We start from the raw sequence: 288,358 nt of genomic DNA on the forward strand, positions 1-288,358 counted from the left end.
GTACTAGACTCAAAGAACAGACGACTCTCTGGAGAATTGCTACTTTCTATCACTGATGCTTTGATCACTGAAGATGCCCACACTAGAGCAAATGACATTCTGCTGCAGAGTTCAATTGTCAAAACACTGGCAAGGACACTGGGTTGTAGCAGGCTCTTAGGCAGGTACCATCTCACTGCAGTATTCTGCTTGTAAAGCCAATCTGCAAGGGGGTGGAGTTATCAACTTCCATTCCCATGGCCAGGTAGACAGACACTGTAACCAGTCTCCCTCAAACAGGACAGCCTTCCTCAGCACCACCAGACAATAATAATGCCTAACACCTGTGTAATGTCTTCACAGGTTTCTACATATAAAAATTAGTTAATTAGCAATTATTACCGTATGCTAGGTAAGCAATGATTAACATTATCATAATTTTACGGACTGAGTAAATGAGAGTGGAGGAGAAAGTGCCAAGAGAAAAATTAAAATTAATAAGTTTCTAGATCATAAGCTTGAGCTGCAGGGCTATCAAGAGGTGTCTCTTTTGGTTGGTTCGTTTGTTTGTTTTATTTACGAGGATATACTGGGTGGTAATACTAGAAGGAAGGCTGGGAAAAAATTCATTTTCCAAATAGAAATTTTTGTGTTTATGACTCCTGGGATTCTGAGTTTTATGTTTAGGTCTGAATCTTCACATGCAACCTGTGATGCATTTTTAAATTGGGGAATCCTTCTAATTGTAGATCTCCCTTTTGATATCCCTTACCTTGTTCCCTCGCCCCAAACATGCGCATTCACTTTAGGAACAGACATGTGTCTCTCATGATCTGAGAAACCCGAAACATACGTATTTGAACAGCAAATAGTGGAGCGATTGCAACAAATAAGTCTACCGAGTTTCACCTCTGAGCAGGTCCCGGGGTTAGAACACTGGCCCATGTCATTAATACTTTTTCACACTCTTAAATGAATAAAGCTTGAATATCCCTTAAGAAACTGTCCCATCCTGTGGTTTAACTGAAGAAATAGTTCTGTTGTTATATAACAGTATGCATTTAGAAGAACATTAATTTGTGTTATTTTTGTAGTTTTTCCCGTACAGAGATCATTGCTTAGGGTCAACTAAACACTGATAGTTAGAGAAACAGATACTTGTCTTTTGAGATGCATGCCATTATGATTGGCATAACCACACACACACACACACACACACACACACACACATATTTTACAGGTAATGCACTCCCTCCCCTTAGAATGCTTTGCCATAGCATCTCTTTCCAAGTGAGACGATCCCATTGTCTGACTTTGAGAATGGGCAGATGAAATGAGGCCAGCCGAGATCTGCACTGTGGACGTACCACCCCGGGATGCCTGACCTCGGGAGCCATGCAAGGGTTAGGACTTAGGTGGGAGAGAGCACAGAATAAGGTTATAAAAAGAAGGGTGATGGTAGAGATGGGGAAGACGATAAAGGTTTGCCGAGTAAGTAAACTATCTGTCCAGAACTGTCCGCATTTCAACCCTCAGGTGCTTCCGAGACAGCTGAATGAGTGCGCCCTCCAGGTCAGGAAACCCCGAGTCTTTTCTCGGGAAGCTTGGCCTGTCTAGTATTCATCATCTTGTCCCTTTACTGCACATTTTGATAGCACAAAACCTCGACTTTCCAGCGTAGCGTTCTCTTCTTACTGTGTTGCCTACACCATGTGATTCTTCAGCCAGGTGAGGGTGAGGCTTCTGGCAGTGCCTGGCTTCAGAATGAAAAGTAGGCCGCCCTCAAACAGCATAGTGGTTCTCAGTCTGGGGCAGTTCTCCTTCAGGAGACATTGGCCGTGACGGGATGTCACAACGCATGGTGGCTTAGAATGTTGCTTTGCCACTGCATTGATGCCTTACCAAGGCATCACCAAAATATGTTGCTAACTATCCCAGAGCGCAGAGGACAGACCCACAACAAAGGACGGTCCCGGCAGAATGGGTCACTAGTGAAAACAAAACAACCAGCAAACAGACAAAAACACCTGATGACACCCCAACTCCTTCTTTTTCTCAATACTCTCACCTCTTGTTTCTCCTGTCTGTTCAGTCCAGCGCTGGAACAATACACATGCCCCTCCCCTCAGCTTTCACATCCCAGGAGGTTTTCTTGGCTTAGGTTTCTTTTTTTTCTGACCTCCAAGAATTTTAATACTAAAGTTAACTTCTGGGGAGAGGCTTTCTGAAGACGTTGCTTTGCCTGAAGGGGCAGAGTGACAATAGAGGACAGATTCTCTGTGGCCTCAGCTTTGTCCCCCCCACCCCCACCCCACCCCAGTCTGTCATCAGGGGCAAAAGATGGGTGAAGAGACAGCTCTGAACTAAAGTGTACATCTCAGGTAAGTGCTAATCTCCCATTTATGCCGTATTGTGGAGTTTGCTCTGTTCCTTAAAACCAGTTTGGTTTGAAGATTATCACCCTGTTGACACTAGCTTGTCTATGAAACCGACAAGCCCACACACCTTGGCTGAAAGAATCTGCCTCTTACCATTATATGAGATGCTTTAATAGATGAACCAGTGGAGGATTTTCCTTGCCCACACTTATTGGAGCAAAGGTCATGAGTATTTCATATCACTCAGCATCCTAGAAAAGAAATGCGCTAATAAGGGACTGGAGAGATGGCTCAGTGGTTAAGAGCACTGGCTGCTCTTCCTTCTTCCAGAGGACCTGGGTTCAATTCCCAGCAACCACATGGTGGCTCACAACCATCTGTAATGAGATCTGGTGCCTTCTCTGACGAGTAGGCATATATGCAGACAGAACATTGTATACATAATAAATAAAAAAGAAAGAAAGAAATGTGCTAATGGATTGAAGCAATAAAACGAAAGTATCACAACTAGACACCAAATATCATCAGTACGAATTAAAGAACACCATTGGGGGACCTCAGCAGTGCACTGAACAATCTGGCTAGCAACAGCTTTGTGGAGGTCAGTTCAGAACACTAATCCTTATAGACATCAAGGCAATTCTTTCCCTTTAATGAAGCAGTTCAATAGTGAAGGTCATGGGTCTCCAGCAGCTCTGGAAAGGACAGAAGTAAAAGCAATTAGACAAAAGGAATACTGTAATCCCATATTCTTGGGTCCACACCAAACACAAAACTCTTAGCTCTCTGTTTCCAGATTCTCTGGAGAAACTGGCAGCAGATTCCGAATGAGAATTCCAGAACTTGACTTCACTCTCACCAGGACTGACTGCGTGTTTCTTAGGAATGTCTACAGCCTTGGGAGGTTTTAAAAAACCTACCAACTGTATGGGTAATGCTATGAACTTTCCCACTTGAGCTGAAATCCTCCAAGTGCTGTTTCGACACTCACAGGTATTGCCGCAGACTACAATGTCAGGCTTGCAAACTCGGCTTGAGAAGCTGCCCTGGAAGAAAAGAGAAGCGTCCAGAGCCCAGGATGGCAAGGGTTTTTCAATCAAATTGAAATTCAGGGTGCCTCTAGACCAGCAGCCTCTAAAGGCTGGTAGAGTCTTTCAATGAGGACCACTCAGGCTCTACGTCAACCACTGACTCAACACTCCGAAAAGACACAACATTTTCAAAAGAGCTCATCTGCAGTAAGTCTTTGAACTTCGCCAGTGCCAGTGGAGAGATGGAGATAAAGAAAAAAAACACTTAAGGAAAACAAAACAACAAAAAACAAGCCGTAGGGATGTAGCTCCCGACATGAGTGGGTGGGCGTTGTTACAGGGACTAGAAGTACTAAGCTCCCCAGCTCTCCTACCGCCACAGTCAGGGCTTTCTTAAGCGGGGCAAATAGATTTCAAGTGGAGCTAATGTGCGCTCTCACAACACTGCCTAGCTGGTTTTTAAAGGGACGGATTTAGAAGCTCCCAGCAAAAAGCATGCCATACTGTAGTGCCCTCTTTTCAGAGGTGTTAAGAGAAGTGGACCCGGCCAACCACTCTGGCCCGTCCCACCCAGACAGCTGGAGGGGAGGTCTAATTCCTGCAATTTCGCCCTCCGGTCCTAGAAACCTCCGGCTGATAAACTCTGTGGTTCCGCAGATCCTCTGGTAGCGACCAAAGTTTTAGCAGGAGCGTCCAGCAGCGGCTGGAACTTTCCCCCTAGAGAAATAAATAAATAAAGACCGTAAATACAGAGATAGCGGGGTCTGAGATAGTTTTCGCTCTTAAAAGCAAACACAAGAGAACGGAGGACGCGAGGAGTGCTAAGTCCTGAAGGGTTGCTGGGGGGGGGGGGGGGGTACTCTAGGCGAAAGCCACAAAAGCAGCTCCAAACCGAGCGAGGTGCTCGCTGCTTTTGTATTTTGTCCTTTAGCAGAGCCTCCAAGAGAGCGGAGAGGAGACCCCCTAAGAGGGGGTCCACCTCGCGTCTCTGGCAGGTCTCTTTGCTTTGAGGTCGTCTCAGCCCCTTCTGCCTCGCCCCCCCCCCCCTTTGGCAGAAGGAGGGTCCCCAGGCCGCTGAGGCAGGATGTGAGTGCGCTCGCGCTAGAGCCAATACGGCCGGAGGAGTCCTGTTCCTCGGGCATTTTCCGAGGAAGTCTGGAGCAATTAGGCTCAGTCCTGGGAGAGCTAGCTGGAGAGCGGGCTTCTTAGCCGGCGTGTCTGGGCCGCCTCGCAGGGAGGGAGGGAGGGGGCGGCCGGTCGCCCGGCGGCGACACCGGGCCCCGGCCGCCACCATGGGTTTCGAGTTGGACCGCTTCGATGGCGACGTGGACCCCGATCTGAAGTGCGCGCTGTGTCACAAGGTCCTGGAGGACCCGCTGACCACCCCGTGTGGCCACGTATTCTGTGCTGGCTGCGTGCTGCCCTGGGTAGTGCAGGAGGGCAGTTGCCCGGCGCGTTGTCGCGGTCGCCTGTCGGCCAAGGAGCTCAACCACGTCCTGCCGCTTAAGCGCCTCATCCTGAAGTTGGACATCAAGTGCGCGCACGCGGCGCGGGGCTGCGGCCGGGTGGTCAAGTTGCAAGAGCTGCCCGAACACCTGGAGCGCTGCGACTTCGCGCCCGCGCGCTGCCGCCACGCGGGCTGCGGCCAGCTGCTGCTGCGACGCGACGTGGAGGCCCACATGCGCGACGCGTGCGACGCGCGGCCCGTGGGCCGCTGCCAGGAGGGCTGCGGGCTGCCGCTGACGCACGGCGAGCAGCGCGCGGGCGGCCACTGCTGCGCGCGGGCTCTGCGGGCTCACAACGGCGCGCTGCAGGCCCGCCTGGGCGCGCTGCACAAGGCGCTCAAGAAGGAGGCGCTGCGGGCCGGCAAGCGCGAGAAGTCGCTAGTGGCGCAGCTGGCCGCGGCGCAGCTCGAACTGCAGATGACCGCGCTGCGCTACCAGAAGAAGTTCACCGAGTACAGCGCGCGCCTCGACTCGCTCAGCCGCTGCGTGGCCGCGCCGCCCGCAGGCAAGGTAGGCGATCTCCCTCTGTGGCCTCCCCTCCTGATGAGGCGCCTTAACTGACTCAGAGCCGCACCCCGGTCCTTCGAGTATAGGGATGTCAGGGTCTTTCCTGGGTGCATCTCGGACACCCCCTTGGTGGCTGTGCTTGCCAGCTGCATCACTCCACGCGGAGTTACTTATCTGAACTGAGAAAGTAAGGTCCCAACAGGCAGGACACACAGGGCGAGGTGGAGCTACAGCAGTTTTGGGGGCTGAGGGGAACTGGAGAGTGCCTGCGAACACCAAAAGGAACCCACAACCAAGTGTCGAAAATTTCAAAATCAGAGTCCTGTTGAGAGGCTTTGCCCTGCAGGCCAGCCTGGTGATCCTGGGGAAGGTGCTCATCCTGTCTTGAGACCAGAGTCGTGGCCCTTGTGGATGTGGCACTGCACAGTGACCTGGATCCATGAATCCGCTGAGATCACAGAAATAATCAGGGGGACCCAGAGCCGTTGTGGTGCAGCTTGAAGGGGATGCCAGGAGAGAGGCCCCAGTGCAAGGGCTGCATTCAGACACAGGCTTTCCTGCCAGCTCACTGGCTGACCTTGAGCAAGCAGCTTAACCCCTCTGAAGTTGGAAACTGCGGTTTCCTACAGCAGGAAAACACCGGCAAGCAGGCACCCTAAGAGTACTCATTTGGGCAACCCAGAAAGAATCCAGCGACCCCCCACCTTGCCCCCAATAACTAGAAAGTGATAATTAAGTGCCAGTCTGCTAGAGTTAGAACTGATTTCAGATCTCTACCTTTTGGGAGCCAGCCTGTGGCTTATCCGCCATGGGTGCCTCAGTTTACCTCTAGTGTCAAAGGATGCTATTTTCATCAAGGTGAGAATGGAGGAAATGAACTGGCATAGTGCCTGTCTGAGAGTGCCTGCAATTACCTTAAACCACTCCTGGGCCGTTCCTCTGCCCTGCCGATCAGGGTAATTATATCAGCCTCCGCTCCTGAGGCTCTACCCACCTCAGCTCCTCCAATCATTTCATTTCGTTCTTTTTTATCGCCCCCACCCCTAGTAAGGAACATAGGTACGATGTGTGCCATTTTGTAAATGGGGAAACTAAGGCTCCTGGAGGGACGAGCTTATGTTTAGGTCGGGGCTTTAAGGTTCAGAAGTGGATTTTAATCACCCATCTCGCTAGTCCAGTGATTCTCAACCTGTGGGTCGCGACCCCATTGGGGTCACATATTTGCTATCCTGCCTATTCCGGTATTTACATTACGACCGTAACAGTAGCAAAATTCCAGCTGTGAAGCAGCAATGGAATGCTTGTATGGTCGACAGTTACCATAACCTGAGGAACTGTGTGTAAGGGTTAAAGGGTCACAGCACTAGGAAGGTTAAGAAGCACTGCCCTAGTTCCTGTTCTTAACCACGAGTGTGTTGTGTCGCAGTATAACCACCAGGACCAGTTACTCTAAGGGCAGTGGGAGGTGAGGTACTTCACACATCACCTAACCCTCACAGATGAGGACACTGACTGGTGGGGGTGGGGGATTATATAACCCGTCCAAAACCCTAGTAGTGGTACTCACAAGAAAGGACTGAGTTCAGACTCTGTTTTCCAGTGAAGACAGGTTTCACTAGACTTTGGTTTCCTCTAGGCATGCGTTGATATTTGGGGGCTTGGTAACTCTTTGTTGTTGGGGTGGTGCTTTAGGACTTCTGTTGTCAGTTACCCTGTAGAACACTGAAAAGTATTCCTGATGTACTCCCCGATGCCAGTAGACTTTCCTCTCAAACCCCAACATCCCAAAAATATCTCCAGGTATTGTCGAGTGTCCTCTTGGGGACCACATCCCCCCGACACACTTGAGAAGTGCTGGTTTGCCAGCGAGCAAGACTGCCACTGCAACAGCTGGGTGCTGCTGCCTCCTGGTAAGGGGTGTGGACCCTGCTGCTGCCACTCTGGCTGCCTGCTCCAGATGGCCTGTCAGAGAGGGGAGCATATTTGCCCAAGGGGCCCCCAGGGACCTGTGTCTGCTACGTTCTCCCCCACCTCCCCTCCCCTACTCTTTCTTCCATGCCTGCACACGGGGGCCTGAAAGTTTCCACCCTTCACCCCCTCCCTGGCTTCTGGCCTGTCTGTCAGCTGCAGTCTCCACAGCTGGCCAGCTCTGGGCGAAGGGCAAATATTTACAGCTCCGGAGGCTCACAGAGGACCGCACAAGCGCACAAAAGACTGGGGTGAGCTTGCAACTCACCCAAACAGAGAGCTGAGCTTGCTTTTCAGCCAGGCGCCAAGCTTGGGGTGAAGGCTTTTCCAAGTGTCTCTTGTTTGTGCTGTCATCTGGGCTTCCTGTGTCGTCTTACAAGTGACGCCTATTTATAAATAAGCCATTCACTCCTTCTGAGCTCATACATCATTCATTGTTGAGATAGTTTATTATTTCTTCTTGCCTTTCTATTTTCTTTATGGGATGTTTGGGTAAACTCTCTCTTAGAATCAAAAATATGATTCTTGAATCAGAATTGTGGATGTGTTTTGGAGCTCTGTGGGGTAAGTGGGACCAAGAATCAAGGGCGCGACACTTAAGAACAAGATGTTGATTTTTGAGAGACTCAAAGTTCCCATACTGGAGTTGGAGCCCTGCTCAGGATTTACATGGAACTCTGTGCCAGGCTTGGAGACAGCCAAGGATGTCTTGATCCAAAACTGCCCTTGCTGCGGCCTCTGGCTTCAACCCTTAGCCAGATTCAGCTGAGGTCTTAGGGAAGCTTGCTCCTCTTGTCCCCAAGTTAACCCTCCATGGCCTTTGCTGAGAGGGTCAGCAATTCCTGTGTCAGCTGTAACCCCTCCCACTGGGAACTTGTTTAAGGACTTGTGTATTTCATTGGGCCAACTTTCTGTCCCTCCTAGGTTCTGTTTATTCTTTGCCAGAGGCAGAAGGATTTAGGTTGCCTGGAAACTCTCAGATACAAAACTTTTATTCCATATTTTTCTAAATTCCAGTGTTTGTTTCTCCACTGTAAACTGAAGCAAGCAATAAAACTTGCTTCAGAAACGATCTGGTGTTCTTCATATTGTCTTAGGATTCCATATTTGACAGCACCTGAGCACCCTGGGTTTGGCCGGACTGTACCATGGGGTTTGCTCCGGTTGAAGTGTTGGTGTTTTTTTTCAGACCTCAGTGTGCTAGGAGTCCTTGGAGAATATGGTGAAACCCAGACCGCACAGTCTCACCTCCTGAACAGTCTCAGGAACTCACAACCTCGCACATGCTAAGCAAGTACCCTACCACTGAGCTCCCCCCCAGTCCTGTTTTATGATTTTTTTCCCTCTATGCAGTGTCGGCTTCATAAATGCTGGGGGAATTAATTCCTACCCTTCGGATCATTTTAAGACCAGGACAGTATTTTAAAACTGCCATCAACAGCTGGGCTCCAGGAAGATACCTCTGGCTTGCCTGAGGCCACATCTCTGGGTAGTAGCCCTGGCATGGGTGCTATCCTTCATTAAAGAGACTTGTTCCCACCCTCAGTTTCCCTCCTTGACCTCCCTGACCTACCTACCTGTCTGTAAGAGTAAAGGCATTCCAGAGAAAGTCTGGTTCTGCTCTCTGGCAGAAGAGAATCTTTTGATAAACCTTCAGGGTCGCTGAGAAAGCTGAGGCCCATCCTTGTGCCTTCTGCCCCTTGACTCCTGGTGTCCAGACAGTCATGGAACCCTGCGGTTCTTACCTTCAAAGCCTACCTTGCACCCACCTAGTCTCTCTTCTCTAAGCCATTCAGACACTCTGTTTCATTCAGAGGTTCTCAACCTCAGGACAGCTAACATTCGCACTGGCTGACTCCTGCTGTGCCTGCCTTGCTAGGGATGGGGCCTGTGTAGCCACAAGCCCTGGCATCAACACACTTAAGAGAGTGGCATTCCCCAGGCTGGCCTTTCTTTCACCTACCACCATGGCAACATCATCTGCCTGAGCCGGAAGTTCCTCTTTATGTATACCCTTTTATTTCCCACCATTCCTTACCTAGCACTAGCAATAAGTTCTTGCAAGTGTTAAGTCTCATCCCACCCTCAACTGTGTTCTCTCTGCCCTGGGTGGGAGGAGGCAAATGGTCCAGCAAACCGCTTCCTACTGCTTCCACCTGTTGGTGTTCTCCTTTGTCTTGTGTCAGTTTCAGTGACGCCTGAGGACTCTGTGGGCAAGCCTCCAAGCTCCCAGCATAACTACCCCTGAACCTTTGCACCTGCTTTTTCTCTCTCGGAACAATCAGTGCTTCACTAGGGAACCTGTTCGCTTCCTACCTTGCTCCTCTTGCCCTGGGCCTTTCTGTCCACCTAGGTTTGTTCTTGGTAAATAACTTACTCCCCATCCTTTCTATTTCGGTCCAGCATCCAGAAGCTAGGCTTCTCTGCTCTTATAGATGATATCTAGTGTCCTAAAGCTCGCCCTTGTTCATGGAATGCATGCTAGTTATAAATATAATTAGCAGGGTCTGTCTGGTTGAGAGCTCCTCTCCCTGTTAGAGTCCCTGCCCTGTACCTCATAAGTACTCGATAGGCACCCTTATCATCCATGAAAACCTTTTGGGTTGCTCATGAAGAATGGACTCGCGTTACAAACAATACAATTTTCTATGTCATCCACCCCTCAAATTGTTTCCAGGTTTCTGGGAGACATCATTTTTCTTCTATGAGATCCACCCAGATCAAGCTGTATAAAGATCCAAATCCCCGAAACTCCTTTGGCAGTTTAGAAGTGGAGATAAGTTAATTTAACAAATAATTGTATCAAAAAAGTATTCCAGATGTGTGAAGGCTTTGAAAGGAATCTATTCAGTGTTTGCCATTGGGTGCTCTTTATTTCTGACAAGTGTTAGCAAATAGCTATTCCTTAGTGTATTTAACAAAACAGCCGCTTGCAGGTCAAAGAAATGTGGGCTGAGAGTTGTTCTCTGTCACAGTGGTTTATAGAGAAGGTGAGGATTTGGTTTACAGATATATTAGCTATATTGGAGTCAGCGTGTATAACTCAACAGTTGGGGTTGGAAATCCTCCTGAGATTTATGTATGGGTGGTTCTTTTAATGTTCAGAGGTGATGCTTGCCTCTCTGTGTAAGTATTTGACAAATGAGAGACTTTGTGTCAGGTAGTACTGACTGTACTGGTCCCCAGGGTGCTTAAAGGGGAAGAAAAGCACCCAGTAGGTTTCGCTGGTTGATGACACCTTAGGGTGCGGTGTGCACAGACATATGCTAGTGTCTTGAGGCATCATCTTCATAAAGTAGAATTTGCCTGCCGTCCTTCTCTTTCTTTACGAGACAAAGTGTTTTCAGCCAGGAACTGGGGAGATAGTTCGGTGGGTGAAGCGCTTGCTGCTCAAGTATGAGGACCTGAGTTTGAATCCCCAGCACCCACATGAAAGGCGAGCACTGTAGTGTACACCTATGACACCAGCCTGATGGAGGCAGAGACTAGAGAACCCCTGTTGCCTGATCACCAGCCAGCCTAGCTGAACTGATGCGTTCCGGATACAGAGAGACCTGACTGTCTGTCTGTCTCTGTGTGTGTATAGTGGCAAGCGACTGAAGAAAGACCATGGATGTTGACATCTGGCCTCCTTCACATACATGAGTACACATTTGCATATACGTGTACATTCACAGGAACAGGTACACACATGCATATACAAGACAAAATGAAAAACAAAAATGGTAACAAATAAACAAAACCAGAAAATACTTCCTCAAACAGAAAAATTCTAAATCATTTGGTTAAAACCAGAAGTAGAATTCTAAAGGTAAAGCTAGCTTCAAACCTGTTGTTTCCTGACTTCAATCTCATGCACTTTTATCAAAACAAGAATACTTTATCTGATATCAATTAGTTGCTCCTGAAATCACATACATATAAGCAATCCTAAACAAACTCAGCAGGTTGTATTTTTATATATATATATATATATATATATATATATATATATATATATATATATAATATTTGCATGAGAAGAGGTCATGGATTTAATAGGGAGAAGGGGGCCATAGGAAGATTTAGAAGAAGGAAAGAGGAAAAAGATGTAATTATACTTTAATTAAAATTTAACAAATTAAAAAATAAGAATATCTTATCATTCTGAGTAGTACTCTTCCAGAAGTCTCCTGCAGGCTTTGAAAGGGCTATTGTCATCTGTGGCTAGCACCACGCAGGTTGGAGCATGGATGGAGTCTTCTAGTTCATCCTCAGGGACACCTCTTTACTCCCTACTGTGGCAAGATCAGAACTCAGACAGTTCAGTAGCTTGCCCACTATGTTCCTCCTAGCTCTTTTTTTAAATCAATTTTTATTGAGCTCTACATTTTTCTCTGCTCCTCTCCCTGCCTCTCCCCTCCCCTTCAACCCTCTACCAGGGTCCCCATGCTCCCAAATTATTCAGGAGATCTTGTCTTTTTCTACCTCCTGGCTCTTTCTGGTTGTTCTTTTGGCTTGCATACCCTGAATTTCTCCCCTTGCAGTAATTTCCATCCATGTTCACAGATCCTATGTAATGTATGGGGAGTACAAAGCAAAACAGAGCTTGGCAATCAAAAACACACAGGCAAAATAAAGAAATAAATAAATAAATAAAAGAAATAAAGAAATACAGTGATGCTGTCCAGGATGAATTAGACTTCATTTCTTTCATTTTTTTTCCATGTTACTTTAAGAGGGGCTCATGGAGAGAAGTACATGAAGTCCTAAATATATTCTGTTGATCAGTTCTTCACATCCTTGTATACTTAGTACAAGTATACAGTATACTGTGGTGGATGTTGATTGGTACAAAGGCAAAATTGAGCAAGTTTAGCTCCAGGGACACCTATGTATGAATTGAAAACTCTCCTGATACTTACGCTTCACCTATTCAAGCTTTGTATCTGTCAGGCCACCACTCTCTCCCTGCCTCCAACCATGGTGTCCTAATAAGCTACTCTCAAGAATGGGATTGGTGTAACATAATGATTACTCTTGTAAAGAAAATAACTAACATACGGGCTTGGGTGACCATCTTTCTCACCATGCCGCATGTATAATTACCAGTGTGTAACAGGGCAAAGACAGTGTGTAACCTTGGTATGAGTGTGGCCTGCAGCAATCATGGCCTTGGGAACTGGGATGGGTGGACCAGGAGGAGTCCTTGGCAAGCAGTTCACCTTGTTTGCCAGCAGCTGTTGTCAGGTGTCCACAGCCCCTCTGCAGGACCATGAAGAGAGGGACAGAATCCTGTCAGGTAGAGGGTCAGAACTGGATCCAAGGTACCAAGCTAGTGTGAGATGGCTATCTCTGTGGTCTGAAGGATCACATGTGTCTTCTCCCCTGATATTCAGGGATTCTGGAAAGGAACTCTCAGATCCTATGAACAAGAATATAATGGTCTTGCAACTCTTAAGTGAGGTAGACTTTTCTCTTTCTAATTTGGCAAAGAAAATACTTTGGGGTGGGTCTTTGGATATTTAAACTAAAAAACAAAACAAAACAAAATTTTACCATTGTACTCAGGAGGCTACAGCAGGAGGATCACATTCAAGGGCTGTCCTGTGCTACATAGTGAGACTCTGTTAAAAACAAAATTTCAAAAACTCTTACCCACCCTCTGACTTGCTATAACAAAAATGTGATAACCTGGGTAGTTTGTAAGCTGTAGAACCTGGTTTCTCATGCTTGGAGCCTGATAAGCTCAAAAAATGATTGTGGCACATTCAGTGTCAGGTGAGGGCCTGGGCAGCCTTGGCTCACAGACAACCAACTTTTCTTCCTTCCTCCCTTTATTCCTTCATTCCTTCGTTTCTTCCTTCCTCCCATCCCTCCCTTTCTCTCTCCCTCCCACTCTTCCTTCCATGCTTTTATAGAAGAGGCAAGACCCTCTGGGGCCTCTTATAAGTACACTGATTCCTAATCACATTTCAACACGCCTCCATTCTTCCATTGATATTGAGACTTAGGATTTCAACAAAAGAAAATTTAAAACATATATGTGTGTATACATATATGTATGTGGGGGGGAATATAGGGACAATATATATAGTATATAGGACAATGTTCGGTGTTATTCCTCAGGTGATGTCCATTTGGTTTTTGAGGCAAGGTCTTTGAGTGGCATGAGACTTGGTATGTGTGGTAAGCTGGATGGCCAGAGGGCCCCAGGAGTCTGCAGGTTCCACATCTCCAGCACTGGGATTACAAGCCTGCACCGCCAGTCTTTGTGACAGTCATTTCGCTTGCAAGGCCAGCACTTTACTGACTGAGCCGTCTCCCAACCACCTGACATCTAAATATTGAGGGCACACAAACAGTCCCAGCATGACACTCTTGATGGACACATGAAGGATGTCGCACTTGAGGTCATGATGGTGGTTTGCATTGTGTTTGGTATTTCCATGAATCATTGCCTGTGAACCAGTCATTAGGAAAGCAAATGAGTCAATGGCAAAAATTAAAGATACGAATTTGAAACGGAGCTTATTGGTGGAAATACAAAATTAAACACTCAGGGGTTTTGCAGTTTGTTTAAATAATGTGGCAAACTTTTGAGTAGGGCAGACGTGAGAACTGTTTGTTACATTATTTTGCAAACACGTGCTGTTTGGCTTGCAGATGTGTGTGTATGTGTGTGTGTGTGTGTGTGTGTGTGTGATTTCGCAGAATGTAAGGCCCACAAAAGCTGTTCTTTCCTCCCAAATACCAGCCTTCTTGGGCCCTTCATCTCTCTCCATTCTCTCTATGCCTGTCTCGGTAAGCCACACATCTACACATCCTGCTCTTGCTCCCGTGGCCGTCTCATCCAACTGAAGCTTATATTCAAGTATCATGTCCATGACCCCCTCTAACTTAGGCTCACACAGTGTCCTCTTCATTCTTCCTCCAAGAATCCTTTATTTCCACTTGAATTTGAATGACAAGGAGGGGCTTAGTCTATGCTGCTTCACTGGCGAAGCCTGAACTACAAAGAGGACAAAGCCTCCGAGTGCAGGGAATGAAGACATCCCCAGCCCTTCCTTACAGAACTGCTGGCAGACAGCTCTGTCTCCTGGTCCCTCCAACCCCCAACTCTGCACATTCTTTGCTTGGCGACAGCCAAATATACAGTACTTTCATGTCACTAGTCAACAGATGGGTCTGTTTCCCAGCTGTGTGAGCCTCAAGGAGCTTTGCTAATCTGAAGCCGAGAGGTGTCCTGTCATCCCAGACAGCCTAGCGGTCGGTCAGTCAGTCAGTTCCATTTCCCCTATACCCACTGGCAGCTTTCCAGTTCAGCAAACTCCATTCCACAAGCCCACAACTGCACTGAGCCAGAAACAGCCGCCGCTTGGCAAAAAGGAGTTTTAGGAAGAGTTCATAGTGACTGCTACAGGATGGAGGGAGGAGCCGTACTGGTGAGTGATAGCCTGGGGCCAAGCTTCTGAAGCCAGGGGAGAGGAACAGAATAAGGCTGAAATTTTTAGGGACTTTGTCTCTAGAGGGCAGGTCACACTCTGCAGTGCTGAAAGAGCGGCCCTTCGAAGAGTGCCTCTCAGACAATCAAAGTGGATTAACACATGGCTTCACGAGGAGATGATCTGAGAAATGTGTTCTGTCACATGAAAGCATCATAAAGTCTATTTATACTCGGGTGACAGTAGGACATAACATCACATGGGACCACGCATATATATAGGGCCTGACTTAAAGGGAAAAGTCCTTGGGTGAAAAACATCATTAGGAGGTTCATGGCAGTCCATGTAATAGGTAACTTCCACTCTGAAGTTTCTTTCCCTCCCCAAATTCTTAAATTTAGCTGCCTGTTGGAGGTGTAAGCTGAGCGGCTGAGAGTTCAGATGATCCAATAGATTCATAATAGTAGAGGGTAGCCATGCGTATTTTAAGCAAAATCACCTTTATGTTACTGGGAAGTGAGCTTCTAATTCTTATGACCTGCTGGCCTGGTCCATTTGGGAGTTTCATGCCCCTGAGTCTCAATAGCCATAACCCCTTCTCTAAGGTTAATCTGTGCCCTTTCTCCACCCTAAAGATGTAAGACTCTCCCAAGAAGACCTGCATGTCTCGAAGGGCCCAGCCATCTCCTGGGATAGAGTTCTAGGATGGCAGTAGCATATCAGTAGTGTGTTAGAACTGTCTGTCCAGCTACAAGAAATAGAGGTGTCTCTGGGCTCCATAATGACTTGCTTGTCTTTTCCACCCCTACTGCAGTGGAGTGCTCCTCTGTCTGTTGGGTTCTGGGAAATCCTTCAGGGGAAGAGACATGGGAATCATCAGAGTATGGACAACTGAAGGCAAAGCTCCCAAGGAGGGCTCTCCTCACTTCTGCTTGTTGCCATTTTCCTTCTTTTGCTTCCTTCTCAGCCCCACGATCTGGTGGGACTTGTTGCTCTCCAGACTGTGAATCCATCCTTAGGAACAATGCCTCCCACTCTCTTCTGCCTTCCTAGTTCATAGTTTGTGATGGCTCAAGTGACGCCTGCTTTCCACCCCCTTTGCTCCCAGGGCCATCACCCCCTCTGCCTAGCCATGTACCCCACTGTCAGTCTGCTGACCCCCAGCCTATCTCGTCTGTGCTCTGCTCAGATCTGCCTTATTTTTATCATCACACCTGCCCCCTCCAGTGTTAAACGTATCAACCCTGTATTTCTTCAGCCTCTCAGATTGCTCCCACTCAGGTGGCAGATTGACATACCTGGGACAGATGGATTTAGGATAGAATGTAAACATTTGTCATCATCCTACAGAGAGCATGGGTGCTGGAGTTTCACAGGCCTTGGGTTGTAGTCTTCAGGCTCTGACTTTACTTCTACCCAATCTTGAGCCTACGTGTGTTTGTCTCTGACCCTAAGTTTCTTCAGGTCTAATGTGCTAATGGAATGCCTGTGTTCAGAGGCAGATGCGCCATTTAATCAGCCGTTCCCATAAGAAGAACTCGTTCCCATGTCTGATCCTCCACATTTAATTTTGAAGAAAATTGCATAACATGGCTTGTGATAAACTCCCAAATGATCCAGGACTGCTCAAATATTCTTCTAAATTAAAGATACCATTGTAATAAAGAGTGAAGCATTAGGAAGGCAGCAAGGGTGAGAGCTCTTGCACATCTCCCTTGGGTGCATCTCTTTAGTTGGTGAAATATAGCTGAATGGAAACCATTTCCACAACTCGATTCTGAAGCATTTTGAGCCCAGGAATGGATTACACAGTTTTCCAGAGATGAATTTTAGTACTTCCAGCGTGTTGTCTTGTATCTGGTACTGAAAACCACAGTTTGTATTTCACCTGTACAACTGAGCTAGTGAAGGTTGCTGGGGAAAGCAGTAGAAAAGGAAAAGCAGAATGAAGCTCATGGGGGAAGAACAGAGACTAGCCTTTGGTAACTGGTGGAGAAATGAAAGAACTCAGCTCACAGTGACTGTCATCTTAGCCAGCTCAGCATCCCTGGCGAGTCTGCTGCATATTAGATTACTGCTGTGTCTCAGCCCTAAGAGGTGTGCCATCTGAATTCTGTCTGGCCAGTAGACTTGTTCAAGGCGGTTGTGAAGTATGCTTCTTACTTCCCTTGGATTGCTTCTGGGGAGGAGGTGTAGGCCAACTTGATCATCAGGACAGTTCTTTGCAAGCTGCTGTTGGGCTCAGGAATGTAGTGAAAAGTTGCGGGCAGGCCTGCTTTTCATTCCCCCCTCCCCCAGCTCCCGGCCACCGGCTAGCTTATGCCCTGAAATAACAACACACAAACTGTATTCATTTAAACACTGCCTGGCCCATTAGTTTCAGCCTCTTATTATCTAATTCTCACATCTTGACTAACCCATATCTAATAATCTTTGTAACACCACGAATGGTGTCTTACCAGGAAAGATTCAGCATGTCTGACCTGGTGGCTGGCTCCATTGCATCTGTCACCGAGAGGAGAGGCAGGGCAATTGCCTGAGGCATCTGCCTCACTCCCAGCATCCTGTTCTGTCTACCCCACCCACCTATGTTCTAACCTATCAGGCCAAGCAGTTTCTTTATTAATTAACCAATGAAACAGCAGATAAATAGAAACACTCATACATCACAGGAATAATGTGTTTCTGGTATGGTTTTCTTAATCAATCAGAAGATACCTGAGGCCGTGTCTCTGGGGACCTCAGATAGCATCCTTTGGAGATACATAGTTCAATTCAAACAGGATTTTGTTCTGTTTCTGTCTCCTATGCAAGTCATCCTATAATGAATTCTTTTCCTAGAACTTTAGCAGCTGAAGCATGTGGGACAGGGTATAGATTTTGCAGACCTGCTTAAGATTACCTTCTACACTGCCACAATGAAACAAAGAAGTATGGCAGATGGATAGGATTGGAGGGTGCTCATATGTATACAAACTCAACTTAGTGTTAGCCCAATGACAGGTAACAACTCTGGGGCAGTCTTCCTATAGTGGGAGAATGGTAATGGCATCAGTTTATAAACCTGTGTGAGTCAGTAAATGAAATAATGTAAACAGAGACTGCACTTTCATTTTCCAGCTACCCAGACCTGAATTCACTTAGAAACTATATTAATTACAACACTGTTTGGCCAGTGGCTCAGGCATATTTCTAGCTAGCTCTTACATCTTAAATTAACCCCTCTCTATTAGTCTGTGTATTGCCACATGGCTGTGGCATTATCTTATTTTCTACATGTTTTATTTCCTTGGTGGGTGGCTGGCATCTGCTTGACTCCACATATTATCTTTATATATCTCTATTCAGATCTCCCACCTGGCTTTACTCTGCTAAGCCATTGGCCAAAAGAGCTTTATTCATCAACCAATAAAAGCAGCACATATACAGAAGGCCATCCCATGTCAAAATAAAGCACTCCACTTCAAGTGTAGTTTTGGGCACATAGCGAATACTGAAAAGATTAGCTGTTACCACTGAAAATGCAGCACAATAAAATTCTTTGCTTTTTGCCCCTCTCCTTCCCCCTTCTTTTCATCCATCCTCCCTCCTTCCCTTACCTCTCCGCCCCTTCTCTTCCAAGCTTGCTTCCTCCCCTTGTCCCCCCTTCTCTCTTCATGATTCTCACATAGTAGATTTGAAAATAAACGTTGTGTTCATTTGATCATGCATTTTTCTTCGTACACCATTTGAGGTTGTCAAAGCACAACCATCTGCCTTGGATTAGTGTGTAACTGTACAGTTTCCATCATTGATTGTTATGAAAGCCAGGCATGTAAGCCATGTAAGATAACTTGTCCAAAGTACCATGTATTTCTAACTTTTCACCCTTCTGAGAGATCACAGGAAGAAATGGATTTAGTAATTTTCAGTGTCCAACACAGAAAGCTGTAAACTGTCTGACTAGACAAAATTCCAAAGCGATGTTAGTGAGCTTAACGTGTATATCATAGAACAAGGAGGAACGGTTAGAACATGAGATTACATCCGCTTTTCCTGTTCTTCTATCACTTTAGAGCAATAGCTAGGGTGCCTGGCATCTCTGTCCCTTTGGCTACTTGTGTGACCTGTCCCAAGTGACTTCATTTTGTCGGATTTAAGGGTGTCATAATGTCTAGCCATGCCCAGCGTATTTGGTGCTAAGTGGTTCTATATTTCATGTGCATCAGACAGTAACGTCTCTGGAAAGGAGCCCTCCTCTTTGCAGCACAATTCAGGGATTTCTGTTTTCACTCCACATTTTGCAGCTGACAGTTTCCTACATACACTCCCCGCCTCCGAGTCCCCCAAACAGAGGACGATTGACAGGCCACTGCATGTGCTCACGATTCCGAGAGGATTGCCATTTGACCCTCTCGTGACATGACATGAATGCTGTCCTTGAGAAGCGTAGAGAAACAAACAAGAGAGTGGCTGTCTAGACAGCCAGCATCCAGCAGGCCACTCAAAAGAAGGCTGCATCAGTAAACCAAAGAGTCATTGATAATGAATGCTTGGTGGCCTGTCTGGACACCTCCAGACATTCTTTTGTGGTCATCCCAGGTTGAGACAATATCCAGGCATGTCTGCAAGGTCCTAAAGGCAAGGCTGAATTTCATATTGGGTTCTTGAATTTTTGTTGGCTGAATATATATATATATATATATATATATATATATATATATATATATAACCTACCCTCAATTTCCTGTTTGTAAATCAACATTTCTACTAATTTGTTGTCTTGCAGGGTGAAGAAACCAAAAGCCTGACTCTTGTTCTTCACCGGGACTCTGGCTCCCTGGGATTCAATATTATTGGCGGCCGGCCATGTGTGGTATGTTAATTGCTAAACTATCTTTTCCTTTTCTCTGTGGAGGCCAGAAGAGGGGTTGAGGTCTGGGGTGTGAGGACTGGACACTCGCTATCTTCATTCTGCTGTCTCTCTTTGCCTTGTTCTGTGCCTGTCATTTCCCACTCAGACCTGTTCATGCTAAGCAGTGTCTTGTGCCTGAGGTTCCTCAAGCTTGTGTGACAGTAGTGGCTCAGTAGTACCTCTCTTTCAAACTGTTGACCTTTTGGCTTACCTCACTGATTGTGTAGCTGAAGGGCTGAAAGAAGTTGTATGGTATAGATGCGGTTAGAAATGGGTGATCAGTGATCTCCCTACTGAGGTGGACCGTGGGCTCTGTTATGCCACTTTGGCATTAACCCATGGACAAGGTTCCATCCCATCCAGTTTTCTTATCAGGGCAGCTCTTTGGCCACCCCATCCCTCAACGGCCTCTCTACTGGATAGAAGGGACCAAATTCCCCTCTGCCAGCTTAGCTTTGAAGAAAATGTCTGCAGAAGGAGTTCTGGGGAATAGCAAGGAATGTTTTTCAGGCTCTCATCATTCAAGGAGAATTAACTGAGTGTCTGCTGTTGCTTTTTCCTCTCCTAGCACTGACCATTTCCTGGTTTACCAGCTAAAAGTAGCTCAAGAAAACAAGGTTTGCTCATTAAACAAATACATAGTAAACGCGGTTATTTGCTAGGGGTGGGTAAGTCCAGTAGAGGCCAAGAAGATTGGAGCTCTGTAGTCACAGAGTATGATTACTGGACAGGGGTTGAGTTTGGCACAAAGCAAGTCCACGTGTGAACTATAGAGTGGGAAATGTGTGATGAAAAGGGGAATCGAAGGGCAAAAGCAAAGGACGTCACTAATAATGGGAGTCAGGAAAACCTAGAAAAGATGATCTGCTGAATTCCCAAGCAGAAGAAGGTGCCAGCCCCATAGAGATGGGTAATATCCCCTACCCCAGCCCTCCTGGAACTCACACCTCCATAGAGAGGCTGATGGGGTAGGTGAGGACCACTAGAGATGCCCTGAAGGGGGAAGAATCCTAGAGAAGGGCCACTGAACTGAGTTCTGAAAGATGGATAGAACTTTGCTCAATCAAGGGAACATTTAGGGTTAGAGGTAGGCTCTTGCTACAAATTCACTCTAGCCTAGACTGTGTGATCTTTTGCCTCAGCTTCCTGAGTGCTGGTTTTCTACATATGCACAACTGTGCCCAGGGTCATGATCTATGTTTTATCTCTGCCCATGTGCGCGCGTGTGTGCGCGCGCACACACATACACACACACACACACACACAGACACATTTTTGAAGCAATTTAAAATCACTAAGATAGAAAACAGTGGGTTTGGCAGCACTCGCAAAACTAGAGTAGGGACAGGGGTAGGATTTGGGGCAACTAGACGTAATCAAATGATTAGAGCTGAGGGATATGCAGAGAAGTGATCAAAAGGAGATGCAGTCAGTGCTGGGCCTGGAGTCTGGAATAATGTGGGCAGTGACTTACCGCACTGTGTTTTCACTCAAGGGGAGTGACATGAGATTTATGATGGAATTCCTGTAGCTTTTAGCCAAAACCACAGTTTCAAAAACAAAGTTTTGTTTTGAAAAACTGACAGTTTTGTCATAAACGATATGTAGTAGATAAAATGATGAGCGTCATCTGTCTGGGACAACATTTTAAATGTCGGGTGGGGGCCGCAGCCTTTCCCACTTTACGAAACCAGGGGAATGAGCTCATAGATTCCCATCATCTTTGTGAAAATCTTACCAAACTGGAGAGCCTGTGAGACCGGGGCTTTTCTGTTTTCCCTCTTGTAGCTGGTGATGACCCTAGGCTGTGTGTCCTAACTGGTGATGACCCCAGGCTGTGTGTCATCAGGTTGTTCTGATCTAGTTCCTTGAAGCCCCAGTTTGGGGAAGGGGGAGGGAAACAGGCAAGCCTCAGTATGTAAGCATTTGACCTCAGCTAACAACAAAGAGGACCTTGGGCAAGTGCCAACTTATAAAAAAGATCCATTGGTAAGAATGTGTAGGGAGAGGGGGCATTGTTCATCACTAGAGGCCTTGGCCAGCACACACAGCACCCTAAAAGAAAAGACAGAACAGCAAGAAAGCCTGTAAGTGACTTAGCATGGAGACTAGGTGGGATTCCCTTTAATTGCATCTGCGATGATGGCCCCTCCTCTGCCCACCTCCCGCTGTCAGTTTTAAAGCAACCTCTGTAAACTAAGATCCACTTCACTTACTACGGGTTTCAGAAGCTTCTACAGCGGACAGCCTGAACTAGGAAGACCTTGTCTCTGCCCCAGGTGGAACCACATCAAAGCCCAGTGTTTACAAAATCCTGGTGCTGAGAGGTGCTTCTATGGGTGGTGATTGCTGAGAAACCCATTATGCTGAGTCCAGGAGGCTGTTTGGTAGGCTCACCCCAGGAGGGGTGAAGGGTCATGCCTACTCCCTGGGAAGATGGTTTCTGCTTTTTCAAAGAGGTGGTGGTGGGGGGTTCCCAATTTTGCTTTTAAAAAGTGGGATAGCCAAGGCTATTACACAGAGAACCCCTGTCTTGAAAAATCAAAATAAGAAAAAAAAGTTGATTTAAATACAAACCCAACCTGATTTTGTAGCCTTCCCGAGAGTTCTCTGTTGATTTGGTCTTGAACTAATGATATGCATGGGGGCCCGAGTAACTAACTGGCTTAGTGAGTGAAGTGCTCACTGTGCAAAGACTGGAGTTCAATCCCCAGCAGCCACATAAAGAGCCAGAAGTTGTATTTATAATGATGGAAGGTGGGCAGAGACAGGGGGATTCCAGAGACTAACTATCCCAGCCAGCCAGTTTAGCTCAAAAGGCAAGATCAGATTCAGTGAGAAACTGTGTCAAAAAATAAAATAAAATAATGAGTTTTGGAGCTGCTGGTGAGATAGTCCAGTGAGTAGTCTTTGCACAGCCGGGTTTGGTCCCTATGGCCCACATGATGGAGAGACCTGACTACAAAATTTTACAAACAAAATGTAAAAGCCATTTTCTAAAATGTGGAGATCAATAGAGGAAGATACCTGATGCCTACCTCTGATCTTACACACACACATACACACACACGCAGGCACACACACACACACACATTCACACGTCAATACACGGGAGTATTCTTATCCACAAGTGCACACAAATATAAACCACATATAGCAAACAGCAGAAACCAGAGGAAAGTTTCAGTCCACATGGATGTGTTTACTGTAGTGTTGGTTGTAAGTCTCCTGATGAGCAGAAAAAGCTTACCAAAATCTAAATGTATTCTGCCCTTCACCTGGAGGGTCTGTCAGATCTCTGGTACACAAGAAAAAGCTGAGCTGAATTCCAGGCACAGTGGCACATGTCCTTAATCCCACCACTTGGGAGGCACTCCGGCAGATCTCTTGAGTTTGAGACCGGCCTGGTCTACATAGCAAGTTTCAGGCGAACCAGAACTGAGTAACCAGGCATACACATGATCAGGTCTTGAATATGAAAGTGATGTCAATGGTGAGTGTGTTTCTCAAGGAATTCCAAGTTTGCTGCTTGTTTGGGCTGTGAAATAGCCCAGCCCAGGGATTCCGACATCAGAATGACTGTCATTGCACAGTGCTGTCAGCCAGACCACATCGCTTGTTTATCAGTTCTTACGTCCCCTGAGAAGTAGTAGCTGCTCAGGTATTTCCTGTCACTTAGGCCCTGGGCAAGTGTATTTCATTATCTGGGTACTCCTGAGATGAAAGTAACTCTTCTTGTTTTTCTTTGACTCAAGACAATAAAACAAATCCCATTAGTTTACCTTGAACAAATACATTAGTTCACCTTGATAAATAGATCTGACTTAGAGTATGTTAGAGGAGGAGCCAGACAGGCTAAGAGAGGAGACAGATACCCAAGGGGGGAATCTGGCTGTCAGAAATGGTTTTCTTTCATTTCATTCTTGTGATACCTCTGTGTATAAATTCGTGTGTGTGTGTGTGTGTGTGTGTGTGTGTGTGTGTGTGTGTGTGCGTGTGTGTGTTCAGAGTTTTTCAGTACCGTGAAACTCAGGTCCTCATGCTTATAAAGCAACTGCTTCCCCAGCCCAGCTGACTTATAACCACAGCATCTTTTGTATTTTCTCTATCCTGGTCTCAGCCTTCACCACCATCTTACGCTAATTCCAGTGTTGGGTCTCGCTTGTTTCTGTCAGGTTTTTTGCTTGAACTTTCTTGCATCCCTTTATAATAATTATTTAGACACAGTTTAGTAATTTGCAAAGCAAACCAAAACCCAAATCCCATCCTGCATCTCTTCTCCAGCCAGTAAATGTAAAGTGGGTAAACAAAGGAAGGTCCTTTTCTCATGAGATATATCCGCATCTCCTCTGTTGGAAACCCTGCTTGCTTAGAAACCTTTAGCTGTCCAGTGAGACTCTTCAGCTGCCTTAATTAGAATGCCATGCGGATGAGTTGTTGGACCTCTGCATCCCTGTTTTGTAAGTTTTCTCATTGGGAAAGAGGATTGCCTTTGAAGATCTCCTAGCCTCTATGAACTTATGCTGCTTTTTAGCTATGTGCATTTAGCCTTTCTGAATTTAGGCTTTCCTTTTGTGGGATAGATGGCAGTAGTTCTTACTGCTGGGGTTATTGCGAGGATTAAGTGATGCAGGCACCTGCTGTCTCATGAGTCCTTGGTAAGTAGAAACCCTCATTGTGCTGGCAATTGTGATGCTCCTGTCGGAAGCTGGATTGGGATGCAGGCAGGAATGAGGCTGCTAAGAGAGAAAGGATACTTGTAGCTTCTTAGCTGACTAAGGGTTTGTGTGAGCTGAGTGCTGAGATGGTAAGCCGAGGTGCCAGGTACCGAGAACCTCATGCAACACCCATGCCAATGCCTTAGAAGATCCATCTTCTAAGGAAGCATTGATGGAACTCGGGTGACACTTAGAGATATGTCTATGACATGCAGCAATAGAGAATGGATAAACATTTAATGCTCGTGCTAACTTGGTGTTTTTGCTTTGTTCTAGCATATATGGAGAGACACAGAGAGAGAGAGACAGAGAGAGAGGAGGTAGAGATAAAGTTAGAGAGAGACAGAGTAGACAGAAAAAGAGATACACAGACAATAAGAGATGGAGAGATATAAGAGACATAGAAACAGAGATGGAGAGTAAGAACCAAAGAGAGACAGAGGGAGGGAGGGAGAGGGGTAAGGGAGAAGAGGCTGCGGAGTGCATTCTCTTAGCCTTAGATATAGTTCCTTAGAATGGTTCCCCTCCCTTCCCTCTCTCACTTTCTCTCCCCTCGCTTCCACTTTATATTTTGTTCTCTTCCCCTCTCTCCATCTCTCTTTTCTGTTTGAAGAAGAAAAGGTTATATTTTCATAGTTGTTTTGGGCCATGGTATTTTTATGTACTTCTATAGAGAGAGCATTATTAAAATAGCTCTTCTGGCACTGTGGAAAGGAATTTAGCATGGCACTGGTTTGGAGTTTCCTGGAGTGTCCTCTGCTCCCTTTTCAAGTCATCTCGTTTTATCGGCCTTTTGGGTAAGATCAAGCATATTATGAGATGCTTTTTTTTGGAAACAGCACATGGATGTGCCATGTAATTTAAGAACCCATCTGTAAATCACTAGAACTTTCTAAACACTTGGAAAAGACTTGTCACAGTACCGTGTAGAAAGAAGTTCATGAATAAGCTGGGGCCAGAACAAGCAGTTGGATCCCTTTCCAGTCAGGGAAAGGAGGGACTTTGAGAAATGAGCCGACCTCTTCGTCTTTATTCGTAAATATCTCATTTCATAATTAGATTATAACATAGTGACTCCTGGAGCAATTCTTTATGTGGGTAGCAACTGGGGGCAATGTCTAGTGAAATCTCAGGGTAGTCTCTAGAGGGCCAGGCAACTGTGTTTGTCTCTTATATAAATTTGGCCCAATTATTCAAGTTGCTAAGGACTCTTTGTTAGGTGTCTGTGAGCAAAGATGTTTCAAAATACTGAATCAGAGTGATTTATCTTATCTGATGGTAAGAGCTGCGAATACTGTCCATTTTTCCTAACTTGAGTCCTGTTCAGTCTGGGGAAACAGGGCAATGCTGGGAAGTGTGGCTTAGTTGCTCCCAAAACAGGGAAGAAAAGAGGCATGGAGGAAGGGAAAGAGAGAAAAGAAGGAAAGAAATGAAGGGATTGAGGACGGAGGGAAGAAAGGAAGGATGGAAAGAGGAGGAAGGGAGAGAGGGAGGGAGCAGAGAGAAAAGAAGAGGCGGTGGGATGGCAAGCAGGGTGGAAAGGTAAAGGGAAATAAATGGAAATGAAAAGAAAATATACACCTAAGGTCCAAAGAGTGGGCTTGGTGTGATCCTGCTATGTGCATGAATAGTGGGCTCGGTGTGATCCTGCTATGTGCATGAAGAGTGGGCTCGGTGTGATCCTGCTATGTGCATGAAGAGTAGGCTTGGTGCGATCCTGCTATGTGCAGGAGGAGGAGCAGACTCGTGTTGAGGAAGGTGCTGTGTTAATGTTTTGGACAGAATACACACGCTGAACTAGAAGCCTCGTGGAGGAAGGAGTGCGGCTGCTCGAAGACAGCACACTCCTCCCATCATCTGACTTTGGCTCCGGTTTGGAATATTTTTACAATATATATGAACCAGTTTCAGCTAAAACAGAAATTAAAGGAAACAACAGCTTTTACCCTTAACACCACTTCTGACAAGTTGGGGTCGCAGAGTGCAAAGTTGTTTTTGATTTGATTTTATTTTTTCATGCCAGTTTCCATGCCTAGCATTCATGCCTGTGTTTTCTTAACCCTAAGGACAATCAAGATGGACCCTCCAGTGAAGGAATCTTTGTATCCAAAATAGTTGACAGCGGGCCGGCAGCCAAGGAAGGAGGCCTGCAAATTCATGACAGGATTATTGAGGTATGTGAACACTAGCTGGTGTCTGGATAGACTGCCTGCCATCCACCTTTGCCTGGCTCGCAGAGGGATGTTTAGGGGCTGGGGTTGGGGGTGCCTCATGTGGGGATGGGTGGGGAGCAGGATACTTTGCTGGTGGCGTGTAACCTGATCGGGTGGTGATTGCCTTGGTGTGAAGTTTCGTTCGGCAAAACGAGGCTGGATTTGGAGGGGGCATGTTCACAATTTGGCTCTTTGCAAAGGGACCTACATCTGTTTCCATGGGGACCTACATCTGTTTGCTATGCCTCTGTTCCTGCCCTGCACAAAACAACCATCAGAGGGTTTGCATGCTAGTTAGAAACAGATGATCGGCCCCCTGTTGGACAGATTGGGATTCTGTACATATTGGGTGTGAGTGTGTCAGCCTCAAAGTCATAATCTGTTCCTCAGTGCTCACACCACAGAGCAGCCTCGACACAGGCATTGTTTGTGTGCCTTCACACTCCCCTCTTGGCTATTTGCCTGAGGTCTGTTGGACAATCTGGTGGCCCGGAGACGCAGGTTAAAGCGGATGTTGGGGTCCTCTCACTTCACACCCATCTATCTCTTCATTTTCAGTTACTGCGTAGCGGGTTTGTAGGCTGTTATTGGGAGATCTCTCAGCAGCGCCATGCAGCGCTTTGGAGTTAGGGTAACACATGGCAGAGTTCTAGCATGCAGACAGGAAGCCGGTTGCTTCTCACCTCATTGTGTGGGCTCTTGTTGCCAAGTTTGAAAGACCCGACTTCATCTGGGTGCTGTTTTGGATGATTCAGATTTCTCATTTAATGAATATTTCTGGGAACTTAATTATTCAAACCCCTGCTAAAGAAAAAGCAAACACGAGATTCCAGGGTGACCTGCTAGATGCCCCAGGAAGCTCATCCGTGGCCATATCCACTGCCACCGTCACCAAACAGGAAGCCAGAAAGCCAGAATACCTGAGGAGTTTGCTGTCCTGGACACCTTTGCACAACATCTGCATTCCTGGGAAATTTATGTTAAACCATAAGTGAAGTTTTGCATCACCCATGGTCATGGGACCACAGGCTTCTCCCGGGGGCACAAAGTGCAAAGAAGACGGAGAATGGTATTGTCAATGTTCCAATTTTATGTGAACCAATTGAGCAGTGGTTTCTTTCTGGGTAATTTTATGTTGTCTGGGGAACAAAATTAATAAAAAACGTGGTTGACTCTTCCCAGGGAAGCCAAATACCTGAGTTTATGCTGAGAATAAGAGCCATGTGCTCATTTATGTATTTGAAGCCTACTTGATTTTGTTTAAGGATACTATGAAGATTGTTACACTGCATTTAACCTTCAAGTGTTCTGAACTTGGGGTTAAATCTTGTGCTTTGGACTTTCCAGCCTAGCGTGGTGCATTCCCTAACAGCAGCTTGCTTGGGCAGCAGAGCCCAAATGCATTACCATAGCTTTTGAAAGCGAATACATTTTCTGAGTCTATTGTTCAAAAAGATAAGTACAGCCTGTCTTGCCAATGCATCAGTGGGACAGCCAGTTTCTCCAAGTCACGGAATCTCATTGCTCTTAAGCTTTGTAAACGCGAAATCTCCAGCTGGGCAGGATTTTCTCTTGGCAGAGGATGATCTGTGTTTGAAATGTTCAGGACGGTTTCTGGTAAGTCCCACTCCCACTTTGGACAGTATGTAAAATATTAATCATGCCCCAGTGGTAAGACATAAAGGAGGGAGATCCCGATAGAGAGCCGCCACATACATAATCACGGCTGACATAGTGTTGCCCTTTTCTGTCGAGTTCTAATCTCGCCTGACATGATACAGTGATTCTCCGGACTGCAGATATGTTCTCCAGTTCACCTCATTGTCTTTGTTAGGGTTTATTACCAGGGGCATGAGTCTGATGGTGCTGTGGGATGTGTGTGTGTGTGTGTGTGTGTGTGTGTGTGTGTGTGTGTATGTGTGTGTGTTCATGGGAAGAGTTAGGCTTTCTGTTTTCGCACACTAAATCTCCCATTTTCAAGGCAGTGAGCAAGCTAGTAGCAGAACCTCACTGGGGGAACTTTAGTTCTTTCAAGAGGCTGCTGATATTAAATCCAGAGAGAGATGCAGCCTCATCCATTCTACGGGGTGAGTCTGCATTATTCTCTGCCTGGAGTCTGCTTCTGAAACCAGAACAGTGTTCTCATCCACATACAGCCGAATCTGCCCTCTTCCCCCAGCACCACCTTCCATAACAATCGAGGTGAACTCAATGCTGTCGTGAAGTGAAAGCCACAAAACTATGTGTGCACACATCCATTTAGACTTGTAAAATGGTAGATGAGACTGTAAAAGTGAATGGAAGATTATCTAATAATGAGTTGCTATGTGAGCACCCGGGCACAGTGGCTTTAGAAGATGCGGTGATGCTGTCAGAAGCCACCCCTCTGTGTAGGTGCAGAGTGCCATGCCAGCTGCAGGGTGCCAGGGCATTGGTTACCATAAGTGCCATCCTTGATGCAAGCTTTCATGGCGTTGAATGGGTTACAGTCAAGCTGCTCAGGGACAGAGCTGTCAGCACCTATCTCTTCTCAGACTGCCTGAGTGACAGTCCCCAGTGGGACCATTGCCCTTGTGCTGCCAAGGCCTAGTAAGGAAGCTGGAGCTGGAGATGTGGAGCTCTTAAATGCCCTTCCAGCACCGGTGGCAGGAGCACTTTCTCTCTGCCTGCACGGTGTGTCCTTTATGGCCTGGGTATGTGTAGACATTGCTGTTCTCTCTCACGTCTGCTCAGAGACACAAGCTCCTGCCTTGTTCAGTGCTGGCTTCTGATTGTTTTGTACCCTCTCTACTCCTCCACCTCTGACCCTCCTGGTACTTTTTCTACCTTTGACTCTTCCTTAAATTGTATATGAGCTTGTTCTTACTAGGAGATTATAATACATTTCTCTATATATCTTATAGTCCTCTCATGAAACCCTGACTTCCCTGGTGGTTTCGGTTTTCTGCACCTTAGCTTGTTTTTGTAGTTGTCTGGTAAAGATGGTGTAAGACTCCTGAACCTTCCAATTTCCAAGGTTCTCAAAGAAACAGTATGCTTTTTATTTCCAGCAATTTGAAATCTTCATATTCATATGGCCAAATAAAGTGTGGGTTAACTGATGGGGGCAGGATCTTCATAAGCAGAACACTTTCCTCTGTGATCTAACGTTTAGACTTAATCAAATGCTACCCTAGTCTAACGTGGTTATATAAGAAAGAACAAAAGTTGAAAAATCTACTCTCAAAAAACCCTCAGGGTGTGCCATCTTTCTGTAGTTTAGTCAACAATGGGCCACCTCCCTGTTACCCCAGTTGCTACTACCACATTAGTATGTTTGGGAGACTCTCTGAACACCTCCTTTGGCTAAATTTTCCATTGAGAGAAAAGCATAAGAAAGGCATCAAATGGAGAGCCTGGCAAGCTGACTTTGAAGCTTGTGCTTTTGCAGTTTCTCTCTATTCTCTCTCTGTTTTCTCTCTCTCGTGTGTATGCATGTATGTGTCTATCTCATGAATACATAAGTATTTTTATATTTTTATATCTGTAAATAGAGATGATAGAGGGATGGAGAGAGAGAGGGAGAGAAAGAGAGAGAAATAGAGAGATAAATATAGTTACATCTTGAAACTTTGTGAATTGGAAGACTTAGCTCAGAAGACTGAGCTCAATCTTCTGTTGGTTAGGGCTTGTAACCCGTGCTGATAAAAGCCTGTAGTAATTGTGTGGTGGAAATCGCTCTGTTCAAGCCATCAAATGTGAGTCTGTGGGTGTAGAGAAAGTACCATCAGCCTGTTCATTCCCAGAATTCATAAACGCATGTTCATCTCAAAAGTCTTCTGACTTGGAGACCTGCGGGTAGTCAGGAACTTTGGGGCCCCAGAGAGTGTGGTGCAAACCGCTCCTCCTCTGCCTGTAGTGGACTGTTTTTGCTAATCAGGTCAGGTTGAAAGCCAAACAGGGCCTTCCCTCTGCAGCCAGACTGCTTAGTTTGCAGAACCAGTGTCACCACTGTGTGTCCTTACAGCAAAGATGATGTTCTGAGACCAATGAAAGCGGCAGAAGGGAGCATGAATCAACAGGATGGAGTGTTCACTTCCTTCTTTCTTCTCTTTAAAGACTGGAGGACGACTTTAGTTTCAATTTGTTTTCCTTATTTTAATGTAGTTTCAGGCTCACAGCTCATGTGTCTGTGCATTCCTTACCTAGAATGCGGCATCTCCATTGACTTCCCCCTTTGCTGGCCACATTTGTTCGTCCTTGCTTATAAAGGTATGAGGTGCCCCCTTCATGCCGTAGACAGCATAAGTCTCATAAACAGATCAGTATTTTTATATTTATTTGTGTGTCTGTGAGTGTGTTCATGCATGCATGCACATGTGTGCCACAGTACAAGTGTGGATGTCAGAGAAAAGCATTCAGGAGGTAATTCTATCCTTCCACCATGCAGGGCTTCACAGGGATTGAACTCAGGTTACAAGGCTTGGTGGCAAGCACCTTTCCCTGCTGGGACATCTTGCAAGCCCTCCAACCCTGCACACACCACATATTTTTTTTAGAATTAAAATAAATTCTTACATACATTCAAAATGGTAATCTAAACCAGGAAATAAACAAGGGCACAGCACTGTCACCTCCACAATTGATTCACATTTTGTCACTACTTCCTACGATGTTCTTTACAGAGAAAGACAATTCTCTGTGGTATTAGTTACTTTTCTTATTGCTTCAACAAGATACAGCACAAAAGAAACTTAAGGAAAGGGTTGGTTTGGCTTAGTGTGTGGAGGCACAGTCACCATAGTGAAGAAGGCATGGTAGCAGGAGGTTGAGGCCGCTAGTCACATGGCATTCACAGTCAGGAAACAGAGACCTGGATGCTGCTGTTAACTCACTTTCTCCTTTAAATTTAGGACAGGGCCCCAGTCAATAGAATAGAATACAATTGTGCCAGGACCCCAGTCAGTAGAACAGTGCCTCCCACAGGTAGGATGGGGCTTCCTACCTCAGGTAATCTCTGGAAATGTTGAGTTGACAGAAAGAATTACCATCACACCAGCCATGGATTTCTTTCAGTTCTCAAATTCCTTGAGTTTCCTTGACCTTAGAAAAATTCTTTAATTTTCTCTTCCATACCAAAATATTCTTTTGCATAATTATCTTCCTTATTTCTCCTTTGGGTGAGAATGCTTAAAGTCTACGCTCACAGATCAAATTGTGCTTTGTTTGTTAATTTAAAAAATTTGATTTGTCTTTAAATTTTTCAATTAATAAAAGATAAATTTTTTCATATAATACATTCCAGTTATGGGTCCTTCTCCTTAAACTCCTCCCAGGTCCTCCCCACCCAAACTGGCATTTAAGAAAGAGATGAAGGAAAGAAGGAAGGAAAAGTAATAAAATAAAAACAAACAAATTTGAATAAGACAAAACAAAACAAAAATATTAACAGAAAAACAAAGAGCCAAAGAAAAAGCACAAGAAACAAATATAGACACACACAAGGATTGGCACCACAGACATCTCCTGAAAGCACAAAATTAGAAACCATAATATATAACCAAATAGACTTGTAGTAAAGAAAAGAATAAAATAAAAAATCCTCTTAAAAATACCATTGAGTTGGTTTTGTGTTGGCTGTCTACTGCTGTCCATGAGACTTGGTCTTGAGTGGTTTTTATTCTCAGACTCCATTAGAGAAAACTGATTTTTTATTTGTGAGTGCTTATCAATTACAGATAGGTTCTGGGTTAAGGATTTTGGTTTGTGTCCACTTCTCTGAGTGCTGGGACCCCACCAGGCCCAAACCCTGAATATGCTGCCATTGGGGGGGGTGGTGTCTCTGTAAGTTCAGATGGGTTTTGTTCCTGCTATCTTTAGAAGGCCTTGTTCCTTGGTGTTCTCCATGGCTCAGACCAAAATATTTTTGAAGCATACATACCAAATATTTCATAGGATATCTGTCACTTTGTGTTTCTCTAACAATTTCTTATGACCACTTGTAGGTCATGCATTTGGGCCAAGTAGCCCACAGAAGGAAACCTGTGTCTTTCCTAGCCCGTATGTAAGGGTTGACATTTCCTTTGCCTTTGTATTGGGCATGTTAATCTAGTCTTCGGTCACATGTTTCTTTGTAATTAATAATTATCTCTGCAGTATTCTGTAATTGTCTCTGAATTAATCAGTATCTTGCAGAAAGACCCTTGATGGCTGTATAGATATTCTGCCCATTTCCTAGACGTCACATACTGGTTTTTGTAATCATTGGTAGGTTTTGGTCAAATCCGTTGTTACTGATGGTTGACACATGGTAGCTGTCTACAAGCCCCGCGCTGAATCTCTGTACTAGTTGGTCTTCCCCTGGAGGATGGGGCATTCTTTTCTCTATCTAATCCACCCGTTTGTCTCCTGTTTCAATGGGGTCTTGTGGTCACATAGCTGGTTCGGGCCAGATGTAGCTTTTATAAACTTTAAGATTCTGTCTCTTTGACATGTTCCTATCATGCGTGAACATTTTTCCACCTTAGACTCTCCTTGCTCCATTTTTGCAATCTGGCATTCTCTGAAATTTCTGACTAGAATATGGGTGCCCATTATACTAGACTCTCACTATGATTTCCTATTTGTTTATTACTTTTTTATTTTGTGGTGATAGGAGTTGAACCGAGGGTCTCATGACTCTTTAGTAAATGCTCTACTTGTAGAATTTTCTAAAAATTAATTGGCTTGACAGTCTGGCACACATATGCGGTACAGTCTGAGGACTTTCACATCTTCCCCCTTCCGTCTCCCTCTCGCTCCTGTGACATACACCCCAAGGCGTTTCCGACATTCATGTCTTTTTGTTTTGTTTTGTGACTCACTGAGTTCGACTAGAATGGCTTTGGGACCATGGTTTGGGAATAATCTCTTGGTTCCTGGTAGACCCATCAATCTACCATGAAGTTTTTCCAGAGCACTCTTTTTTTTTTTTTAATGATTAAGTTGCTGAGGCTGGTTTTGAACTTGCTCTTCTCCTTCCTTGGCATTCCTGGTAGCTAGGATTGCAAGCATATGCTACCAGGTCCAGCTGGTGGGAGTTTTCATTGCTTCCAGTCATCCTTAGTTGACAGAGTTTTTATTAAAAGTCGCTGTGTATGTGCAAACACGCAGACACGCCAGCTATTCACTCCCCTCTGCTTCTGCAGTCATCCATATGCATGTCTTGAAAACCATGCTGACGTCAATAAGTCTAATCTTAGCCCAAGCCCATGTGGTTGATTTTATTCTTCCTCTGTATAGATTTTCAGGCTGGGGTGAAAACTTTTGGAAATAGTGAACAGTGCACTTTTTCCTCTGAATTAAATCTCTCATCTTTGTTTAGATATTCCCTGTGATGAAAACTTGCTGATGAAAAATATTTAAGATGTTTCCATTTAGGGTTTGGTTTGATTTTAGAGAAAAAAATATTCTGTGACCTAAATGACACTTTTGATTATATTATTTTATTTGTTAGAGAAGTGAGAAAAAAATGAATTTTTTAAATTGATTTTTATTGAGCTCTACATTTTTCTCTGCTCCCCTCTCTGCCTCTCCCCTACCCTTCAACCCTCTGCCAAGGTCCCCATGCTCCCAATTTACTCAGAAGATCTTATTTTTTTTTTGCTACCCATATAAATTAGATCTATGTATGTCTCTCTTAGTGTCCTCATTGTTGTCTATGTTCTCTGGGATTGTGATTTGTGGGCTGTTTTTTTTTTTTTTTTTTTTTTTTTTTTTGCTTTATGTTTAAAAACCACTTATGAGTGAGTACATATGATAATTTTATGCAAGAACATATTGCAAGCAAGCATCGTGGCTAAACAGATAATCTTTTTTTTTAGGTAATCTCAGAAATAAAGCCATGGAGCTCTACTGCTCTGGTCAGGTTCCCCACTGACCACGTTCAACAAGGGAGACTGGAAATGTCAGTGAGTTAGTCATTTTAGAAAATCAAAGCTGAGGTAGGAGAGATAGCTCAGGAGAGATAGCAGAAAAGCATTTGCCGTGCTGTGCTAGCACGGGGACTCGTGCCCATTCCCTAGAAACCACCAACAAAGCTGGACGTCATGGCAGCCACACACAATTACAGTACTAAGGAGCTTGAGGCAGAAGGATTCTTGAAGTTCACTGGGCAGGTAGTCTAGTCTAACATGCAAGTAGTGGGCAAATGAGAAGACCCTGCTTCAAAACACAAGCTAGACGGCTCCTGAGAAAGAACAATACCTGGAAACATCCTCTGGCCCACACACACACACACACACACACACACACACACACACGCACACACACACACACACCCACACACACACACAAAAAAAAACTATCTGAGTATGGTAGTATCTGCCAGAAGTCCAGAGTTCAGGAGGCTAACAGGTAGACTATGAGTTGAAGGACAATTTGGGCTACAGAACAAAATCCCATGTGCAAGCAAACTTACTTATGCAGTGTGGAAACCTTCATCCCTTTGTTATCCATTTATTCTATATTAATGAGAGATATGCAGTATAACCCGGCCTGTGTTCAGAAGATTCTCTGCCAGCTGCAGAGCAGGTGAGGCCCAAGGACCAGCTGTTAACCTTCCAGCTGTTTCCAGAGGTCAGCCTTGGAACTTCATCTTATACACTGGCTTCTGTTGGTGGAGAGTGGATAGGATTATGAGTAAAAGAATCCCGAATCTATGCACGACTGAGTGTGTATGGTGTGGTGACCATTCAGCAATGTCTGCCATGGGTGTGAAGAAGGAGGTGGGTAAGGCTTTGGCGGTGTATTTTCTGATTCCATGTAGACTAGCTTAAATGATGTTTTGGGGACCTCTATTCAGCCATTTGTAAGTGATGACTCTCCCTTGTCATATCTTTGTACTCAGTAATAATAATAATAAACCATTGTTTGGTTTTCAGGTGTAAAATAAGGAGGCACTTGTAAATACAGCAGTTTTACAATTTTTAATGCTGATCCTTGGTTTCTTTCATACTGAAAATGGTACACAAATACTCCCTGTCATGCTACCTGAACAGGTAAGGGAGGTGGTGCAGGTTGAAAGATTATTGCTATCCAAACCAATGTGAACTGCTATTCCAGATTTTGGTATAGGTTACAAGAATTTATAGCAAAGTTAAATATAGGACTTACTAAAACAAGCCTTGGTCTGTTATCTTCTACGTGCCTAAGCAGGAGCGTGGCACTGCTCTTGTACTGTGGAGAAAATCCTAGACTATTTCAGAGAGATACCTTGTCTACAGTCAACATGTGACAACAGTTAAAACCAAACATCCCACCTTATTCTGCAGTGTCCCTTTAGACAAACAACCTTGCTTGGCACCTGTTCTGAGGATGCACTGAACTCTTTATTCCTGTCTTTATTCTTTAGTATTTATTACTGTTGTTACTGTTTTCTCATTATTTTGCTTCTAGATGAATGTCCTTTAGCATAAAGCATTTCATGCCAGCCACGTTAGCAAGCATAAAAGGTGAAAATAATACGTGCTGTATGAAGCAGTTCCTTATTTTTAAGACATTTATGAAATTTAGCCTCTGCAAAGGAGAAGCAGTCTGAGTTAACAGCTTTCCATTAGTACAAGTATTTCGTGGGGGAATTGTCAGATTAAAATACTTACAACCGTACTTTGTGATGCCAAATTCTCTGAAGTATTCCTGTTCATATAATACAGAGAGTAGTAAAAGTAAAGAATTGGAGTATTGGAAGTTTATTTTTAACTTTATCACAGATAGATGCAGCTTGCTTTCACTTGCTCCTGTTCATGTATTTCCTTGTATATTTTTTAACTCCTCAGATTGGAGCTGGGGGGATTGGTTCGAAGGCAGAACACTTGGTTACTGTGGTGGTTCATCTGCACTGTCAGCATGGTTGGCTTTGGAATTGCCTAGGAGACACACTTTTCAGTGTGTCTATGAGAGTTTGCAGAGAGGCTGAACTGAGGAGGGAAGGCCCACCCTGATTATAGGCAACACTAGCCCACAGGGTTGAGGAGAGACAAAATATCAGGAGGAAGGGGAGAGAGTACTACCTCTCCTTACCTTCTTCCTGCTCCACTAAGATGTGAAGAGCTCCAGCCACACGCTCTTGCTGCCAGGAATTCTGCAGTGTCTTCTCCACTGTGATGGACACAACCCTCTCAAACTGTGGGTCCAGACAAGTTCGTCTTCCCGGAAGCTGTTTCCATAATGAGTTTGGTCACTTTGAAAGCTAATGCAGCTAGCATGAACAGGACCTTTCAAAATAAAAGCCGAATTTTTGCTTATCAAAGCTCATAGCACATGCATTGCGTGTGGAGATGAATGTCCATCTCAAGCTGAAGCTCTGAAGTCTGGGTGCCTTGCTGGAAGCTTCTCTCTCCAATTCTGTGCCCGTTAGTTTGCTTTCCATAGATAACTTGTGCTTCCCGGGGAGTTCTGACTCAGTATCTCTTATTCATATCTTAATAAGATTTAATTAGATCCCAAGGCATATTTAAAACTAAGAATAAATCAGAAGTGATTAGTGTTCAATTAAATTTCTCTAGTGAATATTAAGTCCAAGAATTAAATCTTAGATAATTTCCTAAGGAAAAAAAGAAAAGAAAACAAAAAAATGACAAAAAAAAACCAGTACAACAAACCCTTGATGACAAATGCAGATAAAACACCTTTTATATTTACTCACCTTTCCATATGAGAGCTACATATTTATCTTCAGGTATGGAGGCTTTGAGAACAGTAACACACGTGTGCTCATTAAAACGTTAAGCTTTTAAAAGTGTTGCTGCCTTTTGAATTTGTTTGTGTATTTGTGTGTGCATGTGTAAATCAAGTACATGTGTGAAGCTCAGGGGACAACTTACAGTGGTCATTTCTCTCTGTCTGCCACGTAGGTCCTAGGAATGGAAATCAGGTCATCAGGCTTGGTAGGATATGTCTTTAAGTTTTGTTTGTGTTTGTTTGTGTTTTGTGTATGTGTGTGTTTGTTTGTATTGTGTGTGTGTGTGTGTGTGTGTGTGTGTGGTACTGATGGGAGAAAAGAGCTACAGACATTGGTATTAGATCTGTAGGGCATGTTTCAATGGTCAGACTTAAAATTTAGAGCAAGTGCCACGGGAGGCCCCTTCAAAGCACGGGACAGACATGGTCTTGAAAGCCAAGCAGGGTGCTGCTAGAGCAGGATCGTCTGATGTGGGCAATGAGAAAGTAAAGTTGGCAATCAGAGTTGCCCATCGGAACTGCGATTAGGAAGAACCAGAGCACAATAGCCTCTGCCGACACTGAAGTTATGTCACTTTCCCTGGGCACACAGAGCATCCTCCCCAGGGCGGTACCTAACAGCACGGTTCTTCTAATGAAGATTAATGATTCCCATGGGCTGTGCAGGGATAGGCAGCTGGTAGAGTCAGTCCACCATGCTGAGTGTCACTCTGCTCAATGAAGACCTCAGACTGTGACCCTTCCTTGGTCTGTTTTGGTAGTGACTGAACTTCACGAAGGCCAGTTCACCCTTTTCTCCTGGTGGCCATACGCCATGCTGCTTTTTCTGACTTTTTCAATTCTCTTAATTTGTGTCTTTCATTATTTCTTTTTGAGAGGTAAGAGCTTGAGGGGCTTAGATTTCATAGCCACCCCCTATCCCTTTAAAAGAAAAATCCTTTAAAAAAATGCTAAGTATATCTCATGATTTACTATTGGAGGAACTTGAGTGAGACAAGAATTTATGACCATGTCACTACTCAAAAGACAGGAATTTTGTTCTTATCCTAGAAGAGTTTTTGCTTGGAAGTGTATGTCTCCAAACATGTTGATTTCTGAATTCATTAGTCCAACATATCTAACCTTCATCCTCTCAGAATACTATAAAAACATAGAGAGATGGATTATTTATTGCTTTCTCTGGTTGGAACTTGTGAATTCTCCGTGAGTTATTTATGAACTGTTGGGATAACAGCAGAAAAGAACTTGTTTCTTTGTGGGGTTAGCATTGAGTTCCGTGTGATAGGATGTAGGCCTGGGCGTATAAGGTTAGAGCTGGCATTGAGTTCCATGTGATGGAAGGCAAGCCTGAGTGTATAAGTTCTCAGCTGTGGGATTGGCATTGAGTTCCGTATGATGGGAGGCAGGCTTGAATGTCCAAGGTCTCAGCTGTGGGGTGTTTACTTGTGAGAGGAGTTTACATGCCCAGAAGAGGACAGGTGACCACAGAGCCCCTGGAAAGTTGTTTAGTGAATAGTGATACAGAACCACAGACTCTGGAATAGACGAGCTTTTGAAGTAGAATTCTACTATTGACTGTCTTTTGGCCCATGCTTGCTCCTGTGGCCATCTCTGAACTTTGCCTTCTTGTACAAAATATGAACAACTTAACTTGCTCCCATGGCTGCTTTAAGAAAGAAAATGCTGCATGTGTCTAAAGACTGTAATTTGGGCCCCAGAATAAATGCTAGCCAGGTTTTTTCCTGTAGGTCTTTGAGGCCGGCTGGAGGGGCCTTCCAGCAAGCCGGTGCTTTGATGGTGGCTTTGTGGCACCGTTTTCATAAACCTGAAATTACAGTCGTGAATCGACTGTTTGAATTTGTTTTACATTTCTTGTTTGAAATCAGTGACCCTCTGAATCTGGATTGAATAAGAGCTGTCACTTCCTCAGGCCATATAAATGACGATAATTGATCAATCAGAAGTAATTCTTAATTTACTTTTTAGTGTGAACAACACGGTAATTCATCACATATGTGCCGACTTAAGCGTTCTAAAAATAAAGAAAAACAGTTGCGTGTTCAATATCAGCTATTTTTAAAGGGCCAGAGCAGATCAGGCCCTCCCTTCGTACATGACTCATGAGGAATATTAGTTTTGTGTTTTGTTTTTTGAATTCGGAGAAGTAGAGCTGAGGAAGTGGTCAGCTCTTAGAGGTCTTGCCTTGTGAGTCTGAGGACGGGAGTTCAGGTCCCCAGACCCAGTCTAAGTGCTGGGTGCAGTTCATGACATGCCTGTAATTGCAGCACTGGGAAAGTAGAGGGGATTCCTGGCGCAAGCAGGCCAACCCGACTAGCCTGTCAAATTGGCAAATTCTGTGTTCACCCGCGAGACCCTGCTTCAGTGAATAAGTAGGAGAGTGACTGGGAAAGATTCCTGATGTCAGCCTCAGGCCTCCACTCATTTACACACACCTGCACACACGCATGCACATATGGGACCACGCACACCGTCTTTACAATAATGCAGTTTGCCAGTGTGAAAAATCCAGGAAAAATGAAAACAGCAGTACTTGCTGACATGAAGACTTGTTTTGACAAAATGGCTTTTGGGTTGATTGTTTCAAAATGGGTACAGTGGCCTATGGAGAGACTCTGGCAGGGCATGGGCATTGCACATGGAACACATCTTTGCTCTGTTTGAAACTCTAGCTCAAATGAAATGGGAGACAACAGGATTAAGTCAGATTTTGTGGCAGCATGCTTATGAAGTTCCTGATTCTTCTTGTCATTCTCTGAAATACCTGGGCCACTCAGTGCACATATAAGAAAGTTTAATGAGGTAATACTGACGTGCAGTGGGCCTTGGGTGAAAAGTGCTGGCATTCGTAAAGTTAAGAAGCCAAAGAGTTGAGTGAAAGAAAACCCTTCCTATTTGTATGGAAATCTTGAGGCCTCTGAGTGCTCTCAATAGCCTTGCTATTAAAAAACTGTTTGAGAAGGGTGTAAAAAGTGCTCCTTTGCCCTTTCCTTTTAAAGCTGTAACGACGCTACTGAAGCCGTTGAGATTGGGGGCATCTCTGTTCCACTGCCCTTGTCGGTACCCTGGTATCAGCAGTTAAATGCCCATTTCTCTATGAAGCCACAGCAGAGAAACAAGATCCACAGAAGAGAGATGCAAGCATGTAGAATCTACTAGAACCACAGAGGAATCTCACCCGGAGCTTCGAATTTCCATTTTGCTCACATGCCAAACCTTGCCTCAGCAGTTCTTTGCCAATCTTAAAATATGCTGTGTTTGGGAAAATGAGATTTTTCTTGATTGCTTGGCATTAGAAAGTTTATAAGAAGTACATGTGTCAGGCTGGGGCTGTAGTACAGTGGTAGAGTTCTTCCCTTCCATGCATAAGGTCCTAGGTTCAATCCCTAGTACTGGGGGTTGGGCTGGGTGACTTTGTGTGTCTATGCAAGTGAACCTGTGGTGGAATCTCCATCCTTGTGTATGTGTGCCTTGTTGTGTACGTGTGCCTTGTTGTGTATGTGTGCCTTGTTATGTACGTGTGCCTTGTTTTGGCTTTTACACAAGCAGCTCATGAGGCTCATTCTGTATGGTCACCTACTAGAGACCTGTGAGGACCTGGATGACGTTGAGATGCTGAACATAGTATACGCTTAATAAGTTTTGTTCAAACTATGTCAGAGATGGAAGGAGATTCTTTGAGCCAGGCAGTATGGTGTAAAGTAGTGGCAAAGAAATCTTTGTCTAGACAAGAAGACTTTGTTGCCTGTGAACTAGTCATGGGGAAGTTGAGTTTAATTTGCCTGACATGTTAATAACTAGGAAGTGAAATACAAAGCGCCTCAGATTTACAAGATTTAATAGCATATATTAGGGATTACACTAAGTCAGAGACGGGAGAGTAAAGAAGGAAGTTGCTGTTTTTATTGAAATAGCTCTTCCTGTTCTACTTTTGTTTGTTTGAAAGTTAAATCCATATTCAGTGTTTGCTGGTGGGTTTTTTTTTTGCCACAGTTAAACTATTAAAGGCATTTAGAAACACAAATATGGTGTTGGTTATAATTCTCTCCAGTTATAGGTGATCCTTTGGAATTTAACTAAGATTCAAGGAGAGAGAAATCTGGCCAGGTATGTGGCTCTTTCAGAAGGCAGAGGGAAGAAGAGCGCCAGCCTGCCCTATAGAGTGCAATTCTGGATGGGGGGGGGCGGGGAACAAGGGGAAGGAGGAGGGAGAGAAGGGAGGAAAGAAGAGGGGGAGCCTTTGCCAATGACAAGCATTCCTTTCATTTTGACTCAGCTGTGCTCGGTCTGTTAGCATGATGTGTGTGAGAAGTATATGCTGGAGTGGTATAAAAGTAATACTACATTGTTACCAGAGAGCACTGACCATTACACCGGGGAGACTGTGCAAAAGAAAGCTTGGTTCTTTCATCTCTTTCCCCCATAGATTAGGATGACAGTGGAAACCACCCACCTTAACCCAGACAAGATGACTGAGTGAGGAGTGGTTAGTTATCTTTGCCAGGCCTTTCCACGAACAAGTAAACCGGAACAGGTCATTCCTTTATTCCAGGCAGCCGTATGCCACCTGCTCATGTTTGGCTCTATACACCACCTGTTTTGCTAATACTTAACCTTTTCCTTAAACTAACATTCTTTTTTTACTTAAATTTGTTTTAAAAGAAAATTGAGGCAGTATCTAAGTAGAAAGCCTCTTTTCACATTCTATAAATAAAAGACAATAGTAAAACTGAAACCAGAAAATCAGATTTTCAAAAGATACATTGCTTGCTAAGGACTGTGGTCCTCATGCCTTGATTTTTTTTCTGTTGAAGAGTAAATTCGTTTTGTGGAGTTAGAAGTGAGGATGCCCACGGGGAGCTTTTGGTGTGAGGACTTCATTCTGTGCATCTTTCAGGTGATAGTTTGAGGTGCCAAAGTGCACAGATGTAGCAAAGTGTGCATGGGTGGTCTGCTCACTGCCCCAGATGTGTCAACTTCATCCTTAAAAATGGCCCATGATATGAAGCTTGACATCTGGCCTGTCCACTGGATATACGGCAGGTTGGTTGGAGATGGGCAGAATAATGACTTGATTGTTGTGTCAATCAAACTTCTCAATAATGTATCCGTCGGGCACTTAAGCCATGGGGGGCTGCATGAATGCCCAGTGCTCCCTGGCTCTGTCTTGTCGGTTGCCACCATGTAGCAGTCTGAGCTGAAAGCTTTGAGTGACAACTTTGATTCCTCTGGTCAAGAATGAATCCTTTCAAGATGAGAATCTACTGCAGAGAGGAAAAATCCCATCACAGCTTGAAGAATTCTAGATGCAGAGGCTGGAGAGGTGCTTCAGCATTCAAGAGCATTTGCTGCTCTTGCAAAGGACCTGGGTTCAGGGTTCCGTTCCCAGCACCCACATCAGGCAGCTTATAGCTGCCTGTAACTCCAGCTCCAGGAGGACACCATCTCCTGGACTCCACAGACCTATTGTATACATACAAAAAGCCAAATATTGGTGTTGTAAACCAGAAATTGAAAGATCTTCTTCTGTCAAACTAGATTTACATTGTTTCTTTTTTAAACTTATGTGGTGTATGGATGAACATGTGTGATACATGCTTATGTGTGTTTACAAAGGCATATAACTCTGCATGCATGTCGGGAGTCCTACTCTATCTCTTGCCATCTTATTCCCTGAACCTGTAGCTGTGTTGGCAGCTAGTATATCCCAAGATCCTCTTGTTGATGCCTCTTGGTGCTGGGGTTCCAGGCAAATGTCGCTATGTCTGGCTTTTTACATGGGTTCTGGGGCTTTGAACTAGGGCATTCATGCTTACTCTGCAAATGTTTTTACTGCGGAGTCATCTCCCCAGAGCAGTGCTGTTTTTATAGATTAAAAGGAAAAAAGCAACTATGCTATCTTGCTGTTTTTAAGCATCCCAGCTATATTTATTGACTATCTGTGCATTTTTAACTAATAAAAGTACGGATAGGAGAATAACCAAACCACTCCCATGCTGGACTGCTTTCCCAAAGAGCTTTTCTGTGCAAATTTCTCTTGTTCTGATCTATAGCAAGAAATGTTTTATATGTGACAGTGTGCAGCACTCCCAAATGCTGAGTGTGTATAAAATGGAAATCAGTGTCATGAGAAAGATCTATCCAAGCTCCATGCACTATGGGCTGGTATTTCTATGTGGCTCTTTTTTTCTTTTAATGCTGTCTGCCGTCCACTAAGTGGATTTTATAGCTCACTGAAGGTCAGTGGCCCACAGGTTGAAAACATTTTGCTTTGGACAATGGATTTGTACTTTCTAGGTGGCCAGATCTCTTTTGCTGATAATACAACTCTAGTCTGCCAGATCTGCTGCTGGCAACTGTGGGTCCTAGCCTGTTGCCAAGAGAATAGAGACAGATTTGACATTAGAATATATGTCCTCTGCTTGTCAGCCTTCTACATGTGACCTCTTCCTGAACACACTGCCAAGAGATGGATGGAAGTAGCCAGAGCTCACATGCACCATAATAGGCTTAGCACAAAGGCTGATTCCTGCTTTGGAAACCTGAATTGTTTCTAAAGACAGTGCTTTGATGTTCAAGGTAATGTCTTTCTTTCAAAGGGCCATACATGCCTCTGATTTCACCATCTGTCGCCTTATGGTGAAGTAGCCTCTGGGGGTAGGTCATAGAAGGTTAGAGAAGGTCAAGGAGACCCTTGGATGTCTAAGCTCTTGAGTGAGGGTGACTTTAGCTGAGTTGCATGTATCTACTGTTCCCAGTATCTAGCCCCACTTCTGGTGTAGCATATCAGTTCGGTCACTATCTGCTGTCCTGCTCAGGAGAAGATTAAGTCAGATGATCAACTTCTGAGGGTATACTGGGGGGCCCTCTCACATTAGAAGCATTCATGGTAGGTGACAGTATGTCATGGGGCCTGGGAGGCATTTGATACTTTGACAACACATCCCTGAGACAGGTGGAATCTGCCAGCTGTCCACACAGGAATAGCATCAACTTAAAAATAGATCTCTGTCTCAGAGCCAGGAGGGATTTGGGAGCAGGGTTCCTTTATGTGAAGAGAGAATAGACTTCCCAGAGAGAAATCACAAGGAAGCAATAACTCTGTTTTAAACATAAAACAATAACTAGAGTGGCAACAGTAGAAAATCATGTTGAATGTTTAATTTCTTATGTACAGTATTTAATTTTACACAGTGAACTTTAAATAAGGAAGTCTTCTCTATTCATGATTCCCATTTTACCATCATTATTATTACTACTACTAATGCGTATATGTGAAGTGTATACATGCGTATATTTAGGTGTGGTATACTGGCCTACACATGCTCATGTAGAAGCTAGATATCAATCTCGGGTATCTCTGTCTGTCATTTCTCACCTTATTTTCTGAGATAGGATCTCTCTTGAACCCAGAGCTTACCATTTTGACTAGACTGCCTGGCCTACAAGCCCCCAGGACCTGCTAGACTCCACCCTATTCCTCCGCCGTGATTACAGGTGAACCCCGCCGTGCTTGGCTTTTATATGGGTTCTGGAGATCTATATTTAGATCCTCGTGCTTCTACATGAAGTACTTTCTCCAGCTGTGCCCACCCCATTTTTACCTTGTAAGTAAACATTTTCTTAGCCCTGTTTAGCACCAATGCAGGAAATGCCACTGTTTCTGCGTAGGCTGCTTTCTGTGAGGCAGGCTGGGATGTCTTTAGCGTTTGGCTATGGAAGGTGCCGCCATACTTGGAGACTAGGCATGCTCACCTTCCTCTTCTTCCTCACTTACAGACTAGGAGCTCACCTCACTCTCCAAGGCAGGCTTAAACGCAGAATGATAGCATCAAAATTCGGATGCTGAAGGAGACTCTTTGCTCCTTTCTCGTTTTTTTTTCGTGGCATTTTCTTCAATGCAAGTTCAGCTGCTGTTGTCATTGCAGAATTTTCATCCGTGATCCAGAAAACAATGCCATTCCAGAGTCACTTAATTAAAGCACGTTTTCATTGAAGCAGTAAACCATAGTGGAAAGTGAGCTTAGGGGCCGGGGATGCAAAGGAGAGCATTAAACAAGAAGTTCGAGAAAGGTCTCCATGGCTTCTAACTACCATACCCAACTCAAGGATGGATCTGATGGTGTTATAGATTGTTTTTTTTTTTTTCCTTTTTCCTTCTGTCTACCACAGTATTTGAGGTTTCTGTTCTGTGTGATACAAAGAAACAGCCAATGCAGTGTTGCAGAATCTTAGCTAGAATGTGATGCACATTGAAATATTAAGTAGAAATTACCTTCCAGACATTTTCAGACATGTTTTCTAGCAGTGCTTGCTAACAGAAACTTTAAAGCTTGAATTCCTAAGCTTCGGAATAATAAACTTAATGTTGAGCAACGTTTTAATTTTTCCTTTATACACTTCAGCCAAGAAAGAAAACTAAAATTATTTCATCATTGAGCGCCCATCTGCTTGCATGCTATGTCAACCAACCAGAAGCTGAAATGCTCTGTTGGTGGGTAGGGAAATCCCAGGCTTACTTTAAAATAGTCCTTTTGTTGTTAGAATCTTCAGAAAAGGTAAAAAAATATTACATACCTCTGTCTCTAGGAACTTGGGATTACTAGGGTCTTTCAAATGAATTTCTGGTTCATTTATAGTGAGACCTCAGTGAAGAAATTAAAAAAAAATGTTGGTAGCTCTCTGCCTAAGGACTCCCCTTTGTCTATATAGCATTTGGCTCAGCTTTGCTATGCTTACTTGAATGAACTTATTAATGACGATGCAAGGTAGCATCTGTATTTACATTAGCGGCCCGGCCTTAGAGCGCTATTGATTCAGGACATCCTGCTAGTCACAAGAGCATCTAAAGCAGAATAACTGTTCTTGCCAAAACTGTAATAAACACTTTACAAAATGACAGGGCTTTATTAGTAATTGTTTTTCTTTTCTTTTTCCTAAGTAAGTCTTCAGTTATTTCTTTTTCTATACACATGCAGAATCAGCACTGTTAATTAAGAGCACCCAATTAGGGATGACAAGTGCCTTATTTGTACTAGAAGTGTAGCCACTTTCCTAATTGGGCACAAAGTGGTTTTCAGAACTCAAGTTCAACTCCAAAGTGAAAGGGGTCTCTATGTCTGTCTTTCATTATCCTCTTCCTGGGGTGGACTTGGGTGTTTCCCTCCAGTCCTCTGTTTTTCCTCTTTTCCTAACTTCACCTCTGATGTGTCAAGTCCAGCTGCAGCAGTGATTCCTGCTGGATGTAAGAAAGGCTCCAAAGATCCCACCCTTGAAGAGCGGTGTCTTCTTTCTCCCATCATCTACTGAGGCAGACACAGGGAACGTCCTGGCCCTGTTAGAACCGTTGGTGGCATTGGAAGCAAAAGCAGAAATCTAATTGGTGGCGGCTTAACGTTTCAGACTACCTTGGAGATAGAGCGAGAACTAAAGGGTTTCATGCTTTGAAAGAAACTGAAATGCCATGTTAAAGTCTAATTTAAGGGAATCCTGAAAGTGACCGTGCACATTGTCAAATGTTCCTGGAGACTGGAAATAAGAAGCTGATTTGTGACATTAAAATAGCCTGTATGTTTAATAAGCTGGTTGTAGGATTCTCATAATGGATGGGACATAGGAATGGGGTGGTACCTAACATGGAACCTTCATTCCAACATATAGATAGCAGAGTCATTGTCATAAGCTGGTGGCTAGGATACATATTCCCCTGAAGACTGAATAAAGATTTCTACTCTCAGATGGAAACATCCCTAGAAAGGGTGGCCCATCCTGTTAAACTTAGGGACTTTTCTTATTGCCTCTTGTTAAATTTTTGCTTAGTGGTATTGGGGTGCATATGCAAGAAAGAAAATTTGGCTACTGTGTGGCTTTACAGAATGTGGCTTGATGGGCATATAGGGAACACTAGGAGAAAAGGCTGAGCAGAACAGATAGACTGGTTTAAATGTCCAAGTGAAGGTCACACATGTCTACCAAGTGAAAAGATCTGGACCAGTGTTGAAAATCTTGACTCCTAGCCTGAGGCTTCTTCAGCCACACTAATTAACCTGTGGTTACATGGTCCACAGAAGTGCTTGTGTGGGAAGAACTCTCTTCCACTACTCTGCAGTCTGAATGGGAAGCAGTGATGCCACCCTACTATGTGAGCTTTCTGCTTGCATTTGACCTTCAGCTCTCCTGCAGTTAGTGACAGAGCCTTGGATGAACTACCTCTCTTCTGGGAGCTTCCATGTTTCTTTGGAGAAGTATGAACGAGAGCCCCCATTTTATAAGTCAAAGGTGCTGATCGCAGTGAGTTAATGTTCTTAGCATATGACAAGAACCAAATTAGATAATGGTGGGGACATTGTTATTGGTAATTTTCTCTCTTTGTTGAACGCTTCCAGAAAGTCATGTGTACACATTCAGGGAACTCAGACCAGGAGTATAACCGCCCCAGTATGTCTCATGTCACGGTCCCCATTGCAACAGGCAGTAGTCTTGTCTTCATTTTTGAAGTGGGACCAATTAGACTCTGGTTAGTTTCCCATTAGGTCACATTAAGACAATTAAGGTGGTAGGATCCACGTTCACATCTAGTGTTATGTTCTTCCCTGTATGTCATATTTCATGTATCCCAAACACATGCCAACAAAAAAGAGGTTAAAGCATACATACAAACAATAACCATTGTGAAAGTATGTAACTGAGTAATCCAGCTACATCCATTTGAGTCTGCTTTTAAGTATTTAGAAGTTTCTTTGAACTTTGGAAACATACTTGAGTCAACCTCAGATCTCTCAAAAGAGAGTGTTTTATGGGAATATAATGGTTTCTGGTAGCTTCTGGTATGTTCTGTCACAGTTGTTAACTGGATACTATGCAGGTAGCTGTACTGTATTTGGCTGTTAGTTTGAGGTACATTTTGTTGTTTGAAAGCAAGCTAGAATTCAAGCTACACTGTGGACAAATACCATCAATAACAAAGCATAGCCATTTCTGGGAAATCACTCATCACTGATGTACAGAAGGAAGGAGAGGTCATCTACAGTATTTGTAGACAGGCTTAAGTCAAGATGAAAAAAGACCTCATTTGAGTCTAAGACTGCATGTCAAGAAATTGCCTCATAGGTAAAATGGCCACAAGCCACAGAGGAGGCCCTGCTATTTCTTGAGTACCTAGACCACTTGGAAGGAGTCCAACCCAGCCTTCTTTGTACCCAGTTCCCCTGTGTAAGGAATGGTGCATGGTGACGCCATAGGGTCACTTGAGTCATTGGTGAGTAGGGTTTTTAAGTCAACGTGAAAAGGTAGACACAAGCCTCTTAGGAGGGGGAAAAATAAAAGATGCTAACATCATGCCCTCTGCCAAAGCCAGCATAAGCTTACAGAAAATTCCAGAAGTGGACTGTATCTCACATGAAGAGTACTTTGTGGACTGGGGGTTAGATCTCCATTAGTATCTAATGAGAGTTCTGGATCTTCTTGACAGACATTTTGCTTTTTCAACCCCACCACCACCACTTAACATGTTCACACACGACACTATTTAAAGGAACTCCTCATTCCTTGAGGTCCATCCATAAAGTTTCTGCAAAGAATTCTTCAGGACTTTTAAAGGTCCTGGACTAACCTCAGAAACTGGTGTTCTCCCTCACTCAAGATCAGCTGGACCATAATCTGACCTCTCAGCTCTCCAGTGACTGGGATATTTTGCAAAATATAAAGATAAGGGTATAAGGTGTCATATAACATAGAAAAAGACAGGTGTTGACTTAGGACATGTCAGGGACCTTCCTTTTACAGGGTAGGTTTCCTGAGAATCATTGCTTCTTCAGTAGACCTTGGGTTTATTACATTTTCTGCTCACGTCTGAAGACGCTTGATGCAAATCATATGTATCCGTGTCCACACAAATATATGCTCTGTGCCTAAGAGGATGGTACTATCGAACAAGCAGTGGGCCTACATACATGGGATGGGAACCATACTGATGGCTTTGATACATGGAAACATCACAAAAGTTGAGGCATTCCGGAAGAAACCCAGCACTATACTTTATTGCAGACAAATGATAAAGGAAGACTTCTTTCTCCTGTGACAGTGAGGACTACTCCATTGATAAAACACCTAAGCTGATCAGACCTTGGCTATTCGCTACACCCATGGCAATTATTATGACTTTTACTGATAGCCATCTTCTTAACTGGAGTGCAATCCAATGTTAATGTGGATTTGATTCAGAGGGCCCTAAAGGCTAACCATGAAGGGCATGTTTTCATATATTAACTGGCCGTCTGTACCACTTCTTTTGATAAATGTTGAATTTGAGGTCTTTGCCAGTTTTGGTTGGATTACAGTATGTGTGTGTGTGCACGCACGTGCGGGCACACACACACACGCTTGTGTCTTTGAAGTTTTGAGTTCCTTATATAGTCTAGATATTAATCTTCTGCCAGATGCCTGAATGGAAAAGATTCTCTGCTGATCTTGCTGGTTGTTTACTTTGCTGAGCAGCTTTTCATTTCCATGCTGTCCTGTTTGTCATTTCTAGAAAGTATTTCCTGAGCCTTTGGAGTCCTTTCCAAGAAGTCCTAGCATATGCCCTTGAAGTGTTTCCCTGTTTATATTAAGGTCTTTGATCTATTTCCCGTGTGTGTGTGTGTGTGTGTGTGTGTGTGTGTGTGTGTGTGAATATGTGAGTGTGTGCATGCAATATGTATGTTAGCCATAGGCAGTACACATACAGAATTCAGAGATAACAGCTTTCAGGGGGCTGTTATCACCTCCTTGTTGTTGAATCAGGGCCTCTTGTTCCTGCTGCTTCTCTGTGTGCTTCAGGCTGGCTAGCTGGGATTTCTGTTGTTCTTCCTTCCATATCACAACATGGGTGCTAGGATTACAGATGTGTGCCACCATGTCCAGCTTTTTATGTGAGTTCTGGGGATCAAACTTTGATTGTCAAGTTTCCATGGCAAGTGCTTTTACCCACAAGTCATTTCCCTACCCCGACCCTTTTATCTTTGAAAAAGATATGACAACTTACTTGTCCTAGCTACAAACATTTTCAAGTATATTTCTTAGTTTTCTATCCCTTGTTTGCTTTGTCAAACTACTTGAAACTCCGCTTCTGGAAGAGAAGAAATTGAGTTGGATTCTAAGAGCCGCTCTTTCCCACATGGCCCTTCATGGAGCTGGTTGTAGATATTTATAAAGAAGACTCAAGTAGGGAAATTCAGACATCACCTCTGAAGGTTTAATAACTGCATCGACTGCCTCAGACTGTTAGTACACAGATTAACAATAAAAACTCTAACAATTTTATTAACATGTTGAAGTTTGGACACTAAATGGGCAAACACAGAGTAGGACAAGATGACCAAGACTTCACTCCCCTCTTCCCAGACAAGAGGGAAATGGTGGTCATAAGTAATTTTACAGGAGCAGTGCATGATTTCAGGGAAAGTAGATAGTCTCAGGAAAACAGACAGCGGCCTGGATGAGATTTGGCTTCCAGTCTCTTCCTGTGTGCTGAGAGCTGCATCTTCCTTTGTCGATGGCATTTCAGAAAGAAGGTTAAAGATCCCTGTGGTGGATCCATTAGACAGGGAAGCTGGAGAAAGCCCTTCACTGGATGGGAAGATGGTGAAACCGATTTTAGGGCTCCTATAGTTGAGCACGTTAAAGCACTTTCTTTTGGGGTATCTCTTTCTGAGTCTCAACCCTGGCACTGAAAAGTTCTCCCTGCTGTGATTGAGGCAGAAGTATGACCGAAGACTTGGACATGAGGGATGGTGGTAGCATTTTCTGGTCCTAGATCCTTTTGTGATATGCTAAGCATAAGCACACTGTGTTTGCTCTAGAGTCCTCTGAGCAATTTCAAGAATTATCTCTGCAATTATAAAGCACTGCTCTTGCTTTTAAGTATAAACAATTCCATTTGTGCTTGTTGCTTTCACAGGTGATTATTCTGAAGAACAGAAGTCCTAATTTGTAGAAGGAAGCGGCGGGCTATGTCCCGCCACCTGGCTAGCTTTACCCAAAATAATTACATGGAAACTGTATTCTTTTAAACACTGCCTGGCCCATTATCTGTAGCCTCTTATTGGTTAATTTTCACATCTTCCTTTAACCCATATTTAGTAATCCAATCTGTGTAGCACCACGAGGTGTGGCTTACCAGGAGAGATCTTAACCTGCTTCCATCTCGGAGAGGAGAAGCATGGAGACTCACTATGGAGACTGCCTGAATTGTCTCCCCTCTTTCCCAGAATTCTGTTCTGTCTACTCCGCCTACCTAATTTTGTGTTCTCTTAAAGGGCCAAGGCAGTTTTCTTTATTAATTAACCAATGAAAGTAACATAGACAGATAACTCTCCTCCATCACTAATTCTTGCAAGATACAATCCTTCAGGGCGTGGAGGTTTTCTGTTGTATCAATTACCAGCATTAAACAAATTTTCTTCACCATTTTGTACCACTCTTTAAAGTGGGGGCGTCTTACCCCTGCTCCTTGGTGAGGTGAGAGGCTCACAGCTCAGCTCCAGTGGGGCTGCAAATGAAGAGGTTGTTCTGCACACGTCTGCATGGCTAGAGGCAGAAGGAGGCTCGGTGGTGAAAATGGAATTTAAGCATTGCCATCATGTCTCCTTGCTTGAGTAGAAACCGGCCTGTGCCTTTAGGTTATGTTGGAGTAATACCTGTATTTGTTTGGCCACACTCCTTGGCTTTGTTCCAGTGTTGTAAGATGTGTTTGGGGTGGCTAAGAAGCATCTTTTGGCAGTATCAGTTCCTTCTACCTAGTTAGCTGGCACCGCCAAATACCTAGGTTGATTTTCTGAACTTTATTTGGCTGTAGTGAGGAAAGCATCTCTGTCCTAGAGCCGTTAGTCTGAAGGGGAAGAGATGAGTCCTTCAAGAGACTCCCTAAGAGGGGGTTAGAGTATACTTAGAACAGGGTGACCTTTAACCTCAGAAGGTAACTAATAGCTGACATTTTTTTTTTTTGTTTACTGACTGTGTGTCAAATATCTGGCAGGACTTGAAAGCGTTTGTTAATCCTGACACCTGCCAGATCCCCTATTCCCTTTGTATTTTGGGCCTTCTTGCCTCCTGCAAGCCACTTGTGTCCAGAGGCTTTGCTTAGAGGGCAGATCCATGCTCCTCTCTCCGAGCCTGGCATTTGGATTTGTGAGAAGGCAGATGCCATCAGCTTGTCTTGAGTAGGTACATATAGTCCCCTCTACTAGCTATGATGCATTTTAAAGAAGTATTACCTGTCGTTTCCTTTTTATAGCTTGGTTTGGTAGCTCCTGTGTGTGAGGGGCGTTCCGTTTATACATTCTATGTATTTCCATTGAGCAGAAATTGGCAAACTTGTCTATAAAGAAGCTCAGGATTTCTAGCTTTGAGGACAATGTCACTGCTGTGGCAACCTGGCTCTGCTGCTGGGGAAGCAACAATATGCAATATCTGAGCAGATGATCACAGCTGTGTTCTGATAAAACTTTATTAAAAAGGGAAAACAGCAGTAGTCAAAAGTCACCTGTAGGCTCCTAAATCTAACTAGAAATTTCTCCTGAAGAATAGCTCCAACTTGGTGGCTCTGACTTAGAGGGCAGTTTTGCTCTCAGGCTCCCTGCACATCCTTGTGGCATGCATGCATTTCATGCTGTCACCTGCTGTGCCCTCTAATAAGCACAATTGATCTGGGAGTACTTATGTATGTTCTGTTCTTTCCTGGAGGCTGCAGAGCCCTTGCCTAGCTGCTATTTTGATCTGTGGTCTTGTCCTGACAGAGGAAAACTGTAAGACCTCAAAAAAGTCATTTGGGCAGCTAAGCCGGATCAATACTTCTGTAAGCCACCCCTGGTTTCCAGTCAACTATCAGTAATCACAGGCCCTGCTCCAAGCTCAGGGATAAGCCCCCCACCCTGCACCACCCCCACACTGTGTACACAAAGCAGAGTTGGAAGCCTCTGTGGCAGGCAACTTGTGTGGTGATTTCTTGTAGGTCTCCAGCCAGAAATGTGAATCATCTGTTCAGAACTCTACAGTTTCCAGGTATCCCACAAAAAAAAGAACAACAACAAAAAAAAAAAAAACCATTAAAATCTAAGCCCTGTGGGTGGGTAAATTTCCCGAGTCTGAGGCTGGGCTCTATTTTATTTAAAGGAGAGATACCCTTCCAGTGAAAGCTGCTGTCCAGACTCATTGGTGTGGTTGCCTTTCTTCCTTCTGTCTTCTGCCTTCCTTCCTTTTCTTCTTCTTCTTCTTCTTCTTCTTCTTCTTCTTCTTCTTCTTCTTCTTCTTCTTCTTCGTTGTCGTCGTCGTCGTCATCGTCGTCCTTTTTTTTAAAATTTTGGAGACAGGTTCTCACATGGCCAACGCTGACCTTGATCTTCTGCTCCATCTATCACCCCTCTCTGAAGTATCAGGATTACAGGCATATTCCACCACACCCAGTTCCAGAAGATCCTGGGGGTGCTATACATGTTTGCAGGTACTTTACCAGCTGAACTATCTGGCATGGATAGTTGTGATCTCTATGATCATTTTTGTTGGTATCCAATATGTTGTCATCTGGGGACAGTTCCTATGGGCAGCAATGTCCCATTCCCTGCAGTGACTCGGATATGGAAACAGGACACATCTCACTGTGGCTGATTTCCACACTCTTGGACAGCTGGAATGTAGACTGTGATTTATGGGAGTGGTTCATACAGAGAGCAAGGATAGCTTTTTGGTCGGTACCTGTGTGAGCTCTGAGGCCTGTGAAGGAGGAATGCACTATCAGAAACCACTGATAGGTCTTCGTGTTACAACGAATCGAATCACAGCTACTTCTTTTCTTTCTGTGAGTCCTCTGGGGTGGACTCCAATCAACGACTGAAGAGAGTTCCCACATGATGGAGTTACCAGCTAGCAGTTTAGCCATGGGAAGTTTGTAAGAGCTTAGTAGAGACTATCAGCTTATTTGTTTATTACATTGGAAGAAAGAGCTCTGGGCAAATCGATTTGATTTTTTTTCAAACTATTGAGTTTGAGAAGAAAATGAATTTGAATGCCCAAATATGTGTGTTCACTCCATCTTGCTTATCTGATGCAAATGTCAGGCGCTAAATAATTTCTAAGAATCTTCCTATGAGTCTCAAGTTGTGTAGCCTCAAATCTCATTAACTTTCTGGAAGCTATCAATCATCTTGCCCTTTGTCTAGGTGAAGTACAAAATTACCTGGGGGCATGTTCGCTAAATCTAACCTGCGCGGTCTAGTCTTCACCCGGCCCTGTCCCCGGTGGGACTCTCAAAGATGCTAGGAGGGGAATACACCTTCCTGTCTTCTCCGAGTGAAAGTCAGGGCAGTGTGACACAATGCTCTTCTCTTTGGTTTGAGAAGCCACCTTAAAGTTTCACTGCTGGAGCAGGGGTGCATTGAGGTGAGTGCTGCCTGCAAGGGAGATAAAGGCTGGGGGAGACCTCAGGAGATTTCTCCCCCTCCCCTCCCCCCCCCCGCAGGCCTCACACATGAGTAACTGCAGCTTTGATTGAAAAGGTATGTGACCCCCCAGAGCTGACTTCAACCAAATGGCATCAGCCTTTGAAAAATGTACTTTAGCACAGCCTCTGCAGAATGTGTTGACTTAAGGACTTTGCTCTCACTTAGAAGCGAGAATGTGACTTTGGGGACTGCCCCTCGCTAGAGACATTTGCTCCGAAAGTGTCCTCTGCTAATATGTTCAGGGATTTATAATGAAAACAAAGTCGTTCTTAAATAAAAGGACTCTGACATAAAAAAGCAGTAATGGCCGATGCTATCTGTTTATGAAGATAAAAGTTGTGTCGCAGAGGCAAGATTTATGGTGGGAATGCAGAGAGAGGGCTGGTAGCAGGTGATAAATCATTTTTCTCACCCCTGGAGATTGAGGAAAAGGGGATGCAAAGGCCATTTAAAACAGGAAAAATGAAAAGGCCTGTGGAGCATGCAGCACCCTGGCATGGGTATGGTGCATTTGCGATTGGACTGAAGCTCATACGAGCTTCTCTCTCAGTTTCCCTCTCTCGCCGCCACCCCCCAACCCCAGCACTGAGGAGCGAAGGCATCCTTGTAACATTATTTTGAAGAAACCATAGTGAAATTTACCCTTAAAGGTTTTTCCACACAATAGGTAGTTCACTCCAAAGCTGATGGAATTAGGGTTTTGTGCGTATTGAACAGGAAACTAATGACAATAAGAGCTAGCTTCTTGGTCCCCTGCAGTTCCACTGCTCATTTCTGCTCACAGCCAGGAAGAAAGACCTCGGAATCAAGGTTTGTACTTCTGCAGGCTGTGAAGACAAGAGCAGCGCTGGGGTCTGTAGAGATGTTTCAGGTCGCTCTTGGAAAGCATGAGCACGGGGAGGCGCTATGGAACCTAGTCCACTTCCTCCTCCTTTTCTGTGCTGGGTGGGACATGATTCTAGTGCCACGGGGGATGCTTTCAGGGTCATTGCCCATGCTTCTTCAGTAGGAAGGCTCTGTGTGGTGTCAGGAAAAGGCTAGGAAACCTCAGTCAACCCAGCTGTCCCCTTGGAGCAATGGGGGTGTCTTGCAGAAGATCCATTCCTCTCTAACGGACCCTATTGAAGTCTAGTCGCTCCTGAAAAAATGTCCATGTTTATTGAATCATGTGGAGCGCAGCACCAAAGCAACTGCCCAGTTACCTAGTGCGGAGTCAGAAACCAATTGTCATTGAAGAACAGTACCACCCGATACATTGTGACCCAGGAGAAATGTGAACAGCCCTTGTGATTTTATCGCTGTGAAGTCATACTTCACGGCCTAATATCTTAACATCTGCCAAGTTCCTTCCCAACCAAGAGCTCTTTGAGTTGGCCAGTTTCATTCATCTCTTCATTCATTTTAACATTATTCATTTGCCCCCTCATTTATTCATTTTGTACTCAAGACATGAGAATCTTTCTGAGTCCCAGTCATTGTCCCCAATGCCAATGCAGAGAAGAAAACAAGAGATCTGACCTCATTCGTGCCATTTACATTAAGTGGGGGGGAGATTAGACCTTAAGCCAAACCATGTATGCATCTTCAGGGTGAGGGGAACTGAAAGGGAAGAAAGACCACAGTGACATTATGATCACTGCCACCGTCAAGAGTCCAGAGTCTTTGACCTCTCCCCTTCTGTCTCTTGTGTTTTATACTACAAACAGCTGTGGGGTGGGGTGCACAAGACCATTATCCTCATTTACAGATGTGGAAGTTAAGGCAGAGTGCTTAGCAGATATATAGCCAGAGTGACACAGTAGGTGAGTGGCCAGGCACCAAGAGCCCATGCCATGAGCATGGTTAAAAGTCTTGAGAAGGTTCGTGTCTTTGCTACCGTAATTCCAGCTCAGCTCACCCAATCACTGGGCCAGGCAAAGGTTAGTGAGTGTCTGCTGGGCCTCAGGGCTCTAAGGCACTCTGCTAATACAGCACCAGGGAGGAGGAGAAACCTGAGTTCAGGTTCTTCCTGAAGACCCCAGACTGATGAGGATGATAGCAGACCCAGCCTGCCACAGGGCTCAGTGGTGCAGCATCTTTGAAGTATCTTGATGGGCCTTGCTATCTGTCCCAGTTTGTGGAAATGGAGGACTTTCTTCTTAGCCAATTATTTAATATTTATGTAATTGTGTAACAAGCAGCGTGCATTAGGAGCCTGTGCTATAAAAAGAGTACTGCACAAACGGGGTTTGGTGGTCAGCCAGCAAATTCCAAACTGTCTTGCAACCTCCTGCTATGGTATCAAATGAGTCGCCCTGGTGTCCTCAGCTTGCTGTTGGTTTGCCTCCCTCAAGGGTCTGGTTGCAAGGTCATTGTGGAGAATAATTCTGTGTGGCTTTGTGATAACAGCAGACATTCTCACAGTTCTGGAGAGGTGTGCTGTTCTGCTTAGGTGTGGAGGCACAGCCCACTGGGACTCCAGATAGCCCAAAGACTATGACAATCTTCCCATGAAACTAGCGGCAGTGTTCCTGCCTCATAGACACAGCATGAAACACAAGAAGCAGTGAGTGTCTATTTTTGGAGCAACTAAGTCTTCATAACAGAAAACTACTGTCCAGGCCCTTATTGTCTATACGGCTTTGAACCTTGAATTGAAGGAGAAAAAGCTTTTCCCGTGTGTCATCATGACCATATCCGTGGAGATCAACAGGTTACTGACCTGTTCCTGCATCTTGTGTCAGATCAGATGATGCTACCATGGTGGCTGATACCTTTGGTTCCGGGGCCAGTCTTTCTTCATTTCCTGTGGTTCCTTCCGGGGTTGGCTTCTCCTTGTCCCAAAGACCTTGTAGATTAAATGTCAGCTGGCAGATGCCCCAGCTCCTTCCATGTTGCAAGTTAGATCTTCAGCCTCTTATGTTTCTCCTGCTGACATGGGTCATTTTGTTTATTTTTATGTATGCATTCAGGGTTTTGCTTGTTAAATTCTATTTTATTTTATTTGTTGGTCTGTGTAGCTCTTGGGACATTTATTGGTTCTTTTTTTGTTGGTGGTGACACCCTAGGGTGTTAAGTTAATAAAGGTAAGAGATTTACTTTAGCTCACAGTCATGCATGGAAGGTTGAGAGGCCTCATTTCTCGATGTCCAATGTCCTTCCTAGCAGAATTGCAAAGGTGACACAAGACCTCACAGGAGACAAAGTGTGCATGCATGTGCTTGTCTGCAAATCTTATGGTCTCTCTGTCTCCTCTTAAAAAGGTGTCAGTCATTCAAAGATGGGGGCAGGTTCCATGTTGATTGTGCTATTGGATTTTCATTACCTCTCAAAGGCCCACCCTCTAGACAGGTTTCTGCCATTCAGGGACTTCATAACAATGGGGAATGTACTTTAACCCTGAATACCTATACCTGTGTTCAAACGCAGAAGGCAAGAAGGCGTTGGGTTTTGAGGATTGTACTCAAATACATTGACATACCCAAGCACACCTCACTGTGTGCAGACTTCAAACCATGCTTATTCCCCTGGTGTGCAGACTTCTGCGAATAATGTTTAGCAGATGCCTTAGCCTCGCTCTGGGGACGTTTCCGTCCCTGGTGGACTTTGAATTAGAAGCAGTTCCAATGCCTGTCCTCCTCAAGTCGAATCGACACAATCTGTTAATCATCAGTTTTGCCTTAAGCCTTGAGAAACTTTTAAACTTTGGGAAGGCAGGCCTTGGATTTGAACTTTCTAATAATTAGACCTGGCATTTGGGTACAGATATTTCTAGTTGTTAAGTTTTAAATCTTTATTGTATCCATATGGGATCTGAGAGTCCTGTCTGTAAATCCCATCCCTTGAGATGGCGATGTGACACCTGTGGGGAAGGAGCCAGGTGAGCTGTGACAAGCTCCTTTCTCAGTGGCAGATGGCCATGGTCTTCAAAGCACCACATTCTTAATCTGGTTCCTTTACCACACTGCTGTATGGGTTAACCAGAAAAATCCAGTTCTAGATGACCTTTGTGCAAGGCATGTCTAATGAGCAACTAGAGTTTTTTCTTTGTTTTCTCACTGGTCCAATTCCATGACATTAGTTATTTTCAGCTACAAGTAATAGAAGATTTAAATCCAGCCAGCGTATTCATGCTATCTTGGGCACAAGGGCTAAGTGATTCTCAGGACAATGAGATGAATGAGTCAGTGGCCTCGCCATGGGCCCACTTCCTTTGTCGTCATCGTCAGCTTGTGAGAGTATCTCATAGCCAAAATATGTCTGCCGGAGGTTCAGGCAGGCATTTTATCTAGACACAGCAAAAGGATCTCCTCTGTGATCTCCAAAAAGACAACATTTTCTTGACTGTCTAAATCTAAAGGAAGTATTTTCTTTTAAAAGAAGCCTTAGGTGGTTTGTGAGCCACAACATGTCGTAACTGTCACCATAAATTTCTGTGATTAAGTTGGAGTAGTGGGGATTTATTCCCCGATTCTGAGGGTGAACAAAATATGGTCTGGAATGGAGAGCTGGATCAGCAGTTACTAGCTGGATGGTTATGGCGCACTCCTTTAATCCCAGCACTTGGGAAGCAGAGGCAGGTGGATCTCTGTGAGTTCGAGGCCAGCCTGGCCTACAGAGCGAGTTCCAGGACAGCCAAGGCTGTTGCACAGACAAACCCTGTCTCAAAAAAAAAAGAGCAGTTATACAGTTACACTTTTCCAGATGTCCCTGGTTTAGTACCCAGCACTCATGTGGCAATTCACAGCTGTCTGTGACTCCGTTCTAGGAGATCTAACACCCACTTCTGGCTTCCTCAAGCACCAGACAGACATGTGGTGTGCATACAAATATGCAGGCAAAACATTCATACACAGAAAATAGTTAATATTTAAAAATACATAAATAACAAACAATATGACATAATAATAAATAAATAATAAAATAAATTAATTCATCTATTTATGTGTGGTTTGTAGCATCAACGATAAGAAAAAGATAAAGAAAAAGTGGTCATTGCTCCAGGATTTATCCTTCTGCAATCTCCATCATGTATGCAAAGTTTTCCTCAAAGATAATTAGTATTTTCTAAGATTGTGACACAGTGATGGTCCTTTTGATGAAGAGTTACGCACCATAAATCCAGATCCCTGCCCCCACTGCTTCAGTGTCTTCTCTGTGATGGGGGGAATGTTGCCTCAGAAGTCATGAGACTGTTTTGATAAAATTTTGAAATTGCATTTTAATCCAGCAATCTGGGTACATGTCTGTTGATGAGTTGAGGCTCATTATACAAGCCAGAAAAATGAGTTGGTTCCCGTAAGCCCAGCTAAAAAGATGCAAAACCAAGCTACCCCTCTGACTCTCTCTTGCAGCTAAAATCTGGCACATAACTTAAGATCAGTGAGCCACCACCCATCCAACTGGAGACAGCAGCCTTATGCTCATATCCCCTTCCTTTTTCCTCTAATCACCTCACTCTCTAGTTAGTTATCATTTCCAGTGTTGGGCTTTTCTGAAGCTGAGGAAAAGCACAGGCATTCTTTGTCCTTTTCCCCACACACAGGATTCCTGGTCTTAAAGGATTAGCCTCAGGAAATGATCTGAGAGATGAAGACAGCCCCAGCCTTTCTGAGAACAGGGAGAGTTTCCTTGAAAGTATAGCTTCCGTAGGGTTGGCTTGGAAACCGGTAGGGTTTATCCTGCCTGCCCAGGTGTGGTGGAGGTTGCCATTCAGCCTGTTGGCTGATTGGCCTTATTCTTTGAGACAATGTATAAAAGTTTTTACTATAGGCTCAGTGAACGTCCTCCCTTCTCCCTTTGGAAGTGTAGACCATGAAGGATTTCATGACTTGTTGATGCTTTTGCGTTTTTGAATCTACCAAAAATCCATGGAAGAATGTGCCTGTTCATGACAGTGTAGGTTGTCAATCATGATTACGGAAGGACCAGTGACCACCTGAGTGACTTCAGGCACTGAACCTGGCCACTGGACCCAGGCTACCTGGACTTCTAACTCTTCATTTTCCTAGGGTACTTCAAGCAATAGCTTTTCTTCCCCTTTGTCTGTTATCTAGGCCGACCATTGTAAGCATGGTTTGTGCTGCCAGGGGATAGTTCTTAGCAGTTTCTTCTAGAAGCAATGACGGCCTGAAGCTTACCAGGAATGCAAACATAACCTGTGAAGTTTTTCACAATGACTGTGGAAGCCATGTTTGTTTTTAATCTAATGAAACACCTCCAGCCAGGGGTCTCCTAGATGAGGGTTTTATCGGGAACACATCTTGTGGCCATCTCCTAGGGGATATCATTTGTTTACAAGAGTGAACGTACTAGATTCTTGTTACTAGTTTTGACCCTGGTGATTCTAATAAGGTCCTGTGATGTTTTGCTGTCTGACATTAATGCATTAATTAAATGAGGACCAGCTAGCTCCTACGCTATACAGTGGCGTAGAGCTGAAATACTGATTGATCATGCATCTTTAAGATGGTGGATGCTGTAGGAATCTGGACTTTAGAAATACATTCAGGTTAAAAGAAGGCTTTTCTGGACCAAGCGTATAAATCCCTCAGGCTGTGCTGGCAGTGGGGTTTGGGAAGCAGATGTGTCTTCTTGAAATTCAGCAAGCTGAATGGATCCCTCATAGGAAAGAAGAAGAATACAGAGCTTTTCTAGCATAGAAGGCAATATGGGTGGATCTAAGGTGGTTCATATACCACACTGTGAAGCTTTTTGTTTACACATCATTTTGATTTGTTTTGTTTTGTTTTATTTTTTGAGACAGGCTGATATTAAGCTCACAATGTAGCCTAGGCTGATCTGTCCCTACCCCATGCCTCAGTCCACCTGGTGCTAGGCATGTGCTCCCAAACCCATCTCTCATCCCCTACCTCCTCAGTCCTCCCTTGCTTCCTTCTTTATTTCCCTCCATGGTAATGAGTATTGATTTCAAGGCCTCATTGTGCTAGGGAATGTTCTCCTGCTGAGGCTGATCACCCCACAATAAGAAATGCAGAAACAGGGCTGGAGAGATGACTCAGAGGTTAGGAGTATTGGTTGCTCTTTGAGAGGTCCTGAGTTCAATTCCCAACAATTACATGGTGGCTCACAACCATCTACAATGAGATCTGGTGCCCTCTTCTTGTCTGCAGACATACATACAGGCATAGCACTGTATACATAATAAATAAATCTTTGAAAAAAACCAAATTAAAAAAGAAATGAAGAAAGGGAATTTGTAAACTATATGTGTATGAATGGAGATGTGGGATTCCATGAGTTCTAAGTACACTTTTCCAAATAGCTAGCTTAGAAAGCAAGCTCACAGCAGCTCAAGAAATTTACCTTCCAAACCTGAGTGTACTAGCTGTATCATCACAGCATAAATGAAGCATGGGTTTTTCAAAAGAAGTCCAGCTCAGCATATTTCATATAATATCCTTATAAGAAGATGGACTATCAAGGTCGGAGGCTGAAAAATAACCAAAGCTTCCACTGTCTGGTACCAAATCCTTAAGACACACCTGAAATCCCCCTTTAGCCAATGGAAGCATTGTCTCTTGCTGCAGAAGTTTGCAGCCCCTGCACCTCAAACTTGAGCCCTGCTGATTGTCCTCATTGTGGGATGCTGAGGAATCAGAACTGGGGTCCTCATTTCATCGCAGTCTCCAGACAGCACGCATCTTACTGTGATCCCAGCCATCAGGAGAACTGCACAAGGTGTGCAATGCAGGGACGTAGCTGGAGGATGCTGAGAGCCCCTCGCTGGGAGCCATCAGTATTTTCCCCACTTTATTTCAAAGCAGCGTTTCCAGAACAACAAGGCAAATGCCAGGACAAAGTGACAATCTTCTGAGGCTCTTAATGTTTACATCACAGTCAAATCCCTCACGAAATCCAGACTCACTCATCCATTCCATAATCAGCAAAGAGTGAAGTGTGCCATGCTAATGATAGATAAGTAGTTTTATAGTTTGTTTCCGTATCTGGTTACATCCTGCTCATAGGCAAAACCCACCTGATTTTCAGCTGCTCACACCCTATGTTTGTCCCTCCCTCTCTGCTCCTCTGCTCTGTCTCCCCGTTACTCTAACAAACTCCATAGACCCAGTCAGGAGATAGAATATGCAAACTTGCCACACCCAACTTTGTGCACATGAGCTGGGAAGCTTTTTGATGATTCCCAGGAGCCTGGGGGATTTCTGCATTAAGGAATTTAAACCCAGACTGTGGCCTTCAGACCATAACTGAGGCTTGGCCCTGGTGCTACAAACATAGACATATGTGTGACTTAAAGATTCCATGTCTGCAAAACTCACCTTATGCTGATGGACAGGACTATATCTCCACAGGTCTACTCCAAGCCGAGAACAGGACCAGATAGTTGACAGGCTATCTGGTGTGTGGACGATGTTTTGAATAAGTGTCATGAGCATTTCTGATTGTGGCGTGAGCATTTCTGATTATCCAGCAAGGGACAGCAGTCACACCATGGGTTCGGGGTGTTTGGGCCTTAAAGACTTTCATCCCTAAGGGATGAGGGTGGGAGGAGGGGGCAGGGAGAACTCAGCAGCCCAGCTGAGTTTTGCTCTTTATTCCATTTGTTTGATCTTTCTTTCCTGCTGTTTCTTCATTGCTAAACTGGTGACATCAGCAACATTGGAGGATAGTCTTCTGGTGGCTATTGAATTAGGAGGATCTGGGCTAGCCCAGGGCTTGAAATAGAAAAGGGTCATCCAGATGACTCACTGAGCAAAGGTGTGTGCTACATAAGCCCAGTGACCTGAGTTCAATCCCCAGGATTCATATAAAGAGGGGAAGCAAGAACTGGCTCCTGAAAGCTGTCCTCTGACCACATGCATCCTGGGCATACACCCTTGGTGTGGGATGTCCTTTTGTATATGTGTTGCTTTTATTGGTTAATGAATAAAGAAGCTGCTTTGACCTGTGACAGGACAGAATAGAGCTAGGTGGGAAAACTAAAAGGAATGCTGGGAGAAAGTACGCAGAATCAATAAGAAGCCATGGAGACAGACACACGGGAACCTTGTCAGTAAGCTACAGCCACATGGCAATACACAGATTAATAGAAATGGGTTAATTTAAGATGTAAGAGCTAGCCAATAAGAAGCTAAAGCTAATAGGTCAAGCAGTGATTTAAATAATATAGTTTCTGTGTGATTTTCTGTGTGATTATTTCAGGAACCAGGCAGGACAAAAACCTCTGCCAACACACTCCCACAAACATAATAACAAAACTCAAAAGGAACTGTACAAAGTGTTCTTTGTGATTTGGAAGGATAGAGTTTAGTGAAGGAGTTTAGCCTTCTTAATATTAATAGATGGCTGTTTCCCTTGACATCACTGGAATATCCCCTGGTGAGATGTCTCTTGCAGAGAATGTAAAAACATACCTTTGCACATTACCCATGTTACAGAGAAGTAGGCACCATAAGGCAGATTCTGCCAGGACAGATGATATAACATGTGCTTTGCAAGCAAGCTATGTGTTTACACATCCACCATGAATGTAAATAGTGTTTCCTAAAGCAACTAAGATGATGTTATGATAACATTTTCTAGTTCTTTAGGTTTGTGAAAGTATATGTGTGTGTGCACGCATGTGCACGTGCACCTATACATATGAGGTGTATGTATGAGTAGTCTATACACGTGTTTGTATTAGTGTATACATATGCGTGATCAGGCCAGAAGTTAGTCAAATGTGCCTGTTTCATTATCTTTCCACCATATTTTTGAGACAGGGTCCCACTGAACCCGAAGCTCTCTGATTTTCTAGACTGTCTAGCCAGAAGACTCTAGGCATCCTCTGTCTCCACCTCCCTAGCATTGGGACCCTATATCCAGTCTACCCCCATATCCAGCTCTTTATGTAGATGTTAGAGGTCTGAACTCAGGTCTTCATGCTTTCATAGCATGCAGTTATCAACTGAGTCAACCCTTCCTAGTTTTTGGCTTTTAATTAATTGCATGCATATTAAATGTGTATCCCAGTGCTGGCCAGCCTCAGTCCATCAGGTATCACTGTCAGCTCTTATGTCCATTTTGCAATTTGATATTCTTGATGTAAATGCACACTTAAAAATGCAAAACCATTTTAAAAGCAATAGTCTCTTCTGTGTTAATGGAAAACAAATCTCACAGGCAGTAGCTAGAAGGTAGCATTAATGGTATCAGCAGAAGGCTCTATCCACCTGAAACACTTGTGAAAAGGAGGTTAGAAATCATGTGCCAAAGGATGGAAGATGCTTGCTCATCAAATTGAGCATTTTTCCGTGGAAACACCTTAGATAACTTGTAAAAGGTGGCTGTGGTTTCTTGTATTAACTTAGGAGATCAGACCTCATCTGATATCAGAACATCTTATTTTCCTAATGGAAGAGTTTCTATCACTTCTGACCCTCCCTATAACACATCACTGTAAATAAAATAAAGCTTTATTACTTCATTCATTTTTAAAACATACATATTTTGAGTGACTTCTCTCAGCAAAAGCTTCAGGTGTGGAAAGCCACTGTTAGTAAAGCATCCTGTGCCTCCCAAAGCTGCTGAGAGTTGGGGATTGGAGAGAGAACCATAGCGCCATGGCTTCTGGCTGATGGTTGTTGGCTGTGGCTGCCTAGGAGTTCTGCAGACAAGGTGTTCATGCCTAGACTCTAAGGACAGGACCAGAGTTCTTAGCTTAGAGATATGCAGAGTCACATCTGTCAGCTCTCATTGGGAAGACGTGGAACATATGATGGTTGCCTTAGTCCTCAGATACATTTCTGTTTTTCCCCCATAAACTGTCAAACAGTGCAGAGCTCAGAGTCCTGATTTTGTGGGATGGGATTGTCAGTGACAAATCTCATAGGCTTATGAGTTCACTATTTTGAGAGTTTATGGTAAGGCTTGTGTAGCATATTTAAGTAATTATAGTTTTGATTTTTGTTTTGTTTTTTCCTTACCACTTCCTTCCACTTGAAGTTATGAAAAGTCTGGGGGTCCAGCTGTGTCTGCCCTTGAAATCTCTAAAACATGGCTAGTTTCTTCACATCCGACCTTCTAGGTGGACTGGGGCTCACCTCTGACCAGTGCACAGAGTCTAGACAGCAAAAGAATGCAGTGTGTGCTCACACTTTTGTGTCTGGACAGCTGTTCTTCTGTCTGCACGAGGCCAAGGGTGGATGAGTCACTCTCTTTGCCAAGTTCTGCATTTATTTCTGCTGTGCATTTCAGTGTTTGCCAAGGTTTGTGTGTAGAAGTATGTGGTATACTACATTAAGAAAATATACTTTTCAAAATTCACATTTTCAACCCTGCAGTGATGTTTACATGGCCGCAGGACTCTACCATGCTGTTTAAAATGTCAGGCCCTTTGAATTGGTATTTAGTGCTTTAAAAAGTTACATGTCATGGAGCTACTTTTGTTGCCAGAACAAAGTATCTCTCTGGAGCAACTTAAAGCAAGAAGGGTTTGCTTTAGCTCATAGTTTCATGGTAGAGAGGCACAGCAGCCTGGCTTCGTGACTGGTGCAGAAACTTGTGACCTGACTTGGTGGATCTTGAGGCAAGGTTTCAGGCTGGACCTGAGCCTTGCTATCACCCTCTAGCCCCTACCCCTATGTTTGCCAGCGAGGTCCAGTGTCAAAAAGTTGACACAACTTCTCTGAATGGCACCACCATCTGGGGGCCAAGTGTTCAAGTACATAAGCCTGTGGGGGACATTTTAAACTCAAACCACAACACATTCCTTCTAGCTTTGCAAATAGGCTTCCGAAGATTATTTTTCTTTCACATACCCAAGCAGCTTTCCCCCATAACACGGAGCTCCAGATAGGTTTTATGTTCGTTATATAAACATAACTGGCTATGCTGCAGAGTGCTATTTTGGGAAACAGCGTTTCTATATTTGATCACTTCAGCCCTAAAGGGAAAACAGCCATTAAAGACATAAACACTTCTTTCCAATCATAAAATAAATATATTCCCGTTCTCCAAAACAGAGGAAGGCTGTGTGACAAAGTGAGAATCCGACCTTCTAGAGGGAATCACATTGTATTTTGGTGGCTTCTCTTGTTTCTAAGCCTAGAGAAACGAGCTCATCAGATCACACCATATCACTTACTCCGCATGTTTCTATTTGTTGCTTCTTTGTCTTGCTCTGTCTATAAGACACAGTATTTAGCTGTACAGCTTACTGTTTATAGAATTTAATTACATGATTTAAAGGAACTTATTAGAGCACATTTTGAAACATTCTAACAACGCAGTTTCCCATGTTACTTAAATATTCTTCACAAACAAAATGTCAACCATGAGACCTAACATGTGACATTTAACTATTAAGTGGAAAGAGGACCAGTGATGGTTGAACTGGTTACAAACATGCAAATACATTTCAGATTCGTCATTACTTTTATATTATTTATAACCATTAGTTCAATTGCATGGTGTGCGACAGGAGCCCTTGTATTACTATTAACCTAGATTAGGAGTAAAAACTAACCTTGAAATTTGATTGCTGCTGCGAAAAGAAAGAATTCAAATCATCAGAAAAGTAGTCACAGAGCCCAGCTCTCCGGCTTGAGACTGCTGATCGAGTTCCAAGCACAGATCATTCAGACTTTATTAACCAAATGCAGCTGTTGTCCCTGCTGCGGCACTTTGTCTACCCCCGGAAATGGGAAAGGGCTTAGAAAATAAAGCACGCTTGTATCTTTGTGCAAGCAGCTGGCCTCCCAGCAGCAAGCTGTCCGTGAACGCAGGAACACTCTCCACACTCTCCATGTCACGTCTGTGGAAGGCAAGGCTGGGGTCTAGGTGCCTTGGTAAAGAACTTGAGGAAAGAAGAAGAGGACCAAGCTTGGCCAACTTCTAGGCAGGGTCTGTGGGCAGTGGTGAGAGTCACATTTTCTCTTCCTGAATGAACTCCACATGTGCTGCTATGTCTCACCATTATATCCCAGGAAGTAGGTGGCCATCCAGCAGTGGGCAGTCCCAGGAGGGAGGACTGGGAAGTAGGTGGCCATCCAGCAGTGGGCAGTCCCAGGAGGGAGGACTGGGAAGTAGGTGGCCATCCAGCAGTGGGCAGTCCCAGGAGGGAGGACTGGGAAGAGGTACCCAGGAAGAATCCACGATGCACCTGAATCATTGGGCTAAACATTCTGGAAAGATAGACTGGGATTGATTTGAGTTCTTGGCCCTAGGACACACTACAGGACTTGGTATCCTTCTGGAGAGAAGCTTAGGTTCCGTTTTATTTATGTATGTATGTATGTATGTATGTATGTATGTATGTATGTATGTATTTTGCCTTTGATTTTTGGCGAGGTCATCTCTAAGCACTTGATAACCATTTGACCAAGATACCTAGTTTTCTTTTAACCTTTTAACATAGCATTCCTCCCTAACCGTTATCTAAAATTTCAATTTCCACTTAGTTACCTGCGGTCAGCAAAAGTCTAAAACCATTCAAAGAAAACAAAGAAATAAACAATACTTGTGTTAGAAACCATGTTCCATTAGGAGTCGCGTGATGAAGCTGCACACCTCCTTTCTTCATCCTACCTCAGATATGAGTCATCTCTTCATCAGGCTTGACCACACTGGATGTGCTGCCTCTCCTTTAGCTACTTAGGACCCATCTTTGTTGCCATGGTAGTGCTACCCGTGGTGCTGCCTGTGTGGATCACTGTGATGACTTGCAGTGCTTGTGTTCAAATCCCCCTTATGTAGCAGCCTAAACATCACAGCCAAAGCTATTTCCCAAAGATCATCTCATCATTAAAGTATGATGACATTCCAGGCCATCATCAAACAAAAATTAATGAAGTACAGTAAGGTATTCTGAGAGCAAAAGTCCACATTCTCATGGTTTTTGTTATAGTGTATTATTATAATTCTATTTTATTCCCACCATTTATCTCTTACTATATCTAGTTGCAATATATTAAACTTTGCCATAGACAAAAATTAGTAAATTAGTAAATTTTTGTCTACTAAGAGAAATTAGTTACGGATGTTTGCTACTTACACTATAGTTTCAAGCATCTATTTTGGTGCTATAATAATGAGCTATTTTCTATAAAGGGTTCAGTCATTAGATCCTAAAACCCTTTTTTTCTTTTTTCCTGAATAGACTCTTTTTCCCCCCAGAGGTTTTCCTTAACTGAAAATATATCTTTTTTGTTGTTATATTGAATATTTCTCTTGGCGTTTAAGTCACTCACAGTATTAAAGAAGACTGTATTCACTGTAAAGACGGGGACGATGAGAGTAAAGAAGTCTGCTCTGTCAGGGGGATTTGCAACGAAAACTGAGTAGTGAGGGACATTTCCAGGAATTTCCTCTTAGGGCTCCTTCAGCATATTTTCTTATTATTGCCTTTCCTGAGTCACTCTCTTCAGGGATCGGCCCTGTAGCTATAAAATACTGGACAAGCCTCTGAATTTATGAATGTGTTAGTTATGGGTAAAGGCAGACATAAATCCAGCTACAGACAGTCTTGCATTTAAGCCTCCTCTTCAGTGTTGTTATGCATTCGTTGTATGTATGTGTGTGTTCCCGTGTGGGCAGGTGCACATACATGTAGGTGCGTGTACGCATGTGCCTCTGGGAGCCAGAGGACAACTTTGGTTGTCTTTCCTGAGGAGCTATACTTTCTAAGACAGAGTCTTTTATTGGCTAAGAGCTCACCAAGGAGGCACAACTGGCCAGCCAACTAGCCCCAGAGACCTCCATGTCCCCACCTTGCTAAACTGGGATTACAAGCATGTGCCGACACACCTGGTTTTGCTTATACGGTTTCTGGTGGACTCGAACTCGGACCCTCGTGCTTGCCGAGCAAGCACTTCACGGCCCAATCAATTTCTTTTTCATTTATCTTCGATGACAGCTACTTTGCAAACACTATCACAGCCCCTCTCTTTCATGCCTTCAGAGTTCAGAGCCTGGACACAGAGGTTTCCCTTTTGTCGGGCACACGTGATGTGCGTATTTCCTGTGAGAAGGCTTAACAATGCCCTCGGCCTCAGCCTAAGCAGTATAGCACTGGTGTCATCATCCCAGAGCAGCATTTATTTTTTCATGAGGAATGGCTGTGCGGAGAACATTCCTTTTAAGAAAATGTCATGGTAAAGTTCTAATTACTTTCGAGAGCTGAGCTCTTTCTAAACATCCTGGACTGTAGGTCTCTCAGCAAATGAGAGTTCCCCTGTGGATTCATGCCTGCGGAGTTGGGCTCACAATGTTGATAACCACTGCAGCTGTTTGTTTGATTGCTCTGCTCTGAGAACAAAGGTGTCCTTCTGAGAGCCTCCCCCAGAGCCCTTAACTCAACATTTCCTTGATATCCTGAATGACACAGCTAGGTTTTAGTGTGTTTGGGGGAAATTAAGTGGGACTTCCAAAAATGTTCCTTAACAAATGTCAGTGATTATGACATAATCATCTTCTCTAAAGAAATAAGTAATCACTGGCTCTGATTTAAAAAAAAAATAACAAAACTCAAGCTATAAATTCCTAATTGCCTCTGAAAAACAAAGACAGACATATTTCAGTTTTCTCTGCAACTCCTCTTTTTTAGTGGGTAACACGAGCAACAGGCAGTTAGTTAAGCTCTCTGGAATCTAGTCTTTTGCTTACTACAGAGGCCTTTGTTTCAGGCTTTACTGTACGTAAACACACCAATCTAGTATACTGCTATCCCTGCCATGTGGGGTCTACAAAGACTCTACTGTGATATTACATAACACTGGATGGTTAGTTTGATAAGCGTGATGAGTCACTTCATTCTCACAGTTAGTGGGGAGGATTGAAAATTGGTTTATTTCTTTCTTTTTGTGTCTGGGAGTGTTTGGTTTTGTTTTTCCCAGGAAGGTTGAGATATATAATAGTTTTCTGCTCTTATAATGAGATTTCTGAGTCTGGGCAGTATATAAAGAATGGAGGCTTACTTAGCTCACAGTTTGGGAGATAGAATAGTTAAACATCATGGCACTCATCTGGCAAGGGGCCGGCGTAGCTGCCTCACACCAAGGCATACCAACGAACATAAATGCAAGAAGTACTTACATGGAGAGATAGGAAGGCAGGGTACTGTGAAAGCCAGGCTTGTATTTTATAACAGTCTGGTCTTAGCAGAACAAACTTAGGGGTCTTACAAGAACCTTTTCATTTTTTAATAAAGTCTTTTTAGTGAACTAATTTCTTCCCATTAGGCCCAATATCCAAAGAGCTTCACCACCTCTGTAGAACCACCATAGGGACCAAGTTGTCAACATATGAACCTCTAGAAGGCACGCTCCCACCTCATCCAGTCCATGACAAGATATTTAAAACTACCCCAGTCTTAAAACTGCTATATCACCTTCCAGGGTATAAATAAATATTCAGTTAGCCATTCCCTTGTGGATGTAGACTGTGGTTGCCTATAATTTTTTTACTGCTTCATATAATCCCACAGACCATGTTTTTATGAACAGTGATGAAAACGGTAGATACATACAAAATGCTTACTTCTTGCTCAGCATAGTTCTTCGTGTGTGTGTGTGTGTGTGTGTGTGTGTGTGGTGTGTTTTTGTGTGTGGTGTGTGTTTGTGTGTGTGTGTGGTGTGTGTGTGTGTGGTGTGTGGTGTGTGTGTGTGGTGTGTTTGTGTGTGTGTGTGGTGTGTGGTGTGTGTGTGTGGTGTGTGGTGTGTTTGTGTGTGTGTATGTGTATGTGTGTGTGTGGTGTCCCCACAGCAATTCTCAGGTGCAGCTTTACATTTAAGTAATGTGAGCCACAGAAAGGTTCTGTGAGCCAGGCCATGTAACAGCTATTGAGTTGCACAGTTGGAATTTGACTCCATATAGAACTATGTAAGTATAAATCAAATCGTGGAATCCATGTTGCTTTTGCCAGTTTTTTCTTCTGCCCTGAGTGGTCGCCATTCTCCAGGTCATCCTTGGCTTATGAAGCTACTTCTACCATTCGGTCATCAGCTCTGGGCCTATGGTGGTCACATTTCCAGGATCCACTGGCTTCTAGTTGGCTTCTCCAGCAACCAGTGAGATGTGTGTATGCAGCTGGAGGCTGCTTGTTTTTGCCTTGTGTGGCTCTGGTCGGAATGAACTCTTGGCATATATATATGCTTACCTCTTTGAACATTGCCTATCACCTGACACCCCTCCTCACCTGTCCACACCCCTCCAGTCCTAAGCGAGAACCCCAGATGATCTTTCTGCCCTGCTTAGCATCTACCCAAATGTGTATGTGTTTCTCTTGCGTGCTCTGGGATTCCCCCAAGGGAATGCAGAAGAACAGGATGTGTCACCGAGGACCTAACTTGAGATGCTGGGTCTGGATGGTTTCCTTTCCTTGACCTTGAGTTTCCTCAGCTTTGGGATGGGGATAGGAGTCCTGGAGATTAAAGATGATAACTGCACATGATGGCAACTGTGTCTGACCTGCTGTTTTGTTTGCCTTAGCCTGTTCTTAATCTGTTTCACATGAGAGTTTCTCCAATAGTTGAGCAAGATCGAGAGGGAACCGGGCCACAGCCATAGTCACCCGATGTTGTTCTGTGCTGGACAGCACCAGACCACAGTGACATACACATAGTAGGGCTTGTTTATCTCTCTGCGATTGTGGTAGGTCTTGATAGGCCCAGAACGTGCTCTCTCGCTGTACTGTTTACCCTGCAAGGAATGCTGACCTTCACTCTGAAGGTCTGTTTCCCAAATCTCTTCAAGATCTAAACAGTTTATTTGTCATGCTTTTTCCGTGCAAAGGTACCTATTTTCCTTGGGCAAATTATCTGTAAACAGGCATTTGGACAAATCCAGTGAGAATCCACTAACACAGTGATGTCTAATCATTTGCGATGTACGTGTTCTTTCTCCTGCTTCCCTAAGAATCAAATTAGTATGATGGAGCCATGCCATCATTGCTGTCAGAGATACCTATTAGCACAAATCTCATGTGCAGCGTGAGCATCTGCTGTTTACACTTCATATTTTTCCCAGGAAAGAAAATATCCCAGTTTTATTGGATTGTGAGGAACAGATGAAATAATCTTATGAGTCTGTCCCCTAACTACTACCTGGTCAAGTCTCTCAGCAAGAGGGCTGAGAGTTCAGGGACAGCCTGGACTACATATTGAGAGTCTATCTTAGAAACATCAGACAGTCCCAGTGCTGCAGAGGCGGAGACTGGTAGGACTCTGTAACTTGGAGGCCAGCCTGGTCTACATAGTCTATTCAGGGCTGCATAGTGAGAGTCTATCTCAAAAATAAGTAAAATATGTTTAATCATTAGGGGGCAAGGTGAGTGGTAAGAAAGTAAGGTAGAAATTGCGCAATAGTGATTGTTCATATGACATCCACCATGCACAGGACTATTGTAAGATACATAGGCTAGACCGTTGTGAGGTGCCCAGGCCAGTGTACCTCACGTACATATACTTTTGATTCCCAGAAATTTAGAAGCATCACCAGATAGGAATCTGAGACCATGAGTCATCCTGGGGAGAGAAGATAGGGTAAGAAGATGAGAAGGTGAAGGAACTCTCAGCGAATGCTGCATTTCCCTGCAGAACTGACATTCCGTTTAGAGCAGGGAGGCTTATGCACAGGACAGGACAGGCCTTGAGAAGGACGGAAGGTCACAGGCATCTGAGTCAGTGGGACACGGATGGCTCATTTCTTTCCTAGCTCCATGGCTTCTTTCCTGGAGCTCAGGTCCTTTGTGGATCAATCAGAAAACGAAAATAGCCTTTGTGTCATTTTGGGGAAAAGAAATCACATGTAACCAGAGGCTTACTGCTTCCGGGTGGTAGCCCTCAGCCAGCATTTGTCCCTTTCTCCTTTTCAGGTCTCATCGGTGGCTTCTGGCATCAGAAGTGGGAAAATAGTTATGTAAGTTTCCAATGTAGCTGGAAAAGCATTGGCCAGCTAGAGCCGTCCTCGCAGACACTGGGGGCAGGTTTACTGCCACACTACCTTTCCTTGGCTGCCAGCTCTTCCTTCTGTACGCAACGATTCCAGAGCACATCCCAGACAGTGCATTGTGCTGCCCCTCCATGGTTAACCATGCCCGCAGCTTGAGGGGTGTGGCTGCTTTACACCTCCCCTGGCAGTTGTGGGGAGCACTCCTTTGGAAAAGATTTAAAGTGCAGTGGCTGTGTAGTCCTTGGTCTCATGTTTGCAAAAATAAAATTGCAAGGGTGTGTATCAGCCTTTTCTCATGATACTCTTAGTCTTCATATATCCATTTTATTTTTCCATAAAACATTTAAAGTGTATTGAATTTCAATAAATAGTAACTAAGATGGATGTGGGCATGGGGTAAGAAAGTGCTGACAGGGCTCTGCAATGCCTGGTTTTTTGTTTGCTCATTTGTTCGTTCATTTGTTTGGTTGGTTCGTTTGGTTTTTTGATTTGGTTATAAGGCACTAAATCTTATAGTGATAGATATTTTACTCTTTTTCTGGATTCATCTGATCCCTTTGTCTTCCTTCATGCAGATGTATAGACTGCTTTGGAGTTGAGCTTTGACCTTTTCATCTTGGTGATTTTTAAAGGGTTTCTGGAACCAAGGCATATTTCCATATGTGCACACAGGAGACGGTACTCTTTCATCCCTTAGGGTAACCCCAAAGTAGATCCTATCACTGTCCCATTTGACAGATGCAAAAACTGAGGCTTTAAAATGTCAAAACAGCCTTCTTAAGGGTACAGAGACAATAGGGGAGCAGACAAGAATCAGAACCCGTAGCTCTAACTTCAGCCTGGCTCCTGCCAAGTGCTGTATTGCTCCTCTTCCTTGTGAACTCTGAATTTAAAATAAAGATAAGCCACTCATTGCATCAGAAGGGGGTAATGTGATCAGAGCGAGCCTCACAATGGGCAGCTTTGCTAGGAGCAGCAAGGACTTAGAGCTCAATATTCAGGGACTGGAGACAAAGGACCTGTTGGCAAGGGCTTTGGGGCTCTGGAGAGCTGATGTTAAGGCTATGGATGTTCAAGTTCAAAACAAACACAGCCTTTGACCCGAGGGAATTTAAAATTTGATAGGTAAGTGCCATGATGAGCAAAGCAAAGAGTATATTTATTGGACTGGAATAGTCGATACAGAATTGAGGGCACTGATGAAGAAAGATGTCAAGAATAAGGAAAAGAAACTGCTAGGATTTGCATTTGATTTACCGCACCCTTGGCTTATGTGTTTGAACACTTGATTTCCAGCTGGTGGTGTTGTGGGGGCACTGGGAGGGGGTCGAAGGTTGTAGCCCGGATCCAGCTCCAGTCAAATTCTCTTGAGTCCTGTTTGGTCACAGTGTGAGGAACAGTGGCCTCTATCACTAGAGTCAGAAGCACTCCCTTATCACTTGGCTTGCACTAACCTCCTGAAACCATAAATTGAAACCTTCCTCTCTTGGGACAGTCTTTTTGGTCACAGCAGCAAAACGTAGCTAATAAAGAATTTTTGTGCAGCAGTGCATACTGGAAGTTCTTAGGAGACTTGTGGCGAACTGGAAGTGAGGCCGGTGTCTCCTTTGCAGACCCAAAGAGGACCTGCCTTCTTCTGTGTAACCACTTTGCTCACACACTTCAAATTATACTGCTGGGGATAGCACTCGCCCTGTGGATGGGTGGTGGATAGGAAGGGAGCATGATCACCAGTCCAGCCTTAGGTGCCAGAGCCAACGGAGCAGGAGGCAGTTTGAACCCAAGCATACCGCGATGTCTTACTGGGTACCTATATCCGGTGGTATGCTTACAGCTGAACTTCAGTGCAAAGCTTACAGTTCTTTGCACTTTATTAGTTGCTTAAAAGCACCCAGGGCTCGTTTCTGTGCTGTTCATCTTAAAACGCCTTTCTTCCTGATAATCTAATTGTAGACATCTGTAAGGCAGTGACACTGAGAGCAGTCACCCACTGACCCTCTTCCCAGCAAGCTTGCGGATTTCTGAGGCTGACCCAAAGCTGGAAGTGAGCGTTCCTGACCCCCACTCCTACCCCTCTCCCTTCCCTCACCCTTTCCCTCCCCTCGTCTTTCCCTCCCATTTCCTTTTTCTCCACTCCCCTGCTCTTCCTCAACCCTTGCCATCTTTGCTTGTCTTTATCATCCACAAATCTGACCAGGTCATCCTTAGGCAGAAGTCACAGTACACAGGGAGTTTATTCACTTTGAGAGCTGCTGCTTGCAGGCACTGCAAATATCTACAGCTTGAAGGCTCCCTCCGCAAGTGGCTGAGCAGGGCACCCACAACTGTGGCTTTCGGTTCTGCTGTGGCAATAAAGTGAGCCGAGGATCCTTTACAGACAGAAGCCTGGTTCCTCCAGTCACAGGTTGCTCCCTTGATTGGCTGACAATGGGACCAAGAAGTAGTTGGTTTCCAAGCAGCCCTGCATGTGTGGCACCATCGGTGACCTAGTGCCATCATTCTCCAACTCGAGCTCCATCAGTCTGCTAAGATAGGTCACGGGGCTGTACCCTGAGATTCCTACTTCCATGCATGTGTAGCTTGCACAGCTAGGTCTCTATGCCCCTGTCAATTCCCCCAAGAGATGCTGCTGCCGCTGGACTTGAGCACCCACTTTGCTGGTCTGGAAAAAACTTTCCAGGAACTCTGCATTCTTGTATGATAAGAAAGCGTGCCAACTCAGTTACATACCCATGGTTCTTTAGGAAAAGACGGACAGACAAAAAACAGCCATTTAATGGGAGCTGGAGAGGTTGTTTAGTGGCTGGAGTTCTTCCAGAGGACCCAAGTTTGATTCCTAGCACCCATAAGATGGTTCACAGCCACTTGTTACTCCAGTCCCAGATGAATCCTATGCCTTCTTCTGGTCACTGTAGACACATGGTACACAGAAGACATGAAGACAAAATGTTCATCAAGAATAAATAAATAAATAAATAAATAAATCTTCAAAAAACTGCCCTAGGTACAAATAATAAAATTTCTTGATTCTGTTTTCATAGGTACAAATATTAAAATTTCTTCCTTCTGTGTTCATTTGCAGTTGGACAATTTCCTTTCTCCCATAAATCATCACCCTCAACAATGAGCAGGCAGCTGAGGCTTGTCTGAAAAGAGCTGGGTAGAGAGGTGGGAAGATGTTGTTGTTGATATTCGATCTTAGTCAAAGACCCAAAAAGATTACTCTTCAATAGACTATGCCTTAAGAGTCAGAATTGTGACAACGACCAAGAAATTCTTTGGGGGCTGCAAGGCTTTGCTGAGAGAGGCAGCCTGGGCAGATATAAATGACGGTGCATGCAAGGCTCCTAGCAGTGTCCGGCATGTGGTGGAGGAATCGCCATGAATGTAGGCAGCACATACTCGTAAACTTAAAACATTATTAGATGTTTTTTTCTTTTTGTAACTCAGTTCTCAAACACAAACTTTGCAGATAACAGTAAGCTGCCACAGTGTCCAAAGATTGGAGACCCCAGACAGCTTGCAGTATGGCCAGAAGTGAAAGCTAACCTAAGTGTAGTACCTGACCCCCTTAGAGGGCGTTTGATCTGCAGAATATACAGACGGTATGGAGATGTACCTACCTTGCAAAGATACACACACACACACACACACACACACACACACACACACACTTTCCCGTGTCCATTACTTGGACCTTTACTGTCATTTCCTTTTCCAAAGCTTTCCTCACACTCAAAGTGAACAGTCCACATACAGTGTCTACAGTTCTACGACTCCATCGCCGGGTGCCAGGTGTAAGCCTGTTGCACAACTGTGTTTTTCTGCTCTTCCGACTGATGGGCATATGAATGTATTTATGTGTTGTTCTGCTTCCAGAGACATTGCAGGACTGACCTTTGAACCCAAGCCCACACAGACAGTGCAGCTTGACCCTCTCACTCTTCCCGCCCTTCCTCCTGTGGCTCTTCTCTCGGTCAAGTGCCCTGTGCTCATCAATAGGGAAGAAAAGGCCTTATTCTGTGCATTCAACAGACCCCTAATTAGTGGCAATCATGAAAACTGACGTCTGTGCTGCCTTTCCATTCTCCATTGTTGTATTTGCAGTTCCTGGGCCCAGTGAACAGAGCTGGCCTTATTCTGCAGCAACGCGAAAGCCAGGCTGCGGCTTCAGCTCCGAGGAAGGCAGCGCTGGGGTGCAACTGCTGTGTAATTACGCCGAGCATTATCAACAGAAAGTGATTGCGGCTGCATTCCAAGGCGTGTGGAGACATGCCACCCGGCATCTGGGTTATCAGAAAGAACAAGTTTGTTGTGATGGGTGATGCTCTGTGACAGCCAGCTCTCTACTTCACATGGGGTGGGTACCACTTCCCACACCGTTTTCTCTCTGCAGCTCTTTTGGGGTTATTTCTAATGCACTCCCCACACTGGTGGCCTCTGCAGTATTCACTCGCCTTCCATTTGTCCTTATCGCTTCCTTACTCATGGGTTTTTCACTCTTTTTTCTTTTTAAATATACATTTTTATCTTTTTTTTTCCTTTTTAGGGAAGAGTCTCTTGGTTTAGACACACTGGCCTGCTGACATAAAATAGAACAGTCTAGTTCCCTTTATTTTCAACCAATGGGTGTTGAATCATTGAACTTGTCATGTGGGCTCCTTCCAGAAACCTCCCCTATTCCAAGTTTCTTTATTGTGCCCCCCCCCAAACTTCATTAGCTCAATAAAATGCTTGTGTGAGAAAGTAGAGGCAAAGGTCACAGTGAGTCTATCTGTCCCATTTGCTGTCCAGCTCACATCCCGGGTATCTGAGTGATGCTGAGCTTCAGTGGGACATCATGGCTCCAGGACAGACCATTCCTTTAACCTCGCAGCCATGAGTGCTCAAAAGCTCCTTCACTGTGGCCCACTTGCTCACTGTACCCCTCTCAAGAAAATGCCACCTTTATCCTTTTACTGAGATCTTAGGGACACTGAGCTTGCTTTGGGTGCTCTGTTTCTTGAATCCCCTCAGCCAACACATTATCTGCTATTTGAGGGACAGCTACAGAACACTCTCAAGTACCCACATGTCACCAGAGAATGCTGGTCTTCAAGTGCCCTGTCAATTTGGGAATACCATGCTTTTGTGATCTTCCTGGTGCCTGAGGTTGGCTGGTATGTGCCAAGGGACTGCGGAGGACGATGGGGGTGTCACGGTAGCCTTCGCTTTGGTTCTGAACCCCCTCTTTCTTAACATTTTCACAGGAATGTGGCTTCATCACGGTGAGCACTCTTCCCTCTGAAACCCTGGCGTGTTATGAAGGAAATGAGAGCCATATGTTTCTGATTCATTTACATGTAGCTCATCAAAATGTAGTTTTGTAAGGGTTCTTTGGTGTCCAAGAAGTCTTTGGAGCCTTTTTATGAGACTGTTAACCACCCTCCCCCTTTCCTCTCAGAACCAGGAAGTTGGGAGTTGCCAAGAGTAAATAGAATCAAGCCTTGATTCACTCTGGCACTGCTGCAGCCCACCTCTGCTGAGAGTCCCTGGCAGACTCAGCTTCAGCAAAAGTGGAGGAGATGGTATGGCAGTGGAAGTATGCACACGGCCTACTTAAAGTCCACATGGGTTAGGGTGGGGGAGTAGGTGGGTTGGGGTGGGAGAGTAGGGGGAAAACAGGGTGGGCAGGCTGGGGAGATGGATCGTTTATAAAGTGCTTTCTCTGCCATCAGAAGGAACTATGTTCAACACCCGCCTCCCCAAAGCAATGTATAAAAGCCTGCTGCCTTGACATGAATTTGTAATCTCAGCTGTGTATGTGGACAAGGGAGGACCCTAGGGACTCCCTAGGCAGTCAGTATAGCTAAATCTTCAAGTTCTGCGTTCAGTAAGAGACTCTGTTTCAGAAAATAAAAGGATCAGTTTATTTAGGAAGATACCATATGTGGACCTCTGGCCCCAACACACACACACACACACACACACACACACACACACACACACACACAAGAAGATAGTAAGATGGCAATACATAGACCACAAGAAAAGAGAAGAGGATTATAGGGCACAGGTTCTGTCCAGCTTTCTTTGCAGTGACTACTGTCCTTTTCTTTCTTGGTGCATATTTAGGTATGTGCCTATCATGTGTATATGTGCCTGTGCAGTCCAGAGGTCAACTTCAGGCATATTTCAGGAACCATCTACCTTGTTTTGTTTGTTTTGTTTTGTTTTAAACCAGAATTCACTGGTGTCATTGGGTTGGCTGGCCAGTGAGCTCCAGGGATCCTCTTCCTCCACCCTCCCCTGTCTTTTTATGCAGGTGCCAAGGATTGAACTTACATCTTTATGTTTGTGCAGCAAGCACTTTTCTGAAAAAGTCATCTCTCAAGCCTGACTTCTGTCTTTTTGTCAGGCAGTGTGGGGACAGTGTCAGAGGTACCAACATCTACAAGCTAGACTTCAGGGTGGTGTTTTTGGCACTTATTTTATTTAAAGACATTTCTGAGCAGCAGAAGATGACTTATAAGCTTTCAGGGAAAAATCTACCTGCTGCCAGTAAGACTCCAGCATTTTCATGCTCTAAAACCACAGAAATGAAATGAGTCAGCCTGCTCCCAGCGTTGGCTCAGAGAAGCTACAGGGTATTCTGTGCATTTAGAGGTTAGTATTCCTTACCTAGCTATTGGTCTTAAGCAGCATGAAAGATGTTCTTCCTTGATCTTTGCATGCACTCACTTGTTCCTTCGTCCAGGATGGTAACGAACTTCCTGGGGCCGAAACCTGGCTCTGTGGAAATATGTAGGCATCATGGTGAGAGAAGCCAGTTCTAGAACCCGATCTCTATCCAGAGACTTTATTTCCTGTTCATTTATACTATGAAATTAAAAATAGACCCGCTCATTCCTAAACATATCAACCTTCAACATGTAATCATGTTCCAGAATAGAAAATTGGATGGAGCCAATTTATGCTCACTCCCCATAAGAAGACCTTACACTTAGATATTACCTGTGGATGGGTTTTTTTGTATGTTTGTATCAGTGAGAGAACCATTTTCCATAGACATTTGAAATAATTCGTATTAACTATAGAGTGTTTCAGTCTCACGGCAGCGGTGGTTGCCTATCCTAAAATCAGTCCATTGACAGTTCTAGCAATGTATGGAGGGGCTCCTGAGGCCACACTCCTAGCTAAGGAGAAAGGTCCTGGCAGTTGATGGCTGCTAAGGAGCGAGTCACTAATCTCTTCTGAGAAATGTGGCCACCAGTAGGTTGCCCTTTATATAGTCAGTACTAATTGGACTCTGGATTTTAAAAATTAACAAAGAAAAGAGGGCATGAAATTGGGTGGTTGGGAGGAGGCATGTTCAGGAAGAGAGGCTTGGGAGTAGAGTTGGAAGAGGGAGCATGGATGGGCATAATCACAATGCAGTGGATACAAGTATGAAATTTTAGAATAATAAACAAAAACATTATTTATAAAAAAGAGGTAGGAAGTAGTCTCAATTTCATCTCCGGAATCCTTGAACAATGAACTTAACTTGAAATTCCATGGCCGTATGAAAACATTACAGAAAAAAAATGTGTGCCTAAGTGATGTTCAATGGGTCGTGATTACTTCTCAACATGAGAAGGCAAGTGTTTTTGTGAGATAGGAGACCAATAGAGGAGTATATCCCACATACTCTCAGCTTCTGCATGTGCACTCACAGGTGTCTTTACCTGTGCACTAATGTGAGTGCACACATGTAGTACACATGCTCTCTGTCTCTCTCTCTGTCTCTCTGTCTGTCTCTGTCTGTCTCTCTCTCTCTCTCTCTCTCTCTCTCTCTCTCTCTCTCTATATATATATATATATATATATATATATATATATATATCTTTCTCTCTCGGGTCTGAATGGCCACTGTTGGCTGTTCTTCAGGGCCAGGCTGGTGTGTTATCTTCTTTGTATCCAGTATGGGATTAAGTGTTTGAGAAATGCACATGGGATTTCTTTGTGTCCCCAGAATTCAGATATTTCTGAGCTGTCAGAATCATCTGTTGTTTGTCCACTTAGCAGGCATCTTACTTACGTAGATGAAGAGACAAGCATTTTATTAGGGCTTGTTTTCCATGCCCTTCCAGGCTGCAACTGGTGGGATTCCTCACAGTGTTATTCCCCCTTCCCCAAAGGGCTTCTATAACCCACTTTATCCAGGAGTGAGCCTTTCCTACTGCTGTCACCTCTTGATGTGTTAGGTCAAGAATCCCTTAAGATTTGGGGGACAGAGCAGGCGCATAGGCAACTACCTCCATCTCGTGAGACTCCTCTCCTCTCCCCCCAGATCTGCCAAGAGACAGTGGGCATTTGACCCAGGAAGGCCTAAAGGGCAGCAGAAATGCTGGACATTTCTGTTAAGTGTATGAAGGAGCAGGGTGGTCCAGGTGAAAGATGAAAACTGTCTCCTCCTGAAGGTTGCAGCTGCCAGTGTTTCTCTGTTGATGTGCGTCTGTGCTCGCCTTTGGGGGTGGAGGTAAAGAGTGGTGATTTTGGTTTGAAGGCTGTGTGAGCTCCCTTTTCACACAGGACCTCGCCCACAGTCTGGTCTGTGGTGCGCTGCTGTGTAAGTCCTTCCCCAAATCAGAGTATCTGACTTCTAGCCTTTTTCCTGTAGGCATTTGTAATGATCGTGTCCTTCTTTTGGTAGTAACAGATAAAAGGGGCAGAATCTGAGTTAGGCAGGTAAACATACTCTCCCTCCCATACACCTGCTCATCTCTGGTCAGCTTCAGTTGTCTGCCATAGAAACAGGAATCCTGTGTTGCGCCTCCCCCCCCCCTCCTGCCCAGGATTAAGTTTTCTGAGCCCATGCTCTGCATTGTACTTTATTTTCGAGTCAAGCAGTTGGTCTAGTTTTATGAGGCATGTCTCTGGCACCTGTCGGTGCCAGCTGCATAGCAAGATTTTCTTTAAAATGGAGTGTGGGAGATACAAAAATCTAAAAGGAATTTTTAAAAAAAAACTAAAAAGTATCCATTTATCTGTTAGAAATGCCAGCTAAGATTTAAAGTGCGGGGAGTGGGGCTCACACCTGTAATCCCAGCACACAGAAGGCTGAAGCTTAGCGCTTCGCTCGGCAAAGAGTTTTCAAAGAATTAATTGCTGGGATGCTGGCTCTCAGCTCACCAGGCACCCAAGTGTTTCTAGCATTGACTAAAAATCAAAGTGGTAGCAGGAAGCGGCCGCTGGAAATCAGATGAAGCTCGAGTGTACTCGGGGCACAGTGACCTGCGCAACACACTGAGTTAGGTCACAGTGTGACAGACTGCCTGGGATGGCTGTGTCACCACATAGATGAAATAGAAGATAGATAAGGGGACTTCGACAAAGGTGAGACAACTTCCATACGTTAATCGAGTTCTCAAAAGAAAAAAAAAAAAAACACCGCCCCAGCACCACCACCATGGGGAAAAAAAATTACACAGAGCAGACAAATGCCTGGAAGGAAGCATCTTGATGCAGGTAAGTACCGGTTTTGAATATAATGGCTCAGACCTTCACCTGTCCCCTTCGTGGCTGACAGGTGATGTAACCAAGATAACCTATGAGTAAGTTTCCTCGTTTGTAAATGAGGTAACCGTGGTGTGTAGCTCACGGGCTTAGGTACATGAGCTGGATTAATACACATGAAAAATTTAGGCCAGTGACTCACACTGTGTGCTTAATGAGTGTGCGCTATGCTGAACATACCTGAAAGGTAAGATTAAGGGAGATTATATTGTCTTCAGTCTTGAAATGTTGGTACTTTCTGTAATGGACATGTGTCATTTGGGTAGGAAAAAAGGGTTTTCAAGTCAGGGTTTGAAATATATAAATGTATCACGAATGAGTCATATTTAGATGACTGGAAAAGCATCCAGAACATATTTTCATCAAGTGAAGCAAAATTTTTTGCCAACATTCAACCCAGATTCCTTACTAACCTCTGTAAATGGAATTAAAAGGTCTCAGCAAATTCCCCAAACATCTCTGCTTAGCAAAAAGTTTTGCTATACATTAGATGGTTTGATCCCTTGATTACTTCAAACAATAAGATGTATTTTAAGAAGTGGATAAATAGGCATTGCTCAGGAAGTAATTTAATTAGCTGAAATGGTTTCTAGAAAATAAATATAAGTTCTTATACCTCTACAAAGTAACCTCATGCCAATTACAGTTCTCAATCTTTTGTTATGCTATGTTGCTCTGTTGTTTTATAGAATACTATGTTCCATCCTATAGGGTAATCCTGTCATTTCTTATAGGAAAAGATTCACAAACATGTTTGGGGAGGCTCATTTTTGTTTTAGAGGGAGCCAGCCTGAATATGTCACCTTTATAGATGCCACCAAGATGACCAAATGCGAGCTCAAAAACTATTTTCGGTACGCTCTGAACTTCAGATTTTAAACAGACCCCATACAGAGCAGGCTAAGGTAGAAGCACTGTTTTTTTGAAAGCTATATTTCATGGCCAGTTTTACGAAAACTCCCTGTGCATATTTAACACCGGCATCTTCATCATCTCGGGACAGCTTCCTTTTTCAGCCAACAGGTTTTCAAAGCCTGCTGGGCTCATTCTGCGTAAGTGGTTAGCAGCTCAGAGCTTCTGAAGTGGAATGCATTGCAGAGTTTTCTCTGCACCCATAAATCCTCGCTCACACAGCATTCCAGTATCCACTTTCTGCCCATCCTGTGAGTGCATCTGTGCTCCTCATAACTACTCATTGGTTTACTTTTAAAATTAGTCCTCCGAGGTTGTGTTTTCAGTGGCACCTAAAATCTGGCATTGTGTAGAAATTCATATTAGAAATAGTTCTTTGTCAGTCTTTTGTTTCTCATTTCAGCTGTCGAGTTTGCTATGTAACAAACCAGCCCCAGATTTGTTACTTAAAATACATACCAAGGACTGGGGAAGTGCTTGCTGTGCCAGCGTGAAACCCTGAATTCAGATCCCATGTAAAAGCCAAGCACAAGCAACATGCACCTGTAATCCCAATATTGGGTATACAGAGGCAGGTGAATTCCACAGAGCTCACTGGCTAGCTTGCCTAGCCAATCAGCAAGTGCCAGATGCAGTGTGAGACTTTTTCAAACAAACAAACAATCAAACAAACAACAAAAAGAAGGTGGGGAATGATAGAGGAAGCCACCAGTTGGCCATTTTTTGGCCTCATCTAGAACACCTATATACACCTCATCTATATACACCCACACAGATGAGTCCATATGCCATGCACAACGATAACAACAAAAGTGACTTTGTGAATATGGAAATTAACTGTGCTATCTTCTGCTGCTCTTGTTTGGACCCATTCATATTACAGCTGGCATAGATGGTTTAACCCAGATGGCTTCACCCCATGCCCACCAATCGGTGCTAGGTGTCAGGCTAGTCCCTCTCTGTGGTCCTTTCTGCTCCAAGAGGCTCACACAAGTTTTTTTTTTTGATGGGACAGATGCAGAACAGCAAGAGGGGAAGGGTAGAAGCTATTTTAAAACCTCGCTCAAGAGTGAGAGGCTACTCGACACATCTCCAGGGATCTGATGGTCTCTGTTAGTTATGAGGCTAACCCAGACTTCAGTGAGGAGATAGACTCTTCCTCTTCCTGGCAAGGGTGGCCATTTTCAACCGACTGTGACCTCATTTCCAATGGTCATGTCTAGTAGTTTCTATAAGCATCTAAAACTTCCATTGAGTAGACATACTTTAAATGTGGGCACGACTTCCTCAGCATATGTAGTAGTTCAAAACCAAGACAGCTGACAGTGACCAATGCCATGAAGTCGGTTCTAAGAATGCCAATGAGCCAACCCTTAGAGTCTGAGGAATCATTACATTGCTAGATATTTGAATAAAGGGAAAGTGAGTGAGGCTGACCCATGTCTGTTGTCCATCTTGAAGAGTGGCAACAGGTTTCATGCTTCCTCCCCACATGGGAAGTAGTGCTGTATACGTTTGCCAAAGCCTCTAGGATGGTTTTATAAAGTTAACATTTCTTTAAGGATATAGTTTGATACAACAGAGCACTTTGGTTACTCTTGCTCTTTTGTAAGCAAGCAGATTAAGGCACAAGAGACACCTTTGCAAACGCAGCCACTTTCTGAGGCAGGGAGCCAGCCTTTCATTGTAATTAGCAGACATCTCGTGTGCATCAGCGGAGCTGCCATGAGGGCATAATTACCAGGCCTAGAGTCTGCCTTTACCTACATCATCGAGTGAAATGAAAACCAGATGAAAAATCAAATGTTCTATGCAGGAGGGGAAAAAAATGGATGCAAAATGAGGCCTGCAAAACTCTGAAGTGCTTGAAGGTTAGCTCATTGCTTTATAGAGGGAAAGGCCAGGAAATGCTCCGAGTGAGGAGTCGCTTCAAGAAACCACAGATGAAATAGCTTGACATCATAAATACATTTTTAAAATGCATAGTGTGCAGCATAAAAGGCGGCCTGCAATTTGTGAGTTATGTATACTATAAAAGCTCGTAGGTAAATACGTGTAATTGGAGTCCCCAGTGCTCTGGTGAAGCTCATTTTCCGAGAGAGATTGAGAGAGAGAGAAAGAGAGAGAGAGAGAGAGAGAGAGAGAGAGACAGAGAGAGAGAGAGAGAGAGAGAGAGAGAAGAAAAAGAAAAAGAAAAAAAACCAACAACCACTACATTGCCTCTTTAAGAGTATTAGTTTGATTTGAGAGGCTCCTCTCTGCCAATGAAAGGGTAGGGTTGGGCGACAGTATTTACAGAAAGCGAGACGACCATGCTGTACTTGAATATGTGGAGAGTGTGCATGTTATGCGAGAAAACGAGAAGTCTCTGCTTTCCATTGAGAAGCAATTAGAGAAGGCCTTTTTGTGGCTGCTGGAACACAGATGCAAGACTCCTCTAAGTCTGAAGTATAAAATGAAGGTGGAAAATTAAATCTGGATGCATCTCTGGGTGTCTGAGACCACTGGAGAAGGGGTCTAGGCCTGGGGCAAGTAGACATGATTCTGTTTGCTATGGTAAATGTGTTCTAGGGATTCATGCCCAGTCCCAGTTGAGACTAGATGGAACCTGAGAAATCCTTCTGGTCCAGAAATCCCCTTCAGAGCAGTAAACTGGGTACTGATGGGGACTCTCACCCCCCAAATTCTGCAGAGGCTAATGTTTGGGTTTTGTTGATTCTTCCATCAGCTAGTCCTGTCTACTATTCCAAAATACTCTATAGGTCAAGGGTTGCTGAGCTCATTGCCTGGAATTTCCAAATACACCAGCTAAGCATCACCAGTGGAAATCAGCCTGAACCTTCAGTAGCATAACACTGCAGATGTTCTCTATTTGTTCAAGCTGGGAGCCAAGTGCAGTTCAGTAGGAGGTGGGGAACTCTGTTCTTTGCCACCATTCTGAAACATAAAGTTCTCCCATCTTTTGGCCCCAGCTTGCCTGGGTCTTCTGTATCTCTTGCTTGGAATAGAAAGTGAGGCTATAGCTGGCATGGGACAGGGATGAGACAGGCTTAGAAGCAATGCACATCACTTCTACACACCTGCCTACCTGTATCACCCTAACTACTTGCAAGAGAGGGGCAAGGTTTGCTAACACTCTCTCCTACATCGCTAGAGTTGTATTCACTGCAGGCTGTACAGGGCCACCAGAGGCCCCTCTTCTTGTTGGTGCTCAAACTGATACCATGACCCAGAGTCCGAGGTCATGTGACCCTCTGGCCAGTCTTCAGCAGAGCAATGGAGTAGTGAAATACCAGTGCTCGCTGCTGTGGCTCTGAGCTCCACTGAGCTGCACAGTCTTCAAGAGCATCCACCCAACTGCCGCCATATACCTCCCCCGTAGGAGTCAAGTCATTTGGCCAGACTTCTGGTGGAGTCCATTGCTTCCTGCTCATCTCTGAGACAGTAGGTCTGAGTATGGAAAACCGAGGGCTCCTGTGTAGGGACCTGCCACCACGGGTGATTTAAAGATGGGAACAGCTGAGGAACATGTGTGGCATTCTAGACACAGGGCCCTCCTTCTAGTCTGTAAATTATGGATATTGGCTTAAAGAAGCCTTTGTCTCTTAAAATAAGTTCTCCATGTTCAGGATTAGAAGCAGCTGGAAGTCTCTGGGCTGGGCAGAGCCTCTGTGTTGTGCGCAGTAGGCACAGCAGATACTCTGGAATGACTTGCATACCTAGCATGCCAGCGAAGCTACCTCTTCAGGTGTCGATCCTGGGAGAGAGGATGCTGAGCTGTCAAGTAACACCACGGATTTGCACAAGGCTCGTCATTGGTGAGCTCATTGCGTTCCCATTCCTACATTTCTATCCCACCTAGTCCTTTGCAGGCAAGCTGCAAAGACTAGAAACATTCAAGATGAGCTCTGGCATCAGAGTGTGTGTTCTTGGTGCTTTATTAACTGGTTCGATTAAATAAAGGTTTAATGCCTCTGGGATACGCAGTTGCTGTCTGGCAGTCACCAGATGCTAGTACGCTCTCCTACAGATGGCTCACTGTGGAGAGTGGTAGCATAGACCTTAGTGATTATTTCCAGGAGCAGACGTTGTGCCTCTCCCCAAAAGAGATATTAATTATATTCTTTAAGACCTTTGTTGTTATTTTATCTCAGTCACATTGAGAGAGAGAGAGAGAGAGAGAGAGAGAGAGAGGAGAGAGAGAGAGAGAGAGAGAGAGAGAGAGAGAGAGAGAGAGAGAGAGAGAGGAGAGAGAGTTATGGGGATTTGTCTAGATCATATCATAGTTTTCTTTTACATCAGAGTTTCAAATATATAATTAAGGAGTAACTCTCAATTCCTCTCCTTGTAAACTCTCCCTCAACCTGCAGTTAAATCCCAGGCTGGCTGATTCAGGGCATTGCTGGAGTCAGTGTGGCTTAGATGAGCGCCGTCTTCCACATGTGGGTGCACAGTAAATACTCTTCTGGAATGGCCTTCCAGGTGCCCATTACATGCCAGGGCTGCATTGTCTGACAGGACAGAGGGTGACAGTTCAGGGAGTGCAGGAATAAGTGGGCAATTATGCTAATTATGGGCATAAGTGGCACTTGTTTTCACTGCGCACCCCCTCCATGTGAACTGTCGAGTGAAACTTTCACAAGCTGCTCTCTCCTAGAAAGCAGCTATGGGGACAAGTGTCTGGCTCCGGTCTTCCCGGGCCTTGACTTTCCCTTTAAATGTTTGAGCCTTGTGAGTAGAGAGTATGGGAAGTGCATGACTTATGTGAAATGCTTTGGCCTTTGCCTGGCTGGGCACGTGAATGGTTGTTTGTTTAGTCTCCCTCCAGGTGTGGAGAGAACATAAACATCTCTTAAGGTCTGGCCAAGGCCTGATTGGCATGTCTTGATAACAGACTGGAACACGAGGAAATGATCACCACAATACCGATAGCAGTTTATCATTCCGCTTACGGGAAGTTCTTCTGTGACAATGAGCAAGGCTGCTTTGTTTCTTGCTCGTGTTCTCTTTCTCTCTGGAGTCAGCATCAAGGCTGGCCTGTTTCATCAACCTCCTGGTCCAGGTCAAAGAAACCGAGACAGTGCTGTCTCAAGGGAAAGACAGGGGCGGGGCGGGGTGGGGAGGGATGGCAGGTGCTGGTCCTTAACCTGCTCAGAGGGACACAGCTTCCTCCAGGTGCATTTTATCAGCGAGTACCAATCCAGGCTGACGACATCAGGCTAGGGAGGCACTGCCCTCTTGGAAAGAAGGAGAAGCAGATGTTCTCTGAGTACGTGACTAGGCAGGACCGATTTTTTCTGGGTTTGGCTTGGCGAACCAGAAATCATTTGTGTTGGCCATTGGAGCCTGAGGCATGCCACCGCACACAAATGGCAGAAGGACATGTGCTCATTGCTGCGTGATCAAGAACTCTTGGGATCAGGAGCATGATCTTCAGAAGGAGCTTGTGGAGGGAGCTGCTTGTTCCCCATGCTTCCTATTCCTATAGACACATTCCTTCCCACAGGCATCCCTTCTGGGAGGGTGGCGTGAACCCGCTCCTTCCTGTAATCTCTACAGAGTTAAAATAATAAAGTCAACATTTAAAGGATCTAATTAGCTCCAGAATTTGCCTCAAAAAAGTGAGGGTGTCAAATCCCCACCAAAACCCAGGATATAGCTTCTATTGCAATCTTTAAAAATATAGATATTGATAGTTAATAATTGCTTATATTACAAGCTGTAATAGGATACCTTTTGGCATATTTATACAGTGTGGCATGATTAAATCCAGCTATCATATTAGTGACGATCTTTGCCTATTTTTTATGGTGAGACATCGGAATGCAGTCTCTTCATTATTATTATAATTATCCCTCTTTCCTATGAACTTGTTTGGCCAGTAGCCCCCATTCTCTCCTTCCCCACCTCTCCCTAGCCCCTGATAGTCATTGATCTGCTTCCATGAGTTCTACTTTATTAGATTCCAGGTTTATGCGAACTAGTTTACTTCATTTATCCAAGTATTCACAAATGGCATACTTTCCTGCCAGCTTTTTAAAGCTGACTAGTATTCCACTGAGTCTGTTTCTCTATCAGAAACTTGATTAAGCATGGAGGAATAATGTGTTCTTGCCAGTGTAGTTAAAGAATTTTAGAATAAGCTAAAGAATGCCCTCCATTTGCCCACTTATACCTACATGTCAATCATTACAAAGGAGCTTCAAGGAAGGCAGTGAAGAGCAGCCCTGATTTATGAAGCAGCCTTATTGTAGTGCTCACAGATTACTGACAATCTGCCATTCACTCCCGTGCGTATCAGTTTACTCCACGAATATGTCCTGGCTGTGATACAGCACCCTCAACCGTCTCAGCACTCGGAAGGCAGAGGCAAGAAGATTGCCACAAGTTCTGGTCTACACTGTGTTTGCTAAGCCAACAAGAGTGACATAATAAGACTTATCTCAGAAAAGCTAACAGAAAAACATCTTGTTTAATTATTGCAGAGCCATGCATTATAAAAGAAGAGAAGATATAGAGGCACTATACTGGTAGGAATGACTGGGATGTAGATGAGAAATAAACCAATAAGTCAATGCTTGTGATGTCAGCGATGATAAGCTAAACGGTCTGATTAAAAAACAAAAGCAAAGTTGAGTGGAATAAGGAGTGTGGAGCTGTGTGCTCTTTCCTACCAGGGTCAGGTAAGCCTTGATGGAAGGTGACCTACCTGTGATAGACAGGAGAAGGTAGGGACATGTGTTAATGGAACAGAAGGCAGAGCCTTAGACTGAGACACCAGATGGTGGGTAGCTCCTATAGCTGTATCTTTTTGCCTTGCTCTCTGTTGGCTTATCTTATGTGTTACACATTCATAAGCTTTTACTGGTACAGACACAGCTGATGGTGTTCCAAAAATAATAGTGGTGACTATAGATATTGCTCAGATATCCTGCCTGCTGTGTAGACTATGTCACCCGGATAATTCCAGTGGACACCTTTTGCTGCAAAAGTACATGGCCATGAATGCAGCCCCATGTAAATCTTCAAATGTGTAATATGCCATGCACAGATGTTTCATTACTGTTCTTGCTGCATTCAGACCTGAAAATAAGGGATGGTTTGGTTTGGTGGATGGTTAGAAGCTTTGAAAATTCTGCAAGTCCGATAAATAATAGGAGCTTGTTTATGAAATGGTCAGAGCAGGAGGTTGGAGGTGGGAGTTGGGGGCTGGGGGGGCGAGAGTAGCACCCTTCACAGAGGCTGTATTGTCATGGGAAATGAAAACAAGCTATAATTACAGCCTGCGTGCTGCTTCTGGGTTCCAGTTGCCTTTGCTTTCATTTTTGAAAAAAAAAAATAATCAAGGAATATGGAAACTAGATTAAGTTAATTTAATTAAGGAGAGACTGTCGATGAAATTGTAAAGTGCTTGGTTTCTGACCCATTTGCTGTTGAGCCCTTTTTCCTCTTTGATGTTGGAATAATCAGATTAGAATCAACTGGTTTCATGGGAAACCTATAGACATAAAGATCATGGAGTTAAAAGCTTCTCAAAGGAGTGGCCAGTTTTGATTTCTTGAATTCTTACTTCTAAAAGCATTTTTACTCGCAAATGAACATAGCAGTCCGATGTTGAGATTACTTGGGCCAATGGTCTACCAGCCAGCAATCACTCCACTGAAGGTCAGAGATTCGAAGCATGGCTGAACAATGCTTAGACTTGTCCATGGGCCCCATAACAGCGGGCAGCACAGTACATACCCCCACAAAAAAACCTGGAGGCACATCAGACTATTCGAGTTAGTTCATTTTGTTAGTCTCTTCTGTGGTAAAATACCAGAGGAAAACAATTTTTAAAATACGATGTATTTTGGTCCATGGTTTAAGAAAGAATATGCTCCATCCCAGGAAGGAGGCTGTGGCTGCAGAAGGCTGAGGTGCTTGTCAAAGTGAGTTTGCTTTCAGCAAGTAGGAGACAGACAGGAAGTGAGGCCAGACTGAAAAACCTCAAGACCCACCCCTCCAGGGACGCACATCTTCCAGTGAGGCTTTACCTCCTTCAGGTTCCCTAGCCCTCCAAAGTGACATCACTGGCTAGGGACCAAGTGTTTCAAACACGTGAGCCTGTGGTGGGGGTGGGAGGGGGGCGGATTTCACAATCAAACCATAGGCCCTTTCTTTGAGGTTTCTTAAATATGTTTGGTTGTTGTGACAAGATGTAAGCCATGTGACTTAGTGGAAAGCGGATGGAGTTTAAAAGTTAGGCTGACCCAAATCCAAGTCTGCCTGGGAAAGCTTAGGCCAGGTTGTCGCTGAAGACTTTTCTTCAGATGTTCAATGGGGGCAGCTGCATCCCTGTCAAAGTGTGTAACAGGGATCAAAGCAAGATGACGTCTGCAAAGCTGTGAGCATGCATTGTGCCCGGCATCACTGTTGGTTGGTCCTTTGCAAATCTGTTGCAGGAACAGTTGCTCTTCGTGTTTCCTGACCTCTGGGGTTGCCACCTCCACAACTGGCAGCCTGTAGTCTTCATGTGGCCAAGAGAAGTGTTTGGGCAAACCAACACCATGTTTCAAAAACGGTTCAGAATTTGTTGCCAGAATTTAAGAATCAGATTTTTACAGGATAGTCTGGGTTTCGTTCTGGCTTTATTTGAAAACTGAGAGTCTGGCAAAGCACTGCTTCCCCCTCCTTTCCCACAGAGCAGTCAGCAGGAGCTGGCAGCTTCCTTTATACAGAAAAGAATACACTGGGCTCTTTTTCTTAGTGATGTACCTGCTTGTCCCCCTTGAGTGCCTGAAGTATTGACACGACTCTGTCTAGACATTAGGCTGAACTTGGGGCAGATATTCTGTGTGTGGAATTGGTAATTGGGATGTCTACAGGGACTTTGAGATGTATGCGGCTCTAGCCTCAGAAGGAAGATCCCCGACTCCTCTGAATACTGAACAGTTGCATGCCTGAGGGAAGACTGTTTCTCCAATAGAGATTTCAGCCATGGCAGCACCTAATTGGAAGTTATATTTGGGAAGGATGTTGGGACACTGGGTCAGGAAGATGAGCCACTGTGACCAGCTGTACAATCCGACTGTATGCACACAAGTCACTTTCATGTGTAGCATGGGCAAACATGCAAATGGCTGTGATTGTGAATGGAGAAATTAAAGCAAGACCATGAATACAGTGAGGCATATGAGTGACTGTGGGGTAGCCAGGAGCAAAGGCAGAATTTAAGTGACACCAAACAAGCAAGGTAGCTCATTACTCAACACCCCTTGGAAAGAATCGGCGCTCTTCATAAAGCTGGGTAATTAAAGTGGTGTTCCCTTTGCGTAGGCAGGCTTTCTTCTCTTCAGTGTCTACCTCTGTCTGATCTTTATCAAAACCTGTTAAACTTGTCACAACAAAGTGACCTATCAGTTGATACACTGGTCTAGTGGACTTCTTCCTTAAACGTAAGATTTGGTGTACATTTTTGAGGTACATATTCAATGACTATAAGCCAAAGATTTCCTTAATTTTTCTCCCTAGGAAACAAATTCATGTCTTCATGTCTTCTGGTGTAAATTCACTTAAGAAAGAAAAAGGTGACATTTGATCTGTATTGTTCTCACTGTAATCTTACGTTTGGCTGTGAGTGACATTTACAATTTTATAGCTTGTTTGGTTCTTACATTTAACCTAGATTTAGTTTAACCAGGTACATCAGGACTTTTTATAAGGTCTCTTTAATGGTTACTTCTACCTTTTTTTTAAAATTCTCAAGACATCAGGTTTTGCTTGGTTTTTTAAAAACTTGAATATGTTGTCATGGATGTTGAGGCTATGTGTATTCAATGCTAGTTCACACCAGTGTCCATTCCTCTGAAGGTTTGGGTGGTGAACAAATGCATAATCATGGTTTTGTCATTTGATAGTGGTCTTATGTAACCACTTAATTTTTATTGCCAGAGTGTTAAGTCATAAACAGTGTCTATACCCTGCTCAGTAAAAGAGCCAGACCTCTAAACTTCTTTGTGGTCATTGTTCCAGCATGCCAGTGTTCACTTGGGGCTGGGAGAAAATTCTGCTCAGCAGAACACATAAGGCCAAGCCTTGCGGAATGAAAAGAAGCTGGTGTCCTGTGGTTCTGCCATAGGTTTTGGTGAGGTCATCGGCAGCTTATGGAATTGCGGCGTAGGGAATTGGAACAGGTAAAGTTGCACTAAGCATGACAAGGGCTGTGCTGTGATAGCTAACCTATATATTGTTTCTAGGTGCTAGGCTTTATTCTGAGGGCTGGCTGTGCATTAATGCTTGCACATTTGCTTTCTTAGCAGTCCTAAGAGGGAGGTGCTGACTCTTCTATACTCATGAACCAGGAATGAAAGGAAGCTCCAGGGATATTAAGCGACTCACTCAGTTTTGGTACATTTGTACCAAAGTTGGAACATTGGTAAAGCAGTAGAATTCATTCTCAACCCAGTCTGATGGACATTCTTCATTCCCATGTCTTTCTCCTCTCAAGGGCAAATACAAAAAAGAAAAAACAATATGTGTCACATAAAAACAGACTCACTGGTGGCTCTTGAGTTAGGTTAGTAATCCCAGTATAGGTTAATAAGGGAGAGCAATTGAAACTCCTTCTTATGATGCACTGAATTTTTAACAATTTTATTCAACTAATCATAAAATATATTACACTTCCCTTCTTCTCTTGAAGAACACGTAGTGGGTGTAATTTAAATATCTGCCCATCACAGTGACTCTCTTCTAGTCTTCACCCACCTAATGGACCATTCTGGTAGTTTCAGTGCAAACTTCCTTCTTCCTTTTGTCTTTCCATGGTTCCATTTCCATAGATTCAACCAATTGCTGATCAAAGATTGGTGCGGGAGAATTGTCTGTAATCTGTCAATCATGTTTTAAATAAAACGCTGATTGGCCAGGCAGAAAGTATAGGCGGGAAAACCAGACAGGAAGTAGAAATGATATAATAAGAACAGGAGAATTCTGGGAAGGAGGAAGTTGATTCCTCCCACACTCCTGCCCAGACCACCAAAGCACCAGGATGTGATCTGCCCCACTGAAAAAAGGTACTGAGCCACATGGCTAACATAGATCAGAAAAATGAGTTAATCAAGATCAAGTTAATCAAGAGTTAGCCAATGAGAGGCTAGAGCTAATGGGCCAATCAGCTTTATATCTTTAGAGACCTATGTGTAGGGAAACCCTGTCTCGAAAAACCAAAAAAAAAAAAAAAATTTAGAGACCTATGTGTGATTTTCTTTGGGACTAAACAGTTGTGGGGTACCGGGTGGGACAAAAACCCAAACAAACAGACCTGGCCCCTTCATGTTACAAAAGATGCTCAAATACAAAGTGCTCTGCTGTTACTCACATGTATCGTACAGTTAGGTGATTGCAGAATGTATTTGTACTTGAACACCTGAAGACCTTTGTCTGTGTGCTTGTTCCCTAAGCACAGCACAGTAACAATTAATGCAGGCTTGCTATTGTGTTAGGCAATGTAAGTCATCAAGAGCAGATGTACCGAAGGATCCTGGAAGGTATCAAGTTCTACTTCATTGCAGACAAGGGATTTGAACATTCATAGAAGTGAAGAAGTCTGTTCTGGGACAGAAGAGCAAATAACCTGGCTTGTGTCACTTCAAAAGAGCTGTATTCTCCAAGAAAACAGAGAGCTGGCCTTGTAGATGTGATTTCTTCTTTTCTTTTTCTTTTTGTTTCCCCACCTACTTTCTATTTTTCCTTTTTTTTCTTTTCTTTCTCCCTTTATTTCTTTTGAGAAAGAACTATTCAGTATGCTGTCGATGGACCCAGGCATTTCGAAGAAAGTTCTTTTACTTTACTTTCTGTCAAACCCCTTACCATACCTTTAAGGACAGGTGCTCACAATTCTGCATCTTCCTTTCCCTTGTCCCTACCCCTCCATGTCCTTTGTTTAATGACTTGACTCTGAGATGGCAGAAAGGCATATTTCCTGGATTGCCTTGGAAGGAATTATCTGGGCATAGTGAGGCAGGAGGGCCTAGAGGTTCAGCAAATATTGTCCAGATATCCCTGGTACAGAGGACATAGATTGGAGGAGCCAAGCAAACCTCATGTCATTTGCTTGCATCTCTGCATACAAGGAGGCCTTTTCCAGGCTGGCTCCAAGCTCTATCTCCCTGCCTTAAACTCACAGGTAGGTGTGCTGGTGGCAGACTGGAGGCTTCAGACACCCACATGGCTTCTGCTTTGCAGGTAAGAAATAGGAAGATAAATCTCTCAGCCATCAGGGTTTCTTAGTCTATGCTCAGAAGCATAGTAAATGAAACCCAATTGGAACAGAAAGTCAGTGATCAACATTCTGTCCAGAGAGGGACTTCATTTTTACTTGTACATGTGGGTTCCAGCTCTCTGGATTGCTCCTCCACAGCCCAAGCCAAGGAACATCATATATATATATATATATATGGAGCAGCATGTTGGACTGTCCTGAGGTTGCCTGTTTATCACCAGGTTTTAAAGCAATCCCGTGTTAACGGTATCTGCTTGACTTGTTGTTATTCCCTTCCCCCCTGTTCCCAAAAGACATTTAAGTATAGAGCCACATCCTCCGAGCCATACCAGATTCTGTTCAAAGAATGCAACCCCCACCAACACTCCCTCACTCCTTCAGGCTGTCTGTCTGTTCAGCCTGAGAGTCAGGCTCTTCCCATTTCCCGGCTTGGCTTTTTAATCTTCCCTGACTAGCCCTATTAAGCTGTGAATCTGACCGAGGGTGCAGCCAGACCTAGAACGAGCAATGCTTGCAACTCTTTAAATGAGCAGAATTTGAAATTACCTTCATGACTTTGGAGTCATGTGTAAAGCTGTTCCAATGTAACTCATCTGTTTAGACTTCCTTTGTGGTCCAGGCTAGCCTTGAACTTACTACATAGCTGAAGAATGCCTTATTATTCTAATCCTCCTATGGCCATAGCCCAAATGCTGGAATTACGTGGGAGTGTCACCCTGTGGGGTCATTTTTTTTTTAATTTTTGACAATTTCCCAAAGAACCTCTGTTCTTTGTTGAGTGAAAACAGGGTCACATAATCCTTTTGCAACACTAGTTTGCTGAAAATAAAGCACATTTGTTTAGTTCCTAGTTTCCCTAGCCCTAAAGAGACTGGCCAGTCTCCTGTCCTGTTGGTCATTATCCACCAGAAAGATTTCTCTCCATAGTGGTCAATGTCACACTCCATTGAAGCATCTGCAGCCTTTAGAAGGGACACTGGGGGGTTTATCTTCCTGTGATGTTGCATGAAGCAGGGCAGGACATTCAGAATATTAAAGAGCTGCCTTTTAGAACCTGTTGTTCGTGGTGCGGTTTTCTGAGGCAGATCTAAAAACTTCCGAGGCAGGAGGGAGGAAAGCGTGCCTTGCCTCTCCTTAGTCTGTGCTGAGCAGTCCTTGACCTCAGGTCTCTCTGCACTTGGCCCTTGATCTTGACAAGAGTGATTTGTCTAAATTTGCTGTGTGTGAACCTGGGCCAATGGGATTTTGCTGTAGGGCGGGAAGAGACCTCTCATGAATGGAACCTTCTACATCTGTTCCTCAGAAGAGAAGAGTTCTTCCTAATTTGGGGTTGGTTTGTTTCCCATTCTGATTAAATAGAAGTTTCTTTTCTTCCGTTGGCTTTTAGGTCAAGAGGTCTCTCTGGGTGGTCTGGGACATGACATGTAAAGTAATGACTTAGGGTCCCTCTTGTCTTTGTAACAATGCTGAACTTCAGGGACTGCAGTTCTGGCAAAGGCTGACTGTCTGCTAATGAGGGTGGTACATTCTTCTCATAATTACTTAGACCATTCAAAACAGCCCAGGGAGGCGGCCACTTTCCCTGGCTCAGCTTTCCTCATGGACTTGAGATTTCTAAGTTAGCATCTCACAGTGCCTAGAATTTTTCTGTGTGCCTGCCCTCAGTTTAGGGATTGAAAGTGGCCAGCCTGGCATTCAGGTCCAGTATGGATGAAATCTTTGAATCTCCTATTTTGCCATCAGAGAATTCAAAAGCCCTTAGGAAGAATTACCCAACATGCCGTCTATCGCAAATTCAAGGACCTTAGCACTCAGGCTGCTCTGAGCTCTGCAAGCCAAGAGGCCCTTCGGAACTACTCTCTGTGCAGACTTGATGAGAGTCCTGATAATGTGTCCTGCAGTGTACAAAGCCACACACTGGCTTGTCTCCAAGGGAGTCAAAGGAATGAGTGGGGAGAACTGACTTTCCTAAATGTGTGAGTTGAGTCTTTAGACCCAGCGCCGAGGTCCCCTTCATGTGCCGTCTCCCCTTTTATTACAGTGATTCATAGCAAATCACATTGTGCCTGGGCCCTCATTTTATGGAAGGGAAAAAAGGAGGCTTAGAGTTTGGGAGGATGGTGTGTGCACACCATCTTCAGCTCTTTGTTGCATAAACATCAATTTGTGAACACAGATTGCTTTTCATAGATACAGTCTGTGCCCTGTTTCTCATTGCTCCTGCCCCTGGCCAGGTTAATGAAGACAAAAATCTCACATAAGGGCAGAGAAGCAAGCAAGCGTCCCAGTTATTGCTGGTGGGGCTAAGGCTTAGGCGCGGAAGTGAGACATTGAGGAAGACTTGATAATCTCTTTGTGTCCTTATCTGTGTTCGGAATGCCTGTGAAATACTCTTATGTGACTGCATTTAAGTTGATTTCATGAGTATTTGTTGAGCTTTCTGAGTGCTGTGTTTGGTATAAGTATATAGTATTGAGGATTGGTTGAACTTACTTTTTTGGGGTCATATTAAGTGATTCGCTTCCAACGTCATACTTAATTTTGAATAGAGACATAATGCAGGTATTATTTGCTTCCAGAGAAGAAGGGGAGGGGAGAACTGTGCCCAGAAAGGTCCAGTAGGCTGCTGAGGTTGCACAGCGAGTGTGCAGTAAAGTCAGGACTGGAACCCAGGCGTCCGTCTCTAACGCCTGTGTTTTCACCGTGATGTCATAAGCTCTGTGTTCTGCTCTCAGATGGAAGTGAAGCAAGCATAAAGCCAGTGCTGGAAAGACGAGGGACACATCAAGAGAGGTAAGCAGAGACACTGAGGCTGCTGAATCTGGACGAGAGGGGTTCTCTGAGAGTATGACATCCAGACAGTTAAGTCTTGTGCCATGTAGGGTGCACGCTTCTGCTATAAGGAGATGACATGTATGTGTAAGCCTGGAAACCCAGCAAATAACAACACCAGGGCCTTTGAATAGCTTCCCTGTCAATGGTGAGCGCGGTTATGGGTAAAGGGACATCTAAGCTTAGAAATATTCATAATCTGTCTGAAAAGGAATGCACAGCTGCCTGGCCGATTGAGTATGTTCTCCATTTTATTACATATGTTCAAATTTATAAACATGAAAGAGAGCCAGTCTTTTTAAATGCCCATAACAGGCCCCATTTCACAAATCCTCTCCCTGCTCGCAAATGTGGGAAAACAGAAGGAAGGGAGATTTTGAAGTTGTGCCTCCAAATATTCCCTTAGTCGTCTTTTATGAGGCTCGCTTCTTTCAAACCTGACATGCGTTCATAAAACATGATGTTCTTCTGCCTTTTTACAGTTAAAATCAAAAGGTAGAACGGGCTCGTAATTCTGAGCAAAGACGCCCTCAGAAGATCCTCCATGTGGCAGATACTGACCTGTTGTACTGCTCTGGACGTTAATGAATGCTAATTTATTTTGCTGTTTGTAACAAAACAAGACCACCAAAAAGGCTTTCTGATAGTTCTTAGCCATAACTTTAGATTCTAGGGTAGGAGGCAATATGTGTGTGTGTGTGTGTGTGTGTGTGTGTGTGTGTGTGTGTGCAAACTTCTCAGGTACACATGTGACACACGCATACAGAGGCTAAAGGACATCCACAGGTGTCCTTCATTAGACTCCATCTCCCTTGTTTTTGGTTTTCTCCCTGGGCCCTGGAGCTTTCGTGTCTGGCTACACTACCTAGCCATGGTCCTAGGGATCTGCTGGCTTCCGCCTCTCCCACCCTAGGATTGCAAGCACAGCTCCTACGCCTGTTTTATTAAGTTTGTTTCTTTGTTTTGCTTTGTTTCTGGTTTTTACATAAATTTTAGGGATCAGATGCACGTTCATAACAGCAAACATTTTACCAACTAAAGTATCTACCCAGCCTGAGACAATGTTTTTTAAACTCTTAGAAATAATGCTACCTATATTATTAGGCAGTGGTGGCACAAACCTTTAATCCCAGCACTCAGGAGACAGAGGCAGGTGGATCTCTGAGTTCAAGGCCAGCCTGGTCTACAGAGTGAGTTTCCAAAGCTACTAGAAACCCTGTCTTGAAAAACAAAACAAAAAAAATAAAGAGAAAGAAAGAGAATATATATATATATATATATATATATATATATATATAGAGAGAGAGAGAGAGAGAGAGAGATCTTGCCTATCTGTGGTACATTTTACCTCCTGAGACACACTGGCTATTTTCCCAAAATGTACACTAGGATTATGTTCCCTTTTAATTTGCATGCCTGGTTAACAATGTCACCAACCTCTGCTATTCCTTCATAAATGGAAATTAATTAAAAGAGAGCTTGCCAGTGTAAACATATCCTTCTAAATATAGATTTCTTCTCTGTAACCCTGTCTAGGGAAAAAAAATCCCCTTTATTAGAAATGGCTGATCTCACATCAAAGCATCATGAGAAGACCAACTACCCTTTCATTTTAATACAGAGGCTTTCTGAGTCTCAAAGGTGCACCTGGCTACTGGTTCATGGCATGGCCATTCACAGTGAGTGGGCCCACGGGTCAGAGCTGCCCTCAATGACCATAGCTTTTTCTAAACTCTGTCTGTTCGCCAGAGGTAATTTGTATTATTAAAGTTTTCTTAACCATCTTTTTAAAAGTCTTCTTTAAGAGAAAGGAGATGTGTACTTGCTACATAGACTTATCTTTCGGTTTTGCTAGGTATACTTTCAGCCTCCACTGTTCTTTGATATATTTATAACTTTAACCACACTAGGGGGAGGATGCTATCATGTCGCATCTCCTTTTTTGCAAGATGATATATTAAAGTCAAAGTCAGACCTTCCAATCCAAGTGTTTCCCATACACCCAGAAAACACGTGTCTGGTGGCAGGCACAGTCCCAGGAAGAGCAAGCAAACCCTCTGCTATTTGCAAATGAGAATTAGTTCACAGTATTGAAAATATCCATGGCCAAATTGTAAATTTGGGAAATTGGCTCCCAGACTCCTAACTCCCTTTACAAGCGCACTCTGGACCCTTTCCCAGGTCTCAGTGAATGCATCACCCCCCACCCCCATTTCCTGCTGCTTTCCCAAAAGCTTTCTGCTTCCTTTCTGCCAGTTGAATATGTTTGCTTCTAAATGGAAACAGCTTCCAGAAAGCACTCACCAGCAGTGCCTGAATGACGGGGGATTCTTGTCGCCCGCTGTGCTGCGCTGTGACTGGGGTCTGTTTGATGCCTTTCCATCTCTGCTAGGTTACCATATTGCATTCTGGACCTTTCAGCAGCTGCTCTGTTTCTGCACTCCTACTTTTCAGTTGTTTGAAGTCTTATGATCCATTTTCCTTCATCACATTCCCCGTGTCCCTCAGTCAAAAACCGTGGGCTTTTTCTCCTGGCAAAAAATCATTACCCATTTTATTTGCTATTTGATGCTTTATATGTGTGGACATGTGTGTGTGGCTATATATGAATACATACATGAACATATATGGACAGCTATGGTAACTGATAACTTTTAAAATAGCTTTATCTGGTTTTTTGCAGTTTTTGAGGGGTAACGTGTCATGTCACATTTAAATAATAAAAATTCCTTCTCATCAATATGTCTAACTATTTATTCTTGTTATATCTCATTATCACGAACATCCTGTTGTTTCCTAAGATCTAACTTTCATTTGGACAGGCATCGTTGAGGTGTGAGTTCATTCACAGATAACCCTTGGATCCTAGAGTAGTATTCTTCACGTTATTATTGAATATAAAAGCTACAGCCATATAGAAGTAATGGATTTCTGGTGCAAATTCCAAAGAGCATATCTTCTTTAGGTTTGCGTCACCTTCCAAAGACAGCAACAACATTATAAAACAACAGTTAATACATTTCTAGCAAATGCCGGCTAGATATCAGGTACCACATTAAGAGGTAAAATTCTGGAATCTACCATCAGCTGATGGAGGAGAGTTATCTGTCTATGTTTCTTTCATTGGTTAATTAATAAAGAAAACTGCCTTGGCCCTTTAAGAACAGAAAATTAGGTAGGTGGAGTAGACAGAACAGAATTGTGGGAACAAGGAAGTAGAGTTAGGGAGAGACGCTTCAGGCAGTCGCCATTGGAGTCTCCATGCTGCTCCTCTCCGAGATGGATGCAGGTTAAGATCTCTCCTGGTAAGCCATAACTCGTGGTGCTACCCAGATTACTAAATATGGGTTAAAGGAAGATGTGAAAATTAACTAATAAGAGGCTGAAACTATGGGCCAGGCAGTGTTTTAAAAGAATACAGTTTCCGTGTAATTATTTCGGATAAAGTTAGCCGGTTGCTGGGAACTGGGCGGCGGGACGCAGCCCCGCTGCTTCACACTACAATCAGCCATTTGGCTTTAGATGCTGTGTTACACCTCTGTGTTGACTGGGCAGATGCGGTAGGATATGGGCTTGATGTAGTCACAGGTTTTTATTCCGCTGGTCATTACTAAGGAAGAGCTACCAACCACCACCAAGTAACCACCAAGTAACTCTACGCTGAGAAGGGAAAATCCATTCAACCAACAGCAGAACTAAATGTAAAACTGGACAAACAATCTGAATCAAAAAACAGGTCTCAAAAACAAAAGAGGTCAGATGTCACTGACCCATTTATCCCCCACCACTCTCCGAGTCCTTCCACAGTGCCTGTGTTGCTGCTGCAGAGGCAGAGACCGTGGAAGCAGAAAACCTACTGGGTGTGGTCACGGGGTAGTGATAAGTCTGAACATTTAGGAATGGCCACTGTACACATTTTACCTTAGAACACACTGTTATGGCACTGTGATGTTTCCATGTCTGCACCCCAAAACGAGTTGCCTCAGGAAGGGGAAGAGTATAGAATTAAAGCTAAGATGATTCTACTGAGGAGAGGATGCTTGGGTACATACCTCGCTTGGATCTTGTTTGCTGCCAGTCTCTACTGGGGATCAGCAAGTGCCTCTAAAAGGTCAGAGGATGGACATTCTGGACCGGGTGGATTGTTAGACACCCTTCACAGCTTTTCGGCTCTCCCAGTGGTGCAGGAAAACAACAAGCCCTGACAAAACTGAAAACAAGTGGGCGTGGCTGTGTTCCAGTCCAAACTTTATTTCTGGAAAACAGAAATTTCAATTTCATAGAATTTCACACATCACAAAGTAGGATTATTTCAGTCATTTAAAAGCTCCCAAGCCCTATAAAAAATGGCCCACAAGCCGGATTTGACTCCCTAGCGTAGCACGTCATTCCTGCCCTCTACATGAACGTCTTAAACATCTAAATAAGTGTAGAGATGTATGTTCAGCCCACGCTTCAAACTGCCCTTCCGGAGAGGGAGTTGATTTACCAGACCTGAGCGAGGATGCTCCAGAATGACAGCCCGGCCTAGGTGGTGGGATGGGTAGATCAGTGAGGGAGGTCACCTTTGTTTTTAGAGAGTTTCCTGTGAGGTGGCAGAGGAGTGACAGAGTGGACTCCTAGACAGTGTCCTTGCAGCATGAAAGCTGCCTCAGTCTCACCAGGATGTGTGCCTCTCCCTACTGCTGTCCTGCACAGGGCTGAGGATTTTTTTTTTTTTTTTTTTTTTTTTTTTTTTTTTTTTTTTTTTTTTTTTTTTTTTGTAGAGACTGGCTTGTTTTTAGGTCACAGGATGGAGGTCTTGATCCGGCTCTGCTGTGTTGGAGGCAACTCAGAGACCACAGAGCAGCGAGTGAACCCAGTGTCTTTTCTCATCTGGCGCCATCTGACCGCCTACCCCTCCCAAGTGCACATTTTAATCCTCTGAAGCCTGGCAAAGCTTTTGTCAGCTGATCTCAACTTCTTAAAAAATAGGAATTAACGGGGATGAAGGGGCAGGCTCTGGCTCCAGCCTTGTTCAGAAGGAAAAAGTTTCATCTGTGGCTGAGCAGGGCAGAAAGGGGGATGTTGGAGCTGCGACCATACCAGCCAAGTTGGAGTCTCCTGAGGGAGAAAATACGTTGACGGTGAATCCCTGAACTGCCTCACTTCTCCCTTGACTCTCTCATGCCAAACACTCCCTAGTTTGATTCCCTGGAACACACCTAGACTCAGGCTTCCTGATTGGATTTGCCAAAGCTGGAGATATCACCGCTTTGTTAAAATTCTTCCACGTGGTCTTCTCTTACTCTCTGTGTGGATCTGTACCTGGAACACACTGAGCCTGCTTCTAAGGAAATAGGAGCTCACACTCAATCCCCTTTTGATCTCCCCTCTTCTTGGCCCCACAAGTCAACACTCTTCCCAGTCTGATATGTATCCCTTTTAGATTCCATTCTGCACTTCCCCGTACGAAGTGTCCCATGCTGGATTCCCCCTTCTCTTTCCAAGCATGGCCTGGTGCTGGAGCCCCATTCTACAGCTTGTGGTGTTTCATTCAGGACTGTGGTTGTTTTCCTTGCCATGATGGCACAGGTCTGCCTGCCTGAATGCTGGTGCTATTCCTGTCTATTCTCTCCCACTTACTTCCTGCCCACAATGCCCATTTCCAGTTCCAGTGTCCCCTAGCATCCAGGCAGGTATGACCAGAGAGAACCCTGCAGAAGAAGAGAATGAAAGAGGAAAGTGAGTTTGGGGTACCTGCCTTCAATGTTGCCCTGGCAAAATGGTCTCAGATTTACTGCAAGAGAGGAAAGTTCAGTGTCCTATTCTGCAGGACACTGCAGCTCTCCCATATTGTTGTTATTATCATTGTACATGGTTTTGTTTTGTTCTGAGATAGGATCTCACCAAATGGCCCACTAGTCTGCAACTTGGATCCTCCTGCCTCAGCCTCCCTAGTGTGAGTGCTTGGGACACCATGAGACACCATGCTGGCTGTTTGATTTCCATTGGGATCAGCTTCTAGCTGCTGATACAGTTCTCATTCTGTTTCTCCATGGCCGTCCCCCTTCTCCTACTTTGCAAGGCAGTCTGATTGATGGTAAGCATAGCACCTGTTCAGTGTGGGGGCCGCACTACACAGAGGCTGGGATCTGTGTGCAGATCACAAACTCCGGGACTGGAAGCTGACGACGTTCCCGTGCTAATTAGCGAGTGGAGCCTTTGTTGAGTGGGGATATTATCAGGGTGCTGTGAAAGAGGCCTGGCAAGCTGCCTTGTAGCTTCTCTTGTGTGAAGACAGAGAGATAGGGCACCTTTGTACACCTGGATGCTTCATAAGACCCACAATCAGTTAGTGACTTGCCAGCTTCCAGAATGGTGAGAAGTGTTCCTGTTGTTGTTACAACAGCCTGAATGGACTGGGCCGATTGGCATACCTCTTTCCTCTCCTCCCCTTCCTCTTCCTCTTCAGGTTGTTTTAAACTGTAGTAAAATATGTGCAACATAAAATTAACCATCCATGCCATTTTCAAGAGATTTATTTTTAGTTATGTGTGTTGGAGGGTGGAGTCTGTGCACATGAGATACCTACAGAGACCAGAAAAGAGGGTCAGATCCAAGAGCAAGAATTACAAATGGTTATGAGCCACCCAGTGTGGGTGTTGGGAACCCAACTCAGGTCTTATGCAAGAGCTCTTCATCCCTCCACACTTAGCCATTTTTAGTGTTCATCTTAGTGTCGTGGGCATTGATAACATGGTGCAACCATTACATTATCCGTTTTTGTAATACGTATCATCTCAAACTGAGCCTGTATCCATCAAATGTCAGTTGCTATTCATCTCATGGCCTTGCCATGGTAAATGGCCGTTCTACTTTCTGTCTCTATAACTGTGATTTGAATTACTCCCTCCCTCCCCCCCAATTGAAGTCACAGTACTTGTCCCTTTGTGACTGACTTGCTGTGCTTAGCATAATATCCTGTGTTCAGCCCTGTGGTGGTGCATGTTAGCATCTCCTTCCTCTTGAAGCTTCAGCTCTACTCTGCCATGCCATGTATCGTATTTCCTCGGTTCGTTAACTGATGAACGTTTGGATTGCTTCCATCCTTTGGCAGTTTCAACTAACGATGCTCAGACTGTGGGTGTGCAAATATTTCTTCGAGACCCTACTTGCAGTTTAGGAGGGAGGTACACTTCTAGAAATCGAATTGCTGGAGCATGTGGTAATTCTCCTTTTACGTTTGAGGAAATGCTGTATCTTTTTTTTTTATTTTCTAGTATTTTTGTTGTTTGCTTTGACCAGAAAGACTTCTGCTCTTGTTCACTTTATGTGGTATTCTATATCAAAGAGCCATACCTTAGCCATATGTTTGAGGTCAGCTGTCTTTGTCTTATCTCATTTTGTTACATAATTTTGATGCTGGCATTATTTTGAGTGAAATGTATTGTGGGAACTGTACATCATGATGCTTGTGAAATCTGAAGCTGTTTTCATAGCAGATGTGTAAATTACAGATACGGACTCAATTAAATAATACACTAAGCATTTTAACTGCTGTGGTTTCAAACTCTACAAGTACCCTCTTGCTTTAGGAGAATCATTGTAATATGTCACAACCATCTAGCCTATTGAAAGCTTCTCAGCATCCTTGTAGGCTTAAAACTGTCTGTGACTTTAAATTTGAAGACTGTTCTTATCTAATATCTATCCTTTTGTAAATGAGTTATAGATATTGGTATCACATTAATTATTAGTTAATTAAGCATGTTGTGGCTTAGCTGTGTCTTATTTTCGTGTAGGGAGACCTATTTGAGAAACCATTCGTAAGGCAGATTATAAACTTGAGAGACATCTGTTTGGAATCAAAACTTTTCCTAGATTTAGTCCCACATATGAGTTATCTAATGAAGTCATGGCAAGTGTCGCTTAGGAAGCACTAATTATAGGCCAAGCACCTAATGTAAGGTAATAGTTACTACTTTATTATCACTTTTATAAACCTGAAAGACAAAAGAATTGCCTTCTTCATTTGCCAGGTACATTGAGAGTCAGAGACATGGACTAAGTTAGCCACAGACTCAGAGCAGGAAATGGAAGATCCAGAATTAACCCTGACGTCTTCCCACTATGTCACATTGAGCATGCATGTGCATGTCCACACACTCATGCCTCCAGTAGTTTGGGAGTCTTCACCTACATCCTTCCATGATCATGGGACTTGATGGACCAGGATTAGTGAAGCATCTCCCAAACCCCATCACAGCTACAGGAACAGCCCAGCCTAACAGCCTGAACTTGCTTTGCCATTGTGTGTAGTTTTTTTCTATGGGCTGTAGGAAACCTCTGTGTGTAAATCCATAGACAAATGAGCACAGCCGGCACCAGATCAAGACCATAAATGGATTTGAAGCAGGCAGCTCTGGAAGGTTTGGGCAGGTATCCAGAACACTCTGTCCTGAACAAGTGTAGACCTTTTCTGGAGTGTTTGTTTTAGATGTCAGGGCTGAGTGTAATTCTGGCCAGAGTCATTTCCATACTTCGTGTGGGTACCTATTTATAGACCTGAACTTCTATCGATTTTTCATTCTACCTACCCAAAGCCATAAAGGTAAAGATTGATCACTTGACTACCTAAAGCATTAAGCTAGCATATGACCAAAAAAACATAATAAAATTTAAAATAAACTGGCAAGGACAGAGGAAGGGTTGGTGTTCTGTTTTCTTAACATGCTTCTGCGTGTCAAATAAAAAGACAAACTGCCCAGTAGGAACATAAGCCAAGACTGTGACCAATAAACTTGTGAAAAGCGCTCAGCTTCATTAATAAAGAAAGTGCAGATCAAATGAGGTTGACAGCTGCGGTTGTCTGATAATAGGAAGCATTGATGAATGCATCAAAACATGCATGATTGTAAACCTTTGGTTGGAGTTTAAATGGGAGCAGCTTTTGACGGTATCCACAGAAACTAAAGTGCACATTCTGTTTGGGCCATAAATTACATAATCTACATTATGCATATACTCATGAAAGGGTATGCCAACATATGTGTTTTTACACACACACACACACACACACACACACACAAATGTTCCTTGTAGCATTAAAACATTGCTATGACAATATAGCTCTGCTTTAAAAACAATCAAAATGTTAAATGAATGACAGCTCGGGGCTGGAAAAATGGATCAGCAGTGAACAGCATCTGCTTCCCTCGCAGAGGACCAGAGTTCAGTCGCCAGCACTTATGTGGTGACTCATAACTATAGTTCCAGGAGATCCCGTACCCTCTTCTGTCCTTTGTGGTCACTGTATGAACATGGTGCACTTACATATGTTCAGGCTAGACACATACACAAAAATAAAAATGTATCTGTTTAAAAAAAATCAACAACCCCTCCATGAAATGGGAGGCTCCACTAAAGAATATGAGGTAGATCTGTACGCGCTCAGGTGGACAGAGCTTCAGGCTTTGTGGCTGGCAAGGGTTTGTAAGTCGTCTTATTCGGCCGTGTGTGTATGAGCACTTGCCTTAGTACAGAGGTACACCGTCCATTCACGGTGCTAGTTAGGGGAGTGTTGTGTCAGGGCTGTGCATGGGCCTGGGCTGATGTTGCTGCAGTTACTTCCTTGTGCACTATAATCATTAAAAAATCAAATCCGTTGGAAATCTGTGTGAACGCGCTGTAATACAACGTAACCACATGTGACCTGATCTGCTCTGGGCAAGGCAGTTGTGCAGAGCTGTGCTTCTGAAATGGAAAGATAAGGCGTTGCCCATCCGTGGCTGCAAGCCTCCCTCCAGTGTGAACCGTGCTCTTTTGCCTCTCAGTGGTAATGCATCTGTTAAGTCTCAGGTAGAGTCGCATTTGAAACCAGGGTGCGGTGACACCTGTGAGGTCATTTCCTTATTACCAGTTTTGTTTTGGAATCTGTGCTCACGTGCGCGGGCGTATACAGAAGTTAGAGCACAACCTCGGGTGTTGTCCCTTAGGAATCATCTCCCTTGCATTTGGAGACACGAGCCATTGTCACTTTCTGTGATCTGGAGAGCACTGATTCAGTTAGGTGGCAGGCCAGTGAACCCCAAAGATCTGCCTGGCTTGGCCTCCCCAGCACTGCACTTACAACTGAACCCACCCCACCCCCAGCCCCTTTAGTGCACGTTTTGAGTATTGGGAGATGTATAGTTTTTCCTAGGTGTTTCCTCAGGGTTGACTTTTGGTGGAAAAGAAGATCCTCTAGGCTAACCTGTCAGAAGTGGGTAGCTGGGATTCACATCCAGGGATTCCTGTGGTGTAGACGTCTAATGAGATTTTTGGGATGATTCTCTAAGAGGAAACAGTTTAGGGACCTGTTGCTTTTCAGTGTTGCGGTGAGGTTGACTGGATTTAGACATGGCTTCCACTGTTCCTTCCCTATGTAATAGTCAACCTTGTTTCCTTGTCTGTATCCCTGATCCCCGTAGTTCAAATCAAGACCCCAGAATTTGCCTAGGGAAAACCTAAATAAACCTTGGGTACCACCCACCCCCCATTCTTCTCCAGCCCATCCTCGAAATCCACTCTTTTGTTGTTAAATTTCTAAAACCCAAATCTTGATTTAAGAAAACAAGCAAAAGAAATATTTCTCCATGACCTCACACATACGCAGATTACATACCTCATGCTCCGGTTCCCAACACAGGCAGCATGCTCTTAGCCTGAGCCAGGGATGGAGACTAATTGAGGATCATCCTTCCAGAGATTTTTATAGCACCAGTCCCAACTAAGCAGAACTAGCAAACCCCAAATCTCCTACCCTGGAGACCCAGCTATTCAATCTTAAAAAGAAATAAATAACTAAAATAAAAAGTCTCCCTTCTACCATGATCAAAGCAGCAACAGCTAATCCAGAAGACAACACAAGTACTTCTAAGTAGGCTTTGTTTGTCTGGCTTATCCCACCCAAAGGTGACTGCACATCCGCAGGACTAATCACCCTCTTCAAATGCACTGTCCCGAAAACAAGATTAAATGCCCCCAAATGGCTCTCTCTAGTGTTTGCCGGTGACAGTCGGGTCATTAAACATCCTCCCAGCCTATCAATGAAGGTACTAACTAGAAGGTCATGGAGGGTGCGTGTACAGAAACAAACGGGATTCTTCCAAACAGCCCGTCATTCCTTGTCATTCTTGGTCTTATCGCCGCCCGCATCAATACCGTCACTCATCTCTGGTCCACGTTCTTTTAATGGGGTCAGTGGCATCAGAAAAGATGGACGACTCCCAGAGAGCCGCACAAGCTTCCAATTAAGCCTTCGTTCAGGACACAGGTGGTGAAAAGCCCAGCGAGGAAACAGCAGAGGCAGTTATGGGCATGTGAACGTTCACAAGTTTGCTTCCCTGGTTAAACAACTTCTCAACTGGCCAGAGTCCAGCATGTTAATCCTTAACCTAGGCTGGGCGGCTGCCTGCTCAGAACCGGTTTATCATTACCTCTAACGACCACCTTTTATGGTTCTGACGAGCTCCTAAGCAGGGTCTTATCACCACCAAGCCTAATCGTCATTAATGGGGCAAGGCACTGATAATTCTCAGTCGCACCAGAGGGAAGCAGTTTATGGTCAATTGAAAATTTTTTTAAATTACAGCTGTGGTGGGGGGAGGGGAAGGAGGGAGGAAGAGGGGGAGGAAGAGAGGGGACAGCTCACTGGAGGCCACTTTGGGGTTGTACTTAGAGGCTTACTGCCTCGTGGACCTCTTTCATATTTAATTCTTGGTAATTCCAGGCCACTCCATTTTCTTCCTGCCTCCAAAAGCTGGTTAAGGTAAAGACATGGCCTCCTATAGGCAGGCCTGGTGGGCAAAGGCTCTGCTGGGCACCACGTGAGCACTCAGATACTGGTCCTGGGTACTTCTGAGACTTCTGGTACTTTCTAGAGTCTTGGTTGTTCTGCCTCCCCACCTACATATGCTCTTTCCCCCTTTCTTCTTTTAAAGCGAGCACAGTGAAGAATCTGTTGTAGATGCCCTGATATACAATCATTTCCCTGTATCTAGTTACCACTGTATCCATTAAACTACATGAATACACCTCTATCCCTAGCAGGCAGACAATTTGGAGACTCCTAGGTCAAAAGTGACTTTTCAAAATTGAATTTTCAACATGGAGATGGAACACATTCTCGTTTTCGAGTTTAAAACAGCTTTGAACACATTGTAAAGCGTTCAACATGTTTACAGGGCACGTTGGCTCTGGGGCCGCTAGCATGGCTCTGCCTTTTATTCTTAAGTACAGCTCTAGCCTGTAGCTGGGTTTTGGTAATCAATCTAGTAAAGCTTTGCTAAGCCTCCAAGATAGTGTTTCTGCCTCTTATTTGCTATAATAGGAACATTAGGGCAACTTGAGTTGAATGTAAATTTCCATCCTCGTTTTCCCTGTATGAAAGCAAGTGAGGCTTGATTTGAGCTTTATTTATAGATGCAGAGAGTTGTGCACCCCAGTAAAAAAAGCTACAGTGAAATTCTCTTATAACACTATTAAATGCCTGCCTTCGGGTTTTCTATTCCCGGGATATTGTCCACACAAATATATGTTAGAAGAATATGGACCGCTCGTAGCGTGCATGCTTCAGCCTTCTGCACAAGGGTTTATGAAACTGGCCGCAAAGTGTTTTATGGAAGCAAGACAAATATTTATGAACAATTCCAAATCATCTGTTTTGAAATGTAAAGTGTGTTCTGAGTGGGGGTGGAGGCCCAGGTGTTTCCTGTCTGAACTTGGAAGGAGTCTCTCCCTCCAGAGGCTTGTGGGACCCTGGCTTTTCCTAAGAAGCCCAGAGTCACCCAGCTTCCCTGAGAAGGCCCGCCCAGTGGAGCACACTCCCAGGATCACACAAGGTTTAGCACACAGGAAGGCTTCCTGAGAGCCGGGGAGATGGCTCAGTCGAAGTGCTTGCTTTGTGAGGCTGAGGGCATGCGTTTGACCCTTAGAACACACATAAAAGGGCCAGCTGTGGCAAGGGCATACTTTTAATCCCAGTCCTGGGGAGACAAAAAAAAAATAGGTGGATCCCTAAGACATCCTGGCCAGCCTGCCTAGCTGAATTGGCTGGTTCCTGGGCAGTGGGACATATATGGGGGGGGAGGGGTGACAGGGTGGATAGCTCCTGAGGAAAGAGCCCCCTGGGTTAACCTTTGCCCTCCACATGTGCACATGTGCATGCATTTCATGGACCCTGCATGCATGAACATGCACACACACAACTTTCCTTAGCTAAGCACGGCAGATATATTCCGATCTGTTAAAATTATGACTTAATTAAAAAATAAAAACTACAGAAAAACTGTGAGCAGAGACTAAGTGTGAATTTCTACAAGGCCATAGCTCTGGTCTTGAGCACAGTCCTGTTACCCAGGGGTTTCCAGTCTGGTCTCCCTGGCTTCTGCCTCGTTATAACCCCGGTTCCTGTGAAATGGAAATGTTATGTGTTCACCCAGACATTTGGAAGCAGTCCATGTCAATATGGGCCGTTGTGATTTAACTGTCATTCCCAGAAGGCCCTTCTTCCGAAGGGCTCCATTTAAACTGAGCACAATGAGGTATCTGTTTTAGATGTGCCCAACAAGCTTCGGTCCAAATACGTGGATTTCTTTTCCGTTGGCCAGCGAGCTGTTATTTTTTTTTTTTTCCAGCATGCCCTGCTTTGTCTGCTGGTGCTGTGGATGGAGCTGCAGGGCAGTGAGACATAGGGCCCTTCTCTGTTTCCATTCTGTGAATGACCCTGGAGCCAGCTGTTCCCAGGATGGGGTTTCAGGGAGGTGTGCTGCTACGAATCAGGAGCTATGGGAAATGTTTGTGTCCCGAATGCACAAGAACAAGGGAGAGTGCAGCAGGATCTGCCCACCTGCAGGCCAGCTCGGGGTTGCCTAGGTCTTCTGGCTGAGAAACGGGGCTAAGGGAATACCAGGCCTCATTGGTCCTAAGTATTCTAACACAGGCAAGATGGAACTGAGGGGGCAGGGCGGTCTCTGCCTCCTGCCTGCTTGGGTCCTTTTTATTTTTATTTTTGCACTGGCTAAGGTGTCATCAGACACTTCATTCTCCTAAATGGGCAGAGTCTAGGAGGGCATGCAAGGCTAAGGGGCTTGCTTATTTTTTTTTAATTTGGAGAAAACGATGGTTCTTAATAGAGAAAGGCAAATTGGGAAAATCAAGTCACTGGATTGCTAGCATGCTGGCCACCTTATTGCTGAACCACCTTCAGCGTCTTGCTTTCTTCCCTCCATCTGTTGAAAGACAAGAGGTGAAAGTATGTTTATATTTTCATTGTTAGAATTATGCAGTACTGGAGCCATCTTTCCACAGCCCCTTATCCCTGTACTCCAGACTCCTCCCCACTGAGCATTTGACATGTGTTCTTTCCATCTGTGTTGGGTACACATGTGATCTCCCAGCTACCTCCCTGGCTTAGGCATCTTTGTGATCACAGAACACGTAATGCTACCCACTGGCTTGTTGCTGGATATTGAGTTTGCCTCCACTTCTGCTTGCTTTGTCCAGCAGTGCTGAGCTGACAATCTCCCACATTTTTCTTATGGCACTAATGCGTTTCTTCTCAGGTGGACAGTTACAAAAATGCACTTCGACCCTGGTTAAAACCCGAGTTTAAACACCAGTGTGTAGGCGGACTTGTCTCACATTCCTGAGTACTGTATTTGCTATAGCCATACTTGATTCCAGCTTGTGGGCAGACATAGAACACATACAGATCAAATGGAACCTTAAGCCAAGAAGTGCACCAGGCTGGCTGCAAACCTATGGGTCTATTCTCCCCATTACCAAACTACTTGCCTTTGATAGGAAACATTTGTTTGAGGCCTGTCTTTCCCCACCCCCACCTCCAGTGCCCAACAAATGAATCAGTCACAGAAGGAGAAACAAATGGCTTTTTGTTGTTGCCCCTTTTTTTCAAGATAATCTGTTGTTGTCAAAACATTTGCGACTGTGGCTTTCAAGGAAAGGGTGGAAGGGGGCCCTGGCCCTTGTGTCCCCAGGTGGAAACATTTGCCATGGTTTTCAGGCCATAGAGCACAGCCCCATGCCAGGAGGCAGGGCCGGAAGTTGCTGCTTACTATTTATTCAGGTGTCTTTTGAGCAAGAATTGATGGTCGAAGCAGAGCCAAATGATAGGGCTTAAGATTGCTCCTAAAGGGCACTGTGCCATTTGAAGGCACAAAGGCCAGAATCCCCATTGTAAATGTATGTTTCTGTGTGACTCACCTCTCAGGGGACATGCTTTGCCCTCTGCTCCCAGCAAGGCTCATCACCTTGATGCCACAAGACCCCAAAGCCTCCACCAGCTATCCAATTGAGTAGCTTGGTTTTTGTAGATGAGGAAATTGAGGCAGACAGTATGACATCCTGAGCTTCATTCACAAACAGCGGAGACATTCAGAAGCGAACAGAAAACAGAGGACACTCCTTGGCCTTACCAGGGCTGTGGTCATATATGTCTGTGGCCTGTGGAATGTCCACTAGCACCTTCCTGGTGTCTGTCATCTAGAAGATGCTCACAGATTGTGCTGTTCTGAGATCACACCAAGCCCGGGATGCTTGATTTCCACTGTGACCAGTAAGGAAAGCCACTTCCTATATAGGGGTTGGAAAGTAAAAGAGGAAAAGTCAAACACAAGAGAAATGTAACAACTGAGTAAGATTTTATCTACCTTCCTCCTTCCATAAAAGCTTTGGGATGAACCGCTTCTGAGAGCTAAGTCCTCACAGGAAGGACGACACTGGACAGTGAGGGGTTAATAGCAATAAAAAAGCTTCCAGATAACAAGTGAGACGGGTGGTGGGTGGTTCGGGACCGCCAGGGATAGGGCGGCGGAGGGGGTAGGGCAGCAACTTGTTTTTGCCATAGGAAGTTTTAGGTCTGTTTAAAAACCACAGTCATAATACATAAATAAAACCTCAAAGGGACCCAAGCTGCTCATTCGCCAGTGGTTTATTTTCCTTTCGTCCCCCCACCCCCCACCCGCCCCTGTTTTGGAAGAATGGTCCTTGGTTCTGACTAGAGAAGTAGAGAGGATGGAAACAATAATTTTCCAACTTCTCAGTTTTAACCGTCATGTCTTCCCGTTTCATGAGTGTGTTAACAGAAAGCCCATTCTGATTGCATTTCCAGAGAAGTTAAAGAAAATAGAGTATTTGAAATTGTAATTCAAATTAAATGAGTGCCTGTGTGGGGACTAATACCTTTAAGTGACAAGGCTGGGAATTAGAGGCTTCTTGGCTTGTCTAAGGATGGAAAAACTGCCCATTCTTAGATTGCCGCCTGGTGGCCAATCTGGGAATGGCTTGGCTGGTCCCAATTTTAAGTACATCAGCCTATTATTGCCTCTTTCCAGAGTGGAGCTAGCTGTCATATGACAGGATACTGTGTGCAAAGGCCTGAGGTGGCTCTTTTGTGAAAGTTCACTTGCCCTTTTTTTTAACCCGTTCATTCCTGTCACCAGATTTTTTTTGTTTGTTTGTCTGTTTTGAGACAGGGTCTTCTGTAACCCAGACTGGTCCTGAACTCACTTTACAGCCAAGAATAACCTTGAGTTCTCCCACCTCCGTGTGCTGAGTGCTGGAGTTACAGGCCTGTACCACCATGCCCATTTATGCAATACTGGGGATGGAATTTAGAGGTTTGTGCTTGCTAGGCAAATGGGCTACAAGTAAGCCACATCCCCAGATTTTTGAAGACTGATACAAGATTGGCTTAATGTGCCCAACCCGGGATCAGAGTAAGGGATGACATCTCAGGGAATAACTTGGGCCAATGCCTTGTTTCTGAGTCATAGCACCACGGTGAATGGGCTATGGGGTGGGCACTGCAGGTATCCAGCCTGTGTAGAAGGAGATTCTATGTTGGAAGGCGAGGCAGGTCAGGGGCCGCACCTCAGTCACAAAGTCTGACTTGGAACATCTCAAAGCAGCCTTCCTCGTCATCTGCACTTAGAGACTCACTCAGTCTTCATACCAGCCCGTCTCTTCTTTGCCAAGTATCCAGCTGCCAGCAGTGACGTCTCCTCGGGCTGATTCTAATTAGATCTGTCACGGTAAAATTCTGTAACTTCCCCAAGTTACTGACATAATACAGTTTATTTAAAAAAAAAAATCAAAACCTCACAGTGAGAAACTTCTCACGAGGCAAAAGAATTAAAAAAAAATAGCCTGTTACTTCCGTGTCTGTCTTATATGTGTGTTACAGGGTGCGTGTGTTAAATGGTAAGGGTGAAAATGGATGGCTTACATTGCATCTTATAGAACAGACCCTCTTGTGGCCTGTGTTTGCTTAGCAGCATACCGTAAACTATGAACCATATCTTTTGTCACAGGTGGGTTTAGGCTTCTGAGTTTCGAATGGCTGCATAGTATCCATGTGCCTCCACGGTAGAATCCCATACCCTTTACTATTGTACTCATTACTGTGAGGCACAGAGCTTCCCTGAAGTCCTTTCTTCCATGTTAGGCATTTTCCTTAAACAAAGTGTTTTAAAGAATCAGTCAGAGTCCTTGCGCCATTAGTATGATGTCACCCCAGAGGAGGAATGCCCTCCGCGCTCCTGTTGACCAAATCTGGAGCTGGGTGTTTTCATGTGGGCCCAGGGGCACTTTTACTTTCCATCTCTGCCGTATTGTTAAGGGAAGAAGGGTCACTGTTTAGTTACTGCTTGTTCCTAACTCAATGGTTTCAGCCATTGTTTCGTTTCTCAGCGGCCAGTGCATTTCTTCTCTGGTGGAGCACATGCTACCTGTCCTGTGAGTGGGCCGGGGACTTCCTCTTGCTTAGTTTTTGAACTGTAATTAGAGAAGTTGGCTTTCATGCTGGATATCACCCCTTTCATTTTTGCTATAGACATTTATTCTCGGTGTATAATTTACTTTTTTTCTGAGCTAGGAGGAAGGAAAAATCATAAATTGCATGTTCAGATAACAGTATCAGTTCCTGTCCCCTGGCCTGGCCATCAGAGGTGTGCATAAGAAGTGTGGCTCTAGCCGGGCGATGGTGGTGCACGCCTTTAATCCCAGCACTCGGGAGGCAGAGGCAGGCGGATCTCTGTGAGTTCGAGACCAGCCTGGTCTACAAGAGCTAGTTCCAGGACGGGCTCCAAAGCCACAGAGAAACCCTGTCTCGAAAAACCAAAAAAAAAAAAAAAAATTAAGAAGTGTGGCTCTGTTAGCTGGAACCTAGAGGTGCCGGTGCACATTGCCTTTGTGGTGGCTTGCGTGCATTGCCTCTAAAATTCAAATGTTGCCAAGGTCATTGTGATAAGAGTTTGGGACCTGTAAGAGGTAATTCAGCCCCAAGGGCGTCTCCACCATACACAGAGCTGCTCCTGCCTATGGTTAGAGCTTAGTTGGTAGAGCTCCTGTCTAGCGCGCATGAAGCCCGAGCCCCAATCCCTAGCACAATGCAAAGCATGGTAGAGTGTGCCTGGAACCCCAGCACTCTAGAGATGGATGCAGGAGGGTCATAAGTTCAAGGTCTTCTTCAGCTATATAGGGAGTTCTAGGCCAGCCTGGGCTACATGAGACCCTGTCTCAAGGAAGGAAGCTGGGGAGGGAAGGAAATCACCTAACTTTGTAGAGCATAGGACCGGCTGCCTCTCCATCTTCAAACATGTGCAGACACGGGGGTGGGAGGAGACCTTCAGAGCACCCAGTACCCAGCTCTTGATCTTCCAGTTATGGGTATCTAGAGCCTGAAGACATGCGCTGCCCTTTCTAAACTCTGTTCTGCCAGTGTTTGGCTTTATAATTGCCCTGAAGTCGCCTTGACTATGTTATCTCAGTGGACACGTGGGTACCCTCTCATGAAGGGGGAGCACAGGAGTGTTTCCTACCTGCTGGCACCACAGGCCCATAGTCTATGGCCCTGTCAGTTGAGGTGGTCTTGGGGCAAATGCATGCCACATATAAATGATTGTATTTGCCTTCTAGAAGGTGTCGAATGGCTCGGAGGTGTTGAGCGGGTGTTAGTGACAGGAAGTAGGCTGAGAGCTGACCATTCATCAGGGAGACATGAAGCTGGGGAGTCAGCCGGGGATCGGTGGGTGTCTTAATCCACCGTGGCTTTTATTGCCTCAAATGTTTGAATGCACTTCATTTTGCCTCATACTGTCTCTGTGGCCAACTTTTCAAAATGACACAGAAACCACTTACAGCCTTTAATAACTTGAAAAGCATATGCCCCTCCAGTACCAAATAGGCACCAAAGGATAAAAGTAACTTTTCTTAAGCTGTCTAGTGGTATGATTTGATCAGTTTATTAGAGCATTTTTCACGAGGTGTACAGTTTGGCGTCCTGAGTCGGGGCCTGCTGGACCTCCTGGTTTGTTAGATTGTCTTTTTTTAAATTAATTCACTGGTGTTTTATGATTTTTGACTAGGAAGGGGGTGCTTTTTGTGTTATTATTTGTGGTCCAGTGCTCCTGAAAATAGCAAGAGACTTGATATGGTAAAGAAATGATTATGATCGAGTCTGGCGAGTCGTAGTTCTGAGCACAGCCGACTCCTTGGACCCCGGAACAAAGGCTGAGTCTAAAAGACTAGAGTGTGTTTGAAGGCTTCTGACAGAGGGGCACCTTTAATATAATTATTCATGGAAGCCAGCTACATAAAGTGGCACACGTGGATAGAACGATAACTTATTTCTTAATTAAAAGAACAAAATCTTTGCCTTCAGCTCAGCAATCCCATACTCTTAAATTCTGAGCCTCTGCCCTCAGGTGTCACACTGTCTTAGAGGACAAATGGGATTTGGCCATAAATCAAAACCTTGATGAACTATCATTTGCAAAGAGCCAGGAGCCATTGCTGCAAAAACTCTTTCCCCTATCACAATCTTATTCTTATATTGCTCTGTTTTCTTCAGACTTATTTTGAGAGAGTTTTCCAGGAGACCTCTTGTAGAACCAAGCCCTACATCAATGAGGTGTATTAAGTAATATAATAAATTACATTACCTGCACCTACGTAAGCTGTGATTTTCATTTAAAATCTAGTGACTAAGGTGGGTATCAGACCTTGGCGTAACAAAGAAGATGGCAGCCAAGTGGTTCATGCCTTTAATCCCAGTGCTCTGGAGGCAGAGGCAAGCAGAACTTTCTGAGTTTGAGGCCAGCCTAGTTTGTAGAGCAACTTCCAGAACAGGCAAGGCTATACAGAGAAACCCTGTCTTGGGAAAAAAGAAGAAAAAGGTACAAGATTGACACTGTGTGTTACTCATTGGTGGATGCCTGTCTAGCATGTGCAGGGCCTTAGCCTGGACTCCATCCCCAGCAACCACCTCCCACCCCCTCTGTACATATGGTATGTTTTGAAGACGAGAAAAATGGGTAGTGCAGGAAGTTGTTGAGTCAAACAAAGCCTTACTTCACTTCTAGAAAATGCATCATCACCCAGAAGCCTGAGTTGCCACAAAACACGTCAGATCGGTAGTTGCTGCCCAGCCGCGGCTTGGCAAATAAGCACCCGGGAACAATGGCCGTCCAGGAATGACTGCCGAGATGCGTGGCAGGCCCTAATCCAGTCGGCTGCCTGGCTGGGGATGTCGACTCCAGAAACATAACAGTCAGTGTTTGGAGCCAGAAAGGTTGTCATGGAGATGGAAATCTTCCTGGTACCATAAAACCCCACTTGTCATCAGGCTGAAGCCCCTTATTTGCACAGGTGGTTCTGCTAGCTGAGAAGGGCCGAGTAAAAACAAACCTTTTCTTCCTGAATGGAGCCTTTATGTGTCCAAGAAAATATAATTCTTGTCCTAAGCCATTCAATTAACGACCCATTATCAACTAATTAAATCACATGTAAATTTTATGTGCGTTCCTTTGCCACATGCACCACACAGTTGCTAACTAACCCTGTTTTCTATGTGGTCGGTACCTCCTTTTCTAGAGCACTGGTTCTCACCCTGTGGATGGCGACCCCTTCCGCAGGGGTCATCTAAGACCATCAGAAAACACAGATATTTACATTACTATTGATGAGAGTAGCAAATTTAGTTATGACATAGCAATGAAAATAATTTTACGGTTCGGGGGGCACCACAACATGAGGAAATGTATTAAAGGGTCACAGTGTTAGGAAGATTGAGGACCACTGTTACAGAGGGTCAGACTGGAGTCTGGTGGGAGAAAAATGGTGCAGCCAAGAGACATAGACACACGTAGACAGCCAGCAAGGAGATACTCATTTCCATGTATGAAGAAGGGAACAGCATGCAAAGCTGCCTATCTCACACATGCCCCAAACCAGCCATCTGCACGCCCATCTCTGCTCTGCAGAAGAAGTCACGTGACTGGGATTTTTACGTCACTGGGTTAAGTCTCAGAGGCAGATGCCGTGTGCACAAAGCAAAAATGTATCTGTTCACATTCTCGCCCAGCTCTCTTGCTTTCTAGACTATGTGGTGGGGTATGGAACCCGATCTTCAGATGAATTGGGGATAAAAGTCCTAATTGTAGGGTTTTCTGTCCCAGAGAAGTTCAAAGCTTTGACCATGTTTCTCAAGGCTTATCAGGAGTGGCCCCAAGGCAGCTGACTTCAGACACAATAAACCTTATGTTGTATTTTTGGAAATATGATTGGATTCTGTCATTTAACACTTTGCAAAGTGGGGGGACAAAACTTTAGGTGATGTTCTCAATAATAATAATAATAATAATAATAATAATAATGATAATGATAATAATAATAATAACCTACCACACTAATCAAAAAAGGGGGGAAGTTTCATTGTTCACTGTTTGGATGTCAATAGGAATACTATTTTGAATAAAGCATTATAGATAAAGGATTAATTTAAAACAGAGACCTGAATTCTTTGGAAACCTCTTATTTAAAGAATAAAATCGTTCTTCCTTGAGGTTTTGGAAATAAAGAATTGCATGTGATGCTGGACTTTGGTTATGCATTCTCATGTGACTAGCCCCTCCATCACTTGTAAACACCACTCCCACCAGATTTGTGAGCTTTTGGAGGATGCTTCGGGTGAACACAGGACCATTTACACATTTGCTCGTAAAAGATGACCCAAGTAGGTGGGGGGAAACATATCAAAGGAGCCACTTGATTTAGCCAAAATCTAAATCAAGTCTATATTTTGCTTATAAAGGAAACTCAAGTGTCTAAGAGCAGTCAGTTTCTTTTGGAATTCTTTGGTAAGCAATGTTCTTCATGATGATTGTCATAGATGGCTAAACTTTAAAACTCAGAAAAGCATGCAGATAAAATTGCTCTGTTTAAAACAATGAGACTGCCAACTCTTCGTATAACATCTTCTGACTGGAGAGGTATTGTTATCTACCCGGGCTTAAAAATGAAGGAGAGCAGCCTCTCCTTTCAACCTGTCCATTTGTAAGTGTGAAGAATCCCTTCTTCCTCCTGTTTTACAGAGTTGAAATCCACATCCTCTACTGAGATAAAAAAACATTGGCACAGCTACGCCAGAAGGTGGCGCTTTGATACCATATGTTTTCACAATTCCTTTCCCCACGAAGCCGGCTGCAAGGCAGTGTGGATCCTCAAGGATCCCTCGCCTGAGAGGCTGGTTATGACCCTTGACCAAGCTGCCTGTTCTGTGGTCATACAGCTAAAGTATGTCATTCCTGGCCCTTGCCTGACTTCCTGACATAAAGTCGAGAACATAAAACATATCACTTTGGAACTCTACCTGCCTTTTATGTCAGAAAGTCCTGGAACTGCTACAGAGATAGCTCATCAGGTAAGAGTGCTTGTCACACAAACATGAGGACATGATTTCAAATCCCCAGAACCTTGGAGAGGCGGGGGATGTGTGGCTAAGTGTGCCCGCAACTCCAGCATTATGTCAGAACAATGGCTGGGACTTGACGGCAGCCACCAGCACAGGTTCAGTGGAACACCGCCTCAAATAAGGCAAAGTGTTAAAGCAGGGCACCGCATAGCCTCCTCCAGCCTAGCCTGCATACACACGTGCACGCTCACACACAGACGCACACACAAAAGAGACAGAAACAGAGATAGAGATGGGCAGAAGGAGAGAGTCACAGTCAAACTTCAGGAAGATGCGTTTTAAGCAGAAGTCATGAATATGGAAGGGAATATCCGTTGTCTCTCGCTTTAATTCACAGAGCATGAAGTGTCACTGGACAGTTCCTTTGATAATTCCCTCCCCAAGAGCAGCCATATACTTAGACACTAAAGGACATCATTACGGAGCCTTCTTTTATTATGAAAACGTGCATTTTGGCTGCAGCCACACTGTAATTTTGTCTGGAAACATAATGATTACTTCAGAGAAAGGTTTCCCACGTGATTGGAGGCCACAAGCGTCTTCAGCACCGCTTCTCTCTGTGCCAGCTAACGCGGGGCTCCTGTGCCTGCATGCTGGGTTTTCTCGTACTGCTTGCTGCGCTGTGTGTCTCTTCTAAATAACATGGCTCTAAGGAAAACGCCTCAGGTAGTCAGTCTGCCTGCTGGAGACAGCTTAAGGAGCGTCATCGTCTGGTGGCAGGTGGGAGCATTTAGACGGCGGTTATCACCAGCCATATTCATAACAAACATGGAGTCAAAGTGTTCCTTCAGATCCATAGGAGGGAGTTTTGGTTTGGTGGTGGTGGTGGTGGTTTCAGCCCTGGGACTCTCACCGACGGTCTTGGGCGTGCTCGTCAAGCACTCCGCCGCTGAACTGTTCTCCCTGAGAGCATAGCTCATCCACTTCACTTTATGACATTGCTCATGCTTTCTACATTGTAGGCATGTGATGTGTATTGAGTCAGTCATAGATTAGAAAAGGGATAGATTACATTCAGGGAGGGAGTGGGATACGTTTGACCCTTCTGTCTATTGGTTCTGCGTTTCTGGATTCGGGCAACCTACAATTTGAAAGTATTCACACACACACACACACACACACACACACACACACACACACCATATACACCAGGTGAGTCTATATTGCTAATATACTGACATGTTCCTTGACAATATTCCTTCAACATTGCAACTATTTATATAGTATTTCTATTTTTATCAAGCACTTAAAATATCCTAGAAATGTTTTAAAGGACACTGGAAGATGCCCACAGGTTACATTCAAATTCTGTACCATTTTGTATAAAGGACTTGAGCATCCCTTCATTTGGTGTTCATCAGAGTTCCTGGAGCCTATCAGGATCCCAAGGTCACCAAGGAGGGTAATGTAGCTACCACCGCAGAGATGGTGGGAAAGTTGAAGGCAAGTTAATGTGCCCCCAGTGAAGGAAAAGATTCTCCAGGACCTCTGCACGTACAACAAGACTGGGTTTATACAAAGTAGATGGAATCCTGAGTGGAGGATATCACACTGAAGCTCATGGAGGTCCCACTTGACAGGATAAAGAACTTGGGTGGATGCCCACAAGCTCAGGCAGACAGTTGGCATGGTTTCCATCAGAAATGGACGACAAGTACAGAAGTTGGTTGTGCTATTAACAGTCCCACAGCAAACCAAGGCAGCTGTCGTTGGGTGTTTATGTTTTGCAGCTCTAATTAGGTTCATGGAACCATAGCCAAATCTTAGCAAGAGCTGGTAATGATAACTTGCCCTTGGAGTTTGAGAGATTTTAGATATGTCTGGATTGTTTAGCCGGACTTTGGTAAGGAAAAAGAGAAGAAGAGAAAGTGACTTACCAGAAGAATCTATAGTCCAGTGGTTGGTTTCGAGAACTAAAAGGTATGTCATAAGAAACCAGACTTGCATAGATGAGGCAAGGTCTGATTAGAATAAACAAGGGGAAAATGCTCCAGTTCAAAATCGGCAGGATCATTACTGAGTCGGCTCACACCAACAGCAATGGATGGCTTAGACTTCAATAAGAAACGGAAGCTTTAGAAAAGGGAATTCAGAGAAGAGGAGGTTCCTTTAGAGGGCTTGGACAAACATTGACATTGCCTGGAAGGTATTTGTAGGTGGTTTAAAAGGGTTGACATGGGGAGAAGCTGGCACTGGATGGTGGCCAGGCTAGGAAGAGGACCCATGAGAGAACCAGGACTTGGCTCTTTATCCAGTCTGCAACAGGAGCCACTCTGTTGGCCACAGCAAGATGGGGTTGTGTTTTAACACCTGAGCTGGGTTTTAAGGCCAGGACTGTGTGTCAGTGCCAGGGCTGTGTGTCCGTGCTGGGGCTGTGTCAGTGCCAAAGTTAATTCAACAATTAACTTTGGAGCCCCGAGTGAAGCATGGCACATCTCACGAGGAAAGGCGGAAGGACGTGATAATCGGAAAGTAGCATGGAGGCCAAGTTCAGTCTTAATAACAGCCATGATTGTTTCTTAAGATAAGAGTTTCCCTGATGTCCTTGTGACCCCCTTTTTTGGTGATTGGGTTTTCCAAGTGATAGCAGAAACCTCCTGTTCTGGATGACAGCCACAGCGGTATTACCGGCTCTCATCCATTATACCTCCTGTGCAGCTGGCCCTGGTCTAGGCACAGAGTCTGTGTGTATTAACAGCCACCACAACCACACAAGGCAGAGAACAACATTTAGAGTGCAGGAAATGGCTTCATGGACAGATGTGGTAACTTTCCAGGTAGGCACAGCCCATGAGTAGCAGGGCCCCACCCCTCCAGGCTCTGAACATTTTTAAAGGATCTGTTTGGGTGTCACACCAGTCCTGTTTCTTACTCTCTAGGGAATGACTGGGATAATTTTAGGAGAATATTTCTAGAAAATCAGAAACTTGTATAGTCTTTGTACTGGGAGAATTCACCTCAGAGGTTGGTCCTCGGGGTGATCGGAGTTCTGGGATATTTCTCGTGCCGAGTTGGTATTAGGACTCACAGGGAAATGAATACTGCGGATCAAAGCTGAGTAGCCGTGGCTCATCTCCTATGTGTGAAACGGTAGCTGGTGGCCATGTAAGTTCCCATTGTCATCTAGAACCAGACTGAGCATTGAAGATCCGAGACTAGGCCACGAGTTATCCTTCATCACACCGTGTAGATCCCAAACCAACATCAATGGGGCCAAGATTAATTGGTCTTATTCTATGGTGTGTGTACCATACTGGGAACAGTATCTGGTGTTTGTTGCATGAAGGCCAGGAAGAGCCACGCTGTTGGCCGGTTGCTGAGGGATCCCAGGCACTCAGCTCCAGTCCCACTAAGCCTAAGAACAGGGGCTATGGTCACTGACCTCTTGTATGTGGTGCCGCTGACCCTGGGAACCCCCTCGTTTTATCTCATAAAGTAACAATGTGGCTTCTGCTCATGCTGGGGTGTTCCTCTCCAGTTTAACCTCAGAAAACAGCAGCGAGGCCAAGCAATGACTCATACAGCTGCTGCTGAACCCTACCTATAGGTGTTCTAAAGAAAGGTCTTGAGCAGATCGCTTGGCACGAAAGACGGATTTAGATTATAGTGAAAATGAATGTAGTACCTGTTCTCACAAGAGTGATTGATAAACATCCCTCCTTGTGTGGAGGGAGGCCCTTCTCGGGTTTCTCAGGACATGCATGGGGCTTCTGTGGGAGGAACAGCAGTGTGGGAGGACCAGGGAAGGGAGTTGGATGGAGCAGGCGCTGGACACTGGGGGTGAGCCTCAGCCACCTGTGTGTGGAAAGATGCCTGACACGTGATTGCTGTGTTATGTGTGTCAGAGGCAAACTGCCTCGATCTGGGTGCTCTCCCTTTCTCTGAGGAAAGCTTCAGAAATAGGTCTTCATGAGAAGAGGGATGGGGACTCCTACAGGCTTGGGTTTCGGTTAAGCTGGTTTCTCTCCGTAGTCAGGTCATCACACCAAAACCCGTTTTCCCTTGTAGAAGAATGAAGAAAAAAGGAGTTCTCTTATACTGTGTATGTGTGTGTGTGTATACATGCATGTGTGTGTGTGTGTGTGTGTGTGTGTGTGTGTGTTTTAGTTTAGATTTTTGCTATTATTTGTTTTAGCCAGAGGTGGGTTCATGTATCCTAGACTGGGCTCAACCTTCTTTTGCAACTTAGGCTGGCCTAAAACTCCCGATCTTCCTTCTTCGGGCTCCCAAGTGCTGTCACGTGTGAGCCACCATGTCGGGCAGGGATGTTGTGGGTGTGGATCCACACTGCACTCAGCAATGTCTGAGACGATTAACAGTGTCTGCACTAGGAGTGTGCAGGCCTTCTAATGTTTGTAGAATATTCACAGAGGCCAGTAGATTCCTCTGAGGTATCATCATTTCTATAAAATTAAGGTATCTTTGAAAAAGATTAGCCAAGAGTTAGAAATGTTTTAAGATGACTGATAGGTACATGGGGTTCTGTTGCCTTACTCACCTTCAAATGTTGAAATTTACTATAATAATTTTATTATTTAGTTATTTATGAGGGCTGGAGATTGAACCCAGCATGCTGCACAGACTCAGCATGGGCTTGACCCTTGAGCTACATCTTCAACCACCCCAATGATTTTTTTTATAATATGAGCAATCATCAGTAAACTGTGTGTGTACGGTTTGTGTATGATGTATGCACATGTATATGCAGGTACCCTTGCATAGTGAGCACCTGTGGAAAGCAGAAGATGTCATTGGCTATCTTGCTCCATTGCTTTCCACCTGTCTTTTTTTGAGATAGGATCTCCCACTGAACCCAGAGTCTGCCATTTCACCTGCCTGGCTGGCCAGCAATGCCCTAGGATGTTTAATACTGGGGTCACAGACGCGTCATACTGTGCCTACCTTTTCAGCGTTGCTGGAGATCCAGACTTGGGTCCTCATATATGTGCAGCAAGCGTTTTACCTACTGATCCGCCTTCCCTGGCCCTGTCCTTTAATTTTTGTGCCTTTCATATTTTGTTTTGGGGTTGATTTTAAGTCAAGGTACACGTATAATTTCAACTACAACGAGACCTTTGCTTTTCTAAACAAACTACCAGAAGTTACAAAAAAACATTATGATTGTGTGACTTAAAGATGAATATCCATATTTTACCTCACTCTTGATAAATATGCCGAGGAAAGGAGAGCCAACCCCCACAGAAGCCTTTTGTCCCTGCGTTAACGCAACAATCTTCCTGTCAAATGCACATGTGCCCCAGCTCTACAAACACTGGTATTTTCCTTCCTTGGTCTACAGAGCAAATGGAACAAGGAAGCAAATGCCCCTGAATGGCTGTGTTTAAATTAATCATATGCTTTCTTACAGAAAGCAAAATAAACAAGTCCCAAACCCAGCTACTGTGGAGTATTTACCCAATTATTTTTAAGCTTGGGAAATAAGGCCCAGAGTGTCCATTAGGCACGCCGCAACCCTGCAGTCATGCCATTTAGTTCATCTGTTGACTGCATCCATACACTTGGGAATTTGTAAATCCTACCAATTGCCGTCCCCATCCCTTAATGATTTGGCAGTACACTGAGCTGGCTGCGGGCGCGGTGCAAGGGGACTGTGTCCCCTGCGGACTTCTTGGAATAGTAGAGGTGGGCATGTTTGTCAAGCTATTGATTCCATAGTAAAATCCCACTGTTGCACTTTATCTGAGGGGAAGACTGGCTATTCAGGAAAGCTGTGAGTAAAATCTTTTTAGAATGATACAGTGTTTGATTTGTTTACTTGTTTGTATCCTGACTTGTTTTCCTAACCTATTTACTGACCACGGAAAGCTTTTGAGGAAGTCTGAGCATGGGCCGGCATTAGGTGAATCTAAGAAGGTAGGAATCATTGTGGAGCAACGTCTTAGTGGTTATTTATTTATTTATTATTTTATTCTCCCATGCTTGAAACAAAATGGCCTCTGGTACTCGCCTTAAGATACTCCAAAGAAATAAAAAGAAATGGGGTTGAGGTCAGGGGTTGACAAGGCGGGACGACTGAAGAATGAGATAGGCGTGTGCAGAGTTCGTTAAGCGGTAAGCCATTCTCTGTGACTTTGGATATGCTAGAAAATTTTTGTAATAAAACATTAGGGTTTGTTTTTTTAAAGGTGAACATAAGGTCAGAATAGCAAGTCTCCAGATGAAAGCACATGGAGAAATTTGGCTGAAGCCTTCATGGGCATCAGCAGTTCAGAGGCTATTCTTATGTTGGTTGGAGAGCACAGGGATTTCTTGTCTTCTGTGCTGTATACAACTCATATCTGCAATTGTTTATGTTTATTGAGTATTTCATAAACATAAAAAGTGAAGTTTGAGCATGCTAGCTCATATGCACACTCATACACAGTCAGTCATACACACACACACACACACACACACACACACATACAATAAATAAAGTTTTGGTATAAACCAGCCAATTGACTCATATATATGAGTTTTTGTGTGTACATGTGTGTGCCTATATTAGTGTATTTGTGTGTATATATGTGCATGCATGTGTGTGTGTGCATGCACGTGCACAATATTTAGATGTTGTCTTTTGCCAGTGGACTGAGCATAGAACTAAATAAGTGATTGGTACAATCTAAATATCTTCTAAAATAATGCAGAAGAGAAGACCATGAGTAGATAAACGCTGTGTAGTAAATTAAGCCTTTCAAGGAAACAAAAGAAAGCATTAGATCCTCATCAACATCTCTTTAATATAATAAATTCAGAACATACACAAAATGTAATAAACATACATTAAATGTTTTTCAATAGAAACAATCTGTGTGGCGCATCATGAAGCCCTTGTGTTGTAAGGGTTTAGGCATTTCCCTTCATACATGCTAGGTGAGATATCTGAGCTCCTTTATGGTGTTTTGGCTAACAGCAAATGACCTTTCATGAGACAGATAAACATAGATCTTACTAGTGGCACACCTTCCTGGGAGCAGCGGGGTATAAATTCATCAGGCCTGTTCTCTGAGCTTCAGACAACCAAGCCCAAAGTGTTCTGTCAAGGAATGGCTAGAAGCGAACATCTGGCCAAAGTTACTTTTCTAGTGAATGAGGGTAAAGATCTACAGCCACAAATGCAGAGATCATGAATCAGCCTTTTGCCTTGGAGTGCTCCGATTTTAGTCTTTGTGGTTTGTAGTAATAAACACGGTGTGAAGACAGAGGCAGCCAGTGGTGTGAGAATAGGCTGGTCTGAAATGGGTGTCACAGCCCCGGTCCCTGGAGCCATGGAAAGATACAAGCTACCTAGCTTTAGGTTCAGCTAGGTCTAGAATGCAGATCTCTTCACTGGACACTGGTCTCTTATGTGCCCTAACTGTGATGAACTCTGTCGGCTTCAGGATGTGTGGAGCACTTCTTCCCATAAACCACTGAAAGTGACCTCAGACACTTGATGATCAATCCTGTTGGCTCGGAACCTCGCTGGTGAATTCACACAGCAGTCTTACAGAGGACACCCATTGCTACAGTTTAGATCATGGGCCATCAGTAACTAAATCAAAGGTGTGCGACAGTCTGATCAGCCAGGCCTCTGGTTTAAGAGGTGGAATCATCATTAAAGCTAGTGCCAGTGGATGGACTCAGCTTCAGCTCAATGGAGAGAGCATGAAAGAGTAGGTGCCCAGGGAAGCGGAAGTGAGGAGCTGTTGGCTTGACTGGGTATGGGGTAGGCAGAGTTGAGAGATGCTGCAGTAACAGCATGAGGATTTGCCAACACCCTGACTTCCACAGCATGTCACCTTCTGTGGTATATTGTGTTCTACTAGAGTGCTAGCTCACCACACTTAGGGCTAATGTTCCACCCCACATCACCATTTTAGGATCGCATGCTCCATGTACGTGAGTATTATCACTGTCTTTCTTCAGCGGGACACCAAGAAATTCTTTTTAAAACCATGGCACACCTGCCATCCCCCTTTTTGTGAAGCTTTCAGAAACAAGATGAGTATGGAGAAAGCTCAGCCTTCCCTGGGGCTGGAAATGCTCAGCCTGAACTTGAGAGCGCCTTGAGCTCCCTTGGGAGCCCTCTAGGGCCAGAGAGATGGAGGTCTGGCTACCCTCCTCCCACTCTGTCAGATTTCATTCTGTGTCATGTTTCCCATGAGAAATAAGTCTGCCCAGTTTATGAGAACAAGAGAGTTGAAAACCTTACAGACTGACCATGTACATCCTCTTCCATAAGGGCTGGGGAAGGCCGGTAGGTTTGTCTGGTCAGGCGTCAGAGCATCAGGACCACAGTGCGTTCTCCACTGCCTCTACTCCTAAGAATTTCTCTCCCATGTTTGGCCTTCCAAGTTCCTATAAGGAGGAGGATTTAACTTAAATACCTCTGCAGCCCTAGGTCAAACTGACAGCAGCTCCATGCAAACCTCACCTGGTTTGGGTTAACCTGCCAGTCCCCCATTTTCCAGGACAGGTGTAGAACCAAAGTCATCAACTCAAATACTTCTTATTTAAAACCACGGAGGCCAGACCCGAGTATAAGTGTAGTGGGAAGATGAGGACAGCGTGGGGACGCCCATAAGCCAGGGCTCACAAACTGTCGCAGTGATGAGCAAACAGTCATTGTGCATCTGTGTTTGCAAAAGAAGACCAAAATCTGAATGTTTCTGTTTTAGAATTCTGCTTATTTTGTGTTACAGAGAAATTTGAAATTTGACAAGTTTCTCAGAACTGGTGGATAGGGTGGGGGACTGTTAACAGCCCAAAAGGGGACCATCTCCGGGAGTTGAAATGGAGAATTCACCCTAATTCTCAGAACCAGCATGCTGGCTCTTTTCACTGCTTTGTATGATTCTCTTCTGGACGAAGGGGTCTGCAGAGGGACAGATTGGATGGAGAAATTCCCAGTTTGCTGTTGGAGCAGAAAGCATCCTGAGCAATTGTGCTGTGCCCGGAATTCTGGGTCTCTGGTCTGATCAAGCACCTGCTGCCTGAGGTACTACTGTATTCTTCCCAGTGACCATGAAACTTCTTGACCTGAGTCAGTTCTTACCTCCCGTGATGCTGCACTCACAGAGTTTAATATCTCTCACGGAGCTGGAGTGCAGGCCCCAGCTGGCAACGGGATTTTATGTCCTGTTGAATGGGATATAGAAAGCGAATCTGTTGTCAGCAGAACCCGCCTAGAACCTAGTAGCACAGCAGAAAGCTTCTAGACACAAGATACCCCTCCTGGACATATGCGGCATGGGGAGAGTGGGAGAGGGCCCCAAGTGAGGCACTGAGTGAGTTGTAGGCTAATCTGCATTCAGTCCTTACAGTTGCAAATGGCAAGGGCTGCACACATTCCTCCTGAGTACCCCAGAGAGAATCATTGGTATCAAACACAAGTCTTGTAACATGAGCGGGAGGCTGCATGGTGCAGGAGTTCTTGCAGCTTGCCTGCCAGGAGACCGGAGGGCCACACGTGTGAACTGAGTTAAATGGGGCAGCTGGGAATCACAGCGACATCCCCCAGCTTTCCTGGAGAGAGCTGAACTGATCCTGAACCTGGAGTGTTTGCCTGGCAGGTTCATGCTGGCTCCTGATGTCATTTCAGCATGCATGCGAGGGGCAGGAAAGAGAGGCCCTCTGTGCAGTAAAGGCTGCGGTGCCTGGGGTTACTTCTAGCCAGGGAGCCCTTGAATGCTGTTTTCTTTGGCATCCAACTAGGCTGAGTTGCTAAAATTCTTTTGAAGTTCAGGGGTTTGGGGAGCAGTAGTCTGGCCTGCATTCCTTACTCCAGAAGGCAGGCACGAGGGTCTGGGGTTACCAAGCTGCCAAGAACCAGGCCTTTGTTGGAAAGGTCACTTCAGTGTGACTCTAACTTCAGTGTCTAGTCTTTCTCTCTCTAGTGGCTTCCAGGCTAACTCAGCAGTAAAGCAAAGTCCATATCCTCAGGCCTTTCTTGTTGACTCACTCATAGTAGAATGTATAGCTGGGGAATTCTTGAAGAAAAACCCTTTGTGTGTTCCTGCAAGGAGAAGGATTTGCCCCCTTTGGCTGCTGTGCAGGTGCTGATGTAGTGTTCCTGCCCCAACAAAGGGAATAAGAGAGGCCAGAGCCCACCCCTGCCCCAGCCCACAAGCACCTAGAAGTAAACCCTTCACCTGTTGATTGATATACACGAGAAGAGTCAATAGAGCAACAGTGGGCTTGTGGAGTGTACCTCACATGCACAGCCTGGGAGTCAGCCTCTGGCACAGAGTGAACATTGCTTCAGCCATTGAAAGCAGACTTTCTGAGAAATCCCAGAAGGGGGTAGGGCAGCCTGAGAGGGGCGGGTGCTGCGCCTGGGTATGAGTATGCAATGACTTAAGAGAAAAATGTCTGTGAGGTTCACGTGCTGGTTGGTTTTTTTGTTTGTTTGTTTGTTTGTTTGTTTGTTTATTTGACAAAAGCCCAGATATATCTGGAAAGAGAGAATCTAAGTTGAGGAACCGCCTCCATCAGACTGGCCTGTAGGCAAGTCTGTGGGGCATTGTCTTGATTTCTTGATTGGTACAAGAGAAGGCAGCCCACTGGGGCAGTGGGACCCCTGGGCGGGTAGTGCTGGGTTGTATCAGAAAGCTGGTTGAGCGAGCCGTGGGGAGAAAGCAGCACACTTCCACAGCCTCTGCTCCAGGTGCTGCTTTGGCTGCTCCCAGTGACGGACTGTGATCAGGACATGTGAGCCAGATAAGCCTTTTCCTTCCCAAGTTTCTATTGATCATGGTGTTCAATCACAGCCTTGGAAAACGAGAGAGTACAATTCCGTAGGGCAGACAACACCAATTCAAACAAATTCATCAACGGATTTTATTTTCCTTTAGTGAATCTGTACATCTGCCTTGAAGGTTGTGATCATAAAGGACACACCTGTTTCCACAAACTGTTCATGAATTTGGATTATCATTTGTACTCATGTGTGTGGACTGGAGACATATTCTGAGGCATCTCTTGGGTTGGGCACATGGAGAAGGTTGGGATCTGACTTTAGGCTCTGCTGGGACCATCTTCTTTTTATTTTGTCTTCTGTGGAGTACCTCCTAAGTCTCCCTTGCTGCTTTGATCTATTTCTCACAGGACAGTGGAGTAAGTGACCCTTATTCACAGAGTGTGAGTATCAACACTGAGCTAATTGCTCATGATACAGGCGTAACTCGGGACCAGCCATGCTATTTGGAAACCTCAGCATGGAGTAAAAATAAGGAGCTCCACTATTTGAAAAAGCAGGGGGGGGGGGGATGTCCTGAAATGTATTAAAATCTAAATCTTTCTTGTTGCTTCTCTGGCCTCTCTGTCTACTCATCATGAGTTTGCTATTTGGTACCATGCTTGCTTGGGCAGGGAGAGAGGAATGAACTGGGCATGTGTCAGGGGCCCCTCCCTGCACCAGCCCACCTGCTGCTCTGTCCTGTCAGTGCCTGCCCTCTTGGTAAAGTCCGGAGAAGTCTTGCAGGGTATCTCCCCAAACCATGGGCTCTTGGCTGTGGTCCACAGTCAGTGATTGATCCCCACAACTGCTCCAACCATGTCCCAAGGAGTGGGAGGTTCCCAGAATACACAGGGACACCGCCTGCCCCACCCAATGTGTCACAAGCACAAACATCTTACCCCAACCGTGTCCATGTGCAGGCCCCACCAACACTGTAGATAAACCACAGAAGCAGGAAGAGGAGGCTGGGCAGAACCCAGAGGGACTGCCCCACAGCCATGTTTCCACTGTCTGTTGCATGTTTCATGGAGTCATTGAATTTCCCTTACAAGCCATATATATACACAGAGATAAAATTCGAAGAGTTTCAAGGTCATTACTTTAGAGCATTGAGCCCCTACATAAGATCTCTTCAAGTATAAGAAGCCAGCTCTGCTGGTTAGAAAAGAAGAAATATGCCAGCAGAAGTACCCATTCCAAGCCCATCAAATACAATGTCCCCTAGTTAGGGCTAGATAAATAGTAAGAAAGTTTGGACCAAAAAATAAATAAATAAACAGATAAAAATTGAGAGACCTTTATAGCTGGTAGGCAACCAGGCAACTTCCTGGATATGTTGTTTAAGACAAGATCCAAGTTCAGAAGTGTTAGCCAGGGGAAGACTTGGGAAAGTTGTCCCAGGGAGCAGGAACAGCAGCTTTGTGGGAAAGAGGTTGGCTCATCGGAGAAACCAGGAGGAGTTGTTTCTGGTCGGTATTGGAGAAGAGGCATCTGGGAGAGAATGGGAAAAAGTGAGCCTTCTTGGAGCACCTGGGAGTCAGAAGGAGGTTTTAGCTCTCTGCTGAATGTGAGCTGTGCTTCTCAACCATACTGACCCTGCCACAGTGGCTGAGTCCACTGAAACTACACTCACAAAAAGAACAGTTTTTATCATCAGTTTCCCCAAGAGGAACCTCTGTCCTCCGCCCCTTCCCACTTCAAGTTAATTTGCTCCTGAGAAGCACAGCTTTCTGTCCCAAGGAAATCTCTAACAGAAACATTTAGAGCTAAGTTCATTTAGTTTCTCCTTCTAAAGGGGGTTTCAGTGGGTAGATAGGGGACCAGTGCTGGCCCATCTGTTATGAAGTAATCTAAAAATCTGAGCATGCTCTGTGCCTTCCATTTACCTTCTTGTAATAGAAAAACCCCAGGTCTCCATCGCAACCCCGCAAGAAAATGCTTATCTGAAATTGGGCGAAGTCAGCCCACAGCAGGCTCGTAGTACAGCTCTTTGCCTAGTGCTTCTGGGAGATAAGAGAAGTTTCTAGTTTCCCGCCAGGGATAGTGCTGGGAGCCTTGGCCTAGGGGGAAGCAGCCCGAAAGGTGGATGCTTCGGGTAATGAGAAGGGAAAGGTCTCAGTCTGGGCACTGAGTGAGAAACAGGCAGATTACGTGGGCTCTGCCGAGTGACCGCAACTTGCTGTAAAAAAGAGACATGAAAATTACTCAGGCTGCGTTAAGAGCCGATTTTCAGATGCTTGGAGAAAGTTGCGATTGTGGATGCTTTGACTGTTTCATGGGGTGTCCTTGCCCTGGATTTGCAAGAGAACCAACAAAAAAGATTTCAAACAGAGAAGAAAGCTTAGTGCTACATGAGAATGGGACTCTGAAATGGCCAGAGAAGTCCCAGGAGCAATTAACTGGGATCCAGTAATGGTTACATCTTCATCCTATGGATTGAAATGAACTGATTAGGGCGTCTCTCAGCACATGGAGAGTGACGATGCCTGAGTGACCTTAAGGAGTGGTTTCATCAACTCCACTCCGCTTTCGAGGTTCTTACTTTGTGGCTAACTTTTTCCTCCCATAGCAAAAGAATCGTTTGTTTTTCTCTTAAAGACTATGACCCCATAATCAGACTGAACTCAATACTATTTAAAATCAATTCCATTTCTTTACAAGAGAAGCTGCCTTAAACTCAAGAGCATGATGCCATCATTTAGAAAATACCCAAGTACATTTCAGCAAGTTGACATGTAGAACACCAAGTCCAAAAAAAAAAAACCAATAAAAATGGATTTCATTATATTCACTATGAAAATCTACTTGAGTTTCATATTCATGGGACTGAGTGTTTATATATTCTAACCCATTCACTGGAAAGATTTTTTTTTTCATTAAATACATCAGGTAACATCTTTGGGATAACTGAAGATTTGATTTATATTAGACCATAGGTTTAAGACCATTTATTAGGCCGATTCCTTTATATCTTTCCAGTCTCTTCGACATAAGTAGTCTTCCCAACATGAACTAAATCAGACACTTTGATGTGTCTTATGGTGATGTTACATGTTGCCCAGTTGCCCATTCCAATCTGTTACTGGAAGCTTCCTGGATGATCAAAATAAATCCCAGCTCTGCCACTCAACTTATACAACACTGTATTTTAGAAACTTCCACTTAAACCAAAGAGTTACATGTGTAGTGTTGCTTTCATTTTTGAAAAGCAGTGGTAAAATACGTGTGAGACTCCACCACCTTAGCCATCTTTCTATGCACAGTTCTGTGGCCTTCGTTGCTTCTCAGTGTTGGGCCGCAACTATCTTTTTTTTTCTCAGCAAACTTTCGCATTGCCCCACACGGAAACTCTATAACCGTTAAGCAGCATTTTTGTTTCTGTTGGTTGGTTTAATGGGGGCTCTTTTGAGATTTTCTAAAAATTGTCTTGGTCGGAGGAGTGCTTTTTTTCTTTCTTCTTTCTCTTTTCCCTTTCCTCTGCCTCTCTGGTCTGTGTGCCCTCGGGCTCTAACTCATGTCAAGTCCCAGCAGTACACTTGTGCCTAGATGGGACTCCCAGCCCTGCCATCATGGGCTCCTGTACAGGCCATAGAACTTGTAGTTATTGCCAATCAGAGTCGGGTCTGAGCCGTTGACCTAAAAGCCAGCCACTCACGTCTCTCAGGCCCCACTGTGGTCATGCGCCTATTATTGTTAACTTCCTGCACCACTGAGTCAATCCTTGCTGTGTGCTCCTTCCCTGCCTTCTGCCAGCTGTATCCGCTTATCTTCCTCTGATGAAGATGAAGGTTTTCTGCACAAGAGCTTCTCGGCCACCTCCTGTGCTGTGTGCTGGCAGGGGCATGGCTAATAGGTTTAAAATTCACTTAAAGAAATTGAAAGCAGCAAGTCACGTGCATTCATTGCCAGACACATTGTTAATTACTTGACATAGATGCTTTGTGGATGGCCTCTTGGTTGCTATTATGTGTTTCCATTATCTTTGCCTTGCTTGTATGTTTTTCCTAATTCGTTGCTCGACATTAACATGGAAATAAATCAGCTGATTCACATCAGCCACGGTTCCCCAGTTGACCTAATTTATTTGTCATGTTTTGTTCCCTACACACATTTCTTTAAATGCAGCTTTTAAAAATAAAAATAAACGTCTTCATCATCTTACAGTTTAAACTTATTTTATACAACCAGGGTATTGGTATTGGCAAAGATCTTATTTTGGATCTTGATAGGAGACAGTAACACTGTCTTCAGGTTAGAACTTAATGCATGTATTTATACATATGCATACATGTGTGCACACATACACACATCTGCTTAATCCATTTAGTGTTATTCATGTGTATATGTGTTTAGGACTGGCCACTTAAGGTTGGATAACCTATCATGGGGGATCCTCTCTGAAGAAGACTGATTCTCTCAGCAGTCATCAGTTGCCTATAGCGCTTCATCTAGGGGTCAGGCCTTAGGAAGTCTCCCACATCCACGTTGGACCGGTGTTGTCATTGTGCAGGTCTTGTTTCGGCAGTCACATGTAGAAGACACTGTGTGGAAGCAGATGTTCTGGTCCTCCAGCCCTCATCATCTCTCTTCCCCTTCTCCCTCAGTGTTCTCTGAGCCTCAGGTGTAGGGGTTGCACTGCAGATGTATCAGCTGAGATTGGGCACCCCATGGTCCATTATTCCCTGGGTTTTGACCAGTGTGGGTTTCCGAGGTAGTATGCATCTTCTGTTGAGAGAAGCTTCTTTAATGAGACGTGGGCGCTACAATTATCTGTGGGTGTAAGCCTTAGGACTGCATCTAGAAAGTGTACTGGTTTAGGAAAGTAGCAGCAGGAGGTCCTCCTCTAGGAGAAAGGTAGTTGGCTAGGTGTATAGTACCAGGCATAAATCGCTTCCTGTTGATCAAGCCTTAAATCCAACTAGACAGCTATTGGTTGCCACATGTTTTAAGTGCCATCGTTGCCCTAGTGGGAGTATCATGCCAGCCTTGACTCTGTTGTGGTTCTTAGGCTTTAGCTGTGTAGGAACAGTGCTTGTTTCCTTTCTTGGCGGCCTTTGTAGCACCTTTTGATAGTATAAGGGCTAGCCCGCGGGGAGGAGGCTTCCAGGTCATTTCCAGCCCAGTTCCCCCTGCCTTTCTGACTCTTAGCATACTCTTCCAGAAGGCCTCACCACAGCCTGTGTGTGCTACTAGATGTCTCAGCAACCGAATAAGGTAGGACAACTCCTTCAACTGGGAACACCCTGAGTTTAGGAGTGGTGTATGAGCTACTGAAATAGTCTGCTATCATTGCCTTGAATTCCATTAGGAAGCCATTCTGCGAAGAGGCTAGGGGAGTTAGAGTGGACTGCCTAATTATGAAAACAAAGCTATTGAAATATTAAATGGTGATGTTTTCAAGTGGGTACATGTGGATGTGTGGATGTGTGGATGTCTTTCCTCGGGCTCCAAAAGCTCAGCAAATCTATCATTTCTCTCAGTTCTGAGGCAAGAGCCCTCATTCTCATTTTACAGGGGAGCAGGTTCAGCAGGCATGCTGTTTCCATGGCTCTTTTGGGGAAGAGGAAGGGAAGGTTGGATTTGTGCTTCTTCTGACTTCATCCTCAACTTCAGCTCCCTCTAATCTCATCTCCCTTCCTCTGGGAGGTCATTGGTTCTCCCTATTTCCAGGACCTTCACTTGCACATAGAGAAGCCTGCTGCACCCAGTTCTTAGGCCTGAGCATGTAAGACAGACTCCGGTGAAGAGTCAAGCTAGGTTCATTTCTATAGAGGACTTTGAGGTTCTGAATTTGTGACAAGCTCAAGTGTGCTCCATGTGCAAAACCAGACTGTACTCTGAGCAGCGAGGCGCTGTCCTTTGCACCTTCCCAAGGCCCCTAATTCCCTTCCAGTAGCACTGTTCCTACCTCCTGGCCTTCAGTATAGCAACGCTGAATAAACTCAGTCATGCTTGAATAAACTTCTGTCCCAGAGCCCAGCTTCCTCCCCCAGCATATTGGAAGCTCTTTTGGTTAAGGACATATATGTAGGACCTTCTACTGTCATGTCAAGCAAGCTCCCAGTGTCCTCTAGGGCATCTGACCAGCTGCTTGCTTCTGAGGACAGCAAGTTGCTGACCTCATTACTCTGCTGCATGCTCAGGTCACCCCATGGTATTTGTAGCTACCACATCACTATAGCCTGTGTCTGACACGTCTCTGCTGCGGTGTCACCATACCGCAAAGCCAAGCAGGTTAAATACAGACTCCACTGCTCCCTGCCATCTTTCTCCAATTCCTCTACCCTCCTAGTCTTACTGATCACACTATATCTTAGAGATGGTGTAGATTCTGTTTCTTACTCAGCCTGTTTGCTTCCTATCTTCCCTTCTCTCTGTGGCCTATGACTGCCATGGCTTTTGCCAGGACTATTACACCTCTTTTCTGATCCCCTTCTTTTTTCCCTTCCTTCCTTCCTTCCTTCCTTCATTCCTTCCTTCATTCCTTCCTTCCTTTCTTCTTCCTTTCTTCCTTCCTTCTTCTTGATTCTACTCCTTCCTTCCATTTTCTTCTACCTCCAGTCTTTTCTTTGTAATAGTCTCAAGCTTTATGACTTCCCTAAACCTCCACTTCTATGTTTTTTCCTTCTGAAAAGTTCTTAAGTCCTGTTGGGGAATAGAGTTGGTTACTAGGCATGACCTCCAAGCCCCTCCACAGCATCTGCCATATCTATTTTCCACCCTTGCCTATTCTACACAGCCCAAACTTTATGAGGCATCCACGCTGAGTCCCAAATGCAACAGGGTATTTCCAGAGTCAAACTCCCCACCATCCGAGACACCCATCCTGATTTCTTCTTACACCATCCAAGTTGTTCTTCTCATTTCTAGAAAAGGGACTGGGCTCATTGACTTTCTGTCTTTCCCCAGAAAACTAATCAGACAGAAGCAGAGAGCATTTGCTGCTAGCTCGGAGGCCTGTGTGGGTCATGCATAGGTCACTGACACATTAGCGGCCCCTTTCCCGCTACAGTAGCTACTCTGATTGCTGTGCTAAAATCCATGGCAAAAGAGACTTCCAGAAGGAAGGGTTGGTTTTTGCTCAGTTTGAGGGAAGCAGGGTGTGAGGTGGCTGGTCATATCTCATCAGGTCAGAAAGTCGAGAGAGATGGATGCTAGTGTTCAGCTCTTTCTCCCTTGTCTTGAGTCGGGCACCCAGCCTGTGGAGTAGTGCCACTCCCATTCAAGGTGGGTCTTGTGTTTCTTGGTCAGTTAAGCCGTCTAGCTGCGCCCTTACTGACACACCCAGAGGTGTTTTCCTGGGTCAGGTTGACAAGGACGTTAACCACTGTCACACCCACCAACCCTCTTTTCGAGTGGGTGCCGGACCGAAGGCAGAATTCTGCCCTTGCTGACTCCTAAATCCTTCCAGACTGCTCCTCTGTGAGGTCTGCGCTGTGAATCATGTGATCAGCCAGATTACCTGCTTGGCTTCGTGGCACATGTGTCTGTTTGATGTCGCCACTCCCTGCCCTTTAATGAGTAGGCGCAGGCTTGATTGCATGGCAGCCCCTTTCCCCAGACGAGAGAGAGGGGTGGGAAGCTCAAAAGAGCTTTCGCAGTGGCCTCTGAGGAGCCCGAATGAATTTGGTCCCTCTGCAAACACTGCAAAGCTTGAGGACTTGGGGCTCCTTCTTTCCTGGGATGATCAACAGTACTTTATAGTGGCAGCCCTCGGCTTGTATCTAACTGAAATCCATTATTTACTTAAAACATCTCTTCATTATGTTGACTGCACTAGATGGGGAGTGTCCTAGTTAGGGTCACTATTGCTGTGAGGAAACACCATGACCAAAGGCAAGTTGGGGAGGAAGGGGTTTATTTGGTTTATACTTCCACATCGTAGTCCTTGACTGAAAGAAGCCAGGACAGGAACTTAAACAGAGGAGAAACCTGGAGACAGGAGCCAATGCAAAGGCCATGGAGGGGCTCTACTTATTACCTTGTTACTCATGATAGAAGCCTGCTTTCTTATAGAACCAGGACCACCAGCCCAAGGATGGCACCAGCCTCAATCAGCTGGGACCTCCCTTATCAAACACTAATTTAAAAAATGCCCTATAACCATATCTTATAGAAACATTTTTTTCTGTTTTTTCTTTTTTAAAAAAGAAAACAAACTTCATTTTACATACCAATATCAGTTTTCATTCCCTCCCCTCCTCCCATTCCCTCCACCTCACCTCCTGACCCTACCCCCATCCACTCCTCGGAGAGGATAAGCCACATTGCTTTGAGGATAGTCCAAGGCCTTCCCTTTTGGTTTTTCAAGACAGGGTTTCTCTGTAGCTTTGGAGTCTGTCCTGGAACTAGCTCTTGTAGACCAGGCTGGCCTCGAACTCACAGAGATCTGCCTGCCTCTGCCTCCCAAGTGCTGGGATTAAAGGCATGCGCCACCACCGCCCTGCTGCCTCCTTCAGTAAATCCACCACCAGAACTAGCTCAGTGGGTAGAGCATGAGACTCTTAATCTCAGGGTCATGGGTTCGAGCCCCATGTTGGGTACCAGATGAGGGTGTAAGTCATAAACATTCGCACACCAGTTTGGAATTATGATTAATAGAATGGTTATTTATTTAAGGGAGAAAACTTAACAGATCACTGTCCCAGACAACAGCCCTGTGTGCAATCAGGAAGGGAGCCTAGTCACCGGAAGCGGAGCCAGAAGCCAGAGAGTGAGGAGGGCAGTTGCTGCTTTTTTAAAGAGAGAGAGACCATGCCCCAATGGGCTGGTATCTCAGCAGCTATTGGCCAAAGGCGCAGAAGGAGCTCCCGCAACACCTCCCTACTATATCTAGGCTGAGAAAAGTATCCATCCAAAGAGAATGGGTTCCAAAAAATTCAGTACAAGCAGTAGGGATAAATCCTGGTGCCACTGCCATTGGCCCTGCAGTCTGCCCCAGCCATACAACTGTCACCCACATTCAGAGGGAGTAGTTTAGACATATGCTTGTTCCTTCCCTATCTGGCTGAAGTTGGTGAGCTCCCACTAGATCAGGTAGACTGTTTCAGCGGTTGTACCCCTCATGGTCTTGACCTCTTTGCTCATAGTCTCATTCCTCCCACTCCTCAACTAGACTTTGGGAGCTCAGTCCAGTGCTCTGATGCAGGTCTGTGCCTCTGTTTCTATCAGTTGCTGGATGAAGGTTCTATGGTGATATTTAAGATTTTCATCAGTCTGACTACAGGGCAAGGCCAGTTCGGGCACCCTCTCCTCTATTGCTTAGGGTCTTAACTGGGGTCATCCTTGTAGGTTCCTGGGAATTTCTCTAGAGCCTGGTTTCTTGCTAGCCCCATAATGGTTCCCTCAATCAAAATATATCTTTCTTTGCTCTCATCTCTGTCCTTCCTCCATCTTGACTATTCTGTTACCTCAAGTTCCACCCCTTCCCCGTGATCCTAGAGAAGGTAACTAACAAGGTGAACCCTAAGATAAACATACATAGGACCATCTGGAAAGGGGAAATAGACAAGATTTCCTGACAAAATTAGGAGCATGGAGGTGGGGGGGGGTGAGTAAGGAGGGCGGAAAGGGAAGAAGAGGGGAAACATTTTTTCTGTTGAGGTTCCATCCTTTCAGATGACATAAACCTAACCAGCACAGGGACAAATCAGTTCATAAAAGCTCATGTTTGTGACTTCTCACAGATGGCTTCAAAATGAAGCCTCCCCTTAATGTTTGTGGGGTTTTTTTTTCCTGATGGTTTACTCCCCTCTGAGTGCCCCAAGGAGTCACCAGGGTTCCTGCTACTTCTGTGAAATTCACAGTCCCCTTTTCTTCTAGAGTTGACTTCCTCTAAAGTACAGAGGTCTGGCACCTTCTGCTCTAGAGTATGGAGCAGAAGCATTGCGCCGCATGCATGTCTGCTCCCTTTTGCTCCGCTCCCTAATGTCCTACAGTTTAATTTACTGTAGAATGAGTGCCATCAAGAACAGTTCCCTAAGCCCTAAGGTGTCCAAAGAAAAGCTGAACGTGTGTAATGATGAAAACTGGAAGACCACACTCCTTCTGGGTGGAGCCAGGGCAGGTCCAGTGGCTCCTGAATCTGTCCTGCTGGAGTGTCCAGTGATTGGAACACTGAGCATTCATGACTCCGAGCTATCTGGCATGGACGCTGTTTGTAACAAACGGAATCCTTCACTCTTTCTCCTGAAGCATGATCTAGACTAGCTCTACTCCATGGTATATGTATTTAGATATTTAATTTAACTGACCCAGCAGAATCTAAAAATTGAAGAGAGCTTTCTCTCACAAGGTCTCATGGGTATTGAATTATCTTTGATGCAAATAATGTTCCGTGGTGTTTTTTTTTTTTAATGAAATTGCAGACTATCAGATGTTTTTTAAAAAAAAACTAAAAATTTGTATTTTAAGAAACTAGGCATGAAAGCATTTTGTCTATTCTGAAATAGCCTAAGTGAGTGATGGTAAGAGTGGGGGAAAGGAATTCTCTTACCTTTTTAACAGAATGAAGTGTTTAGACTATCCAGTGGGTTTGTTGTTAGTGATTGCCTCTCTTCCCAGGGCTCTCCTCTGTGGAGGAGTGTAGAGTCATGGAATCATGTGGACTATGTCAAATCTGTTTTCCCTTACTGAATCATAATAACCTCATGAACTAAACTTGTAATGATATTAATAAAAGTTTTCTTCAGATAAATTATAAATTTAATACAGTCAAATAGGCATGATCCATTAATGTAAAAAAATGAGCTTGATAGGGAACAGCTAGTGCTCGCATGTTCTCTTCCTATATGTACATCAGACACAGCTAACCCAAGCATGCAGAGTCTGCTCTGTGTGTCAGTCCAAGCACCAAGCGCAGTCTGTCAGAGGGGCCTTGGTGCTGCAAACTGTTTATCAGTTTTGCATAATGGGAAGAACAACACTTATCTGATACTTAAAGAACAAATTCTATTTGTCTTGTTTGTGTGCTTGTGTATATGTGTGTGTAGGTACATACATGCTGTGGCACACATGTATGTGGAAGTCAGTGAACAACCTGAAGGAGTCTTATCATGGGTCCTGGGATCAAACTTGGTTCATCAAGCTTAGCAGCAAGCCTCTGCCTGCTAAGCCATCTCTCTTACCTGACCAAGACTCATTTTGAAAGCAGCACCCTCTAAGTTCTATGAGCAGTTTGTTCATAGATAGGGCTACGTCTCCCATGTTTTCCCCATGATAGGGAGTAAAAGCAGAAGGCTGATGAACCCAGTGTGCATCTGTGTCCCCAGCAGCTTGTCCTGGACAAGACAGAATCTTGTTGCCCTACGTTGCTAGATTTAATCAATTGTGTTTTATCCACTCCTTGTTATTTTGCAGTAAAAGGAAAAAGACTTCTGGGAATTGATGTCATACCTTAGAATGTAACTATAACTAAAGACAAATCCCCAATTCCTGTGCGCATGTGTGTATATGCATGTGTGTGTCTGTCTGTACGTGTGTCTCTGAGTGGTAGAGCTCACTATCTCCCTTCTTACTGAGACTTTGGCCATTGCAGAAGACACATGGACTAGACAATGGGGCATGAAGGAGGACAAAGCTTTATAAGTCAGGCTTGAAGTGCTGTAATGGTTACTTTTCTCAAGGAAAAAGGATTTCTTTTGCTTGTGGTGACTTTTAGAGGATTCTGTCTGTGTTTTCTTGGCAGCAGCCATCATGAAAGTGAGCCATCATGAAAGCTGGAAAAGGCTCTGTGTGGTGAGTGACAAGCAGAGAACATGACAGAAAGGGGCCAGAAACAAGACACCTTCAAGTAATGGCCCACAGTGACCTCCTTCCACCAACCTGGTCCTACCTCCTCCATCAAAGGGTCAAACACAGGACCTGTGAGGGTCATTTCACAATCAGGCCATAACAAGTATTCAGTAGACAGCATGTCCAGGAAGGATGGGGTATGTGTGGACAGCGTGGGCTAGAAGACCGCTAGCCTGAACCTAGGGAGCTCTCCAAGCATATAAATACTGATGTTTGGAACACTGAAGATGTGAGCCAACCATATTGGGCTAGCTCCATCTCAACAGAGTCATAAGGTCACATGAGAGAGCACGCCAGATCGCAAGGGTGCAGTACATGGTAGCCCATGGGCCACAATTGTGATAAAGGGGCTTTAACCAAGATTGCTTCAAGCCGCAATTGTTTAGGGATCATGGCTTTGTTTAACAGGCAGTCACCTGGTGACGAGGAATATTAATATAGTTATTAATAGTTAGCCTCTAGCCTCAGGTCTTACCCCAAGGATGGTGGTTTAAACTTCTCCATAATTGGATTGCCTCCAATAAAATCACATTACAAACAAAAGGGTTTATTGGAACACCTGGTGCCTGTGTCTATATTAAAATTATATTCCAATTCACTACACTGTTTCTTGGACTGCTCCTAACCTAATTTCCTTCCCTGACCCCACCTGCCATCTTGGCCTTCCTCTTTCCCTCCTACCTTCTAGCCCCATGTAGATGACAGTCACTGTTTTTCTTTTTTAAATTACATACACGGCAGGACTCCCCATGTTTGTGAAGATGGCTATGAGTTGCCTCTATATTCCTTCTAGGAGACTGACTCAAGGCAAGACAGGGCAGGGGATATGGGATTTCTTAGAGGTGCCCACTGTCTAGTAATGATGAGGGTGGAAATGGAGTCTAGAATAGTGAAGAGAGGAGTGACCCCATTAGTCCCAGTTTGCATCACAGTGACAGTCTCCAGGCCCTCACTGGTGGCCTCACAAGTGATCTTCTTTTCAGGTACAGTACACATGTCAGTCATGGGTTTGGCTAGTTCCAGCAGGTGCCTGCCCCCAACAGGAAGGGGGGGGTGCTCCTTCCCCACGTTTGGTATTATTGAATGTGGTGAGTGTTTGGGGGAGGAAGCAGTAAAAGGGAATACTCAGGAAAGTCTATGCTGGCAAAGAGGGGGACCCTTCCAACTGGTCCTTTACAACTGGAAAATGCTTATAAACAAGAAGGATTTAACTGTTCGATTTTGAAGTTGCTGAGTTATTTTGATTAAAAAAAAAATCACAGCATCTCAATGAGATGAGATCAGAAAAAGCCAGAACCTTCTCTGAGCTATGACTATGAAATGAAAAGACATCTGGAAAGTGGAAGAAAAGGACTGGAGCAAGGTATCCTCAAGAACCTTCCAGCAGTGACCTCCTTCTGTCAACCTGGTCCCACCTCCTAAATCCACCCCCCAAATGCTCATGCTCAGCAAGCCCCAGTGGGGAGTAGGTGCTCTTTCATCAGCAGGTTGCATAGAACCTAAATTTCTGCCCTGAGCATCAAACCCGTGTTAACTGGTGAATCCTCGGAGACTTGCACAAGTGAGCTTTTAAACGTGTCTGAGTCCTGTTGGTTTTATAGGGTTTCTAAGAAAACCTAAAATGTGGGCTGGAGAGCTGGACCTTTCTTTTGATTACTTCAAATTCTACCTCTCCCCCTGGACCCAGGGATGCAGACTGTCAATTACAGTATCTCTGAAGGTTTGGGATTCGGCCAGAGCAGTGATCATTCATTCTTCCGATGTACGGTTCCATCTCAAAGATGGCTGTGAGTTGGGAACTTGTGGCAGTGGTTAGCTGGTTTCTTGCGCCAAACATTCAATGAATTTCTCTACCAAATAAAAGCCTTCATGGTTGTGGGATTGTTTTGCTAGTGAGTCCTTACTTTCACTGTTTTTGAATGTGGGAGGCTATTTCTAGAGATTAGGAATACTGATGGCTGAGGATTTTGAATATGAATAATGGAGGATGTGGTCAATCTGGTTGTTTGCCTTTGGTTTTGAATGGTTGCTTCCTAAAGTACCATTAGCAGAAATGGAGTTCTCATTTAAGGTTATGGGCCTAAGGGAAAAGAGGCATCTGGATTTGTTGCTTCCTAGACGTGTAAGCAGAGCCAGTTAAATGTCCTGAAGGTTCGTTTCCTCCTCTATCCAATGAGTATAAGAGTCTTACTAACTGACATCACTAGGTGCTTATTACTGTGTGCTAAACAGGATCCTGCATGTCAAGTATGCCACTCAGTTCTCATCATACCCTCGTGAGGTGTGTCTAGGAATAATAATGACTCCTGCATGATCGACTCGGATGCATTATTAATTAACTTCATGAACAGTGTTTCACAGGCTCTCTGTTACATTCTCTGAACTCAATATGTACTGTCCACAGTAGTTCTGATAGTCATCTACTGCTGTGTAACAAATTACCCCTAAGTGGAATGCTTTAAGAAACAAATGCTGTCTATCTCCCACAGTTCCTGAGGGATAGAAACCTTGGAGATGTTTAGGTAGGTTGTTAAGTTGAAGGTATCTTGCTCTAGACTTTGGGCTTGAGTCTCTAAAGGGTCAGTATCCATATAATGGTTTCCTCCCAGGGTTGCTGTCATGGCCTCACTTCTTCCCTGAAGGACCTCAGTTCTTCATCATCAGAATGTCTCCCAGGGACTTCCTGGGATGTCATCTGGTCTCCTCTGAATCGAATGATAAGAATAAAGAGGAGTAGAGGGAGAAGGACAGAACATAGGATCAAGCAGAAGACAGAGCCACCGTATCTTTTCTAACCTAATGTTAGAAGTTGGAGACCAACACACTTGCCACCTTTTGTCACGGACACGGAGCAATCTTGAGCTACAGTAGGGGAGACAGCTAATGTGCCCAGAGGTGAGCAGTAGGAGTCAGGGCTCACTTGAGGCCAGCATGGAGTCATTTGTGCACTACCCTCCTAAGAAGCACATACCAAACCATGAAGATTGGGAACTGATGACTCCTTGGGAAAATTCCCTGGAATCAGATAAGGGCAGAAAGCCTGCCTACCTTAGCAGTGTATGTGACATCTTGGAGTTGAAGCAGCACCAGCATGCTGTTTTGGCGGATGTTCTCTTTGACTTCTTGTCCTCGCCAGAGATGTGCCACACAGATGTATTTGCCCCCGTGCTCTTGGCTCACCCTGCTTGTATTTTAATATTCCGGTACGTATTGTTTGATCTCCTTCCACTGTGGGTGCCGCTCATCTCATAGTCAGTTTTAAAAGTATATAGTAACCTCTAGCTAACGGTTCATTTCATTACCTACTGGCTGAAGGCAGCGAATTTATATTCAATCATCAGACTGAGCATTTCCCCCCAATTTTCTAGGGATGGATTCATTGCAATATTCCCCTAAATGGATTTTTTGGCCTTTCTCTCAGGCCTGCCTTTGACATTTTCTCAAGAATGTTTATTTTTTAATTTACAACTTTGAGAGGTTTATTTTGAGATGGGTTTTATACAACAAAATATAATAGGTTCAGAGGTGGCGGGGACCCTGTGAATTTGAAATTGACTGCCATGAGGGGGAATTACTCGTTTCATTTGTAGGAGAAAAATGACGGGGAACTTGAAAGGAGAAAGGTTTCAGGTTTCGAGTCACAGAAAGAAAAAAATCCCCTTTCATAAGTGAGCACACTTGGTGCTCTGCGTTTGCCACGAACATCTGTTTGTGAAGCTTTGGGAAGGCCATGCAGAGGGGGAGCCCTTGCAGGGGGATTTCCACTGCATCCCCTTGGAAAAGAGGCACTTTGAGACCCTCACTTCATCAGGGCCTCAGAGACTGGAATGGCCTGGGCACGTGGCACTTCCCTTTCTTCATTTCTTCTGGAGGGGGCTCATAGAAAAACCGGATAGCCTTATCTGTTCTCTCTGCTTTGGGAATGAATCTCTGTTCCTCCTGTGTTTTCGCTTTTTTTTTTTTTTTATTTTTCAAGCAAAAGATGCTTGGGTACTTGATGACTCTGCAATAAAATATCACCTTATCCAAGTTATGGGTACCTGATCTGCCCAAATGTCATCCCAGAGAATGTAGGGAAAGCGCCCCGCTTCTATCCTCGCCCTCACAGCCCACAGCACTCCATTAATTTCCAGGCATCACCCTTCATTAGCAACCCTGCGGCTGAAGGCTGCATGATGAGGCTGCAGGGTCATGAGCCACACCATTCCCTCCTTGGTTCATTTCACAGCCTGCCTCTTTCTTAATACCTCACGGCTCATTTTCCCCCCTTCACTTGGCCAGAGGGACCTTTCTTAGGCCTGCAATGGATGGGGGCTCCTGCTGATCCTCTTCTGTCCAGTGCCTCCCTGTTCTCTCTGGGATTAGAAATTTACACTGTCACCACAGCCACAGCCCTTGCTCTGGGCTTGTCCTCTAACTGAAGTTGGGATTGCGGGGGCATTAGGAACCTGCAGGGTTTTAACAGCCTCCTCCCCCTCCTCCTCCTTACTGAGTCTGGTTTCAAATGAAGCCAGAGCACATGAGATGATCTTATTATTCAGTGGATTTGCTCTGACGTGTGAACCTCTTGGTAGGAGATGGTTATTTGACAAACGGGATCTGCTCCACCTTTTTTAATAAATAAGTTAATGAGGAGATGTGATCATATTTGCTTATTGGAGCTGTTTGCTTTCGAGGCGGTCTGTGTAATATAACCCTCCTAAAGTGAGCAAGGCAAGAAGAAGGCACACCTGCTACCTGCTGGGATTTCTCCCATCTGTGTGCATGATAAGCCGTGTTTCCCCTGACCTTTTCTTTGATGACTGACAAGCTGGTAAAGACCATTGCTACTTCTGAAAGTCCCTACCAAGGTGGGAGTGGAAGCAGGATTAAAGTGGGGTTGCTCTTACAAAGGCGGAGGAAGGAGTGGCTTAGCAGCACCGAGCAAGCAGGGTAGCATTGTGCACATGAGTGTGCACCCAATAGTCAGCTAGGTTTAGGGCTAAGTTCGAGGCTTAGCCTTCGGGAGATGTGTGGTCATTTTATAATTTATCTATTGCTGCATAATAAGCTGTTGCAGCCCCTAGTGGCTTCAAACAACTACCATTTATTACAGCTTGCAATTGCTAAATGTCAAGAATCAGGAATGGAATAGCTCTGACTGATTCTGTTGTCCCTATTGAGGCTGTGTTGAGGGCACTGGGTTGGGCAGCCATCACCTGCAGTTTGCCCAGGACAGAGGGCTCTGCCTTTAGATTCATTCCCAGGGCAGCTGACAAGAGGCTGTCACTTAACTATTTGTATCTATTCATCACAAGACTTTAGCCACCCAAACTAGCAGCTATCTCTTGACCTGTAAAACAAGAGAAACAGAAAACATTCCAAGGCTCTTGACGAAATTGTAATGAAAGTAATTATAGTTGGCCATTATATGTAGAATGGAGCGGCGGGCTGTGTCCCGCCACCCGGCTAGCTTTACCCAAAATAATTACGCAGAAACTGTATTCATTTAAATACTGCCTGGCCCCTGGCCCGTTATCTGTAGCTTCTTATTGGTTGATTCTCATATCTTGCTTTAACCCATATTTAGTAATTTATATAGCACCACGAGGTGTGGCTTACCAGGAGAGATCTTAACCTGTGTCCATCTCGGAGAGGAGAAGCATGGCGACTGCATATGGCAACTGCCTGAAGCATCTCCCCACTGCCTGCTACCCAGCATTCTGTTCTGTCTACTCCGCCTACCTAATTTTCTGTTCTCTTAAAGGGCCAAGGCAGTTTTCTTTATTAATTAACCAATGAAAGTAACATAGACAGATAACTCTCCTCCATCAATTATAATTTTCATCACTTTTATCATCATCTACCCCATATATCCCAAAGCATTCAAATGGTCATACAAGTTTCATGTCCTATTTCTTTTTCCTCTGCTCCCAGGTATTTACCCATTGGTTTGAGTGACACTGTCTCCTTTAGCTGCTATGCTTAGACCTACCAGAATATTGGTTGAAAGAAGACACGTAGGGAGCACTGCCCATCACTGCCAGGGCCACAAAATATTGTGGACATGGTTAACTACAAGATGCATGGAGAACTTGCATAAACAAGGGGACTTGCCAATAAAGTAACAACAACAGCAAAAAAAAAAAGTCTACTGATTAGTTTTCAATCAGAGGGATTAATATTGGTGTTTGAGAAAAAAAATCAAGTTACAGCGGGAAAGAGTTAACAGGGAACGTGTAAAACACTGTTGTCTGCAATACCTGGCCCTGGTTCAGGGCCTCATGGGATTTCTGGGCCAAACATCTTTTAGAAATAAGATCCCTCTGCACATATCCACATCTTCTCTCAATTCTGAGAGGCCCCCAGGTTCCCTCCAGTTATCCAACACTCTCTGTATAAAAAGGGCAAGAATGAAGTCAAGGGCAACATATATGTCAAATTTTAATGTACATTTTTATTGGGCAGGAAAATGGCAATTTGATGTTCCTCTGTACATGCCAAATAATCATTTATATGCCCACACACATAAACTTCGGGTATTTATGACAACATACCCGCCACTCCAGCATTCTGAATGATACCAGCTACCCATAACTTGTTTTTCTCGGCCATGATGTAATCATTAAGTTGCGGTAATGAAGATTGAAGGTTTAATAATGGAAAGTGTTACAAATTTCAATTTAATCATTCCTAAATTGATTAGCAACTTTCCCCCAAATGCCCGGCCATGGAAAAACAGAGCGCTAAGAGAGACAAAGTGCTGTGGCCCAAGTTTGATCAATGGTGCTTTGGTAGAGCTGTAATTGGGTTATTGAATTGACTCATCTCGCAAATGATGTTTGCATTGTCAAAGCCATATGTGTTGAGGGCCAGGGAAAGGTCATTAGAAGCGTTAGACCGAGGGCACATGTGGGTTACCCGGGTTTGGAACAGTGACATGGAGGTTAGTCAATTAAAAGCAACACCCAGCAAGGTGTCCCGGAGCTGATCACTGCAGAATGGTCAGTGTCCAAACCCCAAAGGCCTATTTAAAGGAGTCTGAAGATTCTGTAAGTAAATGTCTACTCGTGGCCTCGGGCTATTTAGCCCCTGACAAATGACACGGGTGAGCCCCTGCGGGCAGATTGGAAGGAAAGGACACCTATAAACAAATCCCAGGCTGGCAGCTCTAACAAAGCCCGGACTGAAATAATTAAGTAGCAGCAGCCACCTCGCTCAGCCCAGGAGCCATGCACAGTGCTCTGGACTGCTCCGGCTATTCCAGATGGAAACTTTTAAACTTCGCTTGGAAATTTCTCTTCGTGGTAAAATTTTAAGGACTAGTAAAATCAGTATTCCATTATACAGTCTGAAAGTTTTTGAAAAAACAAACTGACTTTTTCACCTCTTCCCTCCAATACCACTAAGTCATCCATCCCTGTCTTGACCCACTTTGCAGCTAAATGGTACTGCGCATGCATTTAGTAGAGTCCCCTGTTTTTCTGAATCTGTTTATGTGGTTATCACATGTCTGAATTATTAAAGTGGCACACGGGTTCTTTGACCTGGGAGCTAGTAAAGATAGGAGGAATGTGGACGGCGGAGGTCATGGAGACAGGAGAAGCCCTTCTAGAGAGCAAAAACTGTGGGGAAGACTGAGTGGGGCTCAGCTGCCCGTTGGCATGGGCGAGGGCCCCCCGACGCCATGGCACTTTGCCAAGTCTTGCATATGGCAGGCACAGCTCATTGAGAAGCCCCCTAAGAATACTCAGCGTTCTTCATGCTCATAAACCTACAAGTGCAATCATCGCTCCTTATCCTCGGGAACTGCTTCCGAAAACACTGATGGTTGCCTGAAATTATTGCTATTATCAAGCCCTCCATAGATAAGCATGCATATAAGTGCATATATATATATGTATATATATATGCATACACATTATTTTCTTACATTATCATGCCTATGCAAATTCAATGCCTTCCCATCTTTTATTATTTCACAACACTGGTCATTGAACCTAGGACGCACACATGCTGGGCAAGCTTTCTACCACTGAGCTGCAGCCCCACCCTGCCATTTCAGTCCCAAGCAAGCACTTGTCATGCATTGTGTGCATAACTATTGTCTGAGGTATGATAGGCGGAAAGGTCATGAGTTTCTTTGTCTTCTTCACATAAAGAAATTCCAAACACATATAGACCTTGGCTATCCCGGAAACAGAAGTCAATCTGACCTTGGACCTTAGATACCTTAGATGTTTTGGTTGTTGTTTCTTGCCATGATTTGAATTTTCACCTCACCTCTTCACACGACAGTTTATAGCTTCTGTTTAGCACCCACAGATTGCTGCCCTTATGGCTCTTGTGTTTCAAGGTTATTATGAAGTAAAAGAGTGCTCCTTGAACAATACTCCAGTAATCTGTTACCAGTAATGCGGTAGATTAGATAGTTACTAAGTGACTGGGGAGCAGGTAGTCCATATCCAGTGTATACAGTGGATGAAGAAGACAGCTAACATCCACAGCAGAAGATCTGATCCTGCTACTCAGGATGCCACATACCGTAAAACATGAAGTATTTACTTGTGGAATTTTCCATTTATTATTTGTGGATGGTAATCGATTGTGGGTAACTTGGAGGCAAAATCCTGGCTGGAAGAACTGTCATACTCTAGCAACCCTGTATGTATTTTGTATATAAGTGCTATATGAGATTTTTCTGTCTATAGTAATGACCTACCATCCACTGCATAGCTAGGATGATGGATCTTTAGTGTATCGAAATTGCAAAGACTAAAAATCCCAGATAAAGGAACTGGCAGAGCAGTGTTTTCTCTGAAGCCTATAGGAGGATCTTCCCTTGGTTACGCCTACTTTCTGGGTGTATTGTTGCAGATTTTGTCGTCTTTGGTTTGAAGGCGCTTCTCTTCAACCCTGTCTGCGCATTGTGCCTTCTGCATCTCTTCTTTTACCTTTCCTGTGTTTTTCTCTACATGAAACTGTTCTCTTTTAGTATAAGGACACCGGTCATACTGGATTAGGACACACACTGATAGCCTCATTTTTACTTATTATCTCTGAAAAGACCTGATTGCCAAGTAAGGCCACAGGGTGGTAGCTTGGATCACACACATCTTTGAGGTAAGGGGGACACGTCTCAACATGTTTAAAATTGATAAACAGAATCTGGGTTCTTTTCTCTTTTTCTTTCTTTCTTTTGTTTTGTTTTAAATGTGGGTCAGTATGTTTCTCAAAAAAATCATCATTGACGTTGAAGGGGAAAAGAAAGAAGAGAAAATGGCCAATACCATATCCAAAGATGTTAGCTTATAGTTACTTGCTTTGGACAACTGCTTCAGGTCTTTGGTTCCTGAATTTAGGCTTGAGTTAGCCATTTTTTTTTTAATTTTTTTTAAATTTTTTTGTTTTTTTATTTTTTTCATGGTTTATTTTTTTATATTTAAAAATTTCCATCTCCTCCCCTCCTCCTCCCCCTTTCCTCCCCTCCTCTTCCCCCTTCTCTCCCCTCCTTCACCCCCTTCCCTTCCCTCCCCTCCACCCATACCTCCCCTCCCTCCCTCTCAAGGCCAAGGAGCCATCAGGGTTCCCTACTCTATGCTAAGACCAAGGTCCTCCCAACTCCCCCCAGGTCCAGGAAGGTGATCGACCAAGCTGAGAAGGCTCCCACAGAGCCCGTCCATGCAGAAGAATCAGAGCCCAGCGCCATTGTCCTTTGCTTCTCAGTCAGCCCCCACTTTTGGCCACATTCAGAGAGACGAGTTTGGTCGCATGATCCATCAGTCCCATTCCAGCTGGAGTTGGTGATCTCCCATTAGTTCTGTCCCACCGTCTCCATGAGTGAACACACCCCTCACATTCCTGACTTTCTTTCTCATGTTCTCTCTCCTTCTGCTCCTCATCAGGACCTTGGGAGCTCAGTCCAGTGCTCATTTTTAAATAGTGTCATCTCCATGATGTGGTTTTCACACGGGGCCTGTTTGTCAAAGGTACCATGTGTGTCTCCTGCCAGTCCACTAATGGCAGCTGTAGCATATGGCCATTGGTAGATGGGAGACCATAGTTATAATCCTAGATTCAGATCCTGCCACCTCTTTTTAGTCAAGTGACCTTGATTATCCTACTTGGCTTTCCTGACCTTCCATTACTCCTCCTTCAAAACAGAGTCTGTAGCTCATATGAGCCTATAGGAAAAAAAGATTTAACACATAACACAGGCTTAATAAACAGTTCCTCAAGCAGCCTGCCTGTATATAGTCCCTGAGTACACTGGTATAATTGTAACACTCATTAACACTATACATTTTAAAAAGCAATTTTATTTGTTATTACATTTAATTTATATTTATTGATTGGGGACTTGGTTTAAATATAAAAATACTTCTTTTAAATTATTCACAACTATTGGTCATAACTGTGAATCTTCCTTGTTCAATATTTTAATTATTTTTTAGCCAACAGCCATAGTTAGTGGCCTCAGAGCTGATAGCATGCCCTATTCAACAGTAATCACCTAGAGGGAATTTTGCCTCCAGGATGAGTGACAATATCTGAAGATATCTTTGGTTGTCACAACATGGTGTGAGATGCTCGAGACATCTGAACAGAACCCAGGGATACTTCTAATGTGCTACCTCACACAGTACAGCAACACAGGCATATCTGACCCAGCAAGTTAACAGTCTGGAAAATGATACTCCCTGCAACATGGTAGCAAGGTATTTGCCTAAGTTCCCACCTTCTGTCATTGCGTCCAATCATAAATGACCACCATGTAAAAAGTAATTAGGTAATTTATTTCCATTCTGTCAAGAAAATTATTTAAAGCAGAAGTAATATTTTTAATACTATGAAAGGAAAGAAACCCCTGCAGCATAAGTCAATAAGGATTTGATGAATGCATACCTCTGGGGAATTGTTTTGCTGAGCAGTGACAGCTGTGGAGAGACCTGCCACTCTGGCCAGTCTTTTAGCATTAAGTGGCTGAGGTTCTTGGGCTGGCCCTACATGCACAGTATACAGAGAGTTGGTGAGTTTCACTTAGCTGATTAAGAAATGCAGTCATGTTCTAGAGTGTGTCTACCTGGCTTGTTGGAAGATCACCAACCATGACACACATGATGTTTTAGAATACCAGAAGGCTGATTTGAGGATGCTCCAAGCTCATTCATATTATGTACTGAATCTATTATTGAGACAAGGTCTCAAGTAGCCAATGCTGACACTGAATTCAAATATGTAACTGAGGATAGCCTTGAACTCCTGATCCTCCTGCCTCCATTTCCCCAGCACTGGGAAATACCCCAACACCTGGCTTCTTGCTTTCATGCTCGGCCCTCATGCTTGCTCAGCAAGCACTTTACCAACTGAGCCACCTTCCCAGCTTGTTTGATTAAAGTATTAACTATCCCATTGCAAAACTGCAACAACCAAGACTATGAGACTAGTTGGCAAGCCAAATTTTATTCAGCTGGTAAGTGGTAGAGCCAATATTACTGACTAAGGTCTCAACTTAACATGGACTCTACATCTGCCTCAGTCAACACAATGGGAGATTTGAGGGGTACTTGAGGAATATTACCTACAGTTGAGTTGGTGGGAAGCCGTGTAAGTGGTTCCTTATGATCTCTACCCTAGGTCTTCACTTTACCTATTAATCCAATGTGGGGGAGTTGTCAAATAGGTATCTCCTTGCCATCCCCACAGTATCTTCATGGATGGTTCCCAAATTAGTGGTAATTGACCTAAAGGTGTATGCAGGGTGTGGGGGTGGCACACGGAATGACTGTATTCAGCCACAACAGGGAGAGTGTGGAAGGTGCTTACAATGACATAAACCCTGAACACTGTAGTTCTGGCAGCCTAAGTCAAGGTGTATTAGCCAAAGGGTGTGATGGCAGAGCTACATCCTTTCTCAAGGCAAGCACCTGTTTGTTTGTCTGGATCCTGTAATACCTGTTTGTCTGGATCCTGCAATCTGTCTCACTTCCTGCCTCATCCTCCTCCATCCATCCTTGGGGCTGGCGATTTACATGCTCTTTCTTGCTTCCCTAGCAGTAGCTACATTTTGTGTTTTTCTCTGCCCCTGCCAACCCCACACACATAAAATTATCCAGCTTACATGCCTTCACATGGTTGTGCCACCAAATTCCAGGACATTTTCATCATGAAGAAAATAGAACTTATTTCATACCCAATAAATAACAGCTCTCAAGAAGCCCCTCAGCCAGCCGTGGTGACCTGTGTTCTCCTTTCTGTGTCCATGAACTTGACTGCCAGTATCTTGTAGAAGTGGAAGTGGGGTTATACAGTGTTTGTTTCGTGAGGGGCTTATTTCCCTTAGCAGGGGCGTTGTCAATGAAGTAGAAAGGTAGTTAATAGAGGGAAGGACCATGGAAGTGATCACAGTGGAGACAGCTGATCAGTAAATGCTAGCTGGGTTCTGTATGTCACCGGCGGCCATTGTTGGTCTCCCTCTTTGAGTAACGGATGCTAGCAAGGTATAAGAGCTTTAAAGCGCCAAGCTGGCTCTTCCTCAATGTGAGGATGGCAAGGCATTGGAGAAAACAAAGGCGTCTCCCTCCCTTCCTAAAAACAGCCTGGTTGGGGAGATTTCTTAAAGAAAGAACATTGGGCAGGAAAGAAAACACAGTTGGGAACAGCAAACCAATTAATAATGTTCAGTGAAGAAACACAAATTGTTCTTGGAGGTGTGTGTGTGTGTGTGTGTGCGCACACACACACACACACACACACACACACACACGCACCTATGTGGTGCAGGGAGAAAGAGAAAACACCGAAGTCCAGCTCTACAGTCTCACTCCTCTCTTCACGCAGGCAGAGTCCAGTACACTGTCAATCGAGTGTTGCCATGTGGCATCAAGGGGCAGTTTAATTCCCCATGAAAATCAGGACTTCACCTGATTCCGTGCCTTTATTGCCAGTACCTGGCTCTTGGAAGTTCCTCATTAGTCCCTCGGTGTGATGCCCTTGAGATCCACAGCTCTAATGTGGATCTGCTCCGTGCCTCATCTCTTCCGCTATAGAGTCAGGCGGAACATCAGCCAAGGCTGCTAACAGCCCCTGGCTAGTGACTAGAGGCGATAAACTGTGGGTATCTTAGCAGCGAATTCAGGATGCGTTCCTGGGGACCCATTTTTGCCCCCTTTTAGAAGCTACCCACGTGGCCTTCCAAGGAAGAATGAAATGATGCGTCACTTAATATGCTCACGAGGAGGGGCGCAAGTCAGTGTTCTTCTCCTGAAAATTGGGCACGCGTTCCTGCCTAGCGTTTTATGTACCAGAATATTCTTGTGTTCCTCGTGTCCCTTTGCGAGTTAAAACAGAATCCAGAGAACCTCACTGGGATGTACGATTTTGAAGGAAGAATTTGTGATGAAGCAGGCCCTTTGGATCCACACCAAAACAATTAGGCTCTTCCTCAAAATGCAGGCTTGAGTTTCCGTGTGCTTAGGAAGGAGAAAGAGAGAAGTCCAGAACTTTTCGCTGGATCACATTTGTCACATCCACCCCCAAAAGAAATGCCATGGGTCATTGAGACTTCTCTCCTATGCCTCAGTCCTCAGTGGGATGTCATAGGCATGATCAGCTGCTGCTGCTAATGAAGCTTGGTGTCTAGGCGAGGTCTTGGCTGGCCTGTCAGCCCTGGCTCGCAGAGACACACCCACCTGGGGTATCATACCTCCTTTTCTTATTAAATTCATGCTTGTGGTGATCCCAGATTTAAGGTCTCCGCAGAACTCCAGGGGGCCTCTGTCTCCTGCAGATCTCTTTGGCCCTACCCAGGGGTAACTGTTTGCTTGGGGAAGCGGAGGAACTTTGGTCTGTCATTTCACATACAATGGCATGTGTCAAATTTGTAAAATCCTGTTAACATTGTGTTTCCTCCACTAGAGAATTAACCCTGTAGCAGGGAAAGTGGAACTGCCAATTACAGCAGTCTCCCGCTGTGAATAAACTGTGCTATATTCCCAAGCATCAGGCTATTCGAGGACAGAGCCCTCAATTGCATTTTCCTTTCTTGCTGATAGACAAAGCTTTCAAGTAAAGCATAATTAGCTTGACTGACAATCAGGAAAATACAGTCTTCAGTGTCTGTTTTTATTTCAAGGCCTTCTTGTTTTTGGAGATATATTCTGAAGCCGCTCAGTGATTTGTCCCTCTGTGGAAGATTTAATCAATTGTAAGGCCTTATTTTGCTTAAAAAAAAAAAACCTTCAGTGTGTGTTTCAAAAGAAAGATAAATGAATCTACCTAGTGACCAAAGAAACTTACGATATATCCGACCATACCTATTAAGAAAGCAACCATAAGTCCCTCTGGCAGTGGAACCAATAAATTTTTTTAAGCTGAGTCCTTTGGGAGATATTTGGAGCTTCCACTAAGTTCTTAATTTTATTGGGGCAGAGATATTGCAAAAAGAAAATCGTTTCTCTGGCACTAAACACAAATAATGTACAACAATAATTGTGACTCCCGGAAGATTTTCCTGTTCAGACCAGGTTAGCTTTGTGATTGTACAAACCTAAGAGTCATGTTCTTCGATTCCTGGCCCATTCGAGGTTTTCTTTATGAAATATAGAAGGGGCAGCTCATTTTGCTTTCTCATGGGGTTTTATTTTCCAAAAGCCATCAGCAAATCCTTCAACACAGAGACAAGGGAGTCTTAGCGCTCACACCACGCCCTCTCCCACTGTGCCTTGAGTAAGGCAGTTTAGCTGAGAAAGATGTTTAAACCAAGGGAAGCACAGAAAGAGGAAGGTGGGGTTCAAAATGCAGACATCTCCAAAGGGCACTAAGCCCCATCAGATATCTACTGAGGCCGTACCATGGCCACACCCTATCAGCCTGGTCTCTTGAGTTTGAATGGTGACTATTAAACCTATTCCACCTTTTAGGGGACAGCTCATACCTGCTTATTCCTTCGCAATTTAGACTCTTATATAGCAGTTAGTTCACTCGCACACAGTTCAAGAGCCAACACTATATGATCAACGATATTCAGAACTTGACAGAAAAGAATCAGAAGTCCAGATTTCTAAAGATTAAGCTTAAAAAGGCTTTGCTAAGGTGTGTGTATATGAAGTTCGCAAATAATGAGGACTGTGGGTGATGAGAAGGAACATCTATATATGCGCATGACACATCCTCACGTGGCCCACCTGGTATTCCTAGTGCCTTGAGTCATCTTGGAAGCAACAGACCTAAGAGAATGAAAAAGCAAGCAGCTCCCACATTCTGTGTCTGGATAATCAGCCTCTTCCACGTAACCATCTAGGCTCTCCACTTTGCAGTTTCAGAGCCCTTTCCGTTCCATGTCTCACAGAATACAGTTGAGCCTGTGGAGACTGTCGGATGGTGAGGTCCCCAAGAGCAGGAATTCTGTCATCCCTCCACCTATAACACAATCACCCCTTTTTTTTGCACCTTATACACCAACCTCCCTTGTCTTCCTCTTTTATCTTCCTTTCTAGTGGTCATGGTCCCCACGGTAACTACTCGTAAAATGATTAGAGAAATTATATTGCAAGTAATACCTATTATTTTATCCCGAGCACAAGCTTTTTCTTGGAACCGAAGCTGACACACAGTGAATCCTGACTGAACTTAATGGTCCCATTAAGCCCCCTTTTGTCATTTGCAAAAGTCTAGTCAATGCCACTGTAGCTTAAAGTGACTGGGAACAGTAAACCAGATGCCATGTACAGTGGGGCTCGGCATTGTGCATCACTGGTACCTGCTGGTGACCCCTTAGTTACCGCAGCGCTGACTCCTGTGACTGAGGAGGGATGGGACCAGGGATGACCCCGAAACAGCACACAAAGAAGAAAGAAAATCCCACCCCTGGGCTTTGATTTTCTTGACCTGCCATTATGCCCAGATGGAAGTGTGCAGACTTACTTCCTGCCACCGCACACAAAAGTGAAGAAACTATCTTGGCCTTAGAAAACATCAGGAGTTCATTTACAGAATCACAAACTCCATAATTCTTTAGTAACAATACAGTTCTCTACCCCTACCGTGCCATTCCATTCAGGTGACTCTGAGCCGATTACCCATGCCTTTCAACCACAAGCCTTCGTAATCATTAATGTGAGCATAAAGAACAGGTTTCATTGCAACCTGGATCATGCAACATCTTGCTTGCTGTTTGTGTAATTGAAAGAGCATAATATGCCAATTTGTGCTCAGGCAAAAATGATGTATGATATTGATGCAAAAAAATGAAAGATGAACTCTAATTTTCCCCCTCCTTAATGAATATTGAGCAAATGCGTAGAGCATTTCAAGATGGCAGAACACATGAGACTCTGAGTATTTATTTTCTTCATTACTCTAGGCCCAATGTCACCCCGGAGTATCTGGGAGATGACAACCAGGCAACTAAAGACTGTGTCCAAGCCCTGGCCCTGCCACAGTGAATCATGACCCTTTCTGTAGCGGCCCCATAGCTGAACCCCTGTCCTTTGGGCTCTTCAAGCTGTGAGTGACTTGGCAGTGGCTGTGACAGGTACATCTTCCTTGGTGTGTGTGTGTGTGTGTGTGTGTGTGTGTGTGTGTGTGTGTGTGACACAACTGTGGTATGGTACATTTGCTGTCCCTGGAACTACCCAAATGCTTTAATATTCTCTCTAGGTCTGGTTTAAAGCAAGAAAATAACTACATGAAAAGTTATGTGTGTTTATGTCCAGATTATCACAAGAACTCTATGATCAGCAGATCTGGGAAGGAAACTGGTATCTCTAAACAGACGATTGAAGTCAACGAGCCATTTTTAATATAAGCACATTTGTGCTGATCAGCACCTAATGTATTCATGACATGGCTCTACTGGCACAGATCTTCTTGGTGCCTATGTAATTAAATGGGAGAAGTGTCCAAATGATTCCTTTTAGGACTTCAGCGGTTCCTAAGCTCATGTTACCTGTCTGAGGTTTAAGTAGCTTCCTGAATTATCTACAGAATTGACAGTGCATGGCTGTGATATGCTAAAAATAAAAACACATATATGAAACATAGGCCTGACTAATGGTTAGCTCTTTCAAGCATGGCCGTTTTCACTGAAGTAAATGACAGGATTTAGATTTCCAGCCATCTCCTGACACAGTTAGATGAGGCCCACTAACTGGTCTGTTGATTCTGAAACCAGCTGTCACTCGTTCCAACGAATAATAGTCAAAAGGAAATGAGTGCCTGTATTCCTGCCCTATCCACAAAGAGCCTCCGTTAAGTTCTTTCCCACGTGGAAACAGGCACCTTTCATTTGTTGATCCATTTCTTGCCAAATAAAATGGGTGGGATATACTTGCTGGAAACCTACTGTGCCTCCTGGGAAGAATGTAAATTTTTCTTACATCCTGAGATGCCTGGGGTTTCCCCCACCCAATGGTCAAGATGAATCGGGATGCTAAGCGGCATCACTGGTACAGCTGATCCTGGCCTTACACTCTGATGGATGGGGGGGGGGGCGGCGCTGGTGGGCTCACAGAGCAGCCTGGCAGTGACCTGTGAGGACAGGACTGCAGGCACTCAGAATCATTTGGCCATCATTCATTCTCTCACCTCTACTGATAACTCTTATAATGGCAGGACTCTGGCTAGTTTTTCTTTTCTTGTTATTAAGTCTCACCATCAACAAGCTCTTTCTTCAACAAGAACAAAAAGAGCTCACACAGTGTGTGTGAGAGAGACCTCTAACAATAATGGATTCTACCTTCGTCCATGAAATTTGTCATGTTTTTGTCATTTGAAAATGGGTATATAATGAGCTTTAGCAAAAAGACATGCATGGGCTCCCGTGGACAGACATGTGACAGCTGAATCACCTTGGCAAGTTACCTAACTGCTCGAGTCCCATATTTGCATTCTGTCAAGTAAGAATTTTAAAGGATGCTAAACTCGTAATGCAGTTTGGGATCTATAAGATCATGTAGTTGCTTCTGTGACCATCCCTAGAACATAGTAGGTGTGCAAGAAACAATAGTTCACCATAAAAGTTTGGGGACAGTTTTTCTTCAAGTGTATATTAAATGACATAAAAAGCATCAGCCCTTAGGTATAGTAGCACTTATTCCCAGAAAGTTAATAAACTCTGGGTTTTGTTTGTTTGTTTTTGTTGTTGTTGATGATGTTTTTCAAAGCAGTGGAAGAAACCATTCTCAACGACAGCTGCTGGCATTGGCTTTGGGAGCAGTTAGTTGCTTGATGTACAGGTGCCTGCTGGGTATCAGAGCAGATTCCAGGCATAAGGATGCCTGTGGTACCTCCAATTTGCTAGGAATATTGAGGAAGAAAGCAAAGCCATTGATAAGGGAGAGTCCACCACACTGAGAGTCTTTCAAGGGAATGAAGGGTGAAAATTCAGAGCAGACCACTTTACCCTCACTGATAACCAGAACCTAAGTCCAGAACCCAGTACACCTCTCTGGCTTCCAGGCTGACACTGACCTCCCATCCTCTGAGCATTCAACGATATAACAGCCTGCTAGCTTGTGAAAGACACCTCTCAGGCTAGAGGTGCTGGCAGATAAGGGGTCTGGTGTGGACCTGTCTCATGCTTCCTAGCTGATGCTTTTCAATGCCTCCTAGCCTGGAGGAAGGAATAAGGGAGCTCTCTAGTCTTCTTCTATAAGGGGACTGATCCTATCCTAAGGGCACTACCTCCTAACTCCATCACACTAATGATTATATCTAAATAAACATGTTTGTGGGAACACGACATTCAGACCATAAAGATTCCTTAGAACGTCAAACCGTGGATTAACACCACAGACCAAGGGCTCAGTGTGGACAATGGCATTAGAGTCCACAGCAGGTGCACACCCATGCATCAAGGTCTGTAACCATGTGACTGACACCAACATTCTCTGCATTCCTAAACTAGTTCACTCTAAAACCAGACAGATGTCTAATCAGGACCATTCTTCCATGTTCACTGGTGCCATTTTTCTGTTCCAAGTTCCTGATAATTCCCTTAAATGTGAGTCAAAGTGGAGACCCATCCTCATTAATTTGTGTGTGTGTGTGTGTGTGTGTGTGTGTGTGTGTGTCTTACAGGTGTATATGTGTACTCTGGTATGCATGCACATTAAGGCCAGAGAACAGTCTCCAATATATTTCTCAAGCCCTATACATATTCTGTTTTGAAACAGAGTCTCTCATTAAGTAGGCTAGTCTGGCTGGTCAGTAAGTGCCAAGGATCCTCTTGCATCCCTCCAACACTGGGATTACAAACACACAACACCACACTTGGCTTTTGTTATATGGGTTCTGGGGCTTGAACACCTTTCCTTGTACTTGCAAGGTAAGAACTTTCCCAACTAAGCCAACTACTTTGCCACCATAAATCTTTAATAGAAAAAATAGTATCAGAATACATATGCTTTAAATGAAGATATTCATTATGTAATTTGATTTACATTTCGGCTTTACCCAAATGAGGTATAGGAAGACAAGGAAAAAAAGTGTAGCAAAGAAATCAAGTTATTTACATTATTTACTTCTTTGGTTAAATTTTATGTCATATGGGGTAGTACTTGTGTATTTAATCTGACTACAATTGTATTGTAAGCAGTTGGCCTTCTTATGAGTGGTTAGGCCCTAAATTGCCAACCCAACCTATACATAAATGTCCCTCATCTTAACTTTTGTTTATACTGTTATTTTGATGGGATGCATAAATCTTATAAATCATAAAAATTGTGAATAACATCTGGCTTAAATTAGAAAATAGTGTCCATTTATTTCAATGTTAACAGTACTTAGGGCAGATTAGTTTTTCTTAATTACACACTATCAGGGGTTTCATTCTGACATTTCCATACAAATACATAATATATTTCAATAATCTTCATCCACTTAACCTTTATAGTCGCTCCTACTGGATACAGGTTTTTTGTTTGTTTGTTTTTAAAGAATAATTTTTATTTTTCTTTCTTTGTACCAATAGCTGCTGGTTAGCTTTACTTCTGTCCAATCTTTTCGACCACAAACATAAATCTTGACTGTCTCTCATGCTTGAGCTTTTGACTAGAATAAGCAAGCTGAAAACCATGCTGATGTGGGATGAATAAGAAAGTGTTTGCCAACTCTGCAGGTCTCACCATCTGACCACAATAGCTGCACCAGTGGGGAGGGTAGCAACATGAAACAACAGAACACACATGCATGCATGCATGCATGCATGCATGCACATGTGCACACACCGCCTTTAATCATTGTAGATGCATGAAAGCCAATATTTATACTTGAGACTATGTGGAGAGTGTGTTTGATTTCTGTTCCACCCTGTCCCCCCAAAACTTGGATCATCTTCTGAAACTTCTCACTTAATCTTCAAGTGTATTTCTCTCATCTCCACAACCACTGTTCTGTAAGACACTCAGAAGTGGTTATTATTTATGCAGGGTTTGTGCTCCCTCTACTGGTTTTGTAATTAACTAATAAGGCTAATTCCCATAACTATGCTGATGTCATTGATTATTTTTTGTCCGTGGCCATGGAATTATCCAAATCAGTATGCTCTGGTCAAACATCATCAGGAAAATTAGCAAGGGGTCAGATAAGGACAGTTGGGCTAGTGAAAAAAAGTATGCACTTTTCCTAGCCTGAATCTAAGTTCAGGAAACTTAACAGGGTGTGGCAGCACACTCTAACACTTGGGGGATGGAGGCAGAAGGATCAGGAGTTGCAGGCTTGCCTCGGCTACACAGTCAGTTCAAAACCCTCTGGGTTGCATGAGACAAAACAAACAAGCAATAGAACAACAAAAAAACCCCACTGTTTTATGTTTTATTTGCTTGATGCTAGAGAAAGGCAGACTATCATTGATTAAATTGATAAATCTTCTACCTTAGTATAACATCAGGGGCTCATATTTAAAGCAAAATATATGTTATATAAATGATGAAAACATATATATACACGTATGAACACACAACATACACACACACACACACACACACACACACACATAAATCCTGAGAGCTTCAATAGGCAAGAAATGATTTCTGTAGGTGACAGGTAGGGTAGCCCTGTGATTTTCTGCATCTGATATAGCTCTCCACAATCATGGGCATCATAGAGTGGCCATTTCTTAAAGGCCAGCCTCTCATGTAAGCATTAAGAGCCCCAGCCCTAACTATTGGGTTTGCTGGAATTATTTGTGGTTCTAGCTCTGCATGACCATGAGTCATTTCCTCACTTTTCTGTTTACACATGGGAATAATAGTGCAGCCCAGGGTGTTCTTACCCTTTGGAGTCATTGAAAAGAGCAAGAGAAGTTAACTCAGAGGACTGCTCTTAGAGAAACTCAGAGTAGATCCCCATGATGGGAAAGCTGTCATTGGCCAGTACTTGTGACTTTTTTTTTAAAATGTGAAAAGCAGCTCTTTCCTTAATCATAAAAACTAAACATACCATTCAAGCTGGGAGAAGGCTTCCAAAGATACGTGTTATACGTGTTCGTTTCACTAGAGAATACTTGTGCATTTCTGAGCAATAGCTCAAAAGAGTGTGTACAGAACTGGAGAAGATGCCAGAAGAAAGCAGCTAAGGAAGAGGATAGAAAATCAAGACACGTTTCCCAAGCATAATCAGTCGGTCAGACCAAAATAGTAACAGGTAAGAACATTTACTGACTTGGCTAGTATCCCAATATCCAGAGATGAAATTTGAATAAGCATCCTCTTTCATGCATGTCTAGCCCTCTGACATTGCAACATGAAATTGTTCCCTACAGAGTTCAAGCTTGATAACTGTGCAATTAAGTTATGAAAACAGTTCACACACGTACACACACAGTTTTAAGTCAGGTTCCGATTTTTTATTGGGTTGCATTCATTGCTAACCTTGGCTTTAAGCAGGCCAGGTTTCAGGATAGACATACCTAGCTGTTATGGATTGATTTACTTATGGTTATTAAAACAGTCACATTTATTATCTGTGAAACAGTGTGTTGCTTTCCAAGCTTGTTCTAGAGTCTCCTTTTATTTCTCTCCCCCCTCCCAACAGGCTCTCACTATGTAGCCCTGACTGTCCTGGAACTTGCTCTGCAGAAAAAGCTGGCCTTGAACTCATAGAGAGCCTCTATACCTCCCCAGTTCTGGGATTAAAGATGTGTTCCACCTAGGTTGTTTCCAGGTTCTGGTGGCACACGTCTTTAATGGGAGAGTGATGGGGGAGATACCTTAAAAGAGGGAGCCACTGTGGGGTTAGGGAGAAACCTGGTGCCAGGAAGGCTCCTGGGAACCCACAAGGAGGACCTCAGCTAAGATTCCTAGCAATAGTGGTGTGGGTACCTGAACCGACCTTCCCTTGTAATCAGATTGGTGACTGCCCTGGCTATCATCATAGACTCTTCATCCAGTACCTGATGGAAGCAGATGCAGAGATCCACAGCCAAGCTGGGCTGAGCTCTGGCAGTCCAGTTGAAGAGAAGGTGAAGAGATTGTATGAGCAAAGAGGTGGAGGTCAAGATCGTTAAGGGGAAGTCCACAGAGACAGCTGACCTGAGCTTGTGGGAGCTCACAGACTCTGGATGGACAGCTAGGAAGCCAGCATGGCCAAGGCCCTCTACGTGATTGGGTGACAATCACGTAGCTTGATCTTCTGTGGAGCCCCTAGCAGTGTGTAGTGAAGAGGCGAGCAGGCCTGCTTTTTGTCCTGCCCGGCTCCCACATGGCTAGCTTTATACCCGAAATATCAACACACAAATTGTATTCATTTAAACACTGCCTGACCCATTATCTCCAGTCCCTTACTGGCTAACTATCACATCTTGATTAACCCATTTCTATTAATGTGTGTAGCACCACGAGGTGGTGGCTTACCGGGAAGATTCTAGCCTACGTCCATCTTGGGTCAGAGCTTCATTGCATCTGCCTCACTGCCTTTTTCCTTCCAGCATTCTGTTCTGTTTACTCTGCCTACCTAATTTTCTGTCCTATCAAAGGGCCAAGGCAGTTTCTTTATTAACCAATGAAAGTAACACATAGACAGATGACCCACCTACATCATTTCCCCTTTTTCTGTTTAAACAAAAAGGCTTTAACTTTAACATAGTAAAATTACATATAACAAAACAGTTATCAAGCAAAAATTACAGTTACAATATTTATATCTACTTTATCTTTTATCATAACCAAAGAAAACTATAACTATCCATTCTTCAACTCCATCAAAGACTCCAGAAGGATATAATATTACCCAATTAAACAAGAAGTAGGCAACTTTTAAAACTCTAGAAATGACAGAGACATCTCGCTGTCTGGACAGTCACCCAAAGTTCTTTTGTACTGTTAGGGCATCCATCTTCAGCCTACAGGCCCATAGTATCCAGCAGACATTTCCATGAAGCAGGAAAATTCAAAGACAGTTCAGTCACTTTTTTTTGTGTCCTGCGGAATGTCTCACAGACTCTTTCTTGAATCAGGAACCCTGAAAGACCATCTCACCTTTAGGCAAGTTCAGCAGTCCTCTTTCTGCGAGTTCTTTGTGTCCAGTTTATGCAACAGTCCAGGCAAGAGCAGTTTCTTGCCCAAATGGCTAACAAACTCCATAAGGAGCCTCTTCGATGCCCATCTTCCTCTTGAAGTAGATTGGTGCTGCCAGGAGCAGAGGTGTCGCATTGTCATGAAAAGCCCTACGTTATTAAAACATTTAAAATGCCATATTCTGTAGTCTTTGAAAGATATGAAGAATGCCTATTTAACTGAAATATATCTATATCTAGAAAATCTAACTAACATGACTACAAGCTTGATTATTGATGATTATCCATTAACAACCTATATTTCCTAATTATACATTATATTTTTAAATGAACTACACAATCACAATACCTTAATCAAGATCAGAAATACATATCCGCCACTCCTTCAACAGCAGTGGGACCAGGACCTGTTCCTGATGCATGAGCTGACTCTTGGGAACCTATTACTTATGGTGTATTCCTTGATCAGTCTTGATGCAGAGCAGAGGAGCTGGTCCTGCCTCTGCTTGATGTGCCATACAATGTTGATTCCCAAGGGAGGCCTTACCCTACCTAAGTGGAGAGGGAGGAGGTATGGAACCTTTGCCACCATACCCAGTCATCTCCTTTTGGTCAGTTAGCATGTTGTTCTGGTCATCTTTCTAGAATGGTAAAAGTAGTGCTTCATCTGGGTTACAGTCACTGTTATGTTTGTCCTGCAAGGTTGAGTCACCCTTAGCGTTTGAAACTGCTCCACCTGGCTTATAGTGTTCTTGGATCACTCAGATTGAACTTAGTAACATCCAGGGTAAGACAGAAATGAAAAAGAGAAGAAATGTGAAATCAGATAGACTTCATGTATTCTTCCCAAGATGTTATCAGTAAATCTTGGGCTATTCCTATGTTTCCTACAGAGGACCATTCTTTGGAGATGCTTGGTGGTACAGATTCTCCCTCTTTCCATAGGCTTTGGAGAGAAAAAAAAAGAGGCAAGAGGGGGCCAGTCACCTCCTCCTCATACTCTGAGTGTCTTCCAGTTCTCTAACTGTTTTAGTCTTGGCTGAGCCTCCCTGGGTTTATAAACATGGTGGTAATGTCAGCCATGTGTGCAAAACTCTTGTGAAACATGGGCGCCTGCGGTCCTCAGACCCAAGCTGACTCTCCTTTTCAAGAGGGGAAGGAGGGGTGACATGAACATTTGTTTGCAAGCTGGTTTTAAAATAGGGAACCACGTGCTGGGATGGCTCACCACGACTGGGTTATTTAACTCTGATTTTTAATTTTTTTCTATTGTGCTTCGCATAGACCTTGCCTACCCTCTGCCATGAAAATATTTGGAATTTATACTTTAAAGAGCATAGGCCACTTTGCTTGTTGATTTAATGCATGCTAGAGGTTTTATAATGGTTATTTATATTGGCTGACACTGACCCCTCTCGGAATGACCTGTTGATGTTGGACAGGGATAAGAGGCACCGAGTACAATGCAGGAAATGGAAAGAGATCAAACAGAATGAGCATGTTAGTTTAGAAATGATGCCGCACGGCTTTACATGGAGATCAATTGTCTGCATAGGGGATCCTTGGAATTGCATTATTTGGCCCCACTTACAGGAAGGAGGCATTTTCTTCAGGGAAATCTAAGAGAAGTTTTCAAGCTGTGTTCTGCATTACAGTATCAATACACTTGGCATTATAAAAATCTTTGGGTTATATAAAATTATATGTAAATGTTATAAATCTTTAAAGTGGGATGCAATCATTATTGTTTAGAAAGGAAGACCATAGCAGCCACGGTGCAAAGCAAGCCATTCTGTGAAGTAAGCCCATTTCTGTAGACAGCAGGTTCACTGGTGTGCGTGCCTGCTGGGAAAAAGAAAGAAAGCTCTTGCTTTCTCCCTACCATTGCCTCTCATCCTTGCCCTCCTTTTCTTTCATTTATTCAATGGCCCGGTGTCAGTTTGTTCATAGCCCATTTCCTATGCCATTTATCACCGTACAAATGTCAGTTATGAGACAGAGGGACACACATATTTGACAGCTGCCCAATAAATTATGCAGAAACAACTTAAAGACAACTGCAGATGATTTTTAAAACAACAGAGCTGTGGCCAGTTAAAGAATTTCCTCTGAAAGCTTGGCACAAGTTCTTCCCTCGTGAATATCTTATAAAATACAAATTACTCATCCATATCCACTTAGTGATGGATGAGCATTGTTTGGGGATCATACCACGGTTGCTTAAAATTTGGAACCAAGTAAAATGGAGTGTCCTGTAGAGAGCGAAGGGGAAGTATATGTGTTGGAAATTTAAGAATTAAATCAGTTTGTGAATAAGAGCGCCAGTTGAATGATTCTAGAAGCCTGTTCCCACAGATGCGACTTGGCCATACATACTGTTATTTGGTGAGCATAGAGTTTCCATTATATTATAATCTCTTACCTTTATTGGAGTTACATGAAAAGCAAATTTAAATAGAATATATTTGCATAGTTAAAATGCATACTGCCATACTGGTTTTAGAGAACTCTGGATGACAGCTAACATGCAGGTCCCAGGAGGAAACATTAAGATTATTATCATGTTGGTGGCAGTGAATTTTGCTCAAGTTTAAAACCCTGTCCTCACCCCACCTTGACTGTAGATGACACTAATAACCTAATATATTGCTGGTGCCTTTGTTTTCAGTTGGACAGTCTCTCATTCTTCCTCAGCATATGGACTTTCTGTAGCTATTCATGTAGTTAGACAATCACAGATAGAGTCAAAACCAAAAAGCAGCAGCAACAAAGTAAAATAAAATAAAATAAATGCAAGGTTGAGTGAACCTCTCAGTGGAGAAAGTATTTGCCACACAAGCATAAGAACTGAAGTTCTAATCCTTGAACCAGAGTAAATGCAAAACAGTTGCACACACATCTGTAATCCCAGTGTTCTTACACCGAGATGGGACTTGGGAACAAGAAAATGCCCAGAAGCTTACCAGTCTGCTGGGAGTAAGCAGGGAGTAAGCAGCAGCAAATCAAGGTGATCCAGCCTCAGAAGGTGAGGATTGGCTCCCGAGATTGTCCTCTGACCTATAAACACATGTCCTGGCCTGCACATGTCCACACTTGTGCACATGAATTTGCACACACAGATGCATCCCTGGGTAGAAGTCTAGCCAAGTGGTAGAATGCTTGCTTAAAGTATACAAAGCCCTGGATTTGACCTCCAGTAACACACACACACACACACACACACACACACACACACACACGCACGCACAGAGAGAGAGAGAGAGAGAGAGAGAGAGAGAGAGATCTGTATAAAACATGTACAGATTTTTGTATAGCATTTCACTTTGGTATGTAAATAATCAGAGTATTCAGGGGGTTATGCAAAGGATATTATATGCAATTACTAGATATTTTAGGCAAGGAACTTGAGCATCCACAGATTGATATATTTTATGCAAGAGTCCTGGAATCACTTCCCCACCGCTAAACAAGATTCAACCAAATTTTGGGATGATACTTGAAGATCGGGGATTTGGTTTTATTCTGTAGCCAGCAAGCCATGTTTCCTCTTCCATGGGGGTCAAAAACATAACTGTGACCTGAGATACGTATGTCCATGGCTGCACCAAATCCATCAGAGGGCAGCCCCAAATCCAGCAGAGCACGTCTTACGTGTTCTGGTATAACTCTGATTTCGTTCGGTTCTCACCGTGTCCTTTCTGTATTGAACAGCAGTGCAGCATCCCTACTTCTCAATAAAGCCACTTCCCCACGAGCGGCTCGAGCGTGTTTATCTCCCAGCCTGTTGTTTATAGAGCTGTGTGTGGTGAGAAGTTTCAGTGTCTGTGAGATCCAGTGGAGAGAAAGCTGATGATCTCATATAGAACATGCCGTGATTACAGTGGGTGGAGTCACCTGGCGTCAGCCAGCCACTTGTTCTTTTAACAAATGGAAAGGAGCTGTGTTTTGACACAAGTGGGCAGCAGCGCTGGACAGGTGGTTAGTAACTCAGCCACTCTCGGGAACCAGCTTAGCTTTGGAGGGTTTGTCGTGCTGTGTTGTGCTGTGTTTTAATACCATTTGTGTTTCTATTCAGTGACCCGCTTTGGTGTGTATCTTTGCACTGTGTCCTATATGGCAGGCGGTGGCCTCCGTTAGATTAATCAATGTGCTCTCATCTATGCCATGGGGTCTCTGGTGTTTATGGTCTGCAGTTCAGAGTCATTCATGGGACTGATAGGCTGGTTTGGGCATTTGCATCCCTAAGACTTACCTCTTCATCCCACTCACATGTCTATCCACACATCCACTCCCAACAACACAAATATTGACTGTACCAATCATTCATTAGCAGTAAAAAAAAAAAAAAATGGAGAGCAATTATTTTTTTACTGCGCTTACCCTGAAAGACACCATTAATTACTTTATTGCCTGTGGAGCTGAGCCAGTTTCGGTGTCCCGGGAGCCTGCTCCCCACCTCCAGAGGTATTCACAGCTCGGAGGAACACAGCACAGGTTGTCATCTGGCAGGCAGGGTGCTTACACTGCCTTCTGAAGTGAGATGACCTGCCTTGGCGGTGGAATCCTCATGATAGGGAGTCCGCAGGTCTCCACCAGCAGTGACAACGGTAGGTCTCCTGAGGGCTCCACTTTTAGTGCAGGTGGGCGTGTGTGAAATTTGGAATTTGTCAGATTTTTAAAATTCTTTTTTAGAAAAATGCAAGAAATTCTTGAAATCCCAGCGATAACCAACAGCCAGGGTGAGTTGTCAGCTCCTTGATACTGATGGTCTCCTCAAAGAGAGGAGAATGAATTCAAACCCTTGCCCGTCGTATTTCCTGTGCAGCCTGTCACGGCTGGACTTTTGCAGGTGGGCGTGACCAGGCAGCCATCACGGTGTTGTTGGGTGGTTTTCCTCCTCCTCCTGTACAGTGAGCAGAAATACAGAAAAGCCTGGAGGAATTTACACTTGGAGTTGAACCAGCCTGATCATGCGTGTCTGCTCAATCTGGACCCCTCCTTTCCGCTTTGAGTAGATGCGTATGTGTTAGAACTGGAGAGCTCTCTCACGCACAGATTTTTGCCTTATTTGTATGTGCCATCTTCCATTGAAGAAAATGAACTGGAGCTTATTAATATTTCTTATTATGCACTAGATTTCAGTGTCTGTGGGTAGCAGGGAGCACCCTGAATCTGGCAGGACTATACCATTTCTATTTAGTGTGTCTGTGGTTTGCCATCCAGTCTGTGTTCACAAGCAGTGTTACCCATTTTTTTTACTACATGTTGAAATAGCTTGGCAGAAATGTAACAATAGACTGAGACTGTTGAAGAAGCTCCATAGGAGCCAGGCTAGAAGAGTTCATGGGGTTGGCAGAAAACCAGGGTCGTCCCGGAGCTCTGTCAAATGACTTACACCGTGAGCCTTACGCCTGTTTAATCCAAAATAATTTTAGGGAATATTTCCCAAAAGTGAATGCAGTAGAACCCAGTTGACTTGTTTTCTTCTTTATAGCATCTTTAATAAATAAAAGGTAAAGTCAGCAAAGGAAAATTCCTCCCGAAGTTCCTGGTTTGGGCACTGTTTAAAAAGCTGACCACCATGTGTCCTAAGCAGCTATAGGCTGGATATGCCCTGGATTCAAACATCTTTTGCATGTCAGTGAAAGTCTGTATTAGTATCCCTTTGTAGCACATTTATATGAACAAAAAGTCAAAGTTTCCACTAGTGACATTCACCTAAATGATCGATTCTAGCCTGCTTTGATTATATTATATATTCAATTATTTTGTTTGAAATTAAAAACTTGATTATATTACCACATGCTATGTAATGTTACAGGTGCTGCTGTTCACTTACTTAACAATAAGGCGCCAAGTGTGGTTATCAATGTGGCTGTCAGAGGAAAGAAGCAAAATAATTATTTTTTCGATACACAAGTCCTCATCATGACTCACAAATCAATATGCATCTGTGGGGATTTGTTCTTGCTGTGGATTGGGGACTTCAGGGTGGCCTCCCCTCATTTCCCTATGAATGTAAAACCTGGACCTTTACGCTTGCCAGGCAGGTTTTCCTTTCTCTCTCTCTCTCTCTCTCTCTCTCTCTCTCTCTCTCTCTCTCTCTCTCTCTCTCTCTCTCTCTCTCTCTCTCTCTCTCTCTCTCTCTCTTTTAAAGACTGATGTTTAACTACAAACCACTGGGACCAGAATCAGAGCATTCCCATGCCTAAGTATGAATATTAATCAGACACCGGCCATTAGAGCGTCTCGCCGAGTTTGACAGTTTAAAGGATCAGTTAGTTAATTAGAAGATGACATGGCACACCAGGTCCCCAGGCGCTGTCCTGCATTCTGTCTCCCTCTTTTCATTTTCCTTTTTGACAAGTGAATTACATCATTACTCGCAGCTTCCCTTCTTAGCCCCACCACCGAATGAGAATATTTTCAGCTTTAATTATCTGTGATCCTCCCTACCTCTGCAAAGACCAGGCTGAAAAATGAAACTCAAAGAAGCATAGGAGAATCCGAAGTTCAAAGGCCACCGCACGAGAGATCGGCCCTCCTCAGCCATCCGCACCGCTTCCCAAGATGAACGCGCAGGTTTCTTCTAGCGCTGGAAACGGGGTTGCAGTAGCATGGTGATGGCTGTTCACTGTGAAGTAGACGTGTCGTGTCAGCTGTCCCCATGGCTTCTCCGGCTTGAGGTGACAAACCTTGTGAATGCCTTCGCAGGGTGGCCCCCGATTATATTGTCCCTTACTTCTTGACCATCACCACTACCACAAACCTCACTGCAAAGTCTTGAATAATTTGTCCTAATTTATTTCTGGCCATGATATGTTCCCGCTTGGGAATCTTAATATCAAGTGTGCCATGGCTCCTATGGAAGCTAAGCTTCCCCAAGGGAAAATAAGATTTAGAACAGCACTGAGTATTTCAAATGATGCTTTCTCTGGTAAACCAAGTATAATTACCTCTTTGGGTCGTGTCTGTCCATTTCTTCTCCATGCATTTTCCAATGCACATTGAAAGCTTGATTCGATTCGACAGTTGGCTTGTGTGTCTGTGGGTTTGCTAAGACCCTGAGTTTCTCAAGGGAAAGAGCTAAACATTGCATGTGGACACCCCCCGGTGGATATGGAAAATGGAAAAGTTAGAAGAGAAAGAAGGAAATCTGAAATCCGCCACTGGTGCTAGGAGCCAGGCACACTGCTGAGTAACTGACTACAAGCAATTCTTCGTGGTTCTGTGTGGGCCCAGTGAAATCTTAGCTGAGGAAGAGAAGAGAACAGCCTGCCACTGAACAGTCTGAGGTGGGAATACGACCAAAATCCTGATTCCAAATCCCAGGCGGCTAGCCTAGCTAGAGCTTGCTTGTCGGGTGATGAGAGGTCTTTTTAGACAACACCAAAAGGCTCCAATTGCTAGATTCTTCATGACAGAGACAAGAGGGGGAAGGAAGATGACATGTGTGCTCGGTAGTGCGCTGTGGAGAGGAAAGGTGGTGGTTTCTGAGAGGTACCCCATTATTTAGAAGAAAGAGGGGAGCAGGCACATGTGGGCAGCAGGGCAAACGGTGATCTACTGAGATCCAAGAGGAATGTATATTGTTAAAGGGGCCAGGGTGAAGGTCTGCAGTTAGAGGGAGCTAGAGCTGGTAGTGGTGTTTAGATGTAGGAGGCTAAGGACACATCTCAATGCTGCCACGAAGTAGCGAGGTGACCTCATCCTATAGGACACTAAACATCTTGAACAGCAACTTAGTAGTTGGTTAAGTGGGTGAAAATGCAGGCAGTCATGTGGAGGCTGTGGAGAAGTACAGGGCAAGACTGGAGGAAGAGGTGGGCCACAGCAGCTGTGTTTCTGAAAGATATCTAGCGAACAACTTTGGGCGGCAGGAGAGAGGCAGACAACAAGAAACATAGTCAATAGTCCCCTCAGGGTGGATGGTGGCCCAGAAGTGCATGTCTGTTAATATGGAAAGCCTAAGGTCATAGGCATCAAAGAAGGCCGCCTTCCTGTGTGACTGAGTATAATGGCAAATACAGACAACTTGAAGACATCTGGAATCCTGTAGGAGAAGAAACCCCTGGGCACGTCTGTGAGGGACTTTTTAGATTGTGTTCATGGAGGTCGGAAGACCCTCCCTAGGCTCCGGCAGCAGTCCCTATGGGTTGGGACCCTGAACCGAATGAAAAGGAGTAAGCGAGCTGAGCAGTATCATTGATTTCTTCCTGCTCCCTGACTGTCTCATGCTCTTGCAGCCATGAGGGGCTGTAACTACAAAGGCCCTCCCTTTGGGTTACATCGGGTATTTTCCCACAGCAATGTAAAAAAGAACTAATATCCTGGGTGAGAAGCATGGGGGGAGCCCAGTGCAAGAATATGGGATGAAGAAGAGTCAAGAGGCTGTTTCTTCACCTAGAATAGCAATACAGGAAGGGGAGTTAGCTGAAGGACAGATATTAATACACAGGCTGCAGAAAACCTGCTGCATTTCAGGAGGTTGGTATGAAGTAGGAAGATGGAGCCTGTGCCACTCAGAATCAGTCAAGAATCTTGCCACATTACTGTCACCACGTAGCTGGCACAAGTAGGGAAGAAATGTTGTGGGAGAGAGTGGGTCTGGGGCACTACAAGATGGGGTATTCTTAAAGCATGGACACAGAGAACGTACCCTTGGCTACAGAGCAGTTCAGCATGTGACACACGAGGCTCTGGAGCCTCCTTTCTCCATAGCGCCCCTGCCTCTTCTTCATCCTGCCAGGCATTTCTCATGTCCAGAAGCATCCTGTTCTTCCCTCTGCTTTACACTACTGGGTTGTGTTGCTTTCCCCAGGACTGTGGCCATAGGCATAGTCAATGGGTAAGGCTGGAAAAGGGGTACTGAGAATTTAATAAGTGCTTATATTCTTTTAAAAATTCTTAAATCAGGTGGAGTATGTCTTTGGAGTTGGTTGTGGTTTTGTTTTTTTTTTTTTCTTCCAAGGAAGGCACTAACAAATGAAGCCTTCTATGATGCTTATAAGACAGTGTGCTCGTAGCTAGAATCTTCATCCTCAGCACACTTTTCTTCTTTAGTGATGCCAGTCCGTAGTATCCAAACGATGGTGTCTTACTGCTCTAGAGAGCACAAGCCATCAGTAATAATTAGTTGATGAGATGGTTGAGTGGGACCATGGTATGGCTTGCCCAAGAAGCACCCAGTATCCACTTGCCTGTGAATGTCTTTCATTTCCTATAATAACATGACTTACATCCAGGTAGGTTAGAGCAGGACACGGAAAAAAAGCCAGGCAGATTCCATTGTTCTCCCAGGTTTCCCCTGCTATGAAAGGAAGATGGTGAAACATTCTTCCCTTCCTTCCAACACCTAAATTGTGGTTTCGCAGAACCCACTCATCAGCTTTCAGGTTGATATCGCCCAGCACAGCACTGCCTGTGGGCACAGGCAACTTACTTGAAAGATGTTAGCTCAAGGCTTCCCAACATTTGAACACACGGTAATGGCTTTCACACTTCCGTATCTCTCTGGTATTAGTGTTGCACTTCGGCAAGCCCAATAATATCAAACGTATCTTACCAAAGACTGTTCTAAATCACTTCCATTTTCCCTGCCTCTAGGCTCTAGCCATAAGACAAGAATCCTAAGTGAGTGTATTGCCTGTGATCTAGTGTCCAGCTTCTCCCCATTTATAGTGTAGAAAACTTTTATTAGTGTTTGAACACACATATATCAGTTTTTAAGAGTAAGTACAATGTCACTGGTTCTTATCCAGCTCACAAATATACTAAATTTTTATATTTTTCCCAGAGAAGGTTTAAAAATTAGGATTGCCATTTGTTGGCAACATCTCCCTCTCAAAGCAAACCATTGGTCATGATGGCATTTGCTAACTTACTCTGTGACGTGCTGTTTTATATATAAAGTAAATCCAGGGTAGAAGCTTCGTAAGTAATTTCAGACTCGATGGCACTTGAACCTCAAAGGTACGAGTGAATTATGAAGCCTCAGTTGGCAATGCTTTTTCCCCCCAAGTGAGTGTCTTCAGTGCTCCTTGTTTATCTTCTGAGTAGAGCTGTCTTCAACTACGGAGCCAGCTTCTGTCTAATGCCCAGGTTACCCAGCAGCACACGCTTCCCCCATTATCCAGCCTCTTCAGCCCTCACCGCCAAGCAGCCAGTGACTCAGTCCCAAGCTCTTAGAAAGGACAGCACTGTGGGGGCGTGTCCTGAATGCCAGGATCTGGAAAAGGACAAACAAAAAGAAAAAACTGACAAGATAGCCACAGGAGCTCTTGTCCCGACTGAGAGCCTCCGGAAAAAAAATACAAAGCTGTTTGCGGCTTGGATGCCCAGTTCAAAATTAAGATATAAGCTCTCTCTGCCTCTAGTTTCATGCCACTTTCTCACTCTGTGTCCTTGTGCACTTAGGTGCCTCTGTATGTGTGTGTATGTTCATGTGTTGGTACATGTGTTTGTACATGTGTACATATGGATGTGATACCACTTTGGGTATCATTCCTCTGGACACTAGCCGTACGTTGTGGGGGTGATGGTGTTTTGAGACTGAGCCTCTCACTGGCTTGCATCTTGCCAGTTTGGCTAGGCTGGCTGTCTAGTGAGCCTCAGGAATCTACCTGGCTTTCCTCGCTGGCACCGGGATCACAATAACTTGCCACCATGCCCAGTTTTTCTTCAGATTCTAGGGATCAAAGCCAGGTTCTTGTACGCATACAGCCGAGCTTTTGTTGACTGAGCCTTCTCCAAAGCCCAACCCTTTTAGTTCCTTCAACCTTTCCCCCTTCGCTCTAGCATAAACAACTACAGGCTCTTTCTCAAGCATCGCTTCTGTCTCATCCTTCATCTGCCTGCAAGTACACAGTTCTTGAGGATTTACTTGCCTATGCCCCATGCCTGGAGGCTCCAGCACCATCTCCACTCAGCAAATTCTCTCTCTTGTTGGTCCCTGACTCGTCCTGGATGCCACTCTATCCGAAAGCCTTAGCATAAACTATATCTGCTTGAATTAAATGGTTGGGAATATAGAAGGCCATGCCTCAAGAAGGTGGTAACGTGCAGATGGTGGCAGATGCTGTAGAGCTTCAGACCAATTTTGATAGTGAAGCTGGCTTTAATATGAATGCGGGAGCTGAAGGATGCAGCTCGGACTGCAGCATGCAAAGCCCAGGGAAGATAGCAAGTCCACTAATGGGTGGTAGAGTGAAAGATTCCAGACATCCTTCAGAGAACAGACCAGAACACAGCAAGTCCTGGAAGCCAAGCCTACAGAGCTGGTGAGACAGTGTGCGGGAAGCCACAGTGAAGCTGGACTGGAGTACAAAGTGGAAATTTATCCTACCCTGGAACTTAGCAGGCTGTCAGTATGGAGTGGTATAGCCTGAGTCTTCTTATTTCTAAATCCATATAGTTGCTTTATAGCATTTTTCACACACTGCAAATGATTCTTTTTGTGCATTGTGGGGATTAGATTTTATTTCAAAAACACACATAAGTGAAACCAAATTTAAAGAGAACGATTACATAAATAGTAGCAGAGGTTGTTGATGAATGGTCATCACAGCCCCCTGTAGCTGGAAGTCACAGAAGGAAAACGGGAAGACCTCACAGGGCAAGACACTGTAGACATGTCACCTAAGCTGAGGACCGATGGACAGAGTATGACAACGAGGACAGCATCAGCAGTCTTAGCCAGAGCCGCTGGTGCCCCCATGGAAGCCAAAAGTGAGATGCAGTGGACAGAGCTGCTGCATGAGGACAGGGCTTGGACCTGCTGTGTTGATCTAGTGATCAACAGTGGTGTCTGGTCCCAGGGGGTGATGAGTCACGATGGCGATCGAACGGACGGAAGAATGAGACAAGGCGCTGACTTCCAACCATGAACGGGCACCACTGGTACTTACTCTGCAGCCCTAGGCTCTGACATACGGAGGCTGGGAACAGTGAAGTAGTTCCCACAGTCTCTCTTAGGAGGAAGCTCCCAGGAGACGCAAGGCCTCCCTTTAGTGGAAACCTACCTGCCACCTGTGGCCTCAGACAGAGGTTTCATATTTACATCATAATATCTAACCACCCTTGCATAAATGCGACACCTTGGCACTCTGCAGCTATCCAATAGCCCATGATAGGACCTAGGAGGAGCCGAGTTGTCAAGACCATACACCCCATTTTCCAGGGACCAGTTTGCCCTGCTACTGCTCAGCTTCGTCACATGGCGCTCAAGGTTCTGGTGCCAGAGCATAGGAACTTCACAAAAGATTTTTTTTTTTAAACACCCATATTTTAGATTTGCAGCTGTTGATGTTTAATTGGTTCTGATTTTCTGAATTACCATTTAATTAAAACAAATTTGAAGAGGCTGCCACTGTTCGAAAGCAGCATCCAGTTTGAAACTAACTTAATTTTGAAAAATAATGAGATGAGGTCACATCTGCTCCTCCTCCCTCCCGCGGTTTTGGAGCTTTTGGTTGTCCCCTGGGTATTCTTTACAAGCGTGTTACTCTATAAATCTCTGAGACACACCAGTGATGTTTCCGTGTGTCCCCATAGTGTTTGCCCTTCCCTGTCTTGTGCTCTGACCACCCTGTCCCGTGCCTCCCTCGCTCCCAGAGCCAGCCCTCTACTCTCATAACTAAGCCAGTCTTAAGTCATCTGGAGCTAAAGGTGTTGACCATGCGCTTGTCTGGATTCCTGCTGCTCTTCCAGACCTCTGACTTCTTCATCACTTTTCTGTCAGTGAGGTTCCATCTCTTCTTTTTCTTCCCAAACCTGGACTTTAGTATTGGTCCCGCTCAGTGGAACCTCATGTGCAGGGATTGGAGCACACACACAAAGGTTCTCTCAGGTCTGTTGATCACGAGCAAGGTGGGCGAGAGCAGTGGGCCCCATCACAAGCCTCTGTCCCTTCCGCATATCATGCAGAATGAACATGTTACATATCCATCATGCTTCCTAAGCCCAGACATCAGAAGTAGATCTGAGATACTTCCCATTTGTCGTACTTGGCCGAGACTCCTGTGGCCCCAGCTCTTTGGTGGCTGTACACATGAAGAAAAATTGTCTAGAATGAGACTAGACATCTCATGATGCTGGCCGTTCATGCCTGGTCCTGCTGGCCAGCTAGCTCTTGACAGAACACATGTGTTGACTCGGTTCTTTTTGTGAGGACATTGTGTTTCTTGAGCTATTTTCTTTATCAGACCCAGCCCTTTCCCAACAGGAAGGTAGCCTGTAAAGCCTGCTGCATACATCAGCATTCCTAATGGACAGGCAAGGTCTTACCTGCCTTAGGGGTAAGCAGTCCAAACTCTGATCTCATTGCTGCCAAGTGCATGCCCAGTGTTCTTGGGCACATTACTTTGGCTCTTTCAGCCACAGTTCCCACTGGGGTTGAACAGGAATGGCTGGGTGGAGTGGTGAGGGTTACTGGCTCATTCTCTCATTAATATCAAAGAACCTTTGCTCAAATCCAAATGTCCTAATTGGGCAGTTATGGTCCACAAACCAAATCCAGAACCAGCCCACTGAAAACAGTGGATGAAGTATAGGTTTAAGGGTTTGTTATGAATATACAAGACAGTATGATAGTCTTGATTCTGCTTCTTGTCCCCAAAAGATGTTTTCTCTCTGGCCTACCCTTATAAGAAAAAGTTGTTGCCACTAACTAGTGCTAGGATGATTTTCCTATCCCTCCAGATTGTCAGTTTTTCTTTTCTTGCTTCATTGGCCACTTGAAGAATATGTTCTAAGAAAATCTGACTGGCTTTTGTTCTTTGATGAGTACTCCCCTGCAACACTGGAGCAGGTGGTCACCCTGCCAGAAGGTAAAAAAAAAAAAAACCAGTTCCCAAGATGCTATGAGCTCACCCTACCCTTCTGCAAGTCATTCCATAGACTGGACTGAGTCATCTCGGCATACTTCCCTGCCCTATCCAGATGCCCACACCACAGCCCACACGATGCCCTTGTAGGAACTCAGACTTGTTCTTCCCATACACTTTGTGGGATCTTCTGGGGCTGAGGATTACTCCAGGCATTTAGGGGAATACATTCTCAGGAATTCCAAGTTCAACTGGGGAAAAGAGAGACACTCATCTGTCTTCCATGACTGGAAGAGGTCTAGGCACCATCACAATGTTTTGTGGCCATCCAAAGACCAGACATCTCACAGGGGTGACCTCATAGCTCAAGTACATAAGGGAGCTTTTACTCTTTGTTGAAGCTGAGGTCTGTCAAGATCTTTCCTGCTTTCATGGACACAGCAGGTGCATTCTCCCCATCACTGGCCTTTACTGCATTCTTGTCCAGCAGCCTCTTTGTGATCTACTTATCAGGTCTTAGAGACAGACAGATGCTCATCTGCCTGCATGAGATTTGAAGGCGGCTACCGTATATGTTCATCAGTCTGCTTGCCCCATTCCTTACTCGACCTCCTTGCAGAGCACAGCATCTCCAAGAGCTTCAAGCACAAACAGGAAGCTGTCAGTCTCCAGCAGCCAGAGTATTCCATGTGATTCCTAGATGCCCAGGCAAATTTCCTTGAGACAGCAGACCCCCAATTAATCTGGAGCAGGGGAAAAAAATCTTTTCATTGCTTAGGATGAGATACGAGAGCCTGTGCTAATGTTCTAAACATCAGCTTCTTGGAAACAAAACCACACTCACAGCTGCTCCCGCGTGTCTTCAGGTCATCTCCTTTGTGTTTTCTGGTACCTTTGAAGATGTGTTCTCCTCAGCTAAAAAGGCACGCTGGCTTTCCAGTCTTATATTTCAAGCAACTGCCTGCCTCTCATCAAGCCCAGGGCAACTCGCTAACTGTGGTTCAAGCAAGCTGTCAAAACCTCAGCTTGCCTGGTTGAGGGTTAACTAGAAGGCATTAAATGTGACTTTAAATCCCTGGCCGAGACTGGACTATGGGACTTATAGGAATAATCCTTCTGTCCAAGGCAGAAAAGATGTGTTTCCCAAGCTTTAGGCCTTAACTTTCTGGTGGAAGCAAACTCCCTTTGTCTCTGTTGATTATTGTTTGTTGATTCAATATTCAACTAACCCAAAAAAGCTACCCTGCAGAGTTCAGATCTTGTCCTGTATCTGATACTGAATTGGTTTGTTGGTTATTTACCAAGCACCCTCACAGGGGAGAGTTGGGTAGATAGAGCCGAATGAGCCATGGGATCTGGTCCTAGAAGAGTTCCAAGCTAGGAAGAGGAGGGTGGTGCAGGTGTGGGCTAACTCCTCCTGGGACTTAGGCAGAAGGTTTGCCATGGCCTGCAGCACGGTGCTATGAAAGGGAGGTGAGGTCAAGGACATACTAATGGACATGAAGTTGAGTGCTCCAGGCAGAGTACAGCACCTGAAACAGTTAAATGCTACCAGACACCCAGTGTGCATGTCCCCAGCAGATGAAGAAAAGGAGGACAAATAGAACGACTTGGCCCTTGGTTGGAGAGCTTTCACTTGGTGCTGTGCTGAGCTTGCCAGGTGGTTGTCGTGTGCACTGGGCGTGTGTAATAAATACTCTAACCACGGTCTATAGTAAGGACTGGAGGCTGAAGGAGATTGGAGCTATGAGGGAGATGCATTAACGATTGTGATCTGAAAGGAAGTTGGAAGTGATCTGAGAAAGGGCCAAAGCAGTAAGATCAACCTGAGTAACTGGGAGACTTGGGGGAGGGCAGTTCTGTCCCAACATTCACCAATACGACTGTTCTACCTGGCGTTTTTTCTGCCTCGTTGCCCCTGTCATACCACATCTATTTTTGCTGTCTTCCAGGAAGTCCATAGGGAAGTTTTGTCTATAGTTTGATGAGACTTGCATTTCTTATACACCAGAGAATATGAGCAGGTCCTATTTCATGTATCAGACAAGATAACACAGTTTGTGGGGAATACAATGTGTTCACTTTAGAGAGCAGTTCTGTACAGGTAAGTTCACATCCACACCTGCTGACCCTGAGCATCACCCCTGTCTTGGATAGGGTTTTTATTGCTATGATAAAACACCATGACCAAAAGCAACCTGGGGGGGGGGGAAGGGTTTATTTCATCTTGTAGCTTAGAGTCCATCATCCAGGGAAGTCAAGGCAGGGATTTTGAGACAAGGAACTGATTCGGAAGCCAAAGAAGAATGATTCTTGTTGGCTTTTGCTGCCTGCTTTCTTCTAGCTCCCAGGACCACCAGACCAGGGGTGGAAGTGCTATGCTCTCTCACATCAATCATCTATCAAGAAAATACACCACAGGCTTACCCACAGGCCAGTCTGGTGGCAGGGGGCGGGGTGGGCATTTTCTCAATTGGAGTCTTCCCAGGTAACTCTGGCTGTGTGGAGCTGACATCAGAACTAGCCAGCACAGTCTTCAGTGAATTGGATGTTCAGTGAATTGGCCCCTTCGGTGTTTGCAGATGGCCTCCTCTGGCGTATTGAGCACTCTGCTGACTCTTCTTTGCACTTAATTTTTTTTTTAATGTCCACGAAGGCAGGAAGAGACAGGTGTGCGATGGTACCAGGTGGCTGAGCAGAGCGCCTTGTACTCTGACAAGCTTGTTGGGACTTTCAGGTAATACTGTTGCTAACTGAGGGAAACACGATGACCATCTTCTCCAGACAATAGGTGCCATTGCACAAGGTGCGGTTTTTCATTTCTGCATTCCAGTCTCTAACAGTGGGTGTCCTCACACTGCCACTGGGATCAGTGTGACTCAGTGCTTAAGTGTGTTCCATCACAGAGGTGAACATTTCTCGGGAAGATCATGATTCTCAGAGGCTCAGAGAAAACATGGTATGAAAATGAAATTTGCATTGGACATGTGTGGGACGATTGTCCCGAGTAAAGGGCAGATGTTCACGTTGTTAGTCTTGTTGGGGCACTCTGGGCACACGAGAGTTTTGCGTTGTTATTTCTATGTGAAGTTTTAATGCCCAAAACGGGAACAGAACTGAGAGTAGATTTTGGTCTGGTGTCCTCTCTGTCCCCCTCCCCGGTGTCAGGCAAGGAGATATGTGACATCCAGCTTATTGAGATATTCTGCGGAGACAGGGGTTTTTCAGAGTGTGGCCTGGGAACCCACTAGGGCCCTGGAAGCTTGTTTCTCAGTATCTACAAAGTCAAAAATGTGCCTGAAAATGCCAAAGTCTGCTTTCCCTCTTAGACTGGCATTCTGTTAGTAGTAGACAGTCCGGCGGTATTTCCTAACATACACATGACGCTTCTCACAGGCACTGGGTACAGCTGCAGGTGTGGCAACCTGCTGTCTCCCATGATCCTCAGAGGGCTTTGATAAAATGTCAAATACTGCCCTTCCCCTTTAAAATTTCTGTTGTAGAAAGTACAGTCACTTCTTTCCATTATGCTATTTATATTAATATACGGTGACTTTGTTATTAGTATGACTACTGTTTGTGTGTGTGGCGGTTGGGGGGAGTCCTCTCACCTTCTACCCTGTTTGAAACTGTTGTTTGCCACCAGGCTAGCTAACTCGGAGCTTCTGGGGAGCCCCCTGTTTTTACCTACCATCTCACCAGAAGAGCTCTGGGATTCCAGATGTGTGCTTCCACATGAATTCTGGGATCTAACTTGGGTGCTCATGCTTGCAGGGGAAGCCTTTACTCACTGGGCATTCTCCCCACCCAGTTGCTGCTATTTTAAGATGAATTAATGAACACAAGTTTTAAGTTTCTGGTTTCATGCATTCTGATACATATTGATGGTTACGTACCTTCATACTTTTTCACAGTTTCTGAGACAGTGTGTCTTGTTACATACCCCAGGCTGTCCTTAAACTTGTGGAAATCCTCCTGCCTCGGTGCTAGGATTACAAGCATGCACCTACAACTTGATTCAACATTTTAAAGCTTATAAAAGGCTCCTAAAACCAAGATGTTTAAAAGGCACTGTGCTGAAGCCCAGTGGAGTGTTCGCTACAACTCTCTCACTTGGGATTATAACTGGAAAGATTCATAGCAAGGCATATGCGTCTCTAACAACTCCTCTTGGGTTCCTTTCAACATTTATTTGTGGTGGTTTGAAAATAAGTAAACAGAGAACAACAGTGAAGCCAAGGGTCCTTGTAACTTTAGAAGAGGCAGCCATGACTGCAAGCCTTCCCTTCCCACGGATACCTGGCACTGCACCGTTTCAAGGTGGCGCTCGCCCGCTTGCACTAGCATTCACGGCTTTGTGGAGCTGCCAGGTGGTCTTCCACCTAATTCATCCAGGCAGCTGATCAGTGTTTCCTCAGCTCCCAGGGTTGGTAAGACTGCCTCAGGAAGCTTAAGCCTCCTGCAAGGAGACAGTAAACAAGAGATCATCTGTGAACAGACTCATCACTGAGTCTGAAGCTAGCCCAGGGGTTGGAGGATGGCTTGTGGGTAAAGCACTTGCTACACAAGTATGAGAACCTGAATTTGGATTGGGTTTCCATGCCAAAGCTAGATGTGGCTGTGTATTACTGTAACCCCCAGTGCTTGGAGCAGGAGCAGGGGGATCACTGGGGCTTGCTGGGCATCCAGCACAGTGAAAACAGCAAACTCTAGGTTTCATGCAAGAGGCTCTATCTTAAAAAGTTAGATATGAAGTGATAGAGGGGATCATTGGAAATCCATCTCTGGCCTCTACATGCGTATGTGGGCATGCATGCATGCATGCACATGCACGCGCGCGCGCACGCGCGCGCACACACACACACACCCCACAGGGAGGGGGAGCAGTGGTGGTTATCCCAAGGAAAGGGCTATGGTAAGGGGACAGTGGTGAGCACACTGGAAAGTAGATGCCTATAAGAGACGCCTGCAGGTGACCTACAACAGGTTGTCCTCGAGGAGCTTCCTGTGGACTGAGACTGGGTAAAGGGTTGACAAGAACTGGGAGGGTAGAGCAGTTTAGAAAGTCATTGTCCATGAGGAAGAGTGTGGTTGGAGTGTGCTGAGAAGCAGAGCTAGGGGGAAGAGGAGAGTCCTGACAATATAGGCAAGGACCTAATTTGGCCAGGCCTTCTGGGTCCCTGGGGTAAATTTTGTGCTTTCATCCAGATATGATTAGAAGTCACTGGAGGGCTTTTAGGCACGTACAGTTGCGGTTGGGCAGACCAGTCTCAGTGAGGAGCTGGATGCAGGCAAGGGACAAGGGTACACATAGGCCTATACTTCAATCGCTCTGTGTCTTGAGAAGCTTCCCTTCTCCCAGGTCTGTGCTACAACACTCTGGAAAACAGCTGGTTAACATGCCCACAATTACAAATGAGGGGACGGAGGTTCCACAAGCTGCTAACTACATAAGACCCTTCCCAGAATCCTCGACAGTGGACAATCAAGGCTCCTGCCCAGATCCACCCCCCAGTTCAGTCTATGCCTGCCTTTGCTGGTACCAGCCGAGGCAGAAACAACAGCCAAGGACCCAAAATGGAAGTGGCCATTCTCCCCTCCAGCCATTAGAGCTGTGTGCTGGCCCAGCCAGGGAGGCAGTACCTTATTTTCTGTCTGGGAAATGGGACCCTATCCACCTGTTGGCCCCTGGCCTAAGTGGGAGTTATCTGGCTCGGGTTTACTCACATCTCAGGTGTGTCTCGGCTCCCAGAAAAAGGAGGCATTATTCTTGCACTCCCGTGACACCTCCTGACAGGGGATGTGGGAGTCTTTCTCAGACAGTTCACCCTTTATCTAAGGAAAGGGGTGGCGGTGGCTCTGGAAGAGGTTATGGGAATTTTCAGCATTGCCATTTTGAGTGAGGAAGAAACACCCAGTGTGTTGCATTCAGGCAGAAGGGCAAGCAGGGGTTTTTGTTATTTTTCTAAAAGCAGTTTTAAAAGCCATGAAGCTTGTTGAGGGTTACAGGGACTGAATGAAGACACAAGAAACGTTGTCGTAAGACAGAACCTCCCCAGCGCCGTCCGTGCTACCTTCTGTCTTTACTATCCACTCTTCCTGCTTCCTTCACACACACACACACACACACACACACACACACACACAAAACACTAGACACAGCTACAGAACCTGGGCAGCTGTGGGATACCAGAGCATAGGTGAGAGCAGCCAGTGACAGTTGTCTCTGAAGTGTCATCTCTGCATTATCTGTGACATCTGCATCGCTGAGGAGATGGCACGAGGCTAGCTGTGCTTCTGTTGCTTCCAGGTCACTTTGACAAATAAGTTTCTGCCTTCAGGATTGGCAGAGTATGTTGGTAATAATGTCTGCTTGCTCGTCTGTAGGGCAGCCTCTCTCCTTACTCCACCTAGCTACTTTACATACTCACAGATCTAGCTTGCAATTTAAATTTGTATATTTTATTCATAGGTGGAGCATTTTTTCCTACAACTTTGTACAGAGCTAAACATTATTGTAATATTATTCAAAACATGTCCTTTCCATAAAATCTGTTTATGTGCCATCATTATCTGCAGCATTAAATACATTTTATATCATCAGAAATTTTATGATATATTTAAAAATGAATTTCTACTTAGGCAAAATGCATTAGGGATTATCCTAAGAGACCCTACTGGAAAAAAATGTAGTCATGTTTATTTGTAACTGCCAGAAAATGGCTTGCAAAATTGTTAGTGTCTTTTTATTATTCCCTACCACTGGAGCACTTGCTTGTTAATTAGAGAAATTTCAACTGTCATAGTTGGCAATTATAGCTTCTGTATCATTGTCTGTTATGAATAGTCAATGAGAGCTGATTAATATGCATGAGCAGCAGTATATATCGCGTGTGCATTGGACCACAATCCAGCTGCCAGAGTCACTAGGAGGAGGGAGCAGAGGGTGTGTGTGTGTGTGTGTGTGTGTGTGTGTGTGTCCGCGCGCGTGCGTGCATGCTGCGAGGGAAGGAAAGGCAGCGTGGAGGAAGCAGAGAGTTGTTTTGCAGCCTCAGCGAGCCATGCCTGTGTGAGGCTTTGCAGCTGCCTGGCACACCTGAGGCTCTCAGAGAGCCCTTCAATGCCTGCATGCTGAGGGAGCGGCTTCCCGGGCGCTGGCGGTCCTGAAGGCTTTCTTTGACATTCCTCCAAACATGGGATGCAGCTTGTGCAGCGCGCAGAAGCAAGAGGAGCAGTACAAATTACTCTATGAAGTTTGCCAGGTAACGCAAGGCAGGTTGTGCTGCAGTTCTCCACCCGGCAGCACCCCTCCTGGGGCAGAGGTCAGGAATGTGTGTGTGTATCTGTGTGGGTCCTGCCTAAGCCAGCCTCATCCACTCCTCCGGAGATGTTCTGTTAACTCCCTTAAGAAATGTGCCTCCTAGCAGCTTTCCGGTGCTGGGTTTCGAGAGTCTAAAGAGCTGTCGCTAGTCTCGCAGTATGTTTGAAGTGTGTCCCAGAGCTCCATGACAACTAAGTGCTCTCCAGGGCGCCCGGCAGGAAGGGTCAAAGAGTGGTCACGCATCCTTTGAACAAGTTGGGGAAGACAGGGGGGAAAGGGGGGCAATGACGGATGCTTGCAGTGTGTGTCTGTTTACAAACAGGTTTAAGGTACTGCTTGCGGCGGGACAAAGTCCTCTGCTGAGTCTTCCTCTCGGCAGCTTATTGTAACGGGACATGTGGTACACGTTTATGCCTCGCGCTTGCCACGTCCATACATCTATCTCTCCGTACAAACGTTGGCAACTTCTGAAGCAAGTGACTTCATCTTACAGACTGTCACCCACAGCAGGTGACTTGTCATGGCTTCTACATCAGAACATGAAATTTCAGTTGCGATGTTTCAGTACAACCAGCTAGCTTATCTTCATCTGTGTTGAATGTTTTCTTTTTAAATATTCAGCCCCGTCTTGAACAAGGAGGTTTGACACAGGTCTTGGTAACCTAACCGTTAAGGATTTTTCTCTTGAATCATTCTGACTCTTAAAAAAAAATCAGTAAACAGAAAAATCACAGTCATGTAAGTTTTTTTTTAATCAGCATGGTAAAATAACATTATTGCAAGCAAGAAAGTGGATTTCGTTTCTTGGTTTATAATATAAATGACAAATTAATACATTTTTTTTTTGAAGAGCCAGGCTTGACTTTAGAAAGAATTTGTTAGATGGGTGTCATTTTTGCATGAGCCACCAGAGGGCGGGTGCCCCTTGCAAGACGACTGAATGTGCTCCCTGCTTCTGTGAACAAAACCTAATGATACCATGATGACCCTGGGCAAATGAAAGGTGTGTCTGTCTGTCTGTCAGCTTCCTGCGGTGAGACATATAAAAATGTAAACATTCCGAGGTTTGGAACTGTCCCACCTGCAAAAAAAAAAAAAAAAAAAAAAGCCTCTTAAGTCTTAGAAATACACCTGGGTTCCAAGTCCACGCTCAGGACTTAATGGGACACAAATCCTGTTCCAAGCAGTCTAGGGAATTATGGGAGGTTTTGGGCAACAGTGCTGCCACTACTGATGATCTGGCTTCCATTCCTGATGTCATTATGTGGTATGTCCTCATCCTCAGTTGCCTGATGATATAGAAGCTTTTTTTGAGTCAAGCATTTAGAAATGAACTGAACAGAATATGGGACCCCATCATCTAAGCAAGGTGCTCTGTTAGACTTGGTTACTGCAAACGCAGTAAGTTAAATGGTACTTTGAAAAACTCCATGCTTGGTGTGGTTTTTACCAGCAGCAGCAAGAGTATAGTTTAGCTTCCATTAGGTGAGTTTCATATACATTTGCAATAGCGGCACCTTCCAAATTCAGCTCTATGATATCTACAGCAAAGCTGCGCCGACTTACTGTTTTATTCAACTATATTATTTGTGATCTTAAGCCCCAACAACAGTCCCAAAAGAAAGAATCTGGACTCTGTTTGGTTTTTACTGGGTGAATTTTTGTGGGGCTATTTCTGTCTGAAATGTCATTCAATAAGTTGCTGATAAATGACTTCCATCTGAAATACATGTTGTCAGCAGTTTAGGGAGCCATGCAGATTTATTTTCAGGGAGCCCAAACAACTTTTCAGACTGACTACCCTTGTGCCAGCTAAGTAAAAATCCCTCCTTCCTCCTATTCTTTGGGTGTCCTCAACCATAGCATAGAGGAATTCATAAGACACTTGCAGGAATTAATAATTGCACCCTCACCCTTATTATGCAAAACCTTATTAGAACGGTGAAATTAAGGTTTCCATAAATTACAGTTCCAGAAAGTCCAGTGTGTCTGGCTTCAGTAAGCCTTCATAACAGCAACACAAAGAGGATCAAATATTCTAGGGCTCTGGCTTGATCCTTTTCCTCATCCAGAGATAATTCAAAGAGAGGCTCTTCATTAGGGCCATTGGCAAGCTGCCTACAATTTCTTTGGGGGGCTGCTGTGAGCTTAATGGTGCAGAACAATGGCTTTGCCTCTAGTTGCACACATACCTTATTGTACCTTTAATCACATTAGAACAACAACTCACCAACTTGCCTGCTTGTTAAAGGGCGACACAAAGAATCCAGACACACCAGCGGTTGGCACCGTGCATTCAAGGATCTGCTGACATCTTGGGGAACATTTGAATACTTCTCAGGAGACAAGGCAAGTCTCCTCAAGCCCTAAGGCTTGTCAGATCAGTTGAGTACGGCAGTTCCTTGGGCTTTTATAGCTGCGGTATTCTAGTAAGGGCTTCAACATAGAATTTGTGTCTGCTGGAAATGGGATGTTTTAAGTTGGCAGCTGAAAACAGCCTATCAGATAACTTTGACCCTAATTGAAGTAAAATAAAAGAAAGGTATTTGAAGGTGGTCAAGGGCGCAATCTTCTGCTCAGGGAACTTGGAGAGCACAGAGAGCCTTGTGGTCGTGGTTCCAGGGCTGGGTTGGAAGCCAGAAAAGGATGGGTGTCACGTTAGGGGTAGGAAGGAAGGAAATTAGGCATGGCAAGGTCTGTGACGCTGTTAGCTGGACACCTGTGATTCCAGGGCAGGGTAGGCGCCAGCTGTGCTAGCAGAAGTGGAATGGCAATCCGGGTCTTTTGCAGGTCTTCCTGGGGGAGATTCAGGGAAAGGAATACAGCAGCCCAGAGACAGTGTCTGCCCTAAAGTCCTTTGTGAGTGTATGCAATCGTAGTAGTCGATGATCTCTTGATGAGACAAGGAAATAATTCTGATAGGGAATTTTGTTTCCGGCTAGAAGTTGTAACTATCCCACTTCACTAAGATCTGCATACCAGTTTTTAAATGACAAGGAAAACACACTCACAAATACCTATAGCATGCGTCGTATGTATGGGCAATACGCTAAATGCCAATCATCTGTTCTCCCATCAAATCCACACAGCAGCTCGAAGAGAGAGGATATTATTATCCCCAATCAAAGACGAAGCAATTGACATGCAAAGGAATTATAAGTGGGGTTGGGTGTCACATCTGCACCACAATCCTAAGGTCTGAGAACCTTTCTTTGTACAAATCATTTACAGCAATGCCAGTGAATATGTGAACAACACAACATGGAGACTCAGCAGGGATGAAGTATTTCTGCCTGGGCTACAGAGCAAGCATGAGGACCTGAGTTCGATCCCCAACACTTACAGAAGTCAGGCATGGCCGTGCTTCTTTGTAGTCTTAGAACTGGGAATGCAGAGACAGGAAAAGCCCACAAGCCCAGATCCCAGTGATAAAGCTTGTGTTAGAAAACAGAGTTGATGGATCCTAAGGAATGATGCCAGAGGTTGACCGCTGGCTTCTATACACAGGGACACACATTCACATAGACACTCATGCACATACACACGAGAGAGAGAGAGAGAGGGAGGGAGGGAGAGAGGGAGGGGGAGAGAGAGAGAGAGAGAGGGAGGAAGGGAGGGAGAGTTGAGATTGCTTTTGCCTTTGTGGGTGAAGAGCCTTTACTATAGCAGAAAGTTCCCCCTGGCTTCCCGGGCATTTCTCAGAATGGGTACTCTTAAAAATGCCTGGTTTTTTGGCCCCTCGGTAATAAGATTAAAGTTGCGCCGTATACTGTAGAACTGCTAGTTTTCAAAAAGCTTATACTTTACCCAGAACACACCAGCTGGCCTTGTTTGCGACTCCTCCCCTATCGACCTATTAACCAGTAGACTAGGAAAGCCCAGCTTTCTCTGGTAAATACAAATTAGAATCAGCAAGTTTATGAGGCAGGCTGGAAACTTGACTGCACACAATCCTGTTTTCATATTTAATTAGCTGCGTGCAATACTCAATTAGATGAGTTTACTGCTGCAGCGCAACTGTGAGTCTGCCGTGAATCAGCCGGGCCGTGGGATGATTAAGTATGGACAGAGTCCCTGGCAGTTAATTGGATGAACATAAACTTGACCTCCACACAGCAGTGCTGAACCAGGCCAAGATTTCCTGCAAATGGGAGTGTGTTTGCTTAAGCAGCCTGTCAATGCTAAAAGCACTGTTTTTGATGCTGTTTTTCCCTCTGAATTCATTTTGGGGAAACAGGTTGGAAAACAGAAAGCTTACCTGTCATTTCCAGCTGCTGGAGGAGGCAGAGCCAAGAGGTTCACAAGTTTAGGACTACTTGGGCTACAGAGTGGGTTCCAGGCTAGCTTATGTAACTAGTGAGACCCCTTTTGCAAATGCAAAGTTTGTTTTTTTTAATTAGCTTATCTCTTTCCACCTAAGTAAATTGAGTCTCCTATGAGCATGAAACTGCTTATGGTCACAAGAGCCACTATTTAAATATATGTATCTATCACTATATGTTATTTTCTCATTAGTAAACAATGGATCATAAATTGCTTTAATACTAAGAAATAGAAACAGAATGGCCTGAGATGGAACCAGGGCTTGCATGCTTGTATGAAGCCTTCCCACCATGCCCCACCTACCACTGCTTCCCTTCCCCCCAGGCCCCACCCACTGCTATATCCCCACATACAGCCTTCCTACCATGTCCTGCCTATTACTCTATCTCCAAATGAAACCCTTCCCCCATGTGCTGCCCCCTGATGAATCCCTGCATGGATCTTTTCCACCATGCCCTGCCCATTACTATATCTCTGTATAGCAGGTTTCCACGCTGCGGTACCAGTGTATCCCTACACTGAGAATTCCCACTATGCCACACAATACCACCGGGTCCCTATAAAGCATTCCACTGTGCTTCCAAGCACTTTGGTGTCCTGATATTGAGCATTCCTACAACGCCATGTAGCACTAATGTATTCTTACAGAGTACGCCTGCCGTGCCCTGCCCACCACCATCTCCCCTGTCTCCCTATGCTTCATCCCCATGCTACCATATTAACGTCGCCTTTCCCATTATGCTGTGAATGCAGGAAGTCTCATCATTCTCCAGATATTTTCAACCTGGGCACATTGAATTCTTTAGCGTTTTTGAGGAATAGGAACAAGAAAAGAAATAGGTATAGTAACTAGACATCCAGAAAGAGAAGGAGGAGCTGAAGCCAATGGCTGTGACTGGACCCAGGCGGCGAGAATGGAGTATGGAGGGGCTGCATTACATTCATTGTTTTGTTTGCTCAGCCCTAGGGCTCGATCAACCAACCAACCATGTGCCAAGGATCTTCCACTCAGTCTGTGGTGCTCATTGACTCCCTGGTGCACTTATAATAAAGGGAACTGCTTAATGGTGGCCTTCAGAACTGTGTGTCACTGGGCCCCTTCTGATGTCTCCCTAAGCTTCATGTCCATCTGCCCTGGTCCTGTGGTCCCCTTTCGGTACCCGTACCTACCTTCTCCCCTCCCTCCTAAGACTGCAGTGGGCTTTCCCTTCACAGACCGCCGACCAGGAAAGTCCTCTCCCCACACCATTCATCTCTGTATGGCTTCCTCCTAGGACGTTCCCTGTCTTCAGCCCTGCCTCCCACCTGCCCCCCAGAAAAATGTCAGCCCCCTGAGTAGCTTCGCATTGTTCTCCGGGATGCCCCAGTCCCTCCACGTAACCATCAAGCCCTCTTTACCAAATTCTGAAGGAGAAATGTATGAAATGGTCCTACTTTGGTCTGAGATGGGTTTTAGCGACGGCAGATGAACCCACGTCCCTATGAGAAGGGTGTATATTCTCATGAGGCAGGTGTCATAGAGCTACAGGAGAAACAGCAGCCCTTCGCTCTTGGTCCCTGTCACCCACTTACCGTGGCGGGTAAGAAGAAGAAACATATGAAAGGGAAAAGAAATGCAGGTTTAATAACTGAGTTCTATTGTGTTCGTTAATAACGCAGGAGGCGTCACAATTAAATGGCCGGGGTGGGGTAAATGGAAAAGAATGCCCTCAGCTGTTCCGAGCAATGGCTCACCTGCGCGCATCTCCTGTGTTCTTGGGCCACTGTGGGGTCAAGCAAGAAAACAGCCAGGAAAACTGACTTCTAACAGAAGCACCTTCATTTATGTGACAGGTGTCACAACGTTGGTGAAATGTAGTCAGGCTGAGCTGTTGACCGTCAAGCGCTGCCCTGACAAATGTCAGGAGTGAATTTGTCCTACTCAGAATGACCCCCTTTTCCTCAAGCCACCAAGGGCACACAAGGGCACGCTGAATTATGAGTGCATTGGTAAACTCCAGAGAAAGGGTCCCCTTGCCCTCTCTGGTCACCTGCCTAGCAAAGAAGTCTTTTCCAAAGGCACAGGATTATATCCATCAGTTCACGATAAAGAATAAGCTGAGATGCTGCAGAAATGAAGGGAAATCATTGGCAGAAATGCGCAAGTGCCTTTGCTTACTACTTTTGATTTGAGTTAATAGTAGAGACGGAAGACAGTTCATCTGACAGTGTGAGACTCCCTATGTGTCTCCTTTCATCACTAGTTGTCAAAGGTGGTCCTGGGGCAGCAGGATCCTCCTCTGAGACCTACCGAGTCACCATGTCTGGGGCTAGTGTCCCATGAGCCCTCAGGAAGCACGGTATGTGTTCACGCTGGTCTCACGTCTTGGTTAAGCCAAAAATCCTGAAGGAAACTGGACTAACACTTTCTGGGAGGTTTGCGGAAGTCCTTGTTAGATGCGTAGGCAGCACAGAAGTCACGTTGCACCAGACGGAAAGTTTAGCCATCTGTTGGCTTGAAAAAGTTCTTCTCCTGGGGAACCTGTTGTTTTTCAGTATTTAACTCAAGGCCTCACACATGCCAGGCAAACACTTGACTAACTTACCCATAAGCCACCATCTCCCCAAGTCCATGCTCAATAACCTTTAAAAAGTAAACTATCCAATAATCTTCAGTTCCCACATGTAAGATAGAAGGTTACTGTAGTTTTGTTTGTAAAAGCTAATCATACTTAGTTTGTGTGCACCCACAGTGCCACCATTGGCCTTCCTCACAGCACCCCCTCTGCAGCAGCATCCTCCCTCCTGCTTGGACAGACCCGCCCCTCCCAACAGAACAGTAATATAATTCATTTCCATCAATGTGGATGGCGATGGGCAGACTTCTCCTGCCAGAAGAGAATGTATTTTTAAGACAGACACTGCTTTGAATCTTTGTTTTCAGAAGTTTGGGAAGGAGTAAGTTTGGGTAGGGACATTCTTCTGGTGACGAGCCATATAGCTCTGACGGGAATGATGAGACGTGAAGGCTAACACCACTTCCAGGGGAGGTAGTTCAGGTTACATTCTCACTGGATCCGCCAATGAGGCATCAACGGCTGGGGCTAGGGAATAGCTTAGGGCAGAGAACTCCCTACCATGTGTGCAGCCCGAGGTTCCATTCCCAATATCACAAAAAGAAAAAGAATCATTGATGAATTTTATTAGTTACTTTCCCCTTCTGTGGTTAAATACCTCATCAAAACCATCTAAGGGAGAAGAGCTTGTTTGGGTGCACAGTCTTGGGGTACAGACCATCATGGTAGGAATGTGGCAGCTAGACTGTGAAGCAGCTGGCACACAGCTACAGCCAAGAATCAAAAAGATGGCACTGTTGGCATCTAGCTCTCTCTCTTTCCTTCTCATGCAATCCAGGACCCCATCCTGTGAGGTGGTACCGCCCACAAATCCAGGAAGGGGCTTTGGTGCTTAGTTAAGCCTTCCTGGGAACACCCTCATACACATCCTCACAGATGTGTTTCCATGGTGCTCCAAAATCTGTCAAGTTGATGGTATAGGTGTAGGTGTAGGTATAGGTATAGGTGTAGGAAGAAAAACATTGAAGGGAGAGTATTTATTACCTACAGCAGACCTCCGTTATCCATACATCCACTTTGGGAAGATACACCTACAACACAGCTCGTGATGCTTCTTCTGAGGGATTATATTGTCATCTACAGCTGTGTTTCCATTGCCAAGGTCATTCACCTCATCACTAAGAGGAAAGGTGAACATAGTCCAACAAGAAGTTCCACTAGGTCACACATGGATGAGTTCAGTACAGTATATGGTATTTTATTAGTTAATTCCTTACTGGGTCTTTGCCATAAATATTATCATATGTAGAAAAATACAGCATGTCTTCTAGTGGGGGGGTCTCAAAATAAATCCCCTGTGGATTGGGAGGCGGGGAGCAGGCTACAATCACCAGTCTTTTGAGTTCCATTAATGCTTTGCTTTCTATTGCCACGAGAGACGTTGTTGCTTATGCTTGACTTTTCCTTCCTGTCCAACACTTGATGTCATTGGACTTTTTAATTTTTCAAGTGACTATGGAGAGGTATCTCATAGTTATTGTGTCACTTCAGCTTGACTTTTATTGGGGTCCCTGATTTTATGTATAATGCATATTTTCTATTTCTGAGTTTCCTTTTGGTGTGTGAAATGGCTGCTAAAGTTTTTATTTCTCTGTTGAGTTTTCCAATTTTTTTTCTCTTGGCTTTCGGGACTTTTAAGAGTACAGCCTGTGTACCAACTCATTAGATTGAAGTATTGGAAAGTCTCTTCCATACATGAAAGGTTTGTGTGTCTCTCTGACATCTTTCAGGGAACCAAATGCATCTTTTTTATTGTGGTTTGCATTTTGTGTCTGTTAAGTGTGTTTTCTACCTCAGAGCCATAAAGATGGCCTCCTTTATTCTCTTCCATGCATATTTTATAAGTTTATGCACAGATTTAGATCAGTCTTGTCTTTCTGGGGTTTTTTGTATATGATACAATGCTGAAGTTCAACTTCATTTTTTTCATACATGAATTTTCTAGTAGCCCTTCGATAAAAGTGCAACTCTTCACCCATGAAGAGGAATTGCCAGTTTCTTCATGTATTTTCTATTCTGTCCTGTTGATCAATGCAATTCAATGACTATTGCATGGCTCTATAGTTATGCTGTAATTCTTGATAGCTGGGACAGCAAGTCCTTCCCCAAGGCCACTTTGTTTGCTTGAAACTTTGCTCATCTGTGAACATGTGATGCTCAACATGTCAATCAAACTGGCAGTGTGTTGTTAGTGTTTTTCTCAAGGGGTAGTGAGTTCAAATAGGTATCCTTGCACCATTCTTTCTATAGCTATTACCTTGGATGTCTTTGCATTTACTCAATATTTAGTACAATTATTAAGAAGAGATCCAAGAACATATATATTTAAATCTCTTCCTCCCCCAGATCCTGATGGGATCTATATTATAAATAGGAATAGAGAGAAATGAGATTGACTGGCTACAGATCTTTTAAAACATATAAAATGTGCTCCCAAGATGGCTCAATAGGTAAAGCACTTGCCACATAAATCTGATGACCTGAGAACCCACATAACAGTGGAAGGAGAGAATTGACTCCACAAGTTGTCCTCTGACTGTCACACATGTGACAAGGTGCGCACATGCAACCCCCACTGCCACACACAGGATTCACACACACACACAATTTTAAAAATGCAAAAATTGTTTTTGCAAAGTAATAAAATGTTGGATGTCAGCCCACCATCCTGGTACTTGTGAATGGTGTTAGAAACAAAAGATCCCTATAAAACTCGGGCTAGCTAGATAGCTAAATTGGTGAACTCTGGTTTAGGGACTCTGTCCCAGCAGATACAGAATGGAGTGTGCTCAAGGAAGATGCCTGGTGTTAACCTCTAGTCTCCACACATGTGCAAACACATATTGCCTTACATATATATATATATATATATATATATATATATATATATATATATATATATACATGCATAAACAATGATATAGCTCAGTGGTAAAGTACTAGAATGAGACCCTAAGTTCAAATCCCCAGCATTGAAAAAGAAAGAGAAAAGGGGGAGGGAGAAAGAGCTATAAAATGCTGCTTTAATTTTTCTTAGTATAAAGTGTTCGGCAGTAAAATTTCTCTCCCATGCTATAGCATTTGTGGCAAAAGAAAGAAGGCATCTGTCAGACTCCAGTTAGAATTCGTCTTTTTATACACACTTTCTCAGCATTTGCATGCTTCTAGCTAAAGAAATATGAAGAATCAAACATGCCTCTTTTGTGAAAAGCAACACATGACCTGAATAACACAGGCAAGATTTCCTCTGCACAGCTTCCTACCAATGGGAGCAGAGTTAATTTGAGAGACATCTGGGGGAATCACAGTTTTTCTCCTAGCGTGTTAAGCAGTTTACCCTGACAGACACGCTTCTGTTTTACCATACGTGGCAACCATTTACTCCCCCACCCACCCACAGTGCCAAGGCATATTACATTAGAAGTGGCATGCATCTTAATAAAAGGAAACTCGGAAGATTACAAGTCAATTTTGCTTTATCAAGCAGCTGTTTTCTATTTGGGGCATTGCAGAAAGGTAGAGGGAAGTTACTCCCCTTAGTAGCAATATTTTCACCAACAGGAGGTGAAAAAGCATGTCAGTACCCCCCCATCCGTCGTCACTGTCCTGTTGCACATCTGCATTGCATTGTGTTCTTCCTTACCTGGTTATGAAATGACTGTCAGCCATAGCTTGTGGAGCATACTCTCTGCATCTTAGACACCATCTACTGTGCTCTCCATACATAGGCCGTAGCCATGTGTTTCTGACAAGGGTGTCTTCTGGTTTCCCTGGAGCTGGTATTCCCCCCATGGTTTTCTTTCTCTCGCTGGAAAGTTTGTGCATCTAACATTTTTAGTGTCAGGCTAGGTATTTAAATTCTGTGTTGTCCCGGGTGTCTGCCTCACTTCTCCCCAGCTATGTAAACGAAAACATCTCACTGAAGGATCTGAGACCTGAGATGACAAAGTATCTATCCCTCAGGAGGAGAGGGGGGAAGAAATTACCAGTGAGAGATGAGCACAAGAAGTTGAGCCTCTTCCCAACCAGATGAGGGTTTCAGAACCAACCTGACTCCCTGTCTAACCATAGTTAAGCAAACCTGAGGGACGTTCAGTGCTGTATTTTTTTTTTATCCTTGAATTGCCAGTGAGGACCCAGCACAAGACTTGGTTGTCATACTTATGTTACACTACTGTGGAGAAGGACAGCCGTGTGCATACTTTACGACAGGACTCTCACACCATCTTCACAGCACCCTTCCAAGTGCGGACGCTCTTGTTCACTCATGTAAAGATGAGACTTTTGGGGCTACAGAATGGCTGACTGGCTGGGGGTCACCCAGACAGGAGATAACAGAGACAGGATCATAACACCAGGCTGTCTGACTCAGTGACAGGTGGGACACGGGTTCCTCCAGGACACACAAATAGATCTCTCCTACCTGACCTCATACATATGATGGAGAGAACAGTCCCTGTCCCTGGGTGGCTTGAATTCTAGAGAGCGACGAGGCAGAGAGAAGAAGTTATGCTGGTATAGTGCCTCGGCTTTGTGTGGTTCTAGAACTCACCACGTGAGCACAGGAAGCAGCTCTGTTTCCTTCCTCAAGACAGAAGTGATCTGCCGCTTTACAGGTGAAGTGGGGTGTTGGGGTGATGCCTTACTCACTTGTGAGTCCGTCTGGATGTTGTTGAAGAAGGAGAGGGATTCCACTGCACATTGTCCAAGTCTAGAATCACCAGGTTGTCCCAAAGAACTGTTTGCTGAAGGCCTATTGTGTTCTCCGAGCCACAGCTGAGGGAGACATTGAGAGCCCTGGTGTCATGGGCTACATCAGGAGGTACCCTTTTCCTCTGTGTCTTTGTTGGGAGATCTGAAGTGGTCTTGTGGCTGTCATTGAGCAGTTGTGGGAAGGTGCCTGGGCCTCTGTGCACCTTACAGTCTTCCTTCAAAGCCTAAGCGAAAGCTCTTCTACTGGATGCTGGGAGCATTCATCTGTGCTATCTGGGGACCCTAAGACATGGGCGGCTTTGAATGTCAACATGTCAGATGAACATTGAAGGCTCTGGGAACCAAAAGAGAAAGCAGTACTAGAGGGAATGAGAACAACCAGGCTTCCAAAATTGGGGTATTGGTATCCATAGAGACGGGTATAATGATGGATGTGTGCTAGAAAGGTCAACTTTCTTGGACATCATCAGGTATCATTGGTGCTAGGTCATTTCTTTGAAGGTAACAATGGAGAATGGACTTTAAGGGAAATATGGAAGAGCAAGATGTTTTTGAAATGCACAGTTCACTAGGAGAAAGTGTCCCAATTTCGGTACTTCTTCAAGTTATCTGTTGAACATATCCATTCTACCAGATAGAGATAGTCACTGGGCATAATGCCAAACTTGCAAGGTTACCATCTTCACAGTCCACCCAGAGTGGGGGAGACATCCATCAAGTTCTCCCAGAGCAGTGATGGCCCATGACAAGGGCTAGGAGCACCAAAGGGCCTGAGGTCCAGGCATTGTGGCTGGAAACATGAAGCTGTCACCTGGACAAGGCTCCAGGACAGAAGAAGCCTGTGCTCTTCAAGGGCAAGTGTCTCAGTAAAGGTTTTCTCGTGTGCACATATCACAGGCTGGCTCCAATCCAGAGCAGGCTTTGTTTCCTAGGGCAGGCTCGCATTAAGCACGTACCACTCCAGTTAGCACATATGCAAATACTTAGGAAAGTAGACAGCACTGTGTGACCACCATGTATATTTAAATGAAAGCATGTTTGAGGAAAGCAATAAAAATATTAAACACAACCCCATCCTGATAAAGAACTAATATAGGGGAAATGAGGCTTGCAGTCACCAACCTAACATGCATATTTGTTTAGAGCTGTACATCCACACGAAGCAAAGATAGCCTGTGCCATACAGTCTAGATTGCAGTGCCCAGGACAAGGGCATGGCCAGAAATTTCCTCTGTGCACATTAAGCCATGCTACCATGCTTGCCTGTAAGGTCATCTGTAAGTCTGGATGAAATGAGGTCAGAGCCAAGCTTCAAGAGCTTTATACTGTTGATTTCAAACTCCGCTAAGGAGAGATTTAAAGGGGAAAAAAAATCCCAGACCCAGACAAAAGCAGGGGGAAATTTACCGTTGCCTAAAGCAACTAGAGAAATGTGTGCATCCTCCCATGGCTGTCTCCACCATTCCCTGCGATGGGAATCCAGGTTTTTGCCGCTAGCAATCTCATTGCTTTGCTCAGAGCCACACAACACTCAGCTGAAGCGGAGCTGAGAGTCTGTCCCCACCCAGCTGGGCAGCCTGGCTCACTGTACTGAATCATCAGCCCCATCCTCTCCTTCTACCCTCCGATAGCTTACGCTGTAAACACTTAGTTACATTTCTTTTTCCAACCTCAGCCTCCAAGTTCTCAACAGACTCCTCCATCCCCTCTCTCTCTCTGGAAAACACTTCCGTTTCCTAGAATTCTAATTGCATTATCAAGTGTTTTGTTTGGTTCATTAACTTCTTCCCAGATGATTTCCTCCTGGTAGATTTCTAGCAAACTCTACCATTGTCTAATAAATCATCTTAGGAATGCTGCAGGTTTTTCTCTCTTGGAGAGACTCTGTCCACAATGCTAATTCCTACATCTCCACGAACATTAGGATTCTGCCTCCTTTCAAAATAGTAGTCCTTTGGGGGGGGGGGTCATGATGCTCAACAGCAAATGAGAGGCTGCTGGAGTGAGCTAGGCTAAGCCCTAAGGTTTCAGTGAGAGCTCTGTTGGAGCATTCCCGAGGTTATTTCATCTCATCAGACTTGCAGGCTACAGAAACAGTTCAGTTGGTAGAGCGCTTGCCTAGTGTGCACAGAGCTCTGGGTTTGATCCTCAGCACTAAATAAATCAGCTGTGGTGGCACATGCCTATAATCCCAGTCCTTAGGACCCGGAGCCAGGGGGATCGGAGTTCAAGGCCAGCCTTAGCTATACAATCAATTGGAGGTTACCCTGAGCTGAATAAGATCTTGTATCAATGAAAAACTAATAAAGATACCCTTTTCTAGTGATCTCAGTTAAGAGACTTCTCTGTTTGACTGCTGCTGAACCCAATAGTCAGGGGTTGTCCCAGAGGACCCACCACCCAGATACAATATCACCATGTAACCAAAACAGAGACAAGAAAATGAAATCAAGAGGGTTTAACTGAGTATCTACTGGGTGGGAAAGGACTCCCGGTCCATATCCTGCTTTCAAGATGTAGCAGGATGGTTAGGGAAGAAGGGGTGGAACCATGTCTAAGAAGATGGCTAATGTTCAGGCCGCCCATTTGAGATCATCAGGAACAATGGAAGAGGCCTTGGTGTCAGGCTAACAAGGCTCCTGACATAATAAAGGATAATGTCATGGCTGGTGGAGTGGCTCAGTAGTTCAAGTGCTTTCTACCCAAGTGTGAGGATCAGAGTTCAGATCAGTAGCACCCACGTAACAAGTAAGTCGAAGGATTACATGTCTGTAATCCAAGCCCTGGGGAGGAGGCCAAGGCACTTGGATCCTTGGTGCTCTCACTGGCCAGCCAACCTGGCTGAATTCCTGAGCTGTAAATTCAGTGAGAGACCCTGACTCAGAAACAAGTTGGAAAGTGATTGAGGACAACCTCTGCAACCTCTGACACACACACACACACACACACACACACACACACACACACATATATATATAAATCTCTGTCTCTCTCTAACACACACAGAGGTGCACATACACACACAAAAATCACTGTTCAGAGCAGTTCTCCAACTTTCACTAAGGCCCAGAAAGGCTCTGGGGTTTCTCCTGTGGCTCTGTACTAGGTTGTTAACTATAGGACATGTTGCTACCATTGAACCAGCTGGCACACACCACGCAGGTCTCGTAGTCTTTGAAGCCAGTTTGCACTCTCCACAGAAGACTCATTTTTAATTTCCGCCTCCTTCTACAAACATGTCACCACTCCTGCATCCCTGATGTTCTCTGCTGCTAAAATATGGAATTATTTTGCCATCCTCATTTTCAGGGTCTAATCACAAAAAGCAAGAATCAATTATTATAATGGGGCCGTTCTTTAAAGCCCCCCCCCCCCCGCAGCCACAAAGTTAAGAATGCGCGTCATTTTAGTTCCTACTTTACAGGTGATAAATACCCAAGAATGCCACCATCATTCTTGTTGTTCCATTCGTCAGCCACATTTATAAATCTCTGAGAAAGAAGTACAAACTTAACTTGGTTTGTGATTCACGACGGTTCTAAATCTCACCCATCGCCATCTCCAGAGTCAGCCGTCTCCAGTCACTTCCAGTGGCTCTTCCTGCACAGCCAATAGTTCCCAGAATTCTACAGTAATTTCTCGTGGTGGCCATTCAGTACCTTCATATTTCAGTGGAGACAACTTAGGATTTATACGTTCTAGTAATAAAAGTTGTCTCTGTTCGAAGGGAAGGGCTTCGACAAACAATGAGTATTCTGGAGGTTCAGTAGACATGCGTCAGGTTAGTGTTCAGGCAAGCCTTGCAATGGAGTACTCATAGTGTTATAAATGGTGTTGGAGCGCGAGATTGAAGGTTTTGGTTTTGGTTTGTTGGAGTCAGGGTAAGTTGGTGTTTTGTTTTGTTTGTTATCGTTGTTGTTGTTTGGTTTTTTGAGACAGGTTCCCACATGGCAGGAGCTGGCCTCATACTCACTAGATAGTTGAGAGTGGCCTTCAGCTCCTCATTCTCCTTCCTCACATCCCATCGCTGGGATGATAGACATGTACTATTATGTTTGGATAGATTTAAAAAAACAAAATTAAAACAGGATACAAAGTTGGTATGGAAGTGTGGGTGGATCTTCGAGGACCAAACATGATCAAAACACATGATATGGGATTCTCAAAGAACTGATCAGAAAATTAGAAATGATTTTCACACAAGGCAAGAGAAGGAAATATTTCCCTCTCCAGCCTAAATTTCCCTACCAAGCTAAACAGAAATCGCAATTAAAACATACAGGATTTGAGCAGGGTTCAGGAAATACTAACGTTTTGTGCTTTAGTTTAGTGCCCCTTCCCCCCACATGCAACACTGCTCTCCATAGTGACCCCACTGGTGTGAGTGTAGATCCATTGCTCTAAGGAAACCTGAGCAAAGGGGGTGACCTCCTACCTGCAGAGTCCAGACCTGCAGTCTTCTGCCTGGGAAAGAGTGATGGGAGGGGGAAAAACATTCTCTGTGGAAATCATAATGAAAATGTAGAGAATCACCAGGTGTGACATTGTTTTGAACTGTGAGTGCCCATTAAGAGTGCCGCAATATTTTCTACTTTCCTGGAAGATTTACATATATTATAATATACATATAGTATATAGTATATAATATATAATATATGGTATGACATTAAATATACTTAATTAAAAGATAGTGAAAAGAGTAGTAAATAAATGAGGTGGTACACATGTTGATATGACTATAGCAATTGTTTCATTATATATATGTATATTTATAAACCTATACTTTCAATATACATTTAATGTATATTAATAGTAAAATTTAGTGTAAAATCTAAATTTTAAAAAGCCACTTCACGTGCACCTTCCAGGGGTCCTCAATGTGCTTTCTGTCTCAGTACTTAACAGCCCTCACTCCACCATCCCGGTCTTTCTGTTCACAAGGTTCTCCTCATCAGCATGTTGGGTCTCGCCTCAGGACCTTTGAATATGATTACACTCCTATCTGAAGTATTCTCATCCTCCTTATCTCTCTCTTACTCATCCTATTTGTGCTCACCATCTCTTGCTCGTGGACGCTCCCTCTGCCTAGCACTTGCTCCTCTACCCCCTCCACATTCTCACTCCTTCACCCACTAGTGGACTTACTACAGGCTGCCTTCTTCATCAGACTGTGAAGTCTGTGGGGGCAGCTCCCACGTCTGGCTTTGCTTGCCCTTTAGGGCCATAGCATCACGGGTTATTAACTAAATGAATGAGCCACTGCGTGTAAAATACTGTGCATAGTGGGTGGTACACAGAAGATGCCCAGAAGTTCTAAACATCATTATTAACTCGGAGAAGCAAAAAGTGACTGTCACTACGCACCTTTGTTTGGTCCGAAGAACATTTAAAATTCTTAGCATAGCTCATAATTATTCTAACCTATTTAAAATGTTGGAGAGACAAGATGACAACTCTTAGAGAAGAGAAGGGAGAATACCTATTCCAGTGGTCTACCCCTAGGCTGGCACCAGGCTATCAGCTGATCTGGGGTTCAGTGTCCATGGCTGTGCATTGCAAGCATGTGGTTTCATACAACGGCACTTTCTTGAAGGATCCTACCACATTCCTTCCAGTGGATGTTTTGCCTCCTGAGACGAACCACTTGGCTATGCAAAGCCAAAACTAGTTTTGAACCAAGTGCTATATGTCATAATCCTCCTCTTTCTTTGGATGGAAAACAAAGGAAGAAGAAGGAAAAAAACACCCAATTGCTGGTTGTTTGGATCAGTCTAAAATTTTGAAAAACAAATCTGTAAGAGCTAGGAAGTCCGTTTGTAGCAGATCTTTGTTAGCTTTGATTTTTCCTGGTGTCCATTGGTTTGTTGCTGACCTTTGTGTTATGTAAAGAGTGTTAGGAAATTTCAATATCTTGCTAAGAAAAGCTTGTGAAATTGAGGACATTACATCCAATGAGCATCTTTTAACACTTGCTCTATGGCTCTGCCTCTCTTTAGGACTGAAGGGCTTCTAAGTGTATGATGTTGCTCTTATTTTTCCTGTTTTAACATCGCTTTTGTCCTTACTGCACCATTTTCGTTGGTGTTCCATCAGAGGAGCTCATAAAACACCTGGAGGGTGTTTGTAGGGCACATGCACACCGAGATGTGATGTGACAGCTCAGAAAGAAACGCATTGACAGGCAGTGTCAGACTCCCCTTGCTTTCAGCTTCTCTACCATTGAGCACACAGGGGCTGGGATAGGGTGGGTATCCAAAACTGTCTGGGGGCCAATCAAATATTAACATTCATGAGCACTATAACATTTAGGGATTGCTTAGCTAACCGGGCTTTATTTCTGCATCCAAGATGCCAGGGTTGTTAATCCTACCTACTTCTTGGTGGGCCTTACTATGAAGACAAGACTGGGATGGTCATCTTGACTGTCAGCTTACTCACTTTAAGAAACAGAGTATTAAGGAAGTACACATTTGGGTATATGAATAAAAGTGTGTCCAGAGGAAATTGAGTGAGGGAGGAAAGTCATCCAGAGTGTTGGGAAAGGGGAAACTGACTGAGCAGTGGTGCTTCCTGACCCTCCCAGATGTGAGCAAGTAGCCCCCTGCCGCCACGGCTTCTGATATATGGTCCCTGCCCTGGGGACTGCACTTCAGACTGCGTCACAGTACGCCCTTTTCCTTTTCGGTTGCGTTATTGTCAGTTTTTTAAAGACAGCCATGAGAAAAGAAGCTGACACAAGGATCAGATCATATATGCAAAACATCTAGCTCTGTGTGTGACCCGGCACAGGCACCAAGGACGTGGGGTTCAGAATGTCAAGCCTCAGATGGACCACAGGACCCAGAAACACATCTTTCCTGGGATTTCTTGGGTGATTTGTTTGGAATTTGGCTTTTCCTCACATTTGCCAGGTGGAATGTTCAGTCCTGTCTAATATTAACTCCTGGGTTTCTGAGCCGTTATCACTCCTACTTTATCAGCGTGTGGAGGGTTCCCTCTGCAAATCAAGTCATTGATGGCAATGACCATCATCACAGATTGCTTGCTGTGATCAAGGCCTTGAGCGGTTTCTCTGCGGGATCTAGTTAATTCTGTCAACACCCAGTTAGCTGGGCCCTGCCATTAACCCACCTCACAGGTAAGTAAACTAAGACACCGTGATTTGAATACCCTGCTCAAGATGACAAAGCACATAAGTGCCCACTAGCCAAGCACTCAGTCCACAAGCCAAAGTGTGAACTTGGCATTGACTTTAGTCTATTGATACCCCAGCTCTTACACATCTTCCTGAGGATCCGTGAAGATCATCCTTGACACTTAAATCATTGTGGTGACATAAATGCAAAACACTACTCGACGCTCTTTTTAACATTATTTAAAATTCCTCATATCAACAGTTCTGTGGAGAAATCTGTTTGTGTTGAGCGGGGAGAAAGGGGAGATTGATTTTTAGAGGCTTGAGGGTAGACTTTTTCTTTCAGGCAGCTCCTGAGGAAAACACCTAATGAGCCAAAAGTTTATGCAAGCGATTTCTGAAAGCATCAGAAGTTTACACCAGAAAGATGAAACATATCAGAAGGAAATAGTGCTATAGGCTTCAGATATGACGCTTGCACGAGCCTACCAGCCTCTCCTCCCCCAGTGTGCCCACATGTGTGTTCACAGTTAGATGTAAAGCCAGTAATGTTGACTTTAAAAACAGCAAAGCTCGGCTAATCTCAGCATTTGGAAGACTGTGACTGGATGATCAAGAATTCAAGGCCATTTGGGCCAATGTAGCAAGACTTTCTCAAAATCCCCAAGACTAGAGAGGTCACAGGGCCCTTTCATAACAAGTGTAGGGTCTTGGATTGTTTGGTTGTTTGTTTCGGGTTTTTTGTTTGTTTGTTTGTTTTGTTAGCACCTAAGAAATGCTTTGGAAGTTCATCAGTGTCTATTTTGAATTTGGACAAGCAAGATCCTTGCCAGCCCTTCTGTCCTTTTCTGCTGGCAATCACAGCCTCTCCAATTCACCTCCTGGCCAAGCACACTGCCACTGCTCAGCCAGAAGCAGTAGTCACACAGAGCAGAGGGTCTGGTGTTGTTATTTCCATTGTGGGTATATGGAGAGGTGGCTTTTCTCACCTGAATGACCTGAATGACCCCACCTTGTCCCTGACAGTTCAGAACCCAGGGACAGGAGCTGAGCTTAGCCAGGGCCTCCTTACCCTTCTTTTTAGCACATCAGTTCCTGTCTGCAGCATATCCTTAGCCCCAAAGCAGAGAGTACTGTGATGCTGTGTTAAACCTATGAAGCAATGATCCCGTATAACTTATAAGTCCCAGATCCTCTCACTGGACATTCGTGTGCTTTATGCTGGTGCAGTCACTCAGGTATCGACACAGACTACAGGGAGATGGGGCCGTGGGCACACCTTGACCCAAGTGGCCAGCATTAGGTGTCCTAGCAGATGTTGCTCAGCTACATTGACTATCACCTTCGAATAGCGTGAACCCATGTGCATTTTGAGCACTCATCAAACATGCTGAGTTTAGTGGACATGTAGGGACCACGTTTAAAATGAGATGTTGTGGTAATGGTATCAAGGCTAGACATTAAAGAGAGGGGTGAGATGTGGATCAAAATAGGACCGTTACTAGAGAAGGAAGTATTTAAAATAGTATTTCAAGTAGGTGCCAATGTGACTTTTAGTATCTATTATTTTAAAATACATCAACTTATTATTCAGTGCCTAGACATCAGATATATTCTTATTTAGGAAGAAACATAAATGATTTAAAATGCTCAGTAGCTAAGTTAGACACAAGGAAGACTCCTTCAAAGAAGAAAATGAGCTCCCAGGAAAGGAACTCAATGGCAGGGCACCTCCTGGGCTGACTATGTGCATGCCCCGAGTTTGAACCCCAATATCACATAAAGAAAGGATTACTCAGGCCACAAATTCAGTGGTGGAGGACACTGGGAAGGATTAAGGGGGGATTTTGCAGGTGAGGAAACTCCTAAGACAAATTTAGAAACTCCCAAGGACACTGTCTGAGGTGCCTGCTAGAGTCCAGACTACCCATGTAGGTTCAAGTGGTTACTGCATAGGAACCCAGATCTATGTAAGTGTAGTCTAGGTGTGTGTGTGTGTGTGTGTGTGTGTGTGTGTGTGTGTCTGTCTGTCTGTCTGTCTGTCTGTCTGTCTGTCTGTCTATTCTGTGTGTGTGTCTATATGTCTATGTATACCTGTCTGTGTGTCTATGTCTGTATGTCTGTGTGACTGTCTATATGTCTGTGTGTCTGTAAGTGTCTGTCTATATGTCTGTGTCTGTCTGTCTGTATGTATGTGTGGCTTTGAAGGGTAGTGTCATTCACAGCAGTATGATTTTTAAACACCATTTGTTTGTCAAGGTACATATTTTTTCTTAACAGCCATAACGCCTACATTTAGAGAAGTCGCCTCTTCTACTCCTTGCACCCTGGAGCAGATCATAAATTTGAAATAAATTAAGACACATAGAAGTTTCCTGAATTAAAAAAAAATTATCCAGGCTAAACCAGGGCCTGAAACCTTTACCTCTCTCCCCCATCGTGTGGTTTATCATCACCTCTTGATTCAGTGGAATCAAAGTTTTAATTAGTTTGACAACAGAGGTATGATATTTTATAAAATGGAACCAGTGCCCCTGTATTTAATTAAATGATCCCTATAAAAGTTGGATTTTAGCCAGGGGCACAATTTATAGCAGTTCCGCTTTAAAACTACATTAGCATTTTACGCTGGGGTTATTTCCATGTGTCATGGAAATAGAGGTGATTGCAATAGGCTCTGGAAACCAAATGACTCCCCATACGTAGATATTTTCTAAGTTCAAGAGGCTAGGACATGTCTTTTATTTGTGTTACGTTTCAGTTGCAGCAAACGCTGAAAGCTGCAAACCTAGGTTCGTGAGTTTTGTTTTCAACTTTATTTATTCACTTTATCTGTGTGGTAATGCAGGCACATGCTTGTCATGGCACAGGTATGGAGGTCAGAGGGTAATGTTCAGGGTTGGTTGTCACTTTCCGCCTTGTTGGAGCAGGATCTCCTTGCTCCTGCTGCTACGCTGGATGCTCCAGGCAAGCAAGTCTCGCCTCCACCTCCACTCTGACCATAGGAGTCCTTGAATTACATATGCATGGCACCACATGTGGCTTTTCGGGTTTTTATTTAAAAAAAAATGGGTACTGGGGATCAAACTTGGGTCATGAGACTTGCACACCTGGCACTTTTACATGCTGAGCCACCTCTCTGGCTCACTCCTGGATGTTGAGTTAACACTGTATGACCGCAGTAGGATTTCTTGTGTCAGTCTGTGTGATGGGGAAGCAACTGTCCTAAGTCTCTGGGATATGTGGTCTCCAGAGCTAAATCAAACCATTCCTGGATTGTCTTACTGAAACGCCATCTGCCATGCTGTCTTCTGGCCATTTCTGAAGTGGTGCCTATGTACTGTTGTTTTATACTCCCTAAGAAACACTTCTGGTGGCATTCAGACAACCAAAAGACAGATAGCCCTAGCCAATACAGGTTGATTGAGCAGATGAGTAAAGATGGACGGGTGGTCAGTGAACCTCGGCCCCCAATGGACTATCCACCAATTTTGTCTTGTTGTCATGACAAACTATAGAAATGACAGCCACGAGTACATCCTTATAAGAGCAGTAGGTTTACCCAGGCTTCCTCAGAGCCAGGAAGGAATCCTTCTGTACACTCGAGCCTATCTATCTCTTGTCACAGAAGAACTTACGCTGAAGGATCTCTTTAAGGTTCCTTAGTGTCATGTCATATTTTCAATGGTGCTATTTGCCCGGAGACTCAGTGATTGGATTTTTCCATAATTGTCCCTCATTCCCTGGGGGTGTGGGGGTGGGAGAACCAACCAGAGCCTTAGGTGAATAACTTAGGCATTTAATTTATAATAAAGATAAACTTTGCAATCAGCATTTCTTGTTCCAAAACATTCCATTTACTTGGTTTTAGAGCTGCATAAAGTGTTTTAAAGGCAATCTGCTCAATTGGGCGAGTTAATGATATTTAATTTGACTGGGCCAAACGTCACTGGGTGTGCGTCCCATCCCTAATCGCAGCCATCATCAGCACCGTTGTGTGTAATGTAGATGCCATGCTAATCCTGAGAATAAAGGTTGTCATTTTCGGTTGGCTGCCAGCATGCACCAGAGTCATCACCTCGCTAAGTCTCTCAGCAATGTGATTGCAAGATGACAGAGTAATAAGTGTTATGTGCACGAGGTAATTCAAAACAAATTTGGCTGCAAAAACAGATCGTCTAGGATAGTAAACTCCCGCCTTGTCTCATCGTCTTTTAAAGGAATGTAATGATCCTGAAAATACCTTGTCAAGAAGCTTGTGTGGCAGGGGTCAAGTCCTCTGAAATTTATCTGTTGCCACCCCCACACCTCACCCCTGAGGATTCCAAGTTGAAGCTTGAAATGATTTATGCATATACTGTTAGTTTAGGAACACAAGATGGGCGGGAAGCTAGAAGCCTGCCAGTAAACAAATGCCTCTCAAGGTAACTTCCCCAGGCTGAAGCCCGATGATTGTGATTTGTGGATGTTTTCTCCTGGGAAAGGGGCTGTTGTGGTATTAGACTGACCTTCAGCACTGGAGTCTTTAATACATTTTACATCGGCATGTTACACTATTGTGTATATTATCTGAAACTTCATAATAATCCAAAGCATCATCACATTGTAATTAAATCTTCCTCCAGTAAGGAAATAGATCCCAAGCCCTTAGCCAGGATGCCACCTCTGGCCTGACCCCACAGTTATATATCTGGTCATCCTGAGATGTAAGAGAAAAATCACTGGGCTTTTTTAGGTGTGAACTTGAACGTGGGAAACCACGGGGCACTTTAAGAATACTGCACCATTAGGCACTGATGTTACATTAGGCACAATGACATTCCGTGTTTCATGGAAGGATATGCATTTCTCAGACAGTACTGGACCACTCTCTTTCTCTATTGCTGAGTAGAAGAGATGTGACGGGTGCCCGCACAGTTAAATTCAGAAGACCCCCACATTGAGTCCCTCAAGATATGGGGAATTCTTAGTTTAGACTGAACTGCACAGGCCCTTCATGTAGCCCTTTTTGGGTGTTGTGTGAATGTTCACGTGGTGGTTCTAGCACAGGTTTATGGAATTTATGTACGTAAAGCCTTCTCGCCATTGTTCTGTAGCAATAAGCTGCTGAAGATGCAGACGTTAGTACACATGTCCACAGAGGCTTTCTATGTAGATAGGCCATCCTAAGAAAGCATTGGAAAACGCTTATGTCTACTTTTACAGTATGCCCGAGCATATTATACATGTTATGTTGTTTTGGACTATAGAAATTTAAGATCCAAATCAAACACCTTGAAATCTAGGGACTATATCAGCAGAATGGATTGTTGTCCCTATTTTTCCTCTCGACCATGGTCCATATATTAAGTTGGCCTCACCATTTAGTTCTCCACATGGTCCTAGGAGGCCACCACAGGCAGAATGGCTTTTCTAGAATCCAAGAAGGGCCAGCCCTATTTCACATCTATTTAAAAAAAAAAATAAAACAACCTCAAGCTTCCTGGCAGATTCCTCCTCTAAGTCTCAGGCCTCTCCATGAGTAGACAGAAAGTACAAAACCACTATGGTGGACTAAGACCAGTCAGTCAGAATACACAGCTCGGGTGCCCCTGTGATGGTAAGAACCCTGATCAGATGGGAAGGGAGACCAGTGTGAAATCCCTTAGCAGAGGATACACAGAAGAAGTGATGGATGGGTGACCAGTCTGCCTGCTGCATTAGTTCAGATATTTAAATATGTTTAAGTGTGTGTGTGCATTAGTCCTAAGATATAAGAGAGTGTGTGTCCATTAGTTCTAAGATCTAAGAGAGTGTGCATGCAAACAAAAAGAAGAGCCTCCTGTGAAGAATCCCTTTACATCTGGAGACTCCTGCAGTCTAAGTTCCTTCTCTTCTTACTCCATTTCATTGTGTATTTCTTTTTCCTGTCCAACTTTGTTCTTTTATAAACTATAACATTGATGTGTTAGGAAAATTCCCTCTGGTAAGTGGTCTGCTGTTCATATGTAACATCATATATTATACAGATCCCATTCAAATTTAGTATAAGTCAGGATATATCCCAGAAGGAGTGTGTTCCTGCCAGGGGAGGACATCAGCTGTATTATTCTGTCACTTTCTGTCACTTATTCCCTTGAGAAAGGGTCTCTCGGGGTTTCATCTTGTGTTAACTGTGTGGAGTTAGTATTGATAGTAAGTACCATTTGGAAAGCTTTGCATCCTGTGTCTTATCTCAGCCAGGAACTGCCCATGGTTTCACATGAAGCATCCTGGGGACAATAGCAGAGAGAGAGAGAGAGAGACAGAGACAGAGAGAGAGAGAGGAAAGGAGAGGAGAGACAGAGACAGAGACAGAGAGAAACATAGCTCTACTTTTTCAGCTCCCTAGAAAAGTGAGTTGATGATAGTAGGCGTTCAGTAAAAAGAAACATTGAAGCTATAGGAGCAGCAACATGCTGCACAAATTGAAAAATTGAGCAGCTATCATTTGCCTAGTGCTTGGTCACTGGAACTCTTTCTTCCTTTATAGTGTATCTACCTCTGGCCTATATATGCTATTTGCTTGACATTTGCTGTGGACTTTTTAAGGAAAATAAAGACTTTACACAAACTGGAAAGACTACACACCATGAAAACAAAACAACATAATTAATTTCTAGTTAGTTATTCCCTGATGCAGGCGTGGAGCCTGAGGCTGCTCTTTTCTTCCATGGGGAAGATGAGCAAGTGATGAAATTGCATTAAAGGCATTCTGGGTGGAGGCCAAGGCATCCTTGCTGTGTGCTTTATTACTTAATGGCAGATCTGTACCCCTCCACTCCAACCTCTTTCCCCACTAGCTACTCGTTGGAGAGAACTGAAGTTCTCGGGTACCCCCAACATTCTCCTTCCACTTGGCTCTTTATACGTAGAAGCCCTCGAGACACTAACAGATCTCTCCAGTTTCTGCTTTATGATAATCTTCCCATTCTAAATATGTCTCGACAGGTCAATGGCAAAGACTTATCCCGAGCAACTCATGACCAGGCCGTGGAAGCTTTCAAGACAGCCAAGGAGCCCATCGTGGTACAGGTGTTGAGAAGGACACCTCGAACCAAAATGTTCACGCCTGCCTCAGAGTCTCAGCTGGTAGACACAGGCACCCAAACTGACATTACCTTCGAGCACATCATGGCCCTGACAAAGATGTCTTCTCCCAGCCCACCTGTGCTGGATCCCTACCTGCTGCCTGAAGAGTAAGTATCCTTGCCATGGCTTGCTAACTTGCTGAATATGGCCAAAGACTCTGGGAAAATTGGCTTCTTCCTTTCCATGGAGAGAAAGAAATGAATGCATCTTATAATTTTCCTCCAAGTTGCCTGTGTTTAACTTTATTGTTTATAGAGGCAATAAATCGAGTCCTGCTCAAAACTGCTCTGACATATTAATGACTTTATTATAACCCTGGAGCAGAGTTATTCAAATTATATTCTAAGAACAAAATTACTTACAACTGTTGTAAAAGTTGTGTCGGAATAAAATTTAATCACTGCAAAGGGTAATTTGAAGATTTTCTAGTTACCACTGGAGGGAATGCTGATAGTCATTTTAAATAGACAGCAAAGTAAGCTGCTGAGTATAGAAAGTACCCTGGAGGTTATGCACTCTGCTTCCTTGGGTGTCATTTCAACCCTGCATCCATGCACAAAACCCAGACCTACCCCATACAAATAATTACTGCCATGTGCCAACTGTGTAGTAGTTGTGATCAAACAGACATCAGTAATACCTTTCTCCATAACTCTACCTTCTACAGAAAGCATGAAGCAGTTCAGAGACTTGAGGTCACGTAGATTTGCTGCCCAAACTAATGTCTACTGTGGAGTCAGGGTCAGCCTGTTTTGCATTGGTTTTTTTTTTCTGTGCTGTATTAAGATGCAGATGCAAGTCATAGCTGTCTCATAGGACTAAATGAGAATAATGTGTGCCCTGTCATCGGGTAAGCCTTCAATTAAGTGGAGGCAATGACTGGTAATTCAGGAACAAGTCAAGAATGAGAAAGCTACCAACATCGCTGGCTGAAAGATGCCCAGCTAAACCATTCCCCATAAAACCATGCACTCTGCAGGCACAGGTTGTTTAGCTGACACAAGGTACACCTGCCTTTTCCCATCTCGACCCCATCGGGGTTCAGGTAATTGTCTGGATGCATTATTTCAAAGGCATTTTCTGCTCTTGCAGGGAAGCCTCTGAGCCATACCTGTTGGATTTCCGCTAGTCATCCAGTAGCTGAAGTATGCACACATCTCCCGTGGTTCTGTCAATTCCCAGACAAAGGCTTGCCTTTCATCTCATGGGTTTAGTGGTTAGCTGTCATCCACAACCGGGGCTAATTCCCCAGTTGACAAGAGTGAATTCTGGTGCAGCTGACAGCATGAAAAGGGAGAAGACAGGACCTTCATGTAACGCTCACCATTCGCACAGTGTACAAGCTTGCAAAGAACTGTCACCTCCCTCCTTTGCCTGGAGAGAGAGAGGGTTCTGCAGACTGAGGTCCTTCTCACTGCTCCCTTATTTACCTAGACAGCATTGGTTCTCAGCTTTCCTAATGCTGTGACCCCTTAATATAGTTCCTCATGTTGTGGTGCCCCAAACCATAAAATTATTTCACTGCTACTTCATAACTGTATTTTTCTACTGTTACGATTTATAATGTAAATATCTGATTGCAGAATATCCAATATGTAACGCCCAAAGGGGTCACAACCCACAGGTTGAGAACCACCACTGTAGACATCAGGTGTTATAGACTAAAAACCTGATCAGCGCTCCCTAATTCACCTATAGACAATGGGTGCTGTAGACTGAGGGTCTACTCAGCATAATGCAGTGACTCTGGTGGGAAGGCAGGGCTACCCGATCTCACCTCTCAGCCATGATACTGCAGTGTCCAGCTGAGCCTGGGAAGCATCTGGCCCTTTCCCTGAGCATGGCCTTAAAACCAGTTACTTGACTCTACAGGCCAGACTTGTGCTTGTGTTATTGATGGCCCCTTTAAGACTCTCAGATGTTGAACTGTCAGGATGACAGGCTTTTTAGAAGCCAAACCCCTAATTTCTTCTTAAGTCTAACTAACATGACATGACTTATCCCCTTGAGGGAACTTGAGAAATGTCACAAAGTCCAGAGGTCAGGCAACAGCAAGACTGCTTGTTGGGGTTGAGCTGGGGGGCTGGAGGGGGGTGTTGGGTTGATGATTGAAAGCCCAGAACTTCCAACAGGATTCTCAGGTCTAAAAGCCCCTTAAGTGCAGGCAGTATATATTGCCTTATGGGTCTGGAAACAGACAGCCTGCCCTTCCACCCATGTCTGACCTATTATTTCAAAACTAAGTGGCTGTCAGGGACTATCAGAGCCCCCCTGATTGCTACCTGACCTGTAAAAAAAGTGCAGCTTTGGGTCCCCAGCCAAAGGCAATTTTTATTTGCATCTGGTGTGCAATTCAAAGCCCCTCCAGAGCTACTGGCCAAATGTGCTTTAATTCCCATCGCTGTTGTTCCTGGAGGTTCCATGAACACCATTTCTAGGAGATGCCGGGCTCAAACTGTGTGTTACATGTGTTGTCCTAAAAGCATGAGTGTTCTTGGCTTTCAAGTAGGATAAGGGATGTACACACACACTTACACAAGTACCCATGAGTACTGGCTCCTGCAAGGAGGTGTAACATCACACACATGTGCACACAGCTGTGGTGACAAATATATTTCTCACTGGGGGAACCAACGCAAAACAACTGAAATCCACCATCCCAGCAAATGGCTCAGCAGTTTCCATCACGGCCCTTGAAACTGGTCCCAGAGACCAGCATACATCTGAGTGTTGCTCACATTTGAGCTTTTGCCAGTGAGATTAAAAGGAAACAGTGGACCTCTCTTCAGTCTAGAGACCAGTTGCGTGTACTCAGGATGAAGGGATGATGGCGGGCTAAGGGAGAGACTCTGGAAATAACAAGGTATACGCCACCCTTAACCTGCATCTTCGCATTTCCAGAGGAAGTTAATCTTCACCAAAGTAATAGGTTCCTTGGTTCTTTTGTTTTGAGTTTCTAGACCTTTTGCAGCTCTGATGGAGGCAGCAGACTCTCCACAGACATATGTTCCTGTCTGTATGAGCTTACGTACGGTTTCAAATTAGCACCGGGAAGGAAATGTTGAGAGCCATACCTGAAGGGAGAGGGATCCGGAGGGGATCCTGTCCTGACGATGGCTGGGGACAAGAAAACAGACAATTATCCAAGAATCAGGGTCTTGACAACCTTCTGTCTCTCTGCAGGCACCCCTCATCCCATGAATACTATGATCCGAATGACTACATGGGGGACATCCATCAGGACATGGACAGGGAGGAGCTGGAGCTAGAGGTAGGAACCATTGCTGCTTCTTGTTCTTGGGGAATCTCCATTAGACTCATAAAAAGCTAGCGTTCTCTGCAATTGTGAATGTGGTTTACGGATAATAATGAAATCATCAAAATCTGAACCTCTTAATAACTCCCCCACCACCACCTTTAAAGGCACAGCTCAGCTTCTTCCACCTCCTATTAATTCAGGACAAAGCCTAATAGTCAGGGCCCCAGGGCACACTGTCAAAAGGGGGTCTTGACTGGGAAGGTGGCTCAGTGTTAAAGTGCTTGCTGCATAAGTTTGGGTACTTGAGTTTGGATCTCCAAAACCTACGTAAAGGCCAGGTATGGTGACATGTGTCTGAGCCCTAAAAACTGGAAGATGCAGGATCATGTAGATCCTAGAGGCTCACTGGTCAGGAAGCTTAGCTGAATCAGTGAGCTCAGGGTTCAGCAAAGCAACTCTTTCTCAAAGTATAAAGTAGAAAACAACAGAAGGCGTGTGACACATATATGGCCCAACATGTGCATACACAGGCAAGTCTCACACACACACACACACACAAACCTACATGAAACCTGCACACACTGCAAATATTGCATGCCCTCTCACCTTGCTGTTGTTCACATGATCATCACTCTTTAAATTTTCTTTTGTTTTTTGAGGTTATAATGTAATCACATCATCTTCTCTTCCCTTTCCTACTTCTCCTTACTCTCTTTCAAATGGCCCTTTTCTTCATTAATTCTTGTTACACGTGTGTGTGTGTGTGTGTGTGTGTGTGTGTGTGTGTATTCCTAAATGCATAAATACAACCTGCTTGATCTGCATCATGTTACTTGTAGGTGTGTTTTCAAGGCTGACGCGTGGTGTTGGATAACAAATCAGTCTGCTCTTCTCTAAGGAAGGCAATTCTCCAACTCTCTACGTTCCTTACTTGACCGTAGTTCTCATGTAGGGTTGAGGCCTCAGTGTTCTTTCCTCCACCCACTTTAGCATGTCTATTGTTGTTGTCCTTGTTCAGTTCCTTTTCTGGCAGTCATATATTAGTGAGACTTTATGAGTTAAGCTCCTGGAGTTGCTAGGAAGCTCAGTCACGCAGCAAACTCCCTGCTCCTCCGGCTCTTACATCTTTCCATCCCCCTTTCCACAATAGCCCTTTAGTGTGACGTGCAGGGATTGTATTGTAACTGCATCCCTTGGGACTAGACTGTACAACTCTGCACTTTCATGATTATGGTTTTCTGTAATGGGCTCTGTCTGTTGCAAAGAGAAGTTCCCTTGATTAGGAGTAAGGACTACGCTTATCTGTGGGCATAAGGACAAATATTTAGAATATAGTCGGGATACATAATAAACCAGGGATTACACTAGTTGAATAGCATAGCAGTTGTAAGTTCTCCTCAGAGTCCATGACTCCACTCTCACTGAGTAGTTAACCAGGTTTCCAGTACCAGCATAGTTTCCCTCTTGTTGAATGGGTGTTAAGTCCAATTAAAGCGATGTTGGTTACAGCCAAGGTGTGCTTGCCACTACTGCACCCTGAGGGTTGCTGGGTTATCAGGCCATGCTTCTTGTTGGATCACCACTTTTTACTCAAGGACAATACTCAACAATAGGGTGATAAATAGGATGACTGGATGCAGCCACCTCCCAACAAAAAGGAGCCGCTCCCAGATGCTACTGCTTGACATTTCCTAAAGTGCTCTTGACAACATCACAAAAATCCACAGCTTTCCCCAAGTATTATAGTGGGCAGAGAGTCTAGATGTATACAACGTCCCATTGTTCTATGGTGAGTTTTAAAATACTTAGACACCAAGTAGCCAGCCAAGTTCTGCTTCTCACTTTTTCTTTGGGAAAAATGAAAAAGATAGAAGATTAATTTTTTTTCATGTGTTTCTTTACACTTTTGGGAAATTATTGTGTCAAATTTCAACATGTTTTCTAAAATTTCAAAGCTTACATGGGAACTAATTTTGTAGAGCAGGGTCAAGATAGCGGACGATACTGTCAGGTAAGCCCTTTGGTCCCATGTGAAAGTCAGCTAGAGGAAATCTATCCATTTACATTGTATCTACTCTCCTGGCCCCTGCTGTGTAATCCAGGCGACTGCCCTGCTAAAGAAGGGGGTACTATTTAGCAGTGATGGCTTGTTTCACAGTAGAAGCAGCTTGAAAGCCTAGGACAGCTGTCTCTTTTTTTTTTTTTTTTTTTTACATCCTGGAGAGCTACCTAGTTCTTACTGCAGAACAGGGTGAAAGTCAATAACGTATAGAACCTGCCAATAAAAAGAAGGCTCACCGACAGCTAGGTCTGGGCACATCTTAGTATTTGTCCCTGAAAAACATGAGTACGCGACAGTGCTTAAGCGACGAAGACAACCATGAGCAAAAAATCCACGGGTGGAGCAGCCTTCTCAGCTGCTGTGGACCAGCAGACCTAGGTCCACCACCACTCAAAGGAACTACAGTCTCATATAAAGTACCTTTCACTTTGAGAAAAGCAGCCAACCCACTTCATGAAATAATGATAGCTGCAATGTAATGAAAGCTACAGGGCCAGGTTTGGATAGGGAGTCTGTGTGTTGGAGGCTTGGTCGCCATAATGTTCATGTGAAGAACTGGGCAAACCCTTAAGGGGCTGGGCCTGGTTGGTTGGTAACTAGGCCATGGGGGCTTTGCCTTTAGAGGGATTGAAGACAGCCTTGGGGGGATGCATCTGTTTCGATGGGAGAGGGTTGTTACAAAGTAGAGCCACCCCCTAGGCTGTGGACTCTTGCTTCCTACTCTACCGTGTGTTCTCTCCCTCTCAAACATGGTTCTGCCATGGTGCTCTCTGCGATGCTGTGATAGAGCCCAGCAGATGCCAGCAGCATGCTTTTGTACCTCCCAGACCATAAGGTACAAGAAGAAGACCTCTGTTCTGAATAAAGTCCCTAGCCCCAGGTGTTCTCTTACAGCCTAAGAGATATGAAAACATTCAGGGTCTCAATGGGGTTCACTGGATAACAATAGCTGGACCTCTAATCTGTGGCCAGGGTGTATCTGTAGAAGGGTACCAAGACAAGCTTACTTTTCAGCTTAAGGGGTCAATAAACAACCCCCTGCTCAGATCTGAATTTACTACGGCAGGCCTAGTTTTCAGAAAGATACGCAAGCACCATCTCTGTTCCTCCTAGGATTTCTTAGACCTGCTGGCAGTGTCTCTGCTAGGTCCCCACCTGTCTTATTCCAGGATTGGATCTGATATCAGAGAGATCAGGTTTGTCTTCAAGTGGAAAGCCCATTCGCAATGTAATGCTCATCACCCAAGTTGAATGAGGTAAAAGAACAACCGGTCCATGCCTGTTATGTGTGAGGAAAAATATATACGAGTGTGTGGGGATGTTATCAAAGCCAATGCAGAGGGGAAAACAGATGTTCTTGCTTCTAAAGTACACAAAATGATCATATTTAGGTAAGTGTCAAATCCCTGTTATTGTGAAATTGCTTAGCGTTAAAGGGCTTATTCCCAAGTATACCCCAGAGTAGAGCAGCCGAATAATTACCCCTGAATTTTCAGGTACTGAACACCTGCTCCAGGTCTTCCTGCAGGCAATTAAAAAAGAAAATAGATGTCTGATGAAACCTTTTCCCCCCATACTCTATTGTTTTAATTTCCCCTGTGATTCTGCAGTAGCATCCTACCCAGTCTGGGAAACTGCTGTCACCTGTATTGTTTTGACGATGTCCTTATGAGACCAGGAAGAAAAGGCCAGCTACGGGTTTGACGGGGGAGGGAGGATGTCTGAGTGATTCTGACTTCTCAGAATAGCGGAAAGTAGACCAGATGGGAATTGGGATGGTCCTGGGGGTACCATGGGAGGCTGTAACCAATCTAGGATTTTCTCGTTAAAGCTCTGAAACAAAAGGCGGGTGCTCATTTAAGGTACCTGATGTGCCCTGTTCTGGCTGAGTCAGCCTTTCCAAATATCACAAGGATCTTCGAGATTCTTGCTTTGTATGTATGGCCACCTAAAACCAGGACCTTGATATATCAGAATTCAGTCTTACCTAGCATCGCACCTCTGAGAGAAGTTTTCTGGATTATACTGTGGTCCAACAGCACCATCATCTGCTTCTTGTCTAATGACCCCGCTAGAGTACAAGCTCCACATGAGAGTAGGCTGTTCCGTTGCTCATTCCCAGATGGTGTCTGGAGTAGTCTGTGTCCAATATTTTCGCACCTAAATCTTTATTAAAGGGAGGGATGAATATTTTGATGTGAGGTCTTCAGGAAAACTGTGATCTTGTTAGAGACATTGCTGCATCCCATGAAACACCATGAATATATACAGAAACAGTTTAGATAGCTGTCAGCCAGCCTGGTCCAGGAATGTGGAGAATTATAAACAAGTGACTGGGCTTCTCAGAAGGGCAAAAAGCATTTGAGTTAGGTTTAGGGTATCTTCCAATTTAATTTGTGGAACATGAAACAAAGACCTTGAGTCATGAGGGTGGTGTGGCCCTCTTAATACTGCAAATTGGAATACCATGTTCATCTGAAATGTCAGACTCAGCCACTCATTTTTATCAAATAGTCTATCTAAACCAGTATGCAATAGGATACCAGAGATGGGGCTGGTGTAATCCAGCTAATGCTGATGCATTATTCATATCTGTTTGATTAATGGTCTTCTTTGAAATTCTATCTCCATCATCTCAACAGCTGTGTATTGATAACCCCTATGCCTTCAGCTTTGGGCCCAATGAGGCTAGGCTGCCTCCGAAGCAGAAGTAAAGGTTGAAAACTGACCAGCTGCCCAGTAACTTTGAGGATGTTTTACTTTCGCCAAGTCTCATTTACAAAGAGTCAAGTAGCTGAAAAGTTTGTTCAAGAGAACTTGACGTGTTTGTTGGTGGCCAAGCCAAGCTTATGTTTTCATTAGATTTTTCTTCTGCCTTAAAATCTCAAGCTTCTTTAATTTATTCAAGAACATACCATGCCTTCATGGCAAGGCTGGGTGCTGCTGACATTGTATAATCCATTATTTAGCTATGAATGCCTTCCTGTCATCTTCAAGTCAAGGTAAAACAGGAATCTATGCAGATCCAAAGACAGTGAAAATCATATTCTTCCTTTTCTCAAGATCATCAAAAACCTGTTAAGGTCACTCTGGCTTAGCCACAGCCTCTTCTCTGGACTGGAGATCCATTCTGGACAAATAGCAGTTGAGGTTAAACTGTGTCCTGTGCCTTCTAGAAGGTAATTTTACCATAGGCTTTTGTCTAGAGTTTCTAAGAGTGTCCAGATAAAGTGAGGAACTATTCTAGCCCAACCCATGAGATTTAACACCAATGCCAAGCATATTCCTAAATTCCAGATGCTCTTGTTTATTGCTTGCCATATATGTTGCCAGCACTGGCTCTTCCACTACCACAAATCAACAAGAATACCTTCCGCCCTTCAACAAGAATAATGCTACCACTCTTGTACTTAAAGATCAAGTTGTAAAGTCTTGTTTCATAGGCAACATGAAAATGCTATAAACTTTTTTAGGTATTTTCTGAGTATGTGCACTCCTGTGTAGAGGTCAGAGGTCAGCTTCTGATGTTTTCTCTAGAACCACTTATTTTTTTTAAGGAGGTCGTTACTTCAGCTAGACTATCTGGCCAGCAAGCTTTCAGGTCCACCTATCTCTGCCACCCCGGTGCTCTATGGTTTAAAACACACTCAGCCACACACCCAGCTTTTAGGTGGTGCTGGGCTCTGAACACAGGTCCTCATTCTTCCCTAGCAAGCACTTTGCCCACTGGGCCATCTCTTCAGCACTTCCAAGATGTCTTCCATTCCAGCATGAAATTCTGTGCTAAAAATTTCCCCCTGCTTATGAAAAGTTGAGCATACAAATTTATAAGGACAAGAAAAAGCAAAATCATACTAGCAGTAATATGAACTAAAACCTCTCAGTTTAATACTCCCCCCCCTAATTTTGCCAATTAAAACACTGGCCCGAAAGTAAAGAGGTGCTTTTCATGACAGGTATTTATCAAAATCATGTGCTGAAGACTTGATATTAGATATTGACATATTTGGTACCAGGAGAGAGAAAGCGAATCCTTTCCTGTGTACGAAGACCAAACATCCTTTTTCTTTTCTACCCAGAAACCACTAATCCACTACATAGTTCCTATCTGTGATATGATTTCCAAAGATCTTCCTGGTCTCATATGCCACTCAGAGCGTGTGCCACAGAGTCATGCCTGGCTGTGGTCAAAGATCCCAAGAGCAAGCTGTGCAGTCTCGCTGTTGGTCTGTGATGTGACTGACTGATGCAGCGGTATTTAACTCACCCTGTGGGCAGCTGGCCTACACCACCTTCCAATAAACAGCCATGCCTTTGGTTATCGGGAAATGTCAGAGAACTTTCTACACACCTCCCTCAACTTCTATGAGTTCTTCATTGTGACCATGAAGCATAGTTCAAGGAGGGTTGGAATAAAGCACACCAGGGCTGTGGCATATTCACTAGATTAAGAGCCTGTCATCCTGTAAGTCATACAGAATCCTACTGGAAGAAGAATTTCTGCATTGGTTCTCTCTCCCTCTCCCTCCCCCTCTCCCCCTCCCCCTCACCCCCTCCCCCTCACCCCTCTCCCTGTCTGTCTGTCGGTCTGTCTGTCTCCAGTCTTCCCTATGGTCTTGCTTTCTGTTCAACCTGTTCCAGAACCAAATGGGTCCTGCAAGTAAGAGCCCAAGGCTCAGTGGCAGAACTCTAGACTCTCCAGGGAAGACTGTCCCTTTAGCACAGTCTCAGTCAGACTACAACCCAGTGAGGATGCCTGCGAGATGTCTGAAACACGGATTGTGATGTGTCACTTACATTTGTGGGGTAACAACTAGTTATTCCAAAGGGTCTGGAGATTACCCTCATGATTAAATACACCCCTTAAAATCAGCCTAACTCACATACTCGCAGATGAGGGAGGAAATTTTCATCTAATACAACTAAAGCATCAGAAATTAAGAGTTTCATTTAATGAGAATTTACCATATTGTTAGAGCTATCATTAGGAAGTCACTGAATTAATTAACATATCAGTGATCAGAAAATAAGCTCACAGCATCTTATTAAGCTGCTCTACACAAACAGCTTGTTGTAACCACTGGTTACTTGTTGTGACCCAAACACAACTATTAAACTGCCACTCAGTGTGGCTCAGGCCCAGTGCTGGGAGCCTCCTCTCCCTGTCCCCCATGTGCTAGTGAGCAAATAAAGGCTTAGGCAAATCAACAAGCCCATGATAAAGCCTCTAGCTGAAGGTAGACTAGGGATTTGTGTGTGTGTGTGTGTGTGTGTGTATGCTTGCCTTCATAACTATTTTATATGAGACAGATCAGCCAGGGAGAAGTCCATCAGAGCAGGGCAATTCCCACCTAAACCTAAAGCCAAGCTCTCACGCTGGCCTATGGAGTGCCACCTGTTCCAGCCCTACGTCCACATTCACCTTGCTTCTTTCTTCCCCATTTACAAGGCTTTGACCACACTGGCCCAGAGTCTTTATATACCCTGTTCTTCTGCTTTGAAGGTACCAGTTATGTTAGCCACCTTGTCTTTCACGGGGACGGCTGTCTCCACCAAGACTGCTATGCCCTTCCCACATGACAGGAAGGGCCTCTTCAGATACCACTTGCAAGTGGCTCTGTCAGAGTAGCCTGAAGACCTCATCTCAGAGCCCTTCCCCACTCCTGGTTATCCAGCAAAAAACATAAAAAATCAGACCAAAGAGTTAACTGGACAACTTATGAGCAGGTAGCCCCTCAAACTGACCCACAGCTTGCGGCTGCACAAACCCCACGTGAGTCATTGGCAGAGTGAGTGGCAGGGTGAGTAGGCTTGTAAACACTCACAGAGAACCTGAAGAATCCTTCCAGAACTCCCAAGACCTTCAAAGTTCTGACTTCATCCCGAAGTGCAGACTAATTGGCACAAACAATAACACTGCCTGTCATCATGTGTCCCCGTGTTGGGTTCAGTTTGCTTTTTATCTCATTTAATTTGCAGGAACAGTGGCTGAAACTAATTTTCGACTGTAAATATCACAGCTGTTGTGGAAGGCATTAATTGCACACTATCACGTTACCCCTGCTTTCTTGGATCAATTTATGCGTAATCTGTTTGCGAGTTCTGCGCCTGTGCATATTAAGGGGCGCAGCATGAGATAATCTATCCCAACCTGCTGGAAACATTTGTACCAAAGTGGCTGGAGCGTTCAGAGTGTGGAAATATTATTGTTTGTGGCAGACATTGAAAGAATGCTTTTTAAAAGCCCTACCCCTGAGGTCTTGACGCTGACTGAAATATGGGTAATTTTTCTTGGGGAGGATCAATAAAATAACTATTTTCAAAATGACTTTATATTGACTGAGAGGTCAGAAATGCCCAGGGCATTGATCCCATGTCCATAATCACTTTTTGTTCAGTAAGTTAACTGGCTCTGCACAGTTGAATGCAAAGAAATCCAGTTCATCATTTAAACCAAATATTTTCAAAGCATTTGACATGCTCCCAGCTCTCCTCGCCTGCTGGAGTCTCACAGAGAAGGTTTTCTTTGTCTAGGAAGTGGGCCTCTACAGGATGAACAGCCAAGACAAGCTGGGCCTCACCGTATGCTACCGGACGGATGACGAAGATGACATTGGGATTTATATAAGTGAGGTACGGATGCGAAGGTTTGAAAATTAGCCTCAATCAAAAGGATTGGGTTCTTGCTTTTGCTTTTTGGTTTGGTTTGGTTTTTGTATTTGTTGACACACCCTAGACCTAGCTCCTCAAGAATATCTTCGGAAAGATACAGAACACATGCCCCTCTTCATCACACTTCATGGAGTCCCATCTTTACGCAGAGGTTAAGTTCTAATGTTGGTACATAAGGCAAAATTACCCTTGAGAAGCCTCAAACCAACCATAAAATGGAGTCGTTTACATGGTCTGTGTGCTCACCCCCAAGGGAAGAGCAGCCTCCCATTTCCCAACTCCAGTGCAATGGTAAGCAGAATGGCTTATATATGTTAAAGTCCCTCTCCCGCCTCCCTTTCATAGTATACACAGTTGAGTTCATATATATTGCACATAACTTAATGTGGACTTATCAAAGTACATAAATGAAAGATGCAGTGATCTTTCTAGAAGAGAATAGAGAAACTGATTTCAATATGAATACTTTCCTAGGCATGCATCCTTCCTTGTAATTGCAGAAACCCAGTTTTCTAAAGAAATCAAATCTGTCTCCATGGGCTGAGCCAAGAGCTGTGTCTGCCATAGACTCCACAGTCAACTCATTGGCTAAGCACCACCAACCAAGCTTTGCATGTCACATCAACATGTTTTAGGGCATCCTTGCCATCCTCAGTCCCACTCACCCCAATTACACAGTCCACTTTTAAAGCTATATTCCAATATTAAATAACAAAGATTTAGTGTAAAACCGCCAAAGTAGGCAAAGTACAGCTGCCGGATGCTATATCTGAGGGTGCCCTTTCACCTACTCCATGCCACTTGACTTGCTTCTAATTACTCTGTGCCCCACAAGAGTCACCTTTGCCTCTTCACCAGCTCAGGTCTGCAGCTCTGAGACCAGTCCTCTGCCACAGTACTGTCAGGCAGGGTTCTGAGAGGCCCTGGGACAGTCATGGGACAGATTAGTCCATTTCTCCCTGTGCAAGTCCCACGTGTAAATCTGTGTAACACAGAAAGGCAGGGATGGGTGTGACGGTATGTCAAAGAGTGCTTGTGTTCACGCTGAGATGTCCACTATGTGTTTCAGATTGACCCTAACAGCATCGCAGCCAAGGATGGCCGCATCCGTGAAGGAGACCGCATCATCCAGGTAGGTTCCCTTGCCGCGGATGCATGTCTTCAGCACACAAGTGAGTTCCCGGGGTAGCCTGAAGTTGGAAATACGGGAGAGGTTTAAGGACAGGCATCGGGAATTCAGCTATGCCCTGACACCAACCCTGTGTGGTTTGTGAGTGAGACTAATTGGCCAATCCCATGCAAAGAGCAGTGAGAACAGATCCAGCTGTCCCATATTTTGAATCAAATACCTTTGAGAAGTCTAAGCTTTCAAAATTCAACATTTACTTGTCCTGTGAACTCAGGTCTAAGGGTGACCTCTATCGTGAATCCTGTTATTCCATGTAGGCAAAATTAGACGGCTTACTTCTTTCTTTCAGCTATAATCATTTTGGGGGTGGGTAGGAGGGGGCTCATGTACTAGGTTGGTATCTAACTCACTACGTAAAGATGACCCTAAACTTCTTATCCTCCTGCCTCCAACTCTTGCACACCCAGTTTAATGTGGTACTGGGGATGGAGCTCGGGGCTTCATTCATGCTAAGCAAGCATTCTATCCTCTGGGCTACATATGTGGCCCCATAGTTCTTTGTGGGGGTCACGGAGCCTTGGCTTTATTGTGTCCCACAGGCTTTGCTTTCTACCTCTTCATATTTATAGTCTACTAATTTCTTTTTCTCATCTCTTATGCTACTTCTTACAATTTTTGTTTCCTACCCCACTCTGTGTCTATTTCTCCAGCCTTTACCCAGAGCCTTGACAGCTGAGTTTCCCTAGGAAAGAGACCCAGACCGCCACACCCGAGGGCCCTAGTCCTCAGCACGCTTGTGTTGCTACAGTTTTCTCTGAACCATTACAGTTGAGAACAGGAAATGGAAGCAGTGCGGGGTGCCCTAGAGAGAGACCTGCCAGGGTTGCAGACATACCATCCCTGTATTCGCTTTGTAGTCAAATTGGGTAACGACAGCCAGTCGTGTCTCAGCTTTGCCGCCTCTTGGTTCTTTGACATAAAGTGGCAAAGTCAGATGAAGGGCTCAGTTTCCGGGTCAGTAGGACTGCCATGGTATCCCTGGAGGAATATCAGCCCAGGAACTAAAATTTGCAGAATTCAAAGTTGCTGAGACAGGCAGGCAGACAACCTTGTTGTTGTCAGTGTGAAGGTGAGAGAGGCATTCCTGCTTGACTCTCCATCCAGCCTGTTAAACAAGACATGAGCAGTCCCTGTATACAGCCATTCCCTTCTCTGCTCTCTACTCCTCACGATATCCTGCTGCTTTTCTCCCCTCTTATAAATAGGAAATGTATGTCTTCTATTTCTTATTTATCCTCCTGCCCAAATGAGATTCTAGGGCTCACAATTCAAGTGTGTCCTGAGCAGTAGGGGTTTTCTGGATCATCTGGCACCTCCAGTTAAGCAAGGCCTTTCTTTCCTAAAACCGGCGTTCTGGAAAAGCTACAGGGAATCTCCATGTTATGACTGTGCATGGTGGCAGCTGCAGTTCTGAAGCTTCCACTCCACCCAGTCATGTCCCTCTCTACCTGTCCCCACCTGTCCTCATGCCTTCTAGATTAATGGGATAGAAGTACAGAACCGTGAAGAGGCTGTGGCTCTCCTAACCAGTGAGGAAAACAAGAACTTCTCGTTGCTGATTGCAAGGCCTGAACTCCAGGTAAGTCGATGTCCTATGAAGAAAATAGGTGGATTTCTGCAGTCAAAGCCACACTGCCAAACCTTGCAGAGCAATGTCAGAGTATCGCATCTGAGCTTAAAGGTGTTTGCCACCTGGAAGGTAGTTGAGCTCGCTGTGATTTGGGTTCCAGCCAAAGGTTTAACCACCTTGCTGGGACCCATCACAGTCTGACTAATGAAGGAATCATAGCAGGATTTACAGATGCCCCTTCCAGCCTGGAGCTAAGCCCCACTGATTAGCACAGGGAAATCAAAATGAAAGGAATTGAGTCTTTCAAAGAGCAACTAAGGGCATTAACCAGTGAGTCTGAATACAAAGTAGCAAGGCAGGGAGGGGTGTTGGAAGCTTCCTCAGTGTAGGCTTAGGAGTCTCCAGCTGAGGAGAAGGTTGTGATCAAGGCGACAGAGCAGAGGTTCTCAACCTGTGGGTCACTATGCCTTTGGAAGTTGCTTATCAGATATTTACTTTACAATCATGACAGTAGCAAAATTACAGTTATGAAATAGCAATGAAATAATTTTATGGTGGGTGGGTCACTACAGCATGAGGAACCGTATTAAAGGGTCACAGCAGTAGGAAGGTTGAGAACCACTGCTGTAGAGTACCTGCATTTGCTGACTCCTGGAGAGAGCCCTACAGTGCCTCTTTCTGAATGCAATGTCCTTCCTTGAAAGAAAGCTCTTATATTAGCCCAGTTACTTTTCTCCTTGCTGTGACAGAACACCTGTCCAAAGCAACTTCAGTCAGGAAGGGTTTATTTTGACTCAGTTTAAGGGGATGGGCCAGCCTGGCGGGGAAGGCCAAGCAGGGTATGAATCGGCTCTCTGCACGGTATTCAGTCATGAAGCAGAGGGATGGATCAGTTTGCTCTCTTCTGTTCCATGACCTCCCACGTGTGTTGGCCATCCTTCTCCTAGCTGGACGAGGGCTGGCTGGATGACGACAGGAATGACTTTCTGGATGACTTGCACATGGACATGCTTGAGGAGCAGCACCACCAGGCCATGCAGTTCACAGCCAGTGTGCTCCAACAGGTAAAACCTGGGGCAACCCCGTACCACCGCCGCCGAGGAGTGCTCCCACCCTTCACGATGGTGAAAACCATCAGAAAAGCCCTGTCTAAGAGCTTTTCTGCTTGAACATGAAGGGAATGCCAGCTGATGGGTGCCCTCACCAAACGCTTCCCTGGAAATCACGACATAGTTCCCGACTCCCCACTCAAGCTCCCAAGTGCTGGGATTGCAGGCACGTACCACCTCACCTAGATTATGAAGCTTTTATAGCTGAAAAAAAAGCAAACAAACAAAGCAGAGATATTGATGCCACTAGTCTGGTGCTCCCCAGAAAAACATATGCATCGGTGTTTACTGAGATCAGAGAAAATTAAGTCACGCCTTTGAAAGTAAAGCAATTCTGTGATTAACCTGAGCTGCTCAGAGCCCTGCAGCTCCCTCCTGTGCCACTGTCAGAGTCCTAATTACCCACTTGTTGAGTCTCTTAGGAGTACGTATGCATTCTTCCTACATACTGGTTCCTTTGTTAGTTAGTTATTGGGATAACATTATCTACCCCATTTTATATATTGAAAAAAAATGAGAATTAGGGACCTGCCCAGATGCATAGAGTTAGGGCTGGCCATTTCCTGTGCCCCAGGTCACTGAAATGCTGCACGTCAATCTTAGGAAATTAGAACTCCATTCAAAACTCCTGTACTCCACATAAAGATCACACAGGGTACATGTTCCCCTCCCCCAGAGTTCCATCCCCATGAACCGGTTGTTCTTGTCCTTTTTCTCTGATACAGAAGAAGCATGAGGAAGATGGTGGAACCACAGACACAGCCACCATCTTATCCAACCAGCACGAGAAAGACAGCGGTGTAGGGCGGACAGATGAGAGCACACGCAACGACGAGAGCTCCGAACAGGAGAACAACGGTGAAGACCCCACGGCGTCCTCCAACCCGCTGGCGGGCCAGAGGAAGCTGACCTGTAGCCAAGACACCCTAGGCAGTGGCGACCTGCCTTTCAGCAATGAATCGTTCATCTCTGCAGACTGTACCGATGTGGATTACCTGGGCATCCCAGTAGATGAGTGTGAGCGTTTTCGCGAGCTGCTGGAGCTCAAGTGCCAGGTACAGAGCAGCAGTCCCTACAGCCTGTACTACCCCAGCAGCCCTCTGGACGCTGCTGGCAAGAGCGACCCTGAAAGTGTGGACAAGGAGCTGGAGCTACTCAACGAGGAGCTGCGCAGCATCGAGCTGGAGTGCCTGAGCATCGTGCGTGCGCACAAGATGCAGCAGCTTAAGGAACAATACCGCGAGTCCTGGATGCTGCACCACAGTGGCTTCCGCAACTACAACACCAGCGTGGATGTGCGCCGCCATGAGCTCTCGGACATCACCGAACTGCCCGAGAAGTCAGACAAGGATAGCTCGAGCGCATACAACACTGGGGAGAGCTGCCGCAGTACCCCACTCACCCTGGAGATATCCCCAGACAACTCCCTGCGAAGGATGGCCGAGGGAAGTAGCGAAGGGGCCACGGCCAACATCGAAGCCTACAGGCCATCCCCCAAGAATCTGCTCGCCATCACTGAGGATCCTGAAGTAAGCACCCCAAACTACAGCCCCAGCGCCAAAGAGCTGGACCCCAGCCAGGCCTTGGAGAGCAAAGAGCGCCGAGTTAGCGATGGCAGCAGGAGCCCCACCGCCAGCCCAAAGCTGGGCAGTGCCTACCTGCCGTCATACCACCACTCCCCATACAAGCACGCCCACATCCCAGCGCACGCCCAGCACTACCAGAGCTACATGCACCTGATCCAGCAGAAGTCGGCGGTGGAGTATGCGCAAAGCCAGATGAGCCTGGTGAGCATGTGCAAGGACTTGAACTCCTCTAATTCGTCGGAACCCCGGATGGAGTGGAAAGTAAAGATCCGCAGCGACGGAACACGCTACATCACCAAAAGGCCGGTGCGTGACCGGCTGCTGCGGGAACGTGCGCTGAAGATCCGCGAGGAACGCAGCGGCCTGACCACGGATGATGACGCCATGAGTGAGATGAAGATGGGGCGCTACTGGAGCAAGGAGGAGCGCAAACAGCATCTGGTGAAGGCCAAGGAGCAAAGGCGGAGGCGCGAGTTTATGATGCAGAGCAGGCTGGATTGTCTGAAGGAGCAGCAGGCGGCTGATGACAGGAAGGAGATGAACATCCTGGAACTGAGCCACAAAAAGATGATGAAGAAGAGGAACAAAAAGATCTTTGACAATTGGATGACCATCCAAGAACTCTTAACCCATGGCACAAAATCGCCAGACGGCACTAGGGTATACAATTCCTTCCTGTCGGTGACTACTGTTTAACTCTCACTGTGTACAGACGAGAGACCACTACCGTTGGGGTAGACATCCCTGCCTCGTTCAATGCGGCAAGTTTTTGTATATATAAGCCCGGCCATCAATGTTGATAGTCTAAATTTGCCACTCCTACAACTTTGGGTGTCCTGGCTCTGTTTTCAGTGAAGGGAAGATACACCCTTACTCTCTTAGAAGGCAATATTAACAAGCAGCTTTTTTTCAAATAGCAATGGTAATTTTTTACTTGTTAACCTTTTTCATAAAGTGTTTAAATTTCCAGAAGATCTTTTATTAAGCATACTTTCACAGAATAATTTGTTTAAACTATATTCATATAAAAGAAGGTTAAACACGCTTTTTTTCTGCCTAAGACACAAAATGCAACTGCCAAGTATGTATTTTTAATGGGACCCTATTTTGTAACGTCACTTCGCTGAAATGTCTTTCATACAAGTCACCAGTCATTCATACATCTTATATCAGTTGTGGTTTTAATGCGAACCCACCAAAGCCTGGTTGCTTATTTCATACACACACACACACACACACACACACACAAACACACACATACACAACCAAACTAGCAACGTTTCCAGTCGGGATATCCATTTATGACATTTTTCTGGTTAAGGTTCCCAAGGAGAGTGTCAAGGTTTTAACAGAAAGCAAAATTTCCTGCAGCTTTATGGACGCTTAAAGCATGTTTGCAAATATTGCCGCCTGTTGGAAGAATTTGCATGTACAGGGAAGTCGTGGACGGAGACAGTTTGTGGAGTTTTAAGTGCTCATCGTTGTAGACTTTCGCTTTGTAGATTGGACGGGACAGACTTAACCAAGCAAGTTCACAGAATCATAATTAGTTACGAACATCAAGTAAAATGAAGTTAAAATAAATTATTATTTTCTATTTGATATGTTTGGCATGCGTGCTTATTTACAGTGTTAATCTCAGTCCCTTCTTAGTTGCCCCACTTGCTGCTTCTTCAGTCTTTCAAGCCACGTGATTCCTTCATCCAGCCTACAGCCAGGTGACAAATGTAAAAGGTCTGGTGGCAAAGAGTAGGAAATAAAATATAGTATATATTTCTGGGCATTGACAGCCTGCCTCCCAGGATGCTTCCACCTAGCCCAATAGCCTACAAATATGAAAGCTTGTGGGCAAGTGCCTCAGCCAGGATCGTGTTTACAAGGCTTTGTGTTTCCTCAAACACTACTACTCTCTGCCCATTCTGGCAAATATCTGATCCAACTTTCCACTTCTGAGACATACCTGTCCACTGGGCAATAGTTTCGCTGTATAGCAGAGGTTATTAAGGTAGCTGGGCTTGGAAACAGGTTTCTTTTAGGCTATTGTGACTGTCAAGGTCCTGAGTAAAGGACTTGCTACCAGTGTCCCTAACTCCAGTGTTTATATCAATGTCTGCTATAGTGCCCTCTGAAAAATGAAAATCAAGATAAGACTAGGAAGGGCATCATCTTATTTGCCATCCCACCAGCCATCTGGTTCACTCCTGATTTAACTGAAGTAGTGATTGCAATTGCAAAGTGTTTTAGGCATCTCTGACAGATTTCCCCACACAGACCCTGTTAGAGCCCAAATCCCTTCCTTTGGGGCTAGAATCTCAGAACTAATTACTGGTTACACTTGTGTGGCCAGTCTTTCTCTGTCCCACCAGGCACCTACCAAATAATAACACAGAGAGTTATTATTAATTATGAAAGCTTGGACTATAGTGTAGGCTTGTTTCCAACTAGCTCTTACATGTTAACCCGTATTTTTAAATCTACATTCTACCACGTGGCTTTTTACCTTTCTTTCATTCGGTACCTTCAACTTGTTATGCATCTCGCTGGTGTCTCCTATGCGCCTAGAGCCCTCCTCCTCTTCCTTTCTCTCCCCGGAAATCCCACCTATACCTCCTGCCTACCTATTGACTGTTCAGCTTTTTATTACACCAGTCACAGCAATATACCTTCACACAGTGTGTAACTATCCACAACACACTTGTAATGAAATAATTCAATGAAAATAAAACAGTGAGCTAATGGTTCCCTCATTGGTGAAATATCTGGTTGTTGCCTCTTCTAGAACCAGGCGTTGCTCAGATAATAGCTTCTGCTATGTAATTCTAATCAGCTCTGGAAGGTGAATCAAGTTTTGCAAAGTGCACTGTGGAGACACAAAGTCCCAACAGTCCCCAAGTTCATTCTTTTTTCTTTTTTTCTTTATTAAATTATATAATTTTACAAATTTTCACCTCCTCCCATTTTCCTTCCCCTTTCCCTTTTCCCCCTCCCCCTCCCTCTCCAGTCCAAGGAGCAGTCAGGGTTTCCTGCCCTGTGGGAAGTCCAAGTCCTCCCCCCTCCATTCAGGTCTAGGAAGGTGAGGATCCAAACAGTCTAGGTTCCCATGAAGCCGGTACATACAGTAGAATCAAAACCCAGTACCATTGTCCTTGGCTTCTCAGTCAGCCTTCCTCGTCAGCCATGTTCAGAGAGTCCGGTTTGATCACATGCTCCATCAGTCCCAGTCCAGCTGGCCTTGGTGAGCTCCCATTAGATCAGTCCCATTGTCTCCGTGAATGGACCCACCCCTCACGGTCCTGACTTCCTTGCTCATGTTCTCCCTCCTTCTGCTCCTCATTTGGACCTTGGGAGCTCAGTCCAGCGCTCCAATGTGGGTCTCTGTCTCTATCTCCATCCAACGTCATTGAAGGTTCTATGGTGATATGCAAGATAATCATCAGTGTGGCTATAGAAAAGGGCCAGTTCAGGCCCCCACTCCTCAGCTGCTCAAGGAGCAAGCTGGGGACATCTCCTTAGACACCTGGGAACCCCTCTAGAGTCCAATCTCTTGCCTACCTTCCAATGGCTCCCTTAATTAAGATATATACTTCCCTGATTCCATATCCACTCTTCCTCCATCCCAACTGTCCCATTCCCCCAAGCTCTCCCCATTCTCCCCTTCTCACTTCTCTCTCCCCATCTCCCCTTTCCCCCATCCTACCCCCTCCCCCAAACTCTCAATTTTTGCCTGGCAATCTTGTCTACTTCCAATATACATAGTGAGATCCACAGCTCCCAAGCTGCCTTGTAGCCCTAGCATTCTGATGGCCCATCTTCTAGTAAATATTTCACAGAACCCTACACCTGTCTGATATGTTTCAAATTGCTATAAAGTACAGAAAGGCATCCAAGCAATTATTATTTAGAGAATAGCTTTCCTCTCATTAAAGAGCTGCATGCATGGCACATGAACAAAGAGACTGCTTCAGATGGAACCTAAGTAGTCACAGCGTGTCAAAGGCAAATAGGGGTACTTCTCATCTGGAATTATGGAATACCTCCACATGTAGGGTTTAGCCTGCAGACTTAGTAAGAACACCTTAAAGTTGCCATACTAGATTTCCTACTGCATGTTGCACTTGGACCTAGATAAACTGCAGTCTGAAGTTCCTCTATGATAACAACTGGGCTAAAATAGAAAAAGCATGACAGTGTCGATCAGAAAGAAATAGGAAACTGAGAGATACAAGGTAGCTCATTAATAGCCAAGCGCGAATTCCGTATCAGCCCCACATCTCTTAGTGGCTTGTACTCAGGGACAAGTCGTAAAGCATGTGAACAGTCAACTTCCATGTATCCATCCTGTGCTCTCAACCAAGAACTGCAAGCATTTCACTAATTGATGCCCCAGAGTCAGTCCAAGCTGGGAAAACATGAATCTACCATTTCTTATGTGAGCTTGTGCTCCCAAGGGACTCACGGTTCAAGCCTTTCTGAGCTGGTGGGAAAATCCAGGAGTGTCTCAGGGTAAGACTGCAAACACTTTACAACTTCTACGGAGAAACCCTGGAGTCCATGTAGACAACACGTGCTGTTGTTAACACATTTCAACCAGCCCTCTTGGCCTGCTTCTAGGGCCCGTTTGGGAATTTAATAGATGCTATGGGTTCTCTCTTGCAGGGAGAGCAAGGGGACTTAAATAACATGTGAATAAATTGCATACAGTTTGAGAGATGTTGCATAGCCCAGTGCACTCACAGACTCTTACTCACATAAGAAGCCCAGGTTTGGATAAAAATGGAGCCCTATGCATTTGTGTTTCTCTTCAATTGGCCTTTGAGCTTGAATTCTGCAGCACTGTTTGAGCCAAATCCCTATTTTAAATAGCAAGAAAGCCATTTTTCTTATAAGAGCCATGGCCTCTGGGGCCATTAAAATTCAGCAAACTACTGATCCCTACAATCTCAAGGGCATTATGCTAATGGGTTTCCCATAGCTACTTTGGAAAGTGTGAGTGTATGCTCCTCCCTCTCCACTACAGCCACCCCACTGTCTGGATAGCTCTGTTTCAACTCTTTCTAGAATGAGCTCCCAGAGCTACACTGTTCAACCCTGTAGTCGCTGGCCACATCCAGCTACTAAACAGTTGATGTGTGGTAAGGCCAAAGCATGAAGTCGTGGGTGGTGTACCTAGCACACACACACACATACACACTCACACACACACACAAGAAAAAGAAAAACAGCGAATAATTAGTCTAAATGAAAATGTTCTGGCAAAATAGATTTCAAAATTACCATACTTCTTCAAAGTCATACAAAGTTTTATAATAATTTCTATGGAAATTGCAGTGATTTCTATTAATTTCTATTGAATTACAGTAACATCACATACGTTGGGTTAAGTCAAATATATAATTATAGTTTACTTTGTAACTGAAACTACAACAAAGCTTAAATTCCATATGAAGGGGCTGGGAAGTTGGTTCTGTCTGTAGAGTGCCTGCTGAGAATGTATCAGGACTTGAGTTCAAATCCCCAGCACCCCCATAAACGACTGGCACCATGGCTCACATCTATAACTGTAGAAGTTAGTCAGGGCCAGGGGGAGAGATGGGAGGGGTAGCAGAGACAGGTGAAGCTCCAGTGCTTACTGGTCAGCCTGTCTAGCCAATCCGTGAGCTCTAGGATCAGTGAGAAGCCTTGCCTCAGAAATTTAGTAATGAGCAGCAGAGGACTGGCATCAACTAGTGACCTCCATATGAGCATGCGCACATATATACGAGCACATACATGCACTACAAACAACCAAATTTTCATATGCAGACCACATTGTATGTCTACTGGACATCACTAATATAGACAGTATCAGGTGTTTATATGCAAAATGCTTGTGACACTGAACCCTTAGGTCAGTTCTTCAAGGTTAGTAGTTTTTATCAGAAATGTAAACTCAACAGGAATTTTGCCTGGGGCTGGAGAAATGGCTCAGCCATTAAGAGAACTTGCTGCTCTTGCAGAGAACTAGAGTTGGTTCCAACATTCTCGCAACTCGAATGGCTCATACCCACCTTCTTCAGGGGATCAACCAGCCTCTTTTGATCTCTGCAGGAATGTACACTCATATGCTCATAACCGCCAATACATACACACATATACATGTAATCCAAATTTTAGGGCTTGAGAAATGGCTCAACAGTTAAGAACATTGGCTGCTTTTCTAGAGGACCCAGGTTTGATTCCCAACACCTAGATAGCAGCTCACAACCATCATCTGGGCTCCAGATCTAGAGGATCTGATGCGGTCTTCTGGCCTCAGTGAGCACCAGGCATGCACCCGATACATACATGAAAGAAAAACACACCCACATAAAATAACAAGAAAAAAATTAGAAAAGAATGTTTCCCAGTAAGTGTGCCTGGAGTTGGTACTCCTGGTGCCTGGCCCGTCATAGCTGGCCACTGTTCCACCATCTACTCAGGAAGCAACCCAACAATGCTCTGATTAAGTTCATTATATTTGTAACACATTCGTGATGCCAATAAAAGAAATTGCTTTCAAAGTACCAGGCCCTTCACCATGTTCCCTCTGGAGTTCTAAGTCACAGGATATTCTAAGTCTCCTAGCAAAAACCCATGACAGTGTACAGAAATAGCAATAGGGGATATCCGTGAAGTTTTTCATCTCTTCTCGTCGATGAAAACAAGAGATTCCAAATAGCAAGAATCCCAAACATGCTGAGGTAGGACTGTGCATCGCCTAGGGAACACTAGTTGGAGAACTAATTAGGATCATAAACAGAAGTATGAAAATTAACCAAATAATTATGTCCTTGTAGCCTTCAGAAGTAGGTTACAGGTTACTTGCTAGCACAGTTGCCCCAAACCAAGGAAGCAAACGTAATTCTGCCATAAGCTATCACAATGCCCCGCTTTTATTTCTGCTTCCCAATTATTTGAGCATTTCAGGATTTCCGTGGAGCATCACCTAATTAACAGGAAATCACTAAAACGAGATAAGATGTGAGACTTCTCTTGCAAATGCTGTGGTCTTCAGTTTTGATTAAATGTGAATGCCCCTGCAGCACTCAGAGAACAAAGCAAGGCTTTTTGGGTTTTATTCAGATGGACTTTTCTGTGTAAATGGTCCATTTTTTCTTTAGCTTCCAGTTACAATAATCCTCAAAGGGCATGGTCTATGAGAGCACACGATGGGCCTGAACTTGGTTTGCCTTTTAACTAGCAGGAGCCGACCTTAGTACACTAGCATTGTTTGGAAATGAAAGCTGGGGAAATAAATGAGCCTTCCTTCACTGGTTTGACAAGTTGAAACTTATTTTCTAATTCAGCGAGCCTCACCAAAATCCTTAAGTACCCCATGGATTTGCCAGGCATCACCAATGTCCCTCAAAAATTTGTTATGTCTAGGGCCATGGAGATGGCTGAGCGGGTAAAGGTACTTGCAGCCAAGCCTGGTGCCCTGGGCTCAGTTCCTGGAACCTGCATGATGGAGGGAGAGAGAGAACTCCCACAAATTGTCCTCTGACCTCCACACATTATCTGTGGCACATGTGTGCATAAACACAAAACAAACAAATGGGTAATGGTATAAATACATTATGCATTTGCTCTCCTCTTTTCAGTGCTATCCCTGATGGCTCCAACTTAGTTCTAAGAATTGTAACTACCCCTTGCTCTCAGAGCCACATCAAAAGCCAGTACTGTAGCTGAGCAGTGGTGGCGGAAAGCAGAGGCAGGCGGATCTCTGTGAGTTCGAGGCCAGCCTGGTGTACAGAACAAATGCCAAGACAGGCTCCAAAGCTACACCCAGAAAGAAACCCTGTCTCAGTTGGGAGGTGGTGCTGCACACCTTTAATCCCAGCACTCAATACCACTTGCAGCTATGGCCAGAGTTTATAGCCTAGTGGGAAAGAAAATAGTAAACCAATCATTCTAAAATTCCAGGAAGGTTGACATCAGGGGCAGCCAAAGAGCCACGGAAGTCTTCTGAGACAAATGGTGGCTGGGCTAAGATGAACTATTCATTAAGTCAAAAGAATAGTGGTTATATAAGCAAAGAGGCAGCATCTGCACAGGTCCTGGGGAGGCAGAAGATGGGACCATAAACAGGGTGCCTTGGGCTTATAAGCCAATGGAGGTATTTGACCATAAATACTTTTTCAGCATAGTTACCATATTGCATATCAAGCATGCACAATATTGGAAACTACACTGAATGCCTTACATGTAACAACTCCCCTAATCAAGAGCTGATGGGATGAGTGGGATTGCTACTCACATTTCATAGATAAGGAGGGAAAGCTGCTGTGGGGCCAGTAGGGCAGCTGACACCACATTTTTGAGCCCCTCTTAACCACTGTGCCAGAAGCCTGCACCACTGCACCACTGAGCTTGGGTATCCGCACCCTGGGAAAAGCTTGAAGATTCCATCTTCCCATTACATCTAGAGCCAAGCCAATCAGATTGTCCTCCATCTTTCTCCAGCTCAGGGAGGAGAATTTAGAGCCATATTGCTGCCTGTGGCTAAGCCCCAGAGGGTGATCCAACCTGCAGGCTCCCTTAGTTCACTTCCACAGCCTCAAGCAAGGTGATCAACAGAAACATCTTCTCCCCAGTCCTTGGACGTCTTTTCCCTTAAATACCATGCACACCCTCCCTGAAACTCCTGTTGAGGGACTCCCTCGAAGCAACACTTCGCTCAGAGGTTTACAGAGTTTCCTTTGTTCTTTGTCACCAGCTACAGCCCTTTCTCCCACTTCTTTCCACCTCCTTGGGGATCCTCAGTTTTGATGAGCTGGGTCCAGAGAATGCATAACGAAGAAGGCAATTTGGGTGGTTTTAGGATAGATCACACAGCTTCTCTGGTAACCCACCCATACAAACAGGTATCTTTGGTGGTGCCTTGTGGTGTCAAGTACCATGGTTGCCTCTGCTGTGACCTCCAAAACCTCACATGTAGAGGCTACCAAGCTCAAAAGCATTGAACAGTCATCTCCACAAACAGATGACCTAAGGAGCTATGAATTATATTTGGGGCTTTTCCATCTTCAGAGAATCTGAGGATTTGGCAGGAAGGGGATGTGGATCTTTGTAAATGCCAAACTGTTACCAGGCCAAACAACTCAAACGAACCCATTGGGTCTTAGAGCAGAGTCTATGGATAAAAAAACTGAGCTCTGCTAGGGAAATGAGATTCAGAACTTTCAGTGTGACCTATGCCAGAGGCTGCTGGTTAGGCTAGGACTTTGCTACCTTACGAACATGGCAATGCTCATTCCCCGAACTCCTAGGGCTCTTTTGAAAGGAGACTTCTTTTGGACCAATTTTTAAAATCAATTGATAAGCTAGCCTCTGAAAAGGGAGACCTGCTTCTGCCTCCCAGCCCATCAGCTCCTGCTTCCTCCTTACCAGGGTTGGCAACTTCCTTAATACCTACCTACATGATGTGTAATGACCATGTTCCCATTAAGAACTCCCAGGAACATTTATTATTAAATGGGGCTTGGAGTTTTCCCTTCGCTTAGCAACAAGAAAAATTCTGGAATATATATAATGCATTGCTCGTTAGTTTCACATCTCCAAACAAGGCTAAATGGTGAAGGTGCCTCTAAAATCCATTAGTAGTTCAGCCGATAGTGCAGCCTATCCGAAAAGCCTTGCAAGGAGGATAGAACTTCCACCAAGCTCAGTCTGTATGCTCAGGGTCTGGCGAACTAGTGCTCTAAGACACTTGTGGGAACATATGGAAAAGGGACATGTCAGCAGCTAGAGCCCTAAACAATCAGCCAGTAACTTGTGTTATATCTAAACACTTCTTGCTGTTTATTTTGTCATGGGGACCCTTGTCAGGCTCCAGACAGAGCTGCAGACAGTATGCACGACTTTACAAATGACGGGGGAATCAGAGTGGTGTGCTGCCTGAAGCAAAGACGAGATGAGTGATCTCCCATCCCACACCGAAGTGCCTTAGGCCAGTTTACATAATCTTGGACTTGGAAACTGAGCCTTCGCTAAAACAACAAAATCATGAGCAACTGGGTCTTCAGTTTTGTGCACCAAAGAGAGAAAGTAAAATGGTTGACTTAGAATGGGGGCTGGGGGTACCTGTGTGCATGCACCTAGTATTGAGAGCGTATGAAGATGACAGCCACACTCCATTAGGGCCCCACCTGAATCCAATGGCACTAAAGTGACCCAGTTTCAGACATGGACTGTCACTTCTGAAACATATTTCTCAAAGGTAACAATACAAATGCCTATGAGGTTTATCAGAAAAGCTCGCTCATCACTACAGAACACAAATAAAATCCAAAGCCCAACTATAAGAATGGCTATCCGAAGCTAATGGTGGGAGGCATAAAAATGATACAGCTGCCCCAGAACACTTCAGTGGGCATCTTTACATATATGCTGGAGTACTGGAGAGATGGTTCAGTGGGTAAAGCGCTTGCTGGGTAGATATGAGGACTGGAGTTCAGTAAACCTGCACTTCACAGGGCAACACACCTCTTGAACCCCAGAACTGGGTGGGGGGACACACTCAGGTGGATCCCAGGGCCTCACTGGCCAACTACTCTCACATAAATAGCAAAGTCCATACTTAGAAAGAAATTTTGTCTTAAAAAAAGAAAGCAGACAGCAGCAGATAGCTAATGTTGAGCTCTGATCTCCCATGCACATAGATGGGCAAGCACACCAATACACACACAGGCATACACACACATGTATGTATATAATGAAGAATTACCAAACCACTTGGCAACTTTGAATTTGTACAAATGAGCTGCAATCAAAGAATCAGACGAATATTTTCATATTAATGTTCATAAGAGCTCTAGCTACGATAGCCAAAAGGTTGAAAAATATCTGGGCAAAGCAATAGTGCAACTGTTAAGCGCCATTTGAGGGAATGCTCTTTGGCCATTAAAAAAGGAAATCGTGCCACATGCCACAAGATGACTTGAAATGTTATTCATAAAGTAAACCAGATGTAAAGGAACTAATAGTATGAATTCAGTTACAGAAATATATAGAATAAGAAAACTCATACAGCTCTGAGAACGATACAGAATCACAATTGAGAGGTACAGAGCGCCTATTGAGGATCTTGAAAGCTTTTGAAAGAGTATTGACAGGTGTACGGCATGGTGAATAGAGCTGGTGCCAGTAAAGACTGTCAACAGCAAGCTTTACTACATATAACGGGTACAGATAAAAACAGACCACTTCCATTTAACAAACTGTGGAGCATGAAGAAGTTTCTAGAATAAAGCAACATTCCTGAGGAAGACAGTGTAGATTGTATTTCTAGCCAGAAGAAAGGAAGCAATCTGCAAAAAGTCATCTGACTCCAGGACAGGTGGGCCCAATGCTCAGGAGGAGTGACCCAGCACAAAACAGAGTCCATGTTTTGTGTGCTCTTTGTTTTAGCAATTTTTGTCTTTTAGATTTTGTTTGATTGACAGGTTGATTTATTTTTTGTTTTTTGTGTTTTTAATGAGCTGGTGAAGGAAAAAACATAAAGTTGTGTTGGTAGGGAGGCAGGAAGGATCAGGGAGAAGTTCGGGGAAGGAAAAGAATATAATGAAAAAAAATCATATGAAAAATATCTTAAGTCAATAAATACAAAAAATAAAAAAATTAAATCAAGTATTCAAAGAGGGTGTGTCCACTGAGGAGAAGGCTCACCACACAAGCATGGAAACTCAAGTTCAGATCCCCACAACCCACAAGAAAGGCAGATGGGCATGGCAATCCACCTGTGACCAGCACTTGGAAGCACAGACAGCGGATCCCCAAGGCAAGAAGGCTAGCTAGACTGGCAGAATGAGCAAGCAAGACCCTGCCTCAGTAAAATAAAGTGGAGAGCAACAGAGGAAAATATCCCACATCAGCTTCTAGCCTTCACACATGCACCAACATACACCCACACCCATGGCATGCATATACATATGCACATGCAAACATGTGCCTACGCACATGTACACATATATAAACACGTATCAGCACATGCATGTACACATATATAAACATATATCTACGCATGCATGTACACATATATAAACAGTTATCTGCACATATGTACACATGTAAAACATGTATATACACACATATTTACAAACATGCATCTATACACATACACACATATATAAATATGCCTCTACATATTCATACACACATATATAAACATGCTTTTACACATGTATGCGCACATATATGAACATGCAGCTACACATGCATGCACATATATATATAAGCATGTGCCTACACATGCATGCATGTATATATAAACATGCGTCTACTTACGCATACACACATATATAAACATACTTCTACAATACATGCACAATATATAAACATGCTTCTACACATGCATGCACCCATATATAAACATGTATCTATCTATATATGCATGCACACATATGCATGTAAAAGGGGGAAAAGAAGGGCTTGTGGAGGATGATGGGACAAAGCTTTCCTGTTCCGTTCTTTCAGCCTTCACCTCTCAATCTTCTATAAAGCAGCTGCTCCAGGCTGGACTCCTGGAGGAAAGGCAGAAGGTCTTCCCTTCCAAGACAGCCTGTTCTGACACGAGGAAAGGAAATAAATGCAAACCACGGGAGGATAAGAGTCATCACAAGTCATGAAAAGGAGACAAGTCCAGACCAGAAAGAGCAGGACACTGACCCTGGGGTTGTCAGAGAGTGGCCACAGACCACAACACCACAATCATCTAAAATACAACCCCCAGACACTGCTCTGCCTCACTGATTAGAGGGCAAGAGGCCCAACTTCTGTTTAACCAAAGGACTTCCATGTGGCCAGAAGGAACACATGCTAAGGTCTAAGAAACACTACAGACAAGCAGAATTTTCCCCCACAGCCCTACAACCATTGCTGGGCTTCCTCCTCCTCCTCCTTCTCCTCCTCCTCCTCCTCTTCCTCATTTTTTGTTTGTTTGTTTTTTGAGTCAGAATTTCTCTGTAGTTTTGGAGTCTGTCCTGGGACTAGCTCTTGTAAACCAGGCTGATTCTGATCTTGAACTCACAGAGATCTGCCTGCCTCTGTCTCCTGAGTGCTGAGATTGAAGGCGTGCGCCACCACCTGGTGGATCTCACTTTTTAAAACAGTCCTTGAGAATAATGGGAACTTTATATAGAAAATATGATAAATAAATTGAAGTACATCAATTGAAGTTGGATTATTAAATAAACTTATCTAATATTTCATTTCAGACCAAATGCTTGACAATGATCTAGCCTTGCAAAGCTTGGGCAAAGATGTTCCAAGCAAATTAGAGTAGAAAGTACAGTACAAATGCCCTGGGGTAGGAAAGCACTGTGTCAAGGCCATACTTCCTGACACACTACCCTTCACAGCTCACAAGGCCTACTTTTGATTCTGAAGTCTGAAATAATCTTGGATTTGTTTTGCTTTTTCTGAGATGGAGTCTCACTCTGTACCTTAGGCTGGCCTTGAACGCCTATCAATCCTTTTGCCTCAGCCTCCCGAGTGCTGTGGTTACAGGCATGTGTCACCATGCCCAGCTTGAAGTCATAACTATCCCAGGAAAATAAGCATATACAATCTCTTAGTTTGGTAATCTAGTGAAAATCCCCCTCTTCTCTGAACATACTGCTTTCTTGTTGGGCTCTTCCTGGAAAACCACCGAGCCCAGGTAGCATTTACAGGAGCTGACTTGTTCTCTGTCAGAGAGACCTTAGAAGGCAGGCTCACAGTTCTCCCACTAAGTAAGGGGTGGAGACAGAGCTGCAAGCAAGCACTCTGGCTTCTAACAGTTCCTTTGACACTAGCCCCTTCCTCAACACTGTAAGACAATACAGAAAGACATCCCCAAGACAAATTCAAGATGGTATCATAGAAAATAAAAAGCTACAAGCCCTGCTGAAGTAATTCAGGCTTCTTAGAGGCAGAACCAGGGAGTTGGAGTCAAATGGGAGCCAACAGTTCATTTTGAAGAACAAGTCCAGGTTTGGTATTGTACAACACCAAAGTAATACAGAAGCAGCAGCTGGCTTCCTCTCCTGCAATTCCCTCCATCCTCAAGAAAAGATGATGGGCTCTATCCTAAATTATACCCATGGAAGAAATTTCCTTCATTTCTTGTTTTTTAAAGATTTATTTATTATACATACACCATTCTGCCTTCATATATGCTTGCACACCAGAAGAGGGTACCAGATCTCATTATGGATGGCCATGAGCCATTATATGGTTGTTGGGAACCAAATCAGAACTCTAGAAGAGTTCCAGTGCTCTTAACCTCTGAGTCACCTCTCCAGCCGCCCCCTCATTTCATTGTTTTAGTGTTAAAAACTCTCTACAAGAGTAGGAATAGTAGTATTTTTAAAATTACAGAGGACAAACAGAAATTACTGTGCTGCTGATGTCCTTGAGACAGCCACATTAGATATGGTGGTCAGTGAGCTCTCCCTGGAAAGGGTCAAACAGTAATTACCAAGATATGTAGGCCAAAAAGGCAGAATCCAGGCTACTGTACAGCTGTCACATCTGATATTGGCCAACTCTGGGCCTAGAATATGTCTAGGGTTCTCCAAAGAATAGAACCAATAGAGAGGGTACATGACAGACAAGGGGCTCTGTGTGTGTGTGTGTGTGTGTGTGTGTGTGTGTGTGTGTGTGTGTGTGTGTGTGCACATAAGACATACAGAGAAGAAGAGATGATGGAGGGAAATTTGTCATAAGGAACTGGCTTACTCAGTGTCAGAGGATGGCCAAGTCCCCAAACCTCCAAAGTAAGCTCATAAGTCAAGAAGCCAAAGACAAACTTTTTCAAGACCCAGAAAAGGCAAGAAAAACACTTGTGTCCCAGGCCTAAGGCATCACCCTCAAAATCTCAGAGCGTGACTTTATTTGGAATTAGCCTCTTTTTCTATTTAATTTCATTCACATGTATATGGAGGTGTTATGAATATAGGTACCCACGGAGTCCAAGAGCACATCAGATTCCCAGGCACTAGCATTACATGAGTTCAGGGACCTGAACTTGGCCCTCTACATACAGTGAGCGCTCTTAACCACTGAGTCATCTTAAAGCTTCATCATTATATTTTAAACTCACTTTATAAGACTAGAGAGGTGGCCCTGCAGTGAAGAGCACATACTGCCCCGGAAGGGGACCTGAGTTAGTTTCTCAACACTCATGATAGGTGGTCACAACTGCCTGTAACTTGAACTTCAGGGGTTCTGGCACCTCTGGTCTCCACAGGTGCCTGAATGCATGTGAACAGACCTACAGGCATATATATATACATACATACATATGTATGTACATATAATCACATATTATGATAGAATGAGGTCATTCATAAAAGCTCTAAGAATCCAGTTAACTAATGGAGATTGTTGGACATGTGTCCACACATCAGGAGGTTGCCGTGTGAAGGTAATAGCAGAAAACCAGATAACACTTTGTTAAGCCAGGAAGGCCGAAGATGGCCAGTCAGCCATCAGAAGCCAGGGGACATGCAGCTGATTGTCTCACATCAGGAGCCAGGCCTGCCTGTGCCTCCATCTGGGGATTCTTCAGAACTAAGAGAATGTATTTCTGTGTTTAAGCCATCAGTTTGTGCTTTCGGTTTCTGCAGACACAGATGCTCAAACACGGAACTAACAAAGCCTCTGCCTTGGCCTCTGTCCTGATTTCAGTCCCCATTCTGTGATCCTCAGAGACAAGATCATTACATTATTTGATGAGTGGCTATTTAAAACATAAAAAGCAGAATTGGTATAACTATCTGCTTCCTAGTTGAGGCCAATACATAGGAGAGGTTGGCTCAGTGAACCAGAGGTTAGGAACAGGGTGCTGAGGCCCTTATATGCTGCATGGAGCTATCCAGAGTTGAGGTCCACCTGGTAGTCCCAGAGCTGACATAAAGGTACTATATTAAAAGCCTGAGAGAGGCAGAGTCAGTATCCAGGGCTGCAACAATCACACTGCTTACCATTTTAAAATGCATTTTGTCAAAAAATATTTCAAATATACAATAGGAAGATTCAGATATAAAGACCTCTAAACAAGACACAGTGTGTTTAAAAAAATGAATATAGGCTTGGAAGAAGAAAAGATTATAGAGAGTTATATAAAGAAGTAACTTGTTTTAAAAAAATAAAACAATGTCTTTAAAGAGACACAGTACAGATAGTCATAGACTGAAGGAGTAAAGAAAAATAAGCCACTTAAAGATGGAAAATACACAGAGGTATTATGTATATTATTATGGATATATGGATTGTGTCTATTATTGTGTTTTCTTTAAATTTTTTGACTGTGAATGAGCTAAGTACAGAGAGACATTTTATTGTATGGGCTTCTAAGCTAAACCAACATATATACTTTAAAGGTATCTTGACTGTAAAATTTGAGTCTAATGATATGTTGCTTTGGAAAAGTGGTTCTGCTTTTGTTTCTACAGAGGATGAGAACCTGTGAATTCCTTCCAGACTAATGTGGTTTATGGACCAAGACCCCCGAAAGGTCTCCATGAACCATAGAAAATACTTAGCCCCCCCCAATAAAAAACAGCAGAAAGCAGTTTGGAGAGAACTATGCCCAAATTCCCGAATATTGTTTATAAATGTTTGTTTACATTTAAAGGGGGATATGCTATTGAGATGAATACTTTGCATTGGTATGGATCTTGGTCTATTGATATAGATTTAAGGTCAATTTTGTTATATGTATATTTCTTCTCTTGATTAAGGTATTGTGTTTATGCAGCTCATTTAAAATGTAATGTATAATTAAGAAATACAGGATAATAGATAGTCATCTACAATAGTCAAGCTTGTAGTCATGTTAGATAGGATGTCTAGAAGAACAGGGATATATTTCAGTTAGATAGATATTCTTCAAACCTTTCAAAGACCTATGGAATATGGCATTGAAAATGTTTTTAATACTTAGGATTTTTCATGACAATGAGACACACCTGCTCCTGGAAGCACCAATCTACTTCAAGAGGAAGATGAACATCAAAGAGGCTCCTTATAGAGTTGGTCAGCCATTTGGGCAAGAAACTGTTCTTGCCTGGACTGCTTGATGTTTTGCTGTATGAAATAGACATGCAGAACCCACAGAAAAATGACTGCTGAATTTGCCTAAAGATGAGACTGTCCTTCAGGGTTCCTGCTTCATGAAAGAGTCTGCCAGACATTCTGCAGGACACAGAAGAAAGTGACTAAAAAATGGCCAATACAGGTGAAACTGTCTTTGAAATTTCCTGCTTCATGACAAAGTCTGTGGATACTATGGGCCTGTAGGCTGAATATGGGTGCCCCAATGTTACAAAAAAACTTTGGGTTACTATCCAGGCAGCAAGATGTCTCTGTCAACTCTAGAGTTTTAAAAGTTGCTTACAATGTACTTCCTGTTTACTTAGGTAATATATCTTTCTGGAGTCTTTGAGGGAGTTAAAAAAAAGATAGTTATAGTTTTTCTTAGTTATGCTAAAAGATAAAATAAATATAAATGTAACTATAATTCTTGCTTGATAACTGTTTTGTTGTATGTAATCTTGTTATGTTAAAGTTAAACCTTTCCTTTTATTTAGACAGAAAGTAGGAGGTAATGTGGAATTCCCCTCTTTTGCTGTGAGTATGTTTTGTCATTGGTTAATAGGAAGCTGTTTCAGTCAGTGGCTTAGCAGAATAGAACAAGAAAGGAATTCTAAACAGATAGAGGAGGGAAGAAGGCAGAGTCAAAAAGAAGCCATGGATGAGTGTACCCCTTACTCCACAGCTTCTCCAGCAAAGGCTATCATTGGTGTTTTTGATTTTAGCCAATCTGACAGGTGAACATGGCAGACAATGAGGGCTGCTGAGAAGCCTACTGCATATACTGGCTTTGGGGGGACCTAGCCTGTTTGGATGCTCACCTTCCTAGACCTGGATGGAGGGGGGAGGACCTTGGACTTCCCACAGGGCAGGGAACCCTTAGTGCTCTTCGGACAGGAGAGGGAGGGGGAGTGGAGGGGGGAGGGGGAGGTAAATGGGAGGCGGGGAGGAGGTGGAAATTTTTAATAAAAAAAAAAAAAGAAGCCATGTAGCCACCATAGGAGACAGACACCAGACACAACCTTAATCAGTAGGCCATAACCATGTGGCGATACACAGATTAATAGAAATTGGTAAATTTAAGATATAAGAGCTATCTAGAAATATGCATAAGCTGATAGGCCAAGCAGTGTTTTAATTAATACAGTCTCTGTGTTGTTATTTTGGGTGGCCAGGAGCAAACAAGCAGCCACCACCAACAGATTCCTACACCCACATAGTTGCTCACAACCAGCTGTAAGTCCAGTTCTATTGGGATATGGTGCCACTCTTCTTACTTCCATGGGCACCAGGTGCACCCGTGATGTACATACAAACATGTATGCAAGCACTCACACATATACAAACAAAATAAATAAATCTAAAACTTTTTAAAAGTTTTATATTCTGAAAATGGCAGGGAGACAGTCACTAAGTATAGAAGTTTCTTGACTTTCTAACATTTTTGACAGTTTTTTAAGGTACTTAATTAATCTCAGCATGCATATTAATTGCATCTCATTGTGAGCTTTGTTCTAAAACAAAGCTCCATCACATTTCGTGTGTGTGTGTGTGTGTGTGCATGAGTGCATATTTGTGTTGAGTGTGTGTGTGTTCATTCTGTAGTGCGAAGCGGAGGGGCTGCGTCCCGCCACCCGGCCACCGGCTAGCTTTACACCCGAAATAATTACACGGAAACTGTATTCTTTTAAAACACTGCCTGGCCCATAGTTTCAGCCTCTTATTGGCTAATTCTCACATCTTTCTTTAACCCATATTTAGTAATCTGGGTAGCACCACGAGGTGTGGCTTACCAGGAGAGATCTTAACCTGCATCCATCTCGGAGAGGAGAAGCATGGAGACTCCCTATGGAGACTGCCTGAAGCGTCTCCCCAACTCTACTTCCTTGTTCCCACAATTCTGTTCTGTCTACTCCACCTACCTAATTTTCTGTCTCTTAAAGGGCCAAGGCAGTTTTCTTTATTAATTAACCAATGAAAGAAACATAGACAGATAACTCTCCTCCATCACATTCTATCATTTCTGTTCCTTCAGGGAACCCTGAATAACACGCATGCTAAGCCATCTCCCAGGCCTTTGGGTTTTTGTTTGGGGAAGAAGGTGGAGCTACTCTCTCGCCCTTGAACTCACAAGCATCCTAGGCTGACTGGCCAGCAAACCCCAGAATCTCCCTATCTCTACCTCCCAAACCCTGAGATTATAAATTTGTATGTCTGGGTTTCTTTTGACATGGGTTCTGGGGATTAAACCCAGGTCCTCACACTTGTAAGAAAAAATCTCTATGGACTGAGCCATCTTTCCAGCTCTGAGAAAACAGTCTTAAGGACGACTGTTGGAAGCTGGTGACAAGAATTTTAGAATGATGAGTAACCTTTTAGGAAAACACTAAAAAACAATCAACACCTCAACATCTAGTCAGCCAGAGCCAAGGCCACTGAAGTTTTCTGACATACATTTATTTATTTATTTATTTATTTATTTATTTATTTATACCTAATCTTTCTCTCCCTGTGGCAGAAATATCTGGAATTTTCCAGAACCATCTTCCAGTTCTCCCATAATAAAGAACCACTATCACTTCAAGATTTGTTGGGCAGTAAAAGTGAGCAATTATTCCAAGCAGACGGGCTCAAAGAGCTTAAAATGTGATTAGCTGTGCTGATAAAAGCATGGCATTAGGTGGCCATAAATTGCCCATAGCAGCCTTCTGCAAGGCTGTCAGCTGATGCAAGGGGATCAGAAAGTAAATAGCAAAAAATTGCTTGTTAAACGTCCCTGAGAGAGGCCCTCAGCCCAGGGCACACATATAACTGACCCCACATGGAAGTTGGAGCTAGTAACATGGGTTTTGTTTTCTTTATTTCTTGGTGTTTTGTCTGTTTGTTTGTTTGGTTGGTTGGTTGGTTGGTTGTTGGTTTTTTTAATGTTTTTTGGTCGTTGGATGTTAGAATTAGATGGGTAGAGGACTTCTCAGTCCAAGTTTCTCTTCTTAAAGTCCAAGAAACTCAGCTCAGGGGTCTCCAAACTTACAAAGTAAATTCCTGGAAAGACAAATCTTATTTGTGGCCCAGTGCTTTCTCTTCTCTACCGTCCTCCTTTCAACATAGTCCCTACAGGCTCAAAGAGCCAAGTTACCTGGGGCAGGTGGAGCCTACCAATTGCCTAGAAGAGTAGGGACTGAAAGACAGCAGGAACCTTTTGTCTGTGCTTTGTTGAGAACCTTCTATGTACCAGACACAGGACAGAGTACTGGATACCAGCCGGCTCTTAGGAAGCCCAGCCTGAGGCTGTGAGTCTGTGCCCAGGTGAGGATTCCAAGTCTCTGTGGTGCTGACTGCCATGTTCAAAATCAATCTCTCTCTCTCTCTCTCTCTCTCTCTCTCTCTCTCTCTCTCTCTCTCTCTCTCTCTCTCTCTCTCTCCCTCCGTCCCTCCCTCCCTCCCTCCCTCCCTCACACACACACACACCACACATGCCCACACACACACCAAGCAGCAGGGCTGGACACACATCCAGACACACTCAAAAGTAGGTGCTTAACTGCTTCTTCACAGCCTGCTGAGAGTTCAGTGATGGAGGTATCACATGAAATAAATCAGTGAACGTTTTCAGGCCTTCATTAAGGCATTGAGACGGAGCTACCCCAATACATTAGACTGACTTCATGAGGTCACATTGTCTCAGTCCTAGGGTGCCAACAAGTTGCATAAATGTTCTCAAAAGCATTCCTTTTTTCCATCTGCCTTCGCACCTGAGAGCAAGCTATAGAGTTTCATGTTCAAGAATACACTGGCAAAAGTTCTTTTTTAATATTTCCCCAGAAGCTGAGATCCAATTTTTTTTATTTTACAAAATAGAAATTAAAAAATCCTATTTTACAAAAATAGGATCATTTCAGTAATGTTCTTTTAACCCCCCCCCAAAAAAAAACAAACATATACCATGGGTCTGGAGAGATATAAGAACACTTGTTCTGTAAGCATGAGGAACCGAGTTCAAATCTCTATCACTCATTTGAAAAGTCAGGCATGGTTGCTGCTGCTTGTGATCCCAACACTGGGGAGCAGAAATGTCTGGAGCTCACTGGCTAGCCAGCCTAGATTAAATATTAGCTTCTGGTTAAGGGAGAGACCCTGTTTCAAGGCAACCGGGGCAGGGAGGTGTTATGAAAGAAGAGACCCAACGTCCTGTTCTGGCCTCCACATGCACACTCAATGCATGTCCCACACCCTTACCACATACACAGTGCCACAGACATTTTTCCACAGCAACGAATAAAGAGGCACAACATCATTTTCACATATGTAGAAGATACCATCGCATATACACACACATGTACATGTATTCAACTATGCCCTGAGAGGGGCTAGTTAAACCATCATCAGTGTCTGACAAGCACACAAGTGCCACGACGAATTTCCTGAGAGAACTGTCTCTGAAATTTGTAGTAACTGTAAGAATTTTGTGCATTTTGCGTTTAGACGAACACCGTGTGTAAGAAGGTGGGGCCAATTGTCACCTTGCCAAGGTGTGAGGGAGTGATCAGGAACATCCTTCCCTTGACCATGACAGAGAAGCCATCCATGCCAATGCTCTTCGTGTCTTCCAGACTCTTCCTTCCCATTCTTTGAACCTAAAATCCCTTGCCCATCTCCTCACACCTACCCTACAGTCTAAGGAAGATCCCCATAGCAAACATGCACCTCAACTCAGTCTTCCTTCTCACGCTTATTGAAGAGGGTACATTTGTCTAATACCATCTTGATAGACTCGAATACCCTAAGAACACAGCACACAGCTCTCTTGCTCAGCACAGGGCAGATGCTTGATAGAGTGTGATAAAGAGAGGGATAAGTAGAGGAAAGTGGAGAGAGGAGGAGGATGGAGGAGAGGAAGGATAAACAGAGACTAGAAGGAAAAAAGGAGGTGGGCTTTCTGCTTAGAGGAGGGGGCAATGGTGAAGAGGGGGAAAGAGGAATTTTCCAATGAGAACTTCAAGAGAAATCAAAAAGGATGAACTTGGTGACAAACGGGTGGCAGAGAGCTAATCCATGATTCCTTCAGGCTCGGCCATGGGAACTTAGCTTATCTAGCCCCCATTATGAGCCAAGTACTATTCAACACACCAGACACAAAGTACAAGCAAAGTAGACTAGAACCTTTGTTCTTGGAAGGAGTTGTGTGGCCAGCGGGCTGAGTTACAGAGACCTCAGCATAGATAATCAATGGTACAGACTTGTCTCAACAGAACCATGGGCAGAATCTCTTCTGTATTCTAATAGAGATCGCAAGTCACCAGGGATGCTCGAGAACCTCAGAAAATAAGTTGTAACAGGGTGAGAGAAGGAGAAAATATCTCTTAACAACAACTAAATACTCAGTCAAAACAACTTTGGGCCGTGCAAGACGAGACATCCACAGAGCAGGGAGGGTCAGGACACAGAGCGAACAGGACTTCTTCATAGTAGGTGGCTCAGGAAAGCTTCTCAGGAAAGAGTACATGGGAGAAAATTGTTAATGGATTGCTGAGTCCATTTTCTTTTTCAGTTAAACAGTGTTAGGCTTTGAACATGTTATTAGCTAGAGATCAACATTTTTGACTGTCTCTTCCTCAATAATCTTGTGGATTATACATCATAAATTGTTTCCATTGTTCTGAGAACTGACTGACCATAGGATGCTTCGTGATATGTTAACTGTCTGACCATAAACTCATAACATATACCTTTCCCATGAAAATAACTGCAAAATTCCACTTTTAATCACTTTCTTACTTGGTATAGAAAGGTGACTCTGCCTTTAATCTGGGTCATTTTCATTCTCCTATTGCTGGAGACTGAAAATAAGGTCCAGCCATTATTCAGTTTTTTCTTTGCAACATCTCAATGTTAGCTCCTGTTTTTCAACACCATAACAAAAATAGCATAAAAACTGTTGGCATGGAGCTGCCAACAGAATGCCAGGTGCATAGTCCATGAGCTACAAATTGGGCAGACTCATGAAACTAAAAGCAGGTTTAGAAGCAAGATGGGGTAAAGCTGAGGCATAAAACCCTAACTCTTACCAAAATGGCCTCCTTGGGGTTTGGATTTATGTCTACTGTGGCTTCAGGCATAGAAATGGATTGCTTAATTGCTCTGGCTATCAGAAGTTCAAAACCAAGGTGCTGGCAGAACCACGCTCCTTCTGAAGATGCTACGCAAGAATCCATGCCAAGCCTTATTCCTAGTTTCCAGGAGTCTCACACAGTCCTTGGTTGCAGACTGTCCCAATTATGATCTCAACAGTACACAGCTATGTTCCTATCATCTGTGTGTCTTTCTCTGTGTGTCAAATTCTTATATTATAGACACAGTCACATAGCGTTAAGGCTTACCTTAAAGAACTTATTCTTGATTATCTGAGGTCAAAGTCTACTACACCAACATTAGGACTTTAACATTTGCTTTGAGGAGACACAACCCAACCTCCATAATTCAAATACAGCCTTGCAAAGACCTATCTGTTGTCATTTTCATATTAGCCAGAACGTTCATCTATCTACAAAACACAGAGTGTGTATGACTAAATGCTGATGTCTCCTGTGGTCATAGATCTTACAAATCAGACAAATGGAGCATCCAGCTCAGCTTGAATGGAGCTGTGTGCCCTGGGAACTGAAGATGCAGACTTGCTCCACTGTCCAAGCTGTGGGCTGAGTCTCCTCTTCCCTCCACTGAGTATCTCTGGACACAGGGAACTTTCAAGAACCTTGGAAAACACAATGGTAGCTCCACATTTCTGACACGGTATTTGTCTTCTGAGTGCGTGTGTGTGTGTGTGTGTGTGTGTGTGTGTGTGTGTGTGCATGCGCACGCAAGTGCAGGTGCGTGTGCATATACAGATGTGGATGGTGTCAGTCCTGATTTCCTACCTTGTTTGACACAGGACCCCTTTGTTGTTCATTGCTGCATATCCCAGGCTAGCTGGCCTGCAAGCTCTGCAGATTCTCCTGCCTCTCCCCCCATCATCCCATAGGAACCCTGGGATTACAGATGCATGTCAGCTTTCTGTGGGTCCTGAAGATTCAAAGTCAGGTCCTGACCCTACCGTGACAGGTGTTGTACCCACTGGGACATCTTCCCAGTCCTCCCTCCCTTCGGATGGATTTAGAATTAAATAAAAGAATATCTATGAGTATTATTTCTTTCCTTACAGCTTGATTTTTGAAGTAGAATTTAGTTTAGTAGAGTTAATCTACTACCCTTTAAATCCCACTTTAAGATGTATTAGTCAATGTTCTTGCTGCTGTGACCAAACACCTGTGGAGAATCAACTCCCAGGAGGAAGGGTTTATTGTGGTTTAAGAAAGGATACAGTCCACCATAGTAGAGAAGTCTAAGGGCAGAAGCGTGAGGCTGCGGTCCACACTGTGTATGTAGCCAGAAAGCAGAGACAACACCAAAAGTGGGGTCAGCTATCAACCCCCAAAAGCCCACCACCAACCACTCACTTCCTCTACAAGGATCCATCTCATAAAGGTCCCACAATCTTCCAACAGCGCCAGTTTCTGGAAACCGAGAGTTCAATCGCACAAGCCTACGAGAGACGTTTCATGTCCCAACCACAGCATGTCTGTACTTAATTTCAGCCTGCAGTTCTAAAGTCTATTCTAAAAGCAATACTGCAACATTTAAGAGCACGCAGCACCATCTTCATTTATGAAAGTGGTAAAAATGGCTGACGTGAGTGGAAAGGTTGGAAAACTCATGCAGCTCAGCTCAAGTCCACTGAAATTCTTTTTTTTTTTTTTTTTTTTTTTTTTGGTTTTTCGAGACAGGGGTTCCCTGTAGTTTCTAGAGCCTGTTCTGGAACTAGCTCTTGTAGACCAGGCTGGCCTCGAACTCAGAGATCCGCCTGCCTCTGCCTCCCGAGTGCTGGGATTAAAGGCGTGCGCCACCACCGCCCGGCCCCACTGAAATTCTTAATAAAGAAAAATAGAAAAAGAAAAAAGGAAACTGAGTCTGGCCAACGCACAGAGCAGCAGAAAAATATTTTAAATAAGCTTATGAGATATGAAATAAGCTTAATAAACTCAGTAAATAATATTTCCTTTCATGAGATTGTTAAAATGTGAGGTTTGTAAATAGGATAATGTGATTTATACATGAGAATCAGAGAGTAGCTTTAATAAATGTATTGCTTTACTGAATGGTTTCTTCCAGTCTTTGTTTATTCTATATCTATTTGGAGACAAGATCTTCCTATGTAGCCCAGGCTGGCCTTAAACTTAGAATTTGCCTTTTTTTTTCCTTCTGGGTGCTGGGATTATAGGCTGTGCCAACACACCCAACTCTGAATAGTTTTTGCACCATCAAGGATGTTACAAAAGTCACATCAACTCAAGGATACAGATCCTCTTGATGAAGAATACATAGAAAAGATGGAAAACTAACCCCACACTTTACCAACAGTGTGTGTATGTGTTGTCTTGGTTTTTCCCCATTTAGTTCCCATTCCTTTTGTGTAGTTTATATGGTATTGGTCACAGGCGTGTTCAATCTGTGGCCCACAGGCCACATGCAGCCCAGGACACCTGGGTTTTGCAACTCAGTGCAAAACCATAAATTACATAAAACGTGAGATTTTATACATTTTATTAACTGATTTATTCAGTTCTCAAGCATGTTTCCAAAGCCAGAAGTTTGGACACACCTAGACCCTCTACAACAGCAATCGTCAACCTGTGGTCATGAACCCTTTGGGGTCACATATCAGATATCCTGCATATCACATACTTAATTATAATTCGTAACAGTAACAAAATTACAGTTAGGAAGTAGCAGCGAAATAATGTTATGGTTGGGGGTCACCACAGCATGAAGAACTGTATTAAAGGGTGGAAGCATTAGAAAGGTTGAGAATCACTGCTCTATACAGTTGAAGGGCTGATGTTTCCTAGTGTTCTGTATTGCTAAAAGCCGTGCAAACGCAGCCCTTCTGGATGGCTAACCTCATGCTCCCTAATTTTCTGACCCAGAGGCAAGGGTCCAGGAAGCCTGACCAGAGACAGAGACAGAGAGAGACAGAGACAGAGACAGAGAAAGAGAAAGAAAGACACACATTCACACACACACACACACACACACACACACACACAAAGAGAGAGAGAGAGCACGTTACTCAAGTCACCACAATGAGGGACTGTGTTGACTTTAGGGTTCCAGACAGGATCAAAAGAGGCACAAGCTCAGCATGAGTACTAACACATTGTGACATTGGGAAAGGTCACTTCTCAGCCTGTAGCTTATACACATTCGCGGATCTGCAACATAATAAGCAACTGTCTGGGGTGACAACCCCATAAGAACCGGTTGACTTTGAGCCTTTCAAAGAGAGGATTGGTTCTCCCAGAGGGTGCCTTTCTATGATGACTGGGCCACAGCAATAGCATGTCTCTGTACACCACGGCCTTTATGGCTCTGTGAGGGCAAGGATAAACCATAGGTCCCATAATAGCTCCCTCTGAAGGGTTCTAATCATCCCAGCTGTTGTCTGAACTGCGCAGGCAACAGTGAAAATGGATGAAAAGTATATGTTTATGTCTCTGCTATTAAATTCACAGCCATAAACGCAAAGGGCACTAAAGTTGATAGCGTCCCTGACAAATGTCTCCTTCTGAAGAGCACAGAGAAGGTTAAAAACAACACAGCACAAGGCAGCCGCTCTCAGCCCTGGAATTTCTCATCCAGTTCTCCCCCCCCGCCCCACCCCTTTGCCCTAACATTCCCTCTGCACTTAGTTTAATTTCAAAATACTCTTTGTGGGGGAAGGGGAAGTATAGGGAAACAGATTATTCTTCCAAGCTGAAGTTTAGCCCGAAAGTGACCTCGGAGCAGTTCCTAAAAGCACACGCTACCCGCTAGATGTCCTGTGTGCCCTTGGCCAATATTCTACAGCCTCCAGAGAAGCGTGACCCTCTCAGTGGCCAGGAAGAACTCTGATGTCAGTATTTGATGCAAGTTCCTCTGAGATTCTGAGAGGGATAAAGCATCCTGGGCTTGGAATAGGACAAGGAAGTGAGGTGCTATCCTAGACAGCAAAACAAGCTCAATACATAAGAGTATAGATTTCAGTACAGTGGTTTTGGATTTATTTTTTAATTAGGTGTTTGTTTATGTGGGGGAGGGACAGTATGTCCATGTCAATGCAGGTGCCCATGGAGTCCTGAAGGGGCATCAAATCCCCCGGAGCTGTTGTTACAGGCAGCTGTGAGCCACCAGATGTGGGTGTTAGGAATTGAACTGGAGCTCTCTGCAAGAGCAGCAAGTGCTCTTAACTGCAAAGCCATCTCTCCAACTGCATCGGTGTAATTCTTTCATAAATCAAGTCGTTAAATCATGGCCCCCTTCAGTCATCATTTTCGCTAATAAGGTTTAATTGAAAGCCCATGATTCAGGTGAGGCAAGCAGAGCCTCATTTGAAACAGTCTTTGGTTCAGATTCTACTTTGGTTTACTAGTGAGATACTTTGTTCATTATAGACTCTATGGTAGCTTGAATGAAAATGACCTCCATGGGCTCATAGAAGTGGCACTATTAGGAGGTGTGGCCTTCTGAGAGTAGGTGTGGCCATGTTGGATTAAGTGTATCACTGGGGGGGGGGGGTTTGAGGTCTCAAAGCTCAAGCCTAGACCAGTATCTCTCTTTCTCTCTCTCTCTCTCTCTCTCTCTCTCTCTCTCTCTCTCTCTCTCTCTCTCCCTCTCTCTCTCTCTCATATATATATATATATATATCTGCCAATCTAGATGTAGAACTCTCAGTTCCCTCTCTAGTACCACGCCTCCTGTGTGCTTCCCTGCTTCCTGCGGTGACAATAGTGGACCAAACCTCTGAACTATAAGCCAGACCCAGTTAAATATTTACTTATAAGAGCTGCTGTGGTCATGTTGTCTGTTCCCAGCAATAAAGCCCTAATTAAGGCAGACTGTAATGCTTCAAGAACACTAAAGAATATTTATGTTGGTTACTCAGTTCTTCAATACTCTTAAATTGTGCAATTCATGTGCCTTGTGTACTTCGCTCTGGTGCCAGCTCTGAAACTACCATGATCTAACTTCTCTGTTTATTCTAAGACAAACCACACACACACACACACACACACACACACACAGACACACACACACACACACACACACACACACACACACACACATATATATATATATATATATATATATAGCCTAAGCTAAGCCTATACGTTGCTATGTAGCCTAGGCCAACCCTAAACTTGTGGTTTTCCTGCCTCAGCCTCCCATGTGCTGGAGATAAAGGTGTACACCACTGTACTTTCCCATAGTTTCCTTGCACTGTAATCCAAGAGTACTGAGCTCTTACTATTTTCAGGAAGCAGCCTACTTTGTTAATATCCAAAGCTGCTCATTTAATTCCCCATCTAGTATGCAAATTGAGGAACAGGAAGTCAGCAAACTCTTCAGGGTTACACTGCTTGTGTGGTAAAGAAGTTAGGTCCTGAATCCAAACAGTTGGTCTGCACGATTGTCATCGGCTCCAATCCTTTCTCCATGAAATGTTTCTTGTCTCCTCTTCTCCCTTTCTAAATTTATTCTGTCCACTTTCTCAGCACACAGTGATTTCTTAATCCAATTTATCCAGCCTTTATGCCGGTAAGCTATTTCTACCCTCAGACACAGATGGCTTCATAGGAGACCAGCCAGCTAAGCGCACCGCCTGGGAAGGCAATAAAACTTGTTTTTCTAACCAGTTATATTGGTTTACATGGTGAGATAAATATTGCACCGAGGGTGACTCCCAGCACACCTTAAGGAGAGAGCTAGGCCCCCACTCAGGCACCAGCAGATGCCACAGCACGCTTCCCTGGCACTCAGGATCCAAGGTAGGAGGTAGCAGCCTCCGTGCCTGATATCTAAACTCTGATATCTAGTTTTGGCTTGTGGGCATGGGTGCCTGAGAACTGCTTCCCAGAGTCCCCCAGATATCAGCTGTCTCGGAAAGCCATTGCCTCAGACGCTATCTCCTCCCAAGCTTCCTATTCTTGCACTGGAGAAGGAAGGCTGGGGGGTGATGGGCTCAGCACAGTAATTGCAAGTGGCGCCTTTGGGGTAATTATTAGATCATCATTATCATCCTTACTGCTCACATTTATGAGGGTCACGTCAGCATTGTGTGAAGCACTCTCTCTATCCAATGCATGGTGCTTATATGGTATCACTGTCCCACAGGGCAATGTTCCTCTCACTGCTGTGCACCACGATCTCCAGTGAGGCAGGGAGGAGGGACGGTTCTAGTGACTCTGTTTTGTGCCACTGGAACCTGGGAACCTGCATCCTCCACACCCACTGAGTTTCTCATGTAAATCTCAGTTGGAGGTCACTGACTTATCTTGCTTCTTTTCATGTGGGAATGGGAGCTGCTGTCGGGTAAAAGTCACTACAAAAGTCACATCCAGATGTTGCATAGCTCAGTGGCCCCTAGGTCTGTCTGGCTCTGAAGCTAAAGCTAAATCCCCCACCAAACTGTTTCTTGGGTGTCTCTTTCTGTTTAATCTGGCTCTTGTCAAATCCTACTTCCTCACACATAACTTTGGTCCCAGCTCTGTGGGATGCTGTCCCCAGCAAAACACCACCCAGATGGTTTGCTCTTTTTGGTGGCTCTAAAAGGACAGCCTGAGACGTGGAGTTGGAGATGGGCACTTGAAGAGAGAGACAATCTCAGAAAACAATAGAAAGGCAGGGAGTGAGAAAAAGTCAAGGCCAGGTCAGGTTATCATGGCTGCTCCCAGGAGTACCAGGGGCCCTACAGCCCTGGGACAGATGATGGATATCCTCTGCCAAAGCAATCAGGGGAGATGAGAGGGATGGCACATTCCAGACCCCTTTGGTTGAAGATTGGCTCCAGGGCTACTCATACACTGGGTGTTATATATGTCACCCGAATATGTTCCCATGGTGACACCCTAGAGCAGAATTGAGAGATGGGTACACATACTGGGGAGACCCAGCTGGTTAAAGGTTCACCTGAACTTACATGATCAGTTTCCTATAGCTTAACCACAGGAGGACAAGGAGCTGTGACATGGGTATCTGGACTGACTTCTATCCACATAAATTTATTCCCTACTGTCTCCAGGCACTGAGATGACATGGGGACATGACACAGTATGTTGACTAATATCCCAACTGTGCTTTAGGGTGTGCTTGCTTGCATGTCCTTTACAAAAGCAAGCAGAGGGAAGCTATCCCGTTCCATCAGTGAGAGCTAAGAAAGCATTCTGAATGATGATTTTATATGGCTGTGAGGACCAGTGGGCAGAAGAGAAAACCATCTAGTGGGACTAGGCAGGACAGAGAAAGCATCCAGTTACATTTGGCACACAATGTGGGGCTTGAACCCACAACCTTGAGATTAAAAGTACCGTGCTCTACCAACTAAGCAACAGGACACTGGAAACCTAGAGTAGAACTCTATTAGTGACAAAATGTGTAGACAGAAGTTTCTGTCCTGCCTGGTCCCACAGTCATCCAAACCCAAAGAAACACACAGAGGCTTATATTAATTATAAATTGTTTGGCCTGTTAGCTCAGGCTTATTATTAACTAGCTTTTACTACTTAAATTAACCCATAATTCTTGTCTATATTTAGTCATGTGGCTTAGTACCTTTTCTCCTCTGCAACTGGCTGTGTGACTGCAACTCTGCCTTTCTTCTTCCCGGAATTTTCCTAGTCTGGTCTCCCTGCCTATAGTTCCTGCCTTGCTACTGATCAATCAGCATTTTATTAAACCAACACAAGGGACAAATCTTTACAGCGTATAAGAGTATTTTCCCATAACAAAACTGAGTATCTCTGGCTAGCTTTCCTTACTTCCCTGGAAGGGCTGTTTCTAGGGCCAAATGATGCTGTTTCCTGCATCACTGTTTTACCTGCTCTAGGCTGGCTCCTAAGCATTGGAAGGCCACTCACTGAAACACTCACAGCTACTGTGCTGTCTTCTCTGTGACTCTGTACTGAATCCCTTCCTATACCAAAAGACATGACTCATTTCTCACTCTGCTCCTTCTAGCCAGGTCCCTGACTGATTCTTCAGGAAGTTATGAAGACTAAGGCATGAACCCTTACCACCAATCTACCTACTCACTTCCACCAAAGTCACTCTATCGGTCTGCAGTTTGTTATAATCTGGGAAATGTCCTTCCTTAAACTTCATCTCATTTCTGGAGGTGGTGACACACACCTATAGTCCCAGAACTCAGGAGTCAGAAGCAGGCAGATGTCTGAGTTTGAAGCCTACCTGTTCTACAGAGTGAGTTCCAGGACACCCAGAGCTACACAGAGAAACCCTGTCTTGGTAAACCAAAAAATACAAATTAAATTTCATCTTCTTCCATAGGGCTCAGACTCACACTCCCATGTCATCCCTTCTATTACATCATTCTTAAGAGTGCACACTGTGTATGAAAATGTCTAATCATAAAAAATACTCCTGCATCACCGTACAACTCCCTCTAGACCCCCCAGGATCTATCTCCTCCTGCAGTGATGAGACGCGGGCAGGCCTGCTTTTCGTCCCGCCTGGCTCCTGCATGGCTAGCCTATGCCTCGAAATGACAACACACAAACTGTATTCATTTAAACACTGCCTGGCCCATTAGTTTCAGCCTCTTATTGTCTAATTCTCACATTTTGATTAACCCATATTTAGTAATGTGTGTAGCACCATGAAGGGTGGCTTACTGGGAAGATTCTAGCCTACGTCCATCTTGGGTCAGAGCTTCTTTGCATCTGACTCACTTCCCTTCTTCCCAGCATTCTGTTCTACTCCACCCACCTATGTTCTGACCTATCAGGCCAAGCAGTTTTCTTTATTAACTAACCAATGAAATCAACAGATTGATAGAAGACACACCTACATCATCCTTCTTTCATACCAATGATCTAAGTTTGGGTGATATTGCCATTTCCACACCCTCACACTCCATTTGATGCAGTTCTGATGCCAGCTAATTCACTCCTCTCCCACCACAACTCCTCAGTGCAACCCAGATGTTTCATGCCACCCAGACTAGAGGATGTATGTCCAATTTCATTCTGCTTTACAACTTGGCAGCTTGAGAGTAACCTGGACATTTTTGCCTGAAACATAATCTTGCCTTGAAGCCAATATGATGCCATTATGCCTCCTGTCCATGGGCTGCTACTCACTCCTAATATGATTCCATAACTTTATTCAAAACATGGCCATCCTCACCAGTGGATGTTATGTGGTGTGGTGAGGTAGAAAACACAGCAGTGAACAACATTCACAGCTCTGTCTAGATTCTTTCTGCAAGTAATTCATCTAGTCTTACAGCTTTAAATGTTATGAGATTTGAAATGGCTCCTGAACTTCCCCTGCAGTTTGTCTTCCATACAGTGACTGGTTTGGGTACCTCAGTTGCCTCTGCAGGACAAATTTCTACACTGGCTCATAGTGAGAGTCCACAGTGTTTACCAAAGTGACTTCATTGGTGTTCATGATGGCACTTTTCTGTCTGTAGTTTATACTTTCATAAAAGTCCCACTTAGGGGTGGGTCATAGCTTAGAAGCCAAATAACAAGGTGAACCCAAAGAAAAACATATATAGATCCTCCTGGAAATTGGAAGCAAACAACATACAGGGAAAAAGTTGTGAGCATGGGGGTGGGGGCAGGGGTAGGGGTGAGGTTGGGGGAAGGGGAGAGGGGGAGAGGGAAGGGAGAAGGGAAGGACTGGCAAGAGCTTGGGGGAGTGGAAGGGTGGAGATAGAGAAAAGGTAGATATAGGAGCAGGGAAGAAGATACATATATTAAGGGATCCATGTTAGGGTTGGCAAGAGACTTGGCTCTAGAGGGGATCCCAGGTGTCCATGGGGATGTCCCCAGCTAGGTCCTTGGACAGCAGAGGAGAGGGTGCCTGAACTGTCCTTGCCCCACTATCACGCTGATGATTATCTCGAATACCACCATAGAATCTTGTCCAGCGACGGATGGAGTTAGAGACAGAGACCCCCATCAGAGCAATGGACTGTGCTCCCAAGGTCCAGTTGAAAGGCATAAGGAGGGAAAAGACGAGCAAGGAAGTCAGGACCAAGAAGGGTTGGTCCACCAACTGAGGCAGTGTGCCTGTTCTAATGGGAGCTCACCAAATCCAGCTGGACTGGGTCTGAATGAGCATGTGATCAAAATGGACTCTCTGAATGTGGCTGACAATGGGGGCTGACTGAGAAGCCATTGATAAAGGCACTGGGACTTGTTTTTATGGCATGTTCTGGCTTTTTGGGACCCTAGTCTATATTGATGCACAGCTCTCTAGGCCTGGATATATGGGGGGGGGCCTTGGACTTTCCACAGGGTAGGGTTCCCTGCCTTCTCTCAAGCAGGGTGGGAGAGGGAGGAGAGGGTGTGGGGAGGGGGAGAGGATGGGGAGGAGGGAAGGAAGTGTAAATAATTGAATGGAAAAATAAAAATTAAAAAAAGATGTATGTATAGAGCAAATGAGCTAACTCATGAAAGGAACATAATACTGCTTTGCATGTAGAATGAGTTCAAGATATTAAAGCTGGTGATACTGGCAAATAAATAAATAAAACTTGCCTTATAGGCCTAAGAACTTGAGTTCAACTCTTTAGATGCCACATAGGAAAGGTCACAAGGAGTGATATATTCTTATAATCTCAGCTGGGAAGATGAAACAGCTGGAGATCACCAAGCAGCTAGCACAGTCTATTGGTGAGTTACAGGCCCATGGGAAGCTCTGTCATAAAAAAAAAAACCAGGATAGATGGCATTTGACAAGTAACAGCTGTGGTTAGCCACTGGCCACATGTATGCACACATGTGTGCTTTCATACACTCACATCTTGTCATACACACACACTCATACCTACCACATATAAACCTATACACATACACACACACACACACACACACACACACACACACACATATACCTATATACCTATACATTCACACAGAGGAAGAGATGTAAAGAGAGAGGTCACTTTTTAAATTGACAGATCGGTGCTACCAACCATCCTTTCAAAAAACAAGTTCTTCCAGAATTTCTCTAGGAAAGCTCAAGTTTCCCACATCTAGTACACCTGCAGCCCCACCTTACTCTCTTCTTTATCTGCTCGAGTAGTCAGCATTCCTCTCTGTGTTACTGACACTATGTCCTACCATCCTGAGGGCTCCAGTAAAGCTACTGTTGTGGGCTGAGCTCTCTCACCGAAATTCATAGTTGGAGCCCCAGTGACCATCCTGTATTTGGAGATGTGGCTCTGAGAGAGCTGATTAAGGTTACATGAAGCCATAATGGTGTAGCCTTAATCAAATAGGACTGATATCTTTACAACCAGAAAGCGAGGAATGCATGCAGAACAAAAAAGGCTATGTAAGGAGACATCAAGGAGGCATTTGCAGACCAGGAAGAGCCCTCAGCAGAAACCAACCATCCCCGTGCATTGATCTCAGCTCTCTAAAGTCCAGAACTATGGGAAAATGCCTACCCATTTCCTAAGCCCCACAGTCTGCAAACTCATGTTAGGGCAGCACTAGCAGGTTTGGTTTACACTTACTGGTAGTCTTAATTAGGGTTCTTTTGCTGTGAAGAGACACCATGACCATGGCAACTCTTATAAAGGAAAAAGCCATTGGGGTGGCTTCCATTTTAAGAGGTTCAATCCATCATCATCATGATGCAACATGGTGGTGTATAGGCAGACATGATGCCAGAAAGGGAGCTAAGTGCTCTTCTTGATGTGCAGGCAACAGGAAGTGGTCTGTCTCACTGGATAGAGCTTGAGCATATATGAGACCTCAAAGCCCACCTTCACAGTGACACACTTCCTCCAACAAGGCCACACCTACTCTAACAAGGTCACACCTCCTAATAGTGCCACTCACTTTGGGGAACATTATTTTCAAAGCACCACATTCCACTCTCTGACCCCCAAAAGTTTGTAACCATATCATAATGCATTCAGTCCAACTTCAAAAGTCCCATACTCTATAACAGTCTCAAACTTATTTAAAAGTAAAGTTCAGTCTCTTAAAAGATTTATGTACTCTCTTTACTATAATCCACTACAAAATCAAAAAACAGATCACATACTTCCAACATGTAATGGCAGAGGATATATGTTACCATTCCAAAATATAGGGAAAGGCACATAGTAAGGAAATTCTGGACCAAAACAAGACCAAAAACTAGTTGGCAAACTCCAAACTCTGCATCTCCATGTCTTATGTCAAAGTACTCTTCAGATCTTCAATTCCTTTCAGCTTTGCTGACTGCAGTACACTTCTTCCTCTTGGGTTGGTTCCACTTCCTGTTGGCAGCTTTACTCAGCAAGTATCCCATGGCTCTGGCATCTCAAATATCTTGAGGCCCCTAAGGCAATCCAGGTTTCAACTTCACAATTTCATGCAATGACTTCTCTACGCCTTAATTCAGGGACATCCTTGACACATGCCTGGCCTCAGCAGCTTTCCTTAGTCTCAGAGGCAAATTCCATAGCTCCTTTCTTCTCTCCTTAATTCCAGAACCATGTGGCCAAAGCTGCCAGGTTCTGCTGCTTACTGAGGTATAGCCAGGTGGCTGCTCATTCCCGACCATCCTGACTCAAAATAATCACACAGAAACTGCATTATTTAAATCACTTTTTGGCCAATCACTTAAGTGTATTGCTAGCTAGCTCTTATATCTTTGGCTAACCCATTTCTATTAATCTGTGTATCACCACATGGGTATGGCTTACCATCAAGATTCCAGCACGTCTGTCCCCTCCAGTAGCTAGATGGCTTCTTCCTGACTCTGCCTATTCTCTCTATGTATATCTCTTTCAGCCTGGCTTTACACTGTTAAACCACTGGCTGAAAGCAGTTTCTTTATTAACCAATGGCAATAAAACATACTCACAGCATATATCACCTTCCACATCACTGGGGCTGGAACATGGCCCCTTGTTCAAATATATCTTCACCAACTTCCTATTTTTGATAGTTTTCTTCACTGCCTAAGCTTGGCTATCCTGAAACTAAATCTGTAGACCAGGATAGCCTTGAACTCAGAGATTTTTCAATTACATCTTCATCGACTTGCTATTTTCAGCGATTACCTTTACTGCCTAAAGTTGGCTGTTCTGGAACTTGCTCTGTGTACCAGGCTGGCCTCAAACTCAAAGATTCGACAGCTTCTACCTCTAGAGTGCTCAGATTAAAGGCATACACCATCACACCTGGCTCTAATCTTTTATTTAATTACTTTCATGAGCTGGAAACTTAACTGGGTGTGATCTTGCCCTGAGATGACTACTCCCTTTATTCCATTTCTTTTTTAAAAAATTTTTATTCCATTTATTTATCTGTTTATCTCCATGAATATAGAACTTAATTCTATTTCACTTTTCTCTTCAAATATTTTCCCTGCTCATCTTGCTCCTTTTCATTATAAACCTTCATTAGAGTTTCCTCACAACATAGTTTATAGTAGGCTAGACTATTTTGAGATTTCATCTGCCAATGGAATTAATCCAAAACTCTTCACTTTATTCTCAGACAGATTCTTTGGACAAGAGCGAAAAGCAGTAACATTCTTCACCAAAATATCACAAGAATGATCTCTAGGCCACAAGCTAGCATTCTTCTCCTCCATTCTTCTCTGAACTCTCTTGATCAAGGCACCCACAGTTCAACTCACACTCAGCACCACCATGCTCTCTATTCCTATTGGAATGGCCCATTAAGCAGCACTTAAAGCATTCAACTGCTTTTTCAATCCACAATCCCAAGGCCCACATTTCTTCAGAAAAAAAAATGACCAGGCCTATCACAGAAATACTCCAGTCCCGAGTACCATCTTCTGTTTCCGTTAGAGTTTCTATTGCTGTGAAGAGACACAGAAACCCTAATAAAGGAAAAACATTTAATTTGGGTGGCTTAAGCTTTCAGAGGTTCAGTCCATTATCATCATGGTGGGACACGGTAACATACAGGCAGACAATAGTCTGGAGCAGGAATTGAGTTTACTACATCTTGACTTTCTGGCAACAGCAAGTGGTCTGTCTCACTGGGCGCAGCTTGATCACAGATGAGACTTCTGAACCCACCTCCATGGTGACACACTTCCTCCAACAAGGCCACATCTACTCCAACAAAGCCACACTTCCTGATAGTGCCACTCCCTTTGGAGGTCATTTTCTTTCAAACCACCATACTGGTTCTATTCAAATTCCACGGCGAACCCGAGAAGCCTGCACTCGAATCTCACTACTTTACCCTTCCAAGTTAACACTATCAGAGGGCTGAGGAGATGGCCCGGGTGATAAAGTACTTTCTTCATAAACCCGGAGACCTCAGTGCAGATCCCTATCACCCACATGAAAACTGGGCACAGCTGAGCAAGTCTACAACCCTCGTGCTAGATTGTGGCAGAGAAAGGCAGATCCCAGAGCTTGTTGGCTGGCTAGGTAGTCTAATGTGACACAGGTCCAGCTAGACAATCTGTCTCAAATGACAAGGTGAAGAAGGATAATAGAAGGTACTTGACATCAGCTGGTGGTCTCCACACACATGTGCACATAAGGATGCACATTCAAGTAGATGCACACATACATTACAGAAAGAGAGAAAGCACTATCAACTGGGCTCGCTATAGTATTTACAGCTCAAAACTTCGAGTACAGAGATAGAGAGTCATCCTATTAAGCCTCTAACCTGTTCTCAAATGGCTTACACCTCAATTATGGCCCCCAATATAACCGCCCTTGCCCATGACTTTTAAGTCTCTGGGTACAGCTGAAAACTTCTGATTACTCAGAGGTCAGTATAAATGTCGCTGTAACAGGGAGGTCTATGACAAATACCTGACAGAAGCAATTTAAAGAAGGCATGATGTAAGCTGGCTCACAGTTGAAGAGTTACAATCCTTCATTGACGCTTGAATTGGTTAGATAAGTGCTGCAGGACTGGAATGCAGCAGACCATATCACAGCAACAGACAGAACCAAGAGTGGGTGGTTCTACAACTCTCAAAGTCCCATCCCTAGTAGTGCATGAGCCAGGTCCCACCTCTTAAACAACCTTCCAGGACAGCACCACCAGCTGGTGACCAACTTTAAACACATAAGCCAGTCAGTTCATTTCCCTTAAAAACTACAATACAGCCTGCAGCCACCCAATCTAAACCTTGTGATTTGTCCCCACTTAGAACCACCTAACAATGACAGCTTGGTGTTTTTCTTTATAGCTTATCTCCATGGCAACCACCCAGAAACTTCCCAAGCATAGACAGTGTCTGTTAGTCCCTATATCCCTCCTCTCTCCATTTGGATGATGCCTAGCATATGATAGGTGCTCGATAGACATCCCCAAAACAGCAAATATATACTGTTGCCCAGACACAGTGCACAGAACAAAACAGAAAGCAGCCACTCTTCTCTGTCACACTCCCCGGAGATGTAGAGACTTCAGAGTGCATTATCAAAGAGCCATTGAGACCTCTGGAAAGCATGGAGTGAGGCAGCTTCCTTCTAAGTTCACACTAAAATGTCAGTAAAGGTACAAGGACACAGAAATAGAAATAAGATGTTGGTGGCTAAAAGTCATCAGCAAACTGTGAACACTGACTCCTGAGACCTAAAAGATGGATCTGGGGAGTGGATGAGAAGCTGACAAGATTGGGAATTTATGTTGCTATGGCCTAGGAAGGTTAGAGAGTTGGAGGCACTGGATATCTTTAAGCGGAAAAGGGAAGGGTTGAAATGAGTGAGAGAACTAGTCCAAATTCCAAGGGAATTGCCAGACTTCCAAAGTCTCCTACAACCCCTCACAGATGGCTCAGGCTCAACCTGACCGCAGGAGTTATTTTTCTTCTTGTATCTGGAGATATCAAGCCAGATGCTGCCCCCTTATGAGAAAACTCAAGACACAGCAAAGAACTAGATGAGGTCTCAGACCTAAAATATGAATGTTTAAGTTGTAAGGCCAAGGGGTAAGACCACCACCATTCTGCCTATCAAAGCTTCTAGGGTTACCCCAGAAGTAACTATATACCCTGAGGCAAAAGAAAAAGATTCCCAGATAGAGATATTTACTAAATCAAAGAAATAAAGTTCCGTGTATGGACATTTGAGGAAGGTCAAGTAAAAATAGCTGGAACATGTTTCCCTTACAATCAAGTCATCAATTTTGCCAAATACAATTGATACACACATCCCACACATATATAGATACATTCACATCCTGTACATACAGACCTCAAAGCACATACCCCAAAGACCTAAAGGTATTTCTCAGCACATATCCTACACACACATTGACACACACACACCACATGTATATACAAAACAAGAATATACATAATCCCAGACATAGAAAAATGCTTAAAAACACCCTAGACCAGGCCGGGTGATGGTGGCGCATGCCTTTAATCCCAGCACTCAGGAGGCAGAGGCAGGCGGATCTCTGTGAGTTCGAGACCAGCCTGGTCTACAGAGCTAGTTCCAGGACAGGCTCCAAAGCCACAGAGGAAACCCTGTCTCGAAAAAAAAAAAAAAAACCCTAGACTCAAGTTTGAAGCAATTTCCTTCCTCTATTCCTTACAATATAGATGTACAGTCAAGGATCATTAGATACATAAACAAATCTTCTAGAACTTGAAGACTAAAACAAAAGCAAATAAATTGTGCAGTGGAGGGGCAGGTGGAGAGAGTGGAAGACCACCAAAGAAAAGACACAGTGTGAGAAACAGACCTCAATTCCAAACACATAATCCTAAATAAGAGTATAGACTGGAGAGATGGCTCTGCAGTTAAAGCAATTGCCACAAAGCAAGAGGACCAGAGTTCAGATCCCCAGAACCCATGTAAACACTAAGTGGATGTGTGAGCCTGCCTGTTACTCCAACATCAGAAAGTAAAGAAGGGATGCCTAGAGCAAACCAGCTAGTGAGATTAGCCATATGGATGAGCTCTGGGTGTGACTGACTCTATCTCAAAGAATAAGGTGGAAGAGCAATGGAGGAATATTCCCAACATAAACCTCAGGTCTCTACACACATGAGCACATACCTTCATGCACACCCACATGCATGTGTGAACACCCATACACATAAGCAGATATGTCAGGCATACATACACATGAAAAAAAGAAAATGATACTGTATTCATGAAGCAAGGACAGGGTTCTATTTTTAAAAAAACAAAACATAAACCTCTAACTTTTGAAAACAAAAGGTAATTTAACACAGAAATTTAGCACAAAAGTATAAGGCAAATGAGGATAAGAAATGACAGGCACAATTAAGAAAAAGAATCTCAAAAATACAACAAAAAGGGCAGAAAATACAGGAAGTCTAAGATAATAAAGTTAAAGGCTCAATCTGGAGTCCCAAATGGGAAGCTCAGGCAGAGAAAATGGGAAAAATAAAGGAGAGGCAATCATTAATTATTTACAACATTAAAATCTGCCGGAGTTGTAGAATACAAATCTCTAGAAGGAACTAGTGCCCTGATGCACAGGGAGTGGAACAGATGAAGTATGCTCTTGGGCAAAGCCTTAGGATGTTCAAAACCCCAGCAATGCCGAGAAGACTTTACACCAAGGACTTCCTAAGAGATGACAAGCACGGTGTGCCCCCTACTGAAGAGGACAGAGTACCTAGATGTCCAAAATCATAACCTAAAAACCAGAAGGCAGTAGAGAGAAGCCTTGGATTTTTCTGGAAAATAATTATTTGAAGGCAGAACTACACACCTAAATAAATGATTCATCAACTGTAATAATAAAGTGTCTTTGTATTGCCAGACACGCAGTCTTACTATTTCTGCATCCCACCTGCTCTTCCTTAGTAACTGGGAAAGATAGGATGCTAAAATGAAGAAAGAAATAAGCCTCCTTTTTCACAGAGATGCATAACTTGGCAGGTAGCCTACAGGGAGGGGACTCTGTGCTGGATGACATAGAATCAAGGCCCCTACAAACATCAAATTGACAGCTGGGATGTGTCAGAAAGATCCAGATAGTTTCACCAAAGTGCTTGAGAAGAAATTAATACCAAAGACATTGGAAAAATGGATAAATTGGGAGAGAGGTATACCTAACGTGAAAGGTTATTTGTGCGGTCATATGGAAGCCTACTCAACTAGAAGCTTCTTGGAATATATACACATTTGAAAGAAATCTAAATGGAGTCACCAAGTAAAGTCCTTGTTAGATATCTCTTGCCACCAAGTGAAACCTTCAATACCAGGAATGGATTATAGCTAATTGAGTTGTTGGCCAAAGTGGCCGCAAAGCCCCAAACAACTCAAGCTATATTGAGAAGGCTATTGGTTGTTCTCCACAAACTAACAGCAAGGTCCCACTGCTAAAGGTAGCACCTACACTACTCATTGAACATGGAGAAGTGGAGCTCGTGCCCAACTAGAGCCTTTACCCTTGTAATGAGTGTTCACAGTACTGGAAGGAATTCTGCATGCTACTAGAGGAGGAAAGGAAACACCAAGCCAGCTTCAATACCTTCTTTCTACCAACAGTAGTGACCTGTCTGCATAATACAATGGTTTGATAGTGCACAAACTCTGTGAGTAACCAACCACTGTCTGATTAGATTTAAGGCACACTCTATGAGATGGAGCCCATGTCTGACTTGGCTCAGGCAGTCAACAACCTAAGACTAGATAGACCTCAGACCTAGGAGAAAACCAAATACTATTGCTATGCTTAAGGGACACAATATAAAATGACTCCTAAAGATATTCTGCTCTACTCCTAGATCAATCAGTACCTCTCTCAACAGTCATGGGAGAAGCTTCCTCCTGCAGTAGATGGGAACAAATGCAGAGGAAGTCACTTGGACAGTTGCAGAGAGTGAGACACTCAGGCCTGAAGGCCATGTCTGTAGATTGGGGGAGCCAGAGGGGAGGAGGACACCAAGGAAACAGTGTCTTCCAGGTACAAGAGGACTAGGACACATATGAGCTCACAGAAACACACACACAGGGCCTGCACAGATACAGACAGTGTTTCAGTGCCGAGAGGGGAAGTAGACACATGCTCCATTGCTTACCAAGAAGCTATCTCCAACTGACAATGCCTCACAAAAGGAAAACTAGTTTCCTCCAATGGCCTCTCATTGTGTATACAAACCACACTCAAGGACAGGCTCCATGCACGGAAGTTTATGACCAACACAAAATAAACTCAGTGGTATTTTTGCAGGGTAGTTTTGTCTCATAGTGCTGTGTTTGGGCTTTTATTTTTTAACCTTACTGAGCCTTTGTTTGTATGTTTGTGTGTGAGAGAGAGTGTGTGTCTGCATGTGCATGCTCTCATGCTTTTTCTTTGTTTTTGCTTTATTCTGATTTGTTCTTAATTTGCCTGCTTGTTTTCTAAAGAGAGAGGAAAAAGGTGTGGACTTGAGTGAATGGGGAGGTGGGGAGGATCTGAGAGGAGATGGGAGAGAAAAACTCTTGATCAGAATAAATGAAAAAGTTTTTTTTTTTCAATTTTAAAAATGAGATAAATAAGCAAAGCAATTATTAACTCCAAGGGGAAAACAAAAGTTCATTAAAAAAAAGGAAAGTTAACAACGGTTCATTCCATTCTGGTGCTGAGCAGTGAACAATATTTACATAATAAAATGATATAAATACAGAAGAACAATTTGAGTGGAAATACGATGTAACACTAATGGCAGAATGTACTGAACTCATTATGCGGGTGTGGAGCAGTATATAAGAAAGCAAGACTCTCAGTTTCCATTGATGAAACCAATAAACGGTCTAAAGTAAATGCCAAGATGGTGGGGGTGCAGCTCAGTTGCCTAGCCCTGCATTCAGTCCTCTGCACCACATAAACCAGGTTTTAGTGGTATAGACCTGTAAACCCAGAACTTGGGGTATAGAGGCAAGAGGATCTGAAGTTCAAGCTCATCCTCAGCTACATAACAAGTTCAAAGCCAGCCCCAGGATACATGAGACTATACATACATACATACATACATACATACATACATATATGCATGCATATATATGTGTGTGTGTATTTGTATGTATGTGTATGTGTGTATGTATATATATGTGTGTGTATGTGTGTATATGTGCATATATGTATATGTGTATACCGTATATGTGTACATATGTATATATGTATATGTGTATATATAGGAAAATAATTTCCAAGAAATAACAAGATAAGTGTTGTTGACTGTTGGTATCCTGGGTAGGTAGGTCCTAGAATCCCACAGAGACGCAAATAAATAAAGTTCTTTATAAAAATGGCGTCGCATTTGCACACACCCCTCACACATCCTCCTGTATGCTTAAGTCATCTCGGTTGTTTAAGGCACCTAATGCAGTACCCTGCCATGTAAAATGCTACCATGTTGCTCAGATCTAATGTAGGGTTTCTCCCCCCAAATGTGTATGATCCACAGATACAAAGGATAAACTGTAAATTTTCTAAAAATATTACATGACACACAAGAAAGAGAGAACTAATGAAAGTGACAGGCCAGTTGTATGGCTCAGTGGATAAAAGAGGTGACGGCCAAGCCTGACTTTAGGAATTCGATCCCAAGGACCCTATATGACAGAAGGAGAGAATCAACTTCCAAGTCCTGCAGGTTGTCCTCTGACTTTCTTACCCCCTTCCCCCTCACACACACACACACACACACACACAAATTTAAATTTTAAAAAGAGTAGTTTGCTTTTCGGTAGAATTCACTGCAAATAGGAAGATCACTTTGGTATATATCTATTACTTTAAGATTAAAACTTAAACAACACAGAACAAAGCAAAGTAGGAAGCCGTTAAGTGGGGACACAGCATCAGGGAAAGCTGGAGCTGCTTCCATAAGAAGCCATCCTGTGAAGATGCAGTGGATGGACAGTGGCACACAGATCAAATCACATTGGGCTTAAGGGCGTGAAGGGTTTCACCCTGGTTCCCTTGTATGCTTCTCTCCATGGTACCCAATAGGAAACACGGTCGCTGGCATTTGCAGAGGGCTTACTGCAAAGAATAACGTCAGGCAGTTTCCTACCACTGGCTGATTCTCTATCAATTCCCAAGACAGAAAATATTCTGTTTAACATTTTCTATTTTCAAGTAAGAAAACCAAGCCCATGGAAGGATAAATAACCAAGCTAGTGTTTGTGGGATTTTTCCCTTGCCACTAACGGGAATAAGAAAGGGGGGAGCTATGGGTACCTTTTTACTTTCACTGCGTGTTTGTTTTGCCTTTCTCAAAGACAAATAGCCAATGACAGTCAGGGTTAAACCTTGAGAAAACTTGGTGTAGGACTAAGCCAGCTGGGACCAGGAAAAAGTGAGGTCACTGTAGGACAGGAGTTGCCCACAGATGCGCTGAAATAATGGACAGCCAAGCCTGCTTAAAGCCGGACACAAATCTGTCCAATCACTAGCAGAGAAATTGCCAGGCTTGAAGCATTTATAAATCAACCCAAACTAATCAGCCATTTAAGGACAATCCCATAAAAATATAAAAGGGACCACAGCAGGCTGCTCTTGAGAGATAAATGGCTTTGCAGCCTCATCTGGGGTATGCAAATTCGAGATCAGCAGGCTTTTTCTGAATGATAAGTTGGCTTACTTTTGGGGGGACAGCTCACTGAGAAGCAGGGAATGACTTTGAGTTGAGCTACGTGTCCAAGAAACTCCAGGAAAGTGTTTCTTAGAAATGCTTGTTCTGTGAAGCTGAAGAGGTGGAGACTCAGGTTGCTCGGTGATGGGGGCTGGTGCTCAACTACTCAAGAGAACTGGTTATAAAAGGCGGGACACGCAGATGTTTCCATGAGATGCTTCCCTCTCAGGGTCTCTAGGATTTCTCTCTCAGCATCACCATTTCAGTGCAGGGCAGAAAGGAGCCACTTTTTATGCGTGGCTATAGTTGTCACTGTCACCAAAGGTCTCCTATTCCAGATAGAGAACTGAGACCCAATGAGTTAAATGATGTACCACAGAAAGATATGCTCCCATGAGCATGACTTTATTAGAAAGGGTCTTCTGTGATACAACAAAGAAACATGAGATTGTGGAGGACTACCCGGGTAGATGATCAATTAAGAATAGTTGCTAAATTCATCAATGACTATTATGCATTGTCAACAGGATGTTCTTTTCATTTGTTTATTCATTTTTTAAATTTTTTTTCCACATAAGTGAGTGTCCTCATAACAGAAGAGAAGAAAAATAAGAGAGGAGAGGGCTGCGTGAAGGGAACATGGCAGCAGCATTTTACATGGCAGTGTCCTGCATTAGGTGCCATAAGAAATCCAGAGATGACTTAGATTCAGGAGGATGTGTGCAGGTCGTACGCAAATGCTATGCCATTTTTATAAGGTACTTGCGCACTTACACATTTGTATGTCTTTTCACTTTTAAATGGCCATGCAAGAATTATTCAAGAAACATGAGATGGTTAAGTAGCGAGAACTCCTTAAGTAGCCAGGTAGGATGGCTCATGCCCATCACCCACGCTTCTGGAAGACAGAGGCAGGGAGAGTGCTGCAAATTCAAGTCAGCCTGGCTATAAAGTGAGCACCTAAAAGGCAGTCATAAGGTTAAAACTGAAATTGGTTGTAGAAGCACACATCTGGAATTTCACCTCCCAGGAGGCTGCAGCAGAGGACCATTACTATGGTAACACTCCAAGCTGCAGGCCAGACTGGGCTATAGAGTGAGGCCCTGTCTTGGGGGGAAAAAAGAGATAAACAAATAAAAAGAGCATCCTTTTGATTATATATATAATAGTCATTGATGAATTTAGCAAGTATTCTTCATTCATTCATTCATTTGGGCAGGGTTTTGTGTGCCATAGCATGCATGTAGAGGTCAGAGGACAATGTGTCGGCATCAGTTACCTCCTCACACCATGTAGGGTCCAGGGTTTGAACTCGGGTCATCAGACTCGGGCACAAGGACTCTTACCCAACGCCCCATCTCACTGACACATGCTTTTGTCCTGGAGTGATACTGAACTTGCAAGAATCTAATAAAATACATAAATAATCCCCATGAGTTTTGAGCCAAGATTCTCTTGCCTATAGCCTATGAACTGTAATACCATTATCAAAGAGTGGTGTGGGAAGTCCTTCTGTATTTGTGTTGCTTTGATTGGTTAATGAATAAAGAAACTACTTCAGCCCTATGACAGGGCAGAATAGAGCAAGGCAGGAATTTCAAGAAGAGATGTCATGTAGCTGCCAAAGGAAACAGACAGCCCCAAACTTTACCAGTAAGCCGCAGCCTCGTGTCTATACACGAATAACATAAATGAGTTAATTTAAGATGTAAGAGTTAGATAATAAGCAGCCTGAGCTAATAGGCCAAGCATTGTTATAGTTAATATAGTTTTTGTGTGATTATTTCGGGTCTGGGTTGCCAGAAAACCAACCAGCAGTCTCTACCTACAAAAGGGAAGAAACTTTGACAGTGCTGTGGTATTACTGCCTAGTCCATAGACTTTTCTTCTAATACATCCCCCTCTGGTGTCTTTTTTTCCTGTTCAGAATTTAGCCCAGGACCCAATGTTATGCTCTTAGTCATGATTTTATTATTCACATTTAAACCAGAACAGATTCTCAAGTTATTTGTTCAACATAAACAGATTGTTTGTGTGTACAATTTATGTGTGCATGTATGTGCACAGGCATTTTGTACATACATGCGAAGGCCAGAGGTAAATGTTGGGTGGCTTCCTCAACTGCATTCTACCTTATACTTTGAGACAGAGCCTCTCGGTGAACATGGCGCTAGACGGCCGGCACACCTTGGGGAATGCCCTGGTCTCTGCCTCCACAGCACAGGGACTACAGCTGCTTACCACCATGCCCATAGGTGCTAGAGAGCAAATCTAGTTCCTCGTGAGCTCACAGCAAATACCTTACAAAATTAACCAGCACTTTATTTACTTATTTATCTATTTTTTGAGTTTTAGTTGTTCAGTGAACCTGGATAGGAAGTATAAGAAGTTCCATAGCACAGCCTCTTCCCCATCAGCATCCATTCCCTCTATTCATTTGTTTCAGCAGACAAACCTGCACTGATACATCGCTAGCACCCACAGCCTATCATTTATACTGGTACTCACTCACAGTTACTCACTTAGTGGGCTTGGACACATGTATAGTGACACACAGCCAGCATTCTAATACCATGCTGTTAATGCCAGGAAGGTTAGAAGGTCCCTGACCAATGTTCTCTTACCCCCTCCTTCCTACAGTGCTGCCCTTCAAAGTGTGAAGCTCAAAGTGTGAGCTTCCTGATCCACCAGATACAGCATCTCCCAGCATCCTTGCTCCCATCCACCTCACGTTGAAAATGTCCTGAGTACACTTTGCCTCAGTTTCACCTGTTAACTTGGTCATAAGGAGAGAATTAAACCCACACTCTAGTTTTCCATGGCATCTTACTGAAGCTGAACATAACTTTAAGTATAAAGCTAACAAGTCTTCCTGACTTTGTCATTAATGAAAATTGCAGATATTTTCACAACACCAACACCCATATTATTTATACAAATCCTTAATTTGAAATTAGCAGATCAGCCACTAGGAATGATTATTGATTGATCACATTGGTGAGAAACCACTTTGACTACTGTATTGAGATTTTTAAAAATTGTTTATTGAGTAATCAAATTATAATACTGTTACTGATACTTTCCAACTTTGAAATGGAACAGACAAATAGAGGTTGTATATTTATTAATGTGCTGCATAGAGCCATTTTGTGATTAGCAGTATGGTTCAACAAGATATGACAGAGCTGAGAAATTCTGTGTGCCTGGTGATGCTGTAACCACTGTAATGTCCTTGCACAGGCACTCCCTAAGAATCTGTGTTGATGTTGATCTACCTTATATTTGCTTATATAAAACATATTATATACACTAGAATTGTGATATTTTATTTGCATTTTGACAAAGCTTGCCTGAAGAGCAGAATACAAAACAGCCACACTAGGCAGCCATGCAGGCCAGGCAGTGGTGGCACACACCTTTAATCCCAGCAGCCATACTAGTTAACTGTAGAGACCAGGCAATGGTGGTGCACGCCTTTAATCTCAGCACTAGAGAGGAATATAAAATGGAATGAGACAGGAACTCACTCTTTCATAGAGGTAAGAGCTCTCTAGTGGTTGGGATGCCTTGTTTTTCAGATCTTCTGAACCCCAATATCTGTCTCTGGGTTTTTATTATCCATGCTACACTAGAACAGTAAGTGACATTTGATAATGAAGATGAACAATTATACTCATGTATTTACTATATGTTTATCATTATTATAAAGTCTACTTCTACTAAAATATTTTATATCATATTATATAATTATATTATACTATTCAATTATATATATTATTTATATGCACACACAAACATGCATACATATATATTTAAATAAAATGATATATAGGGGTCAGGGAGATGGCTCAGTTAGTACAAGTACTTGCTGCACAAGCATAAAGACTTGAATTGAAATCCCTGTTACCCACACATAAAAGCTGGGTGTAGTCACATTCCCCCCCCAAAAAACCCAGCACTGTTAGGGTCAGACTGATCATGGAGCCTTGCTGGCTGCCAACCTACCTGATGTGGTGAGTTCCAGGCTCAGTGAGAGACGTTGTCTTAAGGAACTATACCTCTGGCTTCTGCACTCACAGCTGCGCATGCGCGCACACACACACGTGTACCACATTCATACACACATATATACACTCGTGGGATGACAAACTGAAAGTGCAGCACTCTTCTGCAGGTCCTTCAGGTCCTACAGTGCCTCCCAAAAGAAGCACTCTTATCGTATGAGGTCACAGCTCCATGCATGTCATTGTCCTGCAGACCCTCCAGTGGGACAAAGGATGAATGTATATCATCCTGACCCTGTGTGTGTTTGTGCATTAACCAAAAAGTTAAACAAATAAAAATAAGCTTTACAAAGCAAATACTATAAGGACATAAAGATAAACTGTGGAGCCCAGTCCCAACAGCTACCTCTACAAAACACCTAAGGCTCAGGGAACATTGCAGAAGAGGGGCTGGAAACATTGTGAGAGCCAGAGGATCAGGGAATTTGCTGTGAGATTGTGTCCCCTAGTTACATGAGAAGCTACACTTACTAAGTCTCACCAACACAACTGCCCAACGTGAGCTGAACAAGGATAACAATACACTTGCCAAACAGGACAAAAACACCTCAAGACCTCAACCTTACACAAAGAACTACAGGCAGCTAAGGAAAGCTGGGAGTGGGAAAGGCTGGGTTTCCTAGGGTCACCCAAATTCTCAGCACTGAAAACATACACACATGCAGCATTATATAGACTGAAAGGGTCATATCTGGGAATACGCATGTGCGTATGTGGATGTGTGTGTGTGTGTGTGTGTGTGTGTGTGTATGCAATAACAACTAGGGAAAGAAAGGCCATAAATTTGAAAAATAGTGGAGAGAGGTATATAGAAAGGTTTGGAGGGAGTGAGGGAAGGGGAAATTGTAATTATAGTCTCAAAAATAAAAAAGCATATAGGGATATAAACATAATATTTACATTGTTATACACTGTATTTGTTTTTAAGTTTTTTTCAAAACCTATAGAGCTAATATGCTATGCTACAACAAGCTCATTACTGAGCTTTGCAGTTAGTCTAGTGCAACCTTTATGTTCAGTGTTTGTAACGCCTATACCAGGTACAATCATTTCTTAGGCCTTTGTAGATCTTAGATGCTGATCCAGCTAAAAAAAAATTAGTCCAACAAGCAGCATTGATGCTAAGTGTGTCATACATGTGTATTGTTTTTTTAGATTCCTTATACCATATTTTTTACTGTTTATAACATATTTTATGTTCTATGCTCAGATAGGATTTGCTACAATTGTCTGTAGCCTCCAAAATAGAGATATTACAAACTTCATAGCCCAGAAGCAATACGTTGTACCACATAGCCTAGAACTGGGCAGGCAAGCCCACCTGGGTTTGCACACTTTCACTCAATGATAAGCAAACCTCACCCAAGGTGGAAGTCACTTAACAGTACATCTTATACTGACCCTCGTTCTTAAGTCATGCATTTATAGTACACAGGAGAAAATGATGGTTATAATCAAACCATTTAGTATGTCCACCCCTCCAGAGCTTCTTTGTCATCCCTTGAGATCTACTTTATTAGCAGATTTCAAGCATATGATATATTATCATTAACTATAGGCATCACTTACATATGGACTCTAAAAAGAATTGAGTGTATGAGCTGAATGCATAAAAAAGATTAGAGCTGGTAGCAGAGGAAATAGAGTATTGATCAAAGGATACGGACTTTAAGGTATGGACAATAAGGCCTGGAGAGCGACCATCCAGCAAAGCAACTGCAGTTATAACAGATTATAAACAGCATCCAAGAAGGGAGCCTAGGTTACCATGGGGGGGGTAGTAATGAGAGCCCTTGACACATACTCTATTAAGAAAAAAATGCCCCTAAGAATACAGAAAGTTGGTTCCAAGACACTGAGAGGGTACCAGACCTCAGTCATCTTCGAGCCTTTCATACCCAGCACAGTACCTGGTACGTAGGAGACCTTCAACAAACAAGTCCTGATAACATTCTTGTCGTATCTCCTCTAACAGGGTGCAATGACATTATACCACTATTCAAGGTTATATCTTAGAGACAGATCTCTTCCTTAGCTATTTGTGTACTTGAGAGAAATGAGCTTGTCTGTCCTCTCTTTGGCCACTCCATGCTTACCTGTCCCCTGTGCCCACATTCTTGTCCAGAGCAGGATCTCTGACACCAGCAGAGAGACCCCCGTGGAGGCTCCATGTCCACACTAGAGTCAGACTGCTGGATCTCTATCTGCAGCCTATGCCGTGACGTCCACTCAGGAACTGATGGAGGGCTGCGGACTTGACACAGTCATCGGTTGAATGTCCCTGGGAAAGGGATACTGCCCCGGCTGTTGTGTTTACAAATGTCCTCATACTCATCGTGGCCTCTGTGTGACTGCTGCTTGCCTTAGCTCACCATCTCATCTCAGAGGACGAAACCATGACATCCCTGTGATGGCCAACCAGATCTCCAAATGCTGTAGTGATGAGCTACTGGCTTGCCTGCTTTTCATCCCACCCGGATCCCACAAGGCTAGCTTTACACGCGAAATAACAATACACAAATTGTATTCATTTAAACACTGCGTGGCCCATTAGTTTCAGCCTCTTATTAGCTAATTCTCACATCTTGATTAACTCATAGTTAGTAATCTGTGTAGCATCACGAGGGGTAGCTTACTAGGAAGATTCTAGCCTACATCCATCTCGGAGAGGAGAGTCATGGCAACTGCCTGAAACATCTGCCTAACTTCCCTTCTTCCCAGCACTCTGTTCTGCTACTCCACCTATCTAAATCCTGCCCTATCAAAAAGCCAAGGCAGTTTCTTTATTAACCAATGAGAGTCCTCCATCAAAATGTGACTGCTGAGAGGAGCGTTTGCCGTAGGATCAGATAAGACTCTGAAGTTATGTGGGGGGTGTGTGCATGCGTGTGTGCATGGGGTGGGGGTGTAGGTACGTATGGAGCACCTATGGAAGCCAGAGGTTGACACCCAGTGTCCTTCTCTTTCTATATCCACCTTAGATTTTGAGGCAGGATCTTACATTGAGCCTCAAGCTTGATAACTACCTAGCCAGCACATGGATGGCTCTAGGCTGTCTCTTTGCCCAATAATTGGAGTGCTGCCACACCCACCCTTTGTGCCCAACATCCAACCTCTGGTCCTCATGCTTCAGCAGCAAACACTTTACCTATTGAGCCATGTCCGCAGCCCTCTCCACTGCCATCCGCATCAGGTGGTAAGCAATGACCTTGTAGAAAACAGCTGTGCTTCTTTGTTGTTTTAAGATTGCTGTGATTGGCTAATGGGATGTCCAAAGCTAGAGGTTAATTAATGTGAATAATAATCTTGACTGTGACTCCCTCTTGGTAGCCCTCACAGCTACAGCATAAACATGGGCCTTCTATACAGTAAACACCTTTTACAATGTCAGTAAGGCCACTCTAGGTGACATGGGCTTTCTACACAGTAAACACCTTTTACAATGTTGGTAAGGCCACTCTAGATGTTATCAAGCTGGGTGAGCACTGTGCTTTCTAATGCCTAAGAGGGAAGGAGCAAGGAAGGGCAGAGGTAGTGCATGATTATATCATAAGGGCACCCCTGAAGGTGTGTGTCCCTTTCTTCAAGCTTCAGACACCTCAGCTGAGAGCATGTGCCTGTGAGGGGTGTCACTTTGATCGGCAGCAACTTCCCTGCATCCAGCCATCTGCATTCATGTATTTTTAATGGACCAATGAAATAGGCTCAGTTTTGAAGTCTAGTCAGCAATGCTGAATTTGGTCTTTGGTCAGTTTTCTTTTTAGAGATTCTAGCAAGAATTATGAACAAGATTGGTGTTGTAAGACAAGGAACAGAGAGACACAGACTCTCAGACTCTCTAGTCTCAATGTGATCCTGACAAAGTGTTAGTGGAAGAGTCCCCAGAGTTACAACTCAGTCCATTGGATAGGACTTGGACCCATTCTGGTTCCATATGAATGTTCCTCCCTGGTAGCTAATGGAGATTTTGGATACCATAGCAAAACAGGCAGGATTGCATGGTGAAGAGTTCTGAGTGGGATTCCTGTCGGTCCATAATAATGCAAAATGACAGCCAAACATAGAGATATTCCTGTGTGAACTACGGTCCAGATGGGGAAGAAGGTTGTGTATGGATAATAGATTCTACTCATCCTGACTTAACTGAAGGGAAGAAACTACTTGCAAAAAAGTATTTCTAAACTTAGAAATTTCTCTACAGATCCCCTTATGAATGCAGCGGAAGGTATCGTGTTTCTCTCCAGAAGCATTAGCACTCGGAGCATTTCACATCAAACAAAGTGAGGTCTTAAAGTTAAGGTCATTTTTATAGCGAAAAAGCCAAAGGTTTACTTCTTCAAGCAAACTGAACTGACAAGCCACTATGCTGGGTGGAGTGTCACATGCTTCTCATCTCAACATGTAGGATAGTGGGGCAGGGTGACCCATGATTCAAGGCCAGCCTTGGCTTTACAGCAAGTTTGGGGACAACCTGGGCTACCTACCTGAGACCTTGTCTCAAAAACCAAAATTGACGCTCAAAGGGAGAAATCAGAATGTGACATGTTCCAGGAAAGCACATATCAAATTCTGGTTTCGATTCCTAATACAATCAAAAAGTTAAGTGATTCGTTTTTTTTTTTAATGAAAGTTAATTTGCATGTGTGTGTGTGTGTGTGCACGCATGCGCATGTGTGTATGTGCAAGAGAAAAAGAGAGAAACAGTACACTTGTTGGGACAAGATGTTCATGTCAGGTATCTCCCTTAATAGCTCTCATGATGTTTGCTAATTTGGCCACACTGGTTAGTCCACAAACCCCAGAAATCCTCCTGTTTCCACCTTCCTGGCTCTGGGACCACAGGCATGGTCTGGACCACTGCTGTGCCCAGCCTTACTCTTTGACATGGGTTTTGAGGGATCAAACCCAGGTCCTCGGGTTTATGCAGCAAACATATCACCTACTGAGTCCCCAAGTCTGTTGTTTAAGGAAATGAAAATGTGGTTTAAATACAAAAGTGATTATGTCCATTTCTTTCACTGAAATCAAACCAAACCACACCTAAGCAAAAAGAAATAACTTCGTTCTTTCTCCATCCTTTCACCTGTGGTTTCAAACAGATCTGTCATTCTCAAGTCTTGCTTAGCATCAAAGTAATGAGAATTTAACTTGACTGTGAAACACCCCAAAAATCATATTTCTAAACCATACACACTCGGTAGACAGGAAAATGGTGAGCACAAATGTTCCCATGTCAAAGCCCCAAATATCCACCTAAAACCAGTCCCTCAATATTCTGACTTCCTGTGAAATCGATCCTCACCTAACAAATATCCCTATTACTTTTTTAACAGCTCTTTGAAACCATTCCACAAACAAAGGGGAGAGAAGTGAGCTAGCTTTAATCTTTTGGTGACACTGATCCTACCAATTCAGCATTTATGGGGGACTAGCTGTCCCCCTTTTTTAATTTCATAAGACCCAAATTGGTATAAAGCATCCTCTGTGAAATAATATTCCATTGTAATCATGATTTCTTCTGAGGAAAAGAAACGTAAACATGTCAGCATGACACCGGAGAACCACAATGTGTCTTCCTAATACAATAATAGCCCTCAGTTTATGAACCATTCGATGAAACAGCCAAAGGAGAAATGAGATCATTTGGCTCTGGCCGTGGAGTGTAATAGATCTCTCCTTGGTTAGGATAGCTGGGAACAGGCTGGAGTGATTAATGGCAGCGTTCGACGGTGTAAAAACTACTTAATGTAAGAGGGCAATATGCCATGCAAACCAAACTAAAACAATCATAAATATTTTAGGCACCTTATAAAGATTTAAGAATATTTATTCCATGTATAAATCCTTCCTGGAGTATCAGCAACAGCCCAGAGTCCAGAGGTCTGGCAGCCCAAAACACCCTAGGTACACAAAGGCCGTGTGCCTTCCTTCTGTTTGTGTTTCCCTGTGATGATTAAACCAAAATAGTTGTCTAGCAGCTTCCAGAATGAGGTGAAATTCCCCAGTGCCAACGCTTTCACAGTTTCAGCACTTACAGCTCAGAGAAATCTGATCTCCAAAGCTTTCTAAGGAGGACTTGGACCCACAGGGTCCCCTGGGTAGTTGTATGTCACTTCTCAAGTCCTCTACATCTTAGCTCATGAAAGCCGCCTTGGGGCAGATGCTGCAGCAGGGATTGCATGACTGCCACCAAGGCAGAATCAAGGCCCAGCCCAGCCCCACCAAGCCAGCAACCATGGATGATCCGTATGCACGTTAGTTTAGGTAGTCCAGGGAAACCCCATCTCCACTCTCACCTCTCTAGATTTTATTCCTACTCCCCAAGTCCAGGTGACTCCAAGAATATAGTGTAAAATGCATCTTTGCCATGGATGGATTGACCATGGAATCTGAATTAGTTCCTGGTACCTTACTGTTAGAGGTTGCATGCAGAAGAAGTCCCAAAGGCCCTGTGGTAAAGGCTTGATCCCTAGAGTGGAGGTAGTGGATGGTGGAACCTTTAGGGGGTATGGTTTAGTGATAGTGCCTAAGGAATAGTGTGTGTGTGTGTGTGTGTGTGTGTGTGTGTGTGTGTGTGTGTAAGTCAAAGGACAACCTTGATGTCATTTCCTCAGGCACTATCAACCTTTTTGTTTTGTTTTTTTGAAACAGAGTCTCTCACTGACAAGTACAAAGGTCTGGCAAGTCCTAGGGGTTTGTCTATCTCTACATCCTCAACACATGTCAACTTTTGGTTTGTTTGTTTGGTTGGATGGATGGATGGATGGATGGATGGACAGATGGTCTTTTTTAGAGTCTAGGGATTAAACCAGGTCATTGTACTTTCATAGCAAGTATTTTTCCAAATTGAACTATCTCCCAAGCCCACTCTGGTTGTCACTTGGGGAAGCTAGTGCAATGCCAAAAAAAAATACTTAAGCATAAGCAGCCTCATGGAGAAGTTTATACAGGAAGCAAATAAGGTCTCCTGTAATGACTGGCTATTCTGGTGGGTACTACAGTTTCCATCT

General features: G+C 44.3%; 1 protein-coding gene across 1 annotated transcript; it reads left to right on the top strand.

The window, feature by feature from the left end:
• The first annotated feature begins 4,680 nt into the window (after nucleotides 1-4,680).
• On the top strand, nucleotides 4,681-234,097 carry Pdzrn3 (PDZ domain containing ring finger 3). Its single transcript, XM_038319199.1, has 10 exons — nucleotides 4,681-5,403; nucleotides 19,561-19,647; nucleotides 26,471-26,578; nucleotides 214,952-215,199; nucleotides 218,276-218,363; nucleotides 226,948-227,046; nucleotides 228,155-228,217; nucleotides 229,752-229,853; nucleotides 230,792-230,908; nucleotides 231,679-234,097. The coding sequence occupies exons 1-10, from the start codon at nucleotides 4,681-4,683 to the stop codon at nucleotides 233,233-233,235; spliced, it is 3,192 nt and encodes a 1,063-aa protein (XP_038175127.1). The 3' UTR covers nucleotides 233,236-234,097.
• Nucleotides 234,098-288,358: the final 54,261 nt, after the last annotated feature.

This window comes from Arvicola amphibius, chromosome 2 (genome assembly GCF_903992535.2).
Source record: "Arvicola amphibius chromosome 2, mArvAmp1.2, whole genome shotgun sequence".
NCBI classification, from domain to species: domain Eukaryota; kingdom Metazoa; phylum Chordata; class Mammalia; order Rodentia; family Cricetidae; genus Arvicola; species Arvicola amphibius.

Excerpts from the sequence above, each read along its gene's own strand:
- Pdzrn3 (XM_038319199.1), top strand. The coding sequence starts at position 4,681 with ATGGGTTTCGAGTTGGACCGCTTCGATGGCGACGTGGACCCCGATCTG. Across the intron at positions 5,404-19,560 it reads CCGCGCCGCCCGCAGGCAAG|GGTGAAGAAACCAAAAGCCT; the intron begins GTAGGCGATCTC and ends GTTGTCTTGCAG. Across the intron at positions 218,364-226,947 it reads GGGAGGAGCTGGAGCTAGAG|GAAGTGGGCCTCTACAGGAT; the intron begins GTAGGAACCATT and ends TTCTTTGTCTAG.